This window comes from Desmodus rotundus, chromosome 7 (genome assembly GCF_022682495.2).
Source record: "Desmodus rotundus isolate HL8 chromosome 7, HLdesRot8A.1, whole genome shotgun sequence".
Taxonomy (NCBI): Eukaryota; Metazoa; Chordata; class Mammalia; order Chiroptera; family Phyllostomidae; genus Desmodus; species Desmodus rotundus.
Window position 1 is genome coordinate 102,032,236 of NC_071393.1, and position 288,358 is coordinate 102,320,593.

Here is a 288,358-nt window from a genome sequence, read left to right on the forward strand (position 1 = left end):
TCAGGGGGATTATCCACACAGTTCCTGTTTATTGGTCAACCTGTTTGAAGGCAGAAGTAACTGGACTCGGGTCTGGTTACAAGCTTCAGCGATGCTGAATCCTCTAGGTGCTCTGTTACTCTGATGGCTCTGTCTGCTACAAACCTATAGGTTAAGAGTTTTATAAAAGAGAAATGCTTCAAACACATAAAGTGGTTGATTTAATTCTCTTCAAAGAAGGCATTTCCTTCAGAACCTGTCAGTCATGTCAAGGGGAAAATAAACAAGGCAAGAACTTAATGGGCATCTATTTAACCATTTGAAATTACAACATGTAAACTGACATCAGAATCTAGAAAGCTCACCTAAAGAAACTCAGTATACCCTGGAAAATGCAATATGCAAAGCTCTTCCACATTGACAAATTGAAAAGTTCAAACTAAAAGTATGAAAGGACACAAATATTTCTGTCAAAGTTTAGTAATATATTTTGATTAAGCTGAAGAGCATAAGCTCTTGAGTAAACGTTCTTAGCTTTAAGCTTACACATTTTAAAGAAGAAAGGCAAGGCATGGTACACTTTTTATTCTGCATGGCTATTGTACAAAATATTCCCACTTCCCTTGAGAAACGGCACCATATCCAAAACACACTTGATAAACACTGAATATTAAAACATTCCATGACACTATATAAATGGATTGAATAGAAGTGAACAAAAATAGGAAGTCTTCATTCGTCCTTTTGGTATTGTAAGAATATACCACAGCACTGATAATATGAAGGAAAATGTTTGGAATTATTTTTAAATTCAAAATTCTTCTGTTTGTTCTCCACTGAGGGGCCTCAGAGGTGAAAAGGTAATCAGGTTACCACCGAAGGAAACGTGTTTGGCCTGTTCTCGCCGTCTCCTCCCCACAGGCGTGAATGGGTTACTGCAGTTGAGGCCTGGCTGGAGAACAAGTTCAGAGAAGTCACTTAAAGAACCATCAAGAGTTTCACCAATTTACCTCAACATTGCAAGTGAAGAGTAAATTATAACATCAATAGTATTTCCCCACACAAAGTCCCTGATGCTCTAGGTCTTGGCCTGTGATTAAAGAAGGGTGAGACCAAGGAAGAAAAGTGTGGGTCACAGTTACAAACTTCATTCTACTCTGGAGATTCAGGGTGGCCCAGAGCCTGAATGCAAAGAAGGCATCTTTGAAAGATAATGAAAGCCAAGATACACAGAGGTCCTTAAGGAATTAGTGGCTTAAGGGGGCCAGGCAATAGTTGCTGTTTGACCCTACTTGCCTTAATGAATTTTTTATATTCTGAGATCAAAGCTTAGCAAGTCAAGGACATCTCCTGACCCATTTTGAGATTTTTTTCTTGAGGTAGGCCTATATTGTTATGAATGTCCCTGTTAGAACCACTTTTGCTGCATCCTGTAGTTTTGTTATGTTGTATTTCTGTCCTAATGTATCTCTAGGTATTCTTGATTTCTTTGGTGACCCACTGTTTGTTCAGTAGCATATAGTTTAATCTTCATGTTTTTGTGGTTTTTCTAGTTTTCTTCTTGTAATTGTTATGACTTCAATTTTCTTAAATTTATTCATTTTTTAAAAAAGATTTTAGTTATTTCTAGAGAGAGGAAAGGAGGGAGAGAGGGAGAGAAACAGCAATGTGTGATTGCCTCTCATGCACCCCCCACTGGGGACCTGGACGGCAACACAGGACTGTGCCCTGACTGGGAATCAAACCTGCAAATCTTTGGTTCCCAGGCTGGCACTCAATCCACTGAGCCACACCAGTCAGGGCTTAATGAATTTATTAAGATTTGTGTACTAATATGTAGTCTATCCTGGAGCATGTTCTGTGTGCACTTAAGAATGTGCATTCTGCCATTCTTGAATGGAATATGCTGTATATATCTATTAAGTGCATCTGATCCAATGTATCACTTAGCTTGATGTTTCTTTCTTTCTTTCTTTTTTTTTTTACCCCTTTTACTTTTATTAGCATTTCTTTTAATCTGAATTTACTCCTGGTCCATAAGTTTTGTTTCTTCAGTTTCTACTGGGATATTTTTCTTCTGTGAACCCTCTTCTTCTGGTTTAGGAACAATCTGCTCTTTTTCACTAAGGAATATCACAATGTGACAGGGAGAGCTCATGTATGGGTTAATCCACCCATGGGCTCTAAATTCTGTGCCACATCTAAGTTCAGTTCTGTTTTGTTCACCTAGATGTGCTGAATGACCAGAGAATCTATATCTAAACCCTCAAGGTCATTATTACTCTCCGCATTTTTAAGCCCATGTAGCAAAAACGCAGCACTCTTTTTGGGTGACCGACCCTGTATCTAGCCCCACTGTTTGGCCTGGGCTCACCTACCAACTCCACCATTATCACAACGGAATGGCACACATTGCTTCTGTAAAGTGACATCCGTTAGATCCTTGGTGGCTTTTTCGGTATGTATACCCTTAATGGGCAGTTTTGTGAGTGTTCTTAACGTGAACACAAGGATTAAAACCTCTTGACTTGCATAAGTTTGTGGGGTTTTCTGGGTCAAGTGAACAGCAAACCATTTTCAGAGGTACCTCTGGCTGCTTTCAGAAAGAGTAGTCCAGCCCTGGCTGGTGTGGCTCAGTGGATTGAGCATAGGCCTATGAACAAACCAAAAGGTTGCTGATTCAATTCCCAGTCAGGGTACATGTCCGGATTGTGGGCCAGGTCCCCAGTTGGGGGTGTGAAAGAGGCAACCAGTTACTGTTTCTTTCACACATCAATGTTTTTCTCCCCCTTTCTCCCTCCCTTACAAAACAAAAAGAGTAGTTCAATGTGTTCTAAATGATTTTGTCTGATCTATCCGTTGCTGTAATGTTAACAGATTTAAGGGTGTTAATGTCCCCTACAATTATTTAATTGCTTTAATTTTCTCCTTTTAAGTCCTTAATATTACACATATACTTATACATGTTACATCTTCTTGCTAGGTTGATCCCTTTATGATTATGCAGAGCCCTTCTTTGTCTTTTATTAGTCTGTTTTTGAAAAAAAAATATTTCCAATTCCTTTTAAAAAAAATTTTAAAGATTTTCTTTGTGCCCTGACTGGGAAATGAACCAATGACCTTTCACTTTGTAGGCTGGCACTCAATCCACTGAGCCACACCAGCCAGGGCTACAGTCTTTATTTTAAAGTCTATTTTTTCTGATACGAGTACAGCCACACCAGCTTTCCTTTCATTTCCATTTGCATAGAATATTTTTTTCCATCCTTCACATTCAGTCTCTGCATGTCCTTATTTCAGAAGTCTCTTGCAGACAGTATACAGATGGATCTTGTGTTTTTTTCTTCAAATCCATTCAGCCACTCTGTGCCTTTTGGTTGGCAAATTTAGTCTATTTACATTTAAATTTGTTATAAGAATGCATTTATTGCAATTTTGTTATTGTTTTCTGGCTGTTTTTGTAGTTCTTCTTTTCTCTTTCTTCCTTGTGATTTGATGGCTTTTTTTTTTGTCTTAATTTTTTATTATTAATTTTTTAATTTATTATTTCTTCTTTTTTTAATTGTTCAAGTACAGTTGTCTCCATTCCCCACCCCCCCACCATGATGGCTTTCTTTAGTGTTACGTTTAGATTCCTTTCTCATTTTCTTTTGTGTGCTTACTGTAAGTTTTTTCTTGTGGTTACCATGAAGTTCACAGATTGTATAACATCTATGTATGTAATAGTCTCTTTTAAGTTGACAGCAACTTAAATTTGAATACAGTTCAAAGCCCTACATTATTGCTTCCCTCCACCCAACAGGTTTTATTTTTGATAACACATTTGACATTTTTATATTTTCTGCTTCCCTTAACTAATTATAGTAATTTTAGTTAATTTTACTGCCTTTGTCTTTTAACCTTCATATTTGTTTTACAAATGATTTATCGACTGCCATTACTGTATATTTACATTTTTTCAGTGAGATTTGTACTTTCATATGTTTTCTTATTATTTAGTGCCTTTTCTTTTCAGCTTAGAAAAGTCCCTTTAACATTTGTGTAAGCCTGGTTTGGTGGTCTTGAACTCCTTTACCTTTTGCTTATTTGGAAAACTCTTAAACAAACTCATCCTCAATTCTGAGTGATAACTCTGCTGGGTAGAGAATTCTTGGTTGGAAATTTTTTCCTTTCAGCACTTTGAATAGGTCATGCCACTCACCTTTGTTTTGTAAAGTTTCTGCCGAATTCCCTTGTATGTAATACGTTGTTTTTCTCTTGCTGCTTTTAAGATCCTCTCTTTATCCTTAACTTTTGTCATTTTAATTATAATGTCTTTTGATGTGTGTCTCTTTGGGTTCATCTTAGTTGGAACTCTGGGCTTTCTGGGTCTGGATGTATGTTTCCTTCACCAGGGTAGGGAAGTTTATAGCCGTTATTTCTTCAAATAATTTTTTTGGTCCTCTTTCTCTTCTCCTTCTGGGGCCCTTATAATGCAAATGACATTCTGCTTGATGTTGTCCTAGAGGTCACTTAAGGGATCTTTTCTTCTAAAAATTCTTTTTCATTTTGCTGCTCTGTCCACATGTGTTCCATTGCTTTGTGTTCCTCTTTGATTTGCACTTCATTTTATCCAGTCTGCTGTTAAACCCTTCTAGGAAATTTTTCATTTCAGTTATAACTTGTTTGGCACTTTCTATCTCCTTGTGGAAGTTCTCACTGAATTCATTGATTCTTCTCCCATGTTTGGGTGAGCATCTTTATGACAATTACTTTGAACTCTTTTATCAGGTAGGTGGCTTAGCTCTGTTTTATTAAGGTCCCCAACCCATTTGGCAGTGGGCCCTGGAAAATTTCAAGGTAAACCAGAGTTGCTGACGTTGGCTACACATTAAAATCACCCGATGAAGGCCCTACTACAGATCATTGAACTAAAAATATCTGGGTGGAGGGCTACAAACCAATGCTGTAAACAGTAGGCAATAGAGTACTTTCTCATTCATGTCATAGTTAACATAAATCAGAGCTCTGCCTACAGAGGAATTTACAATTAACAAGGTAAAAAGATTCCTGAAATTACATGTTAAGGTATAATAATTCATATTATTCTTTTAATAAGAGATTAAATGTGTGCAGTGTATGTACTGTGTGTCTGTGTGCACCTGTGCCTATCCATAAATTAACACGGAGAGATGAGAGCTTTTACAGGAAGGCCTCATAGAAAGACTAATGTCTGAGCTGGACTTAAAAGCAGATCACCAAGAATAAAGCCAAGAACGCTTCCAATTAAAATAGCCTCCAAATAAATATGGTAATCTAAAAGAAACAGAATGAAAATAACCAATGATGACTGAAGGTAGAACAGACATTATCCGCCCAACTGCAAACTGCAGGTGAACAGAAACTTTACGTTATATTTTTCTTGCATGACTTAGAAATCCCTAACATGATCCAAGCCAAGTATTCAATCAATTTGTCATAACAAATTTGATCATAAATCATATATGATCAAATAAGGGAAATAAATCTTCAGAATTTAGAAATAAAAATTACTATATTTTAAAGTATATAAACATGAAATTTTGCTCCCATTTTGATAAAAATGTACAAATAGATTTCATAGTAAAGAAAACGATGACAAGATATAAATTTTAAACTTTGTACATAAATTAAAAAGTAATACTCATTTTATAAAACAAATCCAGTATTTAAAGAAACTTTCAAATTAAGTTGAAAACTTACTGAATCAAGAAGACGGCATTCAGTAGTAAGATTTTTATCAAATAATACTGAAAAACAAAAAAAATATTTTTAACTTTTTAAAGACTATTCTTGTGGTCAAGGGTTGCTAGAAATAAACAAAGCATTGAGAAATATGAAAAGTTCCATATTATCAAATGCTAGGGCAAAAATATAGGTCATCTTATGCTATAACATTTTTTAAAGTGTGTTTGAATTTCTTAATAAAATTCGTATCCTTAATTTCATTATAAAAAGAGTCTTCTGTAAGCAAATCTCATGCTTGTAATATTAAAGGTACCCAAAAGATGCTAGATGAAGAACAGAGCTGGAGTCCTTTAAATGTCTAGCCAAAGTAACATTCATTTTGTCTTAGGCCCCAGCCAGAACAGCACCGCTGAGTAGCAGATGAAATTACGTGAAACTATCAGACGTTACATTATAAAATGAAAGAGCCATTTCCTAATGCAGAGCAATCACAACAAAGTAGGCAGGAATAAACAGTAGGGAAGAAAAACAGGGCATTTGGAAGAATGGTTTAAGGATGTATGTGCTGCAAGGAGAACTAAAAAAGAAAAAACTTGAGGGGATTTTTTCTAATTCTGAGTTTTCACAAACAGTGAAGGTCTAATGTAAAATGCTACTTATTTTCAACATGGACTAGTATCTGCCGTTGATTTTTAGTAAGTCCACCTCAAAAAATTTTGGGGGGGAGAATAGGGTGCTACAACACAAACTAATTCTCAAAATATTTACTGTGTCCAACTTTCAACCTTCATTCTTAGCAACTGGTACCTAGGGGATATTTACAATATACATTAGTGTAATTTATTCATTTAATAAAGCCTCAAATATATTAAAAGGACCTCACCTGAATGGGAAATTTTAATCTCTTCTTCCTGTGAGATGTTATTTTGTGGTGGTATATTTTTTTCAGGGCTACTCATCAAAATATCCTGTGTTGTAATTGAAGAATTTATGACAACCACTTCACCAGCAGGTAGAGGCAAACTCATTCTTTCACTGAGTGAACAATCCATCTCAATGTTTATCTTATTTACATCCTAGAAATAAAAATGATTATATTTAATTACCAAAAATTGGAACAATTAGAAAAAGTCTTATTGCTATTAAAAATGATAAAAATAGCCCAAGCTGGTGTAGCTCAGTGGATTGAGCTCGGGCCTGCGAACCAAAGTGTCACTGGTTCGATTTCCAGTCACGGCACATGCCTGGATTGTAGGCCAGGTCCCCAGTAGGGGGTGTGAGAGGCAACCACACATTGATGTTTCTTTCCCTCTCCTCCTTCTCTTCCCCTCTCTCTAAAAATAAATTTTAAAAAAATGATAAAATAGAAGGATGACATTCTAAATGCAGGCTAAAGAACATTGTAAACCCTACTACCTTGCTTCTTAAATAATTAGTTCAGATAATAATAGCAATAGTATGATCAAAGGAAAGTTTCTCAGCAATACCTGTACTCATTTCAGAGACTGGCAAACATTTTCTGTGATGTGACTGACAGCATATTTTTTTAAGGCTTTTTGAGCCATAGAGTCTCTGCCACAGAGACTCAACTCTATGCGACAACTACTCAACTCTATTCTATTGCAAAAGCAACGAGATATAATATGTACATAAATAAATGTGGCTGTGTTATAATAAAAAATTAAAAAAAATAATCTTGATGTGAGTTGGAGAATACAAAATGACACTACAGTCTCAAACAAGCTAAAGGACTTTGAAACAAAAACTCTCAATTTATATTACTCATTTTAGATTTCCAATGGAAATTATGGGGGTTGTTTATGGAGCTACTATATAGAGTAACATAAATAGATAACATGCTGGGCTATCTACTACACTAGAATAAGACTCACATGGTTTACTTCAGTTAAATCTTGTAATCTAGGACACTGAGCATCTTCTATGCTGTTCCTGAAAAAAGAAAAAAAAATAGCACTGTACTCAGATAATCATATTGGTATCTTTTGCGTTAGATACTATCCTTTATGATAAAAAATGGAGCCCAGTTCAAGATCAGGCCTGAATCAAATAGATTAGGTTGGGACTATAGCTACTATGGGGTGGTTTTACAAACCAAATGTATTCTTCCCCAGAAAGCTCACAAGCCTGTTTCCATGTTGGTCAGTTCACCAGCAATTCTCTGAACCTCAGCCAAATCCAGAACTACATACCAGAGAAGGTTAGGAGAAAGCTGACTTCTGGGGGGACAAGGGGGGAGGGTGAAACAATAACTCAACTATTGTGTAGCTGGAGCTGGCTACATTTACTTGTTGGTTATAGTGTATACAGCACATAATCCTAATGTTCTTGTCTTGTACTTTATTAAAAATATCTGTTGCAACTGCTTCCAAGTTGTGGGTTTTTGTGTGTATATACACACACACACACACACACACACATACACAATACACATATGTATTTTTCCAGTTTTTCTAGTTTTCAGCTTCACTTTGCTTTCATTGCATGAAGTTTACTTGTCAGATGCTCTCTTTCAGGACTACTTTGGGAATTAAGTAAAAATTTTTTAATATCACTTAAATATAATTATGGATCTTCTTAGTACAAGATAATAAACTACAGTATATACAAAGTAAAAGAACTTGCATTTAAGAAATGATAAGTGGTATTTTATATAATCCATAGACTTCTAGAACATCTGAAATATTTTAGCCCCCACAAAGGCTCAATAATACTTTGGTTTATACAAAAAATTAAAAATTCTAAACTTGTTTTATGAACTGTTTAAGAACAATAACGTTCATTTGTTTCCCCTATTTCAATTCATAGGGCATTCTTTATATTTTTGACAGCCTTCTTTGCTGCGAGGACTGAGTGTTCAATGTTGTCTCATCTCCAGGTTAATAATAAATCCAATAGTCCTCTCTTGGCTCTAGGCTATAATTCTATTTTTTACTTATTTTGAAGTATCTTTTCCTATCAGACTTCCAGTACATTTACATCATGAACAAGGACTAAACAGGTAATTTTGATGCCATTTGTACAGAGGCAGTAGAAGAGTGCAAGCAGCATCCAGTGTCACTGATTATAAGTTGAATTTGGGTGCGTTACTAACTTTTGCAGTGTTCTCACTTGAAAAATGGGATCTAGTATAGGGAACCTAGCCATGTGGCATAGTGAATGTAGCCCAGCCCCTGACTCAGAAAACCAGTGGGGAGCAAGTCAGCGCTCAGGAACCGAGCCCATGGATCTGTTTTCCTGTGGGGAATCAGGCCTGCATTGTACCTAGGCTGCTATGAGGCTTGTTTTTTGCTAAAACTCCCTCATCCTGAATTGAGGCAGCAAATGTTTACTGCATATCTTTAAAGTAACTTCCTAAAATCTGTGCTAAACCTTCCAAGTATGGAGTGTAACCAGTTCAACCACTTTTCCCCTTGATCTGCAACATCCTTCTCTTTGAAGTAATTAGCAACATTCTTTCCTTTGTTATCTGTAAAAGGTAATCACCTACAGAGAACCTGTGCATAGTAAATGAGGACCATCCTCAATGTAATGTACCCCAAAAAGCAATAAAAGCCTGTCCAGGCAGGGGTCGGCCCTCTGGCCCTCTTGACCTCTCTCTCCCTCAGGGAGTGGCCATGCTGTCCCTTTTTCTCCACAGGACTTCTGTAGTCCGTGTGAATTTGTTCATCGCAGCCACAACAAACGGACCCTGTGGGCCGGAGCCCGCATCAATCTAGTACCTCCCAGGGTTGTCATGAGGATTAAATGAAATGGGGCATGCTAAGAACCTAGAACCATGTGTAGCCAGTCCCTAGTAATCATTCAGTGCACTGCACTTTAGTTCCCCCTCCTCTCATGCTCTGCCTTCTGTCAAGACAGCAATCTCAAGTCACTTTCTATAAAGGCTGGAACAGATGCCTCCCTCTCAATGACCCTGTAAGGAGGCATCAATATTGCTCTTTGTAGATGATGAAGGTGAAGTAAAGTTACATTAACTGTTAAGCACCAAAGCTGTAGTTAGCACCAAAGGACACTATAATGATTTCTTTTCTTCTTAGTTCTATGGTATTCTTTGCCCATTCTTTGCTAAATATGACCATTCAGGATTCTGAAATCCTAAGCCTTAGTTTTCTCATTTATAAGAGAGAAGTACTGCCTATATGTTACAGGGTGATTCTGAAATTAAATTAAAAATACATGGCTTGCATATTTTAGCAGGTTAACAATCTGAAATAATATTTAATGTCAGCATCTAATTAAATTCTTAATAACACAGTAAAGAAATACCTGTTTTCAGGAATGTTTGGAAGCAACGCCTTCTCATCAGCATGTCCCCTTGTGGCACCCTGAGGCTCAGGAGCCTCTGGTGGTACAGTGTGTCTTAGAAGGCCCACATCAGCCCTGCTGTCAGACACAGCTTTGCTGACAGACTTAGGTGTCCAAAGTCTTTGGGAAAGACGTTCAGAAGAGGCAGAATGTCCTAGAAGATGAAAGAAACCACATCATCAATATTAAAAGTTCTTTTATTCACTTTTCATTGTAACTAGGAAGACAGTACAAATTCTTCCTATTCCCCGTACCAACTACCGTCTTTTTCTCCTATAAAATAATGTTTGTTGAAGTCAAATGCCCAGAACCTTTGGTTAAAGACAGTATTGAACACACACATCACACTCTGCTTCCTCTTGACATCCCACTACTATAAGCAGTAATAGATCATTTTAAAAGGCAGAATGCTACAAAGACGGAGGAAACTAAAATAGAGACAAGAACCAGAAAAATTTGGAAGCTGGAATAAAGATGAGTAAGTGAAATTTTACTTAGTGTTTTCAAGAAAATAAATCCTAAGCAACCAGTGAGGGAAGATGAGAATCAACCCAATTTATACCATAGCACCCCTCAACAGAACTGCTGGCCTCAAGTATCTCTGGAAGTAGAGAAGCAGATTGGTTCAAAGTCACTTCAAGGAACAATTAGAGCCCAGGTTGCTTTCCTCACTCTGCACAGCTGGGCAACTGTCATCCACACCCCCCCACCCCCACACCAAAATCAGAAAACTGGAGGCTTATCTCACCCAAAAAGGGAAACAGAGGGTTTATGATTTAGAGGGTAACAGGTAAGGTTGCAAGATGGGCACTATATCGAAAATAAAGGGATTAAGTGAGTATTTACAAATAATCTGTGGGGCACTCAGGTTTCCCTGCACACTTTCTGTCTCACCCCCTCCCCCACCCCCATGGCTCCTGAAAGACTGGCAGCCAGAATGGCAGTGAATTATACCCTCGGGGGAACAGACTGAAAGATTATTCTTGGGGGAATCTAGCCTGTGTGAAAAGACAAAAACAGTGACATGCAGGGTCGCAGCATAGGGGTGTGAGGCTAAACCACCCACAGTACAGTCCCCATGCGTGCACTGCCACGCAGAGCCCCGCTCCCACCATCAGTGGGCTGCAAACGAGCTCCAGACGCCCAAGGAGAGCCTCTCATGTGAGAGAGACCAAAACCAGACAGATGAAAGTATCTCAGAACAAATATGGACTATATGGGGGGAAAGAAACATAAAAGCTCTCATTAATGCCCTCAGAAAGATAAGACAGTGCAGTTATGAACAAGTACAGCCTGTGATGAAATGAAACATTCCAAGAATGAGGAAGAACTACTGGGAATTAAAAACATGACAGCTAAAATGAAGTTGAGGAAATCCAGGGAGTAGAAGAAAACGTTAAGTACAGGAAAGAATGATAAAAGTAGTCTATCTACCAAGAGAAAAATATGTATTTCTGAAAGAAAAATCAGAGAGAACAAAGGTGAGTAAATCAAAGGAGTAATTCAGGAAAAAACCCTACACTTGTTCAGGTAAGGCCGTAAACAAGTTAAGACTCCAAGACTCTGTGAAGAATTACTAATCACTACGTTGTATACCTGAAACTAACTGTATATCAACTATAACCTAAAAGTTTTAAAAAGTAAAAGTGGTTGCCTCTAGGGAGTGACAATGGGATGAGAAGGGCTTTGTGGGGGACTTCTGTTTTGTAACGAGCCTCATATAACTAAGTGCTCTATACGTAAAACTCAATTTTAAAAAGATCGACTTTTGCCATAAACATTTATCTCCCTAGTTACACATGCAGAGTTGCGCACATGGAAAAAGTGATGGGCTCATAGCTGGGGAAACCTCTAGGGCCCTCGAGAAGTAGGTAGCAAGCAGCCGCGCTTTTAGCAGCGAGGCAATTCCTAAACTGATGTGATAAATTTACATTTTCACGTAAATATTAGAGAGCAGCTAAGCTTTATTTTCAGAAAACTTCCCAGTGGACACAGTTAAATAAGAGGGAGAAAACAGCTCTTCAACTGGTTAGTACTCAAAGAGGCTTTGGGCCCTTTCTCTTTGAAAATGAGTATCTGGTTCTTAAAGCACTGGCAGAAGTATCTACTGAGATATAAGGAACAGACCACTTCAACGGTGCCCTCTCATCCAACAGCTAATAAACTCAATCTAATAAAGATAGTCTATGAAAAATTGCTCTTGAAAAATACACCCACAGTTAGAAAGTTATAAGAATTGTTTCCTAAAATATTTTAAAATTAGAAAATTAGTGTGTTTACACTGTATCCAAAAGATCAAAGTTTTAATACAAATTAAATTAAAACCAAAACCACCTTACATAAGTTTCATTTTAAAAAAGCACAGTAGAGAGGTGTGACAGTTTAATGACTAAGTTTCCTTTGCGTCTTAAATTCTAATCCAGCTTTGAAAATCACCTAACTTGTCATGCTCCCATCGTGTTCCTTACCTCCTGAGATCCTGACCTACGTCACAGGATCGTGGGGTTAAGAGGTAATAACAGATGTGAAGTCACTTAAAAGCATGTAGTTTGCATGTGCTTGTGAGTGAGCATGTAGTCTACTTTCCAGAAATCACAGAAAGCTTATATCCCTTCATGTAAAGACTATTTTTCACTTCCTATACAATCTCCTATCCAACCAAGATATTATTAAGTGGTCTCAGCAGAAAAACGAACCTGAGAATGATTTAACAGGACTTTCAACTCTGAAAAATCCAGCATCAAACACAATTTTATCAACTTCTTTTGGTAACACAGAGGCTGCTGCCTCAGTACGTTCTTCCTGCTTAATTCTCTCTCTCATTGCATTTTTTACGGCAGCAAGGCGATTTCTAGCTGCAATTCTTCCACCATCATCCTGTTTTGGTTTGCTTGCTGTACCCGAGACAACTTTTTTCTGCAAAAAGAAATGATGGCATTTATTAAAAGTACTCATTACCACCTTGTAAGAAAAATAAAATATACATAAAATATTTCACACATTCATCATACACTTAACAAGTTCCTATGTGCTAAAAATGCTGGGAGTCAAAAGGTAAAGGACAAAGTCCCTGCTCTCAAGGAGTTCATAACTTCACAGTGGAAGAGCTAGATAAGGACACTGAGAAGGACAAATGTCATGTTAGAGACAAATTCAGAGGGCTGTAGGAGAACATAAAAATAATACCTAAGACAATCTCCAGATGCATCAAGAAAGGCTTACAAGAAGTAGCACCGAAGCTGAAATCACAGTTGGCCAGGCTGAACAATGAGGTAAGGAAAGAGCTAGAGAAGATAGCATGTTTGCAAAACCAAAAGCAAAAGAAGCAGGGAGGAGTTGGCAAGAGATCAGCAACAGATAGATTATAAAATCCCTTACTTGTAACCATTTTATGGAACCACATTTATACAGAGAACAAAGGAATAGAGATTACTGATGATTTTTAATTAAGAGATTAAGATGATTGCACTTGCATTTTAGCAAGGTCACTCTGGCTATAGCCTGGAGGGGCTACAAGCCACTGAGAAAGGAGACAACTACAATGATACAGGGGAGGCGATGATGGTAGTTAAACGAGAGAGAAGTGAAAAAAAGTGAAGAGATACTTAAGAGGCCCAACTGAGAGGACCTAGCCTACTAGATGGGTGTGGAGTGGAGACAGTGAAATAGAGAAGGGAAAGAACCAAAGAACATACCCAGGTTTCGATTTTGGACAGCTAGGGGGATGGTCATGCCATTCTCTGAGACAGGGATGCATTGGTGTGTATGGAGATGATTTCAGTATGAGATATAATGACTTTAAGGCGAGTCAGGATATATAGACCTTAGCAGTAATGTGGTCTGAAACACAGATTTGGGAATCATCAAAGGGTGGGTAGGATTGCACAGGAAGACTCTGGAAGGAGAGAAGAGAGTTGAGGTAGGAATTCTGAATAGGATAAACTTTAAATGGATAAATGAAAAGGCAAAAATTTGCTAACGTGACTGAAGAATGGGCACAGAGGTAGGAAGAAAGTCAGCAGAATATAATTTTAAGAAAGAGCAAGTATGCTGTATTTAACAGTGCAGAGGGATTATTTTATAAATAAGTGTCTAATAACTTTGGCAACTACTGGATCAATAACCTTGCTGATATCTGTTCTAGAGGCATAGAGAGGGGTAAAGTTGAAGTGTAGTGAGTTGAATAAAGACAGAGTACAGACACCTAGAGGGAGGTGTGGACATCATGCTTTTTTTTTTTTTTAATGGAAACATACATAAGATTCTAAAAATGTCTGAAAACTAATGAAAAAAAAAAGAAAAGAGAAAACAAGGCTAAATGATGTAAGAGGTCAATGAATAAGAAGTAGGAGGGAGTGGTATGAGAAAGTACAGTGGCCTATAAAATAAAGTAGGACAGAGACATCTGGTGATAAGAGGCAGAATTACAAGACTCTGATATAATGCTATACTCATACAGCTATTATCTACATGACTGATATTAATGTTTCCATGACTCAATACTCAATATTTAATACGAAATATCCAAAGTAGTTTTAAAATGTTCAAGCATCTTTCACTGTTTAGTAGACATGAAACTCATTCAGTCAGTTTCGTCACTGTCCTCAGGGTCCTTGTCATGAGACTTCATTACCGCAATACTTTCATGAGGTTCTTTCAGCACTTTAACAGATTTGAGACAGTTTCTATTGGACCACACAGCATAATAAAGAACCAACCTAGAAACCCAATTTTACAACCACAGGCATTTTTCTGAAATCTAAAAGAAGAACTGGCAGTGCTCCAAGGTGGTTTGAGAAATATTCATTTGAACCAAAAACTGAGTTAAAACACTACTAGCAAAAAAAATTTACTACAAATAGATTAAGAATAGAATCTATCATGTTAACAAAGATAATTTTACTGAGAAAGTAACAGGAAATTTTACAAGATAAAGTATATGGAAGAAGGCAGAAGTTACTTACTACTACTAGTAGTAGTAAAAAAAATATATAAGCATAGTTTAAAGAATAAAACAAATATGCACATATCCACTACTTAGCAACTCAGAAGCTGTCAGGGTACCTCAATTCAATCACAGACCCTCCCTGTGTCCCTCCAAAAATAACCATTCTGAATTTTCTGTCGATTATTTCCTTATTTCTTCTTCAAAGACAATCAAGAATTGTAAGTAACATATGGGAACTCAGTTTGCAAATGATGAAAATCTGAAGCTAAAAGTTTTTAAACCTTAAAAAAAAAAAATCATTAAGGTATAAGAGTCTACAATAGAAAATCAAAAACTTACCCGAAAGACCTTTTTGCTTGTATTATTGTTATTTTGCCACCCAGATTCTTCAAGTTTGGTCAGATTGTTGAATTTTTGGTTTACATCTTCTATCTGTTAATAAAGTACAAATTTATCAGTTTAATGCTAACCATATTAATATTACAAACTAATGAACTGTGCCTTCCAAAAAAACTGAGAGTGACATGGACTGGTGACAGGTAAAATAAGACTAAGTCGCCCTGACCAGTGTGGCTCTGTTGGTTGGGCATCATCCCGCAAACCAAAAAGTTGCTGGTTCGATTCCAGGTCAGGGCACATGCCTAGGCTGAGGGTTAAATTCCCAGTTGGGCTGTGTGCAAGAGGCAACCGAACAATGTTTCTCATGCCAATGTTCCTCTCCCTCTCTTTGTTCCTCCCTTCCCCTCAAATAAATAAATAAATAAATAAATAATTTTAAAAACTAAGAAAAAATAATTAGACTAAGTTATTCTCAATTTAGTATTCAAATAAAAAATTCCTAATGGTAAAATTGTTCACTGTTATTTTTGGTCTTATAAACGTTTAAAATCTACATAAAGGATGTCATACATGAGTAACTCTCTTAAATAATTTTTGATCACTAACATGGTAGGAGAGATATTCTATATTACACAATGTGAACACAAGTTCTATCTTTTCTAAAACAGTTTACTCTCCTCCTGGAGGATATGCTGGTTGCTTCCCAGTTTTGGCAATTAAGAATAAAGCTGCTATAAACACGTGTATATGTTTTTGTGTAAACATGTTTTCAACTCTTTTGAGTGAATAGCAAGAAGTGTAATTGCTGACTCTTATGGTAAGAATGTATTTAGTTTTGTAAGAGACTGCCGAACTGTCTTCCAAAGGGGCTGTACCGTTTTGCGTGCCCATCAGCAATGAACAGGAATTCCCATGACTCCCCATCCTCCCCAGCATTTGGTGCTATCAGTGTCATTCTAACAGGTATGTGGTACCTCACTGTGGTTATAATCAGCAATTCCCTACTAACATATGATGTTGAGCATCTGACCTTTCATATGCTGACCCTCTTTGCTCGAGTGTCTGTTCAGGTCTTTTGCCTGTTTTTAAATCAAGTTGTTTTCTTATTGCTGAGTTTTAAGAGGTCTTCGTATATTTTGGAGAACAGCATCTTTATCAAATGTGTGTCTTTTGCAAATATTTTCTCCCAATCTGTGGTTTATCTTCTCATTCTCATGACACAGATTCAAATAATGTACTAGCAGGATGGGGATGTATGATCCCCATACTTCTGGTATTTGCATTCTCCCCCAAAGTGGTAAACACTGTCAACAGTTTGGTGAACATACTTTGAGTCCCCTTACTATGCATTTATATGCATAGGTCCTCACAATCTGTCTCTCAAAAAATGTAAGTGTCAGCCCTGGTTGGTGTGGCTCAGTGGGCTGGGCATCCTCCCACAAACCAAAAGGTCACAGGTTGGATTCCTGGTCAGGACACACAGCTGGGTTGCAGGCCAGCCCTGGTTAGGGATCGATGTTTCTCTTGCACATCGATGTTTCTCTCCCTCTCCTTCTCCCTCCCTTCCCCTCTAAAAAATAAAGTTTTTAAAAAATATATGTAAATGTCAAAAAGACTCAGGATTATACTTATGACATTCATTTTCAACAAAAGTGTCAATGCAATTCAGTAAGAATACTTTTTTCAACAAATAGTGCTGGGAAAATTTGATATCCACAAGAAAAAAGATGAACGTAGACTCTTACCTACACCACAGACAAAAACGAACTCCAAATGGACTACAGACTTACTGAAGTGTAGGAGCTAAAAGTATAACACTTTAAGAAGAAAACATAAGAGAAAATGTCTGTGACCTGTAGTCAGGCCAAAATAGTTCTTAGCTATGATGCCAATATCACAATAAAAGGGAAAAAATCCTGATAAGCTGAGCTTCATCAAAAATAAAAACTTTTGCATTTCAAAAGATACCATTAAGAAAATTAAAACACAAGTCACAAATTGGGAGAACATATTTGTAAATAATATTTCTGACAAAGAACTTGTATACAGAATATATAAATAACACTTACAACTCAATAAAATACAAAGACGAACCCAGTTTTAAAAATGGACAAAAGGTTTGAATAGACATTTCACCAAAGAAGACATATGAATGGCTAATAAACACACGAAAAGGTGCTTAACATTTTTACACTAGGGAAATGCAAATCGAAATTCAAAGAGAAACTTTGCATACAATAGGATGACTATACTAAAAAAGACAGAAAATAACAAATACTGGTAAGGATGTGGAGAAATAGGGACACTCATACATTGTTGGTGGGAATGTAAAATGGTTTAATTACTTTGGAAAACAGTTTGGCAGTTTCTTAAAAAGTTAAACATAAATTTACCATATGATCCAGAAAAATTTAGGTATCTACCCAAGACAAATGAAATCATTAGTCTACACTAAGATTTGTATGTGAATACTCATAGAAGATTATTCATAATTACCAAGTACTGGAAACAACCTAATTGTCCATCAACTGGTGAATGAAGAATGATATATCCAAACAACTACTACTCAGCAATGATAAGCAACAAAGTACAGATAAAGCTACACTGTGGAGGAACCTCAAAAACATCCTGCTAAGTGAAAGCCAGATACAAAACTACATACTGTATCATTCTATTTAATATGAAATGTCCAGAAAAAGCAAATCTACAAAGTTAGTAAGTCAATTTAGTGGTTGCTTGGGAATGGGAATGCAAACGGACAGGAGGGATCTTCTTGTGATGATGAAATGTTCTAAAGCCGGACTGTGGTGATGGTTGCACAATTGCAAATTTTACTAAAAATCACTGAATTGTACACTTAGCACAGGCAAATTTTATATGTAGATTATACCTCAATACGGCTCTTTATAAACAAATGGACAAACAAATGCCCCAGGAACTAAACTGAAAAAGTTCCCATTGGGAAGCGAGCATCAATAAAGATAGTAAGTGTTAACAATGCAAAAACATCAAATGACTTTAAATCTATAAATAATGAGACTAAAAAACAAAATTAAACAGTCATCATTAAAGGATGCTATTGAACCAACTCATTATTATGAAAACTGGTAAATATATTAAAACTGGTCATAAAGTAATGCTCACATTATTATGACTAGTGATTGTTAGCTACTAGTTATTGAAAGAGTATTTTATATATTTATTTCTGAAATAAGATCAAAAAGCTAGAGAGTGTCATCTCCTCCACACCTTTACTGATCTTCCTAGTATTTCCCTCTACTGTAGCATTTTTTTACATTAGACTAGAATTATCCGTTGTGTCTGACTCACCAATAAAACCATAAAACTCCTCTGGGACAAAGAACGTGCCTTCAACTCCTAGGACAGTGCCTGGCACACAATAGGAACTGAACAACGGCTAGATGAACTGAACTACTAACGACTGCATTTGCTCATTTTCTCACATGTATAGTCAGAAATTATTCAACAGTTGACTATAACCTCAATTTCCAACCACATAGAAATCATTCTGACAATGTGGGGGAGGAGGGGACAACAGTCATAAAATGTAGACAATGTTTTATGGTTTATAAAGGTACTATGTAATATCTCATTTATCATTATAGGTACTTAAGCATCTACTATTACCTCCATTTTACTACTACTGTTACCTCATTTAAAGAAAAAAAAAAAAAGACTGGACTCAAAAGTTAGTGCATTCCAAATGCTTGACCACATACCTGAAAACTAACCATATCCCAAAATCCATCCAGATCTGTACAGGTAATCTCCTTTTTACTCCGTTTGTGTTCACAATCATCCACTAGTCCTTCGAACTGTTTGAACCTTTCTTTCATAAGGAGTCTTGTTTGACCAACTGCTGTGAGAATAAGTTCTTTAGCTAAAGGAAATACGAGGTTTTTACAAGTTAAAGGACAAAACAGAAACTTTATTGCAAGTCAACCAGCTGCTAAGAAGACCTCGCCTTGAATGTCTTATCAAATTCTTAACTTAAAGCAAAACAAAAGTTTCTGTTACAAAATGTTGTCATACAAATACCGAGCATGAATTCTCTGCTTCAATTACTGTTAAAAATAAGCAACATTCATTCTCCTAAATACTGTTACAGAGCAAACAGCATTGCACCCTTCCTTGTATTCTGTAAGAACCCAACCTCAAAAACCTCATTGCACATCAATACTTAAAAAGGCTTCACAGTGATAGGACACAAGTGATTTTTTTTCTAAACAGCTTCCCCAAATAAGTAAGATTAAGGAACTTTTCAGAAAATCTGTTCCACATTGATTTAGGTAATTTTCATTCAGAAAATATTTTTGTATAATTAAACAATACCAGATATGGATGTCACTCACAGAGACATATGAAGAAAATCTAATAATAAAACAAGAAAATGTCTAACTCCCAGGAATGATAGTCAATATTCTAATTATTTACATCTTTTAAGTCATGTATTGGTTTAGCAGAGATGTTAGTGAGCATATATTGAGATGAAAAAATTCTTGCTATTTTGAAAAACAAAGTATAAAGTTGGAAAACACTAGATTTTTACGTTTCAGATTAGTGTAACCACATTAAGATTTAAAAAAAAAAGATAAAGCTAAAATGTAAAAAAAATATATAAATGTACCCTTACCATCATCTGGAATGTCCAATTTAAGCTTCCTGTCCCACTCCAGGCATTGAGAAGTTAATTTCTCAGTTTCTGACTGGAGAATATTTCTAAAATTATGACATACATTACAGTTTGACAAGTGTTTCTCACACTAATATCTAAGTATTACCATATGACAGTTATACGATATTAATTGCCCAGAGTTGATGCTTAATTATTTTATCAACTGTGACATATTACCCCCCCCCCAATACAAGTGGATATCCTATATACATCCATCCTTCTACACCTAATTATGAGGCTGTGCCTGTCCAAAGGCAATGGCTCTCAACGGGAGTCAACACCCTGGACCCCCACCTTTGAGGACGTCTGGAGGCATTTTTTATTGTCCGGAACTAGAGGAGTACTACTGACCAGGAATGCTATGAAGCACCTTATAGTGCAGAGGACTGCCCCCACCTCTGCGAGAATTATTCTGTCTAAAATGTCAACAGTGCCAAAGTTGAGAACCCCTGGCCTAAGGGTAAATTTAACATATCTGTATAAAAAGCATCCTAGCAGGAGAGACTGAGGATAGTTCTTTGTTCCTTAGAAGAAAAATTTAGCTGTTTATATTTAGTGGCATAAAAGAGAACACCTTAATGAGAAAGGAGCCCCAGCTTAGATCTGACATTTGTTAGTTGGCAACATCTGGAGGCACTGCTTAGCGTCAGTTCAGCAGCACAGTGGACTAGGTAGTTTCTAAAATCCCTCAAAAATCTAAAACCTGATGTTCTAACAATTAAGATGGCTCTCAAATATATAAAAAGATACTCATTCATCATACAGCAAATGAATATTAAAACTAGCACAATAATATTTCCCATTTATTTGATTGACAAAGCTCAAAAAAATTAATATTGCATTGGAAAGGGTATTAGAATTTTCCTGCTACATTTACTCAAGAATAATAATATGTAAAAACTTCCTATGTGATGTGGGGTGTTAGGGTCCTTCTCCAATTGTTTCCAAGGCATTTAGATGGCATGATTGAAGTTCCCCAAACGGGATGTGAATTTTCTCACTTCACAGTTACAGAAACATACCGTAATCCTATCTCATGAGTTAGAGGGCCAAAAAGCTTTCTACCAACTCCCAATATCCATCTTTTATAAAGTAAACATTAACTTGGATTCTTTGTGGGAGGCAAAAAAGTGAGAAAACAGAACTGCCATACCTTGCTGGAGGGAAATGTCAATTAAGATCTTTACATATTTGCATATGAAAGAACTAAAAAGCACACAGGTTGTTCTTTGAAGCCTTGATTGTAATAGTAATAGAATGAACCAAATATAAATGACCAGCTACAGGGACCGATCTATTAAGTGCATTGTGGTATATCCATATAATTGGATACTGTGTAGCCATTATAAACACACACACACAAAAACAACAAGAGGAAGTTCTTCAAGTACTAAAATAGAATGTCTCCTACATGAAAAATAAATGAAAACAGAATAGTTTGCTATTGCATATATAAACAAAGAAAAATATGTTCATGTTTGTCTATATATGCCTTGTCTATCTCTAGAAATATTCAGAAGAACTGAATAACACTTGCTTCCATGGAAGTTTCCAAGTATGGATGGGGTTGGGAGGTAGACTTGGGAAAAAGACTTGTCACTTGTACCTTTTTCTACCTTTTGAAATTACCTAAAGTCAGCTTCCCCAAAATTCACCTATTACATTAAGGTTAAAAATAGTTAAATTTTGGTTTAAATGTCTAGGCAGTAATACAAAATTCTCACACTAGGAACAAATGGACAAACCTGAAATACGGCACATCATGCTGTGGCTGAGATATCTGATCTTCATTTATTTCAAGTGATGGGACTTCTTTCATTGGAGGGCCACTTGAATTTTTAATAGTAGTTTCATTTTTATTTAGGACATTTTCTGTAGATTAAAGAAAATATTACATATAAATTTTTTTTGTGAGCCACAAATTTTTATTCCTTTAAGAACAGAGCTTTGAGATATATACTGCAAAAATGGTTATAAATACAAGAAGAAATGGATAGATCCAAAATAATTAGGGGAACATAATTTTAGAAACTGATATATAATAAAATATACAAAAAAGGATTTGAATATACAACTGAGAAGCTTAACCTAATAGATACATAAAAAATAAATTTCTTAACAGAACATAAAAGTTGTTTTCAAACACCCATGGGACATTTACAAAATAGAGCATTTATTAGGCCACAAAGAATTTCCACAGCCTATGACCATAGTACTAACTTGGCCAAATATAATATACACTCACTCACTCTTGTTAACATATAGGCACATACATTTACATCAGGAGTCCAGAGCTAACACTGTGTGGGGTGGTAACATAGTACATGCATACATATAAATTTCAAAGTAGCTACTCCTAAAATGACAACCCTCACAACAAATTTTTTTTAATCCTTCAATTTTTTTCAGTGTTGAATTTCAAAATTTTATTTCTGCTTCAACGATTTCACTCAACACACCTCTAAAGTGTCTCTTAATATTTTCATCTCTTCACATTTATATTCATGCCTCCTCTTCTTCTCTTGCTCTTGCCAACTGCCCCTCTCCAGATTTTCCACATGCTTCCAGTCTCTTCTGACCCTGAGATCACATCCTAGAACTATATGGTGAAAGGGGCTCTAAAACAATTCACTAATAAAAGCAAGTAAAAATTTAATTGAAATACCATACCTTTATTCCAAACTGTTAGAGAACCCAGAGGACATTGTGATTTTGAATCTTGATGTACTGCCTTGGCAGAGTAAACTTCACATTTCTGTGCCAATATTTCTTGTGTTGCATCTTGAATCTTATCACTAAAAACAACAGCAAAAATAGACTTCATGAAACGTGAACCTCTTATCTCAGATTAAGGGATTTCAAAATTATGTTGCTTTTGAACAACGTAGGATAAAACAAATTATTTTCTATTTTTTAAAAATGTGTCTATTTATATAAGGAAAAAATTTAAACACCATAGTGGGAATTTCCATCTTTACTAACTCTTATGAGATCCAAAGGTTCTGAAGATCTCTTAATAAAACATAAGCACTTAGTCTTGGAGCAGTTTCCAATAAATTTGCTGCCAGCCAGTCTTTGCAAAATAACTTTGTTCTTTCTTTTAAAAGATTTTAACTGACTTTCTCCCACTCCCCCGAACTTTGCAAGTTAATTATTTTGTCTTTAGAGATAGTTTTTCTACAGTAATACTCAGCAAAAAAACCACAAACAAAAAACCACAAACAAAAAAATCAAACCACATCTGGCCTACAGTATTATAGCAATTTCTTCTTTCTAAAAATTTCTAAGTATTATAATACTCACTTAGTAAAACCAAAAAACCCCCCCACACACCATAAAAATAATGATAATAACAAAGCATAGGAAATACCAAAGCTGTCAAATACATTATTGTAGCCTTCTGAAAAATTTTTTTAGACGATCAAATTCTCATGTTTTATAATTAACATCATTTACTAACTAAATAATAACTTTAAAACCACAGGACAGCCCTGGCTGGTGTAGCTCAGTTGATTGAGTGTGGGCTGAGAACCAAAGGGTCACCGGTTCAATTTCTAGTCAGCGCACATGCCTGGGTTGCAGGCCAGGTCCCCAGTGGGAGCCACACGAGAGGCAACCACACATTGATGTTTCTCTCCCTCTCTTTCTTCCTCCCTTCCCCTCTCTCTAAAAATAAATAAATAAAATCTTTAAAAATAAAAAATAACAAAAAGCACAAGACAAATCAAAGAAAGGCATTTGTTATCCATCTTAGCAAGGAATTCAATATTAATATTACATCCTTACACTTCTGTTTTTACAGGAGTCCAGGTGTAACTGGGTGTCAAGAAAGCCTCAGCACTTCGGGGAGTCATCGGTGTAACCTGATAGGTCTTCAGACCATCTAGTGGCTGAAACATAAAATCTTTAGGTGCGAAGGAATTCTTTCCTTTTGTTTTTGCAGTATTTGTCTTAGGTAAGTTTTCCATTTTTGATAAAACTCCATCATTTGTTGCACTGCTTTGCGAATCCAAATTATTTTCTTCACTATCGACTTGAAAAGAAATGACCTAGATATGAGTAAACAAAACAGAGTGAGAATTTCTCTTCTGGGGATACCCTGGACCAGTTTTCACAGGCCTGAAATGTGCAAGTTGAGGTACATGTGCCATGTACATAATTTACAAAAACAAACACATCTAAGCGTGTACGTGGAGTCAGAAGACCGGCTACATTGAACCATTGCTATGTTCCAGAAAGAGAGAACCAATCATTATAAGAACTAAATACGTAATAGGTTTTAGGTATTTTAACAAATTAAAATATATGAAAACTAAGGTAGAAAAATTTACTCACCTACCAAACACATATATTTTTACTTAAATTATGTTGATAATTACAATGGTTTGAGAATCATAATCCAAAATTTACTGGATGACTACTATTGACAAGGACCAAATCCTTTATTACAAGCAAAAATATTTTTCATGTAACAGTAAGATTAACCATATAAAATATAAAACATATTTTCTTTTTCAATTCAATTTGTTACTTGTTTATTTTACTAAGATATAAATAACATGTAATACTAGTTTCAGGTGTACAGCATGATTCGATATTTGTATATATAGCATAATAATTTGATATTTGTTTATATAGCAAAGTAATCACAAATAGTTACAAATTTTTTTAAATGATTTTTTTTTAAATTTTAATTTTATTTATTTTTAGAGAGAGGGGAAGGGAAGGAGAAAGGGAGAGAAACATCAATGTGTGGTTGCCTCTTGCATGCTCCCCACTGGGGACCTGGCCCGCAACCCACACTCAATCCACTGAGCCACACCAGCCAGGGCTAGTTTTTTTTCTTGTGATGAGAATTTTTAAGATTTACTCTTTGTAGCTTTCAAATATACAATGCAGTAGAATTAACTATAGTCACCATGCTGTACATTATATCCCCAGGACTCACTTATTTTATGACTGGACATTTGTACCTTTGACTACCTTTCCCTATTAACATTCACCCATTTAAACAGAATTTTTTAGAGGTTTCTATGTTTCGGATTTTTAATGAGATATGAACTGAAACCAGAGTATTTCAACCTGGACAAGAGTTCAAGGGTAACAATGTCCCTGAGGTTAGCATGGGAATGAAAGTAAAAATGAGTGATATACAGATCATGTATCATAGAAATGTCCACCTGAAACCAATACAGGGGTATGCAAGAGTAGGTATACAGTTGTTCATATGGAAACAGACATGCAGGTTATGATTATTGCAACAGCTTTATTAACTCAACAGAGTGTTACTCACAATTGTAAACCTACTTTTGCCCACCCCACAGGGTAGGGAAAAAGTAGGTTTACAGTTATGAGCATGCAAAAAGAATTTATTCTTGTTTTATTTATTAGTTTTTGTATTATTTTCCATATGAACTGTTAACCTACTTTTGCCCCACCCTGTGTAATCGTATTAACCGTCACCCCAATAAATTTAGTTCAAAACAAACACGAACAAAAAATGAATGATAATCCTTAAGAAGAAAATCAGTCTCACGGGAGGAGCGCTGAAGTATAGCTGCTTGTCTGTGAAGATTCACTCTACATTGTCTTCCTGGAGGATCTGTTTGATTTTCAGTAAGAATCTAGTCACTTTGGCATAACTTTTTTCTTTTTTTTTAAGGTTATAGAATTGTAGCATGGATTGTAAGTCAAAGGCTGGGCCTTCAAAATGGTGGCTTTTTTTGAACACTCTACTAGGCTCTACGCTAGATGCTCCCAGAAACATGAGATTACTTAATTCTTAATACTAGTCTATGTAGGTATTACATGTTACAGAAGGAAGAACAAACTCATAACTTGTCCAAGGCTATGTAACTAATTGGAAACAGAGACGATATTTAAACTCAAGCCTAATTAAATTCAGAGTCAGTGCATTTCACCCTACCCCGTCAAAGCTAATTCTCATGTGAACGTTTCTATCAGCTGTGTTTTTATTTTATTTTTTCTGTCTCCTATTAACCAAATTATGTTTTCTCTACTCATAAATCTCTGAGGATAAGATACCTGAAAAACAACAGTAAATCCTCTTATGCTTCTTTATGACTCAAGAGTTTTTCACACACATGTAGGTTAACCTCTTGGGCGGTTCTATTTGCTGAATTTCAACCTTTTGAAAGTAGCAATAAGATTTTCAGAGAATCTAGAAATAAACAGATTTTATACACTACCTTGTCAGGTTTAGTTTCTATGTTTTGGGCAGATCTTCCTTGATTTGTTGCCTTTCTTTCTGTTTCATTAACTAAAAAAAAAAAGAAACTATGTCATCCATTTTGACTAGACAGAAAACACTGCATTAAAGCATTAGGTATTTTGGGAAAGGAAAAAAAAGGCAACAATAGGGATCTATGTCTTTTTTTTTTTTTTTTTTTTTTTTTTGTGAGAGACAGGGAAGGGAAGAGAAAGAGAGGGAGAGAAACATCAACGTGGGAAACAGGCAGAGGCCTAACTGGGAATAGAAGTGGCAACCTTTCAGTTTGCGGGACAACACCGAACCAACTGAGACATACCGGGGCAGAGATATATGTCTTAAAAAATTTTATGATTAAAAGTCTTACTATAAAATAAGATAAAAACAGATTAAATTTCCTGCCAAGTGTAGACCATCTGCTTTCAAAAAGAAAACAAAGGTCTTAAGGTACTTTACCTTTTGCCTCTGAATAGCAAAATCTATATTATGGAAATTTGGAAAATAAAGAGAAGTACAAAAACAAAAATAAAAAAATGCCCAAGATTACATTATTCAGTAATAATCACTGTTGACATTTCAGGGTACATTATTCCAGTCTGTTCCTATGTCCACATATTTACATACATATTTTAGAACTATGCTCATACTATTCAGGTTTTGACCTGTTTGTCTTTCTCCACTTAATAATCATAAACTACGTTCTTAAGCATTTTTTTCACATTGTTCTTAAAAGCTTACACTGTTTTCCAAATGGATGGACTGCAATTTATTGGGGCTATTAATTTCGCAACTGTGAAGCACCGCTTACACCACTTCAGGTACCCCAATGTTTGAGTGCCCACTGCTAACTGGATGAAGGGACACAGAACCTACCTTCAGGGAACTGGAATCTTCCATTTCCTCCTCTCCTACTCAAGGGAATACTTAAAAATCTCAAGGACCAAAATGTTCTAGTTCAATCATTGATCAAGAAATAGTTCTTACCATCAGTAGCTCTTGTCACTGGCTTTCTTGTTGTAGTGGATGAGACGGGCCTGGCTGTCTGCTTTGCTGCTAGAGTAGCTGATCGAGTCACTCTCACTGATGTAGGCATTTCAGGCTGTTCGGCTGTGGGAAAAGTAAATCAAATGCTTTTTAAAAATTATTCTTGTTGTGGCAACATGAAAGCTTATAACTGCTAATATTCCTACCTTTTTTCTCTTTGTCCAACAGTTTCTTTTCAGAAGTTTGTCTTTGACCAGGTCGAGATGCTCGAACATCATTCCCGTTACCAACCTATTGAGAAGATTAGGTGCTATGTGATTTAATTGCATAATAAATCAAACCACCACATCTCTAATCTGTACACTGATCCCTCATCTGAAATCTAACTGCTGGAAATAACCCATTAAAAAAATCCACTACCCCAAATAAAATGGGGTAAAGAAAATAGTTTTCCATTATATTAATTTTCTTACAAGCTTTTTTAGAATCCTAGAATTTAGAAAATGCTAATAACCAAAGCTATTAAAAAGAGTTGACTATAATCATTTGGGGGTCCTTAAATATACCAGGCATGTTTTCTTTCTATGTAAGATTTTATTTATTTTTAGAGAGAGGAGAAAGGAGGGAGAAAGAGAGGGGGAGAAACATTCATTGGTTGCTTCTCATACATACCCCAACTGGGGACCGAACCTGCAACCCAGGCATGTGCCCTGACTGGGCATGGAACTGACCTTTTACTTTGTGGGTCAGTGCCCATCTTATGGAGCCACACCAGTCAGGGCACCAGGCATGTTTTCACTTTAAGACTTTAAATTTTGTCTAGAAAATTCTTCTGAATAGAAAACTCTTTGCCATAGTTCATCCTTCTTCTTCCTTAAAGGCTTCATTTAAAATGCCACCATCTCAGTGAGGCCCAATCAAAATTCTACCTACTTCAGTACTCCCCATATCCCTCCAGAATATTTATGACCATCTGACATAATATATACTTACTTTTTTTATTACCTATCTCCCATAAAAATAGGGAATTATTTTGTTCCTTATTATATCCTAGAGCCTACAGGAACATGGTAGTGATTCAAAATTTATTGGATACATGAAAGGTAGCTTTCCTACCTGAGAAAGAAGCAGACAACTTCCCCCTTGCCCACTTTACTTTATTTATATTCCTACCTGCATTTTCTATGATGGAATGCGTAATAGAAGACCAGTAAACTAACAAACAAAACAGAATGGCACACAAAGACAAAGCTTGGTATATAGATCTCATATGGGATGTCTAGGCAAAGACTATTTTAAGTGCATAGTGCCTTAGCATTTAGCCAAAACTGCTCTATGCCACAGTGACTTTGGTGTTGTCAACTCTAGTAAAATAATCACTATCCTTGAAGCTGACAGATTAAAAATAAAGTTACTTATTCTGAGAAAAGAAAGTATAATTTGTCATTTTAGTAACATTATTAATTATTAACTGTACCTTATTCAGCTCCATCTGCTCTTTGGCCTTGGACCTTGTCATCCGTACAAAAGATGGAATAGCCTTAAAACAGTCAAAAGGAGGTAATATTTTTTAAAAAATGAACTTGCAAAATTACTTCCATGTCTCATTGTGAAATAAAATTCCAATTTTAAAGTTAAACTTTATTTGTAGTCATTTATGGCAAAAAAGATACTTGCTAATTTAATTACTATTTTTTTCTCATTCTGGCTTAATTTAAATTATCTTTAGGTTAATAGCTTCAAAACTTATTCATATTTCTCAGTGAGGAGAGAGAATATATTTTAAACCATATTTTCCAGGTATTATTAGGAATCCTCATTAATACGCAGGTGATAGATGAACAGACTAGAATATTAGAATTTTTCTTTTATTTATGAAAGGATACTGTACAGCTTATTTTCCTAGCTTGGACAATTTGCCTTCAAATCTCATGACTATGCACTTGTCCACTGTCAGTAAGAAAATGGAGACCTGATAGCAAAATGTGGAAAAAATCTAGCAAGAGAAGAACTGATCAAAAAAGTGGTAAGATGTTTATCAATTCTGTAAAATTCTGTAAGAAGCATATTCAGACTTCTTTTCAGATGAGAAGACATTTTCTTTACCAAATCTCAGTGAAAACCTATGTTAATAAAATTAGGCTTTTCTGTAAAGTGCATAAAGTGAGCAAAATTCAGCAATGACTATTGTCTAAGGAGAATAAAAAGCAAACATTGGTGAATCTTGTAATATAACACAATGATGTATCTCTTTCTCCCCCCTACATACCCCTATTACGCTTTGTAAATAGCGGTTTACAGTTTAGACCAATGATTGGCATCCTACATATTCTTGAGAAAGCGGATGAAATCTAACCCCTTTTAGGAGGTCTTCTTTGATGTTCCTCCAAACATAAATAATCTCTCCCTCCTCTACCATATATAGAATATTTATTTATCTATTATCTTTCCACCTGGAGTTGTTTTATTAATTTTGGTCTCTTCCATATTATCCTAAGGTAATACACAGAGCAAATAAAGATCTGTCAAATGAATCAGATTCACAAAGCAAAGAAAACTAGGCAATATCTTGGGTCTCTATATTATTCAATTTCTATTTAAACGAGGAATGAATATATAGTCAATAAAGTTTTTAAAAATATTATTTAAAGTGAGATCTTTTATACATACCTTTAAAATAGCAAATCACCAGTGATTACCTAATTCACAAATCTACCTCCTTCTGTCTAAACTTCCTCCTTCTTGACTCACTAACCATTCTCTTCTGTTAGATCACCCCCTCCATCCTCCCCTTCAGTTCCCCTGCCATTTCGACCAGTCCTTCTCAGCCTGTCACTGGTACCCGACTTCTGTCCATCTGACAGTGCTCTCTAGAATTCACTCTTTCATAATTTTATATATCCTTATTGGATAGGTCTTATTCAGTCCCACAGGTTAAACACCCACCCATACTTCCAATACCACACCCTAAATCCACCCCTTAGCATGGGCCTCCATCCTGATTCCAAGTTATACCACTGCCTCTTATCTAGATGGCCCAAACGGTCTTAAAAAAAGGGGAGTGGGATATTAAAATGCACCCACTTAATCATGTTCCTTCTCTTGCCTTTCTCATTTTTAAGCAGCAGCATAATTCATATGGTTGTTCAAACTAATGTAAACAGAATCATCTAATTTGTGTTAAATTTTCTCTACCCCTCACTATCTACTTGGTCACCTGTCAAACTTATCTCCAAATGTGTCTTACACCTATTTCTTCCTCTTAAACACGTTGCCTAGTCCACCTATTCTGTCTCACTTACTCTTTCACAATAGTATTGTAACTGGTCTTCCCATCTACAAATGATCCCCTTTCCAGACTATAATCTTCAAAGCCAGGGTAATCTTCCTGCATTATTAATTTAATTGATGGTACAATGTATTTTAAAAGCTTCCCTTGACTCTCCATGTACCACAGGATAAATGCCAAGTCCCTGACATAGCATTCATTGCTCAGCCAGGCTCTACCGGCTTTTCTAGTTTTATCCTATCTCAATCTACCTAGAGTTACACTGAGAGACCCGATTTTCATCTTCTACTATTGTCATTCCCACCTCCCACCAATTAGTTAAGAGAATAAGGGAACTGAAGGGAATGGGTAATTTTAGTCATTTCATCTCTTAAAATAATTGCTTCTTAGTCTTTTGGCTAAATCAAGTGTAATCTCTTAAAGGAAAAGGAATGGTTAAAAGGAACTATTCCTCTACATCTAGTTAGCATACTAAATTTACCTTAATTGGCTCAGCTTTCATAGCATTTTGGTGGGAAAAAAGAAATGAAGGCTTCTCAGGTCTATAAAGACCCACTTTAAACACTCCTCGTTTAGCTTTCTCTCTTTGCTCTTTCAATTTTTGAAGTTGCTTTTCTTCTTTGTATTTCTGGAGCATTTGTTTCCGTTGATCACATAGAAGAGTTCTCACTGACTCTAAGCAAGAAAAACATACAAACACAGTATACAAAACATTGTAGATAAAAAGTTATACAAATGTCTAAAAAATCATTTTGCCTAACTTCAACCACTGCTAAGAAATGCTTTGAGAAACTTCTTGTTAATTCCTTAGCACCCTAACCACAAGTTATTTAAACCTCTGTTCTTCTTTCTTTTCAAAGATTTTATTTATTTAGAGAGAAGGGAAGGAAGGGAAAAAGAGAGGGAGGGAAACATCAATGTGTGCCCTCAACTGGGGACGTGGCCCACAACCCAGGCATGTGCCCTGACTGGGAATAGAACCCCACAACCCTTTGGTTTACAGTCCGGTAGTCAATCCACTGAGCCACACCAGCCAGGGCTCAACCTTTGTTCTTTTAAAATTTCTATTCCTTCCCTGAGCAAACTTCAAGGATGAATTCCTTGCCCTTCTAAGAAATGTCTTCATTGGCAAAGTATCCTTATTTTATAGCTTCTTCAATCAGTTCTATTTTTATGTTCCTTATCAATTTATCTTGCCAACACTTATCTTACCCAAACTCCAGAAGAAAGAACTTTAGAATTCCTATAAGGCAATATAGAAAATAAAGTGTTATAATATTCCATAGGTGAAGGGCTCTAGCCTGGCTAAAATAGTTTTAGATTAGCCTTTACCTTAAATAGAAAGTAGAAAACATCAAGTTATTCAAAATGGTATTACAAAACTCCATTCTTCTGCTCAGGGTTTTTTGTTTTTTTGTTTTTTTTTAATTGAGTTTGAGAGAGATAGACAGACAGACATTTGTTGTTCCACTTATTCATGCATTCACTGGTTGAGTCTTGTATGTGCCCTGAGGATTGAACCCACAACCTTGGCATACTGGGACGATGCTCCAACCAACTGAGCTACCCGGCCAGGGCCTGGTGAGGAATTTTTTATGTCAGTTTTTAAATCAACTTCACTCTTCAAAGCACTTAAAATTACAATAAATCTTTACTTACTTGGCTTGATACTGGCCTTTTCTGGGACAAGCTCTTGAAATGTCTCGTCTAATTCAAGAAGAAGTCTACCTTCTAAGGTTGGAATGTTGACATCTTTCAAACCAAAATGTCTATTTCGTTCATATTCCTTATGTCTGTGTTCTTTCTGAGACAGTGATTTCCTATGAGCAATTTTAGTTCTAATCATATCAGTACTCATATCCTTTCTGTGTCGACCAGCAAAACGTGATGAAGACATCCTGTCAGGGAAAAGAGAGAAAAACCAACTTACAGGGATTTTCATTTTATTACTTAAAAAATTGAGATTCCAAGATGGAGATGTAGGTAGACATGTTTTGCCTCCTCACACAATCATAGAAAGAATTACAACCAGATCTCAAAACTACAGAACCGTCAGAAAATTAAGCTGTATGGAAGTCTGACAACCAAGGATTTAAAGAAGAGCCATTCATCTAGATGGGTAGTAGAGGCAGAGTAGCAGAGACAGGCGGAGAGGCAGTATGGGATGGGCAGCAGAGAGACCTTTGGAGGCAGCCAGCGATCCAGCCCCAGGCCAGACTGCATGGCCCGGGGTTCCAGCATTAGGAAGATAGATCCTCATTACCTCTGACTGTAAAAACCAGTGCGGGATGGGGCAGCAGAAAAAACTGCTGGATTTTCACTACTTAAAGGGCCAGCATAGTCTTAGAATGTACACAACTCCCCCCACCCCCATTCCAGGATTCACTACCCAGGTAGCAGCTGGAAGGACATCAGTTGCACGTGGGAAGGGGTGAAGTGCCTGGAAATGGGCTAGCGACAGATGAACCAGGAGAAGCCAGGTGGTGGCACTGTCCCCTCTCCAAGCCCTCCCCATACCAGCACAAAGTGGTGAAGCAGGTGCCCGGCCCTGGCAATTACCTAAGGTTCAGCCCCACACAATTTACAGGTGCCTTTTCTACAATAGGCCATGCTACTAAGACAGGGAGTCAAAGGAGCTCTATCTTTGAGAAACAAACTCAGGGAGGCTGCCAAATTGAGGAAACCAAAAAATATGGCCCAAATGAAAGAACAAAACAAAAGCCCAGAAAAAGAACTAAGTAAAGCGGAGACAGTCAACCTACCAGATGCAGAGTTCAAAACCCTGGTTATCAGGATGCTCAGAGAACTCCTTGAGCAAAGCAAAAAAATAAAGGAAGAAATGAAGTTTACACTAAGTGAAATAAAGAATAATCCAGAGGAAACAAACAGAGAAGGGAAGAAAGCTGGGATTCAAACCAATGGTTTGGAACATAAGGAAGAGATAAACATTCAACCAAAATAAAAAGAAGAAAACAAGAATTCAAAAAATGAGGAGAGGCTTAGGGACCTCCAGGACAACTTTAAACGTTCCAATATCCGAATCTTAGGGGTGCCAGAAGGAGAAGAGGAAGAGCAAAAGAATAGACTTCCAGGAAGTCCAGGATGCTCAGAGAGTTCCAAAGAAGTGGGACCCAAGGAAGCACACACCAAGGCACATCATAATTACATTACCCAAGATTAAAGATAAGGAGAGAATCTTAAAAGCAGCAAGAGAAAAGGAGACAGTCACCTACAAAGGAGTTCCCATAAGACTGTCACTGATTTCTCAAAAGAAACCTTACAAGCAAGAAGGGAGTGGAAAGAAGTATTCAGAGTCATGAAAGGCAAGGACCTACCTCCAAGATTACTGTATCCAGCAAAACTATCATTTAGAATGGAAGGGCAGAGAAAGCGCTTCCCAGATAAGGTCAAGTTAAGGAGTTCATCATCACCAAGCCCTTATTATATGAAATGTTAAAGGGACTTAGAAAAGAAGATGATCAAAAATATGAACAACTAGAACAGGAACGGAATCACAGAAATGGAGATCACATGGAGGGATATAAGCAGGGAGGGGGAAGGAGGAGAATGTGGATACCTTGTAGGGATTAAGAAGCATAAGTGGTAGGCACAAAGTAGTATACTGTTAAGAACAGTATAGGAAATGGAGAAGCCAAAGAACTTACCCGCATGACCCATGGGCATGAACTAAGAGGGGGATTGCTGAAGGGAAGGGGGTACTGGGTGGAGGGGGGCAAGGGGAGAAAATTGGGGCAACTATAATAACATAATCAATAAAATATAATAAAAAATGAAAAAAAGTTAAGATTGCAGTTCACCTCCCATCCCAACCTCAGAGCCTTCTGAAATAAAAGTACTGAAATAAAATGGAATAAATGTGACACTGAAGAGTGGGAAGGAGGTTATTAAAAGATAAGACACTACAACTCATTCTGGGGTCCTAAGTGGGACCTTGCTTGACAGATAAAGTGAAGCTCAGGAAGCTACTGTCCATAATAAGCAGAATAGTTCCTTAACCTTCCCCTGGTGATGAATGCAGGCAGCCTGGCACTTTTGTTCTCAAGCCAAAAAACAAAACAAAACAAACAAACAAAAACCACACAAGATGCCTATTAGACAAGGATGATAAATAGGCATTGAAAATACCTGATTAAGAAAAAGAAGGGTTTTCAGAAGAATTACCATGGTGATATAGAAGGATAAACAACTCAGTATGCCCTTGGTAGGGCAGAATAAAATTATTTTTGGCCATGTAAGAAATTATATAGTTTACTTGGCACATACCATTTTCATGGAAAGACCCTTGAGAAAGTATTCAAGCAACACAAGGGAGAAGGACAAGAGAGAGGATGTCACGGGTTCGAAGAAACCACGGCTCAAACGGACGGCAGAATAAAGGAAAGTGGGAAGCCTAAGGTGGTTACCTATACATCTGGTATTGAGAACCACCAAGCCAAACTGAAGGAAAAGGACTGGTTTTCCAGAGAAAATTCTTGCCAGCTTAAAAGGAAAAAATGGGGAGGAGAGGAAAGAGGGAGGGTGTGCCATTAGGGAGTTAAGAAAGTTATAAACACACTATCTTCCTCAACAAGAGTAACTAAGCAAGTCCACTTAAAAACTTCAAATAGAAAAATCTGCACAAGGAATGCAACAAGTTACAATGTTACACGATTTTTAAGCATCCACAGAGTATAAAAAGTGAGAATTCATCCGACCTGGATGCTAATACCATTGTCCTTTACGGGCCGGGGGAAGTGACAAAGAACTGTGCGTTTCACCAAGCCCTCTCCGCCATCCGATGTGCCATCTCCCCCAAGTATTAATTTGCTAATAGTCAGGACAAAACAAAATGTATGTATTATTTTGAAAAACAGCACACCAGCAGAGACAGAGAGAGAACTAATACTAAAGGTATATTTAAATATCATCTAAACCCTAAAGAGTAGTTACTTAATATTACCGCCCTCAAACAAATGGGGCAAATTAGCTGCCCACGTGAGCGGGGAGAAGAAGCGGCGCAGCTGGAACCCCAGGCCGGGCGCCCCGGCTCTTCGCACACATCCAGGTTCTCTTCTCCGGCTGACGGAGTTCCTTCAGCCTGAACGTGCAGAATGTTTTCTTCTAGCTCGCCCACAGGTTCTCCACCGGGGCGTTTACGGACGTCACGGGGTTTGGGAGGAGCTACTGAAAGGTAGCGTCCGGGCCGAGGACGCTAACGGCGGCACCATCCGAAGGCCAGTTCCGCCCGGTGGCGCGACGCTGACTGCTACATAGATCAAGGCAACAAACACTCACTCCGCCGGAGAACGGTGTCAGCAGCTTCAGGACGGACGGCTAACACTCCCCCGAGGAGCGTCCAGCTCTCAGCTGCTGCTCCTCAAGCCCTTCTAGCCCTTCCAGAAGGAGGCCGGCCAGCACCCTCCCTCCAGCTCCCCAGCACCCACCTACCTGAGGCAGCTTCTGGCGTGCAGCCTCAGCCACGCGAAAAGCGAAGGAACTCTCTCGGCCTGGAAGCCCACGGCAGCCTGTAAAACAGCACCGCCCCCAAGCCCAGCCTGAGCTAAATTCAAACTTCCCACAACGAACCTCTGATTGGAGGGATTTTAAGCAACACTTCCGGGATACGTGCCCGCCTCTTCCCTTCGATAAGGCTTGCGATTGGCTTTCTCCTTGCAATATTTGAACTGATTGAAAGGGGAACGGACGGTTCAGACGGGTGTGACAGAAACGTGCGGGCCGGGACGGGGCGCGGCGCTGCTGACCCGCCCGCGTTGCGTTTTTGACGAGGGGCGGAGCGAGGGGGTTCCGCCCCGGGGCGGGAACCGCGGGAAGGTGAGGTCCTTTTGAGCTGGATTCCGCGCGCGACCTCCCAGGGCTCCGCGCATATCCGAGGAAGGAGGGAGAAACTCGCACAGAGAAGGGACTCAAAGTTTGCAGGGCTCTTTAGTGTCCTTATTTAATTACATAAGTCCAGCAGAGCTTCTTGGAATGTTTCTTCATTTAACGTTTCTTAAAAAACGGCTTTGCCTTGGCTGGTGTGTCTCAGTAAATTGAGCGTCAGTCTGCGAACCCAAAAGTCACTGGTTGGATTCCCAGTCAGGGCACAGGCCTGGGTTGCGGGCGGGCGGGCGGCCCGGGCGTGGCGTATGAGAGGAAACGGGTAACTATTGATGAACCTCAACATTGATGTTTCTCTCTCTCTCTTCCTCCTTTCTCCTCTCTCTAAAAGTAAATTAAAAAAATTTTTAAAGGCTTCCCACACCAAATTTCTCCTTACATACGTTAGTATTACTTTTCAACACCTGCAGCCTTTTTTTTCTGTCCTTTTTTTCCCTACTGAGGTAAAATTGACAATGAAAAGCATAGTTTTTTCATGAATGATTTGATTAGTTTTGCTAAGTGTAAACAGCTGCGTAACTACCACCAAATCACGAGATAGAGCATTTCCACCACCCAAGAGTTTCCTTAAACCCCTTTCCGATCTCCCTTAGGTAACCATTCCTCTGATCTCTATCATTTCAGAAATAAAGGTGGTAGGTATTCGTTAGTGTCTGCCTCTTTTTCTTAGCATATTGTTTTCAAGACCCAGGACTACTCTTCTGTGAATCAGAAGTTACTTGTTTTTACTGCTGAAAAGTATTCTATTGAATATCCATTCACCCGTTGATCAGGACATTTGGATTGTTGTAGTTTTTAGCTGTTATGAATAAGTTGCTATAAATATTCTTTTGTTTTAAAGAATAGCATATAGAGCTACCTAGAATGTGTTATATGGCCCAGTCGTGTTTGGTGATGAAGCTTATTTAAAAACTTTTTTTATTTTACTGATTTTCAGAGAGAAACATTGATTTGTTGTTCCACTTATTTATGCATTCATTGGTTGATGCTTGTATCAAACCTGCGACCTGAGAGTATCAGGACATGCTCTAACCCACTGAACTCCCCACCTGAGCCACCTGGCCGGAGCACCATAAATATTCTTGTACAAGTCTTTTTGTGGGCATGTTTTATTTCTCTTGGGGAAATGTAAGTGTGGAATTTCTGGGTCATTTTGTGTATACTTATCTTTATGAGCAATTGCCAAGCAGTTTTCCAACGTGGTTGTAACATGTTATCTTCCCACTAGCCATGTGCAAGAGTTCCAGGGTTCTACATGCTTGCCAACATTTGGAGTTACAACTCTTTAATTTTAAGCCCTCTAGTAGGTGTGAAAGGGTACCTGGTTTTAATATTGTAGTTCCCCAATGGCCAATGGTGGTGAGCAACTTCTCATGTGCTCATCAAGTATCTTAGTATCTTGTTTTGTGAAATGTCTGTTCAAGTCTTTTGCCTCTGTTTAGAAAAGTTTTGTTTTTGGTTTTGGTTGTATTTGTAGCATTCATTTGTAGGAGTTTTATCTGTTCTGGGCAAAAGCCCTTTGCCAGGTACATGTATTTTGAATATATTCTCTTGGTCTGTGAGTTCTTTATTTTTTTTAAAAAATAAGCTGCTAATTTTAGAATAGTTTAAAGTTCATGGAAAAATTGCAAAGATAGAGTGAGTTTTCATATGCTCCACATCCATTTTTCCCCTTTTATATTATATTATTATGGTACATTTGTTATAATTAGTGAAATGATACTGACACATTATTGTTAACTAAAGTCCATACTTTATTGAGATTTCCTTAGTTTTTACTCATTGACGTTTTTTTGTTCTAGGATACCACATTACTCAGTGACAGTTTCTCAGACCTTTCCTTTTTTTGGTAAACTTGACAGTTTTGAGGAGTACTGGTCAAGTATTGGATAGAATGCCCCTCAATTGGAATTTGTCTGATGCTTTTCCCATGATTAGACTGGGGTTATGGGCTTGGGGGAGGAAGACCATAGAGATGAAGTGCCATTCTCATCATATCACATCAAGTGTACATAATATCAATATTATTTATCGCTGCTAACTGTTAACCCTGACCACTTGTTTGAGGTAGTATCTGTGAAATTACAATTGCCCCCCTTTTCATGCTGTTCTCTTTGGGAGAAAGTGACAATGGGCAGCCCACACTTAAGGAGTGGGAAGTTATGTTTCACCTGGGTGAGGACAAACTGAATACAAACGATTTGGAATTAGTCTTCATGAGAGATTTGTCTCTTCGCATTTACCCCATTATTTATTTATTCAACCATTTATATCAGGACCGTTAGGCTAATACTACTTTATTTTGCTGCCATTGGCAGCTCTTTCAGTTTGTTCCTCTGTCACTTTTACATATCCTCATCACTGGGTGGTGGTGGTTGTTTATTTGTTTTAGTGTATACTTCCTTACTTTCTGGCTCTAGAAGATGCTCCATGCCCATCTGGTATTTTCCCTCCCCCAGTACTAAAATCAACCATTTCTTTTTTTTTATTATTGATTTTTTTTGAGAGAGAGCAAGAAAAACATTGATTTACTGTTCCACTTATTTATGCATCCATTGATTGCTTCTTGTATATGCGCTGACCAGGGATGGAACCTGCAACCTTGGTATGTAGAGACAATGCTCCAACCAACTGAGCTTCCCAGTCAGGGCTAAAATCAACAATTTGTCCAAGAAGCCCTTGTTCCTTTTATTGAAGAATGGTATTAGAAACTAAGATTTGGACACTAAGTGTGCTCTTTGCTACTGAGGAGTCTCTCAGTTGACAGAGTGAAGAAATATAGCTATCTATACTAACCTACGTATACACAGATCTATAAACATTTCTATGGTAGCCATCTGTATGTTAAGCTAATCACGAGTTCATGCTGATGTCTCCAGCTCTAATCCGTTACCACATGGGTCATTCTAGCCTCTTCCTCTCTTATCTGTAACCTCCCACTCTGACAGTGGAAAACCTGACTGTTAGTTGCCTGTTCATTTCCTTCCTAGCATCATTGGTGAATAGAGGATTTCAAGTTTGATGAAGTCTACTTTATCACTTTTAAATATTATTTTTAGTGCTGTGTTTCCTCTAAGAAATACTTCCCTGCCACAAGGTCATGAAGTTATTCTCTTATGTTTTCTCCTAGAAATTTGGTAGTTTTTGTTCCCTTGCTTAGGTCTGTAATCCATCTTGAATTAATTTGTGTGTGGTATTTCCAATCTTTTTTTGTATTTTGCTTCTTTTTACACATTGTCCAGTGCCACATATAAATGAAAACTGTATGTATGACTGTTTGTGAGTAAAAAGTTTTCTCTGCAAACCCTCAGGTAATTTTCTGTGTTACTAAAATTGTAGCACCTTAGTGCATAAGAAATATAAAACAAAGCATAACATATGGGAAGGACATAGCATTGAATATTCAACCAATTTAGCAACAAGGATGAATTTGGCAGTTTTGGTGAGAACAATTTCAGCAGAATGATGGTGGCAGAAACCATACTGTGATGAATTAAAGTGTCATTGGGAGTTACTGAAACAGGAGGAGCGTAAGTGAGGCATCAGAGTTTTTACTGATGAGAAGGACTTTGAAGATTAATGATTTGTACAAGATCCCACAGCTAATTAAGTTGCAGAGGCTGGACTCAAACCTAGGTATTTTCATCTTCCTAGCTGGAAATATGGCTTGTTTCAGCATTTATTTGAGAATGGAAAGAAGTAGTATAGGCTTTGCAGTCAAATAGATGTGGTTTAAAATGGCCACTTTTCATGGGGCAAGTTTTCTGCACTTCTCTGAATGTCCATTTCCTTATCTACCTCTTAGGAATGTTGGGAGGATAAATGAAATAATTAGTTCCAGTTCTACTTCCTACCAAGATGCTGACAAAGTAAAATTACTGGCTCCCTCCCACAAGGTCAAATTCGGAGGAGCTCTTACAGAGGGAGAAAACATCAAGTTATTGTAACATTCAGGAATGTGAGCAGTCTTTTGTTGGTTTTGCTCTGCAGTTGTTAACTGATTAACCTCTCTCATCTCTTCCTTCCACCATTGGGCCTATTGTAATTTAATATAGGACATCTCAGAATTTGTTTCTTGTCACTTTTTACTGTGGTTACTAGGAAAATTTAAATTTCTTGTGTGGGCATGCACTGTCCCTCCCAGGAGCATGCCCACACCTTCCTTCCCTCTCTGGCATGCATCTCCTAAACTCTAAAGGTCCCCACTTGCAACCAGGGGAGCAATGAGTAGCAGCAGCTCTCCCAGGCTAACTTCCTGGATCTGTCTCCAAGGCCCCCCTTTCTCTTACTCTTTAGTGAGACAAAGCAGCCTAGACCCTCTCCTATTGCTTCTGCTATGCTAAGCCCTTCCTTGTTTCACTGTCCCCAGCTTTAATAAATGTACTCTCTAAATCAATCAATCAACCAATCAATCAATAAATGAAAGCCCTGGCTGGTGTTGCTCAGTGGATTGAGTGCCGGCCTGCAAACCAGAGGGTCCTGGGTTCGATTCCCAGTCAGGGCACATGCCTGGTTTGCAGGCCAGGTCCTCAGTAGGGGGCACATGAAGGGCAACCACACGTTGATGTTTCTCTTCCTCTCTCCTTCCTTTCTCTCTCTAAAAATACATAAATAAATAAAATATTTAAAAAAACAATAAATTGCATGTGTGGTTCACATTACGTTTCTATTGGAAAATGCTGGCATGGTTTATAAGAAACTTTGCTGTTTGAAATGTCATTGAGAAGGGAACATCTCACTCCTGCTCAAAAAATCTGAGCACAGGGAAGCAGCCTCAATTTCCAAATTAGAATTTCGGATGAAAGGTGTGAGGGTCAAAAAACAACTTTCCTCCCATTTTTCTAAGTTGTCTGGATGGGCTAATAGGTAAATCAACATGAGACTGATTAACAGGAGAAAATGTCTCAAATTTATTATGGATACACATGTGGGGATGCCATTGGAACATGAAACCTGAGGGTGCACTGGGTCATTGGAGTTTATAAACCATTTTGGACTAAGGAGATGGGGGACACAGACCTGGGATTTCAAAGGGAAAGTAGGCATTCACAGGTGGAAAGAGCAAATGTGATAAACAAGTTCTTGATGGGCCACCCAGAAATAATGGGACATAGAGGGAAGTCCCTGTTTGCCACATTTAGTTTATTATAATTATTGTGATATGGTGGTCATGCTCCCTTCTTTAAGTAGCTTTTTCTATCTGAATTCCTTTAGGTAGGTAGAAGGGAGGGTCAGAGGTTCTTTCTGAGTCTTTTGTTTCTGAATAATCAGCTTAAAATCAATATCCCAAAAGGCCTGTTTGAGGGTAACAAAATATTGGTCCCCCTCAGAGGATTTAAATTGTAGTTGCTGGGGAAACAGGTGTCCTGAGATGCAATTTCTTATCTTTTGATTTTGTCAGGAAACTCAAATTTTCTATTTTCTAGGTCGTCCTCAAAATTTCTGGTACATTGATGATACTCTAATCGTTTTCTACTGACAGGGCTTTATACTTTTAAAAAATATCTGTGTTGAAATTTCAGTGGGAGGGTGTGGAATTAATTATGTGTCATGGACTACTCTTTGATCTGAAGCCTTTCATATAAGAGATTCTTAATAATAAGCTTAACATTTAAAGGAATAAAACATTGTTTAGTGTCCAACCATTTTCTTCTTTCCTCTCATTTGTATGCATTGCATATACACACAAAATCATTTGATTTCTCATTCACTTACACTTTTCCTTAATTTTCATTAAAATTTTTAGTGCTTATGTTCTCTTTTCTTCCTATCCCCAAAATGTAAAATACTGAAAATACCTACTTGTGTGATATATCTCTAGTGAGCATTTAAAAATCTCACTGTATGTCTTAGGAGATATTATTGTTATGTAGCCATTATAGAATAGCATAGTTCCAAAGGAAATTATAGCAATTTGTACTCAGAATATAGTACAATAATAACAAATACATCAGCCCTGGCCAGTGTGGCTCAGTGGACTGCCAGCCTCCGCACCTAAGGTCGCTGGCTCGATTCCTGGTCAGGGTATGTGGCTGGGTTGCGGGCTGGGTTCCCTAGTTGGGAACATGAGAGAGGCAACCAATCCATGTGTCTCTTGTACATTGAGGCTTCTCTCCCTCTCTCCCTCCTTTCCCCTCTCTCTAAAAAGAAAATTTAAAAAATCTTAATATATATTTATATATATATATATCAGTAAGTTCAAAGGTTTGAATGTTACTTGCATGTAGTTTTATTCTTATACTTTACCAGCATTACCAGCTTCAAGGCATTTTAGAGCTGGTGGCTGATAATATTTGCAATGTCACTTTTTTTCACTTCATATGCTCAATATACAAGCAGAAAGTAATATATTTAACTATAAATATATGTGAACTCATTATATACCTGGCCTTGAATCCTCCCTTTGGAAGAAATCTTTTTATTTTTTAATAGAAACATTAATTCATCTACTTCGTTAGCTGTATCAGAATCTGTATGACCACTTTTCATTTGGGAAATTGAATTGCTTGAGCCCTTCTTTAAAGGAACCAAGTAGCAGTACAGCAGTCTCACCACCTGGTGTCACCCGAAAGCCCCCAAACCAGTATCATACAGCACTGTATGAGGCATGTGTCCAAAATTTAGGCACACAGCTGTAGCAACAGTAAGTAAGTAGATGAGCCTGAAACTTCCCACAGATTTTTCAGTTAAATTAAGGCAAGAAATTCACTCATTTCTTAGGACAGTTTGAGTTTCAGTTTTCTGTCATTGGCAGCAGAGTCCTAATTGATGCAATAAAAGTCACAGAAGAAATATTTCCCATTCCCAGCCTGCAGTCTCATTTCTTAGAGATAATCATTGTACATTTCTTTCAGACACTTGTTTGCTCTTATAATGTATGCCTTTTCATGCAAATGGAATTGTATGTAAGGTTCCACCACTTGCTTATTAAAATTTATGTTGTATTGTGGACATCTTCATTTTTAGATGCATAGTATTCTGTAAGTTGGACATAGCATCATCAATTAAATCTGTTTTTCATTGATAGAAACTATTTTTCCTCTTTTTTACTATGATAAACAATACCTTTATACATATATCTTTGTGCATTTATGCAACACTAACACAAAAAGTCCCAGAAATGGAACTGTTCTTTTTTTATACAAAATAGCTATATTTATTTTTAAGTATATTTGATTGATTATGCTATTACAGTTGTCCCAATTTTTTTCTCCCCTTTCTCCCCCTTCTCCTTAAACCACACCCCTCTCTAGCATTCCTCTCCCCCAGCATTCCTAGTTCATATCCATGGGTTGTACATATAAGTTCTTTGGCTTCTCCATTTCCTATACTATTCTTAATATCCCCCTGTCTACTTTGCACCTACCAGTTATGCTTCTTATTCCCTGTACCTTTCCTCCCATTCTCTCCTCACCCCCTTCCCGCTGATAACTCTCCATGTGATCTCCATTTCTGTGATTGTATTCCTGTTCTAGTTGTTTGCTTAGTTTTAATTTTTGTTTTTTAGGTTCGGTTGTTGATAGTTGTGAATTTGTTGTCACTTTACTGTTCATATTTTTGATCATCTTCTTTTTCTCAGATAAGTTCCTTGAACATTTCATGTAATAAGGGCTTGGTGACAATGAACTCCTTTAACTTGACCTCGTCTGGGAAGCACTTTTTCTGTCCTTCCATTCTAAATGATAGCTTTGTTGGATAGAGTAATCTTGGATGTAGGTCCTTGCCTTTCATGACTTGGAATACTTTCCAGTCCCTTCTTGCCTGCAAGGTTTCTTTTGAGAAATCAGCTGACAGTCTTATGGGCACTCCTTTGTAGGTGACTGTCTCTTTTTCTCTTGCTGCTTTTAAGATTCTCTCCTTATCTTTAATCTTGGGTAACTTAATTATGATGTGTGTTGGTGTCTTTATTCTTGCACTCGATTTCTTTGGGACTCTCTGAGCATCCTGGACTTGCAAGTCTAGTTCCTTTGCCAGATTGAGGAAGTTTCCCCTCATTATTTGTTCAAATAACTTTTCCATTACTTGCTCTTCCTCTTCACCTTCTGGCACCCCTATGGTTTGGATTTTGGAGCATTTAAAGTTGTCCTGGAGGTTCCTAAGCCTCTCCTCATTTTTTTCAATTCTTGTTTCTTCATTCTTTTCTGGTTGAATGTTTATTTCTTCCTTTTGTTCCAAATTGTTGATTTAAATCCCAGTTTCCTTCCCTTCATTGTTGGTTCCCTGTATATTTCCCTTTATTTCATTTTGTGTAGCCTTCATTTCTTCCTTTATTTTGTGACCATACTCAACCATTTCTGTGAGCATCCTGATTACCAGTGTTTTGAACTCTGCATCTGATAGGTTGTCTATCTCCTCTTTGCTTAGTTCTTTTCCTGGAGTTTTGTTTTGTTCTTTCATTTGGGCCATATTTCTTTGTCTCAGGAAACCAGCCTGGATGAATGTTTCTTCTTTAACTCCTTGGTTGTCGGACTCCATGCAGTTTGATTTTCTGGCAGTTCTGGTTGTCTTTTGTTTTTAAATTGGTTGTTATCCTTCTTTTAGTTGTACGAGGAAGCAAAGCATATCTACCTACACTTCCATCTTGGCCAGAAGTCTGCCTTACCTTTTTAATAAAAAGAAAATAAAATGTTAAAAATATAATTGAAGCTTCCTTTATGTTTTCACTGATCTCATTCTCCTCTGCCTCTTCTCCCAGGTAAACATCACCTTGAAGGTGATGCACATCTCTTATTTGAGACCTGAAAACCCCCTCACAGGCAGCAAAGGTTTAGATATTTTCCTATGCCTTTTAGAGAAAAATAACAATAACACATTGACTGAACAGTTGTTCCCAAGTCTCACCAGAATCTGCAAGGATCTTTCTAAGAGAGATTAATTTCACATGATTGCAACAGTAAGGCTCATAAAGTTGCCGTGAGAAGCTGTTCACAAACTGTGCCAGCCTTCTGATTAATTTGCTAATAAAGAGCAGAGAAAAATCTGCCCATCAAACTTGCTTCAAATGAGGTTACTGAGTGAGTTATAATCATCTATGTATTATATTTTATACTATAATTTATTTTTACCCCAGGAGAGGTTATTTCTTAAAAGGCCATAATACCTTTCTTCCCTTTGAAGCACATATTTGGGGGGTGGTGTCAAAACCCTCGTGTCTGCCTCTATGAAAGGGGATGGTCATGGGGGTTGGGAGTGTTCAGATCTGCTTGGACAGATGAAAAATGAAATTTCATAAGCAGAGTGATAAAGCCAATGTGGTCATATCTGATCATTTTTGCAGAAAGGATTAAAAGATATTTTTAAAAAAATCTTTGAATAATCTCCAATCTTTGGATATTCTGAAATTTCTACCTCATTGCTTATTTTTAAAAGAACCCAAATGAAGTTTAGTCTAAATGAGAGACTCTCCTGTGGTTTTTGACAAGCACCTTAAACAGTATACTTCTATGGCTTTATGTTTTTTTCACAGACCTAGGTTTCTTTTAAAAATGAGTATAATATAATTTTGTAAAATTGTGAAATTTGTGAAAATTGCATGATATTGTGCATATCATTCTACAGTTTGTTATGGTTATTCAGCGTGACTTCAATATCTATCCATGTTGATACATGTAGATTGAGTTTATTCATTTTAACTACTGAATAATATTCCTTTTTGTAAGCTTATTTTTTTACTTTAAAATTAGTAAGCATTTAGATTATTCCCCTTTTTTTCTTCTAGTAAAAATAACGCTGCATCGAACATATCTCCTTGTGCACATGTCTGAGAACTTCTCTAGTACATCTGTCTAGGAGCGAGGCTGCAGGGCTGGCAGTCCTGCAGGCTCCTTTACTCCACAAGTCACCCTTCAGAATGGTTGGTCACACAATTTATACTTTCCCCAGCAGTAAGTGAGGGTTCCTCTTTACACACATCCTTTCTGTCTCTAGTATTTTTGTTTTGGAGTTGTATGATTTTGATAGTAATATAATTTATTAAATTATTGCCTCATGGCTCCTAGTCTGTGTGTGTCATATGTGTGTGTGTGTGTGTCATTATGTTTAGAGGGGTTTTTTTTGGTCATGTTTAGTTTGGTAGTAAATAATTATTGCAGCTTAATTTGCAAATCTAGTTTGATTGTTCATTTTGTTTTACAAAGATGAAATGAAAAGTTAATAGTGCTAATAATCTGGAAATCTGGTAATCCTAAAGCATGACTCTATCCAGTTGTACAGTATTTTGCCTGCCAAGTAGTAAGAGGGGCTAAGAGTAAAGTTAAATTAAATTCAGAAACTGTGATTGCGAAACTCTGCTAAACATTGTTTGGAATAGCCAGGCATTTTGCATGGAAAGCTTTCACTCGCTGCACAGAACGGGGTTATCTAATGCAGCATTAATAACTGTGTCAGGTCCAGGGTGGGAGTTAGTGAATCTGGAGGATGCCAGTACTGGCCTTTCTCTCTCCCTATCTTCCTTGTCCTACTTCTTTTGAGTAGTGTTCACTTTCTCTTCCTTATCATGTCAATCTTAAAGTTTCAGGAAAGTCCTAGATATAACAAAGTTCAAGTTAAAAATTCTTGCAGTGTAAGCTTATCCAAGGCATGAGACTTTCTCATGCCATCTCAACTAAAAATAAACTAAAGCTCCAAATGTGTAGGATAACCAGATGTGACATCTGCTGAGTTGTCCTGTATAAATAAGCAATAAATCACAGAGTGAACGAGGCATATAGCAGGTGTGGTAAATCAGGAATGGCTTTTTGACATAAACTGATATTTTTACTTCTTCTGGAACAATTAGAGGTATTTTCTTGTTTAACACGTCCAATCTTTTTTTGTGAAACCTATTGTTTCATAATAGTATAAAATCTGGCAACTGTTTTTTACACTGTTGTCCCTAAATGAAGAACTTTTGTCTCAAGATGTGCATTCCTCCAAATTACATGGGAAATTTCCCTTGAAGAGAGCCCAACTACCTTAGAAAAGTTTAAATCCTGCATAAGGAAAGTCATTTTGTTTTTCAATATTGCATAATGTTTAGAAGGTGGCAAAGTCTTTGCACCCTTTTGGCCAGACCTGAATTTTGTAATTTTTAAATTAAAAAATAGTAAGTTTCCCCTCAAGACACATGGAAAGATATCCCTAGTTTACAAGCCCTCTCAGACCCTTATGGTCTGAAAATATTAAGTGGAAAATTCCAGAAATAAATAATTAGTAAGTTTCAAATTGTGCACCATTGTGATGAAATCTCGCGCTGTCCCGCTCTGCCCCGCCCTCACGTGCCTCATCCCTTCGTCAGCACGTCACACTGTGCACGCTTCCCACCTGTTAGCCACTCAGTAGCCGTCTCAGCTGTCAGATGGACCGTCATGCTACTGCAGTGCTTGTGTTCAAGTAACCTTTATTTTACCTCGTAATGGCCCCAAAGTGCATGCGTGGTGATGCTGGCAATTTGGATATGCCAAAGAGAGGCCACAAAGTTTGTCCTGTAAGGGAAAAGGGGAAAGTTCTTGACTTAATAAGGAAAGAAAAACAATTGTATGCTGAGGTTGCTAAGATTTATGGTAAGGATGAATCTTCTATCTGTGAAATTGTGAAGAAGGAAAAGGAAACACATGCTAGTTTTGCTGTCGCACCTCAAAGTGCAAATATTATGGCCACCGTGGGTGATAAGTGCTTACTTAAGATGAAAAAGGCATTAAATCTGTGGGCGGAAGACATGAACAGAAAGTACGTTCTGACTGAGGGCAACAAGTTGTGCCAGGAGACACTGAGCATCCGTGAACATGATTCCTTCAGCAAGGGTCCCCAGAATGAGAGACCACATACATTCACATAATTTTATTACAGTATATTGTTATAATTGTTCTATTTTATATTAGTTATTGTTGATCTCTTACGGTGCCTAATTTATAAATTAAACTTCACGATAGCTATGTATGTATAGGAGAAAACATAGACTATAGAGAGGAGGGTTCAGCACTATTGGCAGTTTCAGGCATCCACCAGGGGTATTGGAACATGTTCCCTGTAAGTAAGGGGGACTACTGTACCTTTTTTTGGTTATGTAATTACTGGAACTCACTGTTCCATAAATCTGTGCCTGCCGTTTACCTTCTGTCTGCCTTCCTGATCTCTCACTCCTGTCTCTCATGGACTTCAGCTCTCAGGTGAAATGGGTAAATTCTGGGTAAATTCAGACCCGAAGGGGCAAGTGATGGCTGCTGTAGATGACAAAGATGATGGATTTAGAACAGCTGCTTGGGACGAAGGCATTTGTTCTGCGCAAGAGGACTAAAACTCTCCAAGGCTGTTACTACTCAGCCTAGGAATAAGGTTCTACAGGCAGCAGTCCCCAACCTTTTTGGCACAGGAGACCGATTTCATGGGAGACAATTTTTCCACAGACCAGGGTAGGGGGGATGGTTTCAGGATGATTCAAGTGCATTAAAGTCAAGCTCACCTCCTGCTGTGCAGCCTGGTTCCTAACAGGCCTGGACTGGTACCAATCTGCCTCCTGGAAGTTAGGGACCTCTGCTGTAGGACCCTTGGTAAACCTCTTTCAAGATTAACTTCATAACTCTCTTTTTTTTTTTTTTCTGAATCTTGTAGTCCTATGTAATTATTCATTCATTGGTAAGTGACTACCATTAACCCATTGGTTTTTTTGTCCCTCTTAGGACATTTTGACAGCACTAGTCTAATGTGTGCAAATCTTTTTAGAGGAGATGAAGATAGATGCATTAATAATTATTCATTCATTGGTGAGTGACTACTACGATAAGATCTACTTACACGTAGTGAAGCCTAGACCAAAGATCTAGATACAAAGAGCAATAATTAGTAAATTAATACCTTTTTATAGTTCCTACTAGATACTAAGTGGTTAATTAATAGCTTAAGAAAAAACTTTACTGTATTATATTGTCAAGGAAATATTGGCTCAAAGCCCTATCTGAGCTGTGCCCCTGCTATAAAATATTTTATGTATGTAAACATGGTATCATGTGCTATTAGGCCCATGGACTTTTAGAAAGTCATGAGGGATCAAAGACAAAAATCATTTCATGACAATAGATGTATGAACAAGATCCAAATGTGAGTTAATTACTTGTCCCTGTTTCAGATATTACCCTAAGACATTTTGTTTTTCTCAGCACGTATTGACTACATTTTGCTGGGGATTTTTAATGATTTTATTTATTTATTTTTATAGAGAGGAAGGGAAGAAGAAAGAGAGGGAAACATCCATGTGTGATTGCCTCTTGACCGCCCCCCACTGGGGACCTGGCCTGAAACCCAGGCATGTGCCCCGACCGGGAATCAAACTGGAGACCCCTTGGTTCACGGGCTGGTGCTCAATCCACTGAGCCACACCCGTCAGGGCTTGACTATATTTTGAAGGAAAAAGCATAATAATAAACTCTGAGTCCTGAGAAGAGCAGTTTTCAATCAATGTGTTTAATGTCTTAAACTGCTTTTACTATCGTCTTTGATGGTATGAAGAAAAAAGTTAATAGATCCTCTTTCACATCTGGAACTTATAAATCAATCCTCTTTAGTAGCTTGCATCTCTCTGTGCTTACTAATAAACTCTTAGCAGCTGGTGGTTGGTATTAATAATCTCTTCCCTAATTAGAGAAGAACATGCTACAAATTCATCATTCTCAATGAGAATAATGGTGTTTAATCTGTTTCTCTGATCCTTCTTGCTTTATTGTCCATTAAACAACCCATAATGATTATTCAGTTTGTCGTACAGAGTATGAGATAATACAATAACTGCTTGGATTTTAGTACAGGCCTCTAACTAGCTGTGTGGCCTCAGTCATGTCACCTAATCTCTCTGAGCCTCAAATTCTTCATCTGTAAAACAGTCATTCCGGTTACCTCACAAGACAGCTATGGTTAAATGAGATAATACATGGGAATAGCACCACACAAATACCTTTTAAAAACTTTTAATTATTGAAAATTTCAATTATGTTCTCAATTTGAGAGAAGAGGGTAATATCCTTCTGTACCTGTTACCCAGCTTCAACAGTCATTCGTTCATAGTCAGTGTTCATCTACCCGCCATTCAGTGTGCTTCTTCCCCCAAAAGGAGTATTAGAAAACAAGTTCCAGATTTTTAGACTTTTCATCCTTAATTATTTTACTATGTACCTCTTTTCAAAAACATAACTATAAAACCATAATAATACACTAAAATTTTAATAAATATTCAGTCAGTGTTCATTTCCCCAATTGTCTTCATGGTAATAACGCAGTTGTAAGTTTGGAAACTGATGGTTCTGTGACGTGTCAACTTGGCTAGGCTGCACTCCAGTCGCTGGAATTTCTTTTCCCGTGTGCTACCTGTTAGGTTGGATGACAAGAGATCTTCTCTTGTAAGAGGTGGAGGAGGAAAGGGAGGCAGCCGCCACGTTTAGTATGCACACACCTTCTCCCGGTTAATCATACATAATTTAGGTGCTAGTGTGTAAAGATTTTACAGTTGTAATTAAAATCCCTGAACAGTTGACTGTAAATTAATTAAAAGGGGGATTATCCTGGGTGGCCCTGACTGAATCAATTGGAAGACTTTAAAAAGAGGGCTTAGTCCAGGCCCAGCTGCCTTTACTTGTAAGTTCTATCAAGCATTTAAAGAAGAATTAATACCAATTCTTCACAAACTCTTCTAAAATATAGAAGAGGACTGAACAATTCTCAACTTATTCTATGAAGCCACTATTACCATGCCAAAATTGAAGACATGACAAGAAAAGAAAATTAGAGAACAGTAGTATCCCTTATGAATATAGACATAAAATTTTTCAACAAAATATTTACAAACTGAGTCCAGCAGCATATAAAAAGGATTATATTCCATAACCAAGAGAAATTTATCCCAAATTCAAGGTTGGTTTAATATCTGAAGTGAATTAATATAATACACTATATCAATAAAATAAAGGACAAAACCTACATAATTATTTCTTTTATTTTTATTTTTTTATTTTTTATTGTTTTAATTTTAATTTTTTATTGTTATTCAATTACAGTTGTGTGCCTTTTCTCCCCATCCCTCCACCCCACCCCAGCCAAACCCCCCTCCCTCCCCACCTCTACCCTCCCCCTTGATTTTGTCCATGTGTCATAATTATTTCAATAGATGCAGAAAAAGCATTCGATGATATTCAACATGGATTAATGATAAAAACAATCAATAAACCAAGAATCGAAGGGAACTTCCTCAACCTAATAAAGGACATCTACAAAAAACTTTCTCTGGGGAGCCCACACTTTCCTTTGTTCTTTCATTTCAAAAATTTTACTTATACCTGATTCCATGTAGGGTGATCTGAGATAGCCCAGTGCCTGGAGGCTGGATGGATGAGACTGTCTTCTAAGTATGAGGTTCAGTTTTAAGAAGTCCACTTGCTCGCAGGTATATGCCGTATTTTTCACTCTAGCTCTTATTAGTATTAAAGATGATCTTTTGCCTCTTCCAGGCCCTACTGCCTTATACTCTATATTATATCTCAGTTCATTCAGAATTAGGGCTGGGAAGAGGGGTTCTAGTCACTGGCCCCCTCAAAGACCCCAGCAAGAGGCAATAAAATAAACAATTTACAGAAAAGTTTTAGACATGCACAATTCACAGAGTAATGATTAATTAGCATCTTAGACTTATTTTTGAAAGATTTTATTTATTTAGTTTTAGTCAGAGGGGAAGGGAAGGAGAGAGGGAGAAAAACATCAATGTGTGGTTGCCTCTCATGCGCCCCCTTCTGGGGACCTGGCCCACAACCAAGGCATGTGCCCTGACTGGGCATCGAACCAGCAACCCTTTGGTTTGAAGGCTGGCACTCAGTCCACTGAGCCACACCAGCCAGGGCATCTTAGACTTTTTTAAAAAGTTGCAAAGGATCTTAGAGATTATTCAGCAGATAGATTCTCACCCACAGAAGTTATAAGACTACCCAGTCATCTAGTAACATATCAGAACTAGAATACAAATTTTCTTTTAGCCCACTGCACTTTCCTCCACGCCCTGCTGCTTCCTTAATATGCTGAGATAAAAATAGCCCGTTATGCTATTTTTATCATCTGCTTCCTCGAAGATCATAATTTTGTCATTGCTATAGGTAAAGAAGTAAATGCATTTAAGTTCAATAATTTTCCTGTGGGAGTAGGGCTCATCAGAGATTGTACTGGAAATGAAAAATAGTACCCTAATTTTAGTTCAAAGCTGTCCTCATGAGATCATTTCTTCTGTCAGAATGTCACACTGAAATACATAGAAAAGTGGAATGCCATGGAAATACAGTTTCTGCAGCAGTCTCTGGTTCACACGGTAACTCAACTGACAATCTCTGGTTCTTTTTCTAACTTGATGTCATAGTGTGCTGTGGTATTGAAATTTCCTCCTGTAAGAATAGAAGGAAATAAGTAGAATGGGTGTTACTGCCTGGCTCCAAAGCCTGTGATCTTAATTAATTATGATGTTAACTGCCTCCCCAGATGTGTAAGGTGCAAAGACAAATGTTTAGACCAGCGGTGTTCAACTGGAGTGTTGCAAGAGGCACATGGGTGTGCCGCAAGAAATTTTAGAAGATGCAGCACCTGATTATTTAGTCACGGGCGCTGACCTTTTCCCTTAGATGGTCAAATAAAAAGTGACAACAGCCAACACAGCAATAGCCATCTGGTGTGAATGAATCAAAATTATACCTATTTTTGTCAGATCGGCAAAAAATATATTTTCAGTGTGCTGCAGAATTTTATTTATTTTTAGAGAGAGGGGAAAGGAAGGAGAAAGAGAGGGAAACAGCAATATGTGGTTGCCTCTCGTGGGGCTCCCACAGGGGACCTGGCCCACAAACCAGGCATGTGCCCTGACTGGGAATAGAACCAGCGACCCTTTGGTTTGCAGGCCAGCACTCAATCCACTGAGCAACACCAGCCAGTGCAAATTTTAGTAATTAATTTATCTGTGCCGGGAGATGAAAAAGATTGAAAATTGCTGCTTTACACTCACTATAGTTGACTCTTGCCTGATTAAAAAAATACAAGCACACCTTGTTATGCCTTTTAAATCTCAGTCCAGATTTTGCTGACTGCAAACTCAGGATCTAGTCTGACATGTTCCTGTGCCCTCTGTGTTCCCTAGAAATTGTCAGCTCGATCCAGAGGCTTCATCAGGTTCAGATTCAGTCCCTTTGTGTACTTTTTTAAGACAGTCTGGTTTCCATTACTGAAAAATTTTTAATTTTAGCAGCCGTTGAGACTGAATTCCAATACACAACATGAAGAAACAACATACAGCATGTGAGATATTTAAACTTCTTTCATTCATTATGCAAAAGAGTATATATGCAATTTGGACTGTATTATATAATTATTATAATTTTGAAATTATAAATTTGATTTATAATTCAAAAAATTATACATTTGATTTTGCTGTAGAAATTAATACCATCAATATTATAACTAGAGTTTTTATGTGCAATTGCTGACTTTGTGTTTATGGGTTTATGACACAGTGAGAATATTTGCTCAAATGCTCTCTGAATACACATCTAACAGTTTGATAAATGAGACCTGACCAACAGAGAAAAACATAGTCACAATTTAAAATAATTCAACTAACCACAAAAATCATTTATTGTGTTAAAAAGTGATCTTAGAAAGTGAATGAAAGTTTCACATCTTATTATTTATTTTTTTAAAATTATTTTATTGTTCAAGTATATTTTTTAAAATAATTTTTATTAATTTATTGAGGTGGCATTGGTTAATAGGATCATATAGGTTTCAATCATACATTTTTATGATACTAGATCTGTATATTTGACTTTAGGTGGTGGGCACAAAGTGCAATATTCACATCTCAGTTTTGCTCAATAATTTGTTTCTAAAATATTAACCTTGTTATTGTAAGTTTTGTTATAATTAATAACAGTAACTTTTACCTGCGAGTGTTATTGCTTACAAAGCATTTAACAACTATTATCTCAATCTTTCCCCAGTTTTGTGGAGTAGATGATATTATCTCAATTTTACAGATAAGATCACGGGCTTATAGAGGTTTTGCAACTGTTAAGGATCACCCAACTATTAGGTGGCAGAAATGGGATGTCAACGCAGTTATTTTAATGCATAACTCATTGCATAATTCATTGTTTCTGTTTTGCTCTTTCACTCCTCTGAATTGGGACTTTCCCCTCACTTCTCCCCTGTCCTGTTTGCCACGTTGCAAATGGAAAACTGCTTCCCCAAGTAATTTACTAATTAGTCACCTAGCCTGAGATCATTCAATCAACTCTAACAGATCTCATTTCTTCGGAGCAGAAGAGAAATCTTGTGCACCAATATTTATTTTCCCTTCACTCCACAGTAGTAGAATGGTTAGCCAAGAAAATGGCTACCCAGAGTAAAGTTCATTTTCTGGCATATTTGGCAGGTAGGAATGGTCATAAAGGTAACCAAGTGTGACAGCTTCTAGGAATCTTCTTTCAAAGGTGACCCTTTGTCCCTTTTTCTTTGTCACTTCCTTCACCATGCTTCCTGGAGCAGAGATCCTCCCTTCTTGGATAGTAAGAATTGGGGCTGTACCCTAAGAATGTCACCTGTGTAGTGAGCTGGAAGGAGATCCTGGGTCCCAAGGACTTTTGGAGCAGAGCTGGCTGCTGTAACTGATCCTGTAGCAAAGTTCCAGACTTGTAGGCAAAAATAGAGAACTTCTACCATGTTTAAGCCATTAATATTTGGACTTGGCTAATCACATCCTAATACACACATTCAGTATACATCTGTGGAAATCTTATCTTCCCAACGTTCACTTAAGCTTTCTCCCATTGTGAGCCGGGCTGGTAGTTGAATGAGGCTGACCATACAACCCACATTTAGAGGGCACCCTGACTGATTTATGGCCAGTCCAGGTAATTTCAACATGTGGCAGTAGGGAATGGAAGTGATGAGCACCTAAACCAATCACTTTACAGCCTTCCCTGGCCCCAGTGGTTGGTTCTGGTATGATAACAATGGTGTGTGGTTTGGGAGAGGCACCCTCTCCCCAGAGAAGGATGTAACCCTAGATGTAAACATGGAAGCATATAGCTTTAGAGAAATCCGGCTGAGGATATGCTGGCTTTGGAAGAAAGTACATTCAAGAGATTGCAGGAAAATGGTGTTTTCCCTCCTACTGGACCAACCCTAAGTGAGCCAACAAACTTCCAGTTACATTGTTTAAGCTAATTTGAATTGGGTTTCTGTCCACTGTACCCAAAGACATGTTAACTGATATACCTTCCAATGAATGGCTTCAGGATTAAATCAATATCCAATAATGTAGGTCAGATTTCCAAGAAAGTATTCTTGACAGGAGGTCCTAATTTAATGTGATATTTCCACACTGTTTACCTATCACTTTATTTGTTAATTTCATTTTCAAAGCCTTTTTTTCTTTTTTAAATTTTAATTTATTTATATATTTTTCATTAGTATTTATCCCCCTCAGATCCTCTTCCACATCCACCCACCCACCCACCTCCCCCCATATTTTCAAAGCTTTGAAGGATAATTTTGGAAAGGCTATATGTTAAAATTCAAACGTAGAGCTTATCCTTTCTGGAAACTCCCTTTGGTTTTCTTACGCTGTCTCATTTCTTCACCTTTTTTTCTTTGTCCATTGCTCAGGTTGTATCTGTGCTGACCCCTTTTTAAAAAATTTTCTCTATTTTTTTCCTCTAGCCCTCTAATGGCAGGCATGTCCTAAGGCTTAGTCCTGGCTCCCCTGATTTAACATGAAGTCTTTCTCAGAGGGGCTGCTCACCCATATGACTTCAAATAATCGCTCTTCCAACCATGTCTCCAGCCCGCTCTGTTTCACACCTCCATTTCCACCTCCACTAGCAGGCATGGGCGCTACCTACGTACAGTGTACCTAAACCCTAACTAACCTTTCACCTAAAACTAACTCTCTTTAAGAAGCTTTTCTATGTGCGCCTGTGCACCACCATTTTCTCAGTCCCTCAATTTCAAAATTTTGAGGTCTTCCTTGTCTTCTGCTTTCCCTTTTCTACCACATTTACCCTATAACCAACATACGGTTTCTTCCTCGGTAAAGAACATTTTCAAAAAGCTCTACCCTGGCATGGACCTTCACAATCTTGCATTTGGATAACTTGCATTCATTTTCTAACTTGTCATCTTGTCTCTACCCCTCCAATTCATGTGATATGTGAATTCTGAAGCACTGCCTTGCTAAGAACTTCCAGAGGCTTTTTAAAACCTGTATCCTGGCAGTACAGGCCTCCAAAGTTGGTTCCTTACTCAGCTCTCCCAGCCCGTCTCCCTCTATGTGCTGACATCAACCAGCAAAGTGGTGTAATCCTATCTTCCCAACTTCCACATTCCTGTCTTCTTTGCTTACATCCTTCTCCACTCTCTTATGTAATGTACCCTTTTCCTTGTTTTCCACTTTTCAATCTTAATTCTCCTTCAAAGTGAAGCTCAAGTTTTGGTCCCTCAAAGAAGTTGTTTCTAAGGTAGTAGAAAGGCAGGGAGGTCCCCTCTTCGCCTTCTTTCTTTCTCTTCCAGAGTCATATATATGTCAGGAAGACATCTGGCCTTTTAGCAAATTTTCCAGCAAGTGCAGGAAACACCTACAGGATATTTAACCCTACTTGCCAGTGATCTGATGTTTTACGGATACCACATCCTGAGGGCAGACCACTAAGAAGGCCTTTTTCTCTTTCCATCTTGAGCCTCCAGGGTTGGAAACCCCAACAAAGATCCTGACTAGGTCAGAAGACTTGACAATAGGCAGAAGAAGCAATGAGTCCCAGAAACGGGGGCGGTGGGGCGGGGCGGGGGGGGAGAAAGGGATGTTAAAAAATAACAAAAAAATACCCTCTGTAGCTACAGGGGAGGAGGTTTCTCTGATTAAGGGAATGAGGGAGGGTGAGGTTGAGGTCTGGCCCCATGAGAGAATTTGGGGAGTAGAACTGATAGAAGAAAACAGAGGAGTTACTCCTGTATCTCCAATGCTAGAAGTAAGAAACTTTCGTACATTGTTTCACAATTTGTGAACTTGACCTGTCTCCAAGTGATAAAACTCCTTGGGGACAAGGACAGTAATATCTCCTCCTTTCTAGAACATGAATATGATGTATCAGTCAGGGTGCCGGCTGAAAATAAACGGCACACTCAATGGGTTTAACTGAAGAGTTTTAAAAGGGGCTATTTTCAGAGGTGTGGGCAGGGTGAAGGGAGACAATGAAGGGTGGTGAATTAACGTAGGCCTGAAACCTAGGAAGTGAGTGGTGTCCAGAGACCTGAGGCTCTGAAACAGTGGGAGAGAGACAGTCCAGCAGAAGTTGTGGCCATAGAGTGGTAACATGGCCCTTGCCAGATAGGGGTGGTAGGGAATAAATTCCCATATATCTCCCTCCCATCCGTTCTCACCAGCAGTGCTTTCCTTTGGCCATTCCCAATGGAAAGCCACTGGATAAGGGAGTGTAGGTCATGCAGCCCTTGGAGGTCACCCTCCTCAGGCACCCTTCTCAGAGCAAGGCAGAGAAGAGCAGGTAATAAATCTGTGGTGAGGGGGCAAACCCAGAAGACCTAGCACACTGGGGTTATATAACCGTGAGTGTTTTCTGTTCTGAATCCCATAGCTCTTACTGCTTATACCTTCATTTCAATGTTTGACAAACGTCTCTTCAGTGTTTTCCATAAGTACTAGATGCTTTGGGATGACAGGCAAATTGATTAAACATTGGTCTCTTCGGAAGCTCACACCTGGCAGTCAACTCAGAGTTTGCTACGCTTTTGGTGGGTGCTGTGGGTCGCATGTTTCGGATTGCAGGAGCAGGGGTACATTCAGGTCCTTTCTTGTGATGTGAGTTCTATGTCAAGCTCCATATACAACTAGAATGTTAGCCCAGACACTGGTAAATCTAGTGACACCACAGTGGCTTTTGCAAGAATCATCTCTGGATCTGGTGGCTGTGCCTTTCTGCTCCCTGCTCTTGTCCCTCTCCATTATTGTAACCCCACCTTTCTGTCTGCTAACTGCTGACCTTTTGTACGTTGCTCAGACTCCCTGAGAGAGGATTCAGTTGGGTCAGTTTGTTCTTCTCTGTCACTATTTGGCAGGGTCCTTCCACAAGGCACCTCAAAGGGTAAATGTTTTTCTTATGTTAGTCTATAGATGAAGAGTCATACCTTGAGAAACCAGGTCACGTGGTACAAGTATGGCAACTGTAATGAGCATTTGCCATTCACGGCTGCCCCAAATCTTCTGAACATTTCCCCCATAATCACAATTCCTTACGGTGGAAATCCTTCCTTCTTGATGTAGAACCATTTTCCTTTTTCAGCTTTCCTTCTCAGTAGAGTGAAGATGTGATGTAGATTCTGCTAATCAGATTTAAGACTTTGTTTCAGAGTGGGGTGATATAGGGAAAGGGGGAGCGTGTAGGGTATGCATTTTGCAGGTACAGATCTGGCAAAGGTGGTACGGTTCTGGAGCTGGTGAAGGGAACTGTAGCAACAAAAGAAGAAATGGGCATCCACATTGCTCTTTTTACTCTATATCCCAGGTCCAAACAGCCTTTAGTCTTCCTGAGGATGAGAACCTTATGGAAAGAAAAGAAAAGGCCATCAAAATAGTGTGGACACCTTACAGCCAAGGGAAAGTTTAAAAAATCCAAAGCCTTGCTTGTGCCTGGGCTTCCTGGCTCTTTTAGGGAGAAGATGAGAGAGGGCAGAGCCCAATGCATAGCTGGGCTCACTCTACATCAGCTGATAGCCAGCTAGCCCTGAGATATATTGAGCTAGTCTAGCCCAGCCCAGCCCAGCCTGCATTAGCTGACCCCAAGACACATGAACAAAATCAGCAGAGCTGCCCAAATCAGCCCAGAGCAGCTAACCTCCAGGTAAACTTGAGATGCATGAGCAAGGCAAACTGAGGACAGCAGACCTACTCATCCCTGCCCAGTTAAAGTCAGCCAATCCCCATCTGACCCACAGGTTCATTGCCAACAAGACTGAATTGCTCTTTGAGCTGGACAAGGCCTGGATCCCCCATGGCTTAAGGATCAGGCTCTACATTAAACAGATGCTCATATGGCCCAATACTCCTGCCATTGTGAGGCAAGCTCCAGCCACCAGCCAATATCTCTTATGATTCTCATTCTGAACAACAGCACCCAGAGGGTCTTGTGTGTTGTCAAACATTTCACCTCTACATGCAGAAATAGTTTGAAAATCATGCTTTCTTTGCTCCCAGTTGGACTGCACATTCTTGCTTGAAATGCGAAGACTTTGAAAATGCCACTTGCTCCTTCCTTAGATTTTCAAGGTAAAATTTGTCAAGTGAAACCCTTTGTGGGGCCTTCCATAACCCCTTTTACACCCCTCCTCACTCATATTCAAAGGCCAGCCAGACACAAAACAAGGAGAGGAGCTGAGACTTGGGATTTTTTTGTGTGTGTGTGACCTTTGTAGGTAGGACAAAGCCTCAGAACAAAATATTTACTCAAGAAAGGGAGAGCCATTGGCTAGGGTCCTACTGACACCCTTCCCCCACCTCCATTGAGGTCTGTGTGTATTGCTAGATGCTGGTTTGTTTCTGGGCTGAATGTTCACCAGTGTTCTCTGCAGTCTGAGGTAGGCAGAGCCCTGGCAACCTGAAGGGTTCAAAGTGATGGCTGTGATGCTCTGTGTCACACCCGTCCTGCAGACATTGTGCCAGGTGGTGGCTGCACAGACAGCAGACAGAAGACCAGGACCAGATCCTCATAGATTTTCGGAGAAATGATGTAATTATATCCATAGTCATATTTTTGCATCAAAAGAAAATAAATGAATTTTTACCTAATAACAAATTTGGAGAGAATTTACTCTGTGAAGATAGAGGAGAACCTGTCCAAAGCAGATATAATTGGTTGTGCATGTGAAGAACTAAAATAGAAACCTAAATTCTTTCAGAAAAATTCAAAAGAACTGCTGGCTATTATCAAATCTCATTCATTCTCCGTGAAAGAAAGGCTTATGATAATGGATTGAGAGTGTTGTTGGCTGAGAGAAACTTCGATAATTTAAAAAGAAAATACATGCATTGGGGTGTTTGGGAAAAGATCCTAATGTTCCTGACATTCCAAATGGAATATTTGACAGAAGCCCAAGGGGATCATTAGGGATGACCAGATTCCTGAGAAAGAAGAAATATCCAATAGTGATATCACAGAGACTCAAGGTCCAGTGTCTTATATGGACCAGATACCACTACCCCTGGGTCAGGATCCGGAAAAAGTATCCCTCCATCAGGCCAGCTCCATCTTGACTTGGATTCTCTCTGCAGGAGCAGAGCTTGTCCAGGTGCTCTTCACACTGGCCGTGTCATTCAGAATCTTCTTTTGGTTTAACTTTCTACCTGAACTGGGAGCGGCTGACCCAACCAGTTCCTCTGTCATTCTCCTTTCAGGGGAGAGATGTTGCAGAGGAAACAGAGGATAATTCCTGTGACATAGGTCCCTCCAGTCTTCCATTATTCTGGAAAGTGAGGTTGACACTCCCCAGGAATCCTTTCCACTCTCCCGGTGACACTTCCTGGCCCAGCACATCCTCTGCTGGCAACAAAAAGTGCCTGTACCCCGAGGCTAGGCTGTGTCTCTGTCAACAGCCTACAGACAAAGTGCACCACCTTCCCAGTTTCTCTCGCCTTTCCTTTCCATGATTCTGATTCTGAAGATCCAAGACCACAGCAGGGGTTTTTCTCCCTCACTGCTACACTACACTAGATTTTTTACTTTTAGTTTTACTGCTACTAAGTGATTATATAATGGTTCAAATGGAAGCTCTATAGGATTATAAACTTTTAGGACAATAAACTTTTACAACAGTATATTTTAATAATGTGAACCTTGAAAATTCATTGCTTCCTTTTTATTTGTAGATAGAATAATAACAGTATTTTTATTAATAAGTTCATTAAAATAATTAAGAAACACATGTTTTTGTCTTCTAAAATATTTTTCCTCTTTTGGTTTTATTGTATTAAGTGATGATACAATAGCATAAATGGAAATTTAGTAAGACTATAATTCTTTGATAGGTTTTCTAAATGTCCCCTACATAATGTGACTCTTACTAGTAAATTATTTTCATCTTATTTGATTTCTAGATAGTGAATCCTACTTTTATATTGCTATCTAACAAGTCTCTTCTATTGACCCAGAAACAGCATTTTGGGGTCTCTTTTATAAAGTGATTTTGAATATTCTCTTGTTTACTTTCAAAACAGTCAAGTGATTATACAATTGCTCAGATATAAGCTTGATAAAATTATAATTCACAGGATAGTGTTTTAGAAATGTTGTTTATTTAAAAGCGATTCACAGGTGAATTGTTTCCTGTTCTATTTCTAGGTATCATAAGAATAACATTTCAGTTGTTTCTGTTTAGCCAGTCCCTCATAACTCTGACTGTTGTAACAGTCCTCCGTGAGAAGCCTCACAACCAGAAACATTTGGAACTCACAGTCTATTTCTGTATGCGAAAGATGAAATTTGCTCTGGTTTTAAGACTGATATGTCTATATATTTTTTAATTAAAAATGAGCTAATTTCAAATATTCATTATTGGTAAAGTGGGAAAAATCATGTTTATGAAACTAACATTTTAAAATAAGTTTGGCTTTAAAAATAGAGTGGAACAATCAAAAACTAATGAAATGGTAGCTAAATCATTGTTTAAGCTAATTTAATTTCTCCATATAGTCTTTAAGCTGAGAAAGCTTGAACTCTGACTTAAAGTTTTGTAGTATGTAAAAAGGCTCAAACAAGCAATATATTGCTTTCTCAACCCATACTATAACTTCATCATCCAAGGCCCCTGAAAGTGGAGTGCTGGAGTTAGCCCTGAGCCCTCCTGGAGGAGCTCATGAGGGCTGCTTATGCACCTCTCTTCTCAATCTTGAGCTCAGTGTCTTCACACTGAGTAGCTTGAACTTGGCCATGGTGGGAGTATTTACACCAAGAAATAGGCACACGCTATATAAATCAGAGCTCCCAGGAATAACTCACCCCCACCCCTGAGAGCCAGTTTAACAGCATATCCTAGCCATAAGGCAGTAATTCTTAACTGACACTGTGCGTCAGAATCACAAATGCTTGGACGCCTCCTGCCAGAGATTCTGATTCAAGTGGTCTGGGATGGCACCTAGGCATTCTACTCTTCAAAAGCTCCCTGGATGATTTTAATGTGTAGCCAAGATTCAGAAACACTGCCTGTTAATACTTTCAACCAGCCTTTGATCTGTTTATTGTGAAAAAGACCTTTAGATGTTTCCCTAATACTTCTTTAGGGAAAAACAAACCTACCTTATCAAGTTCTGAGATCTCATCCACTGCCACCCCTCTCCCCTGAGGCCAGTAAAGAACTGTTTGTGAAAACACTGTAGAGGCTTTTCTCAGCTGGAAATCTCTCCTGAGAATGCGTGGGTATTGTTAGCTCTCCTTCCCATCAGGTGTCTAATATTATCACAGAACAGTTTCTTTATATTGGGTGCTGCTTTTTTTTTTTTTTTTTTAAATATATTTATTGATTATGCTATTACAGTTGTCCCATTTCCCCCCCCACTCCACTCCATCCTGCCCACCCCCCTCCCTCCCACATTCCCCCCCATAGTTCATGTCCATGGGTCATACTTATAAGTTCTTTGGCTTCTACATTTCCTACACTATTTTTACCCTACCCCTGTCTATTTTCCACCTATCATCTATGCTACTTATTCTCTGTACCTTTACCCCCCTCTCCCCCTCCCATTCCCTTATTGACAACCCTCATGTTCTAGTTGTTTGCCTAGTTTGCTCTTGTTTTTGTTTTAGGTGTGGTCGTTAATAACTGTGAGTTTGCTGTCATTTTTACTGTTCCTATTTTTGATCTTCTTTTTCTTAGGTAACTCCCTTTAACATTTCATATAATAAGGGCTTGGTGATGATGAGCCTCTTCAACTTGACCTTATCTGAGAAGCACTTTATCCTCCCTTCCATTCTAAATGATAGCTTTGCTGGATACAGTAATCTTGGACGTAGGTCCTTGCGTTTAATCTTGGGTAATGTAATTATGATGTGCCTTGGCGTGTTCCTCCTTGGGTCCAGCTTCTTTGGGACTCTCTGAGCTTCCTGGACTTCCCGGAAGTCTATTTCCTTTGCCATATTAGGGAAGTTCTCCATTATTTGTTCAAATAAGTTTTCAATTTTTTGTTCTTCCTCTTCTCCTTCTGGCACCCCTATAATTCGGATGTTGGAACGTTTCAAGGTGTCCTGGAGGTTCCTAAGCCTCTCCTCATTTTTCCAAGTTCTTGTTTCTTCATTCTTTTCTGGTTGGATGTTTGTTTCTTCCTTCTGGTCCATACCATTGATTTGAGTCCCAGTTTCCTTCTCATCACTATTGGTTCCCTGTACATTTTCCTTTGTTTCTCTTAGCATAGGCTTCATTTTTTCATCTGTTTTTCGAATAGATTCAACCAAGTCTGTGAGCATATTGATAACCAGTGCTTTGAACTGTGCATCCGATAGGTTGGCTATCTCTTCGTCGCTTAGTTGTATTTTTTCTGGAGCTTTGAAGTGTTCTGTCATTTGGGCCATTTTTTTTTTTTTTTTTTGGTCTTGGCGCGTCTGTTACTTTAAGGGGCGGAGCCTTAGGTGTTCACCGGGGCGGGGTAATGCTGGTCGCTGCGCTGTGACGCTGTACGTGGGGGAGGGGCCGAGAGGGAGCAATGGCGCCCGCTTCACTCTCCTCCGTATTTCAGTCTTTCACTCTGCTACCCACAATCAAACTGGGCCCCTCTGGTGCTGGTTCCCGAGTAAGTGGGCCTGTGCACACTCTAGGCCCCTGTGGGTCTCTCCAACAACCTCTCCTGTGAGGCTGGGAGTCTCTCCTGCCGCCCCAACCCTCAGGGGCGCTTTCAATCAGAGGTTTTAGGCTTTATTTCCCTGAGCTGGAGCCCTGGGTTGTGCAGCGGTCTGCTTCTCTGCCCGCCGTTTGTCCGGTTTATCTGTGGGCGAATGTGGTGCCGCAAGGTGCTATCCGCCACTCTGCCTGCCCCACTCTCCGCCACTCTGAGTCCGGCCCTCTGGGTTTATCTGTGCAAATGTGGGGCCGCAGGGTCTGCTAGTGCTCGGACTGCCTGCGCCATTTGTCCCACACTCCGCCAGTCTCAGTCCCGCCACAGTCACGCGAGTCCTCTCCACCCCAGTGCCATCTCCGCCCCTCCTACCAGTCTGGATGAATGATTATTTTCTGTTTCCTTGGTGTTGGTCCCCCTTGCTGTTCGATTCTCTGTCAGTTCTGGTTGTGCGAGGAGGCGCAGTGTGTCTACCTACGCCGCCATCTTGGTTCTTCCTGGGTGCTGCTTTTAACATAGGTTTCTGCCACTAACTCATTTTAAGTAAATGGTACCTTTTTCTTTTTTTCATAAGACTTTTAAATCTTTAAGGCAAAAGTATTAAAGGTTTTAATGATTATTCAGCTTCTTGTTTAGCGCTTGTTGAGGTCTCATTATTCCTAACAATATATTGAAAATTTATTTTGCATGAAGCATAGGAGTCAAGGATTTGGGCACTTGGGTGGGGGTGGTGATGGCCACAGACACTGTCTTTGCTGTAGTTCCATAAAGACACATGATGGAATCGTGAGACTTTCTCCTTATGTACATCTTGGCTCCCTGTGTCTTTCCCTGTGCTTAGCCATCGAGTGGTACTGCTTTGTGCCAGTTAATGGCTAGCCATATGTTTCTGTGCTTTCTATGTGTATAGCTCTGGAGGACAGGAACAAACCAGAAAAAATGCTGATAGGAGGATGGTTTAGGGGTGAGAAGAGAACTTTGTTATTCTGTCTCACTGCTAGTTCTGTGTAAGCATTTAACAGCATTATGGAAGCATTTGCCCCTACAGGTCAAACTCAAGTGGCTTATAAATGCATGGGATTTGTTATGGTCTTCTCACTGGAAAAATTAGAGCAGCAATTTCAGATAAGTAGAGACAGAAATTTTAGCTTCACTTCCTCTACTCGACAAAGAAATATTATTTTTGTATAGTAAGACTTTTACATCATTAGTTAATAGAGTCTATGTTTTTTAAATGCTTTGGGATAAAAGGAGAAAATAGGAATAAACCTAGGTTTTTTTGCTTTGCATCAACATTACTTATAGGTAATAATTTTAATTATTAAATTATTAATAAATAATAATAATTGATTTTCTTCATGAGGGTATTCTTTACATCACAACCTCTCCTAAAATTGTCAAGTGAATTGAAATCATTACACTTATGAAATACATATAAGGTGCAAAAACATTCCAGAGTAATATTACAAATACCTATGTATTTACCACTTAAATTTTTAAAAATGTTAAGTGAACCAGCTATATTTGATTCGGGTATTTCCTTCTTAAGTGAATAAAATGTTACCAATATGACTGAAGTTCTCTGTAACTCTTTCTAATCATTTATTCTCCCTTTTTCCCCAGAAGCAACTGTCATTCTGAAGTTGTTTTGGACACTTCTTGCCCATGTCCTTATATATTTATTGTAATTGTAGCTGTTTGTAAGCCTCACCTGGCTTTGTTGAATGTGTGTTTGTTTGCCTGTTAAGGTTTGTGTGAATGGTGACACAGAGTGTGCATCCATCTGCCATATGCTTTCATGTGAACCAGGTATTTTCTGAGATTATCCATGTTGATACACATGGATGTAAATGATTCATTTTACATGCCATTTCTTTTTTTTTTTTTTAAGGAGTAGTAATTGCCTTTCCAAAGATCACAATGAGTCACTAACTTCAGCAGTGCCTCCTTTTATTTATGTTTTTAAAGATTTTATTTATTTATTTTAGAGAACAAGGAAGAGAGGGAGAAAGAGAGGGAGAGAAACATTAATGTGAGAGGGAATCATTGATCAGCTGCCTCTCCTATGAGCCCCGACCAGAAACCTGCAACCCAGGCATATGCCCTGACTGGGGATCAAACTGGTGACCTTTTGCTTTGGGGACATTGCCCAGGGAACTGAGCCACACCAGTCAGGGCTAAATGCTGTTTCTTGTTCCATTGTACGCGTATTCCATGTAGTCACCCAGCCCCTATTGTCCAGATCCTGTTTTCTTCTTTTTTCCCCAGTGAATAGGGGCAAATAATTTATGGAAATAAAATAATTTACTTTTTCTTAAGTATTTGAAAGCAGGTTTCTCCTCCTGCCTCTCCCTCCCCCTTTCTTCTCCTCCTCCTTCCTCTTCTTTTTCTTCTTCCCCTTCCCTTTCTGTTTCTTTTCCTTCTTCTCCTTCATCATTAGGTGCTTGTCAATCCCACTCTAGATTTATACTTGACTGACTGTTTTGTGCAAATGATGAGAAAAAAAGGGAGTGGGAACTCATACTGGAATAAAATTTTACATTTGTAGGTTCAAGTGCTGCCTAAATCAATTAAATTGTGCTTTAAAAGCAAATAAAAATAATCGTTGCTACAAACTTATTAAAATATAATTGAATAATTCTTAAGGAGATTCATATCATTTATCTTTGATAACAGTGTGTAAATTGCAGTCCCATCCAGGATAAGGCCCAATCTGTTAACTGACGGCCCCAGACTCTCCAGAGAGAACGTGTGAGTCATTTTACCCTTGAGGAGACAAAAGGAGAACATGAGCCCTTTGAAAGGCCAACAAGATTCACTCCAGCAGCGTTCCAGTCAGGAAAACTAGTTAACGGCCCAGGGAAGAATCACAGAGCTTTGCCCATTGGAGAAGACCACGCTCTTTAATTTAGTTCCATTTATGTAAAATACACAAATTTGGCAGTTTAAATATTGCACATAATGAAAAGGCATTGTTTTCCTCTGAATATTTTGGTGTAGTCAGTGAATTGTTCTCATAGATCATGTATCCATTCACTGATCCAACAAATCAGTCATACATGTCCTTAAAGAGCTCACAAAGGGACAAGATATAGATAAATGACATTGAAATGTTGTAAGTGAAATAGCAGAAGTGGAAGGAAGTACGATGAGATCATAGATTGTGGGGATGACTCACTCTGTGCAGGGACTCAAGGGCGAGGATATTTAGTAGGTGGATGACAAGTTTGTGTGGACCACAGGTGTTGCCTTTTCTCTGGGCAGCTTGTTAGGCACCCACAGGTAAGAGAAATGGCAAAGGGTAAAAAGATGAAGAATACTAATTTTATTCATTTCATACTTTGTATAAACCTAAAGAAAAGATTTTATTTATTTATTTTTTAGAGGGCAAAGGAGAGAGAAAGAGAGGGAGAGAAACACTGATGTGTGAGAGAAATATCAATGCCTGCCTCCTGCACGCCTAAAGCAGGGGCCTGGCCCACAACACAGGCATGTGCCCTGACTGGGAATTGAACAGGCAACCTTAATTTTGGAGGACGATGCCCAACTAACTTAGCCACACTGGTCAGGGCTATGAAGACTTATGAAGAGTGGCTTAGCCAAAGATTGTGGAACTTGAAAAACTTTTTTTTTCTGTGCTATTTCAACAAGGCTTTAAATATCAGAACACAACTTCTTTCTCAAGACAGGAAATTAGGAATCAACTGTGCCAATGTACAAAATAACACATATGTGAAAACACATTTAGGACATTTTTAAGAAGTACTTAATGAATTTAAGAATGGGGCTGTTATCACACGTGGTAATCACGTACCGGTTTTCTTCAGAGAGTGGAACTCCAGAGCTTTGCCAGTACTGGAAATGTAAAAACAGAAAAGGCATGCAGCCATGCAAAAGCACCCCTTGAATAGCAGGGATTAAAAGGAAATAACTGAGAAAGGGAGAGGATTCAAGTCCTCTGAGTCTATACTCAGTCTGCAGAGACTCTAGTAATGTTATGAGTGGAACACAATGAGCCTATTTCTTGGCTAGTGATGACTATAAAGTTGAGGCCATGTGGCAAGAAATTCAAGAAATATGGGAGAGATAGGAGGGACAGAAGCAGAAGAGAGAAGGAAAACATCCAGAAAGCTAGAAAAGTGCAACTATAGTAAAAGTAACAGACGGCAAAGTCACAGGAGCCATGGGGCCTTACAGAGCATATAATGTGTGAAAATGCTGGCTCTGTGATATAAGAAAACCAGAGTAGCTCTCAGCAAGGGGGAGCAATCAAACTCCCTCGCTCTTTTATGAGGTAGGTCATCATTATGCTCCTTTGGAGGTATACCTTGGCTTTGTTGAGGAGGGAGCAACTAGAGCAGTGATTTTCAACCGTTTTCATCTCATGGCACACATAAACTAATTACTAAAATTCTGCAGCACACCAAAAAATATATTTTTTGCCTATCTAAAAAAACATAGGTATAACTGATTCATTCACACTAATGACAGCTGTTGTGTTGGCTGTTATCATTTTTTAATTTGACAATCCAAGGGAAAAGAGGTCAGTACCTCTCACTAAATAGGTACGTATTGCCTGTGTAAAAAATTCTCGTGGCCCACCAATGTGCCGCAGCACACAGGTTGAAAATCGCTGATCTAGAGGAAGGGCAAACAGGCTCAATTCACTTTACTAATACACAGATGGTGTTTTGCTGAAGGCACATAAAAAATTACATGTAGCTCTGCCGTCTTAGGAAGGGGCACAAAGTGAGGTGTGGTGACAGATGCCAGGGACTCTCTGTTAGAGTAACGGCAAACTAACACAGTGGCGTGGGTGACCAGATGGTGGTACATTCAAAAGAAGCCAGACCTCTGTTCACTCTTCCAAAGAAAATAACTAGTTCGGGTACGTTATTAATCAGTAAAACCACTGACTTTTGCAAGGAAATGCTGGTAACTGAGCTCTGTACTTTTTGAAAAGTGTCTTTGGTATTTCAAAGCAAGACTTGGCATTGAAAGCATAGTTATGCCTGGTAGAAAATATCAGCAAATCCTGAAACTGCAGAACAAGTTGGTGGCCTTTTTACGGAACTCAGTTCTGAGTAAAATCTATCCCCTGGACCATTTTAGCAAGATGATGTAACTAGGTTGTTTTAGCCAGGCAGCCTCTCCTTCGCTCTAGAAGGTGCCTGTGAATTAGTGTGCTAGAGCTTAGGAAGAATAAGGACAGACTCGCTAGTCTCATTCTAATGCTGCAGGCTCCCCCACATTAAATTTTAATGATTGGAAAATGTCATTTCCTGAAATATTTCAAGTGTCACATGAGTTCCTACTCATGTATGCATTTATAGACAAAGATTCTTTTCCCACTGATCTTATCAGCTTCTGGTATCATTAAAGATTATTCTGGAAGAATAGCAAAACAAAATTATTTTATTGTTAAACTATTGTAGAGCTTGCATCCAAAGGAGTAGGTTAGTGTCTCCCCTTCCATTTTATTTCCTATTAAACAACCCCCCCCACACACACATATAATGTGTGTCAGGATATTTTCAGCTACTTTCCAATTTTTTAGAAAGTCCTGTAAATGACTTAAATAGAAATAGAATTATCCCACATAACAAGAAATCTCAAGGGTTGGTTATATCAGAGTTTTGATGATATCATCAAGGATGCAGGTTACTTCCATCTTTCTGCTTAACCATCCTTTTGTGTTCTCTTCAGCTAACAACTCTCATGGTCCTAGGAAGGCAGTCACAGTACCAGGCACCACACACCCAGTGACATCTAGCAGCAGATGAGGGACTGTTTCTTCTTGTGTGTTTCTCTCTCTCATTGTGGATGATTATTTTATTTTGGAAAGTGATGCATTTCAACCGAAAATGAATTTCTTTCTTTAAGGGTAAGGAAAACCTTTCCCAGAGGTATCTCAGTAGACTTCCGTTGAATTTTATTAGCTCGATTTGCATCATGCACATGTGCCTGAATCAATTACTGACAAGGAGATTAAGGCAACACTGATTAGCCAGGTTTCTCAGCCTTGGCACTACTGGCATTTTGGGAGGGATAATTCTTTGCTGTGGGGACTTAAATGTACTTGTAGGATACTGAGCAGCATCCCTGGCCTCTCTTTACTATATGCCAGTAGCACTTACACCCAAGAGGACATTCAGAAATGAATGGGGCCCATCTTTTTCTGAAGCACAGAGAGGGTGCTGGAGATCAGGATTCTGTTAACAAGAAAAAGGAAACATACAGCCGATGGGCAGTAATCCTCCCCCCTTCATTTTCTTTCTTGCCATTTTCAACAGACCAGGGCCTTATTAAAAATACAAAATATGTAAGAATGAGTTACCTGGTATTGTTACTCAGAGAAATCTAGTTCCTGTCTAAATGCCAAGTGGGTAATATAAGTATCCTTATAATCAATTGGTGATTTAGAAAATTTAATCAAGGGTAATTTGCACTGAAGCACCAAAATCATGACTGATTGGTTGGGTTCTTCAGAGTTCAGATGTTCCTACTTTTGGTCATATTCTTGCAGCCGTACCTTAGATTTTTCCTTTACTTATGTCCTATTTCTACTGTATAAGACATTCTACTCTTGTGACTTTTATTAGTCATCTACTGGTGATGAACACTTGCATCCTGGATTAAATTGTTTGGTGAGAAAAAGCATGAATATTTTTATTAATTCAATAGCTATTTATTGGTTGCCAATTATGTGAAGGAAAGTGACAGGGCTGAAATACTATATTGGAGACTTAGAGAAAGCTCTCTGAGGAGGTTTCAGCCAAGACAAGGGGGAGAATGGGATTGAAGAAGGGGACAGGTCTGATTGTAATGGGTTATAGTAAAGAGTTCTAATTTTATGATAAGAGCAGGAAGAAGAGTTGATGGGCTTGGGGATGCTGTGTGATGAGCTGCTTCCCTTTGCCTGTTGTATTTTTGTATTTGGAATGCAGCAAGATTCTCAGCTGGATTTAATTCCATCTGGGCTATAACAATTAGTGGTGTTCTGCATTCTCCTTTTGTAATTTGTTTTTCTTCTGTTTCTTAAGGTAACATTGCTGTCTTGGCTTCCAGTCTCTTAAGCACAGCTCTTAGCCCTCCTGGTCCTCTAAGAAGTTCCAACCTGTAGCTTTAGACCTAGTGTTTCCACATTGAGTGGCTTCAGACTACAGGGTCTGTGGCCTTATCTGGATCATCACATTTGATCTAACTCCACTGACTGTGGAGAGAACATCTCCTGGGGAAAATCCCACTAGATAGACTCTTCTTCTAGGAGCAGGACACCTTAATCTTGGCCCTCTTCCAGCTCCTTATGAGTCCTATGGCCTCACTGTGCCACACCATCCCCACCAGATGCTCCCTCCAGAGGTCTTGTCACAGAGCCTGTGTATTTCTTGGGGATCATACCCAGTGTATGAATGGAGAAATAGAATCAAGGGAAGGACTTGCCTAAAGTGGTTTCACTGCCTCTTAGTCTTATTTTCTCTCTCCTAGACCAGTGCTATTCTAAATGTGGCCTACTGGCCAGCTGTAGAGCGAGTCCATTGTCAATCTCAAAGTTTACTTTATGTGCGTGCTGGTAGGTATTTCTGCCATGGTTTGCACAGAAAAGAGTGACAGAGGGACTCTCCCAACCCGTTCATTTTACAAATGAGAATTCTGAAGCCCAGCTTTCCAAGCTTGGTAGCAGAACCAGAATTAGAACCCAAGTCAACTAGGATATATAATAATAATAAACAGCATTTATAGCTCCAGGTCTACCCATGAGTATCAAGAAACTTGTCAAGTTTATTGACTGAACACTGGTGTTACTGCCATTCCAGTTAGCCTCAGAGTTTGATTGCTTTCCCTACAGATCGTGCTGGAGCTTTCACTGTTCGCCACGATTTGAGGGCCCGCAGATGCTTCTCCCAGTTCTCCTGCTTCAAGTTCTCCACTCTTCGTCCTCAGCGGCCGAAGTACACAAAATGCCCGGCAGGGGGCGGTGCAACCCTCGATCCCGCGGCCCCTCCCCGGGCCAACCGTCGATTGGGCCGGCGCGTGACGTCACTCCGTTTTAGCCAAACAAATGGGATTCGGGGCGAGCGTTGGGCTCCGCCGCGCCGCCCTGGGCGCTCGGTCCGCTTCAGCAGTAGGGAGCGAGCCAGGCCTCCTGCCGCCGCAGCCGCCGCTGCATCGCTGTGTGCAGCCCCGGGCCAGGCCCGGGCCGGGACAGGAGCGCAGGTGGGTCGGAGCCGGGTGGCGTCGCGCTAGGGCAGCGCGGTGGGGGCTCGGCGGCGGCCACCGTGGCCATTCCCCGCCCCCCTCTCCCTGCTCTCTGGAGCTCCCGGGACGCGGGGCGGGTGGGGGCGGGGGCGCCGCCCGCGGGTCCGGAGCGCGCGGCGCTGCGGGCGCGTTTGGGGCAGGGAGCGGGCGGCCGGCACCTCCTCCCCGGCGGGCCTCCGCCCGCGCTCACGGGTCGGGCGGACCGGCGGGCGGGAGCGGGGTCCCCGGTCCGGGCTGAAGCCTAGGAGATTACGGATAGGCCGTGGTGAGGCAGCGGACCGGCTCTCCCACCTCCGGGACCAGCGGCCAGTGAGGAAGTCGGGCCCTGGGTGGGGGTCGCCTGGCACGGTCGCGCCCGCTTGAGCTCCGCCACCCTGCCCTTCCTATCCGAGCTCAGGTGAGCTGGAGCCTGTGCTTAACCTTTCTCGGGACCCGGCAGGACGGAGGCTTGGAAGCTTCTTTAGCCTCCGGGCTGGCGCAAGGCGACTGTGGGTCGGCCCCAGTTGGTGATGAAGTCATAGTGCTGTGAGTCCGCGTGTCTGTGACGTCAGGTGTTCCAGGAGATGGGCTGTGATATCTCTGCAGGCCCTGTCCCGGACCTTGGCGCGGAAGGGCCGGTTGGTTCCGGAGGGAAGAGAAAGGAAGTTCAGTCTGGGATCGTTGCGGGTTTGAATCGAAAGTTGTTCGATACCTGCATTTTACAATTTTAATGTGATAGTTGTCAAATTCTTTAACTTCAAACAGGCATTGTTAGTGCAGTTCAATATAAGACGCATTTGATTTAGAAACAGCTACATCAGGAGGGCCTTTTGGGGGGGACGGAGGGGGTTAGGGTTTAATGTAAGTGTATTTCAAGAAGCTAAACTCACAGTTGGGTGGTTTGTGATCGGAATTGTGGAAAAAATAGACCCAGTTTGAGTGCTGGTAATTCAGTTGCCTTACTTTTTTTTTTTGATAGTTTGGAGATCATCTATCTGCTAGTTCATAATTTTGTAGAGCATGGCCTGGAAGGGGGGAGCAGATCTTAAGTGAACTTTCTCTAGTGTAAGGGGGATGATGTTTGAATTAATTCAGTTCTTAAGTAATAATTACTTGAGGGTTTAATTTATCCAGATTGTCTCTGCCCCATGCTACCCTGGGTAATTGAGGGTTTCCTACGGTTATAGCTCAGCAACAATCCTTTTTCTTGCTCTCTTTCTAAGGATGGGCCCTACGACATAATAACATCCCATGACTGCTTGTTTGGACATGTAACTAAAATTTTGTCTGTGGAGCTTTCAAATATGAAACTACAGAATTAAAAAAAAAGTTTCTTGGTTTTCTTCCAAAATTTTCAAGAGATCAGACAGGAAGAGAAGCTAGTCATTTGCCTCTCCAGGTCCAGCTTATCAATAATTCCATCGTAGAATCTTCCTCTGTAGAATCATTTACTGGAATCTAGTTTCCAGTAAAGGAAAGGTAGATGGCTTAAAATTGAAGGGTAATTACAATTTTGTGTTTTCAGCAGGAAGCTTGGATAGGAGTCTTCAATCCTTCACTGATCTTTGACTTTTAAGGTAGGTTTTTTGTTGTTGTGGTTAGTACTCCCTCCTCCCCAGTTGTTTTTTATAGATAATGGATAATGTATCATCTCTCTGGATTTTGCATCAACCTGCAGGTGAAAGTTATGCTGTGCCTTTAATGCAGGAAATGAAAGCAAAAATTTACCCTCATTAATTACTATTAGATATGACTGGAAGTTCACAAAACAAAGCTTTCCTGTAAATCTCATTTTGATCCTCACCATACCTTGGAAATTCAACAGCATTGTGTGTACTCCTGAAAGTTACTAATTTTTTTTAAAGAAATTGGGAACTGTATGGTGACAATGTTGAGTGAAGATTCTAGAGGCGATATTTGAGCCTTTGGGTCCTCAAGACTGATAGGTACTGCTGCTATTGAGGGTGTTACCTACTTTTTAAGATGAAAGAGTCATGACAAGGTATTAGGTAATGACATCGAAGGAGGTACAAAAAGGACCCTTGTGTGTGTCTTTTCCAGGTGGCCTTTCTGGGGCTACATGTTTCTGTGTAAATTAAGTGTACTTAGTGTAAATAGGAAGGGATGAAAGTCAAACTAAATGTGAGTTGAAATATAAATAAACGATGATAATAAAATAGCTCCTCTTCGGCGGTGCATTTCAAAGAGAGGGGAAAAAATGCACTACCAAATGCATTAACTCATGGAAAATGAGTTAATAGGTAGAGTAAATGTCTGTATTTTGATGTGGCCGAGGGAACAATGGCAGCTATAAAAAAGCCAGGTTATACATATAGTTGCATAACTAACAAGCCATAACTCTCCTGAAACATTTTTACAGTTTGTTTCTACTTTCCATGGGATATTTTTCAGCTTTGCTGTTGTGGGCCTAGGAAGCATCTCTTAATTCTTATAAATGGAAATTATTTGAGACCAGGTTTATTATTATTTTAAAATATTTTGTCATTTTGTCCAGTTATAGCATATGAAAGGACTAAATCAGCCAGTTGTTAGTGATACAGCAATTTTTTCTGACAGATAAAAACAAATATGAAGAGTAAAAGTGCCAAACTTTAGAAATTCTTTAGGATGTGTTTATTAGATCAATTATTTTCTTAACATACGTAGAATTGAAATTCTTATACAAACTTTCTACTTTATTTTCTAAACTTAAAAGTTTATACTGAGTTTACTATGTTCTTGATGTTCTAGTAAACACATATTAACAACAAATAATAACTTGTTTTCATATTTATTGGGGAGAGAACATACTAGTCGTTAGAGACATCGTGTGGTGTTATCTTCCAAAATTTGCAGCTGTTTCGAACCAGATACTTGAGGGAAGCCACTATGGTATAATGAATGCCTTCCTTGTTAGGTCATGTGTGACAAAGGCAAAATTCAGCAAGTGCATAATCTGCAGTCCTTTGGAAACAACAACAAAAAAGAGCAGATTAACTCCAAATGCATTTAGGTCATTTGGAAATTGAATTCCTGTCAATCCTTATCTTTGCATAATTTATCTTCTTTCCTTTAGTTCATGCTTATGGTATTTTGAAGCTGATGAATTTACTGAGTTATCAGGGAAAGCATTCATGATTAAAGTGTAGGTGTTTCTTAATGATAGTTGAGGGAGTTTATCAGCCTATCCTTTCCAACTCCATCTTCTGTTTAGCTCCACAGGAGAGGCTTCAGATCTTTGTAAATATTTACCTTCAGAATCCTAGCATATATTTACTCTCCTGAGTACAATGTAGGTATAAATGTGAAACTAAGCTGTATATGTGTATTATCAGGTATGGGGTTCATTAATCCAACAAACATTTCTTGAGTACCTCTATGCCAGGTTCTTAGCCAGGCACTCAGATGAATTGTCCTTGCTGCAAGGACTCTTTGTTTTAACATTCCTTTGCTGTGGAGGGCCATGGGTCTGGGGAGCCAGAATTGGGCCAAAAGGATAAACCATTTATATTATGCCAGATTGTCCAGATACCTTGTCTAAAGGTCGGTTTAAGGAAGTATTAGAAACTCAGGTAAAAAGATTGGGGCACAGATTTTCAAAAGGTCTAAAATCCACAGATTTGGATTGTCCTAGAATAAATGGAGTGAGTTTAAGAGAATAAGCTCTTTCTCTGAGGCAAGAATAAGCACTTAAGGCCAGAACTAGTCTATGTGCAGTCTAAAATTGGAGGTAGCTAAAAAAATAAAATAAAATAAATAAAATTGGAGGTAGCTAGAAGAGGGACAGTCCAGACGGCACACTCTCAGAGGCATGTATATACCTTCTTCTGTGTCAGTCCTTTGACGAACTTCTGAAATACGTGAGCCTCTCACAGCCTCATTTCCACTATTTGCTTTTTTCCTTATTATTTTATAATGAAAATTTTCAATCACAGAAAAGATGCAAGAATTGTTTGTACATTGAATAGCTAAATATCCACAACCTAGATTCTGCAATTCATATATTTGTATATATATGTATATATATTCCTCCATGAGGACATGCTTATTTGATTTTAGAGAGGAAGACAAACATCGATTGATAGCCTCTGGTGTGCTCTCTGACCGGGGACCAAACCTGGAAACTAGGCATGTGCCCTGGCCAGGAATCAGACCTGCAACCTTTCAGTTTATGGGACAAAGCTCCAGCCAACTGAGCCACACTGGCCAGGGCTCTGTAATTCATATTTTATAGTATTTGCTTATCTGTCTATCTGTCCATCCTATCTTCCCTCACTTCATTAATTCATTTCACATTTTTGTTGTATTTCAAAATAAATATACTTTATCCCTAAACACTTCAGTGTGCCTATCATGAACTTTTTTTTAGGCAAAATTTATATACAGGAGAAATACAGATTTTATGTGTATTATTCCCTTAGTTGGGATAAGTTCATACATACATCTGTGTAATCCATAATCTTGTCACACTATAGAACCGTTACTGTCACTACAGAAAGTTCCTTCATGCCTGTCCTAATCAATTTAATTAACTTTTAAATTTCCTGCAATCTTAACTTCTACTACTGCCTGTTCTTTCTGAAACTACATGTTCAAAGGGCCTGCTTTGTTAGCAGCACATTTGAATGTCATTATGCTAGGTGTACAGAACATAAGGAAATCAAAAACACAGTCCCTGCTTTTTTTAAGCTTATAAATTAGTTTGGGTTTTAGTTAGGTGTCCAAAGAGAGATAAATGTTACATGGATTCAGAGGAGGCAACTGATTATTGCCAGAGAAAGCTTCCTAGGTGAGGGTCTTCAATTGGCCCTTTATTTTAGGATCCCGATTTTTTTTTTTTTTTTTTTAAGTAGACTGCAATTAGAAGATATGGTATAAAGGAATGGATGCAGACAGGGTGGTTGGGACCCAATTTTGGAGGGAGTTTAAGCATTATTCAGTACCCAATAACAATTTTTGAGGAAGGGAGTAATGTGAAAAACAGATCTTTTAGTTAAATTCTTATCTTGTCATCTTTGGTATTTAGTTGTATAGTCTTCATCTTTTCTTTTTTAAAAAGATTTTATTTATTTTCAGAGAGAGGGGAAGGGAGGGAGAAAGAGGGAGAGAAACATCGATGTGAGAGAGAAACATCAGCTGACTGCCTCTCTCAGGCCTCCAACCAGGGACCTGCTTCGAAACCCAGGCATGTGCCCTGACCAGGAATTGAACCACTGACCTTTTGGTTCACAGGCTGGTGCTCAGTCTACTGAGCCACACCAGCCAGGTCAAGACCTCATCACCTTTTGAGTTCTCTTCTCTTTGCCTGTGTTTGATCTCTTCTGATTTCTTAGCTTTGTTGGTAACTCTTTTCTAGATCCACACTATCTAAATTTCTGTTCTTGACTTTTTGTGGTACTCCTTGTAATCTGGCTTTATCTCTTAGGGCTTATTAATTATAGTTCTTTCCAGGTCATGTCTACATCTGAAACCATAAGCTATTAACAGTTAGGTTTCTAACTGCTAATAAGATGCTTCTTTTTGTATATCCCTATTTACTTTGTATTTAACTTACTGTTCAGGAATCTGTAGCAAGAGCATTTGCTCTAAGTAGTTGTAGCAAATGGGATTTATTGGGAAAGGAAGATAAATAAACTTTGAATGGACTGAATAGACCATTTAAACTGAGCTTCTCGGGTCAAACGCTAGAATGACATTGCAGACAGAACTTATGTACTGCCACCATGGGCCAGGTTGTTGAATCAGAACGCTGTCGCCGCCATATTCAGCAGCAGTTAAACTCCCTTGGGCAGAGCCATTATTACATATTACTTTCTACCCTCCATATCCTTTTTTTTTCCCTCCAAGATAAATTTAGTACATGTGATTGGCAGGTAGATGTTGCTGATGCTGTGCGTATCTTTTGCAGGTATGCCTGCTTGGCCACATTTAGGTCATGTGTAAAACCTCAGCTTTTAGTTTTCCATCCTCTATAAAACAGGAAGATTTATAAGAATAGGTTGCAGTGAGTACTGAGTGTTCAGTACACTCAATTTGTGAAAAACTAATTTTCCCCAGATGCCCTCAATGTGACAAAGTTACACCTTTTCTAATTTTGCAGTTTCTATACAAAGATATGGGTATAGTTATAGTTTCCTGAGATAAATACTATTGAAATCAACTGTACCATTTAAATTTTTTATATTGTGAGTATAATGGAAAACCCAACTCAAATTTACTGGCTGACAATACTGAAAAATCTAGAGGTGAAGCTTGAACTACTTGTATTTATGTGATCAGAACCTCATCTTCCTCTTCTTTCCTTTTCTTAATGAATTTTGCCTCCAAGGTGTTGGTCCCTTTGTGGTGGCAGCATGTTTGTCCACACCTCACGCTCCATGTCCTCGTGCCATCAAGTCCAGAGGAGGGGAAGGAGAGTGCTTCTGCAAAAACTATACAGGGCAGGGCTCTTGACTATTTTGCTCAAGAGACCCCTTTCTGAGTAATATTTTTAAATAAAATACCTAGGACTAAAAATAAAACCAGTTATTCTAAAATATAGTTGGCTTCCAGTCAAGGAAGCGGTGTAGGTAAATGTGGTACTAGCATCCTCCCACACTTACATCAGAATTACAACTAAACTACAGAACAACCATAATTCTAAACCACCTGAAGTCTAGCTGGACAGAAGTCCTACAACTAAGGATATGAAGAAGAAGCCATACTGAGACTGGCAGGAGGGGTGGAGACTCAGAATGATTTGATCTCACACCCACATGTGGCAGATAAAAATTGAAAGGTCCCCTGTGAGGATCAAGGTGTCTCAGCCCCACACCAGATCCCCCAGCCCGGGGTTGCAGTGCTAGGAAGAGAAGTCCCCATAACTTCTGGTTGTAAAAACCAGCAGGAATTGAGGCTGAGTGAGACAGGTGGGCTTCTGGAGTTCTGGGCAGTTCATCTTAAAGGGCCTACCCACAGACTTATAAGTTCCAGTGCTGCGGCAGCAGCTTGAAAGGCACCAGAGGCATACAGGGAGGTACCAAACTGTCTGGCACCAGGGCTAGAGCTGGAGGGGCAGCTTTCTCCCAGACAGAAGTACTGGCCATTGTTCTTTTTCTGACCCTTCTCCCACAGAGCCAGCTGGGGAGTGCCATGTCTGAGTCTCCATCAACCTGGCTATCACCTGCTCTGATGATATGCTGACACCTAGGCCCACTCCAGTGGCATTTCTGTACCAATGGCCTATCTTGGCCTATGCTTCAGACTTCCCTAAAATTGCTCAAACAAGCAGCATCTGGTCTCAGCATGCTCCAGACCTCTCCTTAAGTGGCCCCAGCCCCAGCACTAGTGGTAGACAGCCTTGCACCTTCTGAGAGGCCACAGAGCCAGCAAACTGAGTGGAGAGCTTCAGACCATGTTACAGCACTTCCCAGCCACTTCCACAGGTGACACAATGAAGGGTTGACACAGCGGGCATCAGAGCTTCATTGAAGTAAGTCCTACTCCATGGGGTGGGCCCCTGCACTGCCCATCTGTCCCAGTTAGTCCTTGCAGCAGCTCGACCTGGGGGTAAATCCCCGCCATAGGTATGCCAACAGCAGTCAAGGCTCAACTACAACAGGAGGGTGTACATAATCCACGGTACGGTGGAGGCAGCTCGGGTGACTGGTGAGACTGTGCCACTGGACGCTATAGAACACCTACTACATTAGGTGCTGCTACCAAGACGGAGATGTAGCAGTTCTACCTAATGCATAAAACAAACACAGGGAATCTGCCAAAATGAGGAGACAAAGAAACATATCCCAAATAAAAGAACAAAACGAAACTCCAGAAAAAGAACTAAACGAAATGAAGACAAGCAATCTACTAGGTGTAGAGTTCAAAACACTGGTTATAAAGATGCTCAATGAACTTAGGGAAAGAGTAGATGAACTTAGAACTTCAACATCATAAAAATGGACATGGAAACCACAAAAAAGAACCAGTCAGAAATGAAGGGAACACTAACTGAAATGTAGAATAAATTACAGGGAATCAACGGAGTAGTTGAAGCTGAGAACGTAGCGATTTGGAATGTAAGGAAGCAAAAAACCAATCAAAACAACAAAAAGGAAAAATAAATTAAAAAAGTGAGGATAGTGTAAGGAGCCTCTGGGACAACTTAAAGCATACCAACATTTTCATCTTGGGGGTGCTGGAAGGAGGAGAGAGCAAGACACTGAAGCCCTATTTGAAAAAATAAGGATAGAAAACTTCTCTAACCTGGTGAAGAAAATAGACAATTTCAGAAAGTCCAGAGAGTCCTAAACAAGATGAACCCAAAGAGGCTCACACTGAGACAAATCATAATTAAGTGCAAAACATTAAAGACAAAGACAGAAAGCAGCAAGAGAAAAGCAGTTAGTTACCTACAAGGGAGCTTCCATAAGACTGTCAGCTGATTTCTCAACAGAAACTTTGTAGGCCAGAAGGGATTGGCAAGAAATACTCAGTTTGAAAAGCAAAGACCTACAACCAAGATTACTCTTTGTAGCAAAGCTGTCATTTAGAATTGAAGGACATAGTAGACTTCTGGCTAAGATAGAGGCATAGGTAGATATAGTTTGCTTCCTTGTACAACCAAAAGTAGGACAACAACAAATTTAAAAACAAAAAATAATCAGGACTGCCAGAAAATCGAGCTGTCTGGAAGTCTGACAACCAAGGAGTTAAAGAAGAAACATTCATTCAGACTGATTGGTAGGAGGGGTGGAGATGGGCAGCTGGGGTGGAGAGGACACGTGGCAAGGTGGCAGCTGGAGGACTGGGGAAGGTGAGACATTGGCTGGTGGACTAGGCAGTCGCACATTTTCGTGTGGATAAGCCAGGAGGAACAACTGGGGAGTGAGACAGACTGCAGAACCCAGGATTCCAGTGTGGGAAAAGAAAGCCTCAAAACCTCTGGATATAAAGCCTGTAGGGGTTGCAGCAGTGGGAGAAACTTCCAGCCTCACAGGAGAGTTCACTGGAGATACCCACAGGGTCCTAGAATGTACACAAACCCACCCACCCAAGAACCAGCACCAGAAGGACCCAATTTGCTTGTGGGTAGCAGGGGAAGTGACTGAAAGCCAGTGGAGAGCTGAGCAAGAGGCACTGGGCCCTCTTAGACCCCTCCCCCACATACAGAGCTACAACACAGGGAAGTGGTTTACCCCACCCTGGTGAATACCTAAGGTCCCACCCCTTAAAACAGAATGGGTACGCCAAGACAAAGAAATATGGCCCAAAGGAAAGAACAGATCAAAACTCCAAAAGTAGAACTAAGCAATGAAGAGATGGCCAGCCTATCAGATGCAGAGTTCGAAGCACTGGTAATCAGGAGGCTTACAGAAATGGTTGAGTATGGTCACAAAATAGAGGAAGAAGTAAATACTGTGCAAAGTGGAATACAGCACAATGTATAGGGAACCAACAATGAAGGGAAGGAAACTGGGACTCAGATTAACAATTTGGACCGGAAGGAAGAAATAAACATTCAACCAGAAAAGAATGAAGAAGCAAGAATTCAAAATATGAGGAGAGGCTTTAGAACCTCCGGGAGAACTTAAGACGTTCCAACATCCAAATTATAGGGGTGCCAGAAGGAGAAGAGGAAGAGCAAGAAATGGAAAACTTATTTGAAGGAGAACTTCCTCAGTCTGGCAAAGGAACTAGATTTCCAGGAAGTCCAGGAAGCTCAGAGCATCCCAAAGAAATTGGACCCAAGGAAGCACACACCAAGGCACGTCATAATTACATTACCCAAGATTAAAGATAAGGAGAGAATATTAAAAGCAGCAGGAGAAAAGGAGACAGTTACCTACAAAGGAGTGCCCATAAGACTGTCAGCTGATTTATCAAAAGAAACCTTGCAGGCAAGAAGGGACTGAAAAGAAGTATTCAGAGTCATGAAAGGCAAGGACCTACATCCAAGATTACTCTATCCAGCAAAGCTTTCATTTAGAATGGAAGGGCAGAGAAAGTGCTTCCCAGATGAGGTCAAGTTAAAGGAGTTCTTCATCACCAAGCCCTTATTATATGAAATGTTAAAGGGACTTAATCTAAGAAAAACAAGATGATCAAAAATATGAACAGTAAAATGATAACAAACTCACAACTATCAGCAACTAAACCTATAAAAACAAAACAAAAAAATTAAGCAAACAACTAGAACAGGAACAGAATCATAGAAATGGAGATCACATGGAGAGTTATCAGCAGGGAGGGGGACGAGGGAGAACGGGAGAAATGATAGAGGGACTAAGAAGCATAAATGGTAGGTACAAATAGGGGGAAGTTAAGAATAGCATAGGAAATGGAGAAGCCAAAGAACTTACATGTACAACCCATGTACATGAACTAAGGTGGGGAAATGATGGTGGGAGAGAGGGGGCATAGGCTGGAGGGGAATAAAGAGGAGGGGCATAGGCTGGAGGGGAATAAAGAGGAGGAAAAAAAATGGGATAACTGTAATAGCATAATCAATAAAATATACTTAAAAAATTAAAAAAATAGAATCAAAGGACATACAAAGAGCTTCCCAGACATGAAGAAGCTGAATGAGTTCATCACTACCAAACCAGTATTACTTGAAATGTTAAAGGGTTTTGTTTAAGAAGAAGGCAAAAAAATAAAAAATATGAATAATACAATGGCAATAAATACATGTCTATCAACAATTGAATCTAAAAAGCAAACAAGTAGAACAGAAACAGACTCAGATACAGACAACATTTTGATGATTTCCAGATGGGAGGGAGTTTGGGAGGGTGGGTGAAAAGGATGAAGGGTTTAAGAAGTACAAATTGGTAGTTACAGAATAGTCATGGGTGTGTAAAGTACAGCATAGGGAATATAGACAATATTCTAATAACTCTGGTGTCAGATGGGAATGAGATTTATTGGGATGATCACTTAGTAAGTTATAAATGTCTAATCACTGGAGCGTACCCCTGAAACTAATATAATATATATCAACAAATTGAAAAATAAAAATGATTTTTAAAATTCATAATCTGTAATCCAGTATAACACAGAGGATCAGATTGTCAGATCAGAATCATATGATTCAGAGATCTTGCGCAGTGTCAAGCTTCACTAATAATTTCAAGGGTAGACAGTCAAGAAGCAGGCCTTGGACATGGAGGGTGGCCCCCCACTGTGTGAGGTGACTTCCCATGATCTCATGGCTGACCTCTTCTGGGCTAGAGAGTTGCATGTCTATTACAGGGAGAAAGTACCTGAGAGCCATCCTCTACTGTATGGTTTTTTTTCTTTGACTTACTAGTATGCAAAATACTTGAGTAAATTCCCAATGATAGAACTATCTTTGCTTTGTGATGGTATTGATCATTTCTAAGTGTTTTGAACTTTTAAACTAAAAAAATTCCTGGATTTATAATTTTTAAAAGAAAAAACAATTATGAAAATATTTTTTAAATTATAAGATTAATATGTGCTTTATTAAATAAGACTTATTTAATAATAACAAATCTAGTAAATTCCAAGTAGCAATGAACATTGTTTTGGAGTGTCTGTAACCAGTGATAATGTGATTGGAAGTATCTGTGATTTCTGCTGGTGATAAAGTGACATATTGCTAATATTATTGTTGTCTGTTGACTGAATTCACAATGGAAGAAAATACTAAATTTCGGTTGGAGGGTAGTGAAAGTAAAGATATAATTCCCCCCCTTCATCTGAGTTTATAGGTCCTGAATTTTATACCTAAACCTCTTGGGGGCGTGTCTTTGAGACTCAGCTTTAGAAGCACTGCTAGAAGAACATTTCTCTTCCCAGAGGCTCCAGGAAATGTCTTGTATCTCTCATTGATTTTGGGTTACATTTCTGACATTTTGGAACCAGTCACTGAGACTACAGATATCTAATTGATTTAGCCAGCATGGGCCTACTCCTGGAGCTGGGGCTGGGGTCATTGCTACCTAAATGGCATGATGAGAGAAGTGGATTCCAAAGGGAAATTCAGGGGCTACTGGATGCTGAGTAGCAAATGGTAGATGTCCATTATGTCATACTCAGTCCATCCTCTCTCCCTTGCTCTCATAGTTAACCAGTTATTAAATTTTTAGTGAATCTTTCATTTGGATTTGTCTTTTCCTAATCAGTCATTCTGCTAACATCCTAGGCCCCCACAGTGGAGGCTGTGGGATAGTCCATTGGATTGCAAAAAGAAAAATATTAGAGCTTCTATTTATTTTTGTCATCATTTCAGTATGTATTTTTGCATAAGTTTATTCTGCATGTAAAATACATAGGTACAGTGGTGTGTGTGTGTATTTATGGGCACATGTTAAAATTGTTACAAATCATGGGAACGGGAGGGGGGAAGGTTAGGAAAGTAGAGATAGCCAGGGAACAGTGCTGTTCAATAGAAATGAGCTACATGTAATTAAAAATTTTCTTAGCCACATTTTAAAAAGTAAAAGGAAACATCTGAAAATAATTTTAATAATATATTATTTAACACAATATATCCTAAACATCATGATTTCAATGTTATCAATATAAAAAATGAGATAGTTTACGCTCTTTTTTCATATAAAGTCTTTGAAATTCAGTATGCATTTTACACTTAACAGCTCATCTCAGTTTAGACTGGTGATATTTCAGGAGCTCAAAAGCCACATGTTGCTAGTGGATTCTGTATTGGGTAGCACAGATCTAGACCAATGACAAATCTCAATTTAGATTTCTGTAATTGTCTATGTTACGTTTTAATAATCCATTACCTGCTGTCTTCAGTCCTTTTGTGCAGTTGCCAGGTTAATTGAATAAAAATTCCATTGGGATATTACTCTCCTGCACTAGGTTTCTGTGGTATCACATTTAAAAACAACTTTCTAGACTTTCTGTAAGATGGTGCATCCCATCCTCCTCCTTCACATGTCTTTGGGACTGCCTGTACAAACTTGGTGTTCAATTAGACAGTTTCCTCAGCCTTGCCTTCCCCTTTCCATTTGTCTAAATATAATCATCCAGTATAAGAAGTCTGTTCTGGTAAAACCTCCTTGGAATCTTCAATCCCTCTGGAGCCTTTCTATTTTCTGAACTCCTATGGTGTATATTGAGTTCTCAGACACTTAGCACTTCATTAAATATCATTATTTATTGCTAATTATGTTATGTGCATTAGTCTTATCTCCCCTACGAAATTCTAAGCTTCATATTTTATGATCCTAAATTATAGACACATGATTAAAGTCTTAACTTTTTTTTTTTTTTAAAATTTTTAGGGACATACCTGGGCTATTTAAATTTGAAGCTTTTAAGTTTTTTTTTGAAGTTAGTATTGTTTATAAAGTTGTCAAGTCACTGTTGCAACTACAGTAGGAAATTATTGATTAGCTGGAGTTTCCGAATGTGAAATTTGAGTTTGACAAGGAAGTCTCAAAGGACACATTTGCTCTATTGTCCAGGAACTGGGAGAGGTAAACTTGGTTGTAAAGTAGGGCAAGAGATTTTATTTCAAGTTCAGTCATCAGAATTATTCTCTGGAGATTCTCTGTACTTTCTACCCACCAGTCAGTGTAGCCGTAGGGGAGAGGTCTATAGTTCAGGAGGTCTTCCCCTACCCCTACGTGAAGAGCTCACCACCACCACCGCCACAGTGTTTTAGCTCAGCCGGGGAGACTGCAGGCAGGATTGTGAAAAGGGATCCTGAAAATAAGTCCAGGGAAGGTCATAGGCTTTATGCTTTAGGAATCCTGTCTTTCATTTGACATTCTTTGCCTGTGTTTTATTTAACATGTTATATGGTTAGCTTAATAAACTAATTATATACCCAACATTTTTAATTTGTGGAATTTCAAGGCCTGTTTATTATTCATTTACTAAAAAAAGTACACTATGTTTTATATGCCAGGCACCATGCTATGTGCATTAGTTCACCTGTGTCACTTTTCATCTTAGAACTATTTAACAGATCTTCTATATATTCTTTGGCAAATAGTAGTAGCCTTTATTTAAGAATTTATTTTTTATTTCTGGCTGGGTACCTCATTTAGTTAGTGTCAGATACACCAAGGTTGAGGGTTTGATCCCCAGTCAGGGCACATACAAGAATCAACCAATGAATGCATAAATAAGTGGGACAACAAATCAGTGTTTCTTCTCTCTCCCTCCCTGTGTCTTCCCTGCCTCCCATTCGCCCTCTCCCCTTCACCCCCTCTCCACTTTCTCCCCTTCTCTCTAAAAAGAAATAAAAATAAAATTTTAAAAAAGATTTTATGTTTTGTATTATTGTTTAACACCTTGTGGGTTTTTCCTCCCTTTTTGGCAAATATAATTAATAAAATTGATTATTATTAGTCCAAACAAATATTAACATTTCTAGAAAATTTACATTTTGTTTTACTAGCAAGAGGTTGTAACTTTTCCTCAAATTAAAACATAACTTTACATTCTAGTTGCATATATTTATCTTTAAGACTAGTATAAAATATTTTACACTTAAAATTTAAAAGTTGATTATCTTGAAAATTAAATGAAAACTTAAGCCATGATAGTTACCATTTTGTTTCTGAATCTAAAAAATGAAATATTTAATTTTCTCCCTTCTTTAATTGATATAGAGGTTCAGCCTGTGTATTGAAAATTTTCTCAGTTACTTAAGATATTCTTGGGTTTATTACCAGAAAAGTCACTTGATTCTTACTGTAGTTGTTATCTTGTTTTATTTTGTAAGTCTACCGTGTCTTTCCTGCTTGAATATTAATTATCTTATTTTAGTAGAGAATTAGGAGTCATAAAGCTTCTTGTAAGAATTCTTCCGTTATGGAAGTGTCATGGATTTCCCTTCCTTTTAAGGGACATAAAAAGGGGAACATGACTCTTTAAAAGGTATCAGTAATTTTGGAGATTAATATTTACTTGCCAACTCATTTGTTGGACTACTGAAATATTAGTTTTATGAGCCCCTGTGTCCAGGCATTTATCTTACCAGACCCTTGTTGAATCTCTTGTTTATTGGCTCTGATTTTAAATATATGTTACCTCTTGACCAGTCATATTATCCAGGGGGAATTCCTGTTGAAAGTCTTAAGATTTTGGTTTCTTTAGTCAGTCCCTTAAGGACATGTCTTACAGTTAACTAATCTTTGTTTCCTGTAGAATCAAGTAAAAATTTGTTAGAATCAAATTTGAGTAATCCCTGTCCTTGTGTTACACTGTTTATTTAGTATTTTTTTTGTAGAATACCATGTAAAATTAATTTGATTAGTCCTTTTTTTCACCTCCAGATCATTTAGGAGAAGTTAGGAGAAAATCTTTACCTTTTCCCTTTCCTATTTAAAATATAATGAACACAATTTCCCACCTTTCTACTTGCAAAGCATGTTAGTCTTACGGATTTATTAAAGTAACAGCGGTACTATTCCCCTTTAGAAGAAACCCATGTCAAGCCTTCATCAATGACCCTTAATGTAAGTGCTCAGTTTAAGAAATTTGCCATTTGGATTGTATTTTTATAGTGTAGACATCTTATTCAGAGAAGTAAAGCTTAATTTTAATTTTATTTCCCTGTGCATTGTATTGTTTCTAAACTGTTAGTGTTCAGTTCATTTACCAGGTGTTAATTGTGCCAGTTTTGCATTTGAATGTTCATTTAGTCTACCTTTGCAAAAATTCTGCTTTATAGGGTAACACAAAGAACTGTATTGGAAAATGTAGTCTTTGCCCTTAGGAGCATTTACCAATACTTTGAAGGGGTCAATGATTATTGATGCCTACAGGTGTTCAGAAACCCCAAATGAAGTTTTCACACCTGTTACTAGAATTTCTAAAGGGTTAGTGAATTTGTTTGTAACCCTCCAACCCATCAGAAACAATTTGATGTTTGTATATACTATTATTAGCCAGAGGATGTAAATGATGTCTCCTTTCTGGGTATGAATATTTGCATTTATCACCTAAGAGGTTGTTTGTAATTGAAATGGATCAGTAGATGGTTGGGGCCTCCAGGACCTGGATAGTCATCATCTGGCATTGGTATGAGAAAGGGCTTTCTTACTGAATCACCTTTTAGAAATGAAAATCTAAAATTTTATGGATATTTATAAAGTGAACAGTTTTAAATTTTGTGCAGTTTAATTATCACATAGAAATAAGTGTGAGAAAATGGAATATAAAATGTATATGCACTAATCATACAAAATTATATACAAAATCATATAGAAATCGTAATCAAATGTAAAAATACATGTATGTTCAGGCTGACTTGGGCAACCAATATAAAATTAAATGGTGTATTTAAGACTGCAGTAGATTTTAGTAACTCTTTTGTTATATTGCTTATACCATGAACAAGGTAACAGGGTTTTTACATAAGCAGTTTTTAAAATAGTGTTAAGAAAACCTAAGTTCAGTTTGATAAATTTCTAAGAAATTCTTGGTTTTATTTCAGTTTCCAATCTGATTCATAGACTTTCATGTTACTTTTTAAAACATAATTCTTCATAAGCTATACTTCTCTAATGAGAAGAACCGTTTGTACGATTCCTTCAACTAATCAAAGAAAAAGCGTTGTTGGCCATTTTGATTTAGCTAGCTGCTTTTGTTTGTCCTTTACTAAAGCAGATAATGAGAAATTAAGATACATAGTGTATATTTCTAGCAATAGAATAAGCCCAATGCTTTTCTTGCCTGTTTCCCATGAAAGAAGAGTTCTCAGCACTCTCCTTCTCTTTTTCTCCCTTCCAACATTTTTTTATTCTTTTGTCACATTTTTGTCTCGTTGTTCTTGGGGTAATTATTTCAGTGTGGGATCATCTTGAAACTAAAGTCAGTATAAGTCTTCAAATCATGTACTAAAATTTGAAAAAAATGGAATATTTAACAGGATTAAAGAAAATTTATTTATTTATTTTTCAGTAGCTATTGTGTTCACCATGGTTCAAAATGCCGAAGGTGTGAAAAGTGAGTTTTCTCTCTTCTGTTCCTCAGGCACACTTTAACTAGAGGCAACCAATTCTATTCTCCCTACCTTACAAAACAAAAACAAATGGTAGCATATTCTACAGACTCAGATGTTGCCTTTTTAAATTGTGTTACTTTTTTAATGTACTGGCATATGAAGAGTGTATTAGTGATAGAAAACCTAAACCAACAGTGGGCTAAACGAAGTCTTAAGGTCAGATAGGTGATCTAGGGCTGGAATAGCATTCGAGGTGTTGCTTTCTCTTTCTTGTTTTTTTGTTTTGTTTTGGAGCCTAACAAATACAGTAAAATGCACAGATACTAAGCGGACAGTTTGATGAGTTTTGACAAATGTACAGAACAAAGGCTGCAGGGGGGAGAGAATCCTCTAGTCTGTCTTCCTGCCCCTCTCCCTCAGTTGCCTGCGCACTTTCTCTACTGTTACTGCTCCACTGTGTGTTGCTGGCATTCTCATTCGACTTAGCTGGATCTCCAGTTTTTGCAACCCATTCCAAGCTTCAGGATGCAAGAAAGGGCAAAGATTACATGCCAGCCTTTTTTTTTTCTCTTTTGCAGGAAGATTCCTAGAAGCTGCCACTTCACAACACTTCCAATCATGTTGTGTTAGCCAGAATGTAGTGTCATGTCTGAATGCAAGGGAAATTGTGAAGTGGAGTCTTTACCATCCTTTTCTATTAGAAACAGTGCTGCAGTGAATAACTTTATCATAGGTTGTCTTGTGGAATAAATTTGTAGGAGTAGAACTGCTGGGTCAAAAAGCATTTGTAGTTTGAGAGTACACCTACTATTTCAAATCTTTGTTGACACCGATTTTGTATTTGCTAATAGGTAAAACATGGTGGCAGAGGGAAGCTTTAATATGCCTGATAGGAAGAGAGAGTGGAGAAAGTACTTCTACTCTAGCTTAAGGTGCCTTGAAAACATGGATTACAAAACCAGCTATTATAATGCCAAATTGGGTGAAGCGCATTACAGCATATTTTCATTTTATTTAGGTCAGTGCTAAGAGGAGGACATTGATGGTTAAGGTGCAAAGAGAGGCCCTTATACCCATAAATACTTCAAAGGAAGACAGCAAGTAATGTGTTTTTCAGGAGTTACTCTCTCAATTAAAAAGTAGATAAGGTTTAAATTCATTACTTTTGTTTTGTCCACTCTTTTTTTCTCATATACATTATCACGTGCATTCCTTAGAAACGTGTTTTCAACTAATAAAACATTTTTTCAGTTATAGTTGATGTATGGTATTATATTAGTTTCAGGTGTGTAACATAGTAATTAGACATTTATATAACTTCCAAAGTGATCACCCCAATAAATCTAGTACCCATCTGACACCATACTTAGTTATTACAATATTACTGACTGTATTCCCTATGCTGTACTTTAAACACCCCCATGATTATTTTTATAACTGGCAATTTGTACGTCTTAATCCACTCACCTTTTGAACCCATGTTTTCAGCTAATCTTAAAGTACCCTTTAACTTATTTTGGGGGAAAGAAACTAGTAAACAGATATATTCCATTTGGTTCCTTAAAGTTTTTTTAAAAAATTAAAAAAATACAGTTGACATTCAGTGTTGTATTAGTTTCAGGTATACAGCACAGTGGTTAGACATTTATGCAACTTACAAAGGGATTCCCCGGGGAAGTGTTGCACCCACCTGACACCATATGTGTTATTACAATATTATTCACTATGTTCCCTATGCTGTACTTTACATCCCCATGACTATTTTGTAATTGCCAATTCGTACTTCTTAGTCCTCACCTCTTTTACCCAGCCCCAATCCTCCTCCCTCCCTGCCTCCTACCCCCTGTCTGTCAGCCATCAGTTTATTCTCTGTATCTATGAGTTTGTTTCTGTTTTATTTTTTTAGATTCTACATATAAATGAGATCATGTGGTACTTGACTTTCTGTGACTTAATTTCATTGAACATAATACCCTCTAGGTCCATCCATGTTGTCTCAAATGACAAGATTTCAGTCTTTTTTTATGGCCAAGTGATATGTTACTGTATATATGTAATCTTTTTTATCCATTCATCTTTTGATTGGAGCATTGAATCCATTTACAGTTAAAGTAATTATAGGTATATAGTTATTGCCATTTTATTGTTGTCTGTTTTTGTAGTTCTTGTCTGTTCCCTTCTGATTCTCTTGCTCTCTTGTGTGTTACTGACTATCTGTAGAGTTGTGTTTGGATTCCTTTCTCTTTATTTTTTGTATATCTGTTGTAGATTTTTGGGTTGTGATTACTATGTTCTTTATTTTACTAAGCTATGTGGATAGCAGTCTTTTTTAAGTTGGTAGTCACTGAAGTTTGAACCCATTCTAAAATCATTACCATTTTTACTCACCCCCTCAATATTTATGTTTTTGTCACTTTTTACTACTTTTGTGTGTGTGTGTCTCAATTTACTGTTGTAGTTACACATGATCTTTCTACTTTTGCCTGTAAGTTTTTTTAGTAGCTTTAGTGTTCCTTGATCCATTGCTTTTACAACGTTTGCTTTTGTCAATGAGAATTTTTTCTTTGCAATATTTTCTTATTAAAAACATTTTTTTTCTTCTTAAAGGAGTTCCTTTAATGTTTGTTGTAGTGCTGGTTTGTTGGTGATGAGCTTCAGGTTTTTCTTGTTTGGATATCTGGTTCCTTTTATAAAATATTTCTTTGGTTCTCAATTTTCTAACCTTTTACATCAGTTGCTAAGTTGGCTCAGATAAGTTTTATAAAATATATTCTGCAAAAGTTGTAATTTTTATAGAATAAGAAGTGTTTTTAAAATGTGCTTCTTAATTTTATAAGGTCTGATTGGGGCTTGAAGAAAAATTCATAGTAATTTTCTATGCAACCAGGTGTTAAGAGCTGTACTTAATTTTGAAGTAGGAAATGGCATAAAAAAAAGGATGTATATGCTTATGTTTTCCCATACGCCATGATGTGAGACCTTGGAGAGCAGAGACCTCTTTGCTACCATAGTACACAGCGTAGCACCTTGTGCTTGATAGATCACATTTTTTTCTGTAATTGAAGTGAAATTTGGGAATGTGGTAGACAATTACTAGACTACTAGTAGCAGTGTTTTGGTCTCTCAGGGGCGCGGGGGAATGCTCCTGAAATTATCACGTATTTAGGTAAAGAAACTCAAGGGCTAATCTCTGTGCTCTGAAGATAGAGACTTTGAGATACTTTCAGTATGGTATCATCCCACTTCATCTGGAAGTCAGAGTTCAGTAAATCTCTGTAATTTTTTTTTAGAGCAATGGAGGCCCAGTGAGCCAAAGGACAGGAAAAAAGTGTTTCTTACACTTAATAAATGGGCTTTATCGATGTTAATTTAAATAATTTTATTTAAACAGAACTAGAGCTGGCTCCTAACCAGATCTTCTTACTTAGACTTAGTTTAGCTCAAAAACAATTTAGCTTACCTCTGGGGCAGAATTTGTTTGCTCTTCCTTCATCTTCCCTAAAAGTAAGATTCAGCAGGAAAGCAAAAGTTATAATGTGGCTGTATAGGAAATATAATTTAGTGGAGGAGTAGAGGAGTAGATGGTAGGTTTTGCTGTTCTTCTAGATTTTTAAGAGAAAAACATCTTTAGAATTTGTATAAAATTATACTAATGGAAACAGTCATTCACTGCCTACCACACAAAATAATTTAACTGCAAAATTCTATTAGAAAATTTTGATTATTTAATGTGAATGAGTTTTTGTACCTTAATGAGCTATTTATTTTTTCTTGTAAAATAGCATATTCTCCCCCCTGCCATAAAAAATATTTATGCTCTGTTCTAAGGAATGTCAGACTATACCTGATCATCTCCAGTATCATAAATTAATTTTATTAAGTTTTAAAACAGTAGTGATTTAGTTGGGTAAATCAGAATCTACAATTGCAGGAAATTATGCTTAAGGACACACATTTACATACTGAAGCCAGTAATGTGCTTTGTGTAGGAGAGGTTGTAGGACACTATTGTGTCCATGGCTATTAGGATCTTTTTATTTTTTTTTAATTCTCCAAAGCAAGACCTGAGGTACCTTTTTTGTGGTATATTGAAACTGTTTTTCTGGCTTGAGGTGATCATTGGTGAGAGACTGTTTCCTCTCTAGCTTTCTAGAACTGTGATGAGAACATCATAGTTAGGTACTTTTCTTGATGCTCACATCCAGTTGTACACTTCTATTTCTTTTCTTTTTTTTTGCCTTTGAAGTAGCCAGCAACACTTCTTTCTCAAATGCATGTTCATGGTGGGTGAAAAATGTAATGGTTCAGAAGAGTTTGTGATAAACGCTGTAATCGCCTTGTCCCACTCACACCTCCCCACCTCAGTTCCGTCTCCCGGGGGACTGGTTTGGTGGTTTCTATGTTTGATTCTTCTAGTGATAATCCCTCATTTTAATATGCTTATACTTTCATTTCCTGATTTACCAGTTTTAAGCATTATTTATTGACTTTCTGCAGTGATGGTAAAGATTTAGCTCCCATTTACCACCTGTCAAGAATTGTAAAGGGTCTGAGATTTTACTCTCTACCTGAAGTTAGCCTGCTAGAGTTTTATGGATGCTGGTAGGAGACACAGGCTCTTGTGTTGGTGGCCTGCGCAGAGGCAGAGATGAAGTACAGTATTACTCAGCAGTAGCAGTAGCCAGAGTGTCAGCATTCGTTTGTGCCAGTGTCCTGAGCCTGAGTGCCCACAGGGCACGGCAGAGAGGACCGGGTAACACCTCTTCACCCAGTGGGTTTTGTTACTTGAGAAAACTCCGAGTTTAGGGATTTCAGATATTCTACAATGCTGTCCTTTGCTACTGCTCCAGAGGGAGAGAGAGTAAGTATGCCTGCTCTCTGCATTGGAGGAAGACACTTTCTATTGTCCAAGGCTGTTTGCTATATGAACATCCTTGAAAATATCGTCCAGAACAAAGAGCAAACAGTGCCTTGCTTGTAAGACATAGAGACCCATGAAGAATTATTCCCCACCACCACTATCCCATTCACCACCTCCTTTCTGATATATCATTATTTTTAGCTCTCTGGTCACCTTGATAAATACTGTGTATTTATTTTTATTTCACTAACAGTAGATGGTATCTTTTGACTTCTTGCTTTGAAAGAGGAGTATTTTAGTTAGGGATCCTTATGAATTTTTAAACCCAGCTTAATCATAATTTAAGTGAAAAAGGAAGTTTTTCCCCCCTGGAACTTAAGAGTTCAGAAGGATGAAGTAGGATTGGGTCCAGATGCTCAAACCTTGCTTTAAAGAGTTGGTCTTTTACTATGGCTGCTTTTCTCCTTTTTGCTTTATTTTCAGGATCCTTCTCCTTTACCCCTCTCCCCACCAGTCCTGACTCTAGGCTGTGGATTATTTCTGAGCAAGTTGCTATGGCAGGGTGGAGAGAATTCGATTAGCATAGGTAGAGCCTGGTCATATGCCTGCCCTTGGAGATGGGTATGAGATCAGCCCCATCTGAATCACTTGTACTGGGAATGGGGAGAGGGCAGTTCTCCAGAGTTAACACAGGTTGCCTCCCCACATCAGAGTTCTCACTTGTATTCTTTCTTTTTGTATTACTTGTTTCTAAAACGTCCTTAATTTTTCCATTTTCTGAAAGATGGCATCAAATTTCTGGTACCTCCTTTTTTCATACTTACCTTCCTCCTGATGCCCTCCATCAGTCTGAGCTTTATGTAGAACTGCTGCTCAGCTGACATCCTGTCACTTGCCTTCATTATGCTATTTCCCATATATTCCTCTTTCTTGTTTTTTTGCCTTGTTTTGCTGGAGTCCATATTAAGGTAAGATGTATGGGAGGTAAAGTATGAGTAATTGCATGTCTGAAAATATTTTTATTCTATTTCTAAAGTGGGAATAGAATTCTAGATTGAACATAAGTTTCAGTCAGAACTTCAAAGGTTTTGCTCCATTATTGGCTAGTGTCCTAATTGGTGAGATGTCTTAGGCCCTTTTGATTCTTGTTCCTTTGTAGATAAGCTGCCTTTTCTCTGAAAGCTTTTAATTTTTTATCTTTGTCATCTGAAATTTCCCAATGTCTTGGAGTGGGCCTCTATTCATTTGAGCTCCGAGTGGGCCATAGTAATTAGAAGACTTATATAAACTCTTCTTCTATTAATTTATTCTTTTAGTTGTAGAAAATTAATATTTCTTTGAAAACTTCCTCTTTTAAATTTTTTTTGTCTTTTCATTCTGAAATTCTTGTTACTCAAATGTTGACCTCCTGGACTGATGCTTTGTGTCTCCTTTGATATTTTTTGTCTTTGTTTTGGTCTGCTTCCTTGATTTTTGTCTCTATAACTTCAAGCCTTTTTTGCCTTTCACAGCTTCCTGTCTTGCTTTATGGATGCAGTATCTTGACTCTGAGGATCTAAATTGGAAGGCTTTTTAATAAGTTCTATTCTGTTATATGAATTGTTTCTGACTTTGTCAGCGTCTTTGTCTCTTTCATGTTATAGATGTTTGATTCTGATTTAACCAGTCAAATAGAAGAATGAAGCAATATAAAACTTACTGGGGTCTCTGTACCTACACGGGGTCTCTCAACTGCTGCGCTTTGTATTAGGGTGAGCAGGTAGAGGGGCCCCGTTATTCATGATGAGTGGTGCCTATAATTCTTTCCAGTTTAATTTCATTGAAGAAGGACCTGTCAGTTTTTTTTCCCTAAATAATGTAGTTTCCAAGATAACTAGGATTGTGAAGAGGATTAATGATCTGGGGTCTTAGAAATGTTCAAATAGTCTTCTTTTCTGTGTTTTAGAGGGAAACGTTTTAGGGTAGAGCATAATATTGCAGAGAGCAGCCCAGACACGGAGCCAGAGTGCTTGGGTTGAGATCCGGCTTTGCCACTTAGTTACGCCTAAGTTACTTAACAACTACTTAACCTCTCAGTGCCCCTTTTCTCATCTGTAGTATTTGGACAGTAATACTATCTACCTATCAGGGTTGTTAGGAGGATGTAGGTGAAAATACATATATTAAATGCTTGGCATATAGTAAATTCTCAGAAGGTGTTAATTTTTCCTTTTCTCCCTGTCAGTAATAAAAATTACGTGATTTAGATATGGTGGTGATAGCCCACAGCAGAAATTTTGGTAGGATTGGGTAGCTTCAGATTACGATTTTCTCTTTAGAATCTCAGGACACTTGGTATCACTACTTGAAATGTTGAAATGTATGTTTGCAAATATTTCCCCAAAAGTCTTTAAAAGGTCCTCCTCCCTCACCCCCAAAAAAGATCTCAGTAAAGATAACTTGATAAGGAAAGTAGTCTTGGAGCAAAGCCAGAAACTAGGAATGAAAAAAATACTATTTTCACGCCCAGAAACTCTATGTACAATCAGAATTATTTGTGTTCAGGATGTCAGGGAAGTTTTGTTCCCATACAAAACACAAGCTGATAGTCCTAGTTCTTGGACTTCAGAAACGTTGAAAGTTTCTTTATAAGTGGACGTTTAGGGAATGCCCCATTATGGTGGAATGCTGAGACTTTCCTTACCACACTCTCTGCTATTTGTAAAATTTAGGTGAGTTAATGAGTAAAACTCTTATTTAGTGGTTCCTGCCCTCCCCCTTGCTCCCCCTGACCTTGTTTTGAAGTGGGGTGTTTTAGTTTAGATTATTCATCTTGTTTTTTTTCCTCCTCTCCTACAGGAGTGGAAGAGGTCATTGAAATCTAGTAATGTTACTCTTCTGTCTTCAGTAGGAAGTTTTAGGTATAAGGCAGGTAGCCAGGGAAACCATACCCATTCTAAAGGGTTAGGTTGAGTCAAGAACAAGTCAGAGTGAGCCAGGGTGTACAATCTGAGCCACTTGGGCAGGACAGGTTATGAAACAGCTGGTTACAGCAGGTTAGTCATGTCATATGTACTCACAGTCCACCACTTCTTGTTCCCCACCTCTGGTCGCTGACTGGCAGATAGTACAGTTCAGAACATAGGCATTAAATCAGTTCTTGGAATATAGGAAGAACAGTGATTGGATTACTAGGAAGACAGAGCCGCAGAACGGGCCATTGGGAGCTGGGGACCAAGCAGATAGACTGGCCGTGAGATGTAGCTCCAGCAGCAAGGAAGTGCAAGGTAGTTGCAAAGCTGCATGCAGAAAGTCTAATAAGAACAAGAGTAAAGGAGTAATTTTTAGTTTCTTAAATGATAGTTTCTTTCCTGAGGCCTTAAAACATCAGAGATGATAAACATCTCTGTTTATCAGCTAGAATCAGAAGTTTGGACCTGGAGAATCTGTTAGTTTGCTTGTGCTTGGTGGTACTGGAAGTTTGTATGATGTTAGACGAATTAGGATAGAAATTAAAATGCCCTTGCTCACACTAAGTGATTCTGTAGTTTTTGTTTGGGGGAAAGTATTGCAGGTCCTTGACTAATGTCATTTTGTTTAGCATTGTTTCATTACATTGCTAAACAAAATGCAGATGCTGCAGGAACTTAACTCTTGTTTACATTAATTAGTATATGGTAAAATTGGCTTTGTTATATGTTGTGAACCTATTGAGGATGTTAAGTGAGGACTTCCTGTGTAGGGATAAAAGGAGTCTTCTCAAGGAAACTTCCTTTAGTAGTTATTTTTCTCATTGGTAGCAGTGAGTCTGAATAATAGAATAGACTTTATAAAAAGAAAGTAATGCTAAGTGGTTACTTATTAGACATGGAAAAATCATTTTTTGGTGTTTCTTGGGTTTAGGGAAGAATTGATTAAAGGCTAAGAAGTTGTATTTACTTCTTTGGCAAGGTTCTTTCTGTCCAGGCTAACCAATCTGGGCAAATATGTCAAAGTGTAAGTAAGTGACTTGCCTGTGATTTGAACAAGATCTGTTTTCTTTTTCCCGTGAATAACAGAAGTAGTAAAGAGGCTAAGAGTTGTCAGAGCTTGTGAAGAGATTCTGAGTCAAAATCTTACCATCAGTATTTGCTCCAACTGTTCCTTAATTTAAGCAGGTAATTTCATGTTCCTGTTCTGGAATAAACTGAAAACAAATAGTATGTTGAGCATATTAGAGCAGAGTATAAGAAATAGTCAAGGACATTGTGCATTCATTTCCTGGAGTACAAGGTATCCACAATGGCCTGGACTGTTTTGACAGAGTAGAAATCACTCTTTGGATGTGACAAACGAGAACAACAAAAACAAAACATTTCTCAGCTCCTTAAATACCAGCAATTTGTTTGGAGATCCATTTGTAAGAGTAAATATATTTAAAGTGAATTGCACTAACAGGTTTTTGCTTGGTTGTTGTTGCAGCTCTCATGGTTCCTTTCCTTACTGGGAATACGGGTGGACTCTTGAGAAAGGTTCTTGGTTATGTCACCTGGCTTGGCAGTCTGCTGAAAAACACTTGAGATGTACCTCTAATACCCCCATGGACTTGGGACCTGGAGCTTACCAGGGTCTAGTACTATGATGGTAGTAAATAAACTTCTTTTTGCATTAATTAGGCTTTAAAGTTTGAAAAGCATGCTTTTGGCACAGCTCTCTGAGGTTGAACAGTCTTTGTTGGTGGAATGACTTCTCTACCATTGGAGAGGTTTAGACTGTGTGACCTCTTGGGGATGGGTTATAAAAAGGAATCAAATATCATATTGGAAATAGGTAAATTTCAGATTATATGTACCTTTTGTTCATTAGTAAAAAAAGACTTCCCCAATCTAGAATAACAAAACCAGAAAATGTCTTTAAATTTCTTCTCTCCTCACTGCTCACCCACATTATTAGGCTTTCATAGCTCTAATTGATATATGTTTCTCTCCATTTAGAAATATAGTAACTATATACATACATACTGAGTTCTTTAAAAAAGGGGAGAGCAGATCTCCTCTGTTTCCCACCTCCCACATAACCTTTAAAACTATACTGTAAACTTAAATAAAGTTTACCTTCATTGAGTCTATTTTGGCTAAAAACTGTAAGCCCTGTCTATTTAGCAGACAGTCAGTTTTTTTTAAGAGGACAGTTTTGTAGTATGTTTACATACTCTAGTGGTATGTACATATACACATTATTTTTAAAATACATAATTTAATTGTAATTTATTTATAACACAAATACACTAATTGTTTAGGTAAAGGCAAACACAATAACCAAATAAAACCAACCCTTACCTTTTATTCCAGTCTCAATTTTTGGTAGCTTTTATTTAGTTTTTCTGACACATTTCAGGCTGTTTGTGAACTATTCTGTTGTGTTAAAGCTGTGAGAAATTGGCCATCTTCGGTGAAAATGGCAGACTTCTATAGCCTTAAATGAACTCACTGACTCATGATTTGCCGACATCTGCAGATCTTTTCAGGAGAAAGACAGATTTGCTAACATCATTGGGCAAGGGGCACAAACAAAGCATTATACTTTGGAAGATAGCGGCTGTTTTAAATCTTCGTCACTCTCTTTTGAAAATACTCAAAATACAAAATAGCACCAAAGAGGAGAGGTGCAGGGGTGCTTTGATATCACCACAGAGTTGAATGTCTCATTTGCAAACACTTTTAAGTAATGTTGTATAATGGTTTTCTCCTCTTAGCTTGCTTGAATAGATTGGGGTATCTCTCTCTCTCTCTTTCTCTCTTCCATTTATGGCTCATTAGTGGCTCTGTGAACGGCTTCGTGAACCATAGACTTCACTGACTGGTTTGTGTTCTCTTATTCATGGGCCAGATTTCAACTATTAATTGGGGCAAGTTCACTATTAATCCCTTTATAAATCAACTATAACCATTTATAGCGAAGGAAATTTGGAAAAAGTTGGAATAGGAATTTGAACCTAAATTTTGTAAATTTACCTTAGACTTACAAATACATTTTTTTGCCTTTGTTTCTTTTTTGTTAATGAAATAGCTTTTAAAGTGTTGATTAATCAGAAACTTCAGAAAATATCTCAGACGACCTGAAATTTGAAGTGGTTATAAAGATAGCTCCCTTTTATTGAGTGTTCCTAGCATTTTTGCTAAGCGCTTTACATTCATGTTGGTTAAAGGTAGAACAGGATCATCGTTGTCATATTATTAGACTTATGAATGAAGTGCTGTTCTTCCTTTCAAGTTCCCTGGGAGGTTACAGTATGCAACTGTGGTTGAGAACAGTTGCTTTAGGAAGAGTCATAGATTTCTGGTTTGGATCTCTGTGTGGATGGTTGAGCTTTTTTGGAGAGGAAATTTGGAAAGAGGTTTTGTGTGTCAGTGTCTCCTTGGGGTTGGCAGTTGGAAATAGGATCTGAAGCTCAGCAGCAAAGTTGGTACTAGAGGTTGCGGGGGCGGGGGAGGGGGGGCGATTATTGGCAGCTAGATGTTATTCAGGAATTTGGGATTAGCTGAAATTGCCCTGGGAGAGCTTGCATGATGAAGACTTCAGAGTCTTGGGGAAACTTGAAATGTTTTGAGTGGGTAGAAGGAGAGAACACAGATCTAAGTGTTCAAAAAAGCAGCATCAGCAAGGGAACTACTGCAGAAGCCAAGGGAGAAGTTAGTCAGGTGCCAGGGGACAGATGCACCTGCATATGGTAGGTGCTCAATAAATAACTTCTTGCAAGTAGAATTTAGTGAGTGTTTAAGGAGTCTTAAGTTTCCGTTGGATTATCAGTTAGGAAGTTGCTGGTGATCTTGGTAAAAACAATTTAAATGAAGTAGTCTTTCTCTTACTTTAGTCTGGGCAGCTTCTAGTCTCCTTTATAAATTCATTATCCTCTATTTTAACTTAGAGTTCTGTAGAGCTTTGCTTACAGGCCATTGGTTCCCCAAGTGTGGTTCTCCAGACCAGCAACATCACCATTACTTTGGAGCTTGTTAGAAATGAAAATCCTTAGGCCCACCCAGAACCTACTGAATCAGAAACTCTGGGGATGGGACCTCTTGTAACAAGCCCGCCAGGTAATTGTGATGCTTGCTGAAATTTGAAAATCAGTATTTAAGACCTTTTCTCTGTCTGTGCTTTCTCCTTAGGCATAAAGTCTTTTATCATGGCTTGAATTATCACGCTTTGTGCCCAAAATTCCAAATTTACCTCCTTGGTCCAGTTCTGAGGACCAGGTCCACAGATTCATCTGTCTTTTTATTCATCTTGAGTTTGATGTCTCATAGCTCTTCCCACTCAACTTGTCCAAAACTGTGAGCTCACAATTTTTCTCCTAAACATCTTTTCAGGCACTATTATCCATGCAGATGTTTACACTAGAAACCCAAGCTTGAGCCACATTATTACACAAATACTAGTAAGTTCTAAGCACATTTCCACTATATGGGTTCAGAATATATATATATACACACACAGACGTACATACAAATGAAATAGTGATAATTTAAAAATATAATGAGTAAATCCGCACCCCCCTCCCCCCAAATTAAGTGTGAGACAGGAAATACCTTTTAGGAAGTCTCAATTCTCAGAACTGCTAAGTGATCAACCTGCCTTGCTGAATGTGATTCCAGAGTTTAAAAGTTGGGTATTATAAGGCATGGTCTCCAAACTCAGGTTAAGTACTTTATTTGCTCAACCAAATAAACTTGTGTGTAAGTGTATGATGTATCTGGTTACTTTATGGGATCAAATACACAAAACTGTGTCTGCTGTAATTGATAGGCAATTTCCTGGAAAGGGTGGATGATGAAGTATTAAAGATTGTGGGACTGTGGGGCCAGAATGCTTTGGTTCAAGTTATGATAGCACCACTTGCTGTGACCTTGGACAGGTTACTTTCCTTCACTATGCCTCAGTTTCCTTTAATGGATAATAACCATCCATACCTTAATGAGTTACTAGGATTAAATATAATATATTTAAGAGTTTGGAGTAAGCAGTACCTGGTTACATAGGTAAAGGTTCAGTAAATATGAGCTGTTACTACTTTCTCTTCCACCTCATGACTCTGTTCTAGTCATTCTTGAATTCTTTTAGCTACTAGTAGTTATTCAGACATGCTGTGCTTTTTTATGCTTTAAAATGCTTATGCATCAGGTCTTCATGTCTTCACTTAACTCTCCTTTAATTCCCCAAATTCAGTTAGGGCTCCATTTTTATGTTTCCTTAATACTTTGTAATTCTTCACAGTACTTTATAAACATTATTACTTCATAGTAACAGCTTTATTGAAATATAATTTCAGTTAACCCATGTAAAGGGCACAGTTCAGTGATATTCACACAAGAGTCATGCAGCCGTCGCAAAATCAATTTTAGAGCATTTGATTCAAGTCATGAGATTACTACTTACTATCATGAAGATACCAAAAAGAATCCCTATGCTCCATAGCAGTCATTCCACATTCCCCGCATCCCTCCCAGCCACTGGCAACCACTCAGTCTATTATCTTCTGTCTCTCTAGATTTGCTTATTCTGGACATTTTATATAAATGGAATCATAAATTATGTGGTCATTTGTGTCACTTTGCATAATATTTTCAAGGTTCACCCATGTTGCAGCATGTATAAAACTTCATTCCTTTCTATGACTGAATAATCCATTGTATGTTTATACCACATTTGTTTATTCATTCATCAACTGATGGACATTTAGGTTGTTTCCATTTTTTGGCTTTTATGAATAAGAAAATGTGTTTACAAGTTTTTGTGCAGACACGTTTTTATTTCTTGTGAGTATTTACCTAGAAGTGGAATTGCTGGATTATATGGTAACTATGTTTCACCTTTTGAGGAACTGCCAAACTGTCTTCTAAAGCTGCGCTATACATTTTCCAACTCCAGTGTATAAGGGTTCCAGTTTATCCATATCCTTGCCAACAGTTTTTTTTTTCTTAAATTTTTATTTATTTATTTTTAGAGAGAGGGGAAGGGAAGGAGAAAGAGAGGGAGAGAAATAAAAATGTGTGGTTGCCTCTTGTGTGCCCCCCACTGGGAACCTGTCCCGCAACCCAGGCGTGTGCCCTGACTGGGAATAGAACCAGTGACCCTTTGGTTCACAGGCTGGTGCTCAATCCACTAAGCCACACCAGCCAGGGCTGCATTGTAGTTTTGACTTGCACTTCTTTGATGGCTATTGATGTTGAGCATCTTTTCATGTATATTGTCTTTGGGGAAATGTCTATTCAGATACTTTCCCCATTTTTTATTTAGGTTATTTGTCTTGGTATTATTGAGTTATGAGAATTTATTTTATATTTCAGGTACAATCCCTTATCAGATATATGAATTGAAGGTATTTTCTCTCATTCTGGGAGGTTGTTGTGTTTTTACTTTATGGGTAAAATTAAAACATTTTTAATTTTGGTGGAGTCTAATCTTTTCTTCTCTTGTTTGAACTTTTGGTGTTGCATCTAAGAAACCATTGCCTAATGCAAGTCGTGAAGATTTATGCCTGTGTTTCTTCTAAGAGTTTTATATTTTTACCTCTCACATGTTATGTACCGGTGACTATTTTTGTCTTCCGTTACACTGTCAGCACCGTAGGTGGGCTGGGCTGGTGTTTGTCTTACTTATTTGTCCTTTGGGCCTAGTTTGAAGCTTGGAAAATGCTAAGTGTTCAATAATGATTATTAGTAATTTTGGAGAGACATTTTAAGGAGCTATTATCAAAACATTAAATCTGTGAAGGATTTAGAGAGGCTTTCTGCACAAATGAATATCTTTAACTCTAGAAGTACCTTCTTTGATTTTTTTAAAGCTAGGAACTGAACTATTCTGTTTTGTTCGGGTTGCCAGGAATTCAGTTAATACTGCAGATTAAGTTTAGGAGACTAAACAGGTGTGTTTATTAATGATTGTCCTCCTTAGTTCTCAAAACTTGTCTGTTTAGCTTTACAAAATTGGGCTTAGTAGCTGAATATTTAAGGCATTTGCTTTTAGATTTGGAGAGTTCTGTTCTTTCTCACTGCTTCTTAAAGAATGAACTATTGAGCAAACCCCATGTTTCTTTGTCATAAACAAAAATTTCATGCCACTTTCCAGGAATCTGATAATACTCCCTGTAGGTGTTGGAAGAGCCTGTTTTCTGATTATTTCTACCAGTAAAGAGGATTTTGTGGGGCTTTCCTACCATAGATTGTGTTACCCTCTCCTATAATACTAGCTTTGGACTTAGGGTGGCATCTAAAATGAGGGCTTTGGCATATAATAAATTCATGACTTTCTTTCAAGAATAATGTAGACTTTATCACTATAAAACTATACACTTAATTTTTTGAGGATGGAGAATTTGTACTTTGGTAATGAGTGATTTTATTGATAAAGTATTTGACAAGGATTATTTTATTATTTTGTTTTTTTCAGGGGATTGATAGTATGATTTTAATATGAGAAGTATCATAATCTAGTTCTTTAACCAAATGTAAGTACGTTGCTAGATGTACTTCAGAAAGAATTGTGGCGGAGAATTTTTAGGATTAAGCTAAATCATGGAGGATTAAGCTAAATCACTACCTCATTTAGCATTTTAAAAAATAATGTGAGTTTAAGATGGCCTCAGTAATAGGTATTTATTAAACATGTACACGTGTTTGTATGTATTAAACAAATTTAGGATTTTACATCAGAAAATCAAGCAATCTGAACCTTTTAAGGATACTCAAGGGAAATAATAGTATTTGGATTTATTGCTTAGTTACAGGGACATGTCTACTACTCAGGTGTCAAAGTTGCTTCAAATATGAGTTAATATATATCTCATTTCTAATGAAATGGGCTCTATGTCTATGTTTATGCTTGTGGTTTTAGTTTTTACTATGGTAACCTCTCATTCTGTCATTAAAAAACAAAAAAAACCCAAACCTGCCAGCATTGAGTGCTGTACTTTCTGTGTTGAGAATAGCAGATTAAATGAAACAACCAGCCCTGTCTCATTAATACCATCACTTTCATTGTAATCCATGAAAATATCTTTCAGATAAATTTGGGTACTAATTAGGCATAATATTAAGTCATTTTTTGTGAATAGAATCTTTCAATGAATTCTTTTCTCTTTGTTTTCCCATATCTACCTATCACTTAATTTTATGGTGAACTTGAGTAATTTTATGTTTTTGTGTGATTTTTTTTCTGTGATCCATAGCAGTCAGTTAATTGCAAAGCAAAAGCAACAAAAACAGAACACCCCGAACTTCAGCTTCCACAAATAACAGGAGATAGTTTCCACACTTCAAAGTAGTGAGGGTAAGGTGTAGATTTGATTTAAATGAATCAATTATTAGTCTTTTGTGTTCTGTTTAATCTTTTCTTTTGACTTTTAAGTAGGTTCCAAAAATATAAAATAGATTGAATTTTCTCATTTGTTTTTTCTTATTTTGTTCATTGTTGTAAAATAATTGCCTCCCTCTCTATATAATTTAGAAAAGGTTTGTAATGTATTCTACATGTTTTTCTTTATTATGTATGACCATATTCTTCCCTCTTCCCCCAAAGGGGAAAGGATTACATAGTCTATTTTTTAGAGATGAAGAGGAAAATAGAAGCCATGATAGAAAAATTTGCTTTTGGCAGTTTTTTAGAAATGCCATTTTGACACGAGATGAACCTCTTGCTTTTTGTAGCGCTTGGTGCGAGCGCTAAACTTCTTGTCTCATTGTCACCTAATCTGCCCGATAAGTTAAAAGTATGGCTTCAATCTTAAATAATGGTAACTGATACTGCCTAAAATACACTGTAAATAGCAAGTAATTTAGGGGGCCAACCCACTGTCATTGTAATCATCTTTCTAGGTTTGGAGCTCTGTGTGAGATTGGTTGGTTTTTTAATATATATATACTTTTTAATTTAAAAATATGATTTTTACTTCCTGATTTTTGGTGGAAATTATTATAAATGGTTTCTATTCTTAGAGCAAACAGGGGCAGTAGATGCTGAATCTACTGAAGAACTGCCCAAGAAGAGCTTAAAACTCTTTGGGGTTCTATTAAAAATAGCCAGTCTAAGAAGGCACTCCCTTTCAGTTTAGTTTGAGAAATACATTTCTCTCACACTTACAGTTAATTAACCTAAAATAAAAGTTCTAATTAATGTATTAGAATTACAACGGAAAAGAATGTTTTAAAAATGAGTCTTAAAAGCAAGCTGTTGAAATTGTCTTACAAAAATTTTTACTGAATCAATTCAATAGTGGGATTTCTTCCAAGACTTGAATTTTATCTCCCATTTTTCACCTTGCTACTAGGTACTATATCTATATATAAGGCTACATTGATATGATTATAAAGTCATATTTTATGTTAAGGCTCTTTTGCATTTCCTCTGTGATTTTTGCCTTGAAGCCAGTCAATAAAAGTATAGATTAATGTAATTAAGACAATACATTGGATAAAATATTGACCTGCCACAAGGACAGATAAAATGCTGTATTTTAAACCCATGTCGTCTAGTAGAGAGGTCAGTGTTTTAGCAAATAAACTTTACATTTCAGCTGAAAAGTCCTACTTTTAAATATGTATGCATGTATATAATCCATAGTTCTCTTTTCCTAACCACTTCAAAGACAAATGCGGTTTATACCATGCTTGAGAGTAAGCCATGAAATTGAATTATGTTATCACGATACTTTTTCAAACTATTGCTTAATGTTTTGGACTTTATTATGATTAGGGAACATGGAGTCAGGAAAACCTTATGGGAGAATGATTTGCTTCCTGAGGAATAATAGCAGTAGAATACCTACAACAAACTAAGCATTTAGTCTTTGTGGTGCTACTTGTTGCCTCTTTTGATTTCCACTTTTATTAAATGTTTGTGAGACACTTGTTTTTCCTGTGGAATTGTAGTGCCTGTACTTAAAGTTTTCCACTATAGCTGTTTCTGCAAAGCATCCCTTTGAAAATTATGCGATGTCAGATCTGATATCCAGCGCATATATTTTAAGTTTACAGATTATAAAAGTAAGTAATATACCTTTGTGCTTTAAAACAGGCCATATTTAGGTTTTAGTAAATGGAAACTTTCTTCACTAGTGCTTTTCAAATAGTAAAAATTTTTATTGTGTTGAGGAAGAGAATTTAGCGTCCACATTAGGATCATTTTTTCCTATATCCTATTAGCTAATTCCAAGATTGTTTAATACGGTATCCACCCATTTCATTTGGCTGCAACCTTTGCTCTCATGAAAGTAAGACCGATTGTTCTGAATTGCTATGTGTATGTGCTTTGGCACAGCATGAAGGTGCCCTTAATAACATTGCCATTGTCTTTAAAGTAGCTTGCAGTTATGACTCCAAATAAAGTTTGCGACAGAGAGGGCATGACAGATGATGGTTCTTTTTTTCCACCGCTAATGTTTAACAAGTTTGCTTTGTACTATGAGCCTTTGTGTTCTCGGACTACCTACTGTATTTTATGTATATTGTTCCTAGTCAACCAGTGTTTGCATATATGTCACTATAACTTTGACATGTCTATAGTTGATGCCTTTGGATTGTTTTTCATGGAGGCAAACAAAACAGTATATGGCAAGAAGTTGAGTGGCTTTGCCTCTATTGGCATTTTTTCCCCAACTGCATGCTCAAATACTTCTGTACTTAAATTGTTTCATACAACTCTTGTCCTTCAAATGTTCGTTTACTTGTATCTGGTTTAGAAATTTAGGAATGGCCTTTGGTTTTAATTCTTTTCCTTTTTCAATGCACAGTAGTAATATCTTTACTGTGTGGTTTCCTTTTAAATAAGGAGTTTCTATAGAAAAAACTTGCTGGCTGTTTGAATGGCTCTGTTTTAGATTGCTGAGAGATTCTGTACTGACCATGAAGGAAGGATATTATTTGTGCCATACTTTATTCTAGTATAAATAACTTTATCAAGTGATGTAGGAAGAGAAAGTAAATACTCAATGCAGAAATCAGGAAATCTTTCTTACTGCTGTATGAGGTTATCTTTGAGTGATGTATTCCTCATTAACCTCTTTAAGAAAAGGAGACTGACAGTCACCTTCATGGTGACCCTCCAGTCACCTCTGAAAGGGAGGATCAGAGAAAACAAGCATTTTGCCTAGAATTACAAGCACATGGCTTGTAATAGACTGACTCTAAAGCCAGTACTTTCTGTTCTTGATGTATCATTTTCCACCTAAAGTGGCTTACTTCTTAGGGTCAATTTGTACTTGGGGAGACCCACTGGATACCATAAAATATTTAATGTTTTAAATAAATTAGCCCTGGCTGATGTGGCTCAATGGATTGAACACAGGACTGGTAACCAAAAGGCCACTGGTTTGATCCTCAGTCAGGGCACATGCCTGGGTTGCAGGCCAGGTCTCCAGTTGGGGGCGTGCAAGAGGCAACCGATTGATGTATCTCACACATCAGTGTTTCTCCTCTTCTCTTTCTCCCTCCCTTCCCCTCTTTCTAAACTGGTAAATAAATAAAATATTTAAAATTAAAAAAAATTAATAAGTAAATCAGAATTTGATGATAAAGTATGAGGAGGGGGACTCCCCCCCAAAAAACTGAAATTACCATCTGGAGGTTGGGCCCATCGTAGTACAGGCTTCCACCACATTGTAAGTGTTCTAGGAACCCATCTGTATCAGTACCAGCTGGGATTGTTGTGAGAGGCTGCATTTGGCTTCAGTGAAAAATTTTTGAAGACTTTCAGTGAGTTTGCCTATTTCATGATGGGTGATTTGCGAGCTACACCTGCCTACACCACGCTAAGTGTTCAGCAGTTTTTGATCAAAGGCATGACCGTTGTGCTCCACCCTCCTATTCACGCAGTTGCTTCCCTGATGAAAAAATTACTCAAAGGGAAACATTTTGCTGATGTGGAAGAGGTAAAACAAAAAACGGCAAAAGCCCTAAAAGGCATAAAAATTGACGAGTTCAAAAACTGTTTTGATCAGTAGAAAAAAATGACTTGATAGGTATATTTCATCAAATGGACAGTACTTTGAAAGTGACTATAGTTTAAACATGTAGGAATACACATACAATTTGTTAAAATAAATTCCAGGGGTGCTTTTTTTTGAGGCCCCCTTCATATACTAAGGAACAAGAATAACTTGTTTTTAATTTCTCACAAAGTTCATTGATAATAATCTTACCTTTAAAAGTACTGTTGTAGCACCTTAACATGGATTTTTAAATTAGATTTTTACATTAAGGTTCTTCCATAATTGGGTTATTATCTTCATTTTACAGATGATGAAACTGAGCTGGAAGCTTGAAGTATTAAGTGCTAGCAGTGAGGTTCAGGTTTTCAGAAGAAAACAGTGATTTACTGTAAATAGAATCCATTGATTTGGAATCAGGATAACTTCAGGCCCTAGTATCAAGTCCTCCTTAGTTCCCTTATCTTTAAAATGAAGAGGTTGAAAAAAAAAAAAATGAAGAGGTTGAACCAAGTGATCTTTAAATGTCTCTTTAAATGCTCCAAAGTGGTAATGCTTTAAAAGCTTCAGGGGTCCATGAATTTAAATGAGAGACTGTTAGATACTTATTTTCACTAATCTCTAACTGAAATTTATCATTTTCTTCAAACCACAGCAAATCAGCAGTCCCTGTGACTTTGTCTTTATTTGAAATCATAGATATTCTTATATTACACAGCAGTTGTTGCAAATATTTTTAAAATGTCATTTATGTTGGTCACAATTTGTAAATTAATGATAGTTGATAGACTTGTCATTAGAGTTTGTTACTTTATATATTAAAGAAATGAGTATGTTTAATACTCTAAGTTTTAAAAAAATATTTTGATAACTATATTTAATGTAATTGGTTTACGTTATGTGTAGGTATTTTTGCTTTAAAAATTGTGAGTCTGGCCCTGGCCAGGTAGTTCAGTTGTACCCATATGCCAAGGTTGTGGGTTTGATCACCAGTCAGGGCACATACAAGAATCAGCCAATGAATGCATAAGTAAGTGGAACTACCAATTTCTCCCTCTCCCCCCTCAAATCAACAAATAAAAACAAATTAAAAAAAAAAGTCCGAGAGAGTCTATAGTCTCTATTTCCTGCCAAAAGAGTTTATGGCACAAAAAGGTTAACTACCCTTGAGCATCAGGTTCTCTGCAGTGACTGCAAAATGCCCCAGATTGATTCTAGCTGTGAATGAAAGAACTTTCTGGACAGTTTTGGGGGAGCTCTGTGCAGATTGATGAGGAGTTGCCTCTGTATCTCTCTCTTTGGTGATGGAGTATGATTATGTGGCTTTGCACTAATACTGAGCAAGCTCAACAGAAGCAAAATGGTAATGATAGAAATAGTCATCTCTATTTTGCATATTCTTTCTCAAAGAATTAAGTTTCTAAGTTGTTTTATTTGAGGGATGTAGGAAATACTTCTTATTTGAGGTTATCTACTGTTGATTTTGTAAGCAGGAGTACTAGCTTGCCAAGAATAAAAGTTACCCACACAACACATACACTGTACAAAAATATTTATTTCTGAAACAAAAGATCAGTTGGAAGACTGTATTACTTTAAAAATATTATTGTATTTGCTGTTGAGTTTTTGTGTGTGTTTTGTTTTTTCACCTTTTTTCTTGCTTGGCCCTTAATATATAATTTATGTATTAATTGAATATGAGGGAGGGGATAGTAAATTCTTCATATTAGTAAGAAGTAGGAGTATACACACAACTCAATAGCTTAATTGGAGCACAAAGACTACTGTAGTTCTGTCCTGCCATGAGGCTGTTATTCCATTTGTAATGCATTTATCTTTGGATAGGGTGGGATTTGCATTCCCAAAGTTACAATGAGTTTCCAGATCCTTATCAGTTAGTATTAGGAGTGACTGTTTTTAGTGGTGATAATGAGGCAGCTATTCCCAGGAGGAGACTTAGTCACTGGCAGATTTGTCAGAACCCTGAAATAGTTTGTGAAAGCTCAGGATGGAAAAAGCAAGCTGTTTCAAAAACAAAACAAAACAAAAAACTCAAGCTGTGATTTTGGGGGGAGGGTGAGATATGAGGATGGATGGAGGTGGCAAGAAACCAGATAAACTTCCCCAAAGTCTGCAAGCTATCCAGAAGATGGGAAAGATTAGTATTATTTACCTAAAGCACTCTAGTGTGAACATGAAGTTTGAGTGTGGTAAGATTAAGTTGGTTAGCAGCCACTAATCTGGAAGTATGTTCTCTGTGTACATTGGCAAAATTTAATTTGAGGAAAAAAGGAGAAATGATTCTGGTAGCAACTCGTTTTTGTTGCCAGTTTGAGAAAAAGTTAATTTTATGCCAAGAGGATATTTGACTGGCATTAGTGCTGCGTGTGTGAGGAGTGTTCATGATCATACAGGCCGCATTGCCATTACTGACTAATAACGAAGACCAGATAATCTTTTCCATGACGAGGCAGAATTAAGTTGAGAAATGTAGATCATGCCTTCAGGTATGTATGCCATCTCAATTTTAAGTGCAAAAGGAATCTTTTTTAAGATTAGGGTTTCTTCATAGCTACCTGCCTGCCTGCCAACATAACAAGCTGTAAAACTTTGTTTAGTTTTTCTTAAGTTCAGTAGTGATTGTATACCAAATCCAAACAAATCAAATCACTCTTAAGGAAATAACTGAAAATGTGTAGCTGCCTTGGCTGGACTGACAGGCTCAGTTCTCTGTGCAGCATCAGCATCAGCCAGTATGGAGGTGACCAAGGATGTGACCGCATTTACTTATCTAAATTGTTTTGTAAACTCTGACCATAACTACTTTTCTAGCTAGATGAGAGTCAGTGTGACAGCTATGTAAAGGATAAAAATAAATTCTATCCAATTATGTTAAAATAATATATCATATTGCAATTTATATATACTGAAAGGTTTTAATTTAGTGTCGACAATAATAAAGGTGTGAAAGATATTGAAGATGTTGCATCCTTAAAGGATGCACTATGGAGTTTGTTGTGTTCATTGAATTTTTTAAAAAGATTTTATTTATTTATTTTTAGAGAGAGGGGAAAAGAGAGAGTGAGAGAAACATCAATGCGTGGTTGCCTCTTGTGTGCCCCCTTTTGGGAGCCTGGCCTGCAACCCAGGCATGTGTCCTGACCTGGAATTGAACCTGCGACCCTTTGGTTCATAGGCTGGCACTCAATCCACTGAACCACACCAGTCAGGGCTGTTCATTGAATTTTTCATGAGGTTAAATGGAAAGTCTTGTTGAGGTAAGCCATGTCTAAATCTGTAGAAAATTTTTGTAAGATTTTATTTGAGCCAAACTGACCATATGCCTGGAAGCAAGATCTCAACAGGCCCGAGAGTTTGCAGCTGCTTTTGTGCATCAGGAATTAGGGAATTATGCATTCTCTTGAGGGTGGTTACTTTGAAAAAGACATTCCAAAGATGTGTCAAGCTAGGTGGTTCCCTCTCTGAGGGGTCTGAAAAGAGGAATTTCAAACATGCATTCACCTAGTTGCATAGAAACAATGGACAGGGATTACTTAAGGCATAACTGAAGTTATCTTCCTGGGGCATGGCTGTCCACCATGACCTGCCCAGTTAGGAATTTATGATCCTATTGCTCTGTTAGGTTGAACCCTCTTTTTGTCCACAATCCCTGTACTGTTCTGGAAGAATGTGGGCTAGCAGAAGGAAATCCATTGTGATATACGGAGTAATTTGTTCTAAACTACTGAGGTAACTCCTGCAGGGCAACTGCCTTTTCTTTAGCTGGGTCAGATTGGGTATCATATGATATAAGAACGTTCCTAAGTAATAGTTGGAGTTACAGATGATTTTGAGTATCAGACAGTAGTAAGATGATTGGTAGTGACAATGAGTCAGTAATATATTTCTGTTTTAGAAAAATTGGAAAATACAAGTATGAAAGGAAAAAATATATTGAGAAAGTTTGTAAACTGGGAAAGGAATCATGAACTAAAGCATTCTGAACTTTTTCTATTAGTTTTATGTTTTCCTTTTGTATTTTTAATCAAAGTATTGAGTGTGCATAGTTTAAAGATTCAGTAGCCCTGTAAGACTTGTTTTGAAAGGCAACAGTTTTCCCACTTCATCCCTCACTTGCAAACAATTCAATTTCTTTTTTTTAAAAAAGATTTTATTTATTATTTTTTAGACAGAGGGGAAGGGAGGGAGAAAGAAAGAAAGAGAGAAGCATCTATGTGGGGTTGCCTCTCACACCCCCCCCTCACTGGGGACCCGGCCCACAACCCAGGCACGTTTCCCGACTGGGAATCAAACCGGTGATGCTCTGGTTTGCAGGCTGGCGCTCAACCCACTGAGCCACAGCAGCCAGGGCAACACTTCAGTTTCTTATAGCTGATTCTTTTTGCATTTATCTTTCGTTCTTGGAAGGGAGGAAAATTATTTTTCCTACTACCTTCCTAAATTCTCCAGCTTGGGCCCCGTAAATTGGATTGACAAAAGACAGATTAACAAGAGAAGAGCATACAAATTTATTTAATTTAAGTTTTATGTGACAAAGGACTTTTATGAGGAAATGAAGACCTGAAGAAGTGGTAAAAGGCTGGACATTTTAATGCTGGATTTGATGAAGAAGAGTAAAAACATTACAGGGAGAGAACGGGGTCTTCTTGCCAATGTTGTAAAGAATGTTGGGACAACTGTAATAGCATAATCAATAAAATATACTAAAAAAAAAAAGAATTACAGGCCTGCAAATCTGTTAGTGTGCAAGCAAGGTTTCTTGGTGTTATGTTCTCATGGAAGAGGATGGGCCTTGTTGAGGTGGGGCGGGGGCAGGAGTGGCGAAGGCATAGGTTCAGGGTAAAGCAGGGTATGAGCAGCCAAAGGCAGGGGTCAGGAGCACGCAGGGTGGCCAGAGAGCCAAGAGCGCCAAGCCCCCCTGAGTTCTTTGTTCAGAGGATTTATATAGTTGGCAGGATGAGGGGTGAGGGGTTTACATATTGATTGACAGGTAAAGGTGGTGCTGGCTTTGGGGTGGGGCATGAATACCCAAAGGTGTTAATGAGCTGCTTCCTTTGGGCACTGCAAGCCCCTTCTGGCCTTTCAGGCCTTGGGATGACAGCACAGTTTCAAGTGCTTTCCTTCCCAGGTAGTGGAAATGATACATAGAATTTTAAGGGCTTCCCTCCTTCCTGCCTTTATTTCCCCTCTGGCCTCTCATTCTACTGTCACAAAAAGTCATGTAAAATTGTGATAGGACAAAAGAGTATGGGCAAAGAGTAGTGAACTGGAGAAATTTAGCCAAGCCACTTCCTTTGGACTTTTCCCTGTCCCTCCATCTTTAGAGATAAGGATGCTCCTTTCCTGCAACTATAGGTAGGGCACTTCTCACCTGAGGGTCTTAGTCTTAGGACCTGCTTCAGGAAAGAAGGGAGGGTCAGAGAGTCCTCCCTGCATGTGCGGTTTCTCAAATTAGTTCAGCCTAAAAAGTTAAATATGCCAAGGTGTCATACTTTGGGGTAGCAAGTTCTGAACACTGTCATTCTTAACAGCATTCTTGTATTCTGATTTCTCAGCTTCAGGGATTATTTTTGGATTTCCTATTATGGCAGGCAAGGATTTCGGCTTTTTCCCACATCCCTGAGTACCCTCCTTGTTCTCCCATCCTAGTGTAAGTGTTCATAACTTTGCTTAGATAGGTATTCAGTGTTTACACAACTAAGACTGAAAGTGCTATTCACAGTTAAGCCACGTAGTAACCTATGAACACTTTTATTTTTCTATACAACTTTTGTTTTTTCCTGAAATTTATATCTTTCTTTGTTGTTGTTTAACTTCTCAATCATTTAGCAGGTCCTTGAATAACATCATTTTGTTCAATGTCATTTGTTCAGCTTTGATTGTTTCATGATAATGTTGCTGAGGGGGAAGAAAATCAGCTCCCAGCAGGGCCACTGTGCATTTGGAGTTTGCACAGTCTCCCCATGTCTGCATGGATTTTCTTCCTGGACTAACCTTTTCATGTTCCTATGGTATTGAGTGTTTCATGTCTACTATGTATTTTTAATTGTTAGGAAAGCATGCTTATGCTCATTCTCACTCTCATTTCAGTCTTTTTTTTTTAAGCATACTGTTATTGCCTCATGTTTGTAGTATTAATGGTGTGTTTTCACCTAGAGTTTTCTTCTGCATGCATAGTCTCTATCAGGACCAGTTACATAATTTGCAGGCTGAGAACAGAGTATAAGAATGTGGGGTTCCTGTTTCAACTTTTTTTTAAAGAATTCCAAGACAACAACAGTAGGGCATTAACCCTGACATGGAGCTCTTCTAAGTACATGGTGCTACATGACTGCCCAGGTCAGCCTATGAAGCTAACCCTGCTTTCTCTTCCAACTTGTCTTATCTGTTTCCATCTCTGTCTTTTATGCTGAAGGTATCTAACAATTCTTGGCTGTTTGCTAATATTTAAGAGTGAGATCCTGACTTCTGGTCAAGATGGTGGCAAAGGTAAAGCCAGCTTGCCTCCTTGCACAACCACATCAAAATTATAACTAAATGTAGAACAACCATCACTCTGAACCATCAGAAATCTGGTTGAATAAAAGTCTGACAACTATGGAATTAAAGAAACTTCATCCATCCAGACTGGTAGGAGAGGTGGAGACACGGAATGGTCTGGTCCCACATCCATGTGTGGTGAATAAAAATTAAGAGGGATATCTCAAGAGTGAGGAGTCCCAGCCCAACATTGGACCCCCCAGCACAGGGTTCCAGTGCCAGGAAGATAAGTTCCCATAACTTCTGGCTGCAAAAACAAGCGTGATTGAGTTGGTGGAAGAAACTTGTGGAGTCCCAAGCAGTTTCTCTTAAAGAACACACACAGACTTACACGGTTGCATTCCCTCTGAGCTCCAGCACAGGGGTAGTAGCTTGAAAAGCACCAGTGGCATACAGGGAGGAAATAAAGTGTCTGGAATTAAGGCAGGAGCTGGGGGCAGGTTTCTCCCAGACAGAAAGATGAGCAAAGGCCATTGTCACTTCTCTGAGCCCTTCCCTCAGGGAGCCACAGAACCGGCAGGTGGGTGCCATATCTGAGACTCCATAAACCTGGCTAACACTATTTGCCCTGCCATGGAGATCCTTTGAGACTCCATCCACCCAACTTATGGGCCCACCGAAACTGACTGTGACTTTTCTGTATGAATGGCTGGTCTTAGCCCATACTCCACAACTTCCTAAGTCCTATCAAACAAGCAACATCTAAATGACTCCAGGTCTGGCACTAGCAGCAGCCAGCCTAGATTCACAGCTTTGCTTTACCTGGGAATTTTTAAGCCCAGCACAAGTGCCTCCATCTCTGATTCCTTTATAGCTCATGCAGGGTTGGCCCTGGGCAGAACACAGGTGGGGACTGACTTTAGCCTACACCACCTGGGAAACCTCACACCCTGTGCACCCAGTGGACAGCTCCAGACCACGTTGGAGCACCACCATCCTGCCCCTACACAGCTAATCCTCCATAGAGGGCAGAGGTTGGTGGTCATTGGTCACAGCCACTCCTTGAAGCCTACTATTGACCTACCCACAGGAATCTAGCCTCAACTACAAGAGAGGATGTACTCGACCCACACGTAGGGTGCACCTTGAGTACCCAGCTTGGGTGATAGGGGAGGCTATGCCACTGGACCCTGCAGAACACCTGATGCATTAAGCTACACTACCAACTCATAGCAGCTGTACCTAATACATAGAAACAAACACAGGGAGGCTGCCAAAATGAGACAACCAAGAAACCTGGATGAAGATGAAACCTGGCGAAGATGAAAAAAAAGATCAAAACTCCAGAAAAAGAGCTAAATGAAATGGAGATAAGCATTCTATCAGATGCAGAGTTCAAAACTCTGTTATAAGGATGCTCAAGGAACTTAGTGAGGACCTCAACAGCATACAAAAGATCCAGTCAGAAGCAAAGGATACGCTAATTGAAATAAAGAACAGTTTACAGGGAAACAATGTAGAGTGGATGAAACTGAGAGTCAAATCAATGATTTGGAATATAAGGAAGAAAAAAACAGCTAATCAGATCAACAAGAAGAAAAAAGAATCCAAAAAGCAAGGATAGTGGAAGCTGCCTCTGGGACAGCTTCAAGCATGCTAACATAAGGGTGCCAGAGGAGAAGAGAAAGAACAAGAAATTGGACATCTATTTGAAAAAAATGAGAGAAAACTTCCCTAATTTAGTGAAGGAAATAGACATGCAAGTCCGGGAAGCACAGAGTTCCAAACAAGGTGGACCCAAAGAGGCCCACCCTAAGACACATCGTAATTAAAATGCCAAAGTTTAAAGATACAGAGAGAATCTTAAAAGTAGCAAGAGAAAAGCAGTTAGTTACCTACAGGGGAGTCCCCATTAGACTGTTAGTTGATTTCTCCAAAGAAACTTTGTATGCTAGAAGGGATTGGCAAGAAATATTCAAAGTCAAGAAAAGCAGGGACCTACAGCCAAGACTGTTCTACCCGGCAAAGATATCTTTTAGAATGGAAGGGCAGAGAAAGAGCTTCCCAGACAAGGAAAAACTAAAGGAGTTCATCACCAAATTATTGTTATATGAAGTGTTAAAGGGACATACTTAAGAAAAAGAAGAAAGTCAAAACTGTGAACAATAGAATGGCAGAAAATACAGATCTATCAGCAATTGAATCTAAAAAACAAACTAAGCAAACAAGAAGAACAAAGACGGAATCATGGGTATGGAGAGCATTTTGATGGTTGCCAGATGAGAGAGGGGTATAGGGGAGTGGGTGAAGAGGCGAGGGGATTAAGAAGTACAAATAGGTAGTTACAGAATAGCCATGGGGATATGAAGTACAGTACAGGAAATGGAGTAGCCAAAGAACTTGCATGCATGACCCATGGACATGAACAATGGTGTGGGGATTGCCTGAGGGAGGATGGGGGCAAAGGGGGAAAAATTGGGACAACTGTAATAGCATAATTAGTAAAATATAATAAGAAAAGAATGAGATCCTGAAAAGCCGATTGAAATCTCTGCATATGCAAGTAGGACTTATCCTGTGTAAGCTACACTTACCAGGTGTAAAATGACCTGGCTGGATTTAGTTAGGGAATTTGTCAGTATTTTTATCTTTTTCTTCTTAGACTAATCACTGGTCCAGTTCCCCAGGGAAGTCTCTTCTAATCTCCCCTGCTTGGACGCGAAGCCTTTTGGGAAGACTGTTGATAGAAGGGGATGAGGACGGATGGCTTGTGCTGGCACATAGAGCCAATTGTTAAATTTTCAGGGACTTTATGAGCCTCTTGCTGAATACAATAATTATTAAAGTTATATAAACCTACACATAAATGTTATGTTAAAAATCAAGATGTGGTAAATACTAATAACGTATCATCTTGAGATTATTTGCATCTAGCTATATGGTGGTAATATGTGTAATAATAGACTATTGTGTATTTTTTTTTCAACTCTGCATTCAGTGACGACATTTAGTAGCTTGAAAGCAGCCAAGGAAACAGTATTTATACCACAGGAATCAGCAAATATTACACATAATATTGCCCTTGTCTGTCCTTGCTGTCACCCCCACCCTTAAGTAAAACATTTATTTACCACCGCACCATGAGTTGGAATCTAGTACCATGTTACACTGCCTTCACTTTACCTGGTGGTCTCTAGTCTAGAGACCCTCCTTAACCTTCCTTAAATTTAACCCTCCTTAAATTACCTTTAGCCTTTTGCAAGGGTGAGGAAAGGGCATTTGTTTGCCTGAGAGAGCGAGAGAGGGGATCTGGGAAATGCATTTCAGAAAGATCTTTTGTTAATTCTTCCCATTTTATCCCTGCTGAATCTTTTGGGGGAGTGCTCCCTGACGCTTACCTTAGGATCCAGTTTTCTTGGGTCTTTGAGTCCTTTACCTCCTGTCTGTTTATTTTCCAGCTTTCAAAAATGTAGCTGTAATCTTCATTTCTCTGCATCTCTGTGGGTTTATAGCTTTAAAAAAGAGTTCCTTGGCATTTAAATCCACCATCCTTACTCAGAAATGTAGGATATAATTCTTAAAAAAAGGTAAATAGCCCCAACAATTTAAAGGGGTTCTAAATAGGCTTAGCCATTCCCCTCTTGGTTTGCAAGTCACATATAAGTACAGTCTGGAAAAAATTCTGATTCTAGAATTTTTTTCATTTCCATAAAGGGAGAAGTAACCTACGGTAATCAGGTGTTGAACCAAATGATCCATCATAGTTTTTCATATGGATGTGTGGGAGACATAAAGACATGCATGAAACAGTTTTATGTCACATAGTTTGGTCTTGAGGACAGTTGGAACAGTAGTATCTACTTGTTGCAGATTCTGTAGCAATTCCAGTTGCCCATCAGTGGCTGGATCTGGTGACCTGTTCACCTAATCCTTTCTGAAGCAGGCTTCCTCAACTAATGAATCTTCTAATTTTGTGACGTTGTCTTCACTCTTAACCTCTTCTGCTCAAATTCAGAGTGTACCTCCACCATTAGGTTTGATGTGATTGGTTAGGTTGATTAGACGCTCATTACCCTTCATTTCACAACAGGCCACCTCATAGTCCACTAAGTTCTCCTTGGAGTATTGATGGTTACTTTTGATTAAGGCCAGAGGAGAAAACTCATAGGATATACCAGGGTGGCAACTTAAGTAGAAGAAATTGCCTGTCGTCTCTCAGAGAGGTGTGTGGGCCCTTGGACACTTAAGAAACTCGTGGATCCCTCTTTCTGAGGAATGTATATATTTATGTATATTTTAAAAAAGATTTTTGTGCTTCAAGACAATGACAGCTGTGGCTAAAAAGAATAGATATCTGATCAAGTTCTGTTTGACACTGTACATGTGAAATAGATTAGATGACCAATTAAAGCTGCTTGTTCAAAGCTGGGAAGATGGTAATTATTTCTAAAGATCTAGTGTACAGGGATATTTAATTGCTAAATTAAACATTTCTGAAAAAAAGGAGGTTCTGAACGCAACTACTCCTTGTTGCTCATCCTTATCTCCTTCCTTCACCATCTTCTGTGTAACAAATAAAGGTACCCTTCTCACCCCTTACTGCCCACTTCATAGAATGAGACCCAGGTCAGACTTTTGTATGTGCTAATGGCTATTTTTTTATTTTTTATTTTTAAATTCTTCATAATTTCTGATGAGCTCTTGCCTGGGAAGAATTGCTTCTCTATCTCAGGATATATGGGTGGGTGGTGGGGTGGGGAGTTAGGCCAGGTTTTTCCATATTGCTCTGTGCTCAGGAGCAACATTCTGTAGAGTCTGAAAGGATTTTTTTCTGGGTTTTTAACTTTTTTTACATAAAATACATATAAAAAATCTTTCAAGAGTACAACTATTAAATTATCCGTATCACTTATTTGACAAATCACCTTATGTTAAAAAAAACTACAATGTTGAGACTGTCTTGGAATATCTAGATTCTGTAATGGTCATGCTTGTTGTAATTTCTTCCTCAGAAGCTGACCTGCATTTACCTTGGCATTGCCCCACAGTGTGCATTTGAAATGGGAAATCTATAGTCATGATAAGGGGCCTCATTGGCACGATTTGGGGAGAATTATGGTGGTGTTATGGTAGGTTTAAGAAAAGCTCACTCTGGCAGTGGACTGTCAAGGTGATAGTGAATGCCTGCTCAATCAGCAGCCTCAGAGGAGCTCCTTTTCTCAGTCCTCGATGGTAAGCCAGTTAGCCCTAAGGTAGTGAGTGTGGAACAGGGAGCTGCTGCCACCTCTCTCACGGTTTGAAATGGCCTAAGCTAAATGGTAGGGTGAATTTTTTTGCCAAACTTATCAGCAGGTTTTTTTTTCTGCCTCCTCTCAGTTATGGGACACTTTCATTTAAGAAAAAAATTCTTAAGGTGAGAAAGTTAAAAAAATTTATGCACAGTCATAGTATTTATTAAAACTTTTGTTAAAACTGTCTTACTGATGAAATAGCAGATGGCTGTGATAAAATAGGAACATGTGAACTGTGAAAAAGAAACTAATGCAGATTGAATCATAACTTAAAATATCAGTAATAAGATTCACTGAAATGTTTTTTCCTTGGGTTAACTATTAATACTGTGTTCTCTTTTCATTTACCTTTTGACAAAACCAAAGAATAAAAAAATGAACACAGAACAAAGGACCACAAGTGGCTTTGAAATTTACTCTTGAGATTTTTAGGAAACGGACTTTCCAAAGTCAGAGAATCTTGAAATAAGACAGTAACTTGTAAGAGCAAGGCTGAGTTGTCAAAACATGGATTATAACTTTAAGAAATACCTGGTCCTCTTATAATATAAGGACTATCAAAAGGATATTATCCACAGATGCCTTCAAATTGCAAGGGCTTTAACATCCATCCCCTCGTATCCTCTACCTTAAAAAAAAAATAGGTGTCGCTGGTTCGATTCCCAGTCAGGGCACATGCCTGGGTTGCAGGCCATGTCCCCAGTAGAGGGTGCACTAGAGGCAACCACACATTGATGTTTCACTCCCCCTCTTTCTCCCTTCCTTCCTCCCTCTCTAAAAATAAATAAAATCTTTTTTAAAAAATGATGATTTTCTTTATATCCCTTGCACCATTGCCCAAAGTAGGTATACGTGACCTTTTGCCGAGACAGCTTAGAACATTTCTAACAGGTCCCAGTGCTTACTTAGCTCAGTGCCAGGCCCCATTAGGCGTTCAGCGGTTGTTGAATGGAGAAATTATTCAATACTTCTTTCTACTGGTGCCTCTCATATCCATCCATACTTGTCTCTGTAAAGGTGCTCCAGGGATCTGTAAAAAATTCTGACCCAACCACGCTGCTTCCCTTTTAAATATCCTTCCGTGGCCCTCAGCTACTTAAAAGTTTTGCCTCTCAGACTTTTTTCCTTCTAAAATTGTTTTTGATTATATAAAATTAACATATATACTGTGGTCAAAAATTCAAACAACACTGAAAATAGATGTAAAAAAAATAATGCTCCTTACTCTCTTTTTCCAAATATTTAGTTTGCTGGGCATGTACTGTATTGACTAGTCTCCCATTTACTTTTTAATTTTGATGTAAATCACATACAATAATATTCATCTTTTAAAAGTGTATAATATAGTCACAAAGTTGTGCAATCATAACCTGTAATTCTAGGGCATTTTTATTATCCCCAAAAGAAACTCTGTACCCACTAGCAGTCACTCCATCTCTCTGCTCCTCCTGTCTTGTCTGCCCTGGTTCCAGTCCCAGTCTCTGTCCCACGTCTGGCTCTCCCCTTTCAACACTGGCCCTGGGCAACCACTAATCCACTTTCTGTCTCTGCAGGTTTGCTTATTCTGGACGTTTGCCTACGGTTGGAATCATGACAATATGTCATATTTTGTGTCTAGATTTTTTTTTCAATTAGCATGATGTTTTCAAGGATCATCCACGTTGTGCTGCGTATCAGTATTTCATTTCTTTTTATGGCTAAATAACCCATTGAATGTACATAGCATAATTTATTTATCCATTCAGCCACTGGTAGTCATCTGGATTGTTTTCACCTTCTGGCTACTTTAAATAGTACTGTTATAAATTTCTATGTACAAATATTTGAGTGTCTGTTTTTGGTTCTTTTGGGGGTATACCTAGGAGAACTGCTGAGACATGTGTTAACGCTGTTTAAATGTTTTTTTGTTTTATATTTAATTTTGATATTTTATCTGGTAAATTTTTCTGTTAGACCAAATATTTTTTAAATTGATTGCTTGACTTGAAAGCCCTAGATAACATGTAGTTTGCAAATTATGACAGATTTGTGTTTCTTCCCTTTGACTATTTTTTAAAAAATTTTTATTGTTATTCAATTACAGTTGTATGCCTTTTCTCCCCATCCCTCCACCCCACCCCTCCTTTGACTGTTTTAATCTTTTTGTGATATGATGGCTGGTATCTTTGTTTATTCTTGGCTCTAATTTGGGAATGTTTTTAGTATTTTGCTATTGTGAATGCTATTTTCTATACATTTCTGGTAGGTTTCTTTTATTAGGGTAAAGTTTTTTTTTCTACTTCTAGTTTGGTAAGAATTTTTTAAAAAATCTAGAGTACATGCTAAATATTATTTCCTTTTTAAGAATATGAGATACACATCTTCCCTTTAAATTGTTGATGTTTCAGGAGCTTGTGTTCCTATTTGCCTTGGTTTTTTCCTGATTACTGAAGTGGAGTTTTCTTCACATCCAGACTGTTGGTCACACATACACAAAATCTGAAAACCAATCTGAGAACATGTGTTTTGGAACATCTGTAGTGCCGAGTTCAGTGATGGTGTAGAGCTGTACCTGTTAGAATATAGCCCCACATGTTTATTTACTTCAGTCTTATTCCCTTCCTTTTTTTCCTATAAGCTAAACAATTTAAATTATTGCTATTCATATTCAAGAAACACACTCCTTTTACACACTCTGTAATTGGTTCTGCTCCTCCCACCTTATTCCTGATAAAAAAACAAAGCTTCAGTGAAGTAGCAAATTATCTCTGTTTATTAGGGTGCTCATCACCATAGTAACAAGGAGCCAACTCATACTTGAAGTGGGGCATAATGCTTGCCCGTTGCTTTTCTAAAGGACCTAAAACAGTCCAAATACCCTTTTGTAGATTAAACAGCAAGGCCTATGCAAGGTGTATCTCAACATCCTCAGCATGTACAAGATACAGCTGAGATAGTTTGCAGAGGAAATAAAACCCCCTGAGTTGAGGTTCCATCACATTTCAAAGACTCCAAAACATGTCCAGATGTTCCTTATTTTCTGCCTGAGGGTAATCATGTAGCTTCCTGTTAAGGCTCATTAACCACTCCCTTTCCCCCAAATCTACATGGAAGACAACTGGTCTGGGGGAGTAGAGAATTCAATGGGGCAAAAGCAAAAAAGTGATTTTACATTTTGGCCAGATTGTATAAGTAGGGGCCACATATAATCTTTGGTTTAAACATATTTCGGTTGCATTTTGAAGTGCTTTGTCTTAGATCTTGCTTTGAGAAAAGATTGTTTGGGATCTACATCTTAAAGACTTTCCTTAACAGTTGTGTTTAAAGCTAAGATCTGGGGAGAGGATTGGTGGGGAGAAAAATAGACCAGGATTTGAGATTTTTTGCCTGAAATATTTTCCCTGATTTTTGGAGGATGTCAAAAATAAATTACATTTTCAGGTACCTATAAAATATATCTAATATTTAGTTTAGTAATAGCATTAAAGAGCTTAGGAAAATCAGAGTATAATTTTGGACTAGCCAAATAATTTTCTTTATGGATAATGATGACCCAGAAAAGCTAAGTTTATTATCAGGAAAATAAGAGACTTTGAGATACTATATAGAAAAATTCCCAATAATACAAACTCTGGGGGTATTTTGATATTAATTAGAAATCAAAGACCTCATAAAACAATTGGTATAATTTTTATTCAACAAATATTGTGTCTAAAATATACTGTTTGGGGCCCAGTAGATATAGCCGTGAACAAAACCAAGTCTTCCCCTAGAGTTGTGCACCAGCTCAGGAAGATGTACCAACGTGGACACGTCAACATGGAGAGGAGGAAGGAAATGCTGCAGAGAATATAAAGAAAGGACAAAGGGAAGAGGGAAGGCAGAGGAATAGGACTCCTTTAAGTGGATGAGCAAGGAATGCCTCTCTAAAAAGATGACATTTGAGTAGAAATGTAGAAGAAATTTAGAGTGGCACAGGTAACTGTCAGGGGGAAGACAAAGGAAACAGCAGCAAGTGTGAAGGCTTTGAGGTGGGATAGTGCTCTATTTGTTTGAGGAAGAGAAAGAAACCAGTCTTATTGGAGCAAAATAAGCAAAGGGAAGAAAGACATGTAGAAAATGAGAAATAGGGAGGGCCATCTTAGGGGAAACAAGAGGAGGGTGTGGCAGATGAAGTGATGGACGTCCCTTTTTTCTTTCTTACAGGACCATTCTGGCTGCTGAATTTCAGAGTAGGTCCTGTGGGGAGCAAGATTTGAATTGAGAGACTGGTAGGAGACTAATGCAGGTAAGAAATGATCGTTGCTTAGGACAGAATGGTAGCCATGATAGTGGTGAATGGTACCTGGATTCTGAATATATTTTGGTGACTCAGGGTTTTATGGTTTTAGCAATTGGAAAAATAGGGTTGCTGTTTACTAAAATGGGGACGATTTTGGGAGGGTAGTAGTGAGGTGTGCACAGGGAATCAGGAGTTTGATTTTGGACATGTTGAGTTTGAGATGCTCATTAGACATTCATATTTTGAATTCATGCATATTCTGAAGTTGAGATTTTGAATAGTCAGTAGTGTCAACATTAAAAATAAAATAGCCAGTTATTTTACCAGCAAAATTGAGTTTATTCGGGAATGCAGAGACATTGCAATTTGGGACACTCAAGCTATGGCAGACCATACACAAGCCTGTAGAGAACAAAGGAGAGGAGCATTATAACGAAAAAGGAGAGAGTTGGGAGAGGCTGTTATAAACAGGATGTTTATTGAAGGAAACCAGGAGTTCAAGTGTGTTGGTTTCCCATTGGCTGAGCCATGGCAATTTCTCATTGGCTGGGTCTGTTGCCAGGCAGGGAGAAAATCTCCCTTCTTCCTTTTGGAGTCTGCAAGGTGTGGTGAGTGGTAGTGCATGAGCACTTCCCCTTCAGGACGTCCTTCTCCATTTTAAATAAGGTTTCTTTGATTCAGTTTCACAGTATACAAACCTGGAGTCCTGAAGAGAGGTTTTTTATTTTTGTACCTGTGTAGTTTGAAAAGAGGTTTTAGACTGACCACTTGGCATAGCATGTAGATGGTGTTTAGAGCCATTAGACTGACGGGGTGGGGGACTTAGAGTGCCATCTCCCAAACTATTTGAGGAGCCCTAGGGCATCTAGCAAACTCACAGGGGTTGCTGCAGGATATTTAAACATTTCCAGGAAAACAGCATGGATGGTATGTATGCTTGTCATACATATGCGTGTGTTTTTAAAGTTTTGTGTGTACGTGTGTTTTTGTATGTCCCTGTGCATCTGGGATCAGCTGGGTGCAGTTTTGTGTATGTACATAGTGTTTCTCACAGAAGAAGTCATGTAAGCAAATACAAAATTCACATTTGACTCAGATTATTCCCCAGTATTCTCAGTCGACCCCATATAGCAGAACTGATTGTACTGGTAGAGAATCTGCCCAGAAAACTAGAGAACTGCTGCCTAGAGGCCCAGGAAAGGGCTGATGGAAATTTGTGCAAAGTCTCTTTTTAAAAAAGAGGTTTATTTCTAAAATACATGCAGTTTTTGAATTCTTTCTCTAATACAGTATTCTATTCTTAAAACTTAAAAATAATTAAAAGCAATTCCATGGATTAACATTTGTTGCAAGAATGAATGGGTAAGGAGGCTGCTTTCTTTTTTTTTTTTCATTTTTTAAAATATATTTATTGATTATGCTATTACAGTTGTCCCATTCCCCCCCCACTCCACTCCATCCTGCCCACCCCCCTCCCTCCCACATTCCCCCCCTATAGTTCATGTCCATGGGTCATACTTATAAGTTCTTTGGCTTCTACATTTCCTACACTATTTTTCCCCTCCCCCTGTCTATTTTCCACCTATCATCTATGCTACTTATTCTCTGTACCTTCCCCCCCCTCCCCTTCCCACTCCCTTAATGACAACCCTCATGTTCTAGTTATTTGCCTAGTTTGCTCTCGTTTTTGTTTTATGTGTGACCGTTAATAACTGTGAGTTTGCTGTCATTTTTACTGTTCCTATTTTTGATCTTCTTTTTCTTAGGTAACTCCCTTTAACATCTCATATAATAAGGGCTTGGTGATGATGAACTTCTTTAACTTGACCTTATCTGAGAAGCACTTTATCTTCCCTTCCATTCTAAGTGATAGCTTTGCTGGATACAGTAATCTTGGATGTAGGTCCTTGCTGTTTAATCTTGGGTAATGTAATTATGTGCCTTGGCATGTTCCTCCTTGGGTCCAGCTTCTTTGGGACTCTCTGAGCTTCCTGGACTTCCCGGAAGTCTATTTCCTTTGCCAGATTAGGGAAGTTCTCCTTCATTATTTGTTCAAATAAGTTTTCAATTTTTTGTTCTTCCTCTTCTCCTTCTGGCACCCCTATAATTCGGATGTTGGAACGTTTCAAGGCGTCCGGGAGGTTCCTAAGCCTCTCCTCATTTTTCCAAGTTCTTGTTTCTTCATTCTTTTCTGGCTGGATGTTTGTTTCTTCCTTCTGGTCCACACCATTGATTTGAGTCCCAGTTTCCTTCTCATCACTATTGGTTCCCTGTACATTTTCCTTTGTTTCTCTTAGCATAGGCTTCACTTTTTCATCTGTTTTTCGAATAGATTCAACCAAGTCTGTGAGCATATTGATAACCAGTGCTTTGAACTGTGCATCCGATAGGTTGGCTATCTCTTCCTCGCTTAGTTGTATTTTTTCTGGAGCTTTGAAGTGTTCTGTCATTTGGGCCATTTTTTTTTTTGTCTTGGCACATCTGTTACTTTAAGGGGCGGAGCCTTAGGTGTTCACCGGGGCGGGGTAATGCTGGTCGCAGGGCTGTGACGCTGTACGTGGGGGAGGGGCCGAGTGGGAGCAAGGGCGCCTGCCTCACTCTCCTCTGGCTTTCAATCTTTCACTCCGCTACCCACAATCAAACTGGGCCACTCTGGTGCTGGTTCCCGAGTAAGTGGGCCTGTGCACACTCTAGGCCCCTGTGGGTCTCTCCAACAACCTCTCCTGTGAGGCTGGGAGTCTCTCCTGCTGCCGCCCCAACCCCCACGGGCGTTTTCAATCAGAGGTTTGAGGCTTTATTTCCCTGAGCTGGAGCCCTGGGTTACGCGGTCTGCTTTGCTCCCTGCCGTTAGTCCGGTTTATCTGTGGGCGAATGTGGTGCTGCGGGGTGCTACCCGCTGCTCTGCCTGCCCTGTTCTCCGCCACTCTGAGTCCGGCCCTCTGGGTTTATCTGTGCAAATGTGGGGCCGCAGGGACTGCTAGTGCTCAGACTGCCTGCGCCATTTGTCCCACACTCCGCCAGTCTCAGTCCCGCCACAGCCACGCGAGTCCTCTCCACCTCGGTGCAGGAGGCTGCTTTCTTTAAAATGATTATCCTACCCTACTATGAGATAAGACGGCTCTTAGAAAACTAGGGAGATTTGAGTGATAATGGATGAGGTCAGACATCTTTAGAAAGAACAGTGTTTAGTAAGTGAATGTTAGAGAGATTTTAGAATAGTCAAGGGAATTAGTCCAAACTCAGGAGAGTATAACTGAGGAAGTTAAATAACATTTAGTTATATCAGCTGAAGAAAGTATGTAATAAAATGAAGATTAGGCCTTTAGGAGGAGATTTGAAAAACAAAACTTCAAACTATATTTGATCTGCCTTTAGAAGAGAAGGCATGGGTGGAAGAGGCTCAATCTTCATTGTATTGATTGAGCACTTTGGTTCTTGGGGGTGGGGTATAATGTTTTGGGTCAAAAACTGTATTTCAAGAGTCATTATAGCTTGGTTGAATTCTTCCTCAGGTGACTCTTCTTTCTTTGCTTTTTTCTTGCATAACCCAAACTTCCTCGTTGAATAATTTTAATACCAGGAGAGGGGATAATATGAATGGAAGATTCAGGCATTCTAATTTCTGAAATTGGGATTTTTGATCTCCATTATGACTTAAACAGGCACACTAATTTATAGTATGAACTAACTTTGGGAGTCTCGTTAACTTGGAGGGCAGTGAAAGTGGGTTTCTGGTTCTGTATTTGTATATGAAGTCGTGACTACATGGTTATCTCATGATTTCTTTATGATTCTTAAGATTTATAATTCCAGCCGTAAGGAGGTCCTATTCAGGAAACCAAACTATTTTTTTTAAGGCATTTTGGGATATAGTAAGTCCTTTTTTAAGACTAAAAAAAAATTCACAGTAATTTGACAGTAATTTTTTCTGATAAAATATTCCTAATATTTAAGGAGATTTCCATTTCCTCTATTCCTAGTTCCATGCTAGGAAAAATGTTAATTTCAGTGTTTTTCTTTTTTCTTCTTCTTTTTTTTTTTACCTATGGCTAGCTTTTGTTTTCATGTTAAGTTCAAAGAGAACTTTTTTCCTGTTTGACTTGCCTGTTTTTTGTTCCTCTACTGATGTTTTTCCCTCCCCCCATCTTTCCAAATGAGAGCCTGTGATAGGCATTTACCTGTAGTTTTTGATCTGTGTGTTTCCTGTAACAATGCAGGAAATTTAGAGCTGAATAGCATCAGATGGACAAGCCATCACTTTTCTGTATCCATCCAAATTTAGTTTTTTTAATAATTACTTTATTGTTGTTCAATTACAGTTGTCTGCATTTTCCTCCCACCACTCCCCCCCCACCCCAGACAAACCCACCTTCCTCCCTCCCTTGCTTCCACCTTCCCCCTTGGTTTTGTCCATGTGTCCATTATAGTAGTTCCTGAAAACCCTTCCCCTCATTATCCCCTCCCACCTCCCCTCCAAATTTAGTTTTAGTATTGAAAACTTAGGAAATACTGTATACTTATGCTAACAGTGAGGTGAGCTCAAGAATAATCTACCAATTTAAAACCTGATTTCTGGGTGTTCCTTCCTTCCCTATATTGTCTCAAACTGTCTTTAAGTTTTTGTGGGGGTCTGCATAAGTGCAAGTCAGTTCCTGCAGTAGGATGTACTGCAAAATGTTTTCATAGGGAGAACTTGGTGTATCTATTTATTTAAATCTTTTATAACTTAAAATAAGTTGTGTTTTGAATTTTTTAATGTGTCAGAAAATGTCAGAGTTTGAAGCAATGGCTACACCACTACAGTGATCTTGAGCAAATTTCAGGTTCTGAGCTTTTATCCCCTTTTCGGCACAATGGTTGCAGACTGTGAGGTACAAAAGTATTGAGGGATGTGAGATTCGTGGTGACATGGGGAGCCCAAGGAGATAGGCATGCAGAGACTGGGTAGAAAGAAGGAGCAGCTGGTGCAAAGGCCCAAGATGCAAATGAGCTCAGGAACAGAAAGAGAGCCAAAAGTGATGTTTGTGAAAGTACTTTGTAGATACAAAACATTCCTGTGCAGCTCAGGTGCTATTTAGGCTTAGGGAAGATGTGTGTGTGTGTTTCTTTTTCCACTGAGCTATGGTTTGTTGGCTACAGAGCCACCTTGCCTGGGGAGTAGGCTCCTGCCTTGAGGATGGAAAGGAAGAGTAGGACCCATGACTCACAAATTCCAGCAGTTTGTACATTATGGCAACTGTTACTTTATTTCCACTAACAGTTTTTTTCTATAAGATGGGCAGTAGGAAAGAGAGGAATAGAATTATAACTAGAAATGTTGGGTGAGGGAGTTTTGTATCATTTCTCACTCTTACAGCATTTGGCTTTGTTGTTTGATATGTATAGTTTTGCCATCTATAAACCTGTCACTAAAATCTGATCTTGGGTATTAGGTTCTCCTTTGTGGTTTAGTTCGTTAATAACTGAAGTACCTAAGGGTTCTGGGTGTGAACTCTGCATACTTTGTAAGTAATTTAGAACCAGGGAAGTTAGAATTTTCTGTTTCAAAGTAATTAATGAAGCACTGTGGCTTCAAAGTAACATATATGTAAAAAATTTACAGAAATAACCAAAACTTGATAACAGGACGTAATTCTCTTTATAACCCTTAAAGATGAAGTATTTTTAAACTTGGCATGCTCCTCCTTTCTAGTTAGGGTGTGTGGGAGTCTGTTTATCAGAAATTCTGGTAGTGCTGATTTTTTTTTTATCTTTGTAAACATGACCCTAGACAGCTGTGTTTAATATAGTAAAAATCATGGGGAGACTTTATAGTGTTTCTGTTTGGTACTTAGTGTCTGTATTTTAGTATTTAAAGGGTATGGTCCAGGGCTTGCATAACTCATAACTGAATGGCTGCATATGTAGACTCTTTTGTCCTGGAGGTTACTATGCAGACGAACATTGTTTTTACCTTAAATTGACAGTTTTAAGTTAAATAACTTTGTTAGGAAAATGTTTGCACGTGGCTGGTAAGTAGGATTTTCTTTAAAATATGGTATTATTTAGGAATGATTTAAATAACTAGAGTGTTGGAAAAGTGCTGTTACTCAAGCCAAACCACTTACTGCCTCACAGGAAAATAAACAAGATTAAAGGTGACCATGGCCTGGAGAGTGTCCTCCGTGCCTTCACCTCCTCCCACCCCCCACCTCTGAGAAAGCAGGGAGCTAAACCAGGAAAGAGATGGGTGGGTGGAGTTGCTTAACTGCATCAACTTCTGGGCTCCCCAAGTATGGTTTAGTTAGACATTTGAAATGTCTAGTAACAAGAATTTTTAAAACATGTAGTACCTGACTATTTGGTCAGGGGCAATGACCTCTTTTCTCTTAGACTGTCAAATTAAAAAAAAAGACAGCAGCCAACACAGCAATAGCCATCCAGTGTGAATGAATCAAAATACCTATTTTTTTTTTTGGTCAGATTGGCAAAAAGTGTATTTTTTGGGTGCCACAGAATTTTAGTAATTAGTTTATGTGTGCCATGAGATTATAAAGATTGAAAATCTCTTGGCTAGGTTAACAGCCTTTGATGACTGAGGTGTTGATTTTGAGGCTCTGTACAGAAATAAGGAAGTCCTGTGGTAGAACAGACTTCCTTGTAGCTGGTATGGTGGGATTTGGGGAACTGAGCTTAGGCAGTGCCTCCAGAGGGCTCCAGGTTGCTTTGTCAAACTGGGTTTCCCACCCAGCAAATTAGGTAAGATCCATTAGAGACTCCGTGACAATGAAAGGCAGGTGTTTTTCAGTCAGAGGAGTTTCTTATCATTTCCCCCTTTGTTTGGAGGCTAGGTATCCCCTGATGAAGATACAGGAGATTAGGATGCTAGTGTAGGATAGTTTCTGGCATTGGCTTTTCACTGAGCTTCTCTTTTAAGTGTGAAGCGTTTTATGCTCGGTCTTGTGGGGGAATCTGTAAAATAGCAGACAGGGACCTTTGCCTTCAGGAATTGATGGGATATAATGCTTTCCTTTTGGCTTTTTGTTCATCTTGGATCTACATACATTCAGCTATTTCAGGGTCTTCAACCATTTCCTGGGCACAAAGATAAATATTTCTACTAAAATGAACTTCAAGTGACTTTAGTTTACAGCTTATTTTTCCTTAAAGAATGGAGAACCACTGGGAATTGAGGGTTTAGAAAATACAGTCATAAATATACTGTACATGTAATTAGGAGCCTCTGTACACCTGATTTGACGACTTTGAGGCAAACCATTTGACTCTTCTACTAATCATTTGTTATGTAAATGTGTGTACACACACACACACACACTCACACAGCTCATTTAAAATACTCTAAAGCACATTTAAAAAAAGGACCCAGCACTTGGTATTCTTTTTTTTTTTTTTTTCATTTTTTTTTTAATATATTTATTGATTATGCTATTACAGTTGTCCCATTTCCCCCCCCACTCCACTCCATCCTGCCCACCCCCCTCCCTCCCACATTCCCCCCCCATAGTTCATGTCCATGGGTCATACTTATAAGTTCTTTGGCTTCTACATTTCCTACACTATTCTTACCCTCCCCCTGTCTATTTTCCACCTATCATCTATGCTACTTATTCTCTGTACCTTTCCCCCTCTCTCCCCCTCCCACTCCCTTAATGACAACCCTCATGTTCTAGTTGTTTGCCTAGTTTGCTCTCGTTTTTGTTTTATGTGTGGCCGTTAATAACTGTGAGTTTGCTGTCATTTTTACTGTTCCAATTTTTGATCTTCTTTTTCTTAGGTAACTCCCTTTAACATCTCATATAATAAGGGCTTGGTGATGATGAACTTCTTTAACTTGACCTTATCTGAGAAGCACTTTATCTTCCCTTCCATTCTAAGTGATAGCTTTGCTGGATACAGTAATCTTGGATGTAGGTCCTTGCATTTAATCTTGGGTAATGTAATTATGATGTGCCTTGGCGTGTTCCTCCTTGGGTTCAGCTTCTTTGGGACTCTCTGAGCTTCCTGGACTTCCCGGAAGTCTATTTCCTTTGCCAGATTAGGGAAGTTCTCCTTCATTATTTGTTCAAATAAGTTTTCAATTTTTTGTTCTTCCTCTTCTCCTTCTGGCACCCCTATAATTCGGATGTTGGAACGTTTCAAGGTGTCCTGGAGGTTCCTAAGCCTCTCCTCATTTTTCCAAGTTCTTGTTTCTTCATTCTTTTCTGGTTGGATGTTTGTTTCTTCCTTCTGGTCCATACCATTGATTTGAGTCCCAGTTTCCTTCTCATCACTATTGGTTCCCTGTACATTTTCCTTTGTTTCTCTTAGCATAGGCTTCATTTTTTCATCTGTTTTTCGAATAGATTCAACCAAGTCTGTGAGCATATTGATAACCAGTGCTTTGAACTGTGCATCCGATAGGTTGGCTATCTCTTCGTCGCTTAGTTGTATTTTTTCTGGAGCTTTGAAGTGTTCTGTCATTTGGGCCATTTTTTTTTTTTTTTTTTTGGTCTTGGCGCGTCTGTTACTTTAAGGGGCGGAGCCTTAGGTGTTCACCGGGGCGGGGTAATGCTGGTCGCAGGGCTGTGACGCTGTACGTGGGGGAGGGGCCAAGTGGGAGCAATGGCACCCGCCTCACTCTCCTCTGGCTTTCAATCTTTCACTCCGATACCCACAATCAAACTGGGCCACTCTGGTGCTGGCTCCCGAGTAAGTGGGCCTGTGCACACTCTAGGCCCCTGTGGGTCTCTCCAACGACCTCTCCTGTGAGGCTGGGAGTCTCTCCTGCTGCCGCCCCAACCCCCACGGGCGCTTTCAATCAGAGGTTTGAGGCTTTATTTCCCCAAGCTGGAGCCCTGGGTTGCACGGTCTGCTCGCTGCCAGCCGTTCGTCAGGTTTACCTGTGGGCGAATGTGGTGCCGCGGGGTGCTACCCGCTGCTCGCCTGCCCTGTTCTCCGCCACTCTGAGTCCGGCCCTCTGGGTTTATCTGTGCAAATGTGGGGCTGCAGGGTCTGCTAGTGCTCAGACTGCCTGCGCCATTTGTCCCACACTCCGCCAGTCTCAGTCCCGCCACAGCGACGCGAGTCCTCTCCACCCCGGTGCCCGTCTCCGCCCCTCCTACCAGTCTGGATGAATGGTTATTTTCTATTTTCTTGGTGTTGGTCCCCCTTGCTGTTCGATTCTCTGTCAGTTCTGGTTGTGCGAGGAGGCGCAGTGTGTCTACCTACTCCGCCATCTTGGTTCTCCCAGCACTTGGTATTCTAAGGTGAACTGCAACTTGTATATCTGATCATTAAATAAAAATACTCATTAAAGTATGTCATTAAATACGTATTTATGTTCACAAATGTAATACATTCATTAAATTAAAAGGATCAAAAGCTATATGTAATTAAAAAATGGATTGATTGTTCTTGACCACTGTTGGCTTTGTTCTTTTTTATTTGACTGCCTGTGAGTTTGTCTCCCTTTCATTTCTTTTTATCTTCCTTGTTGCTGTCTGATTTATTTCCTGTCCAGTTTTCAGTAATGGGTGTGGAGTAGGACAAGAACTTACATTGGTTAGTGCCCTGTGTCTGAACCAGGAAGGAGTGCATACACCAGACAGCCTGTGGCTTGTTGGGGAGGGACTTAAAATGAGCCCTACAGAGCTGCCCTGCCCAGGGAACTACAGAATTCCACATTTTCTTCACTCCAGATTGAATGGTATGCAGCTCCACACCGTGTGTGCGTAATGGACATTTCTAGGCTCATTCACCCAGTGTTTTCCAAATGTTTCCATTTATTTATTTCTCTCTTTTCAAACCAGTAACTATGGGAGAACTTATTTACAAAAACACAGAAATAGCAGAGTGATAAACCCTCACTTAGCCATTACCCAGTTTCATGGCCATTCTCATTTGATCTATACTCCCAACCATTTCTTCTCTCCCATATTGTTTTGAAGGATATCTCAGACATCATATAATTTAACCTAAAAATATTTTAGGATGTATATTTAAGAGATGAGGACTTAAAAATTCATATATGTATACAAACACATGTACTAATTTTTACATTGTATCTGTTTAAATCAGGATCCACATACTGGTTTCTTAAATCTTTTAATGTACAGGCTACTCTCTCTCTGTTTCTCTGTTTCTCTTGGAATTTGCTTGAAGACACTAGCCTTATTACATTGTTCTATAGTTTCCCCCCAATCTAGATTTTGCCTTTTTTGTTTGTTTTTTTAAAGATTTTATTTATTTATTTTTAGACAGTGGGGAAGGGAGGGAGAAAGAGAGGGAGAGAAACTTCAGTGTGTGGTTGCCTCTCACGCATCCCCTACTAGGGACCTGGCCTGCAACCCAGAAATGTGCCCTGACTGGGAATTGAACTGCCGACCCTTTGCTTTTCAGTCCTGCGCTTCATCTGCTGAGCCACACCAGCCAGGGCCATTTTGCTGTTTTATATCCCTTAGGTGTTCAACTTATTTCTCTCTTGTGTTCCCTGTAAATTGCTAGCTGGCTCAGAGGATTGAACGGATAAGGAATACTTTTTTTTAAGCGCCTTTTTTCCCTCACCAGGGGTTGTAATGTCTGGTTGTGTTTCAGTTTTGTGATGTTAGCAGCTACTGACGATTAATGCCTTGATCTGTTAATTCACTAAAAGTTGGATAATGGTTATATCTATTTCTATCATTCCATACATTTATATTTGAATCAAAACCTATCAGGAAATAAAGTTGTATTTGAGTCATTTAATGGCTTTAAGTTATTTTACTTTGAATTAGTATTCTTTCTCTATGATTTAGTAGCAGTGATTAAAATATAGTACATGATTTGGTGTTGAGATGTGCAATATAATTTATTGGGTAGTTGATTACTGCAGAATGACTTCAGACCCATACAGTGCATTTAGTTAGGAAGTTGTCTTAGAGTGCTCACTGATGGTTATTTCCCAGCTAGAAATACTAATGAGGGACAAATATATACTCTAATTAGTATGTAACTTCCCTACTTGTATAATATAAAGTGCTGTTTTAAAGTCTTGCCTGGTTATGTAAATTATTATTTTTTAATGAGCCTAATGTACTTGACTTTCTAAAAATCAATTTTAGACTCGATTTGGATCAGGAGTAATAAAGTCTAAAATATGTCTCCTCAGTCCAGTTGCTTTGGTGTTACTTATTGAGGACCTAGGTTTCAAAATTGTGCATTTTGCCCTTACAGGTGTGGCTCAGCTGGTTGGACGTCGTCCTGAAAAGCAAAAGGTCACTGGGTTCAATTCCTGGTCAGGGCACATGCCTGGGTTGTGGGTTTGGTGGCTGGGGCATGTATGAGAGGCACACCAATCGATGTCTCTCTCTCACATCAATGTTTTTCTCCTTCCCTTCCCCTCTCTCTAAAAAAAGTTGTGCAGTTATTTTTTTGTGAAATTATAGAAGAGGCTTGGAAGATAATCTGATTTTTTTTCTAGTTTTCTAGTTTACAGTAAGTCCCATTGCATAACTTCTGCATTTTGCACTTAAGTACTATCTAAAGGGGTCTGGTGCCCATTTGGTATCTTTGAGGACCTTCCAAGTAGTTCCCTATTAATATTTATAATATGACAATATGCTTTTATTTCTGGAAAGAATTAATTTGTTGAGGGGAAGAAAAAAACCCCAGTCACCTGATTGGTATTTCATTTTAAAGCAAGCAGCTGACCTGGAGCACTAGAAAGTGCTCTCAAGCCCAGGGTATGAATGACCAGCTCAGTAAAGTTCAGTGAGAATGTCTGGGGTGGGCTTAACAGGGGAGATTTTCAGGTGACCAGATAGTTGACTTCTTTCCTCATACATTCTTACTGCCTTTCTCCTTTACTCTCTTCAGATCTTGTTCAAGCTCAGTGTTCTCTAGTCAAAGCTAGTATGTAGGGTCGAGTTGAATCTTCAGATACATCTGCAGTGGAGTAAACCTGATTTTCACTTTTCTTTGGGGGATTTTGTGAGTCTGCCTTCCAGATGAACTTGGACTTTTGATCATGTAAATGGACATAGAAGGGCAATTAAAGTGATAGATCGGGAAATAAATTTTAAGTTTTTCAGAAGTTTGCCAGATGGGTCTTCAGGAAGTTATTTTTTAGGTAACTCTTTAGAAAATAATGGTATAATAAATCTCTTTAATGAATAGCAGTTTTATGGGGCTTCATCCTGCTGCTAACACAGGGTGGGGAAGAAGGTTTACAGTTGTGAGTACATGAAACAGTGTATTCTTGTATTATTATTTATTAATTGCATTGTTTTCCATATGAACAACTGTAAACCTACTTTGCCTGACCCTGTACTTTATTAGATTCAACACAAGGCTAGAGTGATCTGTTGAGGTGCTTGTGCAGTAGAGATGGATGTTACGTTTTTACCCTGTTTTTCAGGTTCAGGTTGTTTCATTTAGAAAACATATCATCCACTCAAATTCAACAGACATTTTTTTGTGTGAGGCTCTGGGGGAAGAGTGGTGAAGCAAGCAGACAAAAGTCCCCGTCCTAGAGAGCTTACACCTTACTGAAATTATCCATAGAATTCCCTAAGTGGAATAGTGGAATTCCACATACCCTAAGTTTCTCTTTGACCAGTTGTCCAGAACTGCTGTTTGAGGAAAGTCCAGGACTACCTTTGAGTACAGAGAGTAGAATACAAGCCAGGTTTTAAAATTTTACAACATAACATTATCTTTGTTGGCTTTGAGTTTGGTGTGTAGAAAATAACGGATCTTTTTAAAATAAACAAGAAACCTCCTAGTGATTTCTACCTATTGCTTTTTTCTCTTTTTATTCTAAGATTTTGTGCTGAACTGCAGTAGTTTTTCTAGTGTAGATTTTCTGAAATACTGTTTCTTTTCGCTTCTCCTGTCTCCCTACCTTTATTGTTGGTGGGTAGGATTAAAGTTTATTCTGATATTATTTGGTTGAGTGTTAACAACTTCCAGTCATTTGGGAAGTAGCTAAATGTAAATACGTTTTTCACATATCCTGTATTTTTCTTTTCTTTAAAAAAAATTTTTTTAAAGTTTCCCTTCCCCCTGTATTTTTCAAGGTAATCTCAATTTCAAGTATTTTGCTCCATTTTGTTGGGACACTTAGTTTTTAATTTAGATAATAAATGGTGCATTACGTCAGTGCTCTTTAACCTGAGTCCGAGTAACCCTGATGAGCTTTAGGGAGGTGATTTGTGACTCTCCCCAACAATGATGCCAAACCTTGTAGATAGGAGCCCTTTTCTCAGCAGAGCCTCATTTGCGTTCATCAGAATTTCAAAGGGCTTGGTGGCTGCAAAAAGGGTTAATAACCACTGTTTTGTGTATAAATGAGATTTTAATTAAAAGGAATAACAATTTTTTTCCTTCCAGACATATTTTTCAGAAAGTTAGAAGATTATCCAGTTGTTTATTATTATTGGGGCAGTGAGTTCTTGAATCATTTGAAGTGTTCTCTTGAGCCAACTTAAATTATATATAGGCCAAATTTAAAAAAACTTTATTTTTCTTTCATACGGTCTTAAAACATCAAACTTGAACGTCTGAGTTCTTGATTTACCTCATTGTTATGGGCTGAATTGTATGCCTCTCCCCACTTCTTGTGTTGAAGTCATAACCCCCAGTACCTTGGAATGTGACTGAATTTGGATACAGAGAGGGTGGGCCCTAATCTAATCTGACTGGTGCCTTTAGAAGCAAAGGGAATCTGAACACAAGGGTAGATAGGAGGGGCCATGAACAGAGAAAAGACCACATGAGGACATGGTGAGAAGGCAGCCACCTGAAAGCCAAGGAGAAAGGCCTGGGGGGAAAACAAACTTGACGCCACTTTGATCTTGGGCGTCTAGTCTCCAGAACTGTGAGAAGTAACTTTTCTGTTGTTCAAGCCACCCCAGCAAACTAATACACTCATGATGAGGTAGCAGTTGAGTGACAGTTAGAAGTATAGCAAAGTAACTTGAACTATCTTCGCCACAGTACATTTTGGGAGAAATGATAAAATGTTGCGTGTAGCTTTACATAGTCTAGTACCTGAAAGAGATGGTAGGACCTGTAAAATTTAGACATAGCATATTAATATTAATTCCTATTCTTATTGCTCTTATTCTTTATAGATTTATCATTTTACAGTTTTCCATTTGCCTGTGGTTATATTTTGTCTTCTGTTCTCTAGCATTTTTCATTCTGTAGAACTAACTTTTGTAAATAAGTCTACTATAAATCAACACCAGAACAGTATCCCTGTGTTTTCTCCCCTGTGTGTTCTGTACAGTCATTCTAGCCCAGTGTTATTCTCTGGTGATGTCACCTGTCCTCACGCCTCTTCCAGACTTAATTTTTGACAATACTAGCCTACCTCAGATACTGTGGGTTTGACTCCAGACCACCCCAATAAAGCAAGCCTCAGCAGTAAAGTGAGTTGTAATCTTTTTGCTGGTGGAAGGCAGGGCCTTGCCTTCAATTTGTAAGAAGTATAATAAAGCAGAGCACAATACAACAAAGTAGACTTGTATATTCATGTCTTGAAGTTTCTCTTTGCAAAAAAATAAGATTTGAGTGTTTCTAATGATGTCTGCTTCTATTGCTAACTTTATTCAATAAATTGGAAACTTTTAGATTGGGAGATGAATGAAAGGCTCAGGGTGAATGTATGTTTCTCAAGTTTGCCACAAGGGCAGGAATTCCATCAGTTTTATTCATGCTGAAGCCCCAGGGTTTAGCACAATGCCTGAAACTTAGTGGGCTATTGAATATTTGATAAGCACACTAGATTAATTTTAAATAAGGTATCACTTAAGGCATCCAAATTGAATTCATAGCCTGAATTCTGCTTCCTTTCACAGTTGGATTTCTAAGTCTTCATTTATGATATTGAGAAGTACCTTGCTGAGGAGTACCCTGTATTCCTGTGTTCTTCATCTGCTTCCTTCATTGCATAATGTGGTAGGTGAGATACGGCTTTGGCTCCTGACCACATGTGCATCTAGATTCCTTGATGTGCTTGCTGTGTGATCTCAGCAGGTTCCTCAGCTTTCTTCTGCTTTGGTTTCTTCATCTACAATTGGAATTAGAGTATGCACTAAAGTTTGGGGGGATATTCTGAGCTTAGAACAGTGCCTAGCACACAGTAAACATTTTAGAGCTGTTAAAGCTGTTGTTATTCTAGTGCAGAAATAGCTGTTCTGTTCTCACTTGTTTGTATTTCCTATCTCTAGTTCTACATTTGTTTCTTTTCTTAGGTATTTCTTTCTTTCTCTTTGAATAACAAAACCTTTGCCATAAAACTGACATGATTTCCTTGGCAGTAGCAGTGTAAGTTAACACTACCCCTTTGGAGAGTGTGAGTATTTTCATGACCAAGATATATCTGGTCATGAAAATACTCACACCATGACTCAGGAATTCCACTCTGGGAAACTTACAAGGGTATACCCTTAAATGCACAAGTGAATGTATCCACGAAGATGTTACATTATAATGTTCGGGGTTGGAGAGAAGGGTTTAATAAATGCTGGCACACATTTATAATTGATGGGTTTGAAGACCATGTAATTACATGGAAAATACTTCTTATGAAAAGTACAGCATTGTATGTGCACTGTGATTACAACATGTTAAGTAAATATATTCACCTAGGAATTTCCAGAGGATAAGACTTAATAAGAGCTTTTTTAACCCCATGGCTTTGTTTTAAAGTCTAGATTTATGCAAAGCCACTCCTAAAGGCCCCAAGCTTACCGTGAATTGAGAGTTCTTTATACCTTGTTATAACTGTATCTTTCATATTTGGCTTTAGGAATTCCAGGTTTAGTCAAAATCTGCAGAGTGGGCTGGCCGTAGGGTACAAAGAAGAAGACAGACCTTTCATGTACTCAAGGAGTAGTTTTATATGAGACACAAGACAAGTACACAAACCCCACTATGTGATTTTTAAATTCTTTTTAAATTTTTTTTTTTTTTTTTTTTTTGTCCAGTAACATGACTGTTTGGGCTTCTTGGTGCCTAATGATTAATTTTCTGCAGTGTAGATTTATTACATTTACCCCTTAGAAATACTAATTTTAACTCAAATATTCAAATTGGCTTTGGTGAGTTATAAAAGCAGGCCCCAAAGCAGCAATTTTTTCCAGTTTTCTGTTGACCATAAACCTCATTTCTCTTCAAGTGGTAATCCTTAACAAAGTGTGCCTTGACCAGCCAGTGTATAGACTGCTACCTCTGTCTTGGTTTACCAGATGCTAGAGGAATGTGGTAGAAGGAAGAGTGAGTAGTTACTGGACAGCTGGGCACAATCAGGACTGTGGTATAGGCTCTATTTCTTTGGCGAACACTGTGAGTCCTATTTCTGAAGTAATGCCCCCCACTCCATCCACCCCTACCCAGGGTTGCTGACAAAAGTCTTGCCCATTCTTTTATCTGCATTGATATTGCAAGCAAACTGTTTTGCTTGATTCCTTAATATTTGTTACCCTGAATTTTGACCTTTTCATCTCCTTTTTTTCTTTGATAAGCCATTTTAAAACTTAATTACTATAATGGTGCTAATGAGCCACCCTGTGCCCAGCTGGCTGTGTTAGGTACTTGGCTCAAGGTTGAGGCACCCAATTCAGAGGTGTGTGTGTATGTTGGCAGACAAGCACAGTATGCTTTTGCATTGATGCTGTAGAGTTAGTAGCTGTTCTCTCATTTTTCATATCAAACTTTACTTGGCACCTTGTGGGTTTTTGAACTGTCTTCATGGCTAGTATTATTATAGAATCTTTAACATTTATTCCCTAGGAAAGATGACATCCTTATGTCCGAGTTACATTTTGGTCAAATAGGGCATATGTTTTAAAGCCCTGTTCAGCTCTTTGAAAGTACTGCATGTCATGCAAGTCATGTCAAAAATTGCCTTAAATACATATAAATTTATATACAGTACACGAGGGAGGACCCAAAAACCATTTATCTCATGGAGGGCAGGCCCTTGTAGTATAGGCTTCCCCCTGCTAGGTGGGTGTTCTAGGAACCCATCTGTATCAGTGTACCTGCTGGCGTTGTTGTGAGAGGCTGCGTTCAACTTCAGTGAATTTTTTTGGGAAGACTCTCGAGTTTGCCTATTTCATGATGGGTGATTTACAAGCACACCTGCTCACACTGCGCTGAGTGTTCAGCAGGTTTTGACCAAAAACAGTGTGACCCCCGTGCCCCACCCTCCCTATTCACCTGATCTTGCCCCAGTGACTTTTGTTTGTGTTTCCCTGGATAAAAAAAGGTCCTCAAAGGGAAACATTTTGCCAATGTGGAAGAGATGAAACAAAAAACGGCAGAAGCACTAAGAGGCATCAAAATAGACAAGTTCAAAAATTGATTTGAGCAGTGGAAAAAATGTCTCAATAGGTGTATTGCATCAAATGGAGAGTACTTTGAAGGTGACTGAAGTTTAAACATGTAAGAATGAATATATAATTTTTTATAAATAAAATCCATTTGGGGGTCTCCCTCATATATGGAAGAGTGATTGGTTTCAAGGTAGAAAAAAGCATCAGCTCACTCAAGGAAGTTAACAGTTTGTTATGTGAAAGGTTAAAGGTTTTCTTTTCCTTTGTTTTCTGTAAGAAGTATTAGGATAGGGAAAACAAGCAAGAGGGTTTTAACAGGAATGCTGAATATCTCAAAATCTGTGGAGGCAGGGTTTTCTTGGTAATATACTTTTCAAAATATAGTAATGATTTGTCGGGGGAGGAAGGGTGACCTAACTTTTTTTTTATTGGGTTTCATTTGGATTTTGGTGTTTATTCTAGCTGGGGCTACCAAATTGTAGATGTCTTATCTGATTAGGTAGTGATAAACTGTGGCACACTGGCGTTTTGTGAGTGTTTGGCATTATGTCACAGGAGCAATAGAAAATAATTTTGTGAACTGCTGTTCCCTGGGTTAACTTAGATGAACATTGTATATTGAACCAAAATGAAATACTTCATCTTTGTCCCCAGCTGTTACTTAATCATTCGTAACAGCCTGAACAAGTATTCTTTCTTTCAGGCCCTCCCCTTTTCTTCCTACTCTGGGAAAAGAAGGGACGGGGAACCCATGTAAACTAGCATATCACTAACTCAGTATTTTGTAATACTGTTGAATTGTGTTAGGGGTCACTTCTGTTGTGATCACAATAGAATAGCAAAGTAGTGTCTACCATTCCTAGTTTGTAATATTCCTTTCCAGTATGTTTTATATACTTGGATGCCCCATCGAGCTTATCATAACCTTTATTTTCTGGAAATTAGCTTTGTTTGGTCTATAATCATGATACAGAATCTGTATTATAGATAATTGTGAAGCAGGTATGTGCTGTACTTAAATACCATTGTGAATTCCAGGAATGACGAAAGCTGTGAGCAGTGAGTTCCTGAAAACCTTTCCTGAGGCTGTTCTTTGTGTTACTCAGTACTATTAACAGACAATAAAGGGTTTTCCCATTAAATTGTGCGTTACTAACCATCCAGATCTCCGGCAAAGTTCAAAATTCCTATCAACTAGCTTTAGAGAATACTCCTTTAAAAGAAAAAAAGGAGTGAACTAACTCCCTGAAAAAAGTCAGCCCCCAATATTTTGGAGCTCAGTTTGAGAAGTCCTGTCTTTTCTGGCCTAGTTGTTTTGTTAAGGTGCTTTGTTGGGGCTGGATGCATTCTGTTAGTGCTTAGAGCCTGTGGGTTAGTCTTCTCTAATGCCTTTGCCTGTATTCACACCCTCCTGGTCTTAGCACTTCTTTCACTTGACTAGCCATGGGAGCAGTTTCTACCACTCTTACATAAGAATGTATGATTTCCTATTGATATGATATGTCTGCTTTAATTCATCACAGTTCTGTGTAGAGCTTTTATGTGGCACCTAAGAAAAATCGACCCAGTTTGAAAGATGAAGGCTCTTGAAATAGATGCTGTCAGAATTATTTTATTTGTGTCATGATTGAACCTAAGATTTTATATGCTTTTTTTTTTTTTTTTTTTAGCAAGGAAAGGATAGCTCCAGGAGGTTCTTATCTAATTCATATCTTAATTCTACCACTGTCCAGCTGTGGGGCTTCAAAAGTTGGTTTAGCCCTGTCACTTCATTTGCAAAAACAATGCTTTTTATTCTACATGCCTTACTGGAGTTGCTAATCATTTCTGTAATGGTTCAGTAAAGAAGGCAGACAGAAGATGTTCTTAGGAAGCTTTTACATGTTTAAAGAAACAGTGAACTTATTTACTGTATATTTTTTCCCCCCTCTAAAGGTATCATGGGAGGGGTCTTTCAGAGACTGTTCTCTTTTATTCCTCTGACTTTTTGTAAATAAAGAGTAGTTCTTATGCTAATAAATGATAACTCCTTTTTGGAATTAGCATTCCTGTACCTTTAGTGTAGCAGAAAGAAACAGAAAGTGCCTTATTTTCTAAACTGTTTTGATAGGCAAGGCACCATAGATTATGAGTGACAAGTTAGAAAGGAAGTGGGCATCTGCCTTTAATGTTAGGCTTCCTGTTAACAGGAAGCAATTCTGTGTTTTCCCTGTTCTAACCTCATATTGCTATTTGATTGCTCATTGATCAAGTTCACCCCTTCACAGACAACAGTTAGTGTGATTCTTTAGACTTTGGGGTTTACCCAAAAGCACTTTTTTTCCTAGGCAAAATTAAGTTCTCTTCCATATCTTTTGGAATTGTATACTATGTTTAGGTGAAGAGTTTTTCCAGGTTTTTCTGAGCTGAAATGAGAAGTTATAGAAGAAAAGGAATGCTAGAATTATTTTATTTGAAAGCAGGATTTGGGCCTCTGTTGGAGGAAAGTTGTTCAAGTTTTGATTCATTGTTATATCTCACCTTATTCCTGGAAAGAACTTAAGATGACAGGTACGTGTACGAGACTTTCTCCACACCCGAACTTTGTGAAACAATTGCTAAGATTCACTTTCTCACCTTCCAGTCACTCTTCCACTGTGAGCTCAGGCTCTGCCCTCCTCCTAGCACCTCCCAGCAAGGTCTCCCTGGATCTCCATTGCGAACAGACACAGTTCTGTATTTGACCTTGCTGTCATGTCTGAAAGTGGCTGCACCTTCCTTTTATGTATGTCTGATTGTAACAGTGGTATATGATCATTGTAAACATTTTGGAAGAAGACCCCTGTAATTTCAGTCCATAATAGTTTTTCCTCACTGAAATGTTTCTAAGACAACTGTCTTGTTCCTTGCCTCCTATTCTCTTTCCTCCTGTGTCAGTTTACTTGCTAGATACCCCTATCTTGCAGGTGTGGGGGCTAAAAAAATTTAATACTTTTTTCTTTCACTTTTGAAGTTTTTCTAGCTGAACTAATATTCAGATTAACAGAGACAGATAAACAGCAGAAAAGTAAAATATTTTAATACTTGTGCACGGGGAATTCACATATGCATGAAAATTCCAAAGACAGGCAACATTGGGTATGTGTGACATTTTGGACAAAGGAGGAAAAGGCAGCAGTGAGGGGCGGATTGGGGGCTGGTATTAGATTTCTGAAGCGGGAATGAGTGATTGACAGGTAGTTGAGGAAGTTCCAAGTATATATGGCAGGAAACTTTTTGCTAGGCAACTCAAAAACAACAGGACACAGAGGCTGTCTAGCTAGCATGCCCCTTCCTAAAGCCCTCTTTTTCCCCCCCATACTTAATTCAAATTAGGCTACTCAGGCTAAGGTGAACTTCCTAAGACTTCCTTCCTGAAACAGGTTTTTCTGTCTGAAACGTTTAGGCAGGAAAAGGAGGGGGGAAGGTCAAAGGTTCTTTCTGAATCTTGTTTCTTAATAAACATCTTAAAATCATCCCCAAAAGGGGAATGAAGAAGCTTCTGGGAAGCAAAATTTTGGTTCCCTTCACAAGCAACATCTCTTAAAATGGAGCTTACCTCTGCTTCCCCTGCTCCAAGTCTGCTCAGCTGCCTTTGTCACCATCTCAGTAACAGGCGCCACTCTGTATCCAGTGGCTGAAGCAAAGAGATGCAGACCCATCCTTGACTCCTCTCCTTCAACCCCCATGTGTAATTAGTGGCTAAAACTCTGCCTTTTCTTCCTTACTGATGCATTTTACTTGTCGTCTCTTCACTCAGGGCACCTAAGCTTGGACCCTGATTATTTCTCACCTACCTCAGTTTCCCAGAAGCACCATGTACGTTTGAACCTCTTAGGACTTCATTATATCCCTCCAGTGCTTAGTTTGGAAAATCAGGGCCTCTCTGACCTCTTTATACACCCGCAAGACTGAGCTTGGTGCTGCTGGTGCCTTCTCCTTTCAAACATTCCTTCCTTCTCCATATCCCCCCATGTAGCCCACCCCAAGTCTCCCAGTACCCAACTACCCTTACAACACATATCACATTGTGTTGTAATTGCCTATTTGCTTTTCTGTTTCCTCTAAAGCAGAGGGTAGGCCATATTCATAATTGTACCAGTAATAATCAGCCCAGAGTGTTCAGTAAATTTTAATAATAAATGGATAGGAGGAAACAGGTGGCAGTTAATATGAAAAAAATTTGAAGCTGTTATGCTAGTTTATGGTTCTGGATGCCTTAAATTTTGTGTCTTAAAGCAGTATGATTGGCCTTTGTTCATCTGTTCCTGTAGCGATGGCTATGTGAACAAGCTTCCAAAGTGTGAAGTATGGTAGTAGGACAAAGCAGGAGTGAAGCTGATCGGCTGGCCGGGGCAGGCTCCACCACCTGGCATTGTGGGAAGGTTAGGCTTTCCTGTAGGTAACAGCAGTGTAGTGGAGATAAGGTGGTGTTGAAACTAGGGTGGTTCTGTGAGGGATGAAGAAGAGGGAGCATATTAGTGACCTGGTGAACGGGTGTGGGGTCAGGGAGGAGGAATCGGAGTGACTCAACTTTCGGGCTTGGTCGACTAGGTACGTGGTGTAATCAACTAGTTGTGTTGATTTTTGAGATTCTTGTTGACATTCAGCTGAGTGTGTTTGCTAGGCAGGCAGTAGGATATGAAGCTTGGTAGAGCCCACCACTGGAGGGTCATCAGTTTGTGGTGGTTAAAAACTACAAGAGATTACTTAGCTATTTGGCTTAAGAGTAGTAATAACCTAGAAAAATGAGGAACTCTGAGGAACACTGATTAAGAGCAGAGGAAGAAAAGGAGAGAGCTGGGAAAAGGCAGTGTCAAAGAAACTGAGGAGATGAAGTTGAAGGGGAAATTTGGTGATAAGAAGAAGCCATAAAAATTTTCCTGCTTTCAAGAGAATAACAAGAAAATGGGTCTGTCTTTACCCAACTGTCAGCTGTCAGAATATAAATGGCTCAGCATGGACTCGTGCATGGCTCTTAGCTGGGCAGTCCCACCTCATCCCTGTGGAGGCCGCCCAGCACCCCAGCCCAAATCTGGAACCCCCTAACACTCTGGCATAAGGTCTAACACATGAGCTTTAATGTTCTGTCCTAATTAAATCGGAGGTTAAAAACAGATTCCTGGGCCCAGTCCCAGAAATTCTGACTCAGTGGGCCCAGGGGTCTTAAATTTTTACAAGGACATTTCTGAGTGTCTCAGAACAGTCATGTGTAGGTAGGTGCTATAACCCTACATTTATTTAATTGCAAGAGAGCGGGACTTTTTATGGTGAACTTTAAAAATACAATTGTGATAAAGAAATTGGCAACCATGGAAACCTGGCTGGAGCTTCCTGCAGTGCCTGTTTGAGGGAGTTAGGTGGGGGTGGGGAAGGTGCTACCATCTGGTATAGTCTGTTAGAGATGGAAAGTTTTTATTGTATGGATTTTGCAGCAGATGTTCCTGATGCCCTGCTCATGTCGGTGGGGTCCACCACTGATTTCAACCAAAACCCAGTTTCTTACTCTTTAAGTGTTGCCAGTACATTTCTGTTTTCTCCCCGGGGGCCTTCAAGGCTTGCAAAGGAAGGAAAGAGATTAACCCAGGCCACCTTCAGCCAGTTTGGAACTCAAGCCTAAATGTTCTGTCTCACTCAAGGGACCCACAGAATTGTCCCCCACCCTCCAGCAGTCACTCTGATTGCATCAAATGATCTTATTAGCTAACCTTCTTGTACCTTTCCTTCCCTCCTTTCTGTTCCCTGAGATCATCTCCTATTTAATCCTGCTAAAACCTTATCTATTATTAATGCATCATTTGAGCTGGCTTTACAGGTTAATAAATGCAAACAAAGCCTGCTGTAATCACTTTAGTTTCTTCCTAATGTCCTTGTCTATCAGTTTAGCACCTAAAATAATGTGTGGGGGAGGAAGGCAAATAGAAGAACACATTGTGCAATGCAGAATGGTACACACATTGCTGAAGTTTAAATTTATCCACAGACATTCTGTAATGAGATCATTATGTGAGCATGTATTGGATTTTTTAAGCAAACTCCATTTTCATTTTACTTAGAAGTTGAAGGGATATGCAAAAAACAGAAAATTGTTGACACATAGCACTAGATGTGCCTCTTGTTCATTTATCATTTTATCTTATTTATATATCTTCATCTTTTTCTTGAAGAAATCTGACTGGTTCTTTTGTAAGACCAAATTACAGAATATATAACAGAAAACTAAATTGTATAGTCCAGAAAAGGGGAAGGTGAGATCTTTATAGATTTAGGATATAACTTGCCAAAGATCTATTTCAGGGATCACTTTGAAAATATACTTTGTGTGCCTTAAATGCAAGACTTCTCTTTACCTGGCTAGAAGATACTCATTTCCACATTTCTTCTTTTGGCAGAGACTGGACTGTAGGAATTAAAAGTTGGAATGAAAGGTACACTTGTTCTGGATGATCACTTTCATTCTCCGTGATTAAAACTGATAACAAAGCAGTTACGGTAGAGGTGGCCACATCGCAGGCACACTGCAGTAGCGTTTATAGAGCGAATGAGAGAGGAATGTGCTGAATTGCCCAACGTGTGTGTCTTAGACTGGTGTCCCCATGAGTGAGAGCAGGTAAAATGCCATGTTCTTAACAGCTCTTGCCTCATTGCCACCAACTCTGAGACTGAAGATGTTTATTTTGGTCTGTAGGTTTATTTTGTAGGAGACTGGCCCATCCCTACAGTACACTTTCTTCAGGGTGCTCTGTTTAGCAGTGGGCTGTTTTGACGTATGAATTGACAGTATCATTAGGTAGATAATCTAGTAGTCTTAACTCCTCAGCTAATATTTCAATGCAGACTTAGAGAGGAAGTGACCTGTTCAAGGTAAAATCACTCTGCGTAGTTAATTAGCGATATGGCAAGGACTAGAACTCACATCTCTGCATGTAATCTTTTTTTTGTCTAATTTCTAAAATGACTCCCATTGCCACCCCAGGTCAGGGAACAGAACAAGGAAGGCACTTTTTCTGAACTAGTTCCAAATGGGTTTTAGAATTAATAAGGATTATGGGTTCCAGATTTGATTTCCGATATTTGCAGAAAAATTGGCAGTTAAGAGCTTATACACATAGATTATTTAGAAAATCAAGACTAATAGATGGGCAAAGTACATCAGGAAACAAGTGAAAAATTATAAACATCTAAATATGCAACAATCTGGGAATAGCTTAGAAAACAATATAGCAATTTTGATAGGCTTTTGCAACCAATAAAATGCTAGTTGCAGTGACTTAGAAATAGTGTTAATCTACCTGGAATTCTGGATGAGTTCCTTTTCTATTTTCCTTCTGTTATGTGCCTTTTACTTACTGGGTTATATTCAGTAAGTTCAAATTTTTTTATTTTAAGCAGTAATTTTAGGTATAGGATATTGACTAAATGTCACTTTTCTCTCAGTATCTTCACTGAGTCTGAAATTCACCATGGCCTATACACCATGGAAAGTGGTTAGTTTGCTTTTGTTGTTATTGATCATTAAAAACGAGCTGAAATGAGAGTTGGTAATGATTTAGTGAACTGATAGAAAATGTTTCTATTACTTGCTAGAAGTATCTGAGTGTAAATTAAAAAAAAAAAGCTTTCCTAAAAACAAAATTATTATCATAATCAAATGTGTATTTCTTTCCTGTAGAGCCTCTGTTATGCACCTAAAACCATACTGGAATCTGCAGAAGAAAGCACAACCTCTGGAAAGTAGCAAGGAAACTCTGAGAACTCCCATGAGCCACCAAGAGCCTATACATGATGAAAAATGCAAAGCTCTCTCCGTGAAATCAGGTGTCTTTCCTTCCACCTCTTCTGGTAAAGCATCATCTCGAAAGCCTTTTGGGATTCTTTCTCCAAATGTTCTGTGCAGTATGAGTGGGAAGAGTCCTGTAGAGAGCAGCTTGAATGTTAAAACCAAGCAGAATGCACCACCTGCAACAATCCACCAGGGTGAAGAAGGGGAAGGACCACTTGATATCTGGGCTGTGGTGAAACCAGGAAATACCAAGGAGAAAATCGCATTCTTTGCAGCCCACCAGTGTAGCAATAGGGTAGGATCTATGAAAATAAAAAGCTCCTGGGATATTGATGGGAGAGCTACTAAAAGAAGGAAAAAATCAGGAGATCTTAAAGAAGCCAAGACACAGTTAGAAAGGATGAGGGAAGGCAGCAGCAGGTGCTTTGAGCCCGAGCCTTTCGCGTGTGGCATTGAACACTGTTCCGTGCATTATGTGAGTGACAGCGGGGATGGTGTCTGTGCTGGGAGGCCTCTGTCGGTCATACAGATGGTTGCCTTCCTGGAGCAAAGAGCCAGTGCTGCTCTGCTAGCCGGTTGTGCGAAAAACTGCACTAATTCACCCGCCACGGTGAGGATTTCTGAGCAATTCAGAGTTGTGCCACCAGCCTCTGAGCCCTTGTCTTCCCCAGGAGCTTGTGAAGAACCCACGGAAAGGGGAAATCCTGAGGGTGGTGAGCCCCAGAGTGAGCCAGTCCGAGTCCTCGACATGGTAGCCAGGCTGGAGTCTGAGTGCCTGAAGCGGCAGAGCCAGCGTGAGCCTGGGAGCCTCTCGAGGAACAACAGCTTCCGTCGAAATGTAGACCGGGTGTTGCTTGCGAATGGCACTCAGGCTGATGAAGACAAAGCAAACAAAGGCGCTTTGGAGATACCTGGCACTCCGGTGAATCCTGTGGGGTCTGTATCTGTGGACTGTGGCCCGTCTAGAGCTGACCATTGTTCTCTTAAGGGGAAGCAGGCCTGGGATGGGGCTCCTCGGGGCTGTCCATCATTGCCAGCAGGTGTGGGTTTGCACGTGGGTAGAGCAGAATTAGAGCCAGAGAAGCACACTGCTGTGAAAAACAGCAGTCGATATGATGTAGAAATGACAGAGGAAACTGAGTCACCTTTTCCTCCTCGAACCTGTCCCCAAGCCATTGAATTGCCCACAGATGCTGTTGATTGTATGAGTAGAGAGCTCGCACCACAGAATCCTGATCAGAGAAGAAAAGAGTCTGTGTGTGTTAGCATCACTGTGTCCAAGGTGGAGGAAGACCAGCCTTCCAATGTAAAGTCCTGTGAAGACCCACTGCCAGGGAGGTTGTTTTTTTTGCCTGGAGGTCAGCACCAGTCGGACTGTTCCCAGTTGAATGAAAGCTCAACAGAAGAGTCTTCCGAGGCCAGCCAGCTTGCAGAAGCTGCTGAGGGCGGCGGTGCGTCTGAGGGAAAAAGTGTTTCGGCTGATTCGTTTGGGCCAACGCCAGCCTCCCCCGTGGAAAGCACAGTGCCGGTACTTGAGGTGTCCAGTTGGAAGAAGCAGGTGTCGCATGACTTTCTGGAGACGAGGTTTAAAATCCAGCAGCTTTTGGAGCCTCAGCAGTACATGGCTTTCCTGCCCCACCACATTATGGTGAAAATCTTCAGGTTACTCCCCACCAAGAGTTTAGTGGCTCTTAAGTGTACCTGCTGCTATTTCAAGTTTATCATTGAATACTACAACATCAGGCCAGCAGATTCCCGCTGGGTTCGAGACCCACGCTACAGAGAGGATCCTTGTAAGCAGTGCAAGAAGAAATACGTGAAAGGGGATGTGTCCCTGTGCCGGTGGCACCCCAAGCCCTATTGCCAGGCATTGCCCTATGGGCCGGGATACTGGATGTGCTGCCACCGCTCTCAGAAGGGCTTCCCTGGCTGTAAGCTGGGTCTTCACGACAATCACTGGGTCCCTGCGTGCCACAGCTTTAATCGGGCAATCCATAAGAAAGCAAAAGGGACTGAAACTGAAGAGGAATACTGAAGTCTGTGTGAGAGGCGACAAAGTGACTGATTTTTAAAACTGCAGAACACCCCCTAGACGTCCCGTTCAAGTGTGGCCTCTCCAAGTCCTCACTCTAGGAGAGTCTACTTACTCCTGCAGGACTGCCATTGCTAGGGCACTTTTTAGTGTACAGGCTGTACAAGAAAACTGGTCTCATTGTTTTACAGTGGCGCTCACATTTGATGCAAGGTGGAAGCCCACAGTTTGGTTCATTTGGCTGTGAATAATTATGCCCGTTTTCCCAAATCACACCCACCTTTAAAGGATGCAGACTTGCCACCATCAAGGACGTTTAGAAAAGTTCACTGCAGACTGTGCAGGCAGTACCCCAAAAGGGGTTCCAGCAATGTTGTGAGCACTGGCACCGTATTTGAAGTGAGTGAGTAGGGTCCTATGAAAAGAATAGCAGCAGTTATGGATGAAAAGAATGCTTACGAAGGAAAAGTCAGGCACCTTACCTTAGACCTTGTATGCTTGATGCTGTGAGATTGATGTTTGTGGTTGGAGGTGGATTTCATGCCCTGTGGTGTTTACAGTGTATATAATGGTTGCGTTTTCATAGGGCTGTGAAAGTGCACATTAAACCCGAGCGCCTTTACCTGAGATGAGTGCTTTTGGCCCCTCTGTAAATAACACTTAAAAATCCGGTTGTATACAGTGGACAGCTGACTGAACACCATAATCACCACAATGCAGCTAGGATAGTGTTGCGGCTATAATTGTGTGTGTGCGCTTTTTTATTGTCTCAAATTTGTATATCCTGTATAAAATATGAATGTTTCCCAAATAAACTATGAATGTTTCCTGTATAATATATGAATGTTTCTGAGAAGAAACTCTAAATAGTAAAGAGGTTAACCTGTTGAAAAGATACCAAATAATGGTTTAACTGGACAACCTTAAAATTAGCATAGAGAACAATTCTTTGTTATATTTTAGTGATTCAACAAGAATGAGAGATTATATAGTCAGATTATATAACATTCTGTCTACTTTATTCTGTCTGGTTACAAATTTTTTTTTAATTTCAATAAAAATATGCATCTTAAATGGAATCTGAGTTGCAGATTTTTCCCTCCTTTTTTGAAGTAATGAAGGATATTGTAAATTGAAGTGTAAGAATTAAAAACTGTTTTTGAATTGTTATGGAGAGGGGGAGAGAATATTTTTCTGCTACTGAAAAGAGACCATCTTAACAAGCTTGCATTTGCACAGCCCTTTAACACGTGGAGTTTGTCATCTGCCCAGTATTTCCTGTTGGATGAGGCATTATCTGGGAGATGCTTAGAGTTTGTGGGGGCATAATTAGTTAATTGTTCAGAAGTCATTAAGGGTGTATATAGGCCTGTGGTCATGTACTGCTTGGTGGGGCTGGGAGATGGTGGGGCTGGGAGATACTGGGCCCCGGAAAGATGCTGTAGAGGATCTGAAACTAGGTGGCTTGAAATTAAGTACCCACCAAAAATCTGCAACCTGTGTGAGCTCTGGGCTGTGGAAAAGCAATGGTAAATGACCAGGGGAGGGGCTAATGGAAATGGTGACTGAGGGCAGTGCTGTGATGATGCCAAAGGAGAAAGATGTGAAGGTTGAGGAGGCTTTGGCCAGGCCTGCCATGCAGAGTGGGGCAGCACTGGAACCAGGTGGAGCCAGGGTCGCCTGTGGCTGAGGCAGTGTGTGGCCACAGAGCAGCTTCCAAATTTGAATCCACTTTGGTTTCCTCTCCCCTTATCCGTAGGCAGTATCTGCTCCTCCCTGGGAAGAGGGCCCTAAAACTGAACAGTGTTTCTTGATGCTGAACAGTTCCGCCCTTGTCAGACTCATGATAACGATACCTCCGATAGGCTGGAGCCTGAGGGCCCATTGATTGTGACACGGGACTGAGGAGAGGCCGGGAATAGCTTGCTTTGGTCTTCAGCCACTCCAGAGGCCTTTCTGGCGTCCTGTCCTTTCCCCGTGAGAAGCTAGTGCTGCCTTCTGCAGACCAGGAAGGAGCTGTTGCACTGGTACCACAGTTTGACTTTGGCCACCAGCGGCAAGAACTAGAAGAATCTTACACATCCCAGCACCCAGGGTACTTGAAGGATAGGTCAGGGTCGAGTACTATGCTAAACAAAACACAACCTTTCTTGGTTGGAAGAAGGGCCATTTTGTGTTTGCCTGGGGCCAGGTTATCTGACAAGCTCTTAAGAGTCAGGAAACCAAGTCTGACCCAGTTGAACCCCTACGGAGCCAGCCCCACTCCAGCACAGATGAGGGGATTTGGTGCTGATAAGCCCCGTGAAGCACGCTGTGGCCAGTGGTTTATCAGGGTTACAGCTTTGCAAACGTGCCTGTTTTTATGCTGTTTTATTTTCCCAGTGGATTTTAGTAACGTTATCAGTGTTCTTCCTCATGACTCACCCTAGCTGAGGTATGTTGCAATGCTTTTTCTTTTTAATTAAAAAATGTAATTACAGTTAATGTGCAATGTTAGATTAGTTTCAGGTGTGAAACAGTGGTAGACTAGTTACATGTATGTAACTATGAATGGTGGAAATGCTTTTCAACCTCGGAGTCCCCTGGGCTGAAGTTTCCAGTGCGTGTCCTTCTCCCCTGTGGTTTGCTCTACAATGGCAATATCAGTGTACCTTCCGGTAGTAGGTTTATTATGATTCCTAATTTAGGATTAAAGGAGATAGGACTTAGAATACAGCTTGGTGTGTGATAAGTGCCCAGTAAATGTTAGTTATCATTATTGGCTTTTGGTTCTGTATTTGCCCAGGGTGGGCACACAGGATAAACACTCTTGGTTGGTTTTCCCAGCTCAGTCCTTCCGGGGCTGGTTTTCAGTGGGTCTCAAAGCTGTGACTTCGAGGGGCTGAATTTACCAGGAGCAGAGGACATAGTAAGAACAGCCTAACCCCATCTGGCATGTAGTTCTCTCTTTTGAACAGTGTGGCAGGACCCAGTTCCCAGTGTTGTGTGTGTGACGGAAACAGGATTTTAGCAGGTGGCATCACAGAGTTGCCCCCCCCCTCCTGCCCCCGTCATCATTTCTCCCCTTAGGAGAAAGACGCTGTGCTACAGAGCCCCCTAGTGCCAAGCTGGGGAAGCCAGCCCACTTCTATTTCCTGCAGCAGCCCCACACTAGCTGCCTTCCTGTGTTGCTGTCAATCTTAGACTTACAAAGATGAGACCATGTGGGCATCAGGATCGGAGCTGCTTCCCCCTCCCCTGCCAAAATTAAGGAGTCTTCCACTTGGCTTTTGCTCAGAGGCTCTGATGCACCTGGCCTACTTTTTATCTCCCATTCCCTCACTTCACCATTTGAAAGAAAAACCAGGAACGGAGAAGTCTGGAAGAATCAAGAGGGCATCTTCCCCATCTCTGGGGCAGTTTGGCTTTGTCCCTTGCCCAGTGGATGAGCTGTCCAAAGAAGAGATGAATTGTACAAAGGGCTAAGATTTTTAAATATTTCAGACCTTGTCAAAATAACTGGCTTTAAAGTAGCCTTGTCAAAGGATCACCCAAAATCGACCTCATACCCTGTCTTAGCACATAGACAGCTCTGCTCAGGTCTCTTCTTCCTTTGGGACTCCCACCTCATCCTGCCCACCTTGTTTGGCTGGCTTTGCCCTGCGTTATCTGCCACTTCACCCCCCTTTTTGTATCTGGGTCAGAGGGCAGCTTGGTCATGCCATCCCCAGTGCCACGCACACAGCACACGCCCCATAAAACGCTTATATTCCTCTTGTGACCGTCTTAACATAAGGGGTACCAGCAGGTTCTTACTGCTCTGGGCTATCCCTAATTTTCCATCTAGTCTGAGTGAAGGGATCTAAGAAGATCTTTTCCTCTGGCCACAGCTGGTCCCATGGGAGCATTCTTGGTTAGGGATGCTCCATGGCAGCAACTGTCAGGTGTGTATTTGGTATGATCTGTTCTGTTCTTGCCAGTGGCTCCCCTGGTGGCAGGCTGCTTTGGGCTTCCTGACTGCAGAAGGTGAGGGTTACGCATGATCTAGGAGCTCCCTAGTTCCCTTTCTGGGCTCTGTCCGATCACCTCTTCTAACTTGGATTTGTCAGGGCCTCCTCTGGACTGGCCTCGGACACTCTCTGTTATATAGACATTCCCAAGCAGTTTCCGCGGCTTTAATTGCCTTCATTCATTCTTCCCTCAGCAGGCTGGCTGTTTGTTCTCTCCTTCATCCCACAGCCTGCCACGAAGACGAGGACAGAATAAAGCCAGTCTGTACCCAAACTGTCTTGCTGTCTGTGGACTGCAGACTGCAGACTGCAGCAATAATGAGCTGACGTTACCTAGCTTTTCATGTCTGTCGAGGACCATGCTCCTTTAAGCGCACTCTCTGCTGTGTTCAGCGCCGGACACTGGGGACTCAGATAGTTTCTGTCCCTGTTTTCCTTCAGGTTCAAACAAGCTAGTGTTGCAGGCTCTGAGTTGCTGTAAGTACCTGTATGGGAGATGAGCAGACCCTCTTCCATGGACATAAACGCCATTCCTACATTTGCGGCCGTAGCTGGTGTTAGCACAACCTCGTGGGAAGAGTAAACACCGCTGTGGGTATGCACCCTTGGGTGACTTACACTAACTGGCTTAAGCAAAACCAGTTAGGCAGCACCCCAATTCTAGATCATTTGTTTGACCTTTTGACATTTGTTTGTGTTATTTTAGAGCAGGAGAGTCACTAGCATTGGCAGCTGGGGGGTGGGAGCAGAGAGGGGGCACATACAACTGTAGCAACCCTTGTGAGAGGTGGTGTTTTTCTACTTAAAAAGCAAAACAAAACACATCCCCCTCAAAGGCCCCACATCCACTCTTTAATTTTGTGTGTTTCTGTCTCAAATTTTTTGGATTAAGGTGGACTATCAAAAAGTTAAAAATTAGAAGTTCTAAATGTTTCGCCAGCAGGGAATAGGTTCTAAATTTAGCAATTTGGGAGATAATGACATACAGCTAAAATTACTCTGGGAAAGCCTTTGTGTCCATCAGCCAGTAGAGTGGTGGGAAATACGTACAATATATACAGTGGTGGGAAATGCGGAAGTCAGGTAGGATGCGGTGCTCTTGCTGAGTGTGAGTGGTGTGCGGGAACAGACTTGGGGAACCGCACATCCCACCTGCCAGTTAACTGACAGAATGGTCTGTGCTATTTAAATTATTTCCCTCCTGTCTGCACAACCCACCCCCTGCATCAGAAAATTGAACAGTTGCTTTATAATCTGGAGTATTCTATTAAGTAGTAAAAAGGGACTAATGCAGTTCTTAAAAAAAATTCACAATCAATTAGTTGTCCATCAGTAAAAAGTAGAGCAAGGTTGTGTTTAAACCTGCCCATTACAAAGTTATCTCATTGGCCCAATGGAGTAAGGTCTGGTGGGAGGGTATGGATGGAGCCAGGCCTGGCTCCCCAGCCTTCCCCCTTCTGGGACTGAGCTGTGGTCCTTCCTCACGGAACCATCTATGTGGGAAGCCGAGCATGATTCTGCTACAGGCTATGTGGCCTGCACAATCGACTCTCCTTCCACCCCAGGCCTGAATGCCTCTCTCAGCAGAGATGGTGACGTGGCTGCCCTAGCACCCGAGCTGGGACCTCTTCTACGACCTCTTCCTTTTTGATGACCAGTAGTCTTGGCTCCAGGCCCCTCGACTTGCTCCCATTCTGTGCGCTGAAGAGGCTGTTTATTGCAGAGGGTCTCAATGGGAAACTGCTGGCACACCCAAAATGAGTGAATTCGAGGAGGGTTTACTACAAGGGGTAGATAGAGGAGTGAGCCCTTTCCGATATTTTTGTGGCCCGAGGCCCATCATCTTTATTCATATCAATTACATGTTCAAATATTTCTGGATATCTTGAGTTAAAATAAATTTTACTTTCATCTGTAAAAAGCAACTTTATTGAGTGATAATTTACATACCATAAAATTCTCCCATGTTAAGCGTACCACTGATTTTTAAATTTCCTGGACTGTGCAGCAATCACAATCCAGTTCTGGAATTTTCTTATCCCTCTTCATAATATGAGCCCTTTGTGGACATGGATTGTCTTCTAGATCCCCAGGTGATTCTGTCCTGTGGCTGGGCCCTGCAGGGCTGGGGCCTGGGGAAACGGGAGAGTGACATAGGGTGGCCCAGGTGCTGGGGCACCTGGTTGACACTGAAACAGATGTGAATGGAATTTAAAAGGTTGTAAATGAGCATTCACAGGGGTAGTTTTGGTTGTGGGAGACAAAGGGCTCCTGCCAGGTGAGATGGGGTGAGATGGGTCGTGGAGGCCCAGGCCCGGGTCCGGAAAGGTTCGTCTGGGCTGTGGATAGTACTGGGGGGTGTGAGGGAGGAAGGGATGAGGAAATAGGGGGGCATATTCCGTGTTTCTACCTGGAAGGAGAACCCTGTGCCTTCCGAGTCTAAACTTCCTACTTCTGCTGGAGATTAGGAGGGGAGGTGGGGGATGGGAACTGGGGTGGGTGTGGGGAGTATGCAAGACCCCTTGCGTGGTCCAGAGCCAGGTACGTGGGGGTCACTTTTATCGGAGGGGTGAAATACCACCCGAGACATGGTGGGGCAGAAGAGAATGAAGGACCCAGGGGTTCTCTTTCTACCTTGGTGCAGCAGGCTGTTCTGTCCTGCTCAGTGTCCAGGGCTGATCCCTGTCTGGACTCCTGAAGCACTCCCTCCCTGTCCTTCCAGCAGGACCTTGCCCCACCCCATCGCTCTGCCTCTTGTCAGTCACAGCGTCGGCCACTGTAGGCTCCATGGAATCTCCGCCACTTGGCACGCGAGTTTATCATCCTGTGATTGCTCCTGGTGACTCATCCGCCTGTATTATATCTAGTCTGTGGCTCTGGCAGGCGCTGCTGCCCGCAAGGGCTGGGCTGCACACCAACACTGCAGCAGAGGCCTCTGCGGTGTGCCCAGTTCACCCTGCTCTGTCCCCTTCACCTTGGAGAGAGCGACTCAGACTGGTTAGTGACACACGTTGTCTCCCAGAACTCGGCTGTAAACAGACCCGCCTAGTCTACTTAAAGCAAGAAAGGGATTTATTTGTTAAAAGATACTAAATTCTCCCAAATCCATGGGAGGGTCAGAATGCAGGCTCCAAAGCTAAGCAGAAGACTGCAGTCACACCGTGGGGACGCCTTTGTAACACTCTGTTCTGATGAAGGTGGGTCTGGACAACCTCAGCTGCCGCTGAGCCCCTGGAAGAACCAACACCTTGGCACTGCATTTACTACATGCGCAGGTCCCTTGGGCACAAGCTCCATTGTGAATCCCTCTCTCAGACATGTCTGATTGGCCGAACCTGGGCCACATGACTGCATCCCAGATGTCCATTTATGAACAGCCAGGCCACATAAAATTCATCAGTGTGCCCCTGGTCAGAGGACTTCAGTTCTGACTTTAGCTGCGTATTGCATGATTTGGGGTGTCTTTAGTTTGTTCTCTAACCCTCTGGTTTCTCACCTGTAAAATGGGCTCCAAGGCTCTCCCCACTTTGCTCACTTGAGGGATGTCACTGGATCTAATTTTACCTTTTTTACCTCTTCAATGAGCTTACCAGAAAAATGTACGTGTGGGTTACACCATTTTCCATTGGACAGCTCTGTTCCAGATCAATGCTTAAATATTAATGTACATAGGAATTACTGAAATGAAGATTCTGATCCAGTGGGTCTGAGGTGGTACCCAAGATCCTGCATATCTTCTTTTAAAGTGAAACTTAAAAGAAAATTAAGTTTATTGGGATAACACTGGTTAATAACATCATATAATTTTCAGGTATACAAGATTATAATTTGACACCTGTGTAACTCTACTGCTTACCACCCAAAGTCTAGTTTCCTTCCATTAACATATATTTGACCCCCTTTCCGCCTCTTTCCTCTCTGGTAACATTTTGTTGTATCTAATGAGTTTGATTTTGTTACCCTTTGTTTTCTGTTTCAAATGAGTGTAATCGTGGTTTATGTCCTTTTCCTTCTGATTTATTGCACTTAGCATAATTCTCTCCAAATCCATCCATATTGTCTCTAGGGGCCGTATTTCAGCTTTTTATGCTGAGTAGTTTTCCATTTGCATATATATACACCACAGTTTTTATCCAGCCACCTGTCGATGGACAACTAGGTGGCCTTCATGTACTGGCTATTATACATAATACTGCAGGGATCATGAGGGTACATATCTTTATAAATAAGAGTTTCTACATTTCGGGGGTAACATACAGTAGTTCCAGTTTTTGTTGTTGTTTTAGAGGAATCTCCGTTCTGTTTTCCATAGTGGCACTCCCCCCAACAGTGTATGCGGGTTCCGTGTGTTCCCCATCCTCTCCAACACTTACTTCTTGTCACTTTGATAACAGCCCTTCTAACACAAGTGAGGTGGTATTGTGATTTTGATTTTAATTTCCCTAATAACTCGTGATGTTAACCATCTTTTCCTTTGCCTGTTGGTCATCTGTACGTCTGTCTTGGAAAAGGTCATCTGTCCAATATTGAATCGGATTTTGTTGTTGAGTTGTATGAGTTCTTTACATATTTTGGATATCAGACCCTTATTGGAAGTATCATTTATAAGTATCTTCTTCCATTTCGTTGTTTGCCTTTTTGTTTTTGTGATACATTTTTTTCTTTTTTTGCTGTGCAGAAGCCTTTTAGTTTGATTTTTGCCTTTGTTTCCCTCACCTTTGGTGTCAAGTTCACAAAAACACCTCAGAAACCAAAATCCATAAGTGTCTGCTTTTTTCTATGTATTTTGTTGGGTAAGGTCTTAGATTCAACTTTTTAACCCATTTTGAGTTAACTTTTGTGTATGATCTAAGATAGTAGTCTAGTTTCATTCTTTTCTATGTGGCTCTCCAGTTTTCCCACACCATTCATGGAAGATATTTTCTTTTCTACCTGTGTAGTCTTGGCTCCTTTTTTGAAAAGTAGTTGCCTACATATGTGTGGGTTTACTTCTGGGCTTTCAATTTTGTTCGACTGGTCTGTTTTTCGGTCAACACTATGCTGTTTTGATATATAGCCTTGTAGCAGTTCGATATCAAAAAGCACGATACCTCTGACTTTCTCAGAATTGCCGTGTCTGTCTTTGAGATGGATCTTCTGAAGGCAATGTGTAGTGGTGTCGTTTTTAATCCATTGTGCTAGTCTGTACCTCTTGACTGGTAAGTTCCATCCACTTCCATTTAGAGTGATTATTGATATATGAGGACTTACTACAGCCATTTTATCTTTTGTTTTGTGGTTGCCCTGTGTTTCCATTGGTTTTTTTCCCTTGTGATTCATTAGGTTTATGTTAAAAAATGTTTCACACATGGTCCCTATTCTTTTGATTGCATCTTATTTTCTTTACCTGTGCAAGTTCAGTCCTTTTCTTCCTCCCTTTTGATGTTTTGTCACAAACTATCCCTCTATGCTATGTGTTCATTTCCAAATTGCAGAACTTAGTCTTTAAAAAAAAAAACTTTCTCCTTTAACTTTCATCAAGTTTATTCAACAATAGGTTCTGAAATAGAGTTGCAATTTCCTGTTTCTGTCATCTTACTCAAAAGTTTTGTAACTTGTCTTTGTTTCAGGTAAAAGCTCCTCTCAACATTTCTTATAATGCAGATCTTGTGGTGTTAAAATTACCAGCATTTTTTTTTTTCATCTGGAAAAGACTTTTTCTCTCCTCTGTGTCTAAGGGATAACTTTGCTGAATACATTATTCTTGGCTGGTTATTTCTCTATTTCAGTACATTAAATATTTTATTCCACACTTCCATGGCTTGTAAGGTTTCTCCTGAAAAATACAATAATCTAATGGGGTTTCCATTGTGGTTTACAGCCGCTCCCCACTCACCTGCCCCAGCTGCCTTGATAATTCTGTCATTAACTTTTGGAAGTTTTAATATAATGCATCTTGAAGTAGGTCTTTTTGCTTTGAGGAGGTGTTAGCTTCTTGGATTCTAGAAGGGTCCAGCTCTTTCCATAGGTTTGGGAATTTCTCATTGGTTACTGCTTTTAACAAGCTCTCTGTTCCCTTCTCCTTCTTTTTGTCTGGTATACCCACTACCCTTATGTTGCCCTTTCTAATGGAGTCAGACAGTTCTTGTAGACTTCATTTTTTAAACTCTCTCTCTCTTCTTCCACTTGAGTCATTTCTAGGTTCTATCTTTGAGCTTGCTAATTCTCTCTTCCTTCTGGTCTGCTTTATTTCCAATGCTCTCTAATGCATTGTTCATCTCAATAATTGAGTTCTTAAGCTCCAGATCTTCTTTTTTTTATCCTCACCCAAGGACATTTTTTCATTGCTTTTGAGAGAGAGGAGAAGGGTGAGGGGGTGGGTGTGGAGAGACAAAGAGGGAAACATCAATGTGAGAAATGTCAGTGGGTGCCTCTCCTACATGTCCTGACTAGGGACCGGCAACCTTTTGCTTTGCAGGACAATGCCCAACCCACTGAGCCACACTGATGGGTGCTGTTTGGTTCTTTCTTGTAGTTTCAATCTCTTTGGTAAAGTACATCTTTTGTTCATTGATTTTTATTCCTGAGCTCACTGAACTGCCTTTCTGAGTTTTCTTGTATCTTATAACTTGTAATTCATAACTGAAATCTTTAATTCTCTTGTCATTTAGATCACAGCCTTCCATATCTTTGAGTTTGGTTTATGGAGACTTTTCTTTTTCTTTTTTTTTGCAGAGAAAAGAATTTACTGCAAGGCTGCCAGACAAGGGTAAAATAGACAAAACTTCAATTTGTGTCCTTGAACTCAGGCTTGAGACAAGTTTTACGAGGTGAAGTTAATAAACCATTATGTATATTCATAAATTCTAATTTGGGAGGGCCTGATTGAATGGTTCTGAAACTTAGCTAATTAAGGTAAGGTATGGGAAGAACAAGAGAAAGTACAAAGGAGTTCCAGTTTGGCAGCATTTGATTGGTTGAAGCCATGAATTCCTTGTGGTGTTGGGTTTTCCTTTGGCCTGGGCAACAGTTCCAGCAGGTACCCCTCACTTCGGGGACGGGCCTACAAGGTCTTCTGTGGTAGTGTGAAATTTGGTCTTGCTGAAGGCTCGAGGTCACATTAGACACTCAGTTACTCACTGTGCAGACTCAGGTTGGCTAGACTATTTCTGCTGTCAACATAAGAAACATTCAAGCCTTTACAGAATTTTTATAAAAGTTTATTTGAGCCAAACTGATGACACATCAGGGACCTAGATCACAAATGCTCCCTGACTTTATTTTATGTGCTGCCCTGTTGCCTCGGTCACTCACGGTACTTGATGTGTCGTTTCTCTGCCAGCACATTTGAGGTAGTGAACTCTTCCTTTTCAGGTATTGTTGCTCTTAACAACGAGCACGTTGATAAGTGGATGCCCTTCATATTCCAGTAGATGGTGTGCAAGCGCAAGCTTTTTGTTTTCTCTTACCCGCATTATCGGCACCCCTGGAATCTCGGTGGGGCAGTGTCACCGTGGTTGTGGAAAACGCACTGTAGCCCCCAGGTGGTGAGCATTCCCTCTGTGTCTCGGTTACCTCAGTCATGGCACCACCCCCACGGTGGGGTGTGGCAGGCAGTAGGGCTCCAGGTTGGGAGTTCCCAGCCCCGCCTCCTTGTTACCAGTGGCTGCCCCAGTGAGGCATCTCCACCGCCTCTGATGGGTTTACTGCAATGGGTGGGTGAGGAGCGTAGGGTTCATGAGTCTGGTGGCTTTGCCTTCTCACTAGTAATGGTGGCTGCTAGTCCTCAGCAGTCACACCACTGTACTGTCTCCGCTTGTCACTGGATTTAGGCACAACGGGCACTGGCTTTTGAGGCAGCGATGTTGCTTTTGCAACCCCGCCTCCAAGCTGCGGTATGAGGATTGCAGCCAGAGATCTCCACAACCATCACACCAGTTGGGGCTGCGGTGGGTGCCAAACTGTGTCTCTACTCCCACTGCTGTCCTTCCCCCATTCGACCTCCTGTGCCTGTCCAATATGCCCACCTTCAGATGTATCGACATGTGGATCTTTCAGACACGTTTGTGTGTTGAGCAGAGGGTCCTTGACTGAATTGTAGTTGGGTGTCTAACTTGTCACTTTAAGGGGAGATACAAACAGGTCTTCTCACTCTGCCCTTATGCTGAGGTCATTCAAGATCATGCATTTCTAACAGGCTCCCAGGTGACGCTGGCACAGCAGGTGCAAAGATCACTCCTTGAGTAGTGGCAAGGCTGTAGAGAAATTGAGGAGCTAAAGGGTCTTGGGCATGGTGTTGATAGAGATCTCTGTAGTCCTTCAGCTCTTAGCAGGTTTTTTCTCAAGGGGGTACTCCCAACGGAACTCCCAACGGAAGCCAGTACCAACACCCTGGTAGCTCCCCCTGTTCATGGGTGCTGTCGGAGTCCTTCCAACTATGAAGGCAACTATTAATGCTGACACAGAAGATAAGCTCTGTGTCTATCGTTCCTCAGTCAACCTTGGAATGGGATGTGTGTCTCTTCTGCCTACTACTTTTAGATCACTTGGCGCTTTCTTATCCAAATCGTGACCTACGTATTTGCTTATGCTCTATAAATGTCTTCCAGATAATGTTTTTAAATTTAAGGAAATAAGCTGCTGGGAATGATAGGAAAGCCCCTTCTTCAAAATCTAGGTATTTCCTGAAGCTATACAGCAAATGCTAAAAGCCACCCCCAAAAGGGGAGGTAACAAACAGTCTGATGTGGATCCAGAGACGTTACTGCCTTAGCCACAGGGTCTTCAATGACTGAGCTTCTGGCGCTCAACTGGCTGTAGCCCATGTTTCAACACGTACCTAGTGCTGTCCCGTATCTCCCGCCTACTTCTTTCTTCTCAAAGGGGACCATTCAACATCTCCACCAGAGTTTCCCCCACCAGACTCTCTCACGTGCTCCTACAAAAATCAGCGAAGAAGTCACTGACGTGGATTTTGCTGTTTGACTATCCCTTTTCTTCCAGAAAAGATTGTCCCTAAACGAAAGAAACTGCTGGTTTCTGGTTTAAAACCCCCACTTCATCTATGTAACTCTGAGCAGACTGTGAACTCCTTCGCCAGGGTGTTTCCTTACCAGAACCTTGGAGTGGGGGCTGGAGTTGGCTTTTTCTCATGAAGCATTTCATAGCTGAAGTTAGATGACTTGCTCAAAAGCCCAGTTTCTAGTTTCTTGGTACATTTTTTTGAAGCAACTTTCAAATGACCTCTTTGTTCACAAAGGACAAAGTTACCCATCCTTAGTTCTGTCCATTTGCTTCAACCTGATTCCTACATCAACCACAGTGTAACACTGGGGGCTGGAAATTTCCATATGCATATTGGATGGGATTGGATTGGATCTCTCTGTAACTCACCTAGAGAGACTACACTAACGGAGGTACACCCCTACTCAGGCCCCTTCTGTCTCCGTGCCTGCTTTCCTCCTGCTGCAGGTAAGGAGTAGGACGGCCACAGCAACAGCTTGTTACCATTGCTCCAGGTTGGCCTGACTGTTCCCCTGCGGTCAGTCTTGGAACCCCTGAGCCTGCAGGGTCATCCATCTGGGAGAGACCAGTTACCAGGGAGGGGTAGGGGAAAGAGGGGAGAGATTCTCCAAAACTACTTGGCTCTCCTCTAGCTTGACAGATGCCCTTTAATCTTTATCATTTTTCTTTCTCTTTTGTCCTGAAGAACTTCTGGGCAGGTTCATATGGGCATCCTAGAGACTGCCCCTCCCCTCCCCAGGGGGCTGTCATGACACCAAGTCACTGTAGGGCACAAGCATCATGTGATGGCCACCAAAGAAAAACCCATCTTTCAAGAAAGCATGTAACTAGTGAGCGACCAGTTTCCCAGACTCCTGAGAGGACCATTATCATGACCACGGCCATGATCAGTGATTTTTAAGAAGTGTTAGCGGGCATATTTCCTCTCGCCTGGTGAAAGATTATCCTGTAATTTAGATAAAATATTCCAGAGTCAGACCTCATTCTTGCTACTCCTAAGAATAATCAGTTTGAAAAAGACATACGTGTTAGCAAAGTACTGTTAAAAGATTTATTATTATAATAGAATAAAAGTTTAGAAAACATTTGTGTGACTCAAACTAGTTTATGGAAGTTGCAGAGCAATGGGAAATTTCTGCAATGTGACACCACGAGGAGATTCTCAGATACTGTAGTTCTTTTAACAGCACGCCACCAAATGCTCTCTCCCAAATCATCAACACACGAGTCCTTAAATGAAATCCTGCCACTACCCCCAGTGCTGACAGGTTTTTCATCTCAACTGACAGATGCGCAACACCTTCCTCAGTCAGACTCCACTACAAAAAAGTCCTTAACACACCATTTTAAGCAGCCTATTTGGTGCTGCTGGGTTTTTATTAGTATTAACTTGTTTCAACAAATAATTTTAATATGGAAAAAAGGACCAAGTTCTATGGCTTTTTGTTTAAAAATAAAAACCAGCTTCAATTTTTTTAAAAAAAGCTGTTTACATATGGTTCTGGCACCTACATGATAGACTTTAATGAGCAGCAAAGAGAGTAGAAAACAGTGGTTGAAATGTATACTTCAGAATATTTACAGGGTGGATCCAGTGCAAAATAATGAAAACCAAATACCTCAGCAGAGTAAGCCAGTATGTTGGTGTTCACGACCACTAAAGGGTTTGATCATTTAACCCTAAGTAAAGTGCCTCTAGGTGATAACAAGAAACGTACCCTATCAATCCCCAAATTCCCCATATCCTTGTGAGTTTTGTAGAATTACTCTTGATATGCGTTTGTGATCTCTGGATTCTGTTCTTTAGCTTCATCTTACATGTATGGTTCCACAGGAGGCTCACTTGAGAGAAAGCATGATTAGCATACCTTTCAGCTAAAGTCAGTCTCTGCCCTCATGCCCCAAGTCCCAGTCTTTCCACTCTGGAGCCTAAGCTCTTTCTTTGTAAGGTTGGAAGTACCTGGATAACTCTTACCTCATGGGATTTTAAGTTCATTTGGTAATTTGTTCAAGTGTACCACTCTATGAATTACAGGCCTGGATGGTCCAATGCAAGCAAGCTCACAGTCATAAAGCTGAGCGGTTCAAACAGGAGAGCCTGTTTCCTCCCCAAGTGGAAAGTTCACAGAGCCAGGAACTTGGGACTCCTGGATAGGGACAGACACACCGCTGCAGCTCTACCCAAAACTCGACCAAGCGCTATACCAACAGCAAGAGCTATATAGCACCTCGGATTTGGAGGCAAAGTATCACCTACAGTAATGATAACAAGAAAAGAAGCGAGGGCAGGGCAAACCTCCAGATGACTCATCTGAGGTACTATCATGCTAGTCACACTAACGAGATATGGTGGTAAAGCCTGTTAGGAATTTTTCATAGGACTTTTTGTAGTTGTTACATAGGATTTTCTTTGCAGTTATTAAAAATAAACTACTTACATATTTGTACATAATGCCTCTCTATGGTTTTCTTATAAGATTGTCACTAAGAGAATGACAAGACACATTAGCTGAAAATGACTTCTTGGTGAGGAAAATTCTTCCCACAGATCTTTCCCCAGGAAAGAGAAGAGGAGCATCGGCTCTAACGAGGGAAGGCAGTGTCCTCAGAGCCACAGAGACCTCCAGGAGACAAACAAGCAGGGTGGCTTTCCCTGAAAAACCTGCCACCTACCAGACCCCTCCGGGAGCAATTGGGACACCGAAAGATAGCAAAGGCCACTTAATTCAGTGGCTTTTAACCTGCGCCCAGGCAGGCATTTAGCTTACATTAACGAAGACCTTAATGACTTCATCTTTCACTCACAGGAAATAAGTTCAATTTCAAAATGCACATAGTGTAGATGGTAGGAATTCAATAATCTAGTTAAGAAGGAACTTAATTCCCCTAGAATATAAGAAAATAGGTTTAGAATCTCTAGGACATTATTGCAGCTAGAATTTCTTCTGTTCATGGATATGGGTCCTAAAGACAAGACTGTAGTTTCTTTGGTGTGTGGGGAGAAAAACAGGAATGTCTCACGAGCGACGACAGAGCAGCACAAGTGAAATAATTTTTAAACTACCCATCCTCCCCCAAAACACTACCTTTCCAAACAAAACCAAAATCCTTGACCTAAAAAGCAAACATGACGAAATTATAAAGAAATCAAGTATTTCAAATTGCTCGCTGGTTCTCTGTACAAAAACGATCGCATAAAAACTCATATTAAACAGTTTTTTATCTTTCAAGTCCTAATCATCAAGAATCACTTCCTTGTGATTCAGCCTCTAAAACGTGAAGTTTTCACAAGAGTCTCGGCGTCGCAAGGACCAACCGCCAGCCTGTCTGTGGGCCTTTGGCCTGTGATCAGAGGGAGCCCACGTGGGTTTCTGCCTCAACAGAACTGTCCTGCTCTGGTCCTCCCTCCACCAACACTGGTCTGGGTAGCAGGACCGCTGGCCCCTCTAAGAGAGAAATTAGTTACCATAAGATTGTCGGTCACCACCACTGGCCATTCGGTAAACAGAAATGCCTGTCTCCCTGCTTTGAAACAAAACAGTTTAAACCCTTTTTGTTCCAGGCATGATCTTACCTAATACATAGAGTTTGCTAGTTTACTACTTTCTTGATGCAAGTCTGGCATGTTTTGATCCATGCTCGTTAACGGTGTCCAGTGTAAGCTTTAAACCAGGAGGTCACCGAGGCTGCAGCGGAGGAGATCATCCCACCAGCGCTGCTGCTGGCGATGGGTGGGGACGCCTGGGTGCTCTGGCTCTGCGAGACTTCCACAGGCTGGGAAGGGATGTCACAAAACCGGGGGCTTGGCAAGTTCTCCCAGTCTGTGCCCAGGTCCGTTTCCTCATCACTTATGCGCTCCTCTCCACTCTCATCCGATTCTCCAGCAGCTCCGGGATCCACAAATTCCATGGACTCCTCCAGGTCTGCTCGCACTTCAAATGGTCCCGACCTGTGTGCAGACAGACAGTGAGGGCCTCTTTAAGACAATCACTATTCTCACAACGTGTGACTAATAGCTCCCATCCAAGTAATGAGTAATTCACCTTACCACACTTCTCCTTGACTCTACCTACTTAATTTGTGAAGACCCTGGACGGAAAAATCCATCCACTGGTGCCATCCATTCTGGTCCAAAGTACGATTTTCTGCTTTAAACAACTGCATTATCTATGCATTCCAATGACACAATTCTGACAAAAAGTCACCTGATGTATATACTCAGGTATGTTAGTTAGGGGAGCAAGTATCAAATGGTGTACAAAGAAAATGGTAAGAGGTTCTCTGGTTTATGAAAGCCCCCAATTATTAAACTCAAGACTCAAAAGAGCTAAATGACGTGGCTGTGTGCACATTAGCAAAGCTTCCTGGGAATGGTGTCAACAGCAGGCTGCCAAACAAATTTCAAGGTATCACATAATTTTCTAGGGACACATTTATAACACAGAATGAGATAGGATTATTTAGAATATATTCACCTGGAATAGTGCGTATTTCTATACTGTCTTTTAGGAAATAACTCTTTTTTCCTCAGAGGTTCCTTAAAATGTCCTCAGCTCCAAACCCAATAACCTGTCTTTCTCAGGCCTTCTGCTTCTCCCTTTTCAAGCGCCCTCCAGCTCCTGCCTCATGGGAACCAGGATGCACCTCCAGGCAGGCAGTCACCCCACCATGGCCCCTCCAGGGGAGTTCCCTGCAACCAGTCCCTCCAGCAGCCCCTATGTATCCACTGTTGCCCCCAATATAAGAAGATCCAATGCCTTGGTTCATTTAAAAGTTTCACTAGTAATTACTTTGGGGAAAATGACAGAGGAGAGCAAAACTAACAGAGAAATGAGAAATATCCTAGAACTGTACAGCCTGCCCTTTTAGTCCTTGGTCCAAACTTCTTAGTCTTTATAATGATAAAAGCCTAGCGCTGGTCTCCTATGCACCTCACCAGACCTGCACCTGCTGAGTCACTTTTTCCGGGGTCGAGTAGCCTGCTTTCCTCCAAGACAACCACGCTGCTTCCCAGCTGGAACACAGCAACAGGAATGGCCAGTGTTTTTTGCTCTAGGCACTGTTTTTAAGGCTTTGCAAGTATCAATTAAATTGGAAGATGTGCCACTGTGAACAATTTACATTCCAAAAAGCCCCTCAAACTAGGCCTCCACCCAGCCCAGAAGTCCTGACTTTGCAAGGGGTGAAGGAAACAAGAATCGGGAGGGAATTCTCCTCACCAACTTCCTTGTTCCCCTGGAAACTTTCTCGAATAAACCAATAACCACTGCAGTCTGTACTGCTCCGAGCGCCCCTTTTCTGTTCCTTACAGTTCTCCTTCCAGTTTCTTTCTTTTCTCCCTTCCCTTTTCCTTGGCAAACAGGTCTACTCCAAAGACATTTTTTTTTCCAGATTCCTCTCCCAGCTCCACTCCCAACCACCCTCCCACCTGCCAGAGCGCTGAGTGAGTGCAGCTAACCTCTCACGCTCACCTTCGCAGGCATCTGAGCCGATCTACCAGTCTCAAAACACAAGTAGCAGGGATTCCTCCCTCAAGCTCCTGCCTGAATCACCATATAAGCCTCCTTCCCATTCTCAATGTTTCCCCCAGCTCGAGTCCACTGCACCGCTACCTCACAAGCCAGCCCCACCACTCGCCTCTGCTTGCCGGAAAGATGTCCCTCTCTCCTCTCATGGTGTTTGCCTATTAAAAATGTTCACAATGGAAGTATCTTAGCTGGCCTTCCTCCTTTCCCTAATGCAAGGCTCTCTGATTCTGTTCTGTTCAGCTTTGCTGTCCAGGAGGTTAAGTCTCCTGACTCCCGCAGGCTCCCTCACAGGCCCAGGCAGCTCTCTGCCATCACTCCTTCCTTCCTTTCTGCTAGCTTTGAGGCTCAGCCTGCTTTTTGTTCCTCTTTGATGCTGCCTTATCTACTCCTGGGATTCTTCTTGGCCTGAGACTGCTATCGCCCCAAACCCCCTCTTTAAGGGTTTTCCCAGGAGATGGGATGGAGTGATACAAGGGGAGAAATGACACTACCTTGAGACAGAGCCCCCCATTGGAAGCCACCTGGACCCCAGTTTTCTGCTTGGAATCCCAGAGTGGAGCCACTTGGCAATGGAGCAGGTCCTCAATTAAGTACTTCAAATGAAAAACTAGTGGACGACTCCCACAGCAGCCAGCAGGAACCATTTCTAGTTCTGAGTAACCGACAACTCCGAGAACTGCTGGAGCGAAGAGACCCCTCACAGAGGCCGTTGGGACTTTCCTCCGCTCTGTGCCTGTCTCCCATCACTGCCAGCATAATCTGCCACCTGCCCGCCTGTGGCACACACACGCCCCACGCAGAATTAACTAGCATGAGAATTAAGTCTTTCTGCTTAATGTCTTTGGGGAATACAGATGATAAAATAAAGCCAGAGAACTTATTTTCTCATGAAGCAGGGACTTACTCTTATCGATTAAGGCAACAAAATGAACTTTTTGACTTTTTTAAAAGTCTCATTTTTGCAAAATAGCTTATTTCAAAAACTAAATCCGGCGGCGGGGGGTGGTGGTTATTAGAAGGATAACTGCAGTCTCAAAGTGCCTCCCCACACACGCCACGGAAGGAAAAACAGGAATTATACAGTGGAGAAATTACAAAGTATCCTGGCTAGTGACTGAATTAACATCACCAATAAAGAGGAGCAGATGGCCACTGTGGGTCCCCAGCTGTGATATCCAGGAGATACTCCTGTCTAGGCCAGTTCCTGCCTAAAATGCAGAGCACGAATCTCATTGCAAGGGAACACCCAATCTCAAAATGAAAATTCTATTTAAAAAAGGAAAAAAATGTTAAAGTCGTAAAATGAAAGACAAAGTAGGCTGTGAAAACGTTTCAGCTCTAAAGAGACATAGCAATCAAATGTAACAACCGCCTCTGGACTGGATCCTGGAGGGGCAGCGCTATGAAGGACTTCATCTGGTGCACTGACAAAATATGCATATGGGCAGCAGATCGAAGTGTTACACCGGTGTTAAATTTGCTGATGTCACTAACTTTGCTGTGGTTAAATAAACTGTCCTTATTTAGAGGAAATACACATTGAAATACTTAGGGGTCAAGAGCCATGATACATGTAATTATCCGCAAAGAGTTCAGAAAGAGCTACTGTTGTGTGTTTAAGGAAACGAGGGAGAGAGAGGGAGGGGGAGCACAAATAACAAAGCAAACGGGGTCAAACACTAACAAAGTGAATCTGGGTAAAGGATAAATGCGTCTTTATACTATTTTTCACTTTTGTAATTTTCCTGTAAATTTTAATTTATTTCAAAGAGAAAAATAAGTCCATGTTGGATTCAGGATAGCACCCTCAGTCCAGCTGGTCTCAACAGAAACAGGAAGTCCCACACAAGTTCCATTACCAATCTCTCTAGGCCGGACTGAGGGAGGTTCGAAAACCTCCGGCCCCGGAGTTTTTTGGGTTCGCAGGCCAGGTGAACGTGGACGTGGTGACAGCCTGGCTGTGTGTGTGTGTCCTTCTGCAGGCACAGCCCTGACTCAAGGGCACACCGAGAGAAAACTCCAGATCCTCCAAGGAAGTAACAGCCATCAACACCGCACATCATTAATCCTTTCCTTTTTGCTAAACTGATAGATGGAAAATGGGAAGCTGGTTTGAAGTGCATTTCTTTACTCTTGATTGAGACTAAAGATTCTTTTTCATTTGAATTCCGATGACTTGCATTTCTTTTGTGTGAACTGCCTGCTTGAATACTTTCTCTATTTTCTTGAGGTTGTTTGCCTGTCTTTTATTGACCTGAAAGACTTAAGTAGTCTAGATTGTAATCCATTGTCTCTTACAGATACTGCAAAATATATCTGTTGCTTGTCTTTTAACACTGTTTATAGTGTCATTTACCAAAGACATTATTAGGAGTTTTTACACATTAAAATGTGTAACTCCTTTGCTTTATGATTTTGGGGTTTAGTGGCTTGTTTGGGAATTCCCTCCCCACCCTATGATTATAAAACAGTCTTTTCTCCTAGTTTTGTAAAAAAAATTATGGTTGCTTATATCATCTGGAATTAATTTTTGTATGTGGAATGTGGTATGGATCCAACTTTTCACCCCGTGTGACTACCCAACTGGCCCACCACCACTGAGCTATTATGATTCGACATGCCACCCCTATCATATTTAGTTCCCACATATACAAGAGTCTGTTTCTGGACTCTGGTCCTCTTCTGATTGCTCTTCCTATTTGCATGCTAACAGCACCCTATTTTAATTACCTTTATACTATGTTTTAAAAGGGGCAAAGACCATCCCCTATTATTCTTCTACCAAATTTCCTTGCAGACTGTTTTTCTAGTTAAACATTAGAATCAGCTTGTCTAAGTTCCATGACATATCTGTGGAAATTCTGATCAGGTTTCCTTTTTGGGAAAAGTTGCATTTTTACAACTGAGCCTTCCCCTCCTAGAAAATCAAAAGGGTTTTTCACTGCTTTGGGTCTTCCTTCATTTGGTGCCACATCTCATACTGTGCCTGGTAGTCATTCAAGAATTACACGTTGATTTTTGTTTTTTTTTTAAGTTTCATAATTTGCCCTCATTGGTGTGGCTGAGTGGGTTGGGCACTGTCCCGTAAACTTAAAGGTCAGCAGTTCAATCCCTGGTCAGGACACACACCTGGGTTGTGGGCCAGGTTCCTCATTGAGCACATGCAAGAGGAAACCCATTGATGTTTCCCTCCCTCCCTTCCGCTCTCTCTAAAAATAAAATCCTTTAAAAAAAGTTTCATTTTATTCACATAGCTTTACATGTATTTTGTAAGGATTACTCCTTTATATTTAATTTACAGCCTTTGTTTCTAAAGTAAAAGGGACTTTTTTCCACTTCATCTTTTAACAAGTTGTTGTGGGCACATAAAAAAGCAACTACTTTTATGTACGTTGATCTTATATTTAGCCACCATCCTTAACTATCACTTCTAACAGTTTCTTAGTTCTTCTGGCTATGCAGTTCAATAACCATAGCAACTACAACAACGTCTACTTGTTTAGCCTCTTTCGTTGGAAATAAAGCACACCTTATTTCTTTGTTAAAATGCATTGCCTCGGCTGGGCCTTCAGAGCAGTGTTAACACAGCAGTGATAGTAGGGCACCCTTGGTTCCCCCTGATGCCGGGGACTGCCTCTATGGAGTATCTATGTAAGTAACACGTCACTAAGTATAGTTTTTGCTATATGCTTATGGTAGCTGTCCTTTATTAATGGGAACGATTTTATTCATTGATTTCTGGCATCTACCAGGTTAATCTTGTGTTTTTTCTTCTTTAATATGTTCACGTGATAAAGTGATGTGTGCTGGTTAAAAGCACAAGCATTCACTACTGGGGCGTCGTCAGCCCCGGGTTTGCTGGGACCTGGGCCCCAGCACTTGTCCTGGCCCTGTGGTCATGGGCATGGTTACTTGGCCATGCTCAGCCTTAGTCAGTCTCTGTGTAAGTAAGAATCATCATCCTACCTGGATTTAAGGCATGCCAATACTTAGCCCAATGTCAATAAATAATGGCTCAATAAATTTTAGTTCTTACTGTTAATGATAAATTTCCTAATGTTGAACCCTTTACAGACAAGGTACAGAAAGGATGGCAAGGCAATCTACAGAATCGACCACTAAAACTGGGACGGATTTCCAATGGGTTTCTGTGGCTCCTAAACTAAGGAATGGGATTTGGGGTGAGGGACATGAGCTCCCTATAAAATGGCACAGAATTCTGGGTATATGTGCAGTTTCCTGGAGAGACTTTGCAACTTCTTCCAAAGTTAACCACTGTTTCAAGCAGGATGAGGGAAGGGGACAAACATAAGACAATGGTTAAGGGCTGATTGTCGCAGAAAATTTACTGCAATGTGAAGGAAGCCAGGCAGGTCAGTGAAGGGGACTCCCCTTGAACCTTGGTTTCAGTGCCAAAGCAAGTGGATGATGGAAAGGGACCCCTAAAATCTTTGCCCCTTTTAATTTTCTTGTCTTCTTTCAAATGTGCAAATATATTAACCAAGCCGTACCTACAGAAATGTATGGACAGACTGCTAAAGCAAGGAAAAGAGATAAGCATCCAGAGAAGGGGCTTCGGGACAGTAAAGAGATAAGCCTCATCAAGGTCATGTGTTTATGGGCTGAGAAACTGAAAAGATTCCATACACCAGTTCAGGATAGTCTTTTTCGTTACTGAGCCCTGTTTTTAAGGGATTTTAAACCACTTCATCCGATTAACATCTCATAGCCTTTGTCCAACAAGTGGTGGTCAGATTGACTCAGTGACAGGAAGCGACTTGTGAAGAGCTGTTATGACGGGAAGAAATGAGCAGGCACAAAAGAAAATGCACAAGCGACGAGGTCGACACCAGGCAAGGCTAGAGAAGAAACAAATGTGGATTCAAAGCAATGGCGTGCGAGCTTCCGAGACAGCACAAGACAGCCCCGCTCCAGGAACGCCTGGGCTCTTCTACTCCCTTGTAGGAGTTAAAAATGCTTGATATTAATTTTCTCTGGGAAATGATTATGTAAGGAGCACGATGGTTCAAGTATGACTAACCACTGCCTCCTTCTATTCAGAACTGCACTATTTTTGTTCCATTTTGAGAGTCTGGCGACGAGGAACTGGACCCTGTACACTGCCAACACATACAACAACCCCACTTAAGGGCAGTCCCAACAAACACCCTCCTTACCTGCCGAGGTGTTCAGAGTTCGGGCTGACCAGGTACATTAGATTCCTGAGGGTATGCAGTGGTTGTAATTGATCTAAATTTACATGCTGGAAAAAGTAAAAAATTGATTACTATTTTCAGTGATGTTAAGAAATTAAAAATTAGTTCAGAGCACATCTTCCATACCTGAGAAAAGCACAGGTAAAGAATATTTGCATTCAGCTTCTTTACTGCTCGGGTAAATTTCTGTCTGCTGAGATTTTCCCCACAAAATTCACTGTAAAACAAACATATAATTTGTAAAGTTGTATTTTTTTTTTGAGGAAATTCTATGTTAAGATGTTCATTTTGAAGAGTATACTTTAAACTACAGTTCAGCGTAAAACCTACCCTGTGGACTCTGCCTTTTAAATGTCCTTAGAAACTTTCTAAGAATGAACTGTTCCCCTCATGGGGCACTGTTTTGCATCTATAAAAATCACAGATGCAAATACCCTTTGACCAAGCAACTGCACTTCGAAAATTCATTCCACAAAAATACTTGCAAACTAATGATGCATACATAGGATATTCCCTGAAGTATCAGTAGAGGACTGGTAAGATCCTAGAACATTTATACAAAGGAAAACTCTGCAACTGTCCACTTTACGCAGAATGACAGAGGAAGGCTCGCAACAGCCCTCCAAGGCCCCATAGGATTTGGACCCCTACCTTCCTTGCTGCCCTCTGTCTCCACTGCTCTCCTCGTAGCTCACTCTTCCCAGGGCTTTGCATGGGCCTTTCTCTCTGCCACAGCCTCCTTCCACAGGGTCCACTGGGCTGGCTCCCTTCCTCCCTAGGTTCACACGTGATCACACACCTGCCCACTCACACAGCAAGCCCTTCCCTGCTTGCACATCCCCTTTTGCTCACCCTGCTCTAATGTTCTCCACAGCATTTGTCACCAACTGACATACTGTTATTATTTGTCCCTTCATGAAAATTAAGTGCCAAGAGAGCAGGGATATGTTTTCATCACCATTGTACCCGCTTAGCACCTAGAACAGTGCCTAACACATTAGGAGGCACTCAATAAATATTTGTTAAATAAAAGCTTAAAAAGGAAGGTGCAAAACACCTTAGTACAGTATTAATACCTTCTGTGTTTAAAACGGGGGAAGGGAGGCATGTGATGGTAACCATGTATGTTTATATTTGCTTGAAATGCAAGGATAACTATAGGGTGGTAGGATGGTCTTAGTAGGAATTGGGTAGACTGTAAACCTTTATATATAAAAAAAATTTTAAACCACATATTTTAATTTTTAAAAAAATTCCAAGGGCTGGGGAGAAAATGCAGACAACTGTAATTGAGTAACAATAAAAATTTTTAAAAAAACACAAAAATTTCAAGGCTTTCTATTTACCTAGTTCTTGCACATGAGTATACCCTCTGAATAACCTGTTCTTTCCTTCAATTCTTTTTGCAAGTGGGAGGATTCTCTGTGGTCTTCCCAAACCTTTTACATGCAATTGCAGGGTAACACACATACGCACCATGTGAAACCCTGAAATTAACCTCAGGATCTATGGTTGGACTGCTTATGTCTTGGTAACACATTTTTCTTTTCATTTAATTGGAATAAATGAGAACACAGTAAGAACATGAGAGATCCATGACAGACAAGACATCACCGCCTTCAATTACTTGCCTGTTGCACAGCTTTTTGGGAAGATTTACGTCGAGTATGTGAGACAAAATGTTGACGAGCTGTGTTGCGTAGCACAGGGCAGCACTAATCGTGTACGCGGGGTTGTTATGCTCCATGTCTAAAGGGTAAAAACAACCACCACACACAAAAACAGCTTTAATTTCAACAAAAATATGAATGAACCTATATTTTATGATTTCTAGCTCTATCATTACATCGCTGATGGTTACGTTCTACTCCTTACTAATAAAAGGTCCATGTTGTATTGTTTACACTTTTTACTGAGTGAAACGTAACTTAAGTAAATGGGCCTAAAATGGCTCAGCATGAATGAAATTAAAGTCTGAACTGCTCGACCCTGATAATGTATTATCTACTCGAACAATTAATGCCCAGAGAGACCTCCCTTAACTACCCTATGGAGACATAGTCCCTTCCTGGTCAGCCCTGACCCATGATGCTGCTGGATCCACCCGCAGCACACTCAGTGTATGGTGCTTTTGATCACTACTTGCCTGCTGTCCTCCTCCCCACAGAAAGGCAATGGGCTATACCCGTCTTGGTGACATCGCTTTCTTATCACCTGCGCACAGTACTGTGCATGACAGAAAGCACGTACTAAGTGTTTGCTGAATGACTAATTGAGCAATCCTTTTCCACCAAAGAAAAGCTGCAGGTATTTTAAAGGGTTTCACTATTACAGTATTCAATCTCTGTGGTCTTATTATGTAAATAAAGACGTATCGACTCCCAAAATGTGAAATGTCCAAAATGTTTTCAGTACATCTACAGATGGATAAACAATATGTAGTATATGCATACAATGGATTATTCAGTCATAAAAAGAATGAGATGCTGGATATACACAAACCCTGAAAACATGCCAAGTGAAAAAAAGTCAGATGCAAAAGGCCACATATTGCACGATCCCATTCATATGAAATGTCTAGAACAGACACAACTAGAGAGACAGAAAGCAGGTAAGTGACTGCCAGGGGCTGGCTTGGAGGAGGGGCACGGGGGAGTGACTGCTTCATGCCTTGGAGTTTCCATTTGAAGTGACGAAAATGTTTTGGAACTAGATAGAGGCGCCGGTTGTACAATGCTGTAAACGTACTAAATACCACTGAATTGTTCACTTTAAAATTGTTCGTTTTGTTATGTAAGATTTATCTCAACTAAAAAGTACATATTTATAAAGTTTTCAAAGACCATTTTGCTTCTCACCAGGACCCTGCGTGGTTTTCTTCTCTTCCACCCAATTATAGTAGGCAGAGTAGTCCCCGTTGTTGGGAAGGCTAATCCAAGGCCCTGTTATGCTAATGCTGGTGTCCCCATTGTGGTCGTCACAGACCCATCTCCCCGAGTGGTACGTTGTCCTCCGGGCTTCAGCAAGCTTGCTCACGGTGCTGGAGGTCATGGCACTGTCACTCTCTGAAGACACATCTGCGGGATCTCTGAAAACCAGAAGATGCATATGGATTTCAAGGGACTGGGTTTTAAAGAGCACATAGTATCGTACTTGCCGATATACAGAACACTGGAAGCAGGACCAGAGTTACTTGGAATATGTAGAGATAAGTGACTGCTATCAGAGATGAAGATCAAACCCATCGAGTATAAGCAAGGTGACACCGTGAGCCAGGGCCTCCAATACCAGGTTCTCAAATGATTTGGTCTCAAGGTCCCTTTATATGCTAAAAAAATTTTGAGGACCCCAAAAAGCTTTTGTGTATATGGGTTAGATCTATTGAGATTTACTGTATTAGAAATAATGAGAACATTTAAAATTATTCATTCAAGAATAATAAATCTATTACATGTTAACACAGCATGTCTTTATGAAAAAAAAAGTCTGTATTTTTCAAACCAAGAACATTAGTAAAGAGTGACAATATTGACTGGCTGAGTCACACAGCACAATGCAACATGGATCGAGATATTTTTGAAAATCTCTACGATACTCGTCTTTCAGTTGTTCTTTCAAGGAAAAATAGTGTCCCGTGAAAAAAACAACTATTGCTGGCAACTCGCTCAAGTGCTTTTCCTTGAGCCAACCGTAGCGCTTCAGTCGGCAGCAGAAGCAGTTTCTGCATACTTCCCATTTCATCAGACGTGCATGCAGGGCCAAGACAGTACTACAGATAATTTCTATTGCTTTGTCAAGAACATTCTTGTTGCAAAACTGCTTTTCTTTTTAAATCACTGCAAGCACATGGTGGAATACAGTGCCTGTTACTGTAGCTGGGTGTCACAGCCTTGAAATGTGCTAAGGTCCGGGGGTTTCACCCACCATGGCTTGTGAGCCACCCGTGCAAGTGTCAACAGAGTGAAAAAGGAAAATCAAGTGTTAGTATAGAACTATAAAAACAGTTCTGGTTGCACAGGGACCCCCTGAAAGGATTGCAAAGGCCCACCGAAGTCCACAGACCGCACTTGGGGAAGTGCTGGTCTCAGAGTGGATGGGAATGAGAAGTCAGGGCGGGTACAAATGCACAGGAGGGAGAACGCAATGTGTCTGGAAGCAGAGATGATCAGTGGGGCTGTGTGCAGAGTGCACAAGGAAGCGCCAGGAGACGGTGTTGGCGAGGCAGGTAGCTAATGGGAGACTGGCAAGGGCCTTCTGTGCTGCACTGCGTCCAGATGCTGTTCTCTTGGCCAGTGGTTCTTGATCCCTTTTCCTTCTGCCACAACATACATGCGGCGTCACTCCTACCGCCTGTCACGGATAAGACGGGGTGAGGGACTACAGCAGGTTCTGAGCTGTCCCACTACTTCTTTCTCCTACTCAAGGAAGTTTGAGAAATGTGAATGAACAAGAAATGTAATTATAGGGCTAACTTCAAAACCATCAGCTTAAAAAAATTAATAGTATATAATTATATCGTAATAGAAAAACTTAATCGGCACAGGTAGGAAGGAGAAAGTTTTTCTCCACGTTTGCTCCTCTGCGTGCAGCTGTCAGTCTGAGCGCCCTAAAATCTGCAACAGTGTCTTGGTCTTTGTTGGCTGCAATATGTTTAACATTGATATCCTGGCCCGTGACAATTTTTTTTCTGACCAATACAAAAGTTTATTTAACAAAAGGTCAATGTGCAAACGTACACAACTCTATTTTTGTCCTGTAGCATAAACAGCGGCTGTGGAAAGGGGACATGTGGGGGCAGTTGACTTCTCTGGTGAACACAGTCATTCTTTATGCCCATCCCAGGGCTTCTAACATGACGACATGAATTCCCTATTACCCCATTCTGACACTGTGCTGTGGCTCCCTAGGGGCGGTCTCCATACAGTCATGTTATCACAAGATTCATAAAGGGGTCAAACCCCCACAATATTCCCTGGACATGTCTGCCACCATTTAATTTCAACAGTAACTTCTTGTCCCTAAATTTTTTTAATTCGGGAGGGTGAGCTTTGTGCATGGTGACCACTCAGAGCACTGAAAGATACCTCCAACAGGAATTCGTGGCCTCTCTCACGTTCTCGTAGTAGGCCCCAGCCCATGACAGTTTAACTGGGCATAATGTTTCTACTTTGCCAGCTTTTTTATCCCCTTTGGCCTGGCCAGTTGTCTTTACACCAATTTTTGGGTAGTCCAACTTTTCCTCACTCATCCAAAAAAGCCACCTTGGAGGTTTATTTCTGAAAGTTCTATTCTACTGTATTTTCAATGTGTCTTTTTAGTTTACTACCAGCTATTGTGAATGATGTATTACTTGGTAAGAATTCAGAGAGGTTTCAAACTAGAAGCAACAGACTTTTAAGCTTAGGAAGCTAAGCCTGGCAACAGATGAAGGGACAGACTGAAGCAGAGGTAGAAAGAACAGACACAGAGCTAGCAGGAGCCCACCACGGACTGTCCAATTCCGGGGGAGGGGCTGGAAAGTGAGGCTGACAGGACGGACAGGAAAAGCCTCCACTGAGACAGCCTAGTGGTGAGTGAGGAAGAAAATGAGACTCTTCAGTGGAGTTTCCAAACCTGGCAGCTCATCAGCATCACCTAGGCAAGTTTTACGTTTTTAAAAAGTATTAGGAGATGGACTGGGAGGCTGGAGGTGTGTCCTCTGGACCTGTGTTTATCAAAAGCTCCTGGGTGACTCTGAGGAACAGCCAGGGGCAGAACCGCGGTGTTGCCATCCCACGGACTCCTGAGGCTACCCACGTACTACTGCTTAAGAGCTGACTTAGGATACCTAGTGCTCGACAGCAGCTAGTCACCGGGAAAAGGCTGTCCCCGTGTAAAAGACACCAAGCACCAGGTGTTCTCTTCCATTTCAGTGCATGAGTTCTCTCTGAAGTAGGCATTTACAGTATTACCCCTAACAGACAAGGAAACAGGACTTTGAGGTTCGAGAACCTGCCTCACAGCAGATAACTAATAAACAGCCCAACTGGGATTGCAGCCGACACCGGCCACCAGACAGCTGCTGATCAGGAGTGAGTCAGCACCTCACTGGGAAGCTGTAAGAGTACACAAGCCTGGGCCCCACTCCGAGGGCCTCCACCCTTTACCTTGGCTGCCTCCCTGCTTCATGCAGTGTGCAGTGTTTGCTGAAGCAGATAAGACTTCATTCGGTTTAATTACCAGGAAAACCAATGGACCCAGAATGAGGTCAAATGAATGAGGTGCTGACACACTTGAAAAATACTTGACCTTTGGAACCCGATCTGCTCTAGAGTCAAAAGAGTGGCTTACTGTACCTCGCACCAGTCTTCACTTCCTCGATTGGAAAAATGACGGAAGTGAGCTCTAATATATGAGATCGCCGAAGATTCGCTAGACGCTCATAATGACTTTTTAAGTCGATGATTTTTTTTTCTACTAGGTCACCAAGTTTGCGATTGTGCCTCTGGATCTTCTCCTTTTTCTCTTGATGCCGCTCTGCTCGAGTATAAAGTTTCTGATTCTTTTCCTTGGTTTTGAGAAGGCCTTCCGAAGCTAAAATAAATCACACCCAACAGTTATCTCTAAAAAGAGTTCTGGAATCCATTAACTCCCTTAAAATTTGTTTGCAAAAGGTTGTGGGCATGGCAGCTAGCCTGTTTCTGTTCTGAAGAGCAGGGTTCCCAACCCGGGCAGGCCACCAGAGCCTCCCGCAGTAGTGCGCTCAGTGTGGCGGCCCGTGCACCCACGTTTACCAATCAGACAGGAAAAGTGCAGAAACACAGACTCAGTTCAGGAAAGTTTCTTTTGACATTGTCATAACATTGAAGCATGCAGTCATTTTTCTAGTGATTAATTTTATTGTACTCTATAAAAGTATCGGTATTGGTTTATGACAGATTGGAAATCAAAGAGAAAAAAGACTGGTCTTTCACTGCAGACAGTTTAAGAACCACTAACACAGTCCCCCTGAATGAGACTGTAACTTCCTAAACCTAGGGTGGGTCCCAAGATTCTCTCTGTAGATTTTTAAAAGGTTACCAGGTCACTCTGCTAGGGATGGAAGCCACTGTTACAAGTTCACTGTTTTAGAACCATATCTTTTATTTTCTGTGTTTGTTGCTTTTGTATTTTGGTGTTACAAATCTATTAGAGATGACCAAAGTTTAAACTTGCTCATCAGACAAATGCACAAGCTCAGTAAATCCAGCAACTTCAGGAGGTTCTCAGATGCCCAGGAGCAACCTCCTGGTATAAACACCATGGGAGGATGGGGAAAGGGGGTGAACCAAGGTTAAGTGACAAGTCCCTGCACTGCTAATGACCCAGAGTCTTTGGAGAATGCAGGCAAAACTCAGTGGATAATCGGCTGCCTGTAGTTCTGAGCACCCCTTCATCGTGTTGCCCTGCTTCTCTAGCTCATTAACTCTGTGAAACTCCTCAGGGGTATTTTATAAGGACAAATGTTTTCAAAGGAAGCTTTTACACCACTACATTCCACTGGAGGATGTTGCTTCTGAAAGCAGTGAATAGAGAGGAAAGGGGTTCACAAGGTATGATGGTGACTCATTCTAAACTATAAACAATGATCTTCAGAAATATACAAAATATTTCTAAGGATACAGGGTTTCTAAGAGGATTCTCCTAAACTTTGATAATCACCTATGACAGAGTATCTGTAAAAATATAACATAAGATTAATACAGATTAAAATATATATAAGACAACAAACACTACAGAAGAAAAAGAACAATATTCTGTGCTTCTGGTATGAGTAAGTATAAATGGTTACCAAGTTAGACCCTGAATCTCCTGTTAGCTAAGGCAAAAGGAAAAACATGCATTCCTTAACCTTAAAAAAATTTTTTGTAAAAGATTTTTAAAATTTATTTTGAGAGAGAGGGGAAGGGAGGGAGGTAGAGAGAGGACAGAACCATTGATGTGCGAGAAACACTGGGTTGCCTCTTCTTGCTCCCCAACCAGTGACCAAACCTGCAACCCACCCAGGCATGAGCCCTGACCGGGAATCCAAATGGCAAACGCTGGCTTTACAGGGCAATGCCCAACCAACTGAGCCACATCTGTCAGGGCGCATTCCTTAACTTTTCGAAGTTAATGAGAAAGCAGGTTATTTAAAGGTCCTTATGTAAGAATTCCTTACACAAACATTTTATAAGTAGAGAAAGGCAAGCAGTAAACTTGCCAGGTTGCTGTTGCCCCCCACCCCGCCTCTCTCTTTCTCTGTCTCTCTAGTTTATTAATCCCAAGAAATTCCACATGAGCTCCTTATTAGGGCTGGAGGGAGGGGGTCAAATTACTTACTTTTCTTCATTTCTTCATTTCCTTTACATATTGTTTGTTTCAACTGTTCAATCCTCATCTTGCAGGACATTATTTTCCATCTCTTAAAAAGTATGCAATAAATATCAGAAATGCTGACCTATAATTAATGATTATCTACCTGGTATCATTACCTATTTTCAGGTATATCTTAGAAAACATAATGAAAAAAAGACCATTATATTTATTAAAGCTTTGTAACTATGACAGATTACCCAAAAGAAAAAAAAACCACGTTATTCTGATTCTATGCAGAAGCTGCTAGAAAATTAAGTGAGAATAAAAATTCACAGACAAAAATGTTAAAGGACATTCTCTTAATATGCTCCGTCTAATACATAGCTACACATGGCTATTTAAAAGTCAATTAAAGTTACATAAAATAAAAAAAAATTCAGCTGCTTACTCACACTACCTGTATGTCATGTGCTCAAGACCACACGTAGCTAGTAGCTACCATATTGATCTGTGCAGACACAGAACATGTGCGCCACCCCAGCAAGGGCTATTGATGCCCTGCTCTAAACTCTTAGTGCTAGTTACAGAGGGGACCACGAACATCCCTGTGTTATCTCTCTGACACAATCAACAAATACTTTCAAAATAATTAAAACTGCAATAAAATAGGAGGGTTTTTTTTTATCAAGTATATAACTCATATAAGATTTCCTGAAAAGCCTCAATTATACAAAATATGAAATTACCTTCCCCACACAAAAAAAGACACCTGAAATTTCCTCTTTACATTACCAAGATTTAGGTATTACTTCCCGCAAGGTAAATAAAGGATCATCAGTAAAAACATGACTTAGTAATTAGTTAAAAAGTATAACTATCTATTCTACAATGTCTCCATAAATGTGGCCAGTTAAAAGCTTCAAACAGCATGCAAATGTCTGTGGTGTTCGATAGCACAAGACACGGAACAGGCCACAGGGGTGTTCCAGTGGGTGAAAGCCACCCTCTCCAATGGACTGAGAGAGACATCTGCAAACAGGTTCTTGGGGATTGGTGGATGCAGGAGAATTGGCAATAAGATGTCTTCACTTTTAAAAGGTATTAGTCTTTAAGAGTCAATATTGAAGTTTTTGATACAAAAATTAGAAAACAGTACAAGGAATGTAGAAAAATGGGGATGGGATTCCTTACAAATGGCCTTTTATAGGTTCATACTTTGGCCTACTTTTCTTGATTTTTTCATTAAAAAGTTTATCTTGGACATCACTTTGTATCAATACACATAGATGGACTGCATTCATTTTAACAGCTACACAGTGTCACATTTATTGCATTCTGCTTAGCATTTAGTTTACTTATACATTAACTTCACTACTAGTGCTGCAGACAATCAGTGCCTTTACCCATAAATCTCTGCATTCATGTGCATCTCAAGAGGAAAACTGCTAGATATACCTCACGTGCATTAGGAAAAAAACCTCCACAAAACTGTCCCCCAAATATGTCAATGTATATTTCCCACCAACAGTGAATAAAAATGTTATCAGCCAAACACCTATTTTCATATGTTGTACTCATTTTTTCCCAGTTTATGTTAATTTTGCTTGGGGTGTTTAACATAAAACACCTTTTACATAGTCTGTCAAAATGTTTTCCTTTATGGCTTATCAAAGTCCTCTCATCCCCAGAATATATAAACCCTTTCCAATACTTACTTTCCATATTTTTGAGTTTATTTTTTCACATTTAATCATTAGCCCATCTAAAATATGTGTTTACGATGAGTAAGTTTTCTCAAAGAGGACAGACTACTGCTCTTGTATTTCTACGTCAATACCAGACTTCCTATTTAACCTTTATGATGGCTTCCTACTTAGCTGTCAGTACCCCATTTTTGGTATCCAGATAAAATATTTGAAAAGCCCACGCTACAAATATACTCAAAGAGAGGACTCTGAAAAATGAGCAAAAACAAATTTAGATTCACAATGATTTTTTAAGCTCTACCAACTTAAAAACATGTAACTCAAGTACAAAGAATATTATTTAAATAGCTCTTAAAGCTTACCAGCTGATCTGTTCTCCATTTTCCTTCCATAGCTTTTAACACTCTGTGTGGAGAAGAGACATACAGAATAAGCTCTTAAAATAATTAAATTTTGTAAAGCTCAAAAATGTAAAATCAACAACTTTTAAAATAAGTTCTTATAAATGGCTAGAAATATCAAAGTAGGACTAAAGCATTCAAAGTGTTTTCCAAATTCTGTTCTCTGTAATTTTTTCTCACCTCCTTCCTTTTGCACTTCTAACACAGCCCAGAGCTTTTCTATATATATTCACGATAAACTTCCATAACAGCCAGAGCCTTTGTCCTCCGTCACAATAATTCCCATTAGTCATAATTAACAATAACAACAGTTACAGGAAAATTCATGATTAAAAATGCTACGATCATCTCCCACAGAAAAGGCACAAGCCAGTATCTGTCAAAATTTGTTTCTATGGAGTAAAGTGTTCTATAAACATGAAAGTTTAGGTGATCAAATAAATTAGAGAAATAACTGAGCTAAATTAATCCAAGTAGGTTTCTCTAATGCCAAGGCATCTCAGAATATTTAATCCACTTACTAATGTGTTTATCAGAGTTGCGCTGTGCCTGCAGAACAGTGACTTGGTCAGTTTGGGACAGAAGGTTCTATACGAAAATTCTCAAATCCAGAGTGAGAAAGCTGCATCGGGGTGCTTGGTAATAACTCAGATCCCAGGCCTCCCCCAGACCTACTGAAGCAGAGTATCTGAGGATGGGGTTTTCAGAACCTGCATTTAACCAGGACCTCAGTTACTGAATTCTGATGTAGATGACCCACTCTGCAAAAGCCCTGACAGAGAAGAAAGGTAAATGACAGCAGTAACGTCCTGCAGCAGCCACTGTCACTAACTTACGTCTGAACAGCCGACTCTCCTGGACCCATTTGCCACCTATCAACGGTCAGGGCTGGGGCTTTGATTCAACATCGCATCCCATCACGGAGTGCCTACTGTGTACAGGCCCCGGGACTGACCCCAGTATTTTCTAGAAACTTACAACTCTCCTATTTTGCTTCTAAACTTAGTAAGTTAGCAATCCATGTATCTGCATACCATAGCAATGAATTAATCTAAATGGTGACTAGATAGCTCCACAAATTGAAAAGCAAAATGAAAACTCACTCTTTTTGAAATTCTTCTTGCTTGCTCTTAAGTTGACTTAACCGCTCCTTCTTGTCTATAAACCTGTAAGAAAAAAAGTCAATGCTTTATTTAAATTTTTTTTCCCAGTTCAATGAAATTATACAAACTCCTGGGAGCCAATCATTTCTGCAGACTCATCCGGGAATGTCTGTCTTGAAAGTAAGTACTGTATACTTCTTACTGGGACGCACATGGCTGCTTACCACTTGGTTATTTTTTTTTTTAATGGATTTATTTATTTATTTTTAGAGAGAGGGGAAGAGAAGGAGAAAGGGAAACATCAGTGTGTGGTTGCCTTTCATGCACCTCCTACTGGGGACCTGGCCCGCAACCCAGGCATGTGTCCTGACTGGGAATCAAACGAGAGACCCTTTGGTTTGCAGGCCAGTGCTCAATCCACCGAGCCACACCAGCCAGGGCACCACTTGGTTATTTTAAAACTAAGTTCAAATTCTTGGCTTTAAAATTCTTTCATGGGTTTATAAAATTTGTCTATAGATTTCCACCTCTAGGTTAAATTATTTCCCAAATGGGCACATCACAACACTAACATGAATTTGAATTCAAAGAAACTGAGGCTTCTGTTATAAAAAATAATTTTAATTAGAAAGCTTAATTTAATCCTGCTCTCAACTACCAACTTGTTCCTTATAATTTTTAAAGTACTATTTTTTCTCATTGATTTTATTGCTAGTCGTTGCAGTTTAACAAGTTACTGTGTAAAAGTTATCGAAAGGAAGGGATGTCACACTGCAGTTCACTTTGTGTCAGTCTTCTACTCCCTTCTCTTTCTCCCACCCTTCCCCCTCTCTAAATATAAATAAAATCTCTTTTTAAAAAGTTATAAATTTCCCTGAGTACTGCTTTAGCTAAGTTGAAAATTTTGATACAGTGTATTTTCATTTCCATTTAGTTTGAAATTTCTAATTTTCCCTAGGATTCCGTCTTTGACTGACAAATTACTTAGAAGTGTATTGTTTAATTTCCAGATATACTGGTTTTACTAGATAACTTATTGTTATTACTTTCTTATTTAATTCTGATGTTGTTACAGAATATACTGTGAGATTTCAGTCTTTGGATTTGAGACTGCTTTATGGCCTTGAATTTGATTTGCCTTGGTGAAAGTCCCGTGTGTGCTTGAGAGAACATGTATTCTACAGCCGCTGGGTAAGTGTTCTACAAAGAAGGTGGCTGACGGACTAGATCCGTGCTTTTCAATGTGGTAAACACCAGTCACGCCTGGCTACTGAACACCTAAAATGGGGCTTATTGCTTAATAAGGATTAAAAAAACTGTATGACAAACATTGTGCAACTGATTTTCAACCGAGCTAACAGTGGCTCACTAGTTTCAAGGGAACAATGGTAATGCCACATGCTACAGTAACATGGTGTGGAGTCTAAGAACAAGCTTTCACCTGTCTCCTTCATTTCTCCCTAACTAAAAACAATTTAACAGAACCTAAAAACCTGTTCCTTACAAGTAATCTAAACAGCGATTTTCAACTGGTGTGCTGCAAGAATTTTTAAAACATGCAATACCTGTCTATTTACTCACGGGCACTGACCCCTTTTCTTTTTTATTTATTGATTTGAAAGAGAGAAAGGGGGTGGGGGAGAGAAACACTGATTTGTTGTTCCACTTATTTATGCATTAATTGGTTGATTCTTGTATGTACCCCGACTGGGCATCGAACCTGCGAGCTTGATATATGGGGACAATGCTCTAACCAACTGAGCCACCCAGCCAGGGCCTGACCTCTTTTCCCTTAGATTGTCAAATAAAAGATGACAACAGCCAACACAACAATAGCCGTCTGGTGTGCGTAACTCAAACTCTATACTTATTTTTTTTAGTCAGGTAAGCAAAAAATCCATTTTTTGGTGTTGCACATAATTTTAGTAATTAGTTCATGTGTGCCATGAGATGAAAAAGGTTGAAAATCGCTGCTCTAGAAGTCTCTCTAAAATACTATTTCTATAACCCCATGTTTGAAACACACACAAAGATATCTACTTCTAAGTGGAAGGGATTAAAACGGTCTAATTATAATCATTTAACAGTCACTGAAAAGGTACAATATGTAATATATTAAACAAAAAAGAAAATGAAGCAATATTATATGTGGCACAATTATATACTTATATGACTAAGTTAAAATTAAATTAAAAATTCAGTTCCTTAGTTGTACTAACCACGTTTCAATAGCCCCAAATGGTTACAGTGTGGCTACAGAACATCACGGCAGCAGTTCTATGGGGTAGCACTGCGATGGCCAGTATGGTGGGAACTGCATGAAATAGTATTAGAAAACTCAGAAACCAATGTGGAATGTAGAGTAACCCACATATTTATCAATCAGCTTATCGGACTTTTACTATGTGCCTGCATAGCAAAGGATATTCCACAATATTAGGAATTAATTAGGTAATATTAAGAATATATCTAATGATATATTCAGCAGCTGACTGTGTACGCTGGGATATATTATTTAACGTGGTGATTCACGTTCCCATAACCTGAAGAGGATTACAAACTGATAAGACTCATCAAACCAGGCACACACAGGCCTGACAGGATGAAATCTTGCTTTTAGAAGCTATAAAGGATCTTCCTTCAGACCTGTCGTAAAAACACCACTCCCCTTTGCACTAAAACGAACTGGGACGACGAACAACTCTGTCCAGCTCTGTCCAGAGCTGGTTGATTCTCTTGGGCTTTGTTAAAAACAACACACAGAAGAATCAAAATTTAAAACAAATATATAGAGGACAGCAGGAATAATAAACAGAAGAAATTCCCACTGTACCAAACACTTCATGAGTCATGTTATCTTTCATGAAGGAGATTAAAATTAAATGGTGTTAACAAAGCTAAACAGCAGATGATATCAAGCAATGTGGCTGGGTCAGCATTTCAACTGCTCATCAGCACACTCCTCCGTTCTCAGCACTCTCTACCCCACCACGCATGGAAATATAAAAATTTCCACAGGTCTGTGCTCTCTCAATGTGGTTTCCAACAAGCGGAAAGATACATAGCCATGATATTCAAACCATACTTAACAACACATATTTTGTGTTTAAAAAAAGGAGGGAGGTAAGAATCCTAATAGGTACTTTCAAGTTGAGTTATCGCATAAAACATCTTGTAGGTTTTTCCTTCTTTAACAGGCACACAACACTTCATCAGACAGACATCACGTAAGTTAGAAATACAGAAGGCAGGCGCTGAGGCTTCTCCGGGAAATGAGGGCACAGCACTCCCTTACTGCAGTAGAGGTGGTTAAAAAGCTAAGTATTTCTTAAATTAGGGTACTAACAGAACTACTAACCATCAAATTTTTCTCCCTTAAATTCTCTAGGCATACAAGGGTGTGATGTTTATGGACAAATGCAATAGAGAAAAAACATGGTCTTTATCAGGATGGTTCTTTTGTCAGAATATTTAGGATATGAGAAAGGATAGTAAAAATACTCCCCTGGCAGGAATGAAGGCTAAGTCATTAATAGAAAACAGAAACAAAGTTGTTTGGTTTCCTCGCTTGTAAAATGGGAATAATGCTTATATGACTTGGTTACGGGGATTAAATAAGATAAACGTAAAAGCATCAGGTAAAGGCTCTTAGCACGTATTCTTATTTCTCTTTTCTCCATTATAACGAGTGACTTACCACTTAATCTTACTAATGAATTAAACTGAACTATATATATAAAAATGCAGATCAGATCTGGAAGTGAATTTAAGAATTAGCATAGTCTAGGAGTAAGGCATAACTCCTCTTTCTTTACTTTTAAAACAGGTTAATAATGCCTGGGTTTATGGAGGGAATAAGTGGCAGATAATAAATGTGAAAACCTTTTATATATTCTAAAAGGTATAATGATGATAGTAGCCAGTGACACTGACTAAAAACAAAAGTAACATTTTCTTAGGAGCTCCACGAGTGTAGGTGTATGTACAATTAACAAACTGCATGGGATGGGAGTTCTTCCCGAGGGACACAATCCAACAGTAGTAAGGCTGGTTGGTAAGTTCGTGTCTAAAGCTGCCCCTAGAGCTTTTGTTCTGCTGAGTGGGGTATACAAATGTGGGTCCAGAACTTAATTCTCAAGACAATAGATTTTTATAGGCAGGCTATAGTTACTGAAAACCAAAATACTAGAAGAAGAGAAATATCTAAAAGGTAATTTTTTTGATGTCTTCCCCTTGAAATCTTCACTAACATCTAAATTTCTTGCTCATCCTTTATCCCACTTCAGTTTGTTTAGTGCCCGTATTTCTGTTTTCTGGTAAGTGTAATCATACATTCTTACAACTCATCCGTGAAGGCAGTGCTACCTCATTCCTGAAAGTGTACTTATAAAAGCAATATCCACATGCTCGTAATAACGTGCCTGCCTTTTTAATCCACACTTTAAAATAACTGGTTACGCCCTGGCTGGTATGGCTCAATGCATTACAAACCAAAGGGTCTCCAGTTTGATTTCCCCTCAGGGCACATGCGTGGGTTGCGGCCAGGTCCCTAGTAGGGGGTGTGTGAGAGGCAACCACACGTTGATGTTTCTTTCCCCCTTTCTCCTTCCTTTCCCCTCTCTCTAAAAATAAATAAATAAAATCTTTAAAAAATAATAAAATAAAGTAACTGGTTCCTAAACCAGCAGGCTGATTTTCCTGGAGCTAGTTTCTGGGTATCCTCAGGTGATGTTCCCCATCCCATTCCTACACCTACCATAAACCAGTAACTGACTTCTTTCCAGTTTTGACTGGAAAGATGACTTCAACTGTCAGTTCCCTACTGAGTAACAGTGCTATTTTTGGTGTCAGATAAATGTATAATGCAGAAAATTACGTTCCTAAAAAAAGACCTGCAATTTTAAAATGTTCACCAGTACAAGATCCAAAGGCTGTGTTGACAGTACTGCTTAACATCACTCCTCTTCATCTCTTAAAGAAGCACACGAGTTAAAAGGCAGATGAAAAAGTGGATAAGTGGGGATTGTTTTAGGACTGGAATCACAGTGGGAGATAAGGAAAAAATAGTGTTGGCGAGGATACCATGGTATAAGGAAGTCTTCCCACTACTGAACACAAAACAAAGTAGTAGTGAGTTTAGATATTTTGTTCAATCCGTCTACCTGCCAACTCACACTTTTCACAAAATTATATAAAGACACATGCTCCCTTCTTAGGAGGCAAAGGAACTAATTATTGTGAGAGAGATTTAGTCTTTAACACCTGATTTTCCTTGAACTGTTAAACCATTAAAACCTGAACATTCAGCTAGTCCATTAATAAAACCTAAAGGAAAATACATTCACAGGAACTTTCATACACATCACCACATTCACGATCCATGTAGGCACAGCTGATCTGGCTGACTTACTGAAAAGAATCAGAGGTTAAACAAAAACAAGGGTTTTTAAACTACGGTAAGCCTCCATATTTTATTTCAAGTGATTTCCCAGTTAGCGAGCAGCTTTTCATAAAGAGTCTGAAAGCAAAACACAGCATACACAATTTTCATAAATACAGACAAAGTATCTCACAATCTACTTTTGACCCACAGAATTTAAGGCTTATTTGTAAGTCAATGTAAATCCCTGAGAGCAGAGACCTGCCTTTCTTTGTAAGAATATTTATGCAGATAACTGCACCCAGTGAGAGTTCATTAAAAATGACTTGGCTTTTAGGATAATGGTCCTGGGTCTCGGGAGATTCTTTCATCCTAGTAGATATTTGGCATTGTTCTGGGAATGATGAAAACAAACACCTCATCTTAAAGAATACACAGTTCAGAAAAGGGAACAATGAAAAGTGAAATGCTGCTGGCTGAGCAGACCATTTGGGCAGTTTTGTTGGCCCTGAACCCTAAATTTTCTTTTTTATTTCTCAAATTTGAATGGTTCTGGTATTCTTTATTTTTCATAGTCAGAAAAAGAAATTCATCAGATCACATCCCTATTCTGAAAACTCACTTTAATGCTCAGATTTAGCAAAGAATTTGTATTTTTAAAGGTCTATTGCCTTTGCCATTCCTTCAACGATATGCCTAGAACATGAAATCACTGGTGATCTGATTGAACAAAACCAGAATTCATGCCTTCATGGAACTACATTCTGGACGTGGAGCGCTTCCTGAAATAAATAACATTACACATCATGCTCAGTACCAGAGGCGATGGGAGTACTGCAGTAGGAAATCCTGGGGGGAAGATGGAAGTGTGACCCTACCTTACTGAAGGTCATGGGAAGCCTATCTAAAGAAATGTTTAAGTTAAGACAGAAAGACAAGATGCCAATCAGGAGGTACAGTGTTCCAGCAGAGGGAACAGAAAGGAGAAAAGTCCAGTGGTAGGAAAGTTTCATGTGTTTGAGGATTTGAGAGGAGGCCCTGACTATGAAGCAGGGAATGAATATGAGGGAGAATGCATGGCAACGAGTTTATTTTTGAGTACTTAATATATGCTAGACATCATTCCAAGGACTTTAATGCATGCTCTTACGCAATCGCTACCAGACACCTATGAGGTTAGATACCCCGCCATTTTCAAAATGAAATAAGCAAGCACAGGCAAGATTAACAAACTTGTTCAAAACCACAGAGCAAGTGACGGAGCTTGGATTCAATTGAATGCAGTGTGAATCCAAAGCCTACATTTTTAACTCAACCTTATAGCCAAAGTTAGAAGGTAAGCAGTTGCCAAACCACATGTAACTTTATATGACATAGTAAGGAGCTTCAATTTATTTTTTGTTAATTAAATTAAATAATGCAGTGGAAAGTCATTAAAGGTTTAAGCAAAACAATGACATTATCTGATTTACATTTCTAGAGCGGCTGCTGTGTGGAGGCCAGAGGGAGGGTGGGGAGGAGTTGTATGGGTTCAAACAAAGGTGGGGGAGGCTTCCAGTCAAGATGGCAGCACAGGCAGACCTGGCTCACCTCTTCGTACAACCACATTAAAATTACAACTAAAATATAGAACAACCATCACTCAGGAATGTCAGAAATTGTGCCGAATGGGAGTCTGACAACCATGAAATCAAGTTGAATGGAAGTCTGACAATTACAGAATTAAAGAAACCACATCCATCCAGATGCGTAGGAGGGACACAGACATGGAATGGCTGGTCCCTCGCCCATTGTGTAGTGAATAAAAATCCAGGAGGAATATCTTGGGAGCAAGGAGTCCCAGCCCCACATCAGGCTCCCCCCAGCCCAGGGTTCCAGTGCCAGGAAGACAAGCCTCCACAACTTCTGGCTGCAAAAACTAGCAGGAATTGAGTGAGTGGAAGAAACTGCTGGAGCCCCAAGATTTCCTCTTAAAGATCCCACACACATTCACCTACTCAGACTGACTGCCTCTGAGCTCCAGCCCCACAGTAGCAGCTTGAAAGACACCAGTGGTATACAGGGGGAAACGAAGTCCGGCTTTGCTAAGCCCTCTCCCCACAGAGCTGGCAGGCTGGTGCCATATCTGAGACTCCATCAACATGGCTAACAGCTGTTTGACTGCCATGGAGATCCCTGGAGGCTCTGCCCCACCCAACTTATGGGTCTACCCAAGCTGCTTGTCCATACGAATGGCTGGTCTTGGCTCCTAAATCCTATCAAACAAGTAACAACTGGCTTAAGTGAGCCCTAGAGGCAGCCAGATTAGAGTCACAGCTTGGCTTCACCTGGGAATCTCCAAGCTCAGCATAAGTAGCAGCCATGTCAGATTGCTTTATAGCTCAAGCAGGGTGTTCCAGGCAAAACACAGTTGGGGGCTGACCTTAGCCTGTACCACCCAGGAAACCCTGGGGCCAGCATACCCAGTGGACAGCTACAGATCCCATCGGAGCACTACCACCCTGCCCCTACACAGCTGATCCTCCACAGAGGGCAGAGGTTGGTTGTCAGTGGTCACAGCCAATCCTTGCAGCTGACTGGCCTGGGAAAATCCCTCTCATTGACCTGCCAAGAGCAACCAAGGCTCAACTACAAGAAGAGGGTGTACTCAGCCCACACGAAGGGTACACCTTGAGTACCCAGCTTGGGTGATAGGGGAAATTGTGCCACTAGATCCTACAGGACACATACTACATTAGGCCACGCCACCAAGACGAGAGTCAAAGCAGCTCTACGTAATACATAGAAACAAACATGGGGGGCTGCCAAAATGAGGAGACAAAGAAACATGGCCCAAATGAAAGAACAGATCAAAACTCCAGAAAAAGAGCTAAACGAAATGGAGATAAGCAATCTATCAGAGGCAGAGTTCAAGACACTGGTTATAAAGATGCTCAAGGAACTTAGTGAGGATCTCAGCAGCACAAAAAAGATCCAGTCAGAAATTAAGGATACACTAACTGAAACAAAGGACAATTTACAGGGAAACAACAGTGGAGTGGATGAAGCTGAGAATCAAATCAATGACTTGGAACATAAGGAAGCAAAAAACAACCATGCAGAGCAAGAAGAAAAAAGACTCCAAAAAAATGAGGATACTATAAAAAGCCTCTGGGACAGAGGCTTCAAGAACTTCAAGTGTTCTAAGAGTCACATCATAGGGGTGCCAGAAGGAAAAGAGAAAGAGCAAGAAATTGGAAATCCATCTGCAAAAACAGTGAAAGAAATCTTCCCTAATTTGGTGAAGGAAATAGACATGCAAGTTCAAGAAGCATAGAGAGTCCCAATTATGATGGATGCAAAGAGGTTTAAGATAAAGAGAGACTCTTAAAAGTAGCAAGAGAAAAGTTAGTTACCAGATAGTTGCCACATAGGAGTGGGGAGGGGTAGAATGGGTGAAAAAGGTGAGGGGATTAGAAAGTACAAAAAAGTAGTTACAGAATAGCACTGGGGATATTAAGTACAGTATAGGAAATGGAGCAGCCAAAGAACTTATACACCTGACTCATGGGCACGAACAATAGTGGGGCAATTGCTGAAGGAATAGGGGGTGCTGGGTGGAGGAGCCAAAGGAGGAAAAAGTCAGGACAACTGTAATAGCATAATCAATAAAACATAATTAAAAGGAAAAAAAAAGGGACCAAGAAAGTGGCCAGGAGATAAAGGATAGCAGTCTGGACTAAAAGTAGTTTCAAGATCTATTTTGAAGCAAATCAAATTCGACTTGCCTATGATTTGGATCCATGGAATAAGAGAATAGGAAAGTCGAAAGTGAACTTCTTAGTAACAAAGGGATCACAACGAAAATGAAATGATTCAGGATCAGGCTAAGTTTGAGAAGGAGGAATAGATTCACTCAATCATTCAACAAATCTTATAAGCATCTACTATGTGAGGATACAGCAGAATACAAAACTGATAAAGTTTTGCTCTCTCAGAGCTTCCATCACTAGAGTGGAAGGCAGTTAGACATATTAATATGTAAGCCATAGATGGTGATAAGTGCTATGGAAGATAATAAAGCAGGTAACTTAGAAAGGTTACTATTTTTAATGGTCAAAAAGAGTTTCTTTAATAAATGAGCAGAGGCCTAAAGGAAACAAAGGAGGCAGACCTGAAGATTTCTGGGAGAAGAGCTCCTGGCAGTCTGAACAGACCGCAATGCCATGAGGCAGAAGTATTCTTGGTATTTTGAGGACTGGCAGAGGCCAGGGTGGTATAGCAGAGTGAGTGAATAAAAACTATTATTCAATAGATCAGAGAACAGGCAATATAAAACCCTGGTTAGGGACTCTGGCTGTTTTACTTTTTGGCAAAATCTTTCGGGAACCCCGTGAAAGATTTCCAAGAGGAATGGAGGTGAGGTGTTACTCTGGCTGCAATATGAAAACAACAGTATGAGGGAGCAAAGGTGGAGGAAGCAAGGGCTCAAGTGGCCATATTCCTTGGTGGATCAGCCCAGGAGGTGATGAAAAGGACTCAGGCTTTGAAGAGTGGTGATGGGATTAGTTAGGGTGACTTTAAGAGAGTGGTCAAGGAAGGCTGGTAGTTTTTTCTGACCTTACCAAAGAAGAGTGAGGTTACCATTTACTGGGTTGGCATGAGCACAGGAGGAATGGATTTATGATGGAAAATAGTAAGTTCAGTTTGCCAGGACAGAGATACTTATTACAAATTTAAATATGTATGTTGAGCAGACAGCTTTTTTTCTCTCGATTCCAGAGAGGTCTGGGTTGGAGATACAGTGTGGCAGTCTTGAGCATATAGATGCTATTTAAGTCATGAAAATGGATGTGGGAGAACACAGATAGAGGGTCCAGAACTGAACACTTGAAAACCTCCATCAGTTAGACATTTCCATCTCATCCCTAGTATTCTTAAAATGAAAAAACGGGTTTAATTTTTAATGCTACCACTTACTACTTTCTAAAGTCATCAAGTGCATCAATGAGACACAACAATGAACCAAAGATTATATCCTACAAATCTCAAAAGAGAAAAAAAGAGACGAACTCCATTCATAGTTAGAGGAATACTAGGAACTCAAAACATTTCCAAATATAGAGGTTGTACAAACTAGTGGTTAAGTGCTTTGTATACGGGTTCAGGATGACTGGATCTTAATTCTGGTCTCTCCACTCGTCTCTGTGACCTAGGGGAAGGCACTTACTGCACAGTTTCCTCAGCAGTAAGTTGGGGATAATAATTTATTGGGTTATTGTAAGTGAATTAATACCTGAACTTTTGCGATAAAAAAGTTGGCTATCTTACTATTATTGACGCTAAGTTATTGAAACAAAAGTTGGGAGAGAGAGACCCTTCAATTTAACACACTATTCAATTACCTTAACCACGGACTTATAGCTCTATTTTAAGTTCTAAACAGGCCAAATCAGGTTCGTAAATTCAATTCTCTTAACTAAGGGCTTACAGCTCCTAGTCTGGAGTTTAAAACAAAGCCAGAAGGCATCCCCAAACTCCTTAGCATCCAAAAAAGTCAGGGAACTAGCTAGTCCCAGTTCACAGAGAGTAAGCAAGTCTGATAACAAGATCAAGCTGTGGCATGGGGCTCCGGGGCTCGAATCCCTCTTGATTCCCTTCTGGTCTTTCCTCTAGAGAATGAATGTGTTTTCGATAACAGGGAAAGGTTAAACCCAGCCTTGAATGGGAGTGCAGCAAAGTGTCGAGAATCCAACTCAAGGGGGCAACAGCGGGAAACTTGTCTAGAGTCGCCATCTACCCATTTTCACTAGTACCCAGGAGCACGGTGGGGTCAGACTCTTCTTGAGAGGATTATGGGCAAACGGCAACTTTTCTTAATCTAGCCCCCAACGCCGACCCTGTTTCCTGGAAGCAAATTAGCTACGTTCTCTGTCTCCCCCTCCTCTCGCGGGATTCCGCGGTCCACACCTGGGCCTCAGCCTCCAAGCTCGAGCCTCCAGCCTCCAGCGCGGAGCCGGAGGAGACACCCGGGGAGAAACAATAGGGCCGTGGCGGCCCCCGTACCTCTCACGGTCACGGCCGTCGAAGTAGACGAAATCGCCGTTCTGAACGCACTTGGCGCAGGTCAGCCGCCGGCGGGTGGTGTTGCACAGCGGACAGCGCTCGACCGCCACGTACAGCCCCTCCGCGTCGTCCACCGAGTCCACCAGGTCTCTGGCGAGCGGCCGCGGCCCGCAACCAGGAGCCTGCGGCGCTCGGGCTCCCTTCCCACTGGGAGACGCCATGATAGCCTGAGAACAGAGCCAGTCACGTGGGATTTTGTTTTCAACCAGATGCATCCTGGGCGAGGAGGAGGGGCTTGGGGAGGCGGCGGGAGCTCGCGCGGGGGTCTGGAGAGCAGCCTCCGCCTCGGCTGGCGGCGATGTTGCTTTACCTGTCCGCAGAGGGGCAGCGGTCCCGAAGCCGAAGCTTGTTAGAGGGGCCAGTCGGCCAAAGTGCCCTCACCGCTGGGTCACGCGAAGACTGCAGGTTAACGCCTCTAATTTGTGCCCCAAGGATTTCGGGGAAACGTATTGGGAACAAAAGAAGGGACTTTCTCTACTTCCCTACGGATGCTTTAAAATTTGGTTAAAACTACAGCTGGGTCTTGGAATGAGGTTTAATTTTTGGCTCACCTACTTCCTTAGCAGCGTGATTTGGGGCAAATCTCTAACCTGTGTTCTCACCACTTAAATGGAGAACTACCTACTTAACCTACGTCGTGAGAATTCCTGAGCAGATACGTTGACTAGTAATCTAATAATACTTTAATAGCTAACCAGTGGAACAGCCATACTACTGAATGTGGAAATCAATTTTGTATCTTTCTGAAAAGAGAATTTTAGTTAAAGTAATGGCCAACATTCTGCCCTCTCCTCCCACCCCCAACTACTCTGGGGCACACTCTGAGGAAGAATTTGAACTCGATAGGATTTAACCTAGATAGGATTAGTCCCAGTTTCTTTTTCAGGGAGGGGTAAAATAGTGTGGGTCCAAAGATTTTATCAGAGTAATCAGTGTTTGAATATGCCTCTAACCCACGGAAGGGAAAAAGAAAAGTGGGCTTATAGGTCAAATTACTTAGACCAGTGATTTTCAAAGATTGTTTTGGTAAGCTGTCAATTGATGATTACTGCCCTAAATTCTATCTCTAGCAGGGACTTTCCTCCCAGGTTTCATACCTAAAGATTCACAACAGCCTGCTAGGCATCGAGTGATGTACCGTGGCCACCATAAACTCAGCATGTTGGAAACAGAACTCTCCCTCCTCACAAATGTTTCCTCGTCTTGGTGAAAGACATAATCACTACCACTTGGGGCCATGAGTCATGTTAGTCTCATCCCTCCTTATTAGCCTCCACAGCTCGGTAAAATGCTGATGATTCCACAGACTGATTAGGTTTTGAATCTAAACCCCTTGCTCCACCCCCTTAGTCTTACCTGGTCTGTTTTAATACGATTACATAGGATTATAAAGGCGCACACAAAAAGCAAAAATTCCCCATACTGTTTTAAAATACGGCTTACACTAAACCTGAATGGTTCCTGAAAGTTTTAAGATTTATGTTTAAGTGAGAGAAAAACCTTTCTCTGATCATTTTTTAAAAATTTGATTTTTCTTAAGGTTTCAGACTTTTATATTTCATTTGTATTCTGACGGGGTCCTTCACAGTGCCTGTACCTAATAGCTGGAATCATCTAATTCAGTATTTTAAAAGATAAAAAACAGACACATTAATTTCTATCCTAGATATTATAGGTAGTACCTATTTTATGCAGTTATTTGCAATTTCTATATCACACCGCATTTCCAGAGGACACATTATGCACTACATCTTTAACAAGAGCAGAATGTTAAATGTTCATGATGCTACAAAATCATTCTAGCAAGGCCCTAAATCTCTCACATTCTGAAATAAGTTTACTTGTTCAGTTTTAAAAATAACGTATAAGTCATTTTAAATACAAGCTTTTCTTCATAGGCATGGTTACATAGAATCACCCTTTAATAAGTAAAGTCAAAATATGCATGGAACATCTACAGTTAAAGGTAGCAAAATCCAGCTGTTTCTGTGCTGAGTTTATGCACATACTCAAACCAATATACTGTAAGATGAAGTATATACTCAGGCTTTTTTAAAACCCTTTAGAATAGGATAGATGTTTTCAAATGCTTCATAGATCTCAGAACGTTCTTTGGCACCTGTAAAGAAAACCAAGTTTATATAATCTTTAATATAAGAACATTTCCAAGTTTTTCTTAAGCCTAAAATTTCATTGTTGCCCTGACTGGTGTGGCTCGGTTGGGCATCGTCCCGCAATGCTCAAGGTTGCTGGTTCAATTCCCAGTCAGGGCACATGCCTGGATTGCAGGTTTCATGAAAGTCAACCAATCAATATTTCTCTCCCTCTCTTTCCCCCTCCCTTCCCCTCTCTCTAAAAATAAAAATAAAATCTTAAATAAAATGTCATTGTCATCTCCAATTACTTTTAATAAGGTGACATCTCTTGAGGTGTACCTGAGAAGTGACATTTATTCCTGGTAAAGACAAAAGAATTTGGCGATTACATCCACATGTCCACAAACACACACCCTCAGCAGTTTTCTAGTACTTCCACTGTGTGGGCATATCAGATCATCTTTAGCCACACAGGGCTCAGTATGAAATATGGAATGTTATTTCTAAGTGTGCAATGAATATAACCCTGACCATGACCTTTCATCAGCACCTGTAGGCATTTAGCGACCAGCTAAATGATCGTTCATCCTTTGATCCATTCATCCCTAGTTAAAATTTTGATTCCCTAATGTTGACTAACACAAACTGCAGCTAAAGTTTTAAATGTCAGTGTATGGGAAAGGATTATTAGAGGGAAAAATTATACTGCGTTAGCCACAAAGTTTGTTTAGTTTTTTCCATACGATGGCTCTAGTAGTGCTTAGTTGTCTTCAACTTCATTTGAAAAAATTTTGTTAGATTGCACCGTGACAGCTGTCACATCAGCATGCATGTTGAAAAAAAAACAAAATTGGTGAATTTTTGTGCAGCTGTGTTAATATTGAATAGGAAGAAAATAGGCAACATTTTCGGTATATTATGCTTTATTTCAAGAAAGGTAGAAATGCAACTGAAAGGCAAGAGAAGATTTGGGCAGTGTATGAAGAAGGTGCTGTGACTGATTGAACGTGTCATAAGTGGTTTGCAAAGTACTATTGACACTTTAGCCAAATAATTCTTTGCTGTGGGGCTGTTTTATGCATTGGAAGATGTTTAGCAGCACACCTGTCCTCTACCTAATGGAAGCAAATAGTGGGAGATAGCCGACATACTCAAAATATCCAAATCAATAAAGTTATTGGTGGAAATTAAAAATGTATCTTTTATTTTACAGAAAAACTAAATGGACTTTTTGGCTAACTCAATACCACTATAACCCTTAAGAGTCTTCAATTTCAAGAGATCTTTAATTATAACAAACTGCTCTAGGAGTTAAAGGGATAAAAACATGAATTAGACATGGTCCTCACCCTTGAGAGATACCAGTCAGTCCCTACTCATCTCTCACCACCAACAGCCACCACTGACTACTTCCACCTTCAAAGCCATGCAGGCACAGTGCGCTAAGTAAGGGTTACAGCTTGGTATTACTTATGTAGATGGGGCTGTCTGCTAATCAGGAAATTATTTTCTGATATTATTGTGGGAAGGAGGCAAGGAGATTAAGAAAGGGATGTAAAAACTTTGAATGAAGAGGAACGGAAAATAGCTTAAGTTGCTAAAAGCTTCTTTGAGAGCTACAAAGTTAGAGAGAGGGGAGGCTCGGTAAGAGAGCAGAAATAACCTCTGAGAGGTGGTTATCCGGTTTAATTACAGGACTAATCGCAGGGAATTACCAAAAGGAGGATCACCAGATTTGAGAAGTGGGTAGAAATCAGGATGTAGAACCAAAGATGAGCTGTAATTAAACAAGTGGAACATGGCAAACATTGGTAAGGCTAGGGAGAATTTGGGGCCCTCAGACATTGCGATGGGAATGTAAAAATGGTTTAGCCACTATAGAAAACCATTCTGGGGTTCCTCAGAAAAGGTAAAATAAGAATTACCACATGAACTGGCAATTCCACTCCTGGGTATATCTCCCCTCCAACTTAAAAACAGGTACTCAAATAACACACGTAGACTTCTGTTGATTGCAGCACTATTCAAAACAGCCAAGAAGGGAAACAACCTGAGTGGTATATATACACAATGGAATATTATTCATCTGTAAAAAGGAATTAAGTACTGATACATGCTACAATGCAGATGGACCTACAAATTAACTGAAAGCAGCCAGACACAAAAGGTCGCATACTGTATGATTCCATTTGTATGGAGTAACCAGAATAGATAAATCCAGAGACCATGCAGATTGGTGGTTACAGGGGATAGTGGGAGGTAGGAATGGGGAGAAACTGCTTAATGATATGGGATTTTACTTTGGAGTAAGGCAATGTTTCGGAACTAGACAGAGGTGGCGGCTGCACAATATTGTGAATGCACGAAATGCCACTGCATTGTCCACTTGATGGTTAATTTTATGTTATGTGAATTCTACTTCAATACATTTTTAAATGTTTTTAAAGAATCAAAGATAAGTCTTTATGATCTTAAATTACATTTGAGAGATAGGGGGGGAAGTTACTTTTTAGTAAAAGCCAAAGCATTTACTGTCTGTGAGTCTCCACCCTCCAAGATTTGGGATAGGGAGGAGTAGTTATTGGTAGTTATTGACATAGATGGCAGACACTCTGCATCTTTGGGGGAGAAGAAACCCCATATGTCTCAGATAAAATCTTAGTTTCTAGAGAGAATGGTTTTGTAGAAACCAAAGAGTGAATTGGGGAAGAAATAAAACACCAGTACATAAAACTCCTTGCCTCTGGTTTGATGGACTTTTTTGGCTTCTGAATACATTTAAATGGAATAGACTTCTTTTAGGGGACAGTGACCTATGTATAGCAAACACACTTCCATTCCCCACCCCATGCTCTAAAAATACCAAAACTAAGTTCCTTTTTACATTTCATTGAGGAACAGAGTGTCTAGGTCCAGAATTTTGGATAATTATGCACCTCAGTTTTATCATAATGCTTAAAAGAAAAAAAAGTCAGACCTAAGAGCAAAGCCCACAGATTATAGCATTCTGGTATCCCCGGGGGAGCAAAAACACCCGTCTCCCAAGAGGGACCAGGCATTGAGAGTGATCATTATTTTATATCATAGGAAACCTTTAGACACAAAGGGCTTTAGGGAGATGATCTAGTACAATCTTTTCACTCCATGTGTAGGAATACTGGGGCCCAAAATGTTGAAGTTTCCTTGAATAATGAGTAGCAGCTATGGGAGAAGAACTCATGTATCCAGTGTTCCTTCTTTAACACCAAAAGTTGTCAAATAAACATTGTCAGGATTTGTAACTGGGTATTAAAATGAGAAGATTTGGTCAATCTAGTCAAATATTTCCACTGAAATTACTGGCATCAAAACTTTAAGGGAACCCAAAGCAATCTACAGATTCAATACAATCCCTATCAAAATATCAATGTCATTTTTTACTGCATTAGGACAAATAATCCTAAAATTTATATGGAACCACAAAGACCCTGAATAGCCACAGCAATCTTGAGAAAGATCAGTGTTGGAGGTCTCGTGCTGCTTGATATCAAACTATACCACAAAGCTATAGTAATCAAAATAGCATGGCACTGGCATAAAAACAGACACATAGATCAATGAAACAGTATGAGAACCCAGAAATAAATCTACACCTACCTGGTCAATTAATCTATGACAAAGTACCAAGAATATACATGGGGTAAAGACAGTCTCTTCAATTAATGGTGTTGGGAAGACTGGACAGACACCTATAAAAAAATGAGTACAGACCACTTTCTTACACCATACATAAGAATAAACTCAAGATGGATTAAATGCTTAAATGTAAGACCTGAAACCACAAAATTTGGCTCTACAAAGGAAACCACCACCAAAACAACATGGCAACCCTCCTTTTCGTGGCACCTTGCAGGTGGTCAGTGGCTTCAGGATGGAGCTGAACATCTCTTTTCCAGCCACTGGCTGCCAGAAACTCATTGAAGTGAGTGATGAATGCAAACTTCATGCCTTTAATGAGCAGCGTATGACCACAGAGGTTGCCGCCGACACTCTGGATGAAGAGTGGAAGGGTTATGTGGTTCGAATCGGGTGTGGGAATGACAGACAAGGTTCCCCCATCAAGCATGCCTGCCTGCTGCTGAGCGAGGGGCACCCTGTTGTGGAGCGAGGAGGGTTGGAGAAACAAAGGGCAACTCTGTTCAGGACTGCAGTGTGGAAGCCAATCTCAGTGTTCTCCACTTGGTTATAGTTAAAAAAAAAAAAAAAAGGGTGGGGGGAAGATATTCCTGGTCTCACTTATACTTCTGTGCCTTATTGCCTGGGGCCAAAAATCCTAGCAGAATTGGCAAACTTTTCAACCTCTCTAAAGAAGACATCTGCCAATATGTTGTGAGAAAGCCCCTGAACAAAGAAGGTAAGAAACCTAAGACCTAAGCACCCAAGATTCAGTGTCTTTTCACTGCCCCTATCCTGCAACACAAACATCATCCTATTGCTCTGAGCAAACAACATCCTAAGAAAAATAAGGAAGAGTCTGCAGAATATGCTCAACTTTTGGCTAAGAGAATGAAGGAGGCCAAAGAAAAACACCAGGAACAGACTGCCAAGAGACATAGGTTGTCCTCTCTGAGAGCTTCGACTGCTGAGTCTAGTCAAATATGAGTTCTAAGAGTTACAAACACATAATGATAGGCATCAAAAAACCAAAATAAAACAAAACAAAAACCAGAAGGCAAACTACTGAATGGGAGCAATATTTGCAAATAATATATGCAATAAGGGGTAAATAGCCAAACTATATAAAGAGCTCATTCAGCTCAACATTAAAAAAAAAAAAAGCAAACAATCCTATTAAAAAATGGACAGAGGACATAAATAGACATTTCTACAAAGAAGACATACAGATGGGTACCAGGCACATGACAAGATGCTCAACATTAGTAGTCATTAGGGAAATGCAAATAAAAACCATAATGAGATATTACCACCTGCTCGTCAGAATGGCTATCATCAATAAATCAGCAAACAATGTGTTGGTAAGGATGTGGAGAAAAGAGAACCCTAGCGCACTGTTGGTGGGACTGTAAGCTGGTGAAGCCACTATGGAAAACAGCATGGAGATTCCTCAAAAAATTAAAACTAGAACAACCATGTGACCCAGCAATTCCACTTCTGGGTATTTATCAGAAGAAATCTAAAACACTAATTCAAAAAGATATATGCACCCCTATATTCATTGCAGCATTATTTACAACAGCCAAGGTATGGAAGCAGCCTTAGTGCCCATCAATAGGTAAGTGGATGAAGAAGCTGTTGTACATATATATACAATGGAATATTACTCAGCCATAAAAAAGAAGGGAATCTTGCCATTTGAGGCAACATGGATGGACCTAGGGGTATTATGCTGAGTAAAATAAATCAGACACAGAGAGACAAATACCACATGATTTTACTTTATATGGAATCTAGAAAACAAACTAACAGAACAGAAACAAACTCATAGATACAGAAGCAAACTAATGGATGCCAGATGGGAGGGTGTCGGGGGGGGGGGTAAGTGAAAAAGGTGAAATGAATTAAGAAGTGCAAATTGCCAGTTATAAAAAACAGTCACGAGGATGTGAAGTACAGCTAGGGAATAGAGTCGGTAATACTGTAACAACTATGTGTGGTGCCAGATGGGCACTAGAGTTATGGGAGTGATCACTTTTTAAGGTATGTAAATGTCTAACGACTATATGGTACACCTGAAACTAAAATAATACTGTTTGTCAATGATAATTGAAAAATACATGAAAAATATGTAAATAGCAAAAAAACTTTAAGGGACCCTAAATTAACCCCATACTCCTTTAAATAAATAATCAATAATTAAACACCCCAGTTTGTACCACTAGAATCCAACTAGATGACCCTTGCCTTTTAAGCAAAACTTACCAGTCCTTTCCTTCAGGTTATAATGGCCACCACTTTGGGGGATAAACACCATCCCTAAGCTTGGTGACTGAGATGGAAATTCTGTGGCTGGTGCACTGGAGAAAAAACTGGCTTTGAGATCAAATGATAAGCGCTCAAAAGCCATCTCTACCGCTAGCTAGCTCTGAAATCATAGGCACGTTGTTTACCTCCTGAGTCTCAGCTTCCTTACCTGTAAAATAAGGACAATACCTTTCCCAAAGGGTTGTTAGAAAGGGTTAAGTGAGGGAAGATTTGTAAGAAGTCCTTTGCGAACCTTATTGTACAAAATCTAAGCCATTTTCATTGCTCTGGAAGAACGTACAGTGCTTCAGGGTTAGGGACGTTGGGATGGCTGGTCCAAGTACACATGGCTCATCATTTGGCTCTGTAAGAGCCAGTACCATGTAATTTGTTTATGCCCGTCTCCTTCACTGGGGCTGGATTCCTGCCAGACGGGGAGTGTGCTTTTATAGCCGCAGCAGCTAAAACAGTATGTGTACCTGGTAGGCACTCAGAGTTTATTAAATATCAATTTTCAATACTACTTGGATTTTCTAATTCTATTCTTATACCAGGTCATAACTACACATCCTATTTTCCCAAGTGATATCATATATATACATATATACACATATATATACACACACATGCGTCAAAATCTTACAAATTGAGAAAAACAGCATTAAACTCCTAAAGACATGTGATTCACAGAATATTAGTGGGAGATTACCAGTGACGATTGGCAGGGATATTCTGGTCTCTCTCTGGCCTACTCACTAATCAAGTCAGTCTTGCCATTTTCATGCTGCTCTCCGACCTACTCATTTTCACAGACCACTGACATCTAGCTGACTGAGAGTGACCCTCAGTAACAAAGACCCAGCTTCTCAGTGCTCTCTGCTGGAGGGAAACAAGTAAACGTGAAACATTCTACTAAAGCCTCTTTAGACTTCCTATTCCTGTCATCAGGGCAAGGCATCACAGCAAAATCCCGGTCTTCTTCAACGCTAGGGTAAAAAGCAAGGAGAGCGGGCTTTCACGGAGGAAATAATAGCTAATGTTTACACTACGCTCTTCTAGGCCAGGCACTGTTTCTGTCTCGTCATGACACTTAGCAGGTAGCTTCTATGGCCACCTTCATTTTACATAGGTTGGAATCAGGGTGGAGAACTTAAACTCACCCAAGGTCATACAGCCAATAAATGGTGACGCCTGGATTCACAGCAGACGGTTGGCCTGCACAGTCTATCCTCTCGGCCCCCACACCACTAAGAGCATTTATCATATCTCAGCTGACAAGGAGGAAGGAAGAAGGTGCACAGAAGACCACACAGGTGTTTTCATAGGATCATCATAGTATAATTCTGGAGCAAAGGCAGAACTGGAGAACAGACCCATGTATAAAAATAAAGGTCAAAAGGAGACATTGCAAATTAATAAGGAGGGAAGAACATGTAGCGTTCAGATGGCTGGCTGGCTATTTTGGGACGGAGCGTGCAGATCAATTTGGCTCATGCCATATAAACTTGGCATTCATTTTGGCAGAGAAGAGTAAAATGTGTAAAAAGTCAGACAGAAATAGCAAACTTCAGTATAATGGTATGGAAAAAGGAGTCTCAACTATTTACTTCAAGAATTTAAAAAATTCTTCTTTATGTAAAAGTAACTCAACAGGAAAAAGTCACAAATATAACAAAGTAATTATCTTTAATGTTTTGGTAAACTCATATAAATTCTTGGGGGAGGAATTAATAAAAACTAAGTGGACAAAAGGAATAAGTCATTTATAAAAGATAAAGTGATCTTTGTTGGATATAGCGAAAGTAATTAATTTCTATTTCTGATTACCAGTGAGGTTAAAACAGTGAGATAATTTCCACGTGTAAAAAAGTTTTCTTTTTTACAGAAAACTTTTCCTGTAAAAAAAAGTTTTGGTTTTGGTTTTGAATGCTGCTGCAGGTTTTTAGAAGATACTTAGATACATTGCTAGTAGGAACATATGATATCTGAGAACTGTGTTGTCTATCTCTTCAAAAACAATTTGGTAATTTGTGTAGAGAACCTTAAAAATGGTCATAGCCTAGACAAATTTCCATTTCTGAGCATCCAAAATAATAAAATAATTCTTTCCACATGAAAATAGCCAATGTCTGTGCCGTTTATAAGCAGCAAATGAAGAAGGAACATTTAAACACCTGACAGTGGGAGAGTAAGTTCGACGCAACAGCACGTCAGGGCAGAGGGCAGGAGAGGGCAGCCTGCCGGCTCAGTCCAGTCTGCTGCCCGCTTCGGTGTAGCCTGTGAGCTGAGGATGAGTTTTTTATTCGAAATGGCTGGGGAAAATTTTTTTTAAAAAGAAGAATATTACATGACACGTAAATTATGTGAATTATGATAAATTCACATTTCAGAGCCCTTTCCTTTCGTAACGCCTTTAGCCAGTTTGGTCCCACCACGCCAGAGTTCAGGTGTGGCCACAGCGACCCGAAGGCCCGCAAGCCTGTGATGTTTAGTATCCGGCCCTTTACAGAAGGAAGTTTGCTGACCTTTCTGGGAGAACACCGTGCAACCGTTAAAAGCCTTTATAAAGAGTGTGTAAGGAGGGGTTAAGGTACATACGTTACAATGGTTAATAAAAAGGCAGGATGTAAAGATGAATGTACATGTCAAAATGACAAAAAACATGAAGAAGTTACATTGTTTTGGGTATTGGGACTGATGGGTGAAGTTATATTCCTTTCTGTGTTTTCATTTTTTTTTCAGGTGTGCTTTCTAGAGTGGTGAATAAACCTATTTAATAGAAAAAGCCAAGCACACACATAGCTGTTGTATTTTGTGAAAGTCAGAATTCAGAAAATAACTTTAGGACTTACCTGTCAATACAACTTTTCCAGATACAAAGATAAGCAGCACAATTCGTGGTTTTACCATTCTATAAATAAGGCCAGGAAATAGTTCAGGTTCATAACTGTTAAGATATAAAAGGAAAAGGTTAAAAACAGCACTATCCAACTATTTTCCTATGATATCTAAGACCCAGTAAATATTAAAGCTGCATACTAAAGCAGATTTAAAAAGCTATTTTTGCCAAAAACCTTTTGGCCATCTTGATAAAAGTAGTCTTCAGTGTCCTAGGTAATTTCTTGTGCCAGCCAAGAACAGGATTCATTTTGGGTCATGATTTTTTTTTCAAGTGCAAGTCATCCTAAGCTATTAGAAATTAACTTAAAGCATAAGATCTTGTTGGTTCCATCTTTCAAAAAAAGTCAGTAAAAATTCATAGACACATTTTCTAGATTTTCCAAGTTCCCCCAATAATGAGTATATTTTGTATGCATTTATAAACTGATAAAGTTATCATTTTTAGTAGATAGAGCCTAAAAACTTTAGCAGATAGAACCACTGTTATTTGTCTTTGGACAGGTACTGAATAAGAAAGAAAATTAAACTATCCCAAGTTTAAAAAATTCAGGCTTTGTTCCTATTTACAGTACCTCACTCTTATTTACTGCTACATAGTAAGCTGGTTGCTCCACAGAGAAGAGGATGGTGGGGCTGAGAACTGCTTCTCCACACTCCGGCATAAAGAAAAGGGGAGACAACTGGAAAAGCTTGAGGAGGCCACAGAACAGAAATCAGCAAGAGAGAGTGATAAAGTAAAACTATTCTCCAAACAGTGTCTAATGGAGAACAGATAGAAGAGAAAGAAGATATTTGAGAATTGGAACACTAGCATATACACGGATCATTGCACTTAAGGAGTGAGTCCAGACGACATGAAAAACTCCATTCCATTCTGTAAAGACCCAAACAATAGAGGTTGTGAAACCTGATTGACACCAGAAAGGGACATCACAGTGGCTACCTTTCTGAGGTATGTGGAGGTTGCTGTGGGTGGCCCTAGACATCACCCTACCTGACTGCAGAATGCCTGTCGAGACTTCTACCCACTAACCACTCCCCCACACCCGGGAGACAATGAGACCAGAGGGAGCCTCGGCAAACCCCATGGGAACTACAGGGTTTGAGCCAAGAAAGTGAGGCTGGGGGCACGGACAGGATGTTTCCATTTGACTTTCCAGCTGAATCCTAGCACTCTAAGAGGGAAAAGAGAACATGAAAGTATGTAAATGATGGCGAACTGCATTTGGCTTTCAGAACCATGGTTTTAAGGTGCCAGCCAAATAATCTCCTGATTAAACACTTACTTCACTTTACTTAAAGCCTTCACTTTAAAAGAAGGATGAGGTAGAAAAAAGAAAAAAAGAGGTTTTGGTTAGGGATGGAGAACACTTCCTAAGGACTGAGCATAACAAACACCTGCCAATCTCTTGGCCAAGCCAGATTTGACGTATTGTTCAAGTCTCAGCTTAAATGTCACTTCCCTTGAGAAGTGTTCCTTGAGCTCCCCGCTTCCCCAATGTCATGATCCCGTTTGGTGGTACCAAAGCACGCCAAGGCGGGGAGGGAGTTCATCCTTCATAGGTACCCTATCTCATTATTGTCTTTGGTTAGTGTGTCTTCCCCATCAGACAGTGAGCTCCATGAGGACAAGGGACCATGCTGTATTGATTGTCACTGTCACTGCAGCATCTTCTCCATAATAGCCACCTAGATTTCACTCATTTAAGAAACATTTATTATCAGGATACCTTTGACTTTAAAGTTAAAGAGAAGGGAGAAAAGTGCTCAGGGAGAATGGAAAACAGTTACAGCATAGGGAGATTGATGGAGAAGATTCCAGTGTTATCAAATACTGGTAAATACAAATGTGTAGAACCTGGGAAACCCAGTGAACTTGAGGCTGTAGCATAAGGCAAACTTGACCTGATCATCAGAGCTGACGTGTGCCACGATGTCATGAACACACACACTGGAGTTGTCATCTGTGACCTGAGGATGGAGGCTCGATGGAGAGCCCTTGGGAGAGGCAAGAATGAGACTAGAAGGAGGTAGCTGTGGGAATGCAAAGCAAGCTTCCTTGCCAAATTAAAATGTTAAAAAATGGATGAGATCGTGAAACTGGCTCAGAAGGAAGACAGACAGTGACAGGCCCCCTCCAAGTGGCTAAAAGCAGTGCACCTGGTGAACTCTCCTCTCACCCTGTTATCTTTCAGAAGGTAGCGGTCGCGACAAGGGCTGCTCCTGCTCTAGACTGAAATCTGATCTGCAATGTTGGTGAAACCGAGATGAGATGAAACTCGGGAGGAATCGCACGCGTCATTTTAGAGCCCTAACTGGCCAGAAAGGGGGATGCCAAATCTAACTAGAACTCAGGCAGAGATCTTTCCCATGTTTAAAAAAGTTGGTTTAGACAGACAGCCAGGAGGCCCATGGTTGGGAATCTGGAAGATAAGATGGCTTATGTGTAAAGAAACTCTTAAAAATGAAGATTTTACTATGAACCTACAAATTATCACAAGATTGAAGAAAGAAAAAGATACCGAAAGAGGCAATATGTCTTGCGTGGAGGGCTTCCCAGGGAACTCAGTGGATACCATCATAGGTACTCAACAAGCATACATTGAAAAAATTTGATGCAGAGAAAAAAAGAAAATACAGTCAAGGGGAAAATAAACATTGCCTAAAGAATATTATAAAAGCTAAATCTCAGAATGAACTAAAATTTTTTAAATGTTAGGGGAAAACAATGCAATTTTTAACTTCTGTTCAGGTGTCTCAAAAGAAAATTAACAAATGTTAGAGAAAGCACAGCTTTATGATCCCCATCCTCCAGGAACAGAATGAGTGCTCAAAGGCAAAGAGAAGGAAAAGCGACAGAGTGAAAGGACTCAAGTTCAAGCCAGATCTAGAGCATTTGTGATTCTAAGCCAGTTCAAGTACCCTGGCCAAGAGTATATCCCAAGGGGCGGTGAGATTTGGAGTTGATCATCAACCTCCATCACTCTCCTCTCAGATGGATGGGAGAAGCTCCAAAGTAGCTGAAGGAGGGAGGGGCAGGTGGAAGAGGGACGGGGACAGGAGGAGGAGGAGGAGGAGGAGCAGCCCCAGCAGCAGCAGCAGCATTTGCTGTTGAGATGGAAAGTAACATTTAAAGCAGCCAGGCAGGCTGGAGATACTCCCCTGGGAATGTGAGTACACTAAAGAAGAAACTGCTGGACTACAGCTACACATGCACAAGGAACACCCTCAGACAACCCAAAGGGCTGAAAACTAGATGGGATTCACCTTCTCTCCAACCCTTTCTCTCCTCACCGGCTGCCAGTCCCTCTGACTTGCCTACCCCATCGCGCACCCCTTGTCTTCCCTCCATTGCCATCACCCCCAAGTCAGATGAACTGTTTTAGAAAGCTACACGTCAGTGGGTGTCACTGTGCGGGCCACTGCCCAGCAGCACTGGCATCGCCTGTGTGCTTGTTGGCACTGCAGATTCAAGCAAAATCTCTGCTGCTACAGCCCAGGCAGGAATGTGGCGGTTTTTTTCATTATTATTGTTGTTCAATTACAGTTGTCCCCAAGGAATGGGTTTTAATAAGCCATCCAGATGATTACTAGTCAACATAAGAACCATTACTCGAAAAGACTGGACCTATATGGTAACCAGGACTTAGTCATAGCATCTTAGCCCTTTCACGTATTGTGCCTTTACCAAAAATATTGTATTTCCTCTAAAAGATGCATTGTAAAAGCATAATACAACTTTAACATGTGTTGGTGAACACAAACTTAAGTTACATAAAAATCATACCTACTGAACTGCTGATGGGTTAGCACCAAACCTTCCAGCCTGATGGGAAATCTCACATCACAGCTTCCGACCATGTTCTGAATTTTAAAATCCAGGAATCTGGCAGGGAACCCAAGCTTCTGCACCACCCGGGCATATTTTCTTGCTGCAAGTCGAGACTGCTCCTCACTGGGGAGGGGCAAATAAATGTGTTTAAAGATGACTAATCATCACATCCTCCATAGGACTCTGGCTATTTTCACACACTCCTCTGGTTGCATTTCCACCACTTGTACCATGTTTCTCTTTCAGTGTTCGAGTATACTGTGACCCTGTAGACTTGCAGGACGAGGCCCTACGTCCTCGACTCTTGTCCCTTGCATCTAGTAAAAGGTATGGTGCAACGTACAGTTGAACTGAATCATAACCAGATTTTTGTCTTAATTTGTCATTTATCACATGTAAGATTTTTGTTTTTACTTGTTGTAAGTGCTTTTAAATAAGTTAACTATTCCACTGGTTCCCAAAGTGTATCCTCAGACCAGCAGCAGCACCGCCACCTGGGAACTTGTTAGAAATGCAGAGTCCCAGGGCCCACCTCAGACACACAGACACTCTGGGGGCGGGGCCCAGCAACCCATGTTTTACCGAACCCTCCAGGGATGGTGATGCTCACTAAAGCTTCGGAGCCATCCATCTGCTCTAAAAGTGTGTGTCATTTAGATGGAAACAATGGCAACAAAAATAAGGACACTTTGCATGTAAACAAAACCAGCATGAGGAAGATGTGTGCCGATGGAATGGCACAGACATGATGTCAGGACTTGGGTCTTTATGGGGCCAATTAGATATTAAGAAAAACGTGAAAATACCTCAAAATCTGACCCATTTTGCTCAGGCTTTCTCACACAATTGTCACTCAATTCACATCCAATATGAGAAAGAAATAAATTCATGCAACTTGGTGGCTCTGTCCGAAGTGTTTGCCCTGCTCCGAGCCTAAATCCAGGTCAGAGAATGTGAGATCCTGAGACCTGCGCTTGTAGTTTCCATTGGGCAGTTTCCATTGGTCCCTATCCAAACAAAACAGTGAGTAGCAGGGCTTGCCAAGCAGGGGTCACACCCAGAGGGTGCACTGTGTCGAGGGGTGTCCGAGTAGTTGGCATCTGTGGGCCACACTGGAAGAAGAAGAGTTGTCTTGGGCCACACATTAAATACACCGTGACACATAATCACAAAAGAAATCTCACAACGTTTTAAGTAAATTTACAATTTTGTGTTGGGCCGTATTCACAGCCATCCTGGGCTGCCTGCGGCCCGCAGGCCACAGGTTGGACACCCCTGATTAACGCTACCCTCTGTTATGGATCTGCCCCATCTTTCAGCTGAAAATCAGAAGTGCCTGAAAGGGAGGCCAGACTGAACGTGTTTGCTGGATCTTTCACATTTCACGGTGGTTCTCCTCACCCATCTCTAACTCCTGAAATGTCCCTAGCAAGGCCATGTCCCCAAGTTAGCAGTGAAACACAATGTTTCCATTTTGAAAAACTACATTTCACCTAATTGACCTACTACTACATTTCCCATGTGCTAATCTCATTCCCATGTACTAAGATCAAATTTCAGGAGTTTGCATAGCCCTGTAGTTTCCTGGGATATTAGTCGTGAATATCACATATTGCTCAAGTTTTTGCTCAAAAAACTAACAGACTACATACATGTTATTGTACAAACATTATAAAATAGAGTAAGAACCTTGAACTGTCACAGCCAGTGGTGAAAACCACTGATAAATTTGACCCTTCTGCACTTTTCCTGCACAAACACAGGTATCCCTCACTATGCAAACTCTGGTTATTATAACCAAAGAGAATAGGTTTGGTAAATTTGTGGAGGTAATTCTGATATCTCTTATACTTACCAAATGTTCACAACTCTCTATCTGAAATTTGAGAACCTGGAGATTTGGGTAACAATGTTTCTTTATCTGAATTCACTATCCAACCTTTCACTATCAGATGTTAGGAACCAAATAAATTCAGGTAGGAAGAGATACTCCTGGATGTGTGTGTAATGTGAGCATATTTTAAAATGCAAGTTGGATAATAAACCTACAATTTAGTTGCCTGCTCTTCCATCCCCAGACTTAACCTGATGTGACCATCCTTCCAACTTGATATACCTGCGTGCATTTAATGGCTAAATACAATTTTGTCCTACGATTTAATCAAACCTCTATAACTACGTGTTTAATTTGTTTCTACCCTGTTCTAAACAATGCTGAAATGAACATCCTTGCAGATATCTTGCAGAGTTGTCCATTAATGACTTAACAATGGGGATTTCTAGGTCAAAAAATATACAGTGCAACAGAAGAAAAAGCCTAGAAACTTACTCAAACACATGTAAAACTCTTCATTTGTAAAAACAGGTGGAGGTGAGAAGGATGGAGTAAGAATGGATCTTCAAAAAATGTATTGGGGCACTGTCTGGCCACTCAAAAAAATTATTTATCTTACCATGAAATAAAACTCTAGACCTGCTCTGCCCAGTATGGTAGGCACTGGCTAAATGTGGCTATTTAAACTTAAATTGATTAAAATTAAATTAAAAATTCAGTTCCACTTCCAGTCAAGATGGTGGCATGAGCAGACATGGCTTGCTTCTTCACACAACCACAACAAAATTACAACTAAAATATAGAGCCACCATCTCTCAGAACTGACAGACATTGAGTTGAATGGAAGTCTGACAACTACAGAATTCCAGAAACCACATCCGTCCAGACTGAGCCAGCAGACTGGTGCCTCTAAGGTTCCATCAACCTGGCTAACACTGTTTGACCCTATCTTAGAAGTCCTCAGAGACTCGCCCCACCCAAATTACCGGCTCACCCAATCTGCTTTTCCATATGAATGCCTGGTCTTGGCTCATGCTTCACAACTTTCTAAGTCCTCTCAAACAAGCAGCAGGCCTCAGTGAGCCCCAGGCCCAGATCTAGCAGCCTAGATTAACAGTTTAGCTTTGCCTGGGAATCTCCAAACCCAGCACAAGTAGCAGCCATCTCAGATTACTGTATAATTCAAGCAGGGTAGCCCAGGGCAAAATACAGGTAGGGACTGATCGATCTTCTCCTGCACCACTCAGGAAACCCCAGGGCCAATCCACTCAGTGGACAGCTACAGACCATGTCAGAGCACCACCACCCTGCACAGCTGATCCTCCACAGAGAGCAGAGGGTGGTGGTCAGTGGTCACAGCTGATCCTTACAGCTGACTGGCCTGGGTAAATCCCTCCCATTGATCTGCCAACAGCAACCAAGGCTCAACTACAAGAAGAGGGTGTACTCAGCCCACATATAGGGTACACCTCAAGTACCCAGCTTGGGTGATAGGGGAGGCTGTGCCACTGAACCCTACAGGACACCTACTACATTAGGCCACACTACCAAGAAACAGAGTCAGAGCAGCTCTATCTAGAAATGTAGAAACAAACACAGGGAGGCTGCCAAAATGAGGAGACAAAGAAACATGGCCCAAATGAAAGAACAGGTCAAAACTCCAGGAAAAGATCTAAATGAAATGGAGATAAGCACTCTATCAGATGCAGAGTTCAAAACACTGGTTATAAGGATGCTCAAGGAACTTAGTGAGGACCTTAACAGCATAAAAAGTTCCAGTCAGAAACAAGGATACACTAATTGAAATGAAGAACAATTTATAGGGCAACAACAGTATAGTGCATGAAGCTGAGAATCAGATCAATGATTTGAAACATAAGGAAGCAAAAAACAACCAATCAGAACAAGAAGAAGAAAAGAGAATCCAAAAAAATGAGGATAGTGTAAGCAACCTGTGGAACAATGTTAAGCAATCCAATATTCGCCTCATAGGGGTGCCAGAAGGAAAAGAGAAAGAGCAAGAAATTGGAAATCTATTTGAAAAAATAATGAAAGAAAACTTCCCTAATTTGGTGAAGGAAATAGACATGCAAGTCCAGGAAGCACAGAGAGTCCCAAACAAGATGGAATCAAAGAGACCCACCCCAAGATACATCATAATTAAAATGCCAAAGGTTCAAGATAAAGAGATTCGGGAGACTGTGGGAGAATGGGTGAGGTGATAGGATTAAGAAGTATAAATTGGTAGTTACAGAATGGCCCTGGGGATGTAAAGTACAGTATGGGAAAGGGAGTAGCCAAAGAACTTACACGCATGACTTATGGATGTGAACAAGGGTAGCAGTATTGCCTGAGGGAGTGGGGGGTGCTGGGTGGAGGGGAGGAAAGGGGGAAAAAATCAGGACAACAGTAACAGCATAATCAATAAAATACAATTTAAAATTTCAGTTCTTCTATTTTATTAACTACCTTTCAAGTGTTCAATAGGCACATGTGACTAGGGGCTGCCACATTGGGCAGAACAGATATAGAATATTGTCATTTAGAGAAAACTCTAGAGGAATCAAAACATCAACTTTTCTTCCTCAGGACAAAGCAGGACCTGAAAAGGGCCAGAAAAATATATGGAGGTCAATATTTATATAATGTTGTGCATGGGGAATGCCTTCCTAAGCATGAAGCCAAACATTGAAAATATAAAGAAAGAAATTGGAAAGACTGACTGACTATACACAAAAAAATTTAAATTGTGTTTTTTAAAAGAAAACCCATTTTACAAGACACCATAAACTTTATTCTGGGGAAATATTTACAGTATAAAATGGTGAAAATACTTCAATGTCTTCACAGACTATTGGGCAAAAGACAAATATCTTCATAGAATGTTGGTCAGAAGACACAATAGTCAGTTTATATGCTTACGGAAAATTAGCCCCACTAGTAAATCAAAGAAATGCAATAAAGCAACATAGCTTTTGCCAATTAATTTGGAAAATAGAAAACATATGAACACCCCATTTTCACTGGAGAAAATGAACGCTCAGTGCATCTCTAGAATGAGGGGACATTGGCACAGCTTCCCAGGGGGACACTTTGCTACCACTCATCTTCAGTCCTCAGGAGGAAGAGCAGCTCCCTGCGCCAGTTTCAGGGTGAAAGGCTCTGCATTAGCACAGCAGCACAGGGCTTCCTCTGCGTGAGATCCAGGAAAGAGGAGCCTTTTAAGGGATGCCTCCTGGGCTAATGCTCAAGCTAATGGTCAAGACATGTCTAATTTCCGTCCTTTAAAAAGTTCTATCCGTTTATCGCAATGTGGGAAATACATAAGAACTATACCCCCAGTGTGTAATGGACTTTATCACTGTGGTTGCTTATTTCCCTTTTAATGCACCTTAAAAACAAGTTTTAACAGCCTAGTGAAGCCCCCTCACTTTAACAGAAGGGACTGGAAAGTGTGTTTTAAGTCAGTATTGTGAGGCTGAATGTTTTTAACCCCAAATCTGGCATTTCATGAACTTAACTCTTCAGCCAAGTATTTTGCTTCTCTATGTGTTTTGGAACATTAATGCAGTCCTTCCTGGCTTTGCATACTGGACTCTTCGTCTGGTAGGGGTGGGAGGTTGTTCCTCATACCTTTTGGCTCCTGTGCAGACCATTTTCCCCGAGCTGAATATGAGGGCTGTTGTCCTGGGCTCGCGGATCCTCATTATGACAGCAGCAAACCTCTGTACACAGAAGCCAAAAGGACAATTAGCCTCTGCTAGAGTTAACACTATCTTAGTTGAGAAGCTGAGCTGGACGTGAAAACCATCTTGAATAAACTGAGTCTGGATGGGAAAACTAAACAATGTCTGGGTCTCTTCTGCCCACATTAAGATTGAATAACAAAAACGATTCTAAAATGTACTTAGAAAAAAACAGGTAAGAATAACAACAGGAAAGCTAAAATTTGAGTGCCCGATATGTGTCAGGCCCTATTCGAAGAGCTGTACTGGTTTTCTCTCGTTTACCCTCACAACAGGATCCGGTCAGCCCATCGTTATTCCCACTTAGTGCACAGGGACTAAGTGGTTACTTAACTTTCACAGGCAACGTTAAAGGTGAGATTGAAAACCACTACGAATCAGACTCTGCTTTTTACTTTGAAATACTCCCTTTTTCTTTCAAAGAATCTTTGGAGAAAATACAAGGAATGTTACAGACTGCCCAGACTCTAGAATGTACTAAAAAGCAGCCAAAACATAAAAGAGAGGGAGAAAAAAAATATATATAGTTAGGGATGCTGAAAATGAATGATGAAAAGTTCATTTGTCAGGTGCTTGCCTGCTGTAGTAGATCTTCAAGTGTGGGCCACAGACCAGCAGCACAGACAAGCCCTCTGGGTGGTGATGATGCTGACAGCCACTGGCCTGCTATACTGACATGTCACTCAATGACCCGCTCTTCCTGCTGGTCCTACATCGGCATGACCTTCCCTCTTTCTCCCCCTCTCCCCATTAAGTTGGGAAGGGAACTAGCCTGGGTACTCTGCAAGATTCCAAGTTCTACGGGTCGGAGCTACTCTACAGGACCAAGGTGGGGCTGGCAAGTTCGGATTTGAAGTGTTAGCAGTCAGTAAGAGAACTCTTAGTCAGAACCACACAGAGTTGATCAAGTCCTATTAATGATTTCCAGGTGTTTACTAAAAAGATGGCACTCGCACCCAGTATTCATTTTCTTACATTCTTATGGCACTTGCCAAGATAATTTCTTTGGCTGTCCAGTCCAAGTTTGGACAGGTCCTATATATATACCCTGAAATAAAATGAGGGGAGAGCTGAGGATGGTAGAGAATAAAATATGCTTAAAAAGCTAATTGCTCAATAGTGTGGGCAATTATTGTGGCGGCTATAAGAATCTCACTGTGTTTCTACCCTCATCGTAGCCAGATGTATGAAATATAAAAAGAAAAGCTATATTGCATTTGGGTAACATTTGGATTCAGATGTCAGCAGTGACAGTAACACAGCAAAGTCAAATAATTTATAAAGAATTGATGCTGGCAAGGTCTTCCGGGTCCCTCCTAACATGGTCTTTTTCATCTAACTCCATAAATCCTCTAGCACCCAAGGTAGTGGACTTTTTCCCAGTAGGGACCAGGTCTTACTCATCTGTGTGTTAAGTACAGAGGCTGCCAAATCATTAAATGTTGATCGAATTAACAAATCCATTTCCTGGGCAAATAGACCATTGAAAATGGGATGCCTTGCCTTAGCAAGACACAAGAAAGGATAGATTTTATTAAACTTTTAGGGGATCGCTGGGTGGTGTGGCTCAGTGGATTAAATGCCAGCCTGTGAACCAAAAAAAAAGGTCGTAAATTCGATTCCCAGTGAGAGCACATGCCTGGGATACAAGCCAGGTCCCTGGTTGGGGGTATGCAAGAGGCAACTGATCAATGTTTCTCTTCTCTTTCTCTCTCCCTTCCCCTCTCTCTAAAAATAAATAAATAAAGTCTTAAAAAAAATAAACTTTGAGGGGAAAAAACTCCTTGAATCTTACATTAGTTAAGTGGAAGCTTGAACTTTACACTTTAAACAATTTAGCTTCCTCAAAGAAGAGAAATCATAACTGAAAAATACAGACATGATGGCTAGGTGGACAACATTTAGAAAAAATTATTTCCAGAATATGATAGCATTTTAAGAAAGCACCCCATAGTAAGGCTGAAAATAGTCACACTGAAAAAAGTTTTTGAATGAAAAGAGACAGATCTTAACCTTTAGGACCTGCTCAATTACTGCTTTATTCAGGATAGAGAAGGAGATTATTTTTTAGAACTTCAGAACAGAGAATGAGACAATTCAACTTTTGAGTTGCTAACGGCTGTTTGCTCATAAATTTGTTCTTTAAAAAAAAAAAGGAATACATTGGTAGTAAATATAAATGGGAGCTAAGTGTTGAAGGGATACTGAGAAGGCTCACCTTCGGGTTATATTCTGCGTTCTTTGCCTGTAAAGCTATTTTCTTCAAATCCAATTTACAGGCCAGGTTTGCAGTAGAAACTATATTCCTAAAAAAATAAGTCAACTTAAAAATTAGATCAGACATAAAAAGAATTAAAACTAACTTCCTCATTTCATAGGTTATATATTAGTGACTTTGTAGAGGGAGAATTATTCTAAATCTGAAATACACAGTGACATGGTCCCTAGTAAAATGTAAAACTCCCAAAGTAAAGTGATGACATAAAGTAGCTTTTCCAAAAATTGTATGACTGGCTGACTAAAATTGAATTCTAAATCTTTTTCAAAACTATGCCTCAAAATCACAAATACAATCCCAAATCAATTTGCAAGTTGAATTCACTTTTACATCTTCGTATTTTTTGTGTTTAACCAACTCCAACCACAATTTTCAGCAACTACATTGCCTTAGGATAAATACAATCTTTCGAAAATGTATATACTCTTGAATTGGGGCTTCATTTTATAGAAAACCAAACTGTCCAAAGCCACAGTCTAGTAAGAACTGACAAAACCAAGAATAATAAAATCTGAAATTCTCTTCCCTACACTATTATCCTGAAATTAGTTGTCATCACATTCAGAAATATAAAATGTGTACCCAGAGGCATCACACATCTGAACCCCCCAACAAACAACTTACTGTAGTTGAGGCACAATTTCAGAGCATTCTGAAACAGGGGTCATCGGAGTCATAGGAGTTATGGACGCCAGAGGCAAGGAGTTTGGTTTCTGCAGAGAGGGCTGGACTGAGTCAGCGTCACCAGGGGGCAGAAGTGAGTGGGAACTTGATGAACCGCTGCTGTTTAAGCCCAGGCCAGCTTTCTGTTTGCTAGATAATGGCAGCCTACTTTGCTGACTTTGAGCTTTATAATTTTCTTCAGTTTCATGCTTGCTTCTAGTGACAGTCTGGTCTTTATTTTCTTGGGTAAGTTCATCTGGTAGGAAGCTAAGATCCACAGGTGAGAAACCACCAGATGTTTCTTTGACTTCTTCAAGATGTGAATTAAACACAGCCTCTGGATTGGATGAATTAGATATGTAGACATCATAAGGTGCAAGTGGGCTCAGCAGGGGCAGCCCAGGCGGGGCGAGGTCATCCTAAGCCGTTCCCAAAACAGACAGACAAAACACAACAAACAGAACAGTGTGTCACACCAATGGGGTAGCACCATGGCCAGCAGACAACGTGTCCAGGATGAGAGGCAGTTCAATACAGCTGATACCCGTGCTCTGTCTTTCCCCGCAAAGTATTCTGTTATAGTGTCGCAGCACACTTAATAGAAGCAGAGAAGTATTTAACATCCAGAAAAAGCATGTTGTATAAACTGCTTGTCCAACTCTAGTTAGATCTGTAGTAAGTTGCCACTCTGTATCCAATTTTGTAATAAAAGCAACCATGCTCTAAATTATGTATAGTTTGAAGAGAACAGAATTACTCTACTCCTTAAATTAATTGTAAACTTTAGTTGATTTAAAGACTTTTTTAGCGTTTTACATTCATACTTTATATAGAAGAACAATAAGTGAAGGAAGTTTTAAGATACAGCTTGCGTGCTAATCAAGACTCCACTGGGGAATCACTGTTACTCCTTCTAGGCAAAGGACAGATAAAAGGTTCTAGTTATGTAAATTTGTAATAGGAAAAAGTGATTGAAATTTAAATGGCAAGGATAGTTTAAATCAATATATTGTATTTTCAGTCCAGGAAAGGCTGCTCAATTTCCATTAGTATCAACTGAGGAAATGAGGTGTGTAACTGAGGGAAACAGCGACTGTGAATTCATGGAGTTTCTATGGAAAAAATTGATTACCTTGATGCATATATTACCACCTGCTTTGCCGAAGTTGCAGGCCGAGGTTCTAGACTTTGAGCACTGCTTGCAGGGTAGCCTAACCCTTAGCTCTTACTTCTGACAACTGAATAGCGAGGAATGCCTCTTGTCTCTTTGCATCTCCTTGGTGACAAAGCCACCTCAGCCAAGATAACGGTGTCTGGCCAGATCCTACTGAGTTGCTGGGGTACTACAAGCCCAGCAGACGCCAGGGGTGACTGACTATCAAAGAAAACACTCAGAAGCACGCAGTCATTCTCTTGAAGTATGATTTTTAAACGTATTTCATTTTAAATTGTGTAAGTAGCCCCCACCCCACAGATTGGCCCCCGGTAAAAGTGAGCTGGGGACTGGGGACGCTGGCCCTTACTTCTCTCGGTTGTTTTCCTTCATCTCTCCCGTCGGGGCGGGAAAGGATCTCAACAGCCAATTTACACCAAAGTCCCACACCTGCAATGGTCAGCGTCTCCCCTCCTTTCTCCCACTGGGGCATTTTAGCAGGGGGCAAAACTCTCACCCGAGGAAGCTAAACTTCAACAAGGAATTTAAAAAGGTGGCGGACGGAGACTTGACCTGGAGCGGTGAGCACACAATACAACACACACATACGTTGCGGATCTGTGCACCTGAAACCTATACAGTGTTATTAACCAGTGTCATGCCAATAAATTCATAAAAATAAAAACACATTTTTATAAATAAGGAGTAAAACAAGGAATTTAAGGCAGTGGCAACAAGATATCGAAGGGGGGCGTTTTACGGCAATGGAACCTTGAGTTTGCCCGTGGGAGCACACCTCAGAGAATGTACTGATAGCGTGTGCGCTGCGCCCTCGACCTTGTAACTGAAGAAACTTTTTGTTGAACGGTTTTTGCAGAACCATCACTTACTCGTCTTTCCCAGAACCTCTGCTGCGTGGGCTTTCCTTTGCTGCGTTACAGGCTATGGGGCGTCCCTATCTCTGCCTCAGCCCCCATCATCGTGTATTTAAAAATCCTCCCTTCACCGCAATCCCCCCACCCCATTTCGCATTAAGTGGCTCTCTGGCTTTTGTACCTTTGAAGACTCCTTCCTCTCTTGTCTACAATACTTGACTCTAAAGATTTTAAAAATTAAATGAAATGACACTTAAGAATCACAAGTTGAAAGAAGCCACAGATGCTTCCAATTCACATTTTGGATTCACCCTAGACTAGGTTCAAGGTCTGGTTTGCAACCTTAGGCAAGTGATTTCACCTCTCGAAACTTCTATTTTTCTGGTGAAAGATGGAGCTAATCAAGCCCACATCTTAGGAATTTTATGCGATAAAGCAATCAAAGCCCTTACAGCGCAGGACTCGGCGCTCAAGCAATAGAGCGGGGCGCTGACTCTGACTCTGGGACAGTGCGGCAGCCTCCAGGCTCACCTGGGCGGCGCACTGGTCCAGGTAGAGCTCCAGGTACGTCTCTTCGTCCTCCATGAGCGGAGGTCTCACTCTGGGGGCCGTGGGAACAGATGCGCGGAAGCACCCAGGCCGGTCGAACTACAGCGGAGTCCGACCAGGCGCATGGGGCGCCCAAACAATTTATTAGCCCCGCAGCTGCACGCGGCGAGGCGGGGCAGAGGTCTGGGGGCCCAAGCGTGGTTGCGGCCGGGCCTCAGCACCTGCCCGGTCCACGCTCCTGAGGAGGGCGCTAGTGAATTAATGATGAGCCAGAGAGGGGGATGCAGAACGTGCACCTAGCCCACGGGCCACTAGGAAGAGTAGGAGGGCTGGAGCTGAGGAAGGGGCTTCTCCAGGGAGCAGGGGCTGGGTCTGGACCTGGGGATCAGCTTGGAAGAGGCTCCTTGTTGGGGTGCCATCACCCCACTCTGCCCACAGCTGCGATGTAGAATTTCCTTCAGTACCTGCAGATGCTTTGGCCTACCGAAGGAGCAGTCTCCAGGTTAGCAGCGTAAAAAGTGAACGGGTTGCACAGTGAGAAAATAAAGGATTTTTCTTTTTCTTTCTTCTTTTTCATCTTTTGAGCAGAGCGAGTGGAATTTGAGGCACCTTATCTGCTCAGATGTATTACTTTTATGTAACGATTGCTTCTCACTTACAAATCCTGGGTGATTTTTCTCCAATTACAGCGACTTCAGCTAAAGCCACGTAGAAAAGAACGCCGCTGCACAGTTAGGGTGAGGCAGCTCAAGAAAACCGAATGTTCATAGGAATTTTCCCTTTCTTGAAATCCGTATTTTAATTTTCGGTGCCTCAGCTTTCATAAGAACTTAAAAGTGCACAATGGTTCTATAAATATAACTGGTTTTCTCATGTAAGATATTTCAGAATGTACATGGACACATATAAAACATGCCTCTCCTCTTGGAGAGCATGAATTTTGACTACTCATCTTTGCGTCTTTGTACCACGCTTACAGATGATCAGTGAAACTTAGCTGGTGAATGAAGCTGTACTCAGAATGGAGCACCGGAAGCACATGATAGCAGACACATCACTCTAGCAATCAGATAACAATTAAAATTTTACGGAATTTCTAATCAAGAAGAGTAAACATTTTGATAAAGCTGGAGTTTTATACAATGATTATGATGATATATAATTTAATGATTCATGTTAATGAGAGAGCCTACAAAAAAAAATGTTTAGCACAGTACCTGTCTAGCAGCTCAAATATTAGCTCTTAGTTTTGTTATTAGACTGTTAGGGACTGAATGTATCCTCTACCCCCAAATTTATATGCTGAAACCTTAATACAATGTGACTGGTGTCCTAATAGGAAGACAGAGAGAAAGACAGAGAGAGTGAGAAAGACAGAGAGAGACACCAGGGGAGTGTGTACCCAGAGAAAAAGGCCACGTGAGGACACAGTGAGAAAGTGGTCATCTGCAAGATGAGGGGAAGAACCTCAGGAAAAACCCAACCTGCCAATGCTTGTACTGATCTTGTACTTCTAGTCTCCAGAACTGTGAGAAAATCAATTTTTGTTGGGTAAGTCACTCAGTCCTTGGGAGTTTGCTACTCCTAGCAAACTAATACGTAGACTAATGAAGCGTCTCATATGGGGTCGGTGGAATTCTGACATGCCCCCCCCAATTCCTGCCCCCTGATGCATATACTCCTCTCCCAGTTATTCAAACACTAATCTGCGTGCTGCTGTGAAGGGATTTTGCAGAAATTAAGTCCCCACATTACTTAACATTGACAAAGATTCGATTATCTCTGGGTCAGCCTGGCCTAATCAAGTGAGCCCGCAAAAGGAATTGGGGCTCTTCCTTGGGAGGAAAATTCAAAGATGAGGGAGATTCTTCATTGCTGGCTTTGGCAACAGATGGAGCCACATTGAAAGGAAAATGAGGGACCTGTAGGAGATGAGAATGGCCCACATGTAACAATCAGCAAGGAAATGGAGACCTCAGTCTTACAGCTGCAAGGAGTTGAATTTAGCCAATAGCCAAGAAAGGACTCCTTTCTAATACTCCTTGCAGCCTGGCTAATATCCTCATTTTGTCCTAGTAAGCTCTGAGCAAAGAACTGTCATGCTGTGCCCAGACTTCTGACCTATACCTCTGTGTGCTTTTAAATAGGTGGTGTTTTAAGGCACCAAACTTGTGACAATTTGCTACTCAGAAATGGAAAATAAATGCATCATCGACTAGAAGTAGGGACACAGATGTGAAGTGCTCTGCAGTGCAAGTGATAAAGCAGATGAGTAATATGTTAACAATAAGCAAATTTGTGTAAAGGGTACATGAGTGTTCTTATGCTATTTTGATTTTTGCATCTTATTTCTAAGCTTGAAATTATTTCCAAATAAAAGTTTTTAAAATAAAAGATGAGAGTGTTTTTATGGATGTTTTCAGTTGTGTTGATTTATCCAAAATCTTAAATTGCTCTATTTCTGAGAATCAAAAATTGATACGACTTGGTTGAATAATTAACTGCTAGAATTTATTGAACTCCTACTATGCGCCAAACACTATCTGATTGTTTCATATATATGAACTGATTTAAACATCATAACAACCCTGTGAGATAAGTATTCTGTTATCCCCATTTTACAGTTGAGGATACTGAGGCACAGAGAGGTTAAGTAACTTGTCCCAGGTCACACAGCTCCTATTCAGAGTATCTGACTCTGGAGCCACGTGCTATGCATTGTTCCCCCATCAAAGTCTGCATATGCCATTTCGAGTTAGAAGTTTATTTTCATTTCAACTGTGATTGTTAATCTGTTTTCATTCTAGTTTTTTTTTCTTCAGAATTTGTAATATTTTGTACTTTGGCCAAAAAAGAAACCCTGACTTATCCAAAATTTTTAATTCATCCTTTCTTTTTTAAAAAATATATTTTATTGATTATGCTCTTACAGTTGTCCCACTTTTGTTCTCCCCATCATTCCCCTCCACCGTGCACCCTCCCCTCCCACCAGCATTCCCCGACCTTAGTTCATGTCCATGGGTTTTACATATAAGTCCTTTGGCTTCTCCATTTCCCATACTATTCTTAACCTCCCCCTATCTATTTAGTACCTATCATTTATGCTTCTTATTCCCTGTACCTTTTCCCCCATTCTCCACCCCTACCCCCTCGCTGATAACCCTCCATGTGATCTCCATTTCTGTGATTTTGTTCCTGTTCTCGTTGTTTGCTTACTTTGTTTTTGTTTATGTGTTTTTTAGGTTCAGTTGTTGATAGTTGTGAGTTTGTTGTCATTTTACTGTTGATAGTTTTGAGCTTCTTTTTCTTAGATGAATCCCTTTAACATTTCATATAATAAGGGCTTGGTGATGATGAACTCCTTTAACTTGATATTATCTGGGAAGCACTTTTTCTGCGCTCCCATTCTAAATGGTAGTTTTACTGGATAGAGTAATCTTGGATGTAAGTACTTGCCTTTCATGACTTGGAATACTTCTTTCCAGCCCCTTCTTACCTGCAAGGTTTCTTTTGAGAAATCACCTGGTAGCCTTATGGGCACACCTTTGTAGGTAACTGTCTACTTTTCTTTTGCTGCTTTTAAGATTCTCTCTTCTCTTTTATCTTGGGTATTGCAATGGTGATGTACCTTGGTGTGTGCTTTCTTGGGCCCAGCTTCTTTGGGACTCTCTGAGCTTCCTGGACTTCCTGGAAATTTATTTCCTTTGCTAGATTAGGGAAGTTCTCCTTCATTACTTGTTTAAATAAGTTTTCAATTTCTTGCTCTTCCTGTCCTTCTGGCATCCCTATAATTCAGATGTTGGAATGTTTAAAATTATCCTGGAGGTTCCTAAGCCTCTCCTCATGTTTTAGAATTCTCGTTTCTGGTTGAACGTTTATTTCTTCCTTCTGGTCCAAATTATTGATTTGAGTCCCGGTTTCCTTCCCTTCATTGTTGGTTCCCTGTACATTTTCCTTTATTTCACTTTGTATAGCCTTCTTCCTCTATTTTCTTCACTTTTCTTCTTTACTTCTTCCTCTATTTTGTGACCATTCAACCATTTCTGTGAGCATCCTGATTATCTGTGTTTTGAACTATGCATCTGACAGGTTGACTATCTCTTCATTACTTAGTTCTGTTTTGGGGGCTTTGATCTGTTCTTTCATTTGGGCCATATATATTTTTTGTTTCTATATAGCTGTTACATCATAAGGGGCAGAGCCTTAGGTATTCACCAGGGCCGGGCAACGCACCTGCATTGTAGCGCTGTGTGTGGAGGAGGGGTCAGAGAGGGAACAATTCCTCTTGCTCTGCTCTCCACCTGGCTTTCAGTCACTTCCCCTGCTACCCACAATCAAATTGGGCCTTTCTGGTGCTGGTTCCCAGGTGAGTGGGTTTGTGTACATTCTAGGACCCTGTGGGTCTCTCCAATGAACTCTCCTGTGAGGCTGGGAGTTTCTCCTGCTGCCACAACCCCCACAGGTTTTTACAGTCAGAGGTTTTGAGGCTTTATTTCCCTGTGCTGGAACCCTGGGTTGCGCAGTCTGTCTTGCTCCCCAGTTGTTCCTCATGGTTTATCCACATGTGAATGTGGGACGGCCCAGTCCTTCAGTCGCCGCTTTGCCATGAGTCCTTTCCCACCTGGCTGCCTGTCTCCACCCCTCCTACCAGTCTGGATGAATGTTTCTTCCTTAACTCTTTGGTTGTCGGATCTCCATACAGTTCAATTTTCTGGCATTTCTGGTTATTTTTTGTTTTTGAATTTGTTGTTGTCCTTCTTTTGGTTGTGGGAGGAGACAAAGTGTATCTACCTATACCTCCATCTTGGCCAGAAGTCCTAATTCATCCTTTCTTAATTAAGTATTGTAAAGATTAAATGAGTTGAATGGGAGTATGTGTAAAGTTTTATCAGGCACTGTGCATATATAAAGTATTGTTTTTAATATCTTTAAAGAGTAACATCAAGATGTAGTTGGTCTGTGTTAATGGTTATAAATAGTCTTTAAGAGAGATCAACTCTATGGAAAATAGGCCTTTACTCTTATTTTAAGAGGCCCTGTCTTCCATCACAGAAAATATTAAAATGAACCCACATTAAATGCTATTTATATATAGCTATTTAAGAGTTGAATTCTTTGTGACTGACACATCACATTTTGTAGATATTTAATCAAATTTACTAATTTCAGTTTTGGAATTTAAAAAAATCTGGATCTGGGAGATTTTTCTCAGCTTCCAATTTTATTGGCCCTTGAAAAGCTTGGGGCCTCAGCCTCTAAAATGCAGTCATACCAATGTTGGGACCAGAGATAGTCTGGCAAGAAAAACTGAAGTGGAACTTCGATGCGGAAGGATTGTTGGGAAATGTTTTTTCACTAGATGGCGCTCTTTCCCCTCCATAAAGGGAATAACTTCTAGTTTGGAGGGCAAACAGCTTTTGGAGCCAGAGTACAAAGGGTGGTTCTATGCATCCCTTAGATGTTAAAATAAAAGGTGGCTATTTCTCTGTGGCAGGAGATCAGGGGGTACTTACAGAAATAAATAAGATTAATCACTGTACCAATCAATGCAAATATATTGTACATATTTATACAAAGTGATTCAAATTATGGTGGGAAAGCAAGAGAAAGTGTTTGCAGAGCAGTGCACGAACTACCTTGACTGGCATTATATGTGAAGGGCAATTTTGCTGCCTTGGGGAAAAGCTGCAAGGCAAGAATTTGTGTAAACGTGATTAGGTTTCTTGAGGCCATGTTCAGAGACGGCATTTCTAAATCTGGTGGCAATTTTGCTAGACGCAGCCTTCTCTTTCCCTTAGGAGCCATGGACATTCGTTGTGATTAATCTCTATATTGAGCTGACAGTTTCCTGACAGGGATTTCAACACAAGATTATGGAGGTGGATTTCAGCATTACTTCAAGGTCTTGTCTAGATCAAAAGTTGATGAATTCTTATCCTTTCAGTAATCACTTGAAGTAAAAATATCTCACAATAACTCATCCTTTTCAGTGGCTCTGGAGCATAAACGTCAGCATCTGGGAAGGAGCCTATGTAATGGCTTAATCAAAAAGGCACGGGAGCACTGTCAAAAATAACCTTAGTCACGGGTCACGGTCGCTTGGGCTCACCCACCTCAGCCCATGGAAGAGCTTGAATGGGGGTGGCACCACAGAGCCCCCCCCCCCCCCCCCCCGTACTGCTGCGGAATCCCGCTCAGACGCTGCTGTGCGCTGGGCATAAAGACTTGCTGTATTTTAATTTCCCCAGGAAAATGGCTCCGTTTCATGTAAAATTAAAAACAAGAATTAAAATTTCACAAGTTCCTTTTCTTTTTTTAAAACAAAAATTTATTTATTTATTTATTTTTAGACAGAGGGGAAGGGAGGGAGAAAGAGAGGGAAAGAAACATCAATGTGTGGTTGCTGCTCACACGCCCCCTGCTTGGGGCCTGGCCCGCAACCCAGGCCTGTGTCCTGACCAGAACCGAATCAGCGATCCCTTAGTTCACAGGCCAGCTCTCAATCCACTGAGCCACACCAGCCAGGGCTCCTTTTCCTTTTTTTTACTTCATCCCTATTATTTTCTTTCCATGTAGACATCTACCAACAGAGAGTTTCTACAACAAAAGATACATTATTCTTATAAGTATATTATAAATAGTAAGTGTTACCGATGAGCATAGTTTTGGCAACTGTTACACGGACACAGAACCAGTGCTGGGCAGGCAAGAGTGGCTTTGCTGTTTTCCAAACTGAACTCATCCAGGGAAGTCTGATCCCTGATGACAGCTATGGGCCCCTGCCACGCAGCAGATTATAGGTTTTACAAAATTTGCTTGGGAAAGTGTGTATAGGGATTTCAGCTCCTGTCTCCTCACGGAACTCCACTTTTTACACACCTCACTAAAACAAGGATCTTTCTGCGTGTCTTCACTTGCATGCTATATAATTAGAGTCAAGTTGGGAACGACTCTTCCACACTATCTTTCCTCCCTAAGAGTTAACACGTAAAGATTTATTTCTGATAGACATTCTGTTGAAACTTGAACCATGTTCCCGTTTATTATGCAAAAATCAAATACAACTTTGGAGATTTCAGCTGTTTACCCATCTTTGAAGGGTCTGCCTCAATGTTTCTAACCTGGGAAATGTAAGAAGTCTATTAATTTCACTGCTTCTTCTTCTTTTGTTTAACATTAATATGTGAGAGATACATTGATCAGTTGCCTGTCACACGCCCCCAACCAGGGACCTGGCCCACGACCCAGGCATGTGCCCTGACTGGGATCAAACCGGTGAATTTTCCTTCACAGGCTGGTGCTCAACCCACCGAGCCACACCAGCCAGGGAGATTCACTACTTCTGTATCAAGTGTACCTCAGTTTTGCAGTTAGGGAGAGAGATCTGCCTTTCCCGCTGTGTGGGGGTATACAGGAGGCCGTAGAGTACGGGGGTTAAGAACCTGAGCGTGGGAGTTAGACCTCAGTTTGAATATTTGCTTAACTGCACAGAAGCATTGTGATTTGGGGCACATTATCTCGTATTTGTAAGCCTACCCTTCTCCCCGTGAAATGGAGCTAACCACAGGTCTCCCCCAGAGCTGAGGTGGGGTCACACGGGATGACGAGCAGAGCACTCCGCACAGTGCCCAATCAGTGGTGGTGCGCTGGCTAAGACTATTCAAGTGGCAATGACCGCCAGCCCTCATTTCTAATCCTGAATCTTTTAGAAGACTTCAGAGTATCCTAGAACAAAACAGAACCATTCGTCCAGAGTCCTGGCCCTGCAGAAGGCAGCTTCACCAAACAGCCCATGGGATCTGTGCGGGGAAAGAAGTAGCAGCTCCGCTGAAGGCTCCCACAACCCCCGAGAGGCCTTTGAGGGAGCAGCCTTTGGGAAGAGGCCCAGGTGAGTCAGCACACCTACCCCGTCCCTGAGAGAAGGCCCCCTGGGGCCACTGAGTCACTCTTCCCGTAAACCGGCAGTCAGCCCTCTCTCCTGCCCCTTTTTTCCTTTATGTTTCGGAGTCAAGTCCGTGCTAAGAGGTACAAGGGAAATAACACGATATACCATATTTTTCAGACTATAAGACACACCTAGGTTTTAGAGGAGGAAAATAGGAAAAAACCCGCTCCACCGCCGCCCCCCCCGCCCCCCCCCCTCCAGGCCCAGTGAGCCAGGTAAGCTACATTTGGACTATAAAACGCACCCCCCTTTTCCTCTAAAATTTGGGGGGGGAGTGCATCTCATAGTCCAAAAAATATGGTAATTACCATGATGACAAATCCACGAATGATGTTCTTTATGAAAATGAATTCTCCTTTGGATGTGCTATACTTACTCAAAAGGGCGCCTGGTGGCAAATCTCCAAGACGTGCTTCTCATAAGTCAGAGGGAGTAACTGCCGGCAGAAATATCTTAGGAGTGACTAAGAGACTCTCCCCTCTGGACAAAGACCTGAGCCGCTCACTGCTGATGGTGAGGTGGATAGAGGGCTCACTCTCCTCATAACGTTCCCCAACACGTCTCTGTGTTCACTGTTTCATTTCAAGACAACTTATGTGTCATATTCCCCGTCACATCACTCATCCAAGACTTGCGCAAGACACTCCGTAGATACCACAGAGGATTCAGAGATGCCGTCTTTAAGGAACTTACAATGTAGTAGGGAAGCAGGTGATCCAACAACAAAAATCAAGATAATGATAACAGCACTGATGACTTACTATGTACAGGCACAGGTTTTCAGTCCCTGAAAACTTGTTTTTATCAAAACGATGCTGTAAGTAGATGTAATTTTCATCTCAGTTTCAGAGGTGAGGGAACCGAGGTCTGTGGAAGTGAGGCAACTCATTCAAGGGTAAGTCCTGCCCACAAACACTGTCACACCAGGTGGAATTCAGTTAAACGTCTCGGGGGTTTATAGGCAGGAAAGATTACTTCCTGTGAATAGGCGCCAGGCACACTTCACAGAGGAGGCAGTGACAGAGCAAAGTGTTAAAGAATGTAGGTGGTTCAAATTGTGGCCCCTCCAAAAGACACATCTATCTACCCGGAACCTGTGAATGTGACCTTATGTGTAAAAAGGGTCTTTGCAGATGTAATGAAGTTAAGGCTCTTGAGATGAGCTAATCCTGGATTTGGAGCTGGGGAAGCTGAATCCAATGAGAGGTGTTCTTATAGGAGAGAGGCAGAGCGAGATCTGAGACCCAGACACACAGAGAGAAGAAGGCCATCTGAAGACACAGACGGAGACTGGCAGGCCAGCCGCAAATCAAAGAACGACAAAGAGTATTTGCAGGCATTGGAAGCGAGGGGAGAGGCAAGGAACAAATTCCCCGTCAGAATCAACACTGCTAATACCTTCAGTTTGGACTTGTGAGTTCCAGGACTGTGAGAGAATACATCTCTGTTGTTTCAAGCCACCCAAGTTGTGGTAATTTGTTATGGCAGACTTGGGAGATGAGTATCCAGAATGTGAGAATCCCTGGAAAACAGCAGCCCAAGCAAAGATACTGAAATGGAAAAATACAGAGGTCTGAATGTGTCTGTTTTGGTTTGGCTGGAGCATTAGGAGTCTGAGGGGGAACAGGCTGTTTAATACGGGGGTCACATTATGGAGGGCTTTGAATGTCAGGTTAGGAACTTGGGATTTTATTTGATGAGCCCCGAGGAGCGTGATGAGAGTTGTATACAGTGTGCCTGAGCTAGAGGGAGGCGGATAGGCCTGAATTAGGGCAGGGACTGTGGGAATGAAGAGAGGGGACACCTGAGACTTGGCAAACGACAGATTCTCAATCTGACTTGATTCACCTTTTGCCTGCTATTGTTTGTGTGCCTTTGTCTTCTGGGCTGCACAGCACCCACACTTTAACTGATCCAACGCAAGTCTCCTGGCTGCCTGTCAAGTTGGATTATGAACTTGTTCTGGCTTCCTGGCAGCCGGGCTGTGTTCTACACTGAGGAGTTTCCTTTACTAATCATTTCTTTTGCCTTCTCTGCTCCTGGGCCTCCTGCGTGAACTAACCCCTTTGGAAACTGTTTCAGTGCCCGCAGTCACCTCTTCCTGGCTCCTGTTCTGCCTGAGCTGGGGGCAGGAGGCAGGGTGTCTGGGCTGCTGGGCTCGCCTCACCCCAGCTTCCTGTTAGGGATCCTATCCTGGCATTTGGTGCCAAAGTGTGATGGAGAGGCAGCATTGATCAAGCCGTGACATCTGGAACAGATGCAAATCTCACAGCCATGTCAGAAGTGACACAGCACCAATTTCCTGCAGACCTTTAATAGGGTCTGAGGGTTCAAGCCTCATCAGCATCATATTCCCCTGGTTAGTTTTTCCAAAATCACCCCAACTCTCTTGATCTGGCTTGATAACATGAGACCGAGGGGAGGAAAAGAAGAGGAAGCGCGGTACCTCGGGCTTAGTCAACCCCAGTTATCATGCGAGGTGCTTTGCCTGTGTTATTTCATTTCACCTTCCTGTCAGAACAGTGAGGTAGGTGCCATTATCCTCATTTTACAGATGAGGAAATTGACGCTCGAAACAACTAGGTCATACGGTGAGTGGTGCTGCCAGGACTCAACGCCGGGGTTTTCTCACACAGCACACTGCCTCTCATCGAGGAGGTCATTTTATTCGTGCCGTACCAAGGAGGGAGAATTCAGTTTTTGGCGCGTGTGCAGGATTCGCCTTGTGCACGCTGGTTTTGGACTTTGTGTGGACTTCGTGATTTTGTATAAACCTTTTTCCTCTGGTCCCTCCTAGAGCCCAGGCGCTGACCTAGAACTTCCTGGACATCAGTTTCAAGAACATTTGAGGACTTCCCAGGCTGATGAACTTGTGCTGTTTTCCAAAGGAACAAAAATCTGCTCTAGCATCAGGTTGCAATCTGCAGTTTTCTGGGTGCGTCTCTAGGTTGGGTTGTATAGGAACAAGTAAATACGATGGGTCCTCTTTGTAGCCTTGATCTCTACATTGATTTGGGGAAAGGCAATGACTTTGATACAGAATCCTGGGTGGTACTGTCTGCAGAACTGAGGAGGTTAGGGCTTTGTTCACACTCTCTAGTTTTCTACCCCAGGCCAAAATCCTCAGGACCCCAAGCCCACCGCCCTACCAGCATTTGCATGCTGTTTTTGTCCCACCTTCCTCCTGCTCAATGCCAGAATGTAGGTCTCCCTTCTTTCTGCAATTCCTAAATTTTGTTCAGGGCTCAGCCCCAGCTCACTGTCTCTATTAATCTTCTCCTGATCAGCTTCCCTTTGCAGAGGTCCTGCAGCCCTTTGGCGTATCAGGGCTCTTCCCCAGCTCTGTCTGAGCCTGGGTCTGCGCATTACCTCTTTTCTGCAGCCTCTTACAGTAAGGACGGTGGTCCTCCTTTTGGCACAGGGTGCTTGGCAGAGCGCTGGGCATACAAGAAGGGAGTTAATTATTGACGGAGTCTGTAAAATACAGATACACATCTAGAACCCAGATTACCTTGCAAAACCTGCACTGCTTTCCCCAATGTTTAGAATAAAGTACAAATTCCTGAGCATGGAATTAAAACAACAACAGAAATATAATAAAATCTCTCTGCCTTCGGTTTCCAAACTACCATATTTTTTGGACTATAAGATGCACTGGACCATAAGATGTACCTAGGTTTTAGAGGAAGAAAATAGGGAAAAAATCCCGCTGCCCCCTGCACTGCACCCCCCCCCCCCATCCAGCAAGCCAGGTAAACTACATTCGGACTATAAGACGCACCCCTGTTTCCCTCCCAAATTTGGGGGGGGAGTGCGTCTTATACTCTGAAAAATACGGCATACTTCCAGGCATTGAAAAAGCACTGTTGTCGTTGCTCCTACAGTTCCATGGGTTGGAAGTGCCACTTCCGGATCCCCTGCCCCTGGAAATCCTTCCAGGCCTGCAGAGGCAGCCTTCCGTGTGCAGCCCTCCTTGATCGCCCAAGAAACAGCTAAGACAGTTTTCCCTCTGAATACCCGGATCATTTAACCTTGTCCTATATTTCATTGTTTTGTTTTGTTTTCTTTTAGTTTGGATATGACTTTATTTTTTTAAATTAATTAATTTATTTTTATTCAGTTACAATTGTCTGCATTTTCTCCCCATCCCTCCACCCCACCTCAGCCAGTCTCATCTCCCTCCCTAACCTCTATCCTCCCCCTTGATTTTGTCCTTGTTTTTTTAAAGACGTTATTTATATATTTTTAGAGAGAGGGGAAGGGAAGAATAAAGAGAGGGAGAGAAACATCAATGTGTGATTGCCTCTTGCATGCTCCCCTACTGGGGACCTGCTCCACAACCCAGACATGTGACTTGGCTGGGAATGAAACTGGCAACATTTTGGTTTGCAGGCTGGTGCTCAATCCACTGAGCCACACCAGCCAGGGCCCTATATTTTATTGTTTACACTCCTATCTGGATTACCCACCCCTTGAGGAGTGGCTCTCATTCACTTTTCCATCCAGTTAATGCCTATGGTGGGATAAGCAGCCTTCCACAAACACTAGCCTTGCTTCGAGTGATTCCCATCTGATAGGAATCAGCAGCAGCTCTAATGCTTTTTGGCAACAGCTTGCTTGCAGAGGAGCTAAAAGCAGGGGAGGGCTAAGAGGCAGTGTACCTGCTCCTTCCTTATTCCCTCCCCACCTTGTGGCAGAGACAAGGTTATTAGGTCTCTGTCTCTGGATACTTAGCTGCCCTTCCTTAGCAACCTCTCTTTGCTGGAGAGGAAATGGAAATAGTTCTGACTCAAATGCACACATCGCATCAGAGGCAGGCCAGGGCCCATGTGTCTTCCGAGTCAGCAGGCATTAAACCAAGCTCATCTCTCCCCTAACCTCTAAAGCCCACAAAGCAGCAAACTCATTATCGCTGTGCAGGGGATAGTGAGGATTAGGCCAAGGACAGAGTAGCCTGGACTGTGGCAGGGACTGATTTTTTTTCAGGGATGGTGCAGTGAGCCATTTTCCTTTAATTGCTCATGACTTATATACTACTCACTGGCAGTGTGAACCAGAAACACCCACTTGACATCATTAGCCGTGTGGGCCAGATGTCAGCCACTAGATGTTTCTAACTTCCCTGGCTTGCTGAGCTCATCTGGTCCTTGATGATTTAGTAAAAAAAATGTCTCAAATCTCCACCCCTTATAAGTAGGCCAGATACTTTCCCAGTAGCTCTGAGAATTCCTGCTGGCGCATGAGGAAGGAGCCTGTGTTCCCTCTGCCACTGGTCTCCGCTCCCACTGCTTTCCTGGTCTCCACTTTGTGTTCTGCCTCCTGTATGCCCATTCCTTTTGCATACAGCACCTACTTACTGGACTTCTCACAAACCCAGAGTGCCACTCTGCCTGCCTGCGTATGCCGCAGGCTTTCCTGGAGAATTGGGCGTTGGAGTGTGTGTGCATGTGTGTGTGTTAGGGTTAGGGACGTTACATTACAACACAGAAGGGCAAAACACATGCAACTGCAGATTTCACCATCTCAATTTTCAGAGTCCCTCAGCCATTCTGTCCTCTGGGGAACTTCCTGGGTTTGTCTCTTCCCCAGCCTCAGGCCTAGCTGCTGGACCCTTCTGACCCTCTCCTTGGACCTCCCCAAATTCCTCCTGGTTCCTTCAGTGACAACTCCACTGTGCATTTCTGATGCAAAACAGTTTAACTATTTTCCTTTCGCTGCAAACCCTCCAGACTGGGCCTAGCAAACCATCCCAATAACTAAAAAATCCATTTGAGATGTCTCTAACAAAGACGGTCTCTGCCTGAAGAGGAATTCTGTGATTAGCTCTGATAGAAACATTTTGTTTCCTCCTTTGATCAGCAAATAAAATGAAATTATTTTGCCCTGGCTGGTGTGGCTCAGTGGATTGAGTGCTGGCCTGCAAACCCAAAGGTCACCGGTTCGATTCCCAGTCAGGGCACATGCCTGGGTCAAGGGCCATGTCCCCAGTTGGGGGCGTGTGAGAGGCAACCAATCCATGTATCTCTTACACATCAATGTTTCTTCTCTTTCTCCCTCCCTTGCCATCTCTCTAAAAATAAATAAAATAAATAAAATCTTTTAGAAAAGAAATTATTGATCTAAATATGTTAGGGAACTAGCTTCTGTTTATTTCTGGGGTCATTAAAAAAAATAATGCCTCTTGCACAAATGAGAAAAACAACAGAAGTGATAGTGAGCATAGGTTGTGCTTCCCGGGCCAGGGTGGACAGCTTTTACACCTCCCTGTTATGGAAGACATTCCAGTAAATGCGGCACTCTTCCTTCCGGGCAAGGGCGTGGCTTCAGGATCTCTCTACAGAGTTGGTTCAAGCTGTGTTAGGGGTTTATTAGTGTTGACATGACAGATGAAGCTAACTTGCCACCACTGCTCTAGACCTTCTATGGAGGGAATTTTATGCTTCTGGCGATGACTTCTATTTATGTTTGTTAACAGTTGCCAGTCTGGGAAACATGAATAGAGGGCAGAGAATGATTTCTGTATTAGTCAGCACAACCTGGGTTTTGCTGTGGTAACAGCTGACCCCCTGCTCCTGCTGTTTCTTGCTCGTGCTGTGTGTCCTTTAAGGATCAGCTGAAGCTCTGCTGTGCGTCACCTTTATCCAGGGAGTCAGGCTGACAGCAGCATCTGTCTAGAACATGCCAGCCTTGCGACAGAAGGAAACAGGTCATGGTGAACTCTGACTGGCTCTCAAAGCTTCTGCCTGCAACTCACGTCACTTCTACTCACATTTCATTGGCCCAGGCAAATGTCAAGGAGGTGGGCAAGTATAATCCTCCTTCAGGGATGAGCAGCGGAAAGATTAATTCAGTTTGTATCCGATAGCAAGTTTTTCATTGTTCTTAAATGTCTAAGAACTGAAGTGAAAGAAAAGGGAGACCTTTTCTATTTTTCAAGTTGTAATGGCTATTCTTTACTCTTTTCACTATCTATGTTAGAAACCTTATTATGATGTTTAAAGAATAGAAATACACAGTTTATGTGATTAGTATCAGAACCTTTATTATATTCAATGTTTTTTCTGCTGCTGGAATGTCATTAGTTATAACAGAGGCTGTTTAATGGTCAAATGAGGTTTATTAATGCAGATGAAGATAATAATCCTAGTGGTTAAATCTGGACTCTATCCAACACAGCAGTGTTGTCTTTCATTTACCTTCATAGAGGAATAAGGTACCCTAACCATATTAACCTCATGAACATCCCTTTAACCTCCAAAAAAATATATGTTTTACTCTTATACATACTTTTAACAGGAAAATAACCTTTTCATATTGAAATACACTAAAGCATATATAAAATAATGGTTGCATGCTGTGATAACTATTCCCTTCATCCTGTTTGTCAGCAGGTGACGTACAAAGCAGAACTGCTAGGAGGTGTTTGGAATAACGCTAGTTCAGAAGAATGTTAATAGATAGCCCACTGAAAAAAGGCTTAGTAAGCCACCATTCGCTTCATCTTAGCAAAGGCCAGAGACGATAGTAATTCCAGGGTTCAGAAAGTGCTTGGTGAAACAGAATACAGGCCTCTGTGATACAAGATGTCTCAGAACCTAATGATGAGTTATTAGCGCGTGAGCCATTTATCTGGTACCATCCTTCAGAATGCACTCTGGGAAATGCTGACTCACAGCTTTCAGCTGGTCCCATTGCAACCACTTTCCGACCTTACTGGAATGCCCATCTTCCAAGTCTTCTATTTACTTCTAATCAATCAGCCCTCTCCTTTCTTTACTTCCTCATTTAACCACATTAGACTGAACGATTCATCATTTTAATAACATGCCTGGCCATTGATCTAAACCCCCTCATGTCTTAGTTGTACCCACCTGGCAAAACCCAGCTTTAGATGTATCCAACTTTCTGCTTCCTCTGTATCCTGCTGGAAAAGCCATGTGATCATTAACTTCAAACAGGCCTTTAATATCCGACATTTCTTACTACCTGGTATTTCCTGTTTAGTTCAGTTCTGACTGTCCCACTCCCTGTGATACTGTCTCAAACCCTTTCTACCTCTGGATTCTGCAATCACCTCTCTCCACCCCACTGCTCGCCCTACTCATGTAGCTGCTTTTCAGAGTGTAGTTGTGCCTGCTGTTCCCAATCCTACAACCGCCCTCAGCTGCTCTCATTCCAGCCTCCTTTTCCCCTGTTGGGATGGTGGAAATGTCTCTTTTCTATCTGACAACCCCTCTACTTGTACTCTGAGTCCCATACCCTCCCAACTTTCCAAGGACCTTATACTATTGATTATACTTTATTTCTCTTATTATGGAGTCAACCTTACTTTTCACCTGGTCTTTCTCATCAACCATCAGATTTCCATAGGCTTAAGTTTTTTTCATTATGAAAATAAAGAAAAGAAGGAAAGCAGAAAGGAAGAGGAGATGAGGGAGAGAGAAACTCTCAGCATTACATTCTGTTCCAGGTAATGCTGCTTCTTCGTGGCCAGCCCTCACCGTTTCCATTTCCTCTTCTCTCACTCTTTATTCAATTTGCTCCTATCTATTTTTTTTTTGAGATTTAACATACATGTGGTAATATGTAGCTTAATGAAATTTTGTATACCCCACCTAGCTACCACCCAGATCGAGCTATAGAGCATTTCCAGGGGGGAAAAAAAGCACAGATATCTTCCACATTTCATAACTTGATATCTTCACTTGCCAATACACCCTGAAGATCACTCCCTGGCAGTGTATTGGGACCTTCTTTATCTCTCTTCGACTGAGTAGTGCTTCAGTGTGTAGCTGTACCGTCATTTATCAGTGTTCTGCTGATGGACATTTTGATTGATTCTAATCTTTGGCTATTGCAAATAGCGCTTCCACAAAGAGTTTTTGTACAGACGTTGTTTTGTATTTCTGTCAATATATGTTTGGTACAGATTCTTAGAAGTGGGATTGCTGGGCCAAAGGTTAAATACATTTGTAGTTTGGCTACATATTGTCAAATTCCTCTCTATAGAGGTTGTAGCATTTGCATTCCCACCAGCACTATATAAAAGTACCTGCTTCCCCACAGACTCGCTAACAACATAAATTAATAAACTTTTGAATTTTATATGCATATCTTTTTTCTTCTTTTTATTTTCTTGCAGCTTAATTGAGATACAGTTGACATACAATACAGTACACACAATTTGATGAGTTTTGCCATATGTATGCAACTATGAAATCACTTCCACAATCAAGATAATGAATACATCCCTTTTACCCCAAAGAATCCTCATGCTCCTTTATAATCTGTCTTTCCCGCTCCAATCCTGTCTCCAAACAGAGGTCTCAACAACTTCACTTCCCATACACCCTTCTTGAGGTATCAGGAGTTAGGCCTCCCAACAGGAGGGAGTTATTAAGGGAGAATTAAGGGAGAAGAACACGGGATAGTAGAGCCAGGAGGGAGAAACGGTCATCCTCAGCAGGAGAGTGAAGGGAAACCCCAGCCTACGTCTGCTGTGATCCACGCTGATGGCGTCAGCGCGAAGGGCTGCCAGTTTGAACCCGGAGCTGGTCGTAAGCCTTCAGGACACATGAAGAAGATAAACCAATATAAAAGCTGATATACCAAAAAATGTGAAGTAGAGATTTAGAGACTTAGAGAATCTGTGGCTTAGAACCAAACGAATGAAAGGAAAATGATATTTACTAAGGAAAGAAAGGAAAAGTTAAATGGCTCAACTATAAATAGCATTAACATTGTAACTGTAACATAACTAATGAAGTTGATGTAACCAAAAGCGTGCTATGGTTCTCTCAGGGGAGCGGCAGTGCATGTGGAAGAGATGAAAGGAGGCTAAATCCTTATCTTCCTACAGGACAAACTGACGGACCATTCCGATGAGTGACAGATCAATAAGGAGCAACAGAAGCTCATTCTTGCTAATTCCTGTGTGGCCTTACATCTCGGCTTAAGCCACATGTCCATGTGCCCCTTTCCTGACTGCCCTCGGTGGCTGTCAGGCAATTTGGTGCATACCTCTGTTAGGGCACTACTATCTTTTTATTTTTTGTTTTGTTTTTTTATTTATTGATTTGAGAGGGGGGAGAGAGAAAGAGAGAGAGAGAGAGAAACATCAATCTGTCTTCCACATATTTATGCATTCATCGGTTGTCTCTTATATGGGCACTGGCCAGAGATAGATCCCACAACCTTGACGTGTCAAGGTTACACTCTAGCCAACTGAGCTACCAGGCCAGGGCTTGACCACTATTGTTTTTGACTTTTCTGTATACCCAAGAGACCGTGAGCGTCCTGGGGGAAGGACAGTGTTTTACAATCCCTCGGTCTAACGCACAGAAAATGTTGAAGTAATGAACAATGCAGTAGAACACCGCAAAAGCAAAAGTTACAAAGTCTTGGTAAAATTAAGAGGACTTTAAAGAGTCTGTTAGAACCAGACTTAAAAAAAAAAAAATCTAGAACAGCTTTATTTTCAATTTCATTCGAAAATTTTAAAAAATTTTAAATTAATTTATTTTATTGTTGTTCAAGTACAGTTTTCTGCCTTTTCCCCCACCCCAGCCCAACCCTCCAGCCCTCTCCACCTCCCTCCCATTTCCACCCCCCCCCGTTATTGTCCATGTCCTTTATAATTGTTCCTGCAAACCCTTCACCCTTTTCCCCTTAAATTCTCTCCCCTTCCCCCTCTGTTCACTGTCAGCCTATTCTCAATTTCAGTGTCTTTGGTTATATTTTGCCTGTATGTTTGTTTTGTTGACTAGGTTCCTGTTAAAGGTGAGACCACATGGTATTTGTCTTTCACTGCTTGGCTTATTTTGCTTAGCATGATGCTCTCCAGTTCCATCCAAGCTGTTGCAAAGGGTAGGACCTCCTTTCCTTCTGCTGCATAGAATTCCACTGTGTAAATGTACCATAGTTTTTTGATCTATTCATTTACTGATGGGCATTTAAGTGGCTTCCAGCACTTGGCTATTGTAGATTGTGCTGCTATCAACATTGGAGTGTATAGGTTCTTTTGGATTGGTGTTTCAGCTAGAAGCAGACTCTTTTAATAAAGTCAAAATCAAATTACAATGACTTAAAGACATTAAGTCATCTTACTTCTAAAGTCTTAAAACATTCTGTCTTCCATGGCACTCAGCTGCAGTCACATACACATCTCCACTCAACTCTTCAGGCTACTGTAAATTTTCCTTAATGAGACTAAGTGCTCGGGGCTCTTTCCCAGAGACATTTATTTAACTTTTCTCATCCATTAATGGAAAGGTTTTATATTCACATTTCTATTGCCTCCTACTGGGATAATTTCATAGACTCTAGTTATCTCATTAGGAATAAGAAACCACTCTTTCCAGGAAACATTTTGGGATATTAAACTGTGGATAACAATGCCGGTGTGTATTACTTTTACAACTCAATATCAAACAAGGTAATGAATAAAACATATTAATTTTGATGGAGGCGGAGAGCAGCTGGGAAAAGGAAGTTAGAGGGTGAAAAAGTGACTATTTGATTAATATAAATAATTTTCCTTTTGCTGAACAATTTCCTTTATATTATGAGCTCCCCAAATGCATTAAAATACAATTCAATTTGCCACAATTTGACTAACAGTTTTTTCCCTGGCATGAACACATCAATTTGTTTTCCTAAAACTCCAATACTGTATTTTGAGCTGTATGCTCCAAATGACAAAGCGGATGGAGGAGGCACCTCTGACCATTATGCTCTATGGCCCACTTGCAAAATTTTCAGTGTGCGTATTCAAAGTTCTGTGCTTTGCTTCATGCCCAAGGGAGGAGTGCTCCTACCAGCAGACACAGCTATGGTTCTGATGGATTGGAAGGTGAGGTTTCCACATGCCACTGAGTGAACAAAGAAAGAGGGCTTACCATGTAGACAGGGTAACTGTGCTTGATACCTAGGGGGAAATGGGATTGCTGTCTGCGGAACACAGGGAGATGAGTCTCCCAGATCCCTTTGAAGGACGGACTGGCCACCCAGCTAATGGAGGTTCTGTCAGCAGGCTGCTTCCAGCTCTCAGTTCCTTCTCAGCTGCAAAGACCTGCCTCGCCCAGGGCCAGACCCTTCCTGGATAGCCTACGAGGGGCAATGATACCTCCAGAGCTCCCACCAGGCTGCCTGAGGCTTTGCCAGCCGTGCACACAGCTCAGGTCTGCTCAGTTCTGCTTCTGCCCCTTTAACATCCCAGGTATCGATCACTTCCAGAGAACTCAATGGGGCAACAGAGCTCATAGTGAGGGGGACAAGGAAGATGGGTGGGATTCCAGGGACCCACCAGGCTGCCTCCTCCACTGCCACAGCCACTGCCAATGGTAAGAATGTAGTGGAATACTACAGTAATTCGTCAGAAACTGGATCATAAAAGGCTCAGATCCCGCAGAAATGAAGGTTTGGTTTGCTTCATCAGGTAAAAACTTCCAACCAGCTGAGATGCTGGTGGAAAGCCAAGGGACCATGAACTAGGTGGTAGAAAAATAAGTCAGAAAGCATTACAGAAATAAGTACAATTTCAGCAACACGTGTTTTCTCTGCTGTGTCATAAGATATGCTTATGCTCTCTAATTTCTCCTTTCTTCTCCCTTTCCCCCCACAGTTATGTACGGGGCATGTTAACTTTAAATATTCATCTACATATAACATTATCAATAAGAGCCGTGATAGAACAAAGGAGAAATGGACATCTCTCAGATAGCCTGGACTCAAAGCTGGATGTAGTAACTGTTTAAGTTTTGAGCCTTTAAAGAAGAGCTGAGTACATTTCTGTCTGCATAGGATGATTTAATTTTGTTAGGTGAGGGCACCTCTAGGATTTTAAGTATGTGAAGAAATATATATACTAGTATTGAGTGGTGAAGGAGTGGAATGTAAGAGACATTTCTTCAATATCTAACCTTTACTGAGCACTTGAATTAACTCATTTAATAAATTAACTCATCTAATCCTCATGATAGCACTTGTGAGGGTGGGACTATTATTATCTCCATTTACAGATGAAACCGAAGCTCATAAAATTTAATGAGCTTGCCCACAGTTGCAGGGTGTTTGCACTGCGGTGTCTTGTGCACAGGGTCATACTCGTAGACTAAGGTGGGTTGCCTTATTTTACGGTAGAGGAGGTATGTCATTCTGTTAAGTCACCCGGCATCTGAGTCCTCTCACTGGGCACGAGAAATTCTCCCCTGCATGCGTCTGGATAGGAGACGGAGCCTACTTGCCACCGCAAAGCTGCAAGAGCAGACACGCACTTCCCAGTTCTCCTTGCACCTTGGTTGTGGACATGTGATTGAGGCCCACCCACAGGTACATTTTCTCATGGCCATTGCAGCAAGACCAACTTTTAGGAGCACCAGGGGCGGCAGTGCTAGTGGTGGCCAACAGTGTCCAGCGTCGGGGTGTTGGGGTCCTAAGGTGACGCATCTGGTCCTCAGGTGCAGCAATGGGCTGTCCTTGCTAGACTAGCCTTGCCGCAGTAATTTAGGTGTTCTTGGCTGTGAAGCCATCAAGGTTTCTAACCTTCCCCACGATTCAGTGAGGTACCCGATGTTCTGATTTGTAGCAGCATCTCATAGTTGTTCAGGCTCATTCCTAAAATAATAAATTAGCTTACATATATAGCTCATAGCTCTTTTTCTGCACCAGGCACCGTTCTAAGTGCATTACACATGTGTCAAATGAAGTCTTAGAAAATCTGAAGTTCAACTATTGTCCTCGTTTTACAAGGAGGAAGCTTAGGTACAGAGAGCTCAAAGGGCTTGTCTGAAGTCACACAGAGATGTGGCTGGAGCCCAGGTAGTTGATCACCAGAGTCTACTCACCCGGTCATTGGACCGGGGCCCCTTTCATTTCTGAATCCATTGTTTTGATTCCACCCTTCTTTGGGCTGGATTTTATCATCAAAGAGTTTTGTTTTCATTCCCTGGCTGGTGTAGCTCAGTGGATTGAGTGTGGGCTGTGAACCAAGAGTTTTGTTTTCTTTTTCAATAAGAGCTCACAGGAGATATTTTGTTTGAATTCTCTCATCCTGAGAGTGTCTGTTTTTTGTGTTTTTATATGAAGAGAAAATTTGCTGAATATAAATTTTTAGGTCACTCTTTCTTATGGAACTCTCTAAGCACTGTTCTGTCTTCTGGGATAGATGATTTTTGGTGTGTGCGTGGCAAAGTCTGAGGGTCACCTGATTGTTCCCTGCTGCGTGTAACTTTTTCTTTTTGCTTTGTATGTGACTTTTGCTTTTCTCTGGGTCCTCCTTCTTTCATTAGGACATGTCTTGGTTTGGGGCAAATCATCTAGGTTCTTCCTGGTTCATATGGCTTTTTGTCCCAAAGATTCAAATCTGTATTTTGAAATATTTTTTTTCTACCGTTTTGGGGAAAAGTATAAAAATGCATTTGTTTGATTCTATTCTTCAGGAATTATCAATTCCCGAATTGTGTGTCTGTTAGATCAATTCCCAATTATGAGTCTGTTAGACCTGTGTTGACTTCTGTATCTAGCATCTCCAATATTTTTTTATATCATTGCCCCTTTCCATCTCTTCAAAAAAAAAAAGTCTGTAATTTATGTCCTTTGTAATGGTCTTGTGTTTTTTTCTACTTTCATTTCTCGTGTAGTATTGTTTTGGTAATGTTTTTATATTCCTATTAGACTACTATTTCCCAGGGCTCTGCTGGCTTGCCTTCTACCCCCATTGTTTTCTGAACCCTCCCTGTTTCCTTGGATAAGTCCTCTTTTGTACTTATTCTTTATCTGAAGTTTGATTACATTTCTTTACTCTTTTCTTTCTTTCTGAAGAATATGTGCAGAGGGTCTGGGCTGGTTTATTTCTCATGTCAACAGGAGGAGATTCGTGAGGGGAGAGAGTAAAGAGTGAACTTGGACAGTCTCCAGCTTCCTACAGCTACTACTTCCTCTTTCCTAAGGGTTCAGGTACTCTTTGGGAGGTGAGTGTGGTGTACCACAGTAAAATCCCTTAAACCGCCTCTGGAAAATCCCTTAAACCCTCTCTCTGCTATTAGACCAGGTTAGGGACAGCATGAATTATTGTCATCATGCTCTCTCCTTCAGCTGTCCCCACCCCCACCACTTAACAGTGCAGAATCGGTGTCTCCCTCAGGGCACCTACTGCTTCTCCCATGGTCTCACCATGTCCCTTGATTTTGGTGCTTTAATCAAAGACTGTTTGGAACTGTCCCCTAGTCTCAGAAATACTATGCCTGAGGTCCAGGGCTCCCAGGTTCACCATTATTGCTCATCAACTGGAAAGAGTTTGGCGAGTGTTCTTCATGGTGGTGGTTTGGAATTTTAGTGTTTCCCTGTTTCATTAAAGATGGGATTAGGAGTTGAGGAGGGGCTTAGCTGGGTGAATGTACACCAGGGTCTCTCATGAGGTTGCAGTCATTTCAAGACAGGAGAACCCCCTCCCAAGCTCACTCTCCTGGCCGCTGGCAGGTCTCAGTTCGGGCTGGCGATTAACTGCCTAGAGGCTTCAGTTCTGCATCACATGGGCCTCTCCATTCGGCTGATAACGCAGGGCAGTGTGCTCCCCGGGGAGACTGTAATGGGAGAGAAAGGAAGAGCGAGCGCAAGAGAACACCCAAAATGCAAACCATATTCTTTTACAACTTAATTTCAGAAATGACATACCATTACCGCTGCTCTGTTCTGCTGGTCACACGGACCAACCCTGACACAATGTGCAAGGAACACGCAGGGTGTAAACATGAAGGTAGGGAGAGTAGGGGTGATTTTGGAAGCTGGCTACCACAAGCACATATATGTATGTATATTTATACATGTATGTGTATATGCATATGTATATGTAATATCACATAAAAAGTTGGCCAGAGGATGTTTATAATAATTCTAAAGTTGAATGTCCTTAATAATATAACTTCAAAATATATGAATCAAAAATTGATAGACCTACAAAGAGAAGTAGGTATCCCTCATCATAGTGGGAACTATAGCTCACTTACCCCGTAATGAATAGATCAAATGGGTGAAAATATCAGTAAAGATAAATACATTTTGAATAAGATAATAAATAAGCTCAATCTAATGACATATATCGAACCCCATAAAACAATTGGAGGATGCACATTCTTTTCATGACATGTGGAACATTATGAAATTCGACTGTAATGATCCACAATTCAAGTCATAATATATTTTAAAGAATTGGGCCCTGGCTGGTGTGGCTCAGTGGATTGAGTGCCAGCTTGTGAACTGAAGGTCACTGGTTCAATTCCCAGTCAGGGCACATGCCTGGGTTGCAGGTCTGGTTTGGGGGGCATGCAAGAGGCGACAAATCAATGTATCTCGCATATTGATGTTTTTCTCCCTCTATTTATCCCTCCTTTCCCCTCTCTCTAAAAATAAATAAATCTTTAAAAAAAAGTAAGAATTGGAACCATAATTCTTGACTACAATGTAGTTAAGATTCAAATCAGTTTGTAAATCGATGACCATGAAAATTTTAGGCAGAAAATTTTGGAAGATTGTTCACGAATAAAGAGTAATATTCAAAATTTATGGTGATCATTGTAGATTTGTAAGAGGGATGACGTGGTGTGCAATTTTGATCAAGGCAGCGGGATAACAGATAATGTGAGCTGTAGCTCACTCTGGTTTGTGACTATTTATTTCTACTCAGTTAGAAAAGGGAAACTCACAATGTTAAATTGCTGAGAGTAGCAGCAGGTGTCAGTTTTTCTTTTGGATAATTCTAGCTATTATTTGGATTGATGTGGGCCCCATATTTTCAAACAACAACAGCCCTTCCCCACGGCCATTGGCAGTGCGCCTTTGCTACTCCTCTCATCAGGGGGTACAGTCTATTCTGTCCTCTGTCTCCCGTGTGCTAGTTTTCATTGGCTGTGTAACAAATCCCCACAAACTGCAGCTTGAAATAACACATATTTATTGTCTCAGAGTCTCCTTGTGTCAATAGCCCGGTGCACTTTAGCTGGTCCTCTGCTCAGGGTCTCACAAAGTTGAAATCAAGGCATGGGCCAGCTGTATTTATCTAGATGTTCTGCCAAAGAAAGATTCGTTTCGAAGCCCCCTTGGACTGTCGGCAGAATTCATTTCCTTTTGGTTGTAGGACTGAGGTCCCCATTGTCTTGCTAGCTATTGTCCTGGGGCCACTCTTGCTCCTAGAGGTCATGCTCAGGTCCTGGCATGTCCCCCCATCTCAGCAATGGAGAACATCCCTCTCATTGAATCTCTCTCAGGCTTTCAATCTTTCTGACTTCCCCTTCTGCTACCAGAAAACGCTCTGCTTTTAAAGGGTTCTCTAGTTAGGTCAGGCCTACCAGGATAATAACTCCGTCTTCAGGTCAATTGATTAGTAATCTCAATTAGTAACTTTTAACCAATAATATTAATCTACAAATCCCTTTGCCATGTAACAAATTCTCTTTACTGTGCAACATCATCATGGGAGCAATGCTGTGGGCAAAGATCAAAGAGGCACCTTGGAATCCTGCCTACCAGACTCAGTCTGGGCTGGCCTATGGCTTGCTTTGCATAGCAGTCTTCTTGTGGCCCTAGGCCTCAGGAAACCTTGCAATTTCTGGTTTAACCCCTTTGAAATGCTCCTTCTTGGAACCTGGCCGTCATTCTCTGTGAAGTTCAAGCTGGCCATGTAGAGGAGAACTGAGATGCCCCAACTGTGTTTCCAGCCAACAGCCAGAACCTACTGCCAACCATGTGACTAAGGCTGTTCTCAGATAGTCTAGCCCCTGGGCAAGCCGTTTTAGCCCAGTGGCCCAGAGATAAGCTGTCCCAACCATGCCCTGTCCAAATTGCCGCACTGTAAACACATGAATGATCGTTGTTGTTTTAAACCACTAAGGTTTGGGGCAGTCTGTTATGCAGAAATAGAAAGCTATTTTTAGGGCTCCATCAGATACCGAGACGGTAGCATACCACACTCAAACACTGAAGTTTGAACAGGTTGGGTAAGGAGAGAGGATAAACAAATTCTTGATTCAGTCTTTGGTTATAGTAGACTCTGGAAGTAATTGACTCACTGTTGTAACTTTTGAATATGACTTAAAATATGCTAAATGATATATCATTGATTTATCTTCCAGATGTCCGAAGAATCATGAACAGTGAGTGAAAATTTAAGGTCCTTGTAATTGAGCCAATTTTTTTATCTCCTGAAGAAATCCTGATATTTTACCCTCAGCATTAAAAGTCTAGATAATTTATGCCTGAAGCTAGATTCAGATCAATTTCAGACACACCTTGTGCTCCTCCTGACATTTCCTTGGGTACCACATTCTGAACCCTTAGCCACAAGGAAAGCCACCCAACTCTGCTGTGGCCCACACGGTCCTGTTCTCTGTGTCTTACTAGCCTATCACTGGGAGAGGGGCTCAGTCCTCTTGCTGCCATCCTGCATCCAGGCCAAGTACCCATGTGCCCGAGAGTTCTGGCTCCTGTCACTTCTAGACCTGGATAAATGCCATACCCCAGGGCATGTAACCTCCCTTTGCAGAAGTCACCAAAGAGTTTTAACTAGTCTGCATTCTCCAGAGAAACAGAACCAACAGATGTATATAGGGGTGCATCCGTGTTCTGCCTACTGTTCCCTCTGAATAAATGTGGATTGGCATTCAGGTACAGCCTCTTCTATTTAAATATCATTCTTGTTACATACCTGCCTGGTCAGTGCAGGTATCAGCACATGTTTGCCTATTAAAATTATGACTCACAGAACTTTGGTAACCAAGAGAATGATTAGCATGGATTTTCAGGCATACGGAAAACAAAAAGTCATCCAGAACTTCTCACGCACATGTTATATCACAATACGCTGAGAGCTGTGAGTGACTCCCTCCTACTGGGAAGTACTACTATGCACAACTGATAGCAACTGCATTCCCCCTGATTATGCCATTTTTATTAGGATCTACAGTAGAGTCATTCACTGAAGGATTTTTGCCAATGGCTTTTTCTGTCTTCTCTCTGAATATGATTCTTATCATTTGCTATGCAACTATTGTTCAGCAATACCATGACATGTACCTACTTTTAATAAGACTTATAAGAATGAGTGATAGTCATTGTTTCCATCTAGCAGCAAACTTTGTCACTCTCATGTGGGAGAGCATTATTTTCTGTTTGGGGATAGAGCAGAGGTTGGTTTATCTGAGCGGTCACGATCATTTGTTTGAATATTATACAAAGGATTCACGCTACTCTGTGACAACATTTTGAAGTACACAACTCACTGAGAACTAGAGGAGAATAGATTGATGGATGAGTAACATTTAGTTGCAAAAACTCATGGGATTTCCTGTTCACACTTTTCATCTTTGGTTACTTGTGGAAAATCAGAATTACTCAGATTCATTTATCTCTGCATGAAGAGACTTATGCTCTATACTTCTTCTGAACTTCTGCTGACTTTTTACATTTATGCTGTTGTTCTCAATTATAATGTTTATATTATTGGGTTTTTTACTATATTTACACTTCACGAACCGTTAAGCTACCATTTCATTTTTGTGACTTGGACGTAAAATATAACAATTTCAAAGAATGCAAGCTTAACAAATATAAGCACCATCAAGTAATATGAAGGTATGCTTCCTGAGACAAATTATGCTGCATTAATTGAATGTAAGCTGAAGCAAACTGACTGAAGTAGTCCTTGTAAATATTTACAGTTTGAAGAATGTAACAATTACTGTGCATGAAATGAAATTAATGGGAAAATCATATTTAATTATATGAATACATCTCACATTTTTAAATATATGGATAATGGTTGATTAGGTTTTGCTTGAGGCTTTAAGGTATGATAAGTTTCAGATGCCAAAGTTCTGCGATGAACCACCATGCCTAAACTTTAAAGGAGGTGCTCAAGAGTCACTAAAACCTTCTACAAAGACGGAATATTCTATGTCCGTGCTTTCCAATGTTGTAGCCACTAACCACATGTAGCTATTTGAGCACTTGACACAGGATTAGTGTGATTGAATTTATAATTTTATTTAATTTTGATTAACTTAGATTCAAATAGTGGAGCACAGCACAGGGTTATATGGCTCTTAAGCCCTTCCACAGCCCTTAGACACGTGGAGAGAGAAAGGATTGGAGAGAACTATGGTGGATTGCCCGACTGCCACCATAGTGTGGAGCTAGTAGGTAGATGCCCCTCGCCCAAGTCTAGTGAAATAGGCTCTGTTCCAGAAATCTAGAGGATGAGAGTGGGGCTGGCCAGATGCAAATAAAAGTTTAGTGGGGCTAAATCTGCCTGAATGTTTCTCAAGACCTAGATGTGAGAGAAAGAGGTGTGGGTACCTATCTCACATATTGAGCGTCGTGGAGGGTTGACGAGTGCCCAGCAGAGACTCTGAGGAAATCACCAGGTTTCCAGAGGCTGTAGAAGTAAAGGACTCACATATTTGAGAGGTAATTGCTCAGGTCAAGGAAGTTACAAGTAAAAGAATCTGACGGGGAAGTCTTGGTAGAAACCAGGTAAGTGATTGACTCATGCTCTTCCTCCTGTTTTCAGAATCCCAGTCTGGTTCAGGTATCCAGTAGCCAGGGGCTTCAGGTTAAACTGGGCTCCTCCCTTACAGCAGGGGTGAATCTTAATTAGTATAAGCCACTTATGTAATCCCAACCCCATTGTCAATGATTTGTTCAGGAGTGAGCCTTGACTTGAGTTTTAGCCAATAAGATACAAGGCAAGAGTTTTGGGAAAGGTTTTCTTCACTTAAAAAACAGATACATGAAGAAAGAGTGTTCTTCAGGGTAGAATCCAGGTTGTGGAGCTTGAAGCTTATACAATTTGGGGGCCCTCTTTAAGAAAAATGTATAAAATTATCTTCGCTTTTTCACAGTTTACAAAAATACATGACCAGGTGAATGCATTGCTAGGATCCTCTCCAGGGTCTTGGAAGGAGCCTGTGAAAGTCAAATGTTCTAAAGCTTAAGCGTCTTTGGTTTCTTGGTAAATCACCACTGGCAACCTATTTATTTATTTATTTATTAGTGATTGCTTTGAGAGAGAAAGAGAAGGAGAGAAACACTGATTTGTTTTTCAACTTATGTATGCATTCATTGGTTAATTCTTATATGTGCCCTGACTGGGGATGGAACCCACAACCTTGGTGTGCTGGAACGATGCTCTAACCAACTCAGCAACCCAGCCAAGGCTGGCATCCTTTCTTTTTTCGAACATCATCGTCTCCATGGGACAACTGGACCTGGGGCAGCCACCTTGGGACCATGAAGAAACACAGTTTAGGGGACAAGCCAACACACTGAGGGTGGCACAGTGTGGCAAAGATGAAAGGGATATTGTTGGAAATACATCACCAGAATTTCTCAACCTTGGGACCCCTTTAAGTGCAGGCTTCTTGTATGAAAAATGATAAATATCTTTATTGTTTAAGCCATTCTTCAATAATTTGTAGGCAAAAACATCCAAAGACAACTACCTCCTGTTCTCTCCATTATTTCTCTCTGTCTCTGTCTGTCTGTCTCTCTCTCACACACACACACCACTAAATATATGGAAAGGAGATGGTCTCAGAACATAAAATGATGGTCCCTTCTATCATATTAAGTTAGCTTTAGGGAAAGCTCGATTCATTACCCTAGTTTTTCTCACTGACTGCACACCCAATGGAGACTTCTCCAAGTGCGGTGGGTGGATTTGTGCCAGCCCATTAACTGTTCATTACCAGCGCATAGTGAGGTAGGGACAGCAACCGAGAGTACGAATTTAGAAACTTTTCGTAGCATTTAGAGACTTGACAGAGTACTTTATGTCTGTTGGATGTAGTAACTTAAAATTTGGAGGTGTTGTACTTTGTATGTCTTCGGTTTTTAAAAATTTTTAAGTCCATTTTTACTTTCGAACAGACAAACGGAAAATGTATGAATTAGCGCAGAGCGTTCCTGTGCGCCACGCACCCGGTTCCCCATCACTCCCATCTTACGTTAGTGCGGTGCATTCGTCACAATCAATGGGCCAGTATAGACACGTCATTATTAATAAAGCCCACATGTTATTCGGATTTCCTTCGTTTTTATCTAATGTCCCTTTGCTCTTTCAGACTCCCACCCAGGACATCACATTACACTCAGTTTTCATGTCTCCTCAGGCTCCTCTCGGCTGTAACAGCTTTTTAGACTTCGCTTGTTTCTGAGGAGAGCTGGTCAGATATTTTGTAGAATGCCCCATAAATGAGATTTACCTGATGTTTCTCGTGATTAGTATGTCTTTGTTTTATTATTACACTTTCTAGAGCAGAGTGATGAATTTTTATTGTATTTTACTTAAGTATCAGTCTGCAACAGATTAGAAAAAACCTGGTCCTTTATCACAGAGAGTTTGAGAAGCAGTGGAGTAAAGATCTGCCGTTCCAGCCTTAGCGTTTAAACTTCTCAAACAATTCCTCCTAATGAAACTATTGGTTTACCCTTTTACACCGTTGTTTTCTGAATCAACGTGTTCAGTGGGGCTTCTAAATTTCAGTCTTATGAAAGGGTAAATCACCTTCTTAAAGGGTTATCTTTTTTGGCTATCTACAGCGTGTTAGTCAATGCTTGCTGGCTTCCAGAGCATCTGAAAGAACACACACAAACTCCCAGCTCGGAACAAAACGTACTGTTTCTGAATCAGATTCAAGGCGGTTTCTTAACATTTAAACCAGAAGCACTAGAGGTATCATACAAACCAGAATACAGCCATAGTGACTGCTCCTCTACATTCTGTTTTGTTTTGTTTTGCCTTGTGCTCCCCCCCCGCCCCACCCTCTTAATTTCACAATAGCAAGTACATTTAGAATCAAGAGCCAAATTTTTCCCATTACAATGCATTCCTCAATAGGAGATCACTGTCATCTTTATTTTCCCCTTGTCTCCTCTGATACACTCATTTTCACAACATAAGGAGTGCCCTACCCCTTGTTTCTTTGGGGATTTTGTCTTTGATCTCGGAGTCTACAAACCTTGCTATAATGAGCGTGCTGTGGGCTTTGATGATAAAAGCCCACTTGATAGGCACTTCCTCTCTGGAAGCTGACTTAACACACTGTTTAACCCACTTTTTCCAGTTGTAAAATGTGGGTTAAACAGTGTATGTAAACCATTGTATGCCACTTCCTTTTGTTTATTTTTGTAATTCATGAAAGTATAGCCAGTTTTGTCTTTGTTTAATGTTATAGCTTTTAATTTTTTGTTTAGACCTTCCTATTTCTTTTGAAGCTTTTGATTTCATTTTGAAAAGTTAGTTCTTCTTTCTTGCCTCATAATAGGTACAGCCACGAATTTGAGTTCATTTTTGTTGATTGTCCAATAAATCCATTGAGTAGCCAGAGAGGTTTTTCATCAACAGTTTACCTTAAGACTTTTGAATCTCATTTTTAAATTGTGGTAAGACTGTCCTGCCCCTTACTAGATCTTTACATAACAGTTGCCAACACAGAAGAATGAAGAAAAATACATGTAATACTATATTTTCAGTCATTCAATATTAGTGTGCAACATACAACTACTACCCCAGTATTTTTGGGCTTGCTTGAAAGGTAACTTGCCCCTGTTTATTGTGAGAAATGCAGTATATTTTAATTTTATTTTAATGTATTTTTTAAAATGTTATTTTATTGGATATGCTATTACAGTTGTCCCAATTATTCCCCCTTTGCCACCCTCTACCCAGCATCCCCTACTCCCTCAGGCAATCATCACATCATTGTTCATGTCCATGGATCATGCGTGCAAGTTCTTTGGCTACTCCATTTCCTATACTGTACTCTATATCCCCATGGCTATTCTGTAACTACCTATTTGTACTTCTTAATCTCTTCACCTCTTCACACATTCTCCCACAATCCCTCCCACCTGGCAACCATCAAAATTCTCTCCATATCCATGATTCTGTCTCTGTTCTTCTCATTTGTGTACTTTGTTTTTTTAGATTCCATTGCTGATAGATATGTATTTTTGCCCTTTTATTGTTCCTAGTTTTGATCATTTTTTTCTTAAATAAGTCCCTTTAACATTTCATATAATAATAATTTGGTAATGATGAACTCCTTTAGTTTTTTCCTGTCTGGAAAGCTCTTTACCTGCCCTTGGATTATAAATGATGCCTTTGCTGGGTAGAGAAATCATGGCTGTAGGTCCCCACTTTTCTTGATTTTGAATACTTGTTGCCAGTCCCTTCTAGACTGCAAAGTCTCTGGAGAAATCAGCTGAGAAATCAGTCTTATGGGAATGCCCCTGTATGTAACTAACTATTTTTCTCTTGCTGCTTTTAAGGTACTAGCTTTATTTTTAACCATTAGCATTTTAATTATGTTGTGTCATGGAGTGGGCCTCTTTACATCCATCTTGTTTGGGACTCTCTGTGCTTCCTGGAGTTGTATGACTATTTCATTCACCAAATTAGGGAAATTTTCTTTCATTAGTTTTTCAAATAGATTTCCAATTTCTTACTCTTTCTCTTCTCCTTCTGTCACTCCTATGATGCAAATGTTGGAACACTTGAAATTGTTCCAGAGGCTCCTTACACTAGCCTCATTTTTTTGGATTCTTTTTTTCTTCTTGCTGTTCTCATTGGTTGTTTTTTGCTTCCTTATTTTCCAAATCATTGATTTGACTCTCAGCCTCATCCACTCTACTGTTGTTTCTCTGTAAATTGTTCTTTATTTCAATTAGTGTGTCCTTTGTTTCTGACTGGATCTTTTTTATGCTCTTGAGGTCCTCACTAAGTTAACTGAGCATCCTTATAACCAGTCTTTTGAACTCTACATCTGATAGATTGCTTATCTTCCTTTTGTTTAGTTCTTTTCCTGGAGTTTTGATCTGTTCTTTCACTTGGGCCATGTTTCTTTGTGTCCTCATTTTGGCAGCCTCCCTGTGTTTGCTTCTATGTATTAGGTAGAGCTGCTATGACTCCCTGTCTTGGTAGCATGGCCTAATGTAGTAGGTGTTCTGTTGAGTCCAGTGGCATAGCCTTCCCAGTCACCCAATCTGCGTACTTGAGGCATGCCCTATGTGTGGACTGAATACACCTTTCTCTTGTAGTTGAACCTCGATTGCTGTTGGCAGGTCAATGGGAGGGGTTTACCCAGGCAGGTCGGGTGCTATGACTGGCTATGACCACTGACCACCAACCTCTGTCCTCCATGGAGAATCAGCTGTGCAGGGGAGGGTGGTAATAGTCTGACATTGTCTGTAGCTGTCCAGTGGGTGTGCAGGCTCTGGGGATTCCCAGGTAGTGCATGCCTAGAGCACTGCCCACCTGCGTTCTCTCCAGGGCCACCCTGCCTGAGCTATAAAGCAGTTTGAGATGGCTGCTACTCGTGTTGGGTTTGCAGGTTCCCAGGTTAAGCCAAGCTGTGAACCTAGGCTGGCTGCAGCTAGTACCAGGCCTGGGAGTTCACTGAAATCTGCTATTGTTAGTTTGAGAGGATTTAGGAAGTTGTGAATCATGAGCCAAGACCAGCTATTCATATGAGAAAGGCACTGTTAACAGCTTGGGTTGGCCTATAAGTTGGGTGTGACAGAGCCTCAGGGGATCTCCAGGGTGGGGCAAACAGTGTTAGCCAGGTTGTTCGAGTCTCAGATATGGTACTCACCTCTCAGCTCTTGGCTCTATGGGGGGAGGGTTCAGAAGAGGAACAATGGTCTCTGCCCTCCTTTCTGTCTAGGAGAAAGCTGTCCTCTCAGTACTGCCTTTATGCCAGTCACTTCAGTTCCTCCCTGTATGCCACTGGTGCCTTTCAAACTGCTACCCTAGTGCTGGAGCTCAGAGGGAGTGAGTCTGCGTAAGTTCATGTGTGTGTTCTTTATGAGGAACTGCTTGGGACTCCAGATATTTCTTCCACCAGCTCAATCTCCACTGTTTTTTTTGTAGCCAGAAGTTATGGAGACTTATATTCCCTATGCCATACCCTGGGCTGGGGGACCTGGTATGGGGCTCAGACTTTTGCTCCTGAGATATCCCTCCCAAAATTTTATTCACCACATGTGGATGTGGTACCAGCCCCTTCCATGTCTCCACTCCTCTACCAGTCTGGATGGTTGTGGTTCCTTTAATTCTGTCATTGCTGGACTTCCATTCAACTCGATGGTTCTGAGTGATGGTTGGTTTGTAGTTTAGTCATAATTTTGATGTGGTTGTGCAAGGAGGTGAGCTGTGTTTACTTATACCTCCATCTTGACTGGAAGTCTCTTGTTTTTTAAAATAATTTTTAGAATAATTTTTGTTTTTCAATTACAGTTGACATGCAATATTATATTAGTTTTAGGTGTACAACATAGTGATTAGTCTTTCATTTAACTTACTAAGTGATCACCACCGTAAGTCTAGTACCCACCTGACACCCAAACAGTTATTACAATATTATTGATTATCAGTATATTTTTAAGTGTTCTGCTAGATCCAGTTTTTCCTTTTTGAGCTTGAGTTTGAGCTTGTATGGTTATTATTTTTAAAGATTTTATTTATTTATTTTTAGAGAGAGGGGAGGAGGGGAGAAAGGAGAAACATCAGTGTGTGAGAGATACATTGATTGGCTGCCTCTTGCAAGCCCCCAAACAGGGACCCAGCCTGCAATTCAGGCATTTTCCCAACTCTGACCGGGAATGGAACCAGCAACCTTTTGGTTTGTAGGTCGGTGCTCAATCCACTGACCCACACCAGCCAGGGCACTTGTATGGTTGTTTTTATGCTTCCACACTCTGCTGTAAAATGAGCACTGCCTGTGTTAGTAGTGTCTGAGGAAGAACACTGTAAACTCAACGGTTTTGCTTTCGACAACTTAAGATGTTAAGGATTTTATAAATAGATATTATTACCAAGCTCAAAATTTATATCTGAATGGTTAACTGTTGGGAAGTCCCTTTTTCTTTTTCTCTTCCTCAAGTGAAAAAAGTAAAGCGTAATAATGTATTGCTTATTTAGACCAACTGAAGGAGAAGCCGAACCATCGCTGCCGTGGATGATAAGCTGTCTCCATCAGCTGGGTTCCGCTGTGCTTAACTTTCCTTTTGTCTGCCCCTGGCCTTTTCTACACTTGTCAGGTACTTTATAAGATGCTTTATTTTCTCAAGAAAACCTTACCTTTTAGTTGTCACTAAAACTAGCATCCTTTAGATAGGAAAATACATTTCATAACTTCTGGAAGTATAGGCTCCTCCACTGGCAACCACACACTTTTAAGAAACATACTTCAATAAAGAATAAGACATTCATTAACTCCATATCTATTTTCTAGCCTCACTGTAATAAAAAGCCAAAAGTAGGTGAACTTAAGACTTGTCTACCAATTAATGTTTCAGAATTCCATGTTATTTCAGAATATCTAGAGATTCAATATTTTTGTTCTGCTCAGATGGCTAAGAGCTTTCCCTTTTAAAAAGATTTGCCTCCCATAAATTTGCATTTTCAAAGATGGTCCAGGGAAGTGTTCTTGAAGAAGACCAGGTATTTACATCTCAAAGGTACAAGGAAGAAACACAGACTCCTCCTAGAAGGACTTTGGTTTCACACTCGATTTTATTCAAAAGGCTGAGAAGCAATTGGACTTTGGTTTCATAAGGACAATTATCTGTAAGCCTTTGAGATGAATAGTAAAGGTTTTGGGAAGGTAAAAGGATTTGATGGGCTTTGAATTGTTTCTGGAGCTATTCCTCTGGCCCGGTAAAGACTTCTTTTGTAAAAATAAAGACGCTTTTAAATATCTCAAGAATTGGGTTGCCGCTCAAACTTTGGCAGAGAACTGACAAATCCATCCACCCATTTTTGGAATGTTTCTTTCCATCTGGGTACATTTTCCTAGTTTACAGGTCATTCATAGCTCAGGGTTGTCTCTGAGAGATGTAAAGGTTTGTGATGGGGGACACAAATGTTGGAAAAATTTTAGTTTCAGGTAATAAGCTTAGCAATCAATGCATGTAAAAAATGCTATTGTTCCAGGAACTGAATGTATGACCCACCCTGACTCCTGGAGACCACAAGCAGTTCCACCTGTGTGCCCTAGGAGGACTACTAGCAATCAAGATGGTATCTGAGCCATTGTACTCCAGGGTGAGACTTCCCACCCAAGACTCCGAAGAAAGAATGCTGCAGCTTTTTATCTGATTAACTTTTCCCCTGAATTCCCAACCCCTTGCCTACACTTTTCTTCTCCTTATAAAAAGGAGTTTAAAATGGAATTTCAGATGGTGTGTTAGGGCACAAACCCTCTGTCTTCTCGGATTGCCAGCCATCTGAATAAAGCATCATAAAGATTCGATCCCTGTCTCTGCTTATTGGGTCTGGTAGGTGACAGGCAGCACGAACACAGGCTTTTCCAGTTTCACTTGGATGGGACCTCTGTCCATGTCCCTTGGGAACTGCAAAACAGCTCTAGCTGCAAATAATATTAAAATGAATGGTGCCATTAACTGGCCAAACCTCTCCATTGCCTCATTTTTTAAATCCTCACCTGAGGACATGCTTATGGATTTTAGAGAGTGGGGAAGGAAGAAAGAGAGGGAGTGAAACGTCAATCAGTTGCTTCTCACACAGACCTGACTAGGAATCTGCAACCTAGGTATGTGCCCTGATTGGGAATCGAACCCACAGCCTTTTGTTTTAGGGGACAATGCTCCAGCCAAGTGTGCACACCAGCCAGTGTACCAGTATGCAGCCAGGTCCCCCCCAAAGAGGGATTTGTAACAGGGTCTGGAACTTGAGGTGTCCAGGAAAAATTAAAAATATACGTCATCCTCACCCTCACAAGTCTGGACTGGGGGATGGGACACATGGAGCAGGGCCAGTAAGAGTTATTTTGCATATCAACAGTTGGCCAGCTTCCTATCTGATATGCAAAAATGGTTATTTTACATATCTTAACAGCTGGCTAGCTTCATAGATGTGTTGAGTAGCTGCTGCCAAACTTTGAGCCAGGGAGATAGATGGGAGTGGCTTCCACCCATGGCCTAACTGGGAGGCAGCTCCCCTTGGTTACAGGGCCAGTGTGAGAGCTTGGAAATGGTTCACTCCACACCACGGGCCCATGCCTGCCTGGACTTACTATGGCAGCCCAGAAAAGCTGGAAAAATCTGGGAATGCTGGCAGGTGTAGTTGATTGTGGGAGGAGTTGGAAGATTCTCACCTGGATTTAAACCCAGGCGAGGCAGCCATGGGGGGGAACCTCACAGTTTTGGGGGCTAACCACGTGGTTTTGGGATCCCTTAACCACTCGGCTTAGGAATTAGGAAAGCAAGATGTAGTGGCCATGCAGAGCTGTCTCTTAGCAGTTTGGAAGAATGCAGGAGAGACCTTGCAGGAAGGAAAGGGGTGAAAGGACTCTTGCTGGTGGGCCATGGGGAGGTGCCATGTGGTGTTGGATTAAGAACCAGAGGTGTGTCCATACAACTGATGGCGCTGGGACCCGCAGGAGGCCTGTCAGCCAAGCACAAATTAATGGGAAAAACTGGAAGCTAGCTCAGCCACATACTTCTGGTTTTTCCCTGAGATATGGCACCCCTGACTGGGCAAAGGCGGGAAGGACTGTGTGTGTTTTAAGGGGCTTTGGGATTTTAATGAAGACATTAAGTCATTACTCTGTATTTATTCAAAAGTCTGTATAACTTTTGAATAAATAGTTCCTTTCCTTTTCATCAAACTATGGCATTGAGAGCCATAATTCCAATTCCCTGGTTGTGGGCAAAGAAGCCACCATGACAAAGGGACCCCAGGTAGGAGGGGGCGAGTTTCAGTAACAGTGCCTTGGCCCCCCACGGGTCCGTTCTGTAACACCAGGACCTCATTTTTTTAAAGCCTCACACAAGGATATGTTTATTGATTTGAAATAGAGACAGGGAAAGAAACAATGATGTGAGAGACATGGATCCATTGCCTCCAGTACACACTCAACTAGGGATCAAACCTGCAACCAGGAATGTGCCCTGACTAGGAATTGAACCCACAACCTTTTTGTGTATGTGGCCAGGGCTCCATCACCTAATTTATACTGTGTTGCAAAAGATTTGCTTTTCTTTCAAGGATTGAAACTGAAAAGCCAATGTTCATGCACTTGTCACCTACCAGGCCCAATAAGCATGAATCTTTATGGGCGCTTTATTCAGATGGCCAGTGATCTGAGAAGACAGAGGGTTTGTACCCTAACAAACATCTTAAATTCCATTTTAAAATGACCTTTTTTATAAGGAGAAGAAAAGTGTAGGCAACAGATTTGGAATTAAGGGAAAAAGTTAGTCAGATAAAAGCTGCAGCATGCTTTCATCTGTCTCCTGGGCGGTGGTCTTTCAGCTGTGTCCTGGGCGGTGGTCATCTCACCCTAGAGCACAATGGCTCAGATACCATCTTGAATTCCTCGCAGTCCTCCTGGGGAACAAAGGTCGAGCTGCGTATGGTCTACTGGAGTCAGGGCGGGTCATACCTTTAGTTCCTGGAACAATAGCTTTTTACATGCATTGGTTACTAAGCTTACTAGCTATTACCTAAACTAAAAATTACCCTACATTTGAGTCTCCCATGGAACTGAGAAACAAGTCTCTCCCCATTGGCGAGTATGCACCCCAGAAGGGGTATCTCGAGGCACTGTTGACTCATCTACAGACAGACAGGCACATAAAAAGCCGAGAGTCAGAGGTGTCCCTGCAAGTCTCTGGGTTGTTTTGGGCCATCCTGAGGTACAACAGGGAACTACCTGGGGTGTGTAGTACAGAAAGAGCTTTCCACAACGAACCCATCTGCTGGGTACACTTAGTTCTCTTCCTTTTTTTTTAGCCTGGAAGACTCTGCTCATTCACATAATATTGAGACTCTACTATGTGCCAGGTAGAGATAAACTTGTATGTGGAAAGAGTCTTGTTTGTGTTAAATATGCTCAATGACACAGGGAAATAATTTTATTTAGGATTCTGGGATCATTTTTTGTCTCTTGTGTTCATTTCTCCTCTTATTTATTTCAGTAATTAAGAAAATTTTTAAATAACACACTAAGGATAGAGGGATAAATTTGTCAAGGTAAGAAACATTTCAACCTGTAGAGAATTTTTGAGTTTATTTGAGCCAACTGACAATTGCCAGGAAACAAAATCTCAATGGATTGAGAAAATGTTCCAGTGAATGGCAGTTCTGCACCTTATTTTATATATTACAATCAAAGGAGGAGGTGTAAGGGGTTAAATGCAATCCACTGGTGGTGGATGAGGGAGGTTGGATAAAAAAGTAAAAGGAACAGATGCAGACTTTTTTTTTCCATTTGTGGGTATAGGGTAGTTAACAGTTAACAATGAACAAGATAACAACAACAGTGAGGGATTTTATGGTCTCAGCTCTGGTGCTGTGAGTGGTGAGGGGATGGGGGAGGAAATTGCCCTCACAGTCCCTGTGTATATTATTGTAGGGAGGATACCCCTAGGTCACAACTGCCTGCTGTGACTTGCTTTTTGTTAGGAAGTTTGAATTTCAGAGCATCCTACATGGTTGCTTTACGTCTCTGAGTTTGTAAGACCACCAGGTAGGTTCTCCATGGGCTTGCCAAATGTAGTATGTGGCCCCTTTCTCACCCACAGATTGTAAGACTAGGCACACACACAGAAAAATCAATAATACTCTTGAATTCATTCACAATCCTCTCTGGGTTTCAGTTTCTTCATCTTTAATATGATGAGCTGGACTAGATATTGTGCAAGACTTCTCCCAATTTCAAGTTTTGGTTAAGAGCCACTGACTTTCAGTATCTGCCGATGAGAAAGAATTCAGGCAGCATTATCACTTAGATCATTTTATATGAAACATACAAAAGAATTACTTCTATAAATATAATTTTGAATTATATGAAGATGTTTGCAAAATCCTATTTTCATTTAGCTGTCAGTAAATTCCTTATTATTTATTCTTGTTTCTTAAGGTAACTATTACTTGGAAACTTAGTTAATTATGTAATAAATTCCTCTTGGAATCTGTTGCTGTTTAAGCCTTAAGATTTAAAGCTGTTATTTGGAACTGGAAAGCAAATTTTAGTGCCAGGTTTTAGAATGTTTTCCCCACCTGCTCAGTTGCAGAAAATGATACAACACTAAATCTAGGCCTTGTAGTACAGTTTAAAATGGTATGTTTTCCATATAATCCTTTGCGTGTATACATATATACACATGTTATTTGAAAAGATATGAAAATACTGTTAAATATATTATAATTTTGGCCAGAAACAAAGCCCCTGGCAAAAGACAAAGAGTGCCACAGCATTTTGCCATTTTAAACCTCCTTCTACTCCTCTTCGGATTTCTGACTGAAGCATACATAAGCCACCTAGATAGCGTCAGTCCGGCTGTTTCCTCACCAAATTAATTAATAAAGATTCCAAATGAGTCATAATTTCACCTAAGGGGTAATTTTGGCAAGAGGATGACTTGGCTGAACTCTCTTGCTTCTTTCTCCAAAGAGAAAATTAGTGCCGGAATCCCGGCCGCATTTCTGTGATGCATCCCTGTGGACCGCCACCTGCCATTGGATCGTGCGGGAGCCTTCTCTGAAGACGATAATACAGAGAGTAAAACCTCCACTGTTCTCCCCGTGGAAAAATAAGTGTAATAAATGTTTAGGTGGGAAAGGAGTTTGGGGTCTGATAAGGCAAGATTGCGGGATTGTTTCCCTCAGTTATTTGCTATATAACTTCAGTGTCCTGTCTAAAAATGGTGTGATAATTCCTTAATCCACATACAGGTGTTTCTTGTTGATTGTCTCATGCTTCGTTAAGGCCCAGCTTAGTATATTGACATCTCTGGGAAAAAGTAAGCAGGAATTCACATTGAAAAGTAATGAAGATCTCGATTGTGGGTTACTGAGGGGGAAACAAAAAATAAAGAGATTACATTGCACAACACACAGCAAGGCTCTCTTTTATTTTTAAGATTTTATTTATTTATTTTTAAAGAGGGGGAAGTGAGGGAGAGAAACATCAATACGTGAGAGAAACATTGATTGGTTGCCTCTCACACGCCTCCAACAAGGGACTGGACTGCAACCCAGGCATGTGCCCTGATCGGGAATCGAACCAATGACTTTTCGTTTGTGAGACAGCACCCAACCAACTGGGCCACCATGGTTAGGGCAGCAAAGCTCTCTTAAGTTTCTTCTTCAACATTTTTCCTTTCTCCCTGATTTCAGTGCCTACATCCATTTTCATGTGCATTAGTTAGGGTAATGACAAGATACTACAACAAAATGCAGTGGTCTAAAGAAGAAAGTGGGGTGGAGGGATGGGGAGAAAAGGCATGCAACTGTAACTGAATAACAATAAAAATTTTAAAAAAGAAGAGAAGAAAAAAGTTCTCTTTCTCTTTCTTCCTCTCCCTCTTTTTTCCCCTGTCCTTCTCAACAGCTATGATATATATAAATAATCCTCATCAGCCCGGCAGCTCTTCTCCCTTGTTATCCAGGAATCCAGGCTCTTTGTTGCTCTGCGCTGACATCATCTGCATAATAAAGTCTGATGGAATCCAGCCGTTGGGAAGGGAGAGGAGAGAGTGGAGGAGGCACAGCTCTGTGTCTGAAGACCCGGGTTCATAATGCATTTTGTGGTTGGTAACAACTTAATCACTCGACCACACTTACCATGGCAGTTTGCAAATTGGCCATAATCCTTCACTCTGTCCTGTATCCAAGCTCTTTTAATGTGGGTACCAATGGGTTTGGGTTCTTGTCTCCTGACATATAGAGATTTAGATCAGGGACACTGATAAAAGCTAAGGCAGATTTATTGAAGCTCTGCAGGGGGTGAGAACGATGAGGTTAGGCCTCAGGTTCTGTACCACAACTGTGAGGCTTACAGGTTTTTATGGCTTGGGAATGCAGAAGTTACTGGGGTTAGCCTATTAGGGAGTAGGTTAGCAGGCTTTTCCCTTTTTGGAACACTGTAGTGTATGAACACGGATGTGTCTGTATATATCAGTGAAGCAAAGCATTCTGGGATTGTACAGCACTTATTATGGGATGTAGGAAGGGACTTTCCCAACTAGGTATTGAGTTGGTCTCTGTGGTTGGTGACTTGGCTTTGGATCTGAAAAACAAACTTACAAGAAGTCAGGGTAGTTCCTGGACCCTTGTTTTATAACTGCCTATTGATGGCGGCCACAGTTCTGGCAGGGCTTACCTCACTTGATTTGATGGAGCAATTTGTTCTGGTAGGGCTTGACTAGATGCAGCGATTCTTGGGAACATTTCATTCTACCTGTTTCAGTATGATTTTGCAGCTCTTCTGATCAAGAGGTAGTTTCTCTTCCTCCTGAGTCTGACCTGGACTTGTGATTTAATTTTGCTGGCAGACTGTGGCAGAAGTGATGTTGTGGCCGTTTAGAGCCTAGACTTTTTAAGGGATCTTCTACTTTCTGTCTTGGAATCCTTTCCAGCTGCCAGTGAGCAAGTGAACAAGTCCAACCAGCCTGCTGGAGCATGCTGGAGCAGGAGGTGAAGCTTCTGCGAGCCATCGCAGCGGAGTCCAGCCCAAACGGATGACCCATAGAATGATGAACTGAATAAACAGCTGTTTGGTACAAGCCGGGTTCTCTGGGAAGCAGGTGCTGAGATGGAGTAAGGAATACATAATACCCATGAAAGGAAAAGGAAAGGAAGCAGGGATTGTCTAGAGGGGCCACCAGAGCATGGTGTTCCCAACAAGTCTGTCTGCCCAGCAAGGAGTTCCAGGATAGCCTCTAAGAAGAGTCCTCCATTGGACAGAAATGGCTAGGCCTTTGGATCACAGCTTTGCTCGGTCGTGACTAGGCGGCCACCTCAGTTAGAAAGCTATCAGTTAACTCGACTTCTTGTTGTCAAGCAGTGAGTCCTCACTTGAAGAAGATGAGAGGTGTGGCCACACATACACCCCATTGTTTTAAGCCACCCAGTTTAAGATTGTTATGCAGGAAAAGCTAACCAATTCACATAACTACAAGAAGGCCTGAGAAATATATCTGAGGTGGGCAGCCTCAGCAAACAAAGGAACTACTACCCTTAAAAAAAAAAAGAGCGTGGGTACAGGTGTGTGTGCAGGTGATCACAGATGCTCATCAAATCATTTGCCCTCTATGACCTACCTTGTGTAGCTGAGAAAAAGTTGGAGCTGGTACACATAAAGGACCTAGTGCTCAGAGGTGGATCCAGGTTTTGTTGGTTGACAGCGTGTAGAATTTGCAGATCCCTTTTTTAAAAGAAAGAACACAAAATTACAGAAACAAAATTAATACAAGTCTTGGAAAGGGCCATTGTAAGTGAGAGCCCCCAAGCTTATCCTTATTTAGCGTCATGGTAAATCTGCCCCTGATGATGCTTGACAGATGGTAGAGATTTTAAAAATTATTATTTGTTCAGTGAAAATAAAATCACATAGCCAATGGTTTATTATCTAGTCACCATTTGCACAAACAAGGTGTTGGCAGGTTCACTTAGGTGCAAAATCCATACCAACTTTCAGTTTCCTCCTGCAGGGAGTTAAAGGTCCTCCTCATTGGCAGAGCCATTGATTAGTTTCTGCCTTTGCATCCTATGAACCTCCCGTGGTGACAAGGGAATCTGCAGCCTTGTGAGGCAGAGCAGGCTTGAAGCTGAAAATACCAGAAATGCCTTTCTGAGCCTCTCCTGCAGCCAGGGCAGAGGCACAGCACCAGTCAGTTGGGGCAAAGAAGGCTGTCTTTCTTTGCCCAGCAGAACGCTGTCTGGCAGCTGTTTGGAGACACAGAGGTAGTCAGTGTCTCTGGCAACAATGACTGATGTCAATGGGCAGGGGTGCGAGTAAAAGTGGCTGCACCCAGGGGCAGCGGCAGTGCCAATGTCCCTCCACCAGTCTGAGTATGGGTCCCGGCCTGGTTCATGACCTCCCAAAGATTATGAGATGCCCCGTATCTTTCAGTAGATTTCCTTTTTTGCTTAAATCAGCCAATGCTTGTGACTGAGACCCTAACTGACATACAAGATGGGGGTTTTGAATTTCAGCCCACACAGCATGGGAGCAGGAAATGTTCGCTTTCACTTTGGATGAATTCTTGCACCTGGAGATGCTGTGGAAAGAAGAAAGAGCTTATATGAGACACCGATGAGAAGAATTTTTCCTCATTCGAGTCAGATTACACAAGTTTGACTCATGTAAAATGTCTTTTGCTATTTATTTGCCTTATGACCTTGAGTAACTCAGAGTTTCTAAAAGTCTCTAAAATGTCACTTAGAATATGCACCTATGGGTGTGAGGCTTAATGAGATGGCATATGCAGAAGTGATCTTTAAATTAAGTACTTCACAAGTGTAAGGTATTTTTAAATATAAAAAGTCTACCAAGCTCTTGCTCCAAACCTGATAACACTAATTCCCCTTTTTGGATAGTTTGGATAGTGATTAAAGTCAGTTTACAAGCTTGTACACATTTTTTAACTTAAATTAAGCTTGTTCCAACTGGTTTGTATAATTAATTGGTAGCATTTACTATGCCAAATGTACCTGAGTAATTTTCTTCTTGCTGTATCAATAGTAGGAGTTACCCATTTTGTTATCTCTTAGGTTTTTTTTCAAAATTTGTGAAGAAATAATTTGTAATCATTTACAGAAATAAAATTTATCATTTAGTTTCTTAAAAGGAAAGAAATTTAATGTGGGCAAAAATAAGAATTACATTATCATTGATGCCATCCACAGATTGATCTTAGCTGTTTTCCATTCTTAGTTTGGAGTTTCAGAGTTGCTCTTGGAGGTTTTTTGTTTTTTGTTTTGTTTGAGAGTGTTGGGAAAATTTCCCGTGGTATACTGAAACTGACCTCCAAAGGAGGTTGGGACCAAGAGACCAAAGAGAGAGGCTGATAACTCCTTTTAGCTTTAAGTGATAGATAGCTCTAAGTGATTACTTGCATTATTAGGTATAACCAACCCTCAGACAATCATATCAGGCAGGGGTGTCAAACTCATTTTCACTGAGGGCCACTTCAGTCTCGTGGTTGACTTCAAAGGGCAGAATGTAGAGCTCCTTGCCCCTAGTTAAGGAGTAGTTACATTTTTACAGTCCTAAAATTACCTTCAGCCCTTTGAAGGCAACCGCGAGGCTGACGTGGCCCCTGGTGAAAGTGACTTGGACACCCCTCATATAAGGGAAATACTATTACTCATCCTGTTTTTATAGATAGAGGTGTTCACTTATTTATGATCACAGTTAGAAGATGCAGAACTGGGACCTCAATCAGCCATGCCAACTTCAGAGCCTTCAATCTGAACCACAGGCTGAGATTGCCTACTCTTGTTAGTTTTCTTCTCTTTTAACATAACATCAATGAATTATAATGATAATTTTAAAACAAACATGGAATTATACCATGCATATTATTTATCTTTTTACATACCATGCAAGTAGTTTATTTAGGGGAGAATTCCACCAAACTGGAGTTGGGAGAATTGCAAAGAGTGAAATAGGGAAGGAGGCAAAACTAATACAATGATGAAGTATTGAGCTGCTTCCCACTCCCAGCAACTGGGGCTCAGTCCCACTGGAGATGCTCTGAGGACCTACAGAGAATGTGCTTCAGAAATGTCCGCTTGAGGCACACACTTTCCACTGGCTCCCGTCACTCATTCATCGAGGGAGGTGTTAACTCCCTCCTATTTCCAACATGAATCATGCCAGCCTGGCTGAGAGGATCTACAGCCTATGGAGGATGCCCCCGAGTCCCCAGGGCAGCAAACAAGAGACACTCAGTGCAGCTTGCAGGGGGCCCTATCAGGCTGCTCCTGCGCATAATTAAACATTTAAATCGAAATTACCTTATAGATTAAAAAGTAAGTCTCTCTGACCACTAACCTGTAGTCACCCATTTCTCCCCCTCAAGAGCAATTTTTGTATTCTCTCCTGCGTATCTTTTGGAGGTACCCCCATTTGTATGCAAACCAATACTTAGTGTTTCCCTTTAAGCTGTTGGTGACACACTGTCTCCTGGACTGTGCTTTTAAAAATTTATATGTAGACATCTTGATGGTAATCATTTATTTATATGGTTAGAACTCCCTCTTCTTTGGAATGACCACAGTATTTTATTTATGGTTTTACCATAATTTGCTTAACCCCCCACTAATGATATTGATATTTCCAATATTTCTTTATAAGTCAAGTTGATTGAGGAGTAGCGCAGTGAAGTTCACCCTTTTATGTGTATAACTCTGTGAGTTTTGGTAGACACATAACCAAGATGAGAACAGTTCCATCACTCCAAAAACTCCCTGATGCAGCTCCGTAGACAGTCCCCTGCACTTACCACTGGCCCCTGGAAGCCACTGATCTGCTTTCTGTCCCTATATTTTGCCTTTTCCAAAGTGCCATATAAATTGAATCATACAGGATGTAGCCTTTTGAGTCTGGTTTCTTTCACTGAACACAATGTAATTGAGCTTTATCTGTGGTATGTGCATATCAGTTATTAGTTCCTTTTATTATTGAGTAATATTCCATTATATGGGTAGATTACATTTTATTTATCCATTCACCAGTCCTAAGTCATTGGGTTGTTTCCAGTTGGGGGCAATTAGGGATAAATCTGCTATTATTACATGCTAGCTTTTATGTGGACATAAGTTTTATTTCTCTTGGGTAAACACCTAGGAGTGGGATTACTGGGTTTTAGAGTAAATTTATGCTCTACTTCATAAGCAATAGCCGACCTGTTGCCCAAAGTGACTGTACCACTTTGCTTTCCCACCAGCAATACAGGGTGGGACAAAAGTACATTTACAGTTGTTTGTGTGGAAAATAATACAGTAATTAATAAATAACAATGCAAGAATAAACTCCATGTTTTGTGTGTTCACAACTGCGAACCTACTTTTGCCCAACCCTGTACACACATGCTTGCCAGCATTTGGTATTGTCAGATGCTTTTATCTTAGTCATTTTGATAGGTGTGTATAGTGTTTCTCTACTATAAATGGTGCTGCAATGAATATTTTTACATGCGTATCCTTTGTAATTAAGAGTGAGTAAATCTGTAAGCTACATTCTTACAACTAGAATTGATGGACCAAAGGGTGTGCACGGTTGATCAGATAGTGTCAAACAGCTTTCTGCGCAGGTGGTGCCAACCAGCTAGCGCAGTGCGTTTCTGCCCCCACCCCCATCCTCATCACACAGTGTGTTACTCAATGTCAGAACATGTTTTAAATGAAGTTTTACTTTAGAGGACTGCTGTGTGAATATCTGCTTCATTTGGTTGTTGGTGAGAACTTAATGTAAAGCTTTTAGAGCAGTGCCTGCTGCAGAGAGTGCCAATGGGTGCTCATCACGGCATGAGCATCGCGCTGCAAATCCATCAATCACGTTATTTGTCTCTCTCTCTCTCTGAGTTCCTCATCAGTCTATTGAGGAGTGCATTTCTTTGAAGAGCTCAGATACTTCTATAGGCCAGGAATTCAGGCATTGGGTTGTTGTTATATAATTAATGACATTTATTCTTTTGAGCAGTTTAGGTACACAGAAAAACAGAGCAGAAGATATAGAAATTTCTTATGTACTTCCTGTTTTCACACACACACACACACACACACACACACACACAACCTCCTCCTCTATCTACATCCTCCACCAGAATGGTATGTCTGTTATAACTGATGCACCTACACTGATGCACCATTATCACCAAGTTTGTAGCTTACCTTTGGGCTCATGCTGTGGGTTTTGACAACTGTATAGTGACCTGTACCTACCATTGTAATATCATATGGAATAGTTTCACTTCCTTAAAAGTCTTGCAGGTTCTGTAGGCTCATCCCTCCTCCCCTCTAGCCCCTGGCAAACACTAATCTTTTTTACTGTTTCCATAGTTTCGCTTTTTGCAAAATGTCATATACAGTCTGTAGCCTTTTCAGAATGGCTTCTTTCACTTAGTAATGTGTATTTAGGTTTCCTCCATATCTTTTCATGGCTTGACAGCTCATTTCTTTTTAGCACAAAATTATATTCCATTGTCTGGATGTACCAGTTTATTTATCCACTCATCTATTAAAAAACATTTTGGTTGCTTCCAAGTTTTGGCAATTATGAATAAAGCTCCTATAAACATACATGTGTAGGATTTTCTGTGAATATAAGTTTTCGATTCATTTGGGTAAATACTAAGGAAACTGATTGCTGAATCTTATGGTAAGAGTATGTTTAATTTTGCAAGAAACTGCCAAACTCTCTTCCAAAGTGGCTTTATCATTTTTTCTTTTTTCTAGTTTTATTGAGATATTATGGACATACAGTGCTGTATAAGATGAAGGTGCATAGCCAATGATTTGACTTACATATATTGTGAAGTAATTCACACAGTAAATTTAGTTAACATATAGATACAAAAAAGAAAGACTTTTTTTATTTTTAGTTAGAAGCGAAGGGAAGGAGAAAAAGAGGGAGAGAAACATCAGTGTGTGGTTGCCTATTCTGTGCCCCTACTGGGGACCTGGTCTGCAACCCAGGCATGTGCCCTGACTGGGAATCAAACCACTGACCCTTTGGTTCAAGGGAAGGCACTCAATCCACTGAGCCACACCAGCCAGGGTGTTTCCCACTACTTTTCTATTACTGTTGCTCCACATTCCAGCAAGCATTTGGTGTTAGTGTTTTGGATTTTGACAATTTTAATAGGTATGTAATTGTGAGATCTATATATATTTTATATATATCTCAGTCCCTGGTTCTTGGCACAGAGGTCTGAGAAGCCTTGTAATTTTCTAAGTGATAAGAGCACAGGAGCATCTTTTGTTCTCATAGTTGGCCTTTGACCCTGGTTCCTGCCACAGGGCTTCTAAATCCTCTGGAATTTCCTGGGTAATAGGAGTGTCTTTTGTTCTAATGAGGTGAGTCTTGGTGGGCTCCTGGATGGGGGCTGGTCACCAGAAAGACAAAGCCATGATTAGAAGCTTGGAATTTTCAGCCCTGCCTCCCATTCTCCAAAGAGGGAGGTGGGCTGGAAATGCAGTTAATGATCAATCACGCCTACCCATTTGATGAACCCTCCATAAAAATCCCAAAGGTATGTTTTTCAAAGAGCTTCTAGTTTGGCGATCACACGGAGCTGCAGCAAGAGCTGTCCCACGAGAGAGGGCATGGGAGCTGCAATCCCCTCTCCACAGATCTTGCCTTAACGAAACTCTCCCACCTGGATGATTATCTGTCTTCTTTATCATATCCTTTTATAATAAACGGGTAAACAGTACATAAATTGCTTTCCTGAGTTCTGTGAGCCACTCCAGCAAATCAGTCAAACCTGAAAGGGCAGTTTGGAAATCTCTAATTTATATCTGATTGGTCAGAAGCACAGGTGACTGCTATTGGCACCTGAAGTTCGGTGGGGCTAGTCATGTGGGATGGAGCCCTTAACCTGAGGGATCTGATGTTATCTCCAGGTAGATAGTGTTAGAATTGAGTTAAATTGTAGGACACCCAGCTGGTGTTGCCCAGAATTGCTTGCCTGGGGAACCCCCACCCCACATCTGGTGTAGGAAGTGTTGGGAGTGTGGCAGTAGTGTGAGAGTCATAGAGACACACAGGAGGAGAACTGAGTTCTTCCTACACAGTGGTGGCGTCTCGTTGTTTTAGTTTGCATTTCTGATGACATGATGTGGAACATCTTTTCATAGGCTCACTTGCCATCTGTATATCTTCTTGAGTGAGGTGTCTGTTAAAATCTTTGGTCCATTTTTTAATCAGGCTGTTTGTTTTCTTATTATTGAGTTTTAAGAGATCTTTGTCTATTTTTAATAATAGTCCTAAATGTCTTTAGCAAATACTTTTTCTCAGTCTGTGGCTTGTCTTCTCTATATCTTGACTCTTGTATTTTCTACCTGTGCCTTTTTCACTGAACAGTGCATTTCTCCTTGATTATTTTTCACGTCAGGCTTCATTCTGAGAGGGTTGTGTGCTTGGCACAGACTCCAGGCACTGGCTGGCACTCTTGGGTTCAGCTTACTCTCTTTAACAAAACTTACAGACATTCTTAGGGCTTTAAAGAAAAGAGGAAGATTAGTTGAGATGATTGACTCCATATTATGGAATGAACAATATACAAATATAGCTTAGATATAACTGTACTATGTATAGAGCTATAATAACTTATAGGTATAATGACTCTTTTTACATTTTTCTGTTTTCTACAAAGTACTTATCCCCAGCTCAAAATTATGTTTTTGATCATTTACTTTCTACCTCTCCCAATAACACATAGTGCTAAGGATACAGGGACATGTTTTGTTCACCTTTGTGATCCTAACCCAGCGTCTGGCACATGGTGGGCTGTGGGTTCACAGCTGATGAATAAATTTATGAATCAGCAACTCTGGGACCCTGTAGCCTTCAGATATTGGTGAGACCATAAGGCAGCTGGGCCATGGGTGATGTGTCTGCCTTGCTTCTGGGCCACCCTCTTGTCTGCTTGTCTTCAGAACTGTCTGTACTGAGGACCACATCACTTTCTACTGGCAGAACAGATGCCCTCATAGCAAGGAACCCTTTGTTTCCCTGTCTGAAATTGCTCAGAGTGCACATTTAAAGTACAGAGTACCCAAGGACTGCATTTTTATGGCTCTTGTTATAATATATGTGACTCTAATTCTGTGAAACCCTTGCTGCAGCTGCCGGGAAACGCCTGCCCCTGAATGACGGCCATCCGTTGCTCTCTCCAAGTGCCGTGGCAGCTGGAAGAGTTTCAGAAAGACAACAACTTTCAATCTCAGCTGTCTGGAAGCTTCCCATCTTGCTCCCTCCACTTGAGAAACTTCCTTTCCATGGTCACCTCAGCCATCTTAGCTGGCATTCATATGGTGTATTAGGCATAGTAGAAGGTACTCATTCTATGCTAATGGATTAAGTCGCATTATTATTATTGAGGGTCAATAATTAGAAAATGTGTATCTAAGAAATTACATGGCACCAAAGAAGATGTACAAATGGCCGATAAGCACATGAAATACTTTTTCTTTCTTTCTTTTTATTGGTGACACTATTATAGACGTCCCCATCTCTCCGTCTTTGCCCACCTCCACCCAGCCCCTGTCCCCCTTCCCTCTGGCCATCACACACTGGCCATCACCGCACTGTGTCTGTGTCTATGTGTCATGCATGCATGTTCTTTAGCTAAACCCTTCGCCCTTCATACAGTCCCCCTTCCCCCTCCCCTTGGCAGCTGTCAGTCTGTTCCATGTGTCCACGCCTCTGCTTCTATTTGTTCACCAGTTTATTATGTTAATTAGATTCCACATATAAGTGAGATCATATGTATTTGTCTGTCTCTGACTGGCTAATTTCATTTAGCATAACCTCCAGGTCCATCCATGCTGTCGCAAAAAGATAAGATTTCAAAAAGTAAGGAAATTCTGACACATGCTACAACATGGGTGAGCCTTGAGTACATTACACTAAGTGAAATATGCCAATCACAAAATATTAATGTATAGTTTCACTTATCCGCAGTATCTAGAATAGTCAAACTCATACGGAGGAAATGGCGCTTGCCAGCAGCTTAGGAGAAGGGGAGAGGTGCAGTTACTGTTCAATGAGCTTTGAGTTTCAGTTCTGCAGATGAAATTCTGGAGATTGATGGCATGACATCATCGACGTACTTCACACCAGCAAACTATACACTTAAAAATGGTTAAGATGGTACATTTTTTTTTTTTACCACAGTAAAAAAAAATGATTAAAGCTTTTAAAAAGACCAGCTTTCCCAAGGTTTCTTATTAGTATATGGGAAAATGTATGAATGTCTATGATGATTTTATTATTATTTTTTAAATATCTTATTTGTTTATTTTTAGAGAGAGGGGAAAGGAAGGAGAAAGAGAAACATCAATGTGTGGTTGCCTCTCATGCACCCCCTACTAGGGACCTGGCTCCAACCCAGGCATGTGCCCTGACTGGGAATCAAACCTGTGACCCTTTGGTTTGCAGGCTGGCACTCAATCCATCGAGCCACACCAGCCAGGGCAATGATAATTATTTTAGAATGCAAACTGAAGACAATAGTTGATTTTTCATTTTAAACTAGTCCATGAAAATTATGGGGCTCTCAGTAGATGAAGTTGGTTAACAATTTTTCATATAATGCCAGATTTGCTACATTTTACCTGTAAGCATCTATAGGATTTGAATGAGATAGTTGTATGCTCCTTCTAGAACAAACAGATAATTTTAAAAAACATATTAAATGTGGGCTGCTTTTATCAGTTTAATGAGCTAAGGCAGAATTCGTGCTGGTAGATGGTTTTTTAAAGTATGGCAGCTCTGAATGCAGTCCTTTTTATCTTCTCTCCATACCCAGATACCCTAAAGAGCAGTTTCCATCAACATCAGGACCAGCTTTATATCTTTTTCAGTTTTAATGCTATCTAAAAGTGCACCAAGATATTTGCTTTATTCCCCACGGTTGTAGAGGTGACAGGAAGTTATGCCTTTGTTCTTAAAATGAGGAGGGATGAAAAATATTTCATATAACCAGGGTAACATTAAGCCTCATGGCTAATACTGTATGAATGGATGCTCAAATGTGCAGGTATAAAGGGTAACAGCATAAAAAAAGACACAGGTGTGTTATAAGAATGAGGTAATTATTATGTGTCAGAAATAAGGAGGTTGGAAAAGCAAAAGGAAAAAAGAGCCCAATGATACTATCTATAATGAAGAAGCTTCAAGATCAAAAAAGGTAAATAAGGTCTTAAAAGCCTTCAAGGGATATTCTTTAGGTAGGAACTGTAGAAGACATACTCTGTTCTCAATTATCCTGTATTTAATTCCGTATATTTAATACGAGTACTAAATATTTATTTTGAAGATATCTGTCTAGAGGTAAGTAGACTTATCAGTAAAAATCATGAGGCAAATTTCCAAAGGTACCTTTTTGTGTCTTTGAAAGATTTCAATTTGTCTTGTTCTTTCTATAAATCATATTTCACATAGTTATGACCTTGTCATTTTATTACTTCATTTTATTACTAGTCAATAACCATGAGTAATTAAGACTATCTTTTCAATTGATTGGCTTTAAAAAGTGCCTCATGAATGACCACTCATTGTTGAATCAGCTCAGAAATCATTTGAGGCTGTGATCAGCTGCCAGGAGGCAAACAGTTAACGTTTCTCATTACAAGAATTCCAGGGGCTTGTCGTTGCTAACAGCAGTTGAGCAGCTTAAGTTGTTAGGACCGTTGTCTGGGTCAGTGGACCTCAGACTTTTGGGCCTGCAATCTCTGTATAGGCTTAAAAATTATTGAGGATCCCCCCAAAGGTTTTGTTTATGTGGGTTCTATCTATTGATACTTACCATGTTGGAGAACTTCTAATTAAAAAATTATTAATCGATTTGAAAATAATAATAAGCCCATTACATATTAACAAATATTAACATATTTTTGTGAAAAATAACTATACTTCCAAAACAAAAAAAGAAATCAGTGAGAAGCTGGCATTGTTTTGAAAATCTCTTTTACGTCTGGCTTAATAAAGAACTAGATTCTCATACCCCTTTCTGCAGGCAATCTGTTGGGCCACGGGCATTTGGTTGAAGTATATGAAGGCAATCTGGCCTCACATAGCTAAGAGTTGGGAAAGGGATGATCGTGAGAACCCCTGAAAGGTCATGAGGGAGCTGCAAGGGTCCTTGGGCGATTCTCTGAGGACCACCAGACTAGATCATTCTTTTTCCGTATGTTTGCTGACTCTTGGTGAAAAGATAACTGTCGTGTCTCTGATTTTTGTTTTCAAGGCAGGAAGAAGAAGGTAAAGTATAGGGCTTGCCCATAAGACTTTTCTTTTCAATAGATTTCCCCTTCATCTCAAGAATTATAACTGGGTAATAAACCATTATCAGACTAATCGTTAACCAAGGGAAGTAAGAAGATCATGACTGATTCAGTACTGGGGCCACCCTGGGTGTGGGGTAGGATTTACTGTCCCTGGAATTAAGAGGTCTCTGTTTAGAGTCACTGGGTTTAGCAAATAAAAATATAGAACAGCCCATCAAATTTGAATTTCAGAAGGCAGAGTGGCAATTTGCTTTGGGAGAGCTGTCTCTGAGGCAGGAATGCTGCTGGGGGTGGGGGTGGGGGATGCCGAGGGCAGAAACCAGCTGAAGGAAGGCAGCTAGCAGGCGGGCTGGGGTGGGGGAGGGGCGGGGGCACATCGGGCCACTGTCAAGCAGGAAGGCAGCAGCATGGGCTGACAGCACTGTGTTGGAGGGGCCCTGCAGCGCCCGGTCCTGAGGTTTGCTCCGTGTTTCCAAGGGCTGAAGAAGACAGAGGCAGACGAAAGAAGGCTAAAGTAAAGGATGTTGTCTCCCCCCCCATCTTTCATTTCCAATCACTCCCCCTTCCAGGGCAGAAGCATTTTTATTTGCAATTCCTACTGAAGAATCTACATTCATAGATCTTCAGATTTCAGAATTTGTCCCTGCCTCTTCATCGACATTCTCGTACTAATTCATGCCGTACTAATTCATGCCTCCGTAAGATTGTAAGTAAGCAAGAAAATCAAATGAACGATGGTGCTTAGGGTTTTTGTTTTAAGCGAACCCTTTCCTTAGGTAAAAGTGAAGTGGCAAAATAAGTTAGTTTAATACTATTTCCTGGCCAGCTTGCATAGCATAAATCATTACCAACCTAGAGAAAGGAGGCAGGAAGCTATTGTAAGAAAGCCCTGATAGTGAAGGGAAATGAAAATTAGGTCATTAGAATTTGTATTTTTCTGTAGAAATATGATACCATCTATGACCAGGTATTGAATCTTTTTTTTTTTTTTTTAACTAGCAGGTCTGAGAACCCAAATATCATTGATTTATTCACTCAACATTTATTATATGCTTTTTCTATGTCAGACCCTGTGCTGGTGATTATAAGGGTGAATTAGACATGTTCTCAAATGGTTAGTAGGGTGAGGGAAACATGTAAAGAAATAACTAACAGCAACAAAGACAAATAATTCTAGTAACATACTTTAATAGATAAATGAAGTGGAGCTAACATTTATTGGCAAGCGCTGTATGAAGTGCTCTAAATCAAAGGTCAAATTTAATAATCAAAGTCAATATCAATAATCAAATTTAACCCTCATGACAGGCATATGAGGTAGGTGTCATTATTATCTTCATTTTGCAGATGAGAACAGAGAGGGTTCAAATTTGCCCAAGTTAGTAAGTATCGAAGCTGGATGGGATTTAACCTGGGGACCTCTGGCAGGTGAGAAAATATTTCAGTGAGTAGGAGGTCCTGAAAAATAGGTGTTTCCTGCTAGGAAAAATGGAGGGGCTGGGGAGAGGGCATGGCAGTCCCAGAAAGAGAGAAGGATGTGCAAGGGGGTCAGATGTGCACCCAGCCTGTGGGGAGCAGAGAGCAGTTCTGAGAGAGTGAAGGCAGGTGACGGGGGGTGGGGGCAGAGCACAGGGGCCTTGAATGTCTTACTGAGGAACGGCAGGTTTGTTCCATCAAAGGGACTTAGGCAAGGCAGTGACAGGATCAGCTTTGCACTTCAGAAAAATTACTCTGGCAGCAGTGCAGATTAGAGAAAGGGAGGCAGGAAACTATTTGTCTCCCTGGCTCAGGGGACTAGGAAAGTAATGCCACTCCTGAGAATATAGCCTAGAGACACTCTCAAACATCTGCTCAAAGAGAGTAATGGTGCACTTTTTGCATTAGCGAAAAATCCTAAGCATCCTTCAACAGGAACTAAATAAATAATTTGTGGTATAGCCACCTAATGGAATACCACATGGTAGTTAAAACGAATGAATTAGGGCAACATGTGTCAACAGGAAGAAAAATAAAATTGAGTGAAGAAAGCCATTGCAGAGAACATACAGTATGATGTCATTTTGGTAAAGTTTAAAAACCTGCAAAGCAATACTTGAAGTGCTTTTTTAAAAAAGATTTTATTTATTTTATTTTTAGACAGGGGAAGGGAGGGAGAAAAAGATGGAGAGAAACATTAATGTGTGGTTGCCTCTTGCGTGCCCCCCCCCCCCCCCCAAGGACCTGGACAGCAACCCAGGCATGTACCCTGACTGGGAATTGAACTGGTGACCTTTTGGTTTGCAGGCCAGCACTCAATCCCCTGAGTCACACCAGCCAGGGCTGAAGGTTTTTTTTTTGTTGTTGTTGTTTTTTAATCAACTCATAAATATCTAGAGAAAGCATGAAACATACATGAACTTAATAGCAAATTCATTAGAGTGTGTTAGGATGTGGGGCAGGCTAGTCAAGGTGGGCTAAAATATCTATACCTATATAACTTCATTTAAAAAATAAAATTGCAAATATGACAAGGTTAAGATTTTGATAAAACTGGTATCAAAGCACAGCTGTTTGTTATATTATTCTATTTTTTCAGCTATATATTTGATGTACCATGATTTAAAGAAAAGTTCAGCTTGGATCCAAAAGTATACACTTTCTCCAACGGAAAGAAAGAAAAGAAGCAAAGCAGAGTTCTGGCAGCAGCGTAGCCAAGAGACAGGAAGCTGGGAGACCACTGCCCTGTCCAGGCAAGAGGTGGTGGGGACTTGAACTGATCCAAGTTCAAGGCAGAGGGAATGCGAGGCCATGAGAGAGGAAAGTAGGTGACCGTTGGGTGGTGGGAAGTGGCAGAGAGAGTAGTGTCCAAGTGGCTCCCAGCGCCTGGCTTGCATTACTGAGTGGGTGGTGAGTGAGGCCCATCGCCAAGAAAGGGAATGTAGGACTAGCAACAGGTTTGGCCGGGGTGTGGTATGTGGAGATCAGTTTCAGACATGTTCAATGAGAGGCTTTTCCAGGAAGAAACATCCAATATACCACTTGATATTCAGACTAGGAGTTCAAGGTCTGGAGTAGAAATACAAATTTGGTTATCACCAGCATTTGGGAGAGACCCAATAATAATAATGAGGTTATACGTCCTACTGAAGGAATAAATACAGATGTACAATATGGGTAACAATTAAACTAAATTTTAATGGATGATGAGCTAAGGTGAGAGAAATATATAAATGAAATATAAATCCTGACTTTTACTCATTGCATTTCAAATCTTTAAAACAAATAGAAACCCACCTCTGACAAGTTACGTATCTAAGACCCGGAATATGTGTTGACTTAACCTTTCACCACCAAGAGGAGGAACTTAACAAGCACCCCCGCACCCCCAACGAAAGTCTGCGCAATCTCTCTACAGGGTGTGTTGGAATCTGAAACAAGGGGCCAGAAACAGTGGAAACCGACCTGATGTTGGTAATCCAGCTCAAGCTCAGGTTGCCTGGGGAACCTACAAAAGCAGTGCAGGTTCCAGGCCCACTGAACCGGAACCCTGGGAACTTTGAAAAGCTCCACAGGTCAGGCTGGTCATCAGCTGGTCATAGGAGCCGCATAACAGCTTCTGGACAGCAGCTGTCCTCTGATGTCATGGGGTCTGCCTGCTTCCATCTGACTACTGATCACCTGCTGGGAACTTGGACAAGTTACTTAACCCCTTTGGTCTCAGTTTCTTCATCCATAAAGTGGGGACAGAAATAGTACCTACTCTTGGGGTAGCTGTGGTACTAAATGAGTTCATTTACTTCCAGTACCTATAACAGTGTGTGGCATAATACTGTAGACATGCAATAAAGGAGAGTTACTATAATTATTACTTTTATTAGCATGTCATAGGGCACCACAATACCATTCATTACTATCCTTGCCATATAAAATCTTTTAATGATTTTTTAAAAAGAATAATATTCTACACTTGTATCCTTTGTACCAAGATCTTCACTTCTCCTGTCTTCTAAAGCTGCCTGAAGTAGTTGCCTTGTCTCGTTTATTTCTTTGGCACAGGAACTTTATTCTGAAGCTATTAGAAGCATGAAGGCATGTTTTATGCATGAACAAGTCTGTGAGAGTTTTGGTATTGGACAGAAGATGGATTCATACTCAAATGGCTCTTATTACTATCCAGGTGCCTCGGCAGACTCTAATGATATTCAAAGTTTCTGACAGTTTCAGAGGAAGTATTTCCATGCTTAACAAACTTGTTCTAAGCAGATTTTGTTTGTTAAACTTCAGGTCCACGCACGCCCTAGAGACTTACATTTTATGGACTTCCTGAGGTAGATGTATCATGTTACACCCACACTTTAAAAGAAAACACTTTCCAAATTATTACGGGGCATACAGATTTTTAATTTGGACAGATTCATAAGGGTGAAAAAAAGCACATGTGTCTTTAGTATAAAGACATACTCTTTACCCGTCTCATTAATCATCTCATGCTAACCATGAATCTTGGGTGTATTTTATATATATTGTGTTGACTCATTTTGTTAGTTAGAATTCTCTACATTAGAAGTTACTCAGTAGTTTTAATTTCTGTTTTTGCCAATTAAATAGTTAATTATTTCTAAATCATAACTAAAACACATTTAGAGAGCTAAGTAAAAAATGTAGCCAACTGAGAAAGGGCAGGAAAGGATGCAACATTAACACTTCAACACATGGGGACTTCCGGTCAAGATGGCAGTATAAGCAAAGGCTGTACTCACTTTCTCCCACAACCACATCAAAATTACAGCTGAACTACAGAACAACCATCCTTCAGAACTGGCTGAAATCTAGCTGAATAGAAGTTCTACAACTAGGGATTTAAGGAAGAAGCCACACTGAGACTGGAAGGAGGGTGAAGACACAGAAGGGCAGGTCCTACCACCATGTGCTGTGGATAAAAAGTGGGAGCTCACATGGTCACTGCCTTGCCAGGTCTAGTGAATCACAGCGAGAGCATGAACACAGAGCAGTGGCCCCAGAAACTGATCCTGCAGCTCGTCCCCCAGAAGGTGCTGACCACACTGGGCCCTTTGTCCCAGAACTCAAGGATGGTCCAGTTTCATTTCAACATTGAGTCCCTCAAAGTCCTCTGCTGCATCGTGGGCTACGTGTATGTCTGCCACATGGCCCCTGTGAGGGGCGCCCACTTATGCTGCTGTACTCCTTCAAGGAGAACTTCACGGGCCTCATCCCCTTCCACCAGAATGTTTTCATCAACAGTATCTAGCAGATAGATTATCGCCAACTACTAGCAGATTCAGCAGCAGCAGCTGGAGCAGCAAGCACTCTCCCCTCCCCCACCACGCCATGGGCCCCATTCTGGAGGAGTAGGCAAGGCCCTCACAGAATCTACCCCAGCTCTGCCCACCACGGCATGAGACTCAGGGCATAGTGGGGGCCTCTGTAGCTGCAGGGCAGCCAGAGCCCCAGGATGCTGCCCAGACACCCCCAGGCATGGTTCAAGGCCCTCCTGAAGCAGCTCCTGGTCCTCCTCCTACTGAACCTGTCCTTCAGCCCCAGAACCCTGGGGCCAGCACCCAACTGCAGAGCCTCCTCCTCAACCTAGCACTGCCCTTGGCCAGGGTACTGCACTGAAGACTTATCTCTGCTACCTCCAGCCACCAGGGTCCACTGCATTGCTTCCCCAGGACACCATGGCCAGGGGCAGCCCCATCTGGGGCTCCTTCTCCTGCACCTACCACCCACTCAGTCCTGGTCTACAGAACTTCCTCTGCAGGCTCCACTACCAGCTCAGATGCTGCGGAGTGTGGGACTGGGTACCTTAGCAGCCCAGTGTCACAGAGGATGATATCCTCCTGGATCTCGTCTGAACCCCTGCCACCCAAGAATATTCCTTTCAGCACACACACACAACACATGAAAAGATGCCCAACATTACTGTCATCAGGGAAATACAAATTAAAACCATAAGGAAATGCTACTCAACACCTACTAGAATGGCTAAAATCAGAAATACTGATAATACCAAGAGTTGCCAAGAATATGGAGGAATTGGAACTCTCATACCCTGCCCGTAGGAATGCAAAATGGTACAACCACTTTGGAAACAGTTTAACAGTGTCTTATAACATTGAACATATACTACTATTTGACCTAGCAATTGTATTCCTAGCTACTTATCTAAGAGATATGAAAACTTATGTTTCCACGAAAGCCTTCATGCAAATATTTATGGCAGCTATATTCATAATTGCCTCGAACTGGAAATGACCCAAATGTCCTTCAGTGGGTGAATGGATAAGTGATCTGTGGCATGTCCATATGTGGAAGGCTGCATAATGGCACTCTGGCGGACAGCATGTCCTAAAACCTGAAACCTACGTGTGTGACCTTATATGGCAAAAAAAAAAAAAAAGGACTGCAGATGTGATTAAGGGTCTTGAGATGGGGAGATTTGTGTACATCCTTATAAGAGGAAGGCAAAGGGAGATTTGACTCCAGACGGACGTAAGCGAAGGCACTACGACCACAAAGGCATGCCGCTTTTATGGTGTCGTGATTGGAAATCAGACTCAACATACTGCGTGCTGGCATGATTTCATTTATATGTTGTTCTTAAAGAGGCAATACTGTAGGGACAGGTCATCAGAGGTAGGCTGGGGTTGGGAGGGGTTGATTACAAAGGAGAGCCTAAAGGAGTTTCGGGGATGATGGAACTGTTCTGAATCTTGATTGTGGTGGTGGTTAGACTCTATTTAATTTGTCAAAACTCATAGAACTGTATACCAAAGAAGGAAAAATTTCCTGTGTATAAATTTTAAAATAAAATTTAAAAAAGAACTTAAGCTTTAGCAGCCAGGAAAAATGTCAAAGTGCTAAATTTTAAACATCGCATAACACAGATCTCTGCCCTCAGAGACATTGGTTCTCAGGTAGATCTCAATCAGCAAATTTCTCTTCCCACCAAAGGAGATGTTAACCCTTTGGTGGCTGGTACTATAAAACACCAGAGAGCAGGACTGAGAGAATTTTCTTCAAATGACTGGAGAAAGAATGCAAAGAACTCATATTAGAGGGAGGAGAAAGTTCCTGGGCTGGCAGAATAGAGAGAAGCACCCTTCCTAAGGCACTTGGTAATAGAGGTCTGCATGGATAGGGTGTACTGGAGAGAACAAACTTCTTCAAGAACTATTGCTAAGGTGAATTTTAAACAATCATATAAAACCAAGCATGAGACTTTCTGCAAAAGGCCAAGGATATAAAAAAGTGGCATCCTATTGTAGACCTAGTGAGAAAAAACAGAAGGGCACAGTAAAATTGGGACAGTGCGAAAGAAAAAGGTGGCCCAGAGCAGACCACTTTCACTTGTATTAACCTTGCTATGGGTTTTCACCAGGAAGGGAATTGTGTGTTCGTGGCAGAACTCTTCCTTGCCGCATTGATAATCTGGGGTGTGCAGTTAGGCTTGAGGATAGTGTTCTCGTTCCACATGCTAGTCCCTCTTTGTTCCAACAGTTCTTTTGTTGCTTTCACCAAGTTCAAAGTTGAAGTTCCCTTTTAGATACTGTTGCCATACAGAGTTGTTAATGAGAAGCGAGAAACTGTTGGAAGGTGTTTACCCAAAACAATAGTTTGAGTTTGGAAACACTGTAAATACCCCCTCTCTGATTTGTGGGGGCCCAAAACTTAAGCTGTGTAACGTGGAGTCATTAGTATGTGATTGGTGAAATGGCTGAGGGTGAGCAAAGCAGAGCAAGGTGGCTGAGGGCCCTAGAAGTACAGATGTGCCGTTTTAATCCATCCTGATCCCTGCTGAAATTTGTTACCACCTGGTGACAGTTTATTCGAGTTGCTGGAGCCAATTCTGGGTCTGGTGACTGGCTGAGTCTTCTGCAACAGCAGCAAAGATTCCAGGAACCTCTGGGTTAGTTGGCACTTATTTTGATGGCCTAATCCAGAGAGATTGGACCAAGAGTATACTGTACATTCTGGAACTCACTTTTAAACTCTGCACTTCTTAAGACTGGAATCACCTGCTGTTTCTTTGCCTGACCTAGCCCTCACCTTCATATTTTTGGGCAGAAGATAAGAATTTTAATTGGCCCCCATTTGAAAAACAGGGTTGGAATGATAATGAAAGCCAATTGACAATTGAATTATAGTTGAATTAATCTTATTGCAGGATATGTTATCACTGTTTTTTTTTTTTTTCTCAGTAAATGAGCTTAATTCATTATTTTTGACAGCAATTAGGAGCCGGCCAATTATTTGCTTAGCCAATCCTGGTTTAAGAAGAAAAAGTATTGTTACCTTAAAATGTGGTTGTTAGGGAGAGATCCGATCACATCACTAGGAGGAAGTAGGGAGGGGCTGTAGGAAGAGGCAGTGGTAAACAGCCTAGGATAGGATTCGCTGAGAAGCCAATGCCTCCAGAGTCTGTGGGATTATGGGTGAGATTTGAAATAAAAAGAGCACTCGCTGGGCTCTGGGGTGGGGTGTGGACGACTCACTGGCTCTCAGGATTTCTTCCTCGAGGATGCCTGGTTGATCGTGCTCAGCTGGCTGCATTTTCCAATGGACGGTATTTTGAGTGGGAAAGAACTTGGGGTACAGCCTAGAATCGGGCTGGCCTGGCACAGGGTGGCGGGGTTGTTCCTCTTTGGCTGTTATAGAGGGGACAGGCTCTGAGGCAGAAGCCTGCCATTCTCCCAAAACTGTGTAATTTTTATATCTTATGTTGTTTTAGTTTGTAAATTAACCCCATAGAAATAAGATAAAACTAACAGGGGGAATGCTAGGAGAACTCAGGTGTTGAAAGAGTTCAGCCTTAATTGATAGGCCTAAGTGACTAATGCATGTGGAAAGCTGTTATTCCAAAATTGTGAAGCTTTTGAATAAATATTCCTTTCCTTCATCGCCAAACCTTTGCCTCTGGAATTTGCCTAGAGGGTGGCGGTGGGAGGCGGGACCCCAACTTGCTGTGCGGTAACATGGTGATCCTAAGCCTGCGAACTCCCAGATCTCTTTCTCATTCTTCTGCTCTAGAAGAAGGCCCTTGTTAACACGGCCCTTCTTTCAATTAGATTCTGAGTTTGGCCGGTGACAGGCAGAATAATGGTCCCCCAAAGGTGGCCATGCCTTAATCCTCGGAACCTGTGAAAATGTTAAGTGTTACACATGGCAAAATGGAATTTGTAGATGTGATTAAGGTTATAGACCTAAGATGGGGAGATTGTCCTGGATTATCAACATAGACTCACTCTATTCAGACGAGCCCTTAAAAACAGAGACACTTCTCTTACTGGGAAGGGGAGAGATGCTTCAGAAGGGGAGGTCTGAGAGATATGAAGCCTGATAAAGACTTGATTAGCCATTGAAGATGGAGGGAGAGAGCCGGTAGACAGGGAATGTGGGCAGCCTAGAGAGGTTCAGGATCACCCCTGTTTGACACCCCGTGAGGAAATAGGAGTCTCAGTTCTATGCCTGCCTGCAGCTGAAATCTGCCAACAACCGGAATGAGCATGGAAGCAGATTTACCTCTAG

At 40.4% G+C, this 288,358-nt stretch overlaps 4 protein-coding genes and 1 pseudogene across 18 annotated transcripts; 1 reads left to right on the top strand and 4 right to left on the bottom strand.

Moving 5' to 3' along the window:
• Positions 1 to 285: 285 nt before the first annotated feature.
• On the bottom strand, positions 286 to 36,096 carry DLGAP5 (DLG associated protein 5). 4 transcript variants are annotated; one of them, XM_045202118.3, is made up of 19 exons: positions 35,945 to 36,096; positions 32,156 to 32,394; positions 30,978 to 31,171; positions 28,685 to 28,747; positions 27,414 to 27,498; positions 27,208 to 27,330; positions 26,204 to 26,274; positions 23,781 to 24,043; positions 22,665 to 22,789; positions 21,740 to 21,866; positions 19,953 to 20,038; positions 19,039 to 19,199; positions 15,299 to 15,391; positions 12,708 to 12,927; positions 9,973 to 10,165; positions 7,578 to 7,635; positions 6,569 to 6,761; positions 5,701 to 5,747; positions 286 to 927 (listed from the first exon to the last, which is right to left on the bottom strand). In XM_045202118.3, exons 2-19 carry the CDS (start codon positions 32,391 to 32,393, stop codon positions 844 to 846), a joined length of 2,424 nt encoding a protein of 807 aa, XP_045058053.2. In that variant the 5' UTR covers position 32,394; positions 35,945 to 36,096; the 3' UTR covers positions 286 to 843. The 4 variants fall into 4 exon arrangements, with proteins under 4 accessions (XP_045058053.2, XP_053785054.1, XP_045058052.2 ...); XM_053929079.2 differs by lacking the exon at positions 35,945 to 36,096 and adding an exon at positions 35,492 to 35,619 and having other exon boundaries at positions 287 to 931; XM_045202117.3 differs by lacking the exon at positions 35,945 to 36,096 and adding an exon at positions 35,457 to 35,599 and having other exon boundaries at positions 287 to 931.
• A 36,247-nt stretch (positions 36,097 to 72,343) lies between these two features.
• FBXO34 (F-box protein 34) lies at positions 72,344 to 153,509 on the top strand. Of its 12 annotated transcripts, XM_053928406.1 has the most exons (6): positions 72,344 to 72,491; positions 74,038 to 74,089; positions 125,222 to 125,303; positions 136,488 to 136,528; positions 140,117 to 140,216; positions 150,288 to 153,509. In XM_053928406.1, exon 6 carries the CDS (start codon positions 150,298 to 150,300, stop codon positions 152,431 to 152,433), a length of 2,136 nt encoding a protein of 711 aa, XP_053784381.1. In that variant the 5' UTR covers positions 72,344 to 72,491; positions 74,038 to 74,089; positions 125,222 to 125,303; positions 136,488 to 136,528; positions 140,117 to 140,216; positions 150,288 to 150,297; the 3' UTR covers positions 152,434 to 153,509. The 12 variants fall into 12 exon arrangements, with proteins under 12 accessions (XP_053784381.1, XP_053784376.1, XP_053784382.1 ...); XM_053928401.1 differs by lacking the exon at positions 140,117 to 140,216; XM_053928407.1 differs by lacking the exon at positions 136,488 to 136,528 and having other exon boundaries at positions 140,117 to 140,220.
• A 12,950-nt stretch (positions 153,510 to 166,459) lies between these two features.
• Positions 166,460 to 199,346, bottom strand: ATG14 (autophagy related 14). The gene is made up of 10 exons (XM_053928429.1): positions 199,118 to 199,346; positions 187,693 to 187,755; positions 186,551 to 186,593; positions 184,507 to 184,588; positions 182,502 to 182,739; positions 179,025 to 179,254; positions 177,798 to 177,915; positions 176,293 to 176,383; positions 176,128 to 176,213; positions 166,460 to 169,371 (listed from the first exon to the last, which is right to left on the bottom strand). Exons 1-10 carry the CDS (start codon positions 199,336 to 199,338, stop codon positions 169,065 to 169,067), a joined length of 1,479 nt encoding a protein of 492 aa, XP_053784404.1. The 5' UTR covers positions 199,339 to 199,346; the 3' UTR covers positions 166,460 to 169,064.
• LOC112311367 (small nuclear ribonucleoprotein G pseudogene) lies at positions 179,263 to 182,480 on the bottom strand (annotated as a pseudogene).
• Positions 199,347 to 201,130: 1,784 nt separating the features above from the next.
• On the bottom strand, positions 201,131 to 225,101 carry TBPL2 (TATA-box binding protein like 2). Its single transcript, XM_024568514.3, has 7 exons — positions 225,048 to 225,101; positions 222,450 to 222,907; positions 221,766 to 221,853; positions 219,435 to 219,526; positions 213,923 to 214,090; positions 210,087 to 210,181; positions 201,131 to 201,296 (listed from the first exon to the last, which is right to left on the bottom strand). The coding sequence occupies exons 1-7, from the start codon at positions 225,099 to 225,101 to the stop codon at positions 201,220 to 201,222; spliced, it is 1,032 nt and encodes a 343-aa protein (XP_024424282.2). The 3' UTR covers positions 201,131 to 201,219.
• Positions 225,102 to 288,358: the final 63,257 nt, after the last annotated feature.

Coding starts and splice junctions, on each gene's coding strand:
- DLGAP5 (XM_053929079.2), bottom strand. CDS start 32,393: ATGTCTTCATCACGTTTTGCTGGTCGACACAGAAAGGATATGAGTACT. Junction 19,200..19,952: donor ATTGGACATTCCAGATGATG/GTAAGGGTACAT, acceptor TATTTCCTTTAG/CTAAAGAACTTATTCTCACA. Junction 6,762..7,577: donor ATTTAACTGAAGTAAACCAT/GTGAGTCTTATT, acceptor TTTTATTTCTAG/GATGTAAATAAGATAAACAT.
- FBXO34 (XM_053928401.1), top strand. Junction 136,529..150,287: donor GTCGTCCTGAAAAGCAAAAG/GTCACTGGGTTC, acceptor TCTTTCCTGTAG/AGCCTCTGTTATGCACCTAA.
- ATG14 (XM_053928429.1), bottom strand. CDS start 199,338: ATGGCGTCTCCCAGTGGGAAGGGAGCCCGAGCGCCGCAGGCTCCTGGT. Junction 184,589..186,550: donor AATGGAGAACAGATCAGCTG/GTAAGCTTTAAG, acceptor ATACTTTTTAAG/AGATGGAAAATAATGTCCTG. Junction 169,372..176,127: donor AACTCTGAACACCTCGGCAG/GTAAGGAGGGTG, acceptor GTCTGCACACAG/GTCGGGACCATTTGAAGTGC.
- TBPL2 (XM_024568514.3), bottom strand. CDS start 225,101: ATGGAGGACGAAGAGACGTACCTGGAGCTCTACCTGGACCAGTGCGCC. Junction 221,854..222,449: donor GAAATTGTGCCTCAACTACA/GTAAGTTGTTTG, acceptor TTATTTTTTTAG/GAATATAGTTTCTACTGCAA. Junction 201,297..210,086: donor TGGAAAAGTTGTATTGACAG/GTAAGTCCTAAA, acceptor TTTTCTTTACAG/GTGCCAAAGAACGTTCTGAG.